Source organism: Musca autumnalis, unplaced genomic scaffold, assembly GCF_047663935.1.
Source record: "Musca autumnalis isolate F117 unplaced genomic scaffold, ASM4766393v1 scaffold_3, whole genome shotgun sequence".
NCBI lineage: Eukaryota > Metazoa > Arthropoda > Insecta > Diptera > Muscidae > Musca > Musca autumnalis.
This window is the reverse complement of record NW_027411866.1, coordinates 115926769-116215126: the sequence shown is the minus strand read 5'-3', so window position 1 is coordinate 116215126 and position 288358 is coordinate 115926769. Positions and strand designations below refer to the sequence as shown.

The 288358-nt window shown below is 34.9% G+C and overlaps 5 protein-coding genes across 6 annotated transcripts; 3 read left to right on the top strand and 2 right to left on the bottom strand.

Moving 5' to 3' along the window:
* Positions 1-9228: 9228 nt before the first annotated feature.
* LOC141399941 (uncharacterized) lies at positions 9229-10282 on the top strand. The gene is made up of 2 exons (XM_073979310.1): positions 9229-9651; positions 9724-10282. The coding sequence occupies exons 1-2, from the start codon at positions 9271-9273 to the stop codon at positions 10024-10026; spliced, it is 684 nt and encodes a 227-aa protein (XP_073835411.1). The 5' UTR covers positions 9229-9270; the 3' UTR covers positions 10027-10282.
* A 47670-nt stretch (positions 10283-57952) lies between these two features.
* On the top strand, positions 57953-58824 carry LOC141399940 (uncharacterized). The gene is made up of 2 exons (XM_073979309.1): positions 57953-58421; positions 58489-58824. The coding sequence occupies exons 1-2, from the start codon at positions 58026-58028 to the stop codon at positions 58726-58728; spliced, it is 636 nt and encodes a 211-aa protein (XP_073835410.1). The 5' UTR covers positions 57953-58025; the 3' UTR covers positions 58729-58824.
* A 9135-nt stretch (positions 58825-67959) lies between these two features.
* LOC141399939 (uncharacterized) lies at positions 67960-68900 on the top strand. The gene is made up of 2 exons (XM_073979308.1): positions 67960-68435; positions 68501-68900. Exons 1-2 carry the CDS (start codon positions 68046-68048, stop codon positions 68855-68857), a joined length of 747 nt encoding a protein of 248 aa, XP_073835409.1. The 5' UTR covers positions 67960-68045; the 3' UTR covers positions 68858-68900.
* A 24375-nt stretch (positions 68901-93275) lies between these two features.
* LOC141397573 (uncharacterized) lies at positions 93276-266755 on the bottom strand. The gene is made up of 5 exons (XM_073974010.1): positions 265382-266755; positions 234314-237343; positions 122068-122301; positions 94484-94549; positions 93276-94406 (listed from the first exon to the last, which is right to left on the bottom strand). Exons 2-5 carry the CDS (start codon positions 236945-236947, stop codon positions 94233-94235), a joined length of 3108 nt encoding a protein of 1035 aa, XP_073830111.1. The 5' UTR covers positions 236948-237343; positions 265382-266755; the 3' UTR covers positions 93276-94232.
* LOC141397574 (uncharacterized) lies at positions 201186-202090 on the bottom strand. 2 transcript variants are annotated; one of them, XM_073974012.1, is made up of 2 exons: positions 201421-202090; positions 201186-201369 (listed from the first exon to the last, which is right to left on the bottom strand). In XM_073974012.1, the coding sequence occupies exon 1, from the start codon at positions 202049-202051 to the stop codon at positions 201431-201433; it is 621 nt and encodes a 206-aa protein (XP_073830113.1). In that variant the 5' UTR covers positions 202052-202090; the 3' UTR covers positions 201186-201369; positions 201421-201430. The 2 variants fall into 2 exon arrangements, with proteins under 2 accessions (XP_073830113.1, XP_073830112.1); XM_073974011.1 differs by having other exon boundaries at positions 201186-201366.
* Positions 266756-288358: the final 21603 nt, after the last annotated feature.

The window sequence follows — 288358 nt, the reverse complement described above, 5'->3', positions numbered from 1 at the left end:
TATTTTAAATTGAACTCTTTTTAATCATTACAGGGAGTCACTTTCGAGTCCCTTTCTGATCACACAAGCGACTTAATCAATTTTTGATCACCAAAAGGACTCTAAAACGACTCCTCAATGTGATTTTTGAAAAAACAGTCTTCTAAATGCTATCTGGGAAGGTATTTTTTCATTTCCATAATATGTTTATTTTTTTATTAAATATTATTATAATATATTATTTTTTTTTTAAATATTCTTAATTATAAGTAAATAAAAATGTTATTACATATTTAATCATTATTAATTGATTAATTTCCTATCTGGATTTAGTTGACGTGACCAAATCCAGATATCTATCTGCGTCTAAAATAAGAACGTTTACAGGTTAAATTTACCATAAATGTAACCATCATATCACACTTCTATCCCAACAGTGACATCTACTATCGGCAAAATTATTTCAAATTCGACCTTTTTGACGTGTTTTCGACAACGTAAAAGCGTTTTAACAAAAATAAAACGAAACAGTCAAATAAAGTGAATTTATCCACTGAGGCAAAACAAGGATTCTTGCTCCTTTCGTACAAATTGTTTATGATGATATGGTTGTGGATCCGAGAATCGGATTTTATAGGATGTAAACTTTGCATTTTTTAATACGAAAGGGATGTCTGTTTCATGTACCAAATGGTCGAAACTGCAATTTGCTGCAATTTTTAGATACACTCCGTGAAAGAAGCGAAATTCGTGAGTTTTGTATAACACGTTACTGTTTCAATCAACATAACGGTACTTTATGTATACACATTATATGTAAACTTTTTTTCACAAATTGCAAGACTATCGACCACTCTTTAATTCCCTATTCAAAAGTTGTGGATTATGTCAATAACTTCTTTAAAAAATTTCCATGAACATGGGTTTCTTTTTTAAATACATTTTAGTAAATGTCACATACGAAAAATGTTCTATGTTTAACGAGCTATAACTTTATAGTAACACCAAATATCGACAACATCTTTGAGGTTTGTCCTATTTGAAGTGTTCTCAATAAAATAAAACCATAAAATTATAAAAAAGTCAAGAACACAATTTTCGATTTTTGTCCACTGAGGCAACACTGTGCGGCGTGTCCTAAGGACACCACTTGTAGAGAAGTTTTACATGGCTGAAATACTCAGGAAATGTCGCCAACATCACTGAGGGGTATTTTTCCTGGCCTGGGAATCGAACCCACGACCTTTAGCGTGCAAGACGGGTGTGCATACCAGAGATCCGCAAAATGCCACTCGCTTTTAATGCATATTCGCGATTTCGTGCTTTTTTCATTGCTTGCTATTGCCATCTCTGTTTAATGCTATTGCTTGCTTTGCCTTTACTTTCATGAGTGTGTGCCAATTGCACACACACAACACACTACAAGAGCTCGTTGCCTTTTTTTTTGCACGCTGCCTTCGAAAAAGCACGTTGCATTACAAAAAGCAGTAGATATTTCTGGTCAAATTTACATGTTAATAAACATAAAAAATTAATGTTGAGACAATAAAAACAATTACTAGTTTAGTTTAGTTTATTCTATTATTAAAGAAACTCAAAGAAAAAAACGAAATTTGGCAAATGTATTCATTTATTCAAACAGAAGATGTTACGATACTGTGTGGTGGTATGCAGTATTGTGCATACTGCATTTGCGAATCGTGTGAATACAAATGTAAAAGCAAGCAAGCATGCACTAAAGCAGTGAATCATTTTTTGGGGTGAATCTGCTTTTTGCACATTCATATTTTTTATATGCAAGGCACTGCACTATTCGCTTTTGGGAAAAGGCAAGAGAGTGTGCCTTTTATATGCATTTTGCGGACCTCTGGTGCATACCATTGCACCACGGTGGCACAGTGCACACACGATTAAAATAAGAAGTAAAAATTTGAAAAAGTTCTTATATAAATAAAACATATTTTTCTCTATATTCAAAATGTAGTTTAATGGTCTGCTTCTCTAAGACGATTCGAATTCAAATACGTTCGAATTACTACCAGACCCCTACTGTTGAAGAAAAATATTTATTTGTTTGAAAACACAAATGAATCATATATTTTTCAAAAAACAGAAGTTTGGTAATATTTCGAACGAATTTGTAGTCGAATCGTCTTCGTAAAACAGTTCATAATTTTATTAAACACATTCAGAAATTAGGGTACCTTTGCATACATTTGTGTACAATGTGTATAAAATCGAAACTCAAAATGTGTAAAATTTAAACACATATTGCGTAAAATCTTACAAAAACAAAGCTGTTGAAAATTATACATTTTCATTGTGAAATTCAACAGAAAAAGTTTAGAGTGTATATTTTTGTGGACGCTGTAGTGATTACAACATACGTACAAAGGAACATAGCTGGATCGACTAAGAATTTTATCCTGATCAAGAATATAAACGAGTATACTTTACAGGGTCGCAAATGATTATTTCAATGAGTTACAAATGGAAAAACAGTCTTAATATACTCTCCACACTATGGTGGAGGGTATAAAAACGAGGTATGAAAGGGTCGGAATGAAGTTCGAAAATTTTACCAAAAAGTGGAACAACAACGTTAATGTAATCCAAGTCTATGCACCTACAACAGCAGACAAAAGTAACGACGAGATTGAAGCGTTTTACAATGAAGTCGAGGAACTCATTTAAATAACGAAACCGCATGAAATAATCATAATCTAAGGCGATTTCAATGCAAAGGTAGGAAGCGATATAGTTGCAGGAGTTAAAGGAAGATATGGTCTAGGAGATAGAAATGAAAGAGGCGACAGACTCATCGAATTTTGTCAGGAATTTAGATTGAAAATTACCAATACCCTGTTCAGCTTAACGCCAAGAATGTTATATACTTGAAAATCCCCCCAAGATTGAGTCGACAATGTGGTAAGGAACCAAATAGTTTTCATACTTATAAACAGGCGACGCTGCTCGTCAGATGTGCCATCTGATCACAATCTTCTGATGGCAAAAATCCGCATAAAACTAGCACGTCGGTCAAATAAAGTACAACTTCCAAAAATTGACATCGGAAAACTCGGAAATCCTATAATAAGGTCTGACCTTTCCTCTCAAATTAACACAGAATTAATCAATATCGACTGAAATGACGTGGAAAATATATGAAACAGTGTGAAGACCACAATCAATTCAATTGCACGTAACAAGCTTGGAAACTACTCAAAACCAAAAAGTGAAAAGATACTTCAACTGATGGATGAGCGTAGAAAATACAAAAATAGTTACTACGAGAGGTATTGGGAAATCAACAGGGAAATTCAAAGGGAAGTGCGTATAGCCAAAAATAACCCCCTTAACAGTCAATGTCAAGAAATTGAACAACTTATGACACTACACGACGACTTCCAGTTACACAAGAAAATGAAGGAAGCAGTCAGCATATACAGAAATAACAATTCATCAGTCCTTTACAATAATAATAATGAACCCGTTTTTGAAACCGTTGAGAAGAAAAACATCTGGAAAGAATTTAAAATTTATTAAAAAATCCTACCAGATCTGATTATGACACAGCAAATGACAGGCAAGGCAATCATAAACAATGAAGTTGATGATGCAATAAAATCCCTCCGAGAACGAAAAGCCACGGGTCCTGAATAAATACCTGCCAAAATACTAAAAATGATAAATGATAACAATATTGATCTGTTGACAAAACAATTCAACTACATTTATGACACCGGAAAATACCCCCAGGATTGTCTGAAATCCAAATTTATAACCATTCCAAAGAAGTCGCACCCCAAAAGATGCAACGACTATCGACTTATTAGCTTGATGAGCCACGCACCAATTTTTTTCTGAAAATCATACATAAACGGATATACGCAAAATGTGAAAAAGAAATTGGCGAAACAGAATTTGGCTTTAAAGAAGCGAAAGGAACCCGAGAAGCACTATTCTGCATACAAGTGTTGGTCCAAAAATGTACAAGTGTCCATAAAGATGTTTTTATGTGCATTATCGGCTACGAGAAGGCATTTGACACCGTAAAACATGACAAGCTCATTGATATTTTCGCGTCAATTGGAATAGGGGAAAAAAGAAATTAGATGCATTAGATGTATTGGCACCAAACCGCACATGTTAATATCAACGGAGAATTGACTTAAGAAATATAAATATCCAAAGTAGTAAGACAGGGCTGTACACTATCCTCGCTACTGTTTAATATTTATTCTGAAAAAATATTCAAAGAAGCAATAAATAACGATAAAGAAGGAATCCTCATAAATAATGCTTATATAAACAATATCAGATACGCTGACGATACTACATGAATAGCAGACAGCTTATCAGGTTTACAAAATCTTGTCACCAGACTAACTTCGTGTAGTGAAAAATATGGATTAAGATTAAACATCATGAAAACTAAATATATGATAATAAGCAGAAAACACAATTATGAAACCATGAACATAATAATTCACAACACTCCACTCGAGAGAGTGTCGAGCTTTAAATATCTCGGGTTCTCAATAAATGATCAGTGGGATAACTCCAAATAAATGAAAAGAAATGGCAAGAGACGCCTTTCACAAATATAAACAAAGTTTTGACAAGTCATGATATTAACATCACAACAAAGACAAGGTTCATAAAAGCCTACATATGGCCAGTACTGTTATACGCAGTGGAAGTATGGACTCTAAAAACAGCGGATGTCAAGCGATTAGAAGCATACGAAATGTGGATATATCGTAGAATTCTTAAACTCCCATGGACAGCTCACGTGTCAAATGGTGAAGAAGAACAAGAGAATAAAAAATTCCCGCATAGACTGGTTTGTGCAGGTCCACGTTATGGGTTACCCCCGTAGAACAGTACCTTCCTATTTTCGGTTATCCAACCGAAGTAACTGAAGTTTGGTAAACATTTAGTTTTCGTTGGGGGTAAGCAAATATTTCTACAGAGAATTGTCGGTATAAGTCCAAGTTTTGATATGGCCCCCAAAGAACGGTACCTCTCGATTCGATTTGGGGAAATTTTGGCGTTTTAGCCATATTAACCAACCGAAACAGCTGACATTTGGCATTAAGTCTTCGTTGGATGATAAAAGATTCCAGCAGAGATACAAGTCCACGTTTTTATATACCCCCATAGAACGGTATTTCGCGATTTTCGTTATTTTGAAGTTTCCAGCCACATTGTTCAACCGAAATGGCTAGTGTATGGTAATTAAATTAGTCTCTGTTGCATTTATAAAATATTTCTGCACCGCATTGTCGATATAGGTTTACGCGTATACTCTATAGAATAGCATCACACGATTTTTGGAATTTTTATATTCTACACCATAGTATGGAGGGTATATTAACTTTGCTTTTCCATTTGTAACGCATTGAAATAATAATTATCGACCCTATAAAGTATACATAACTGAGCTAAAACGCTATATTTTTGCACCGATTTTCAGTATTTTGAGGGTTTTAGCTAAAGTTTTTGGCAGAACTACCTGTAATTTAACATTTGTGGTTCCCAGTGGTCACAAAACATTTCCAACAAAAATTGTAAACTTAGGTGCATGTCTCGGTGTAGGACGATTAGAGGATTTTAGCTTTAGTTTTGCACCGAACTACCTGCAATTTAAAATTTGGGGTTCCCAGCGGTCACAAAACATCTCCACAAAAAATTGTCAACATAAATCCCTGTTTCGGTATAGCCCCCATATACCGGTACCTTCCTGTTTCCGGTGCTTCAAGGGTTTTAGCAAAACGTTTTCGAACTACATGTAATTTGGCGTTTGAGATTCCCAGAGGTCACAAAACTTCTCCACTAAAAATTGTCAACACAAATCCCTGTTATGGTATAGTCCCCATATAACGGTACCTCCCGATTTTCGGTATTTTGACGATTTTACCTACCTCTTTTGACAGAAGTACCAAAAATTTGACGTTTGAGACTTTCAACATAGGTCCATGTTTCGGTATAGCCCCATATAACGGTACCTCCCGATTTCGGTATTTTGTCACCGAACTACCTGTAATTTAACATTTGAGGTTTCAAGAACCCATAAAACATCTCCACCAAAAATTGTTAATATAGTTCATGTTTTTGTATAGCCCCCGAACTAACCGAATTAGCTGTAATTTGCCATTTGAGGATCTCAGTGGTCACAAAACGTATCCACATATCGACGCCTCCAAACAATTTGGTAATGATCGGACAATCCGAACAGAAGTTATAAACAAATATTTACTTAGCATAGTTCTGAAGGTCAAAAAAATTTTCAAACTTTTAGAGCTTGTCCTGCAAAACTCGCTTTTCAGAATTAGCAAACTATTATTTGGAGGTGTCGAACGTCCTTTAACTTAAATTCTGTCTAATTTTGGTAATGATCGGTCAATCCGAACAGAAGTTATAAATAAATATTGACTTAGCATAGTACTGAAGTTCAAAAAAATTTTCAAACTTTGAGAGCTTCTCCTGAAAAACTCGCTTTTTAGACTTAGCATACTATTATTTGGAGGTGTCGATATTGTATTGCCTTATTGTCCCCATATAACGATACTTTCCTATTATAGGTATTTCGAACATTTTAACTACTTCTTTACCGAACTACCTGTTATTTGACATTTGAGGTTCCCAGTGGTCACAAAACTTCTCCACCAAAACTTGTCAACACAGCCCATGTTTTGGTATTGCCCCCATATAAAGATTTTTTTGATACATTTGGGTTTCTGTGGTCACAAAATATCTCTATTTAAATTTGTGGACCGGAAGGAAAACTAAATAATTTGTGTTTCATGTTGGATGGTATACAAAGTTCGGACCGGCGGGACTTAACGCTTTTTTACTTGTTAAATTTAAACCCCATTATCCAAGAGAAATTTGGTTTCAATATATAATGGTAGCCCATACCAACGCATATTTCGTTGTTTGCATGCTTAATAGTCATTTCGCTAAGGGGACGCATACACAAAAAACAAAACAAGCGACGTACAACCTTCTTCAATGACTGCTCAGCTGAGACTAAATTATTTTGTTCTCTCCACATCTTGTATACGTGAATAAATTTACGCTCCCAAAGAGCGTGCGTGCACCCTTTGTCTAACGCTGGTGTAGGGCATAAAAAATTCAGGCCTGCCGAACTTACCGCCGTTTTCACTTGTTGTTTATTTTTGTTAAGGTAGCACCTCTGTTTTTGTCAAAAGCCCATTCTCTTGTAATCAGGTCGTTTTAAGTGATATGATCTCTATTTTCGCCCGATACTATTTGTCACTTAATTTGTTGTAACATAACCTTCTAATAATAACATAGCAATTTGTATTGCATTGTCACACACAACAAACACATTAGAATGTGATTAGCACTACCCCATTATCACTTGTCTGACAATCTAAATGACATATGTAACTACAGTGGGTGTCACTGAAAGTGATGCAACATGAAATAAAAAATGTAAGTCCCGGTCCACACTAGAGTGATTTCAATGAAATAATTTAATGAAATTATGCGTTCTCAGATCGAGTTGCCCATTACAGCAATCTCGTAACATTAACTTAGTGTAGAACTCGAACTCGAACTAAGAACGCGTAAATTTTTTCAATGAAATCACTCTAGTGTGGACCGGGACTAATCTTTGATAGCTTCGAAACGAGTAGAGATTTTTTAACAATTCAAAATACAATTTTGTAGGCTAAAAAGTACACGGTGCTCTTGAACCAACTTTAAATGGAAGGTGCTTACACCTGGGAAGTTTTCAACGAAACTATGAATGTTACACCAGGCAATGCCCTCAAAAATACTACATACCTTGAAATAACGCGCACCAAAAAAAAAAAAAAAGGAATTGGAGTTATCCCATAAAACTCGTCGAAGGGAGTAGATTAATTGGGCTTAAATGCACAATGGGTGTTGACATTTTTGTTTTTAAAAGCAAACATGATCACGACATTTTTAACAATATTTCTAAAAACGAATTTCAAAGAAAAGAGCAAAAACTTTCGTTCTATGCGTGATTTTTATCTCTGAAGGTTAGTCTAATATGGGTCAAGCCTTGCTGATACGGGACTTTCCATATATAATTAAATTATTTATACGTACACGGAGAAAAAATGTGCAGCAAACAAATAATATGTTTGGATCCAAATATTTTTTGTTTGCAACAGTCCCTATCATATGTCTGGATCCAAACATATGTTAGGTTAGTGACTCTTGCAAACATATAATATGTTTGGATCCAACATATTATTTGTTTGCACCCAAACATTTTATTTGTTTGCTGCATTTATTTTTCTGTGTGTACTCTATACATAACACCGCTAATGATTTTTTGTTGGAAAATAACTTCAAAAACTAGAAATTTCTAGCCAAATTGCCTATAAAAGGACAATAATTACGATCATGCCAAAATTACGTCTTTCTGTCGGAATCAATCACAAAACTACGGAAACGATAGGGAACCAATTATTCTACCATTCTGATTACTAAAATGGCATAAAAAGCCAACAATTTGGAAATAATTAATCGATTATTGTAGTGCATGATTTTCAATGCTCAATTTAAAAATGTCCACTTTTTGTTTTCCGGTAAAATTTTAGTAGAAGTATACTGTAAATGAACTATTTTTCTATGCCATCTTAAAGACAACTTTTCGGCCTACAAAATTATTGCTATGTTCCAAAACCTACCAGAATCTACAATATTTTACTACGATAAGAATATTTCCTTTATGTTATCGAAAAAATAGTTCTGGAACAGACCATATATTTTGTATTGTTAAAAAATATCTACTCGTTTCGAAGTTATCAACGATTACACTTTTAATTTCAGGTTGCATCATTTTCAGTGGCACCCACTGTATAAGCCACTTAAGCGTAGGTACCTACCAAAGGGATAAAATGCACGTAGCAGTTAAAGCACACATATTGTCTAGCAATAGCAAATTATCGATAATGAAACTGTTCCATTAATATAAGGGTCTATGTCAAAAAATTGTGATAATACTGAAGAAATTTTGTTTCTAATCGTCGATCCCGTTAGCATGTACATTCCCCTTTTGTGAACTGCTTTTAAAAATAAATAAAAAAATATCTAACTGCATGCGATTTTATTTACAACGCCAATAAATTTTATTTTGCTTTCAAAGTATTTCCGAATTTGTATTATATTGTGCCATCGAACTGGGGGGCTCCATTGAAATATAGAATTTGTTGTATTTTATTTCGAATGCTCCGAGCCAACACAACAGTGAAGACGACAAAGAAAATACAGTTTTTCAGAAATATGTCGTTGCAATATTTATTTAAAATTTGCACAGTAATCGCCTGGCTGCCTTTCGCATTTGGTCATTCCGAAAATCCCTTGGATAATTTAAGGCTAGAAAGTTTTCAGGCAAAATCAACAAGTTTTGTACAAATTAATCCAGAAAGATGGAAAGCCTGTTCGGATTATTATGTGGCAACTAGTGAAAATATAACACGTGAATTTGAAGTGAATAATGCCGTGTGTGCTCATACAGCAGCTAAGGCACGTGCTACTATTGAAACAGAATTTTTCGAGACTCAAGCCGAGTTAGCGCAACAGGTTGATGAGACATGTGGTGCAATTGATCATTGTAAAAATGCAGAAGGAGCTTTATTACAGTTGCAGTGCTATGTAGATAAGGTGGGTTCAATAGTGTTCATTCATTGTTTCGTGAATTTAATTTGACAACAAAAATGTGATATTCAATTACAGAGTTACGATGGTTCTAAAGCCATACGATCACTCTCTTATGATGCCATCATGAACTCCGCAAAATTGAAGGAACAACTACAAGAAATTGATAGCCAAGAAGGGACTTGTATTGCAGAAAATCGCTTGAAATACGAAAGTGATTCAGCTGATGTTTATGACGAATTTATTAGCTGTATTTATGGCCAATCAACTGCACCACCACCCGGACATAATGGTGCCCACAAATGGAATATAAACTTCGTGCTTGTTGATCTAATTTTGTTGTTTTATTGCTATGTGTTAAAAGTTCTTTATATTGTCTAAAGCTGATAAAATGTCTATTTTCTGAGAAGCGCTAATCGGAAATACATAACTGCATTATCAACCAAAAATTGCGACTTCAACACACAATATTAAACTACAGCAATCTCGGATCGACAATTTGACAAAAAAAAAAAAAAAAAAAACCTCGAAATACATAATACTGGGCAATACCAGCTAGACTTAAACCTGACAGTTTGTTTGCGAGTAAGTTTTTCATGTTCAGGGAACACAAAAATCTAATTAGCGACCAAATCGGTAGAAAAATTTGACTAAAATCTTCAAAAAACCTTAAATGTTGGTTACTATTATATGGGTCCTATACCAAAACGTGAACTTATACTGTTTGATTTTTTTTCCAGGAGTGTTTTGAACCTTGTAACGACGCCCACGTTGGGCGCCATTTAATTTATGTAACGAACCACCACGCGGACCCTACTTCCTCCAGGAGTGGCTACCTCCTTGCCCCGGCCGTGCTCAGTCTTGGGGCAGTTCTTTCCCTTTGGAAGTAGACACGGTTTCGTATACACAAAAGTTAAAATAAGGTAGCTCTTTGTATAGGTAGAATAGAAATGGAAAGAATAGATGAAATAGGACAACAGAAGGGGAAACAATGAAAGGAAAAGGGAAAAAGAGTAGGGGTGATAGAAAGAAGATGATGATGTTACTAATTTGTAGCAGTGATAGATGTTAATTCACTGCTCAGCGTACCCTCCCTGCCATGCTGAGTTATTTTCAGCCCTATTGACCTCTTACTTACAGTCCTTCACCTTTCGCAAATAATAGCTGGCTAAATTTAATAATTCATTATAATTTTATTTACAAATTATGAAAATTATAATAAGAATTAATATAAAGATTCATGAAACACGATCTAATTAAATATGGTTTTATCAATGTGTGAATATTGTTTAATGGTAAAAAAATGAGGAAAATTAGGACTATATCCTTTTTATAAAATATTTATCTCAACCAAAAAAAAAAAAATGTTTGGTCTAAGTTAAAATTAGTTGAGCTAATGCAGACATAATGATTGAAAAGGAAAACTCACCATTTTACTCCCGCGATGTCATCAGGCCTGTTGACTTGGGGTTACTTAATAGGCAAATCTGGCTGCTGTTATAGAAATGTGATTATGAATGCTTAGCTCAATCCTTATGTATCCTACAAATTAAAACATAAAAATCTGGAACTCCATGGCCCAAAAAAGATTATTTCGTTAAATTGCGGTGGCTGGCAAATTGTTGTATAATGGCCAATTGAGTTTAATTCATGATTATATGAAGATTGTTCCAAGGAGCATACTCCTTAAGGAGTTGCCGACGTAGATGTTACTTCCTCTTCCTTAAGATAGCCTATTTTCTATTGTTGCGGCTGATTGATTAAAAATTGTTCTAATCCGGTTCAAAAAATTTTAATTTTAATCCAAATTTTTAAACTTTTTAAATTCTTATTGGACGTATTTCAAAATTGACGGTTTCCTTTTAAATTAGTTGATGATAACGTTTTCAGAAACCAAATGTCTGTATCAAGGATGCTTTGCGGCAATGTAAATAAAATATTTTCCAGCGATTGTCGGTGTTAGTTGATCTTCGGATTCGCCGATTCGGTACGGAATCAGCAGCCGAGACAAAATTCTTATAATATAAAATTCCTTCGGGTCCTTTAATATTTTCCTTTTTAAAAGGATAGATAAGAAATTTCCAAAATTTTCCTTTTTATATTTTTTTATTTTTATTTATTTGATGGTCTTTCCAGTTCAACTTTTCGAAATGAAATGGAGTTTCAAATTTGGAATATAGTATTTTTACTGAAAGTTTTGGAATTTTCCAACTCGAAACTCATAGCCTAAATAGTTCTAAGCCAAAGTTATTTGAATACAGTTTTTATGTTAAATAGTGGTTAAAACATTCTGCAGTCACAACCTGTACAAATGTCTTGCAACTTTAGCGAAGACTAAATACCAAATTTTGGTTATTTCAATTGATAATGTGGCTAAAAGTTTTAAGAAACCGAAAATCGGAGGGTACCGTTCTAAGGGGACTATTTGACGACGCGACAAATTTCTGGTTGAAAGTTTAATACCCCCTACGAAGACTGTCGGTGGGATATTGAAGCCACAACTTTAAAAATACCGAAAATCGGGAGGTACCGTTCTATGGGGGCTATATGAAAACGTGGTGGAAAGTTGTATATCCGCTTCGAAGACTAAATACCAAATGTCAGCCATTTCGGTGGGATATTAAGGCCACAACCTTCAAAATACCGAAAATCGGGAGGTACCGTTCTATGGGGGCTATATGAAGACGTGGACCTATACCGACAAATTTCCCTACGAAGACTAAATACCAAATTGTATTCATTTCGGTGGGATATTGAGGCCACAAACTTCAAAATACCGAAAATCGGAAGGTGCCGTTCTATGGGGGCTATATGAAGACTTGGACATATACCGACAAATTGTAATTGTAAATACTATTTTTTAGCAATTTCGGTGTGATAGTGATGCCCCAACCTGCAAAATATCGAAAATCGGGAGATATCGGTATATTGAGGCCAAAACCTTGAAAATATATGCCGAAAATCGGGGGTACCGTGTTATGGGGGCTATATGAAGACGTTGACCTATACCGACAAATATCAGGTGGAAAGTTTTATATCTGCTGCGCAGACTAAATACCAAATCTCAGTCATTTCGGTGTGATATTGGAGCTAAAACTTTAAAAATACCGAAAATCGGGAGGTACCGCCCTATGGGAGCTATATGAAGGCGTGGATCTATACCGACAAATTCCAGGTAGAAAGTTTTGTACCCCCAACGAAAACTAAATACTAAATTTCAGATACTTCGGTGGGATATTGAGGCTAAAACCTTGAAAATAACGAAAATCGGGAAGTACCGTTCTATGGGGCTATATAAAGACGGGAACCTATACCGAAATATTTCATGTGGAAAGTTTTATACCCCTAACGAATGCTAAATACTATATTTCAGTCATTTCGGTGTGATAATAAGGCTAAAACCTTTAAAATACCGAAAATATGGAGGTAACGTTCCGTGGGGGCTATATCAAAACGTGGACCGATGTAACCCATTTTTAATACCAAACATCCTAGTTGTAATATAAACTTCTATACCAAATTTTAAACCTCTCTTAAATTATCGAGCTCTATGTCGGTTTTAACAGACGAACGGACATAGTGACGGACAGACGGACATTGCTGTTTCGACTTAGAATTTTATGCTGATCAAATATATATATACATATATACTTTATAGGGTCTCCGAAGAATATTTCGATGTGTTACAAACGCAATGATAAATTTAATTATACCCCCCATATTATTATGGTGGAGGGTATAATTAAAGAGAATTTAACCCCCTGTTTTTGTAAAAAAATTTATGTTCTCACACGAATTGTCAAATTTTGCCTTAGCGCAAATGTGGAACGCTGATTTTTGAATGAGGAATTCTTAACTATATATAGAACGAGTCTACGAAGAATTAGATCTGTATATCATCTAGGGGCTGAGCTATGGATGCCCAAATTATTACGAATATAGACGAACGAACAAAAAATAGTTACAAAAACAGGGGGTAAAGGTGGAAAAAAAATTTAATATACCTGAAATCAGGTATTGGTGGTATATATGTAGGGGCTATACCAAAGCGTGGACCTATATTCACAATTTTTTATGCACAATTTTTTGTAGATAAGGTTTTTGACCACTAGGAAGCCTAGATTTCAAAGCTAACTCGGTCTGGAAATGTAGCTAAAATCGTCTTTTTTTTAATGTTCGTCATAACCCAAATTTGACCACGCTCACTTTTACGCCAACTTTTTTCAATTTTCAATTTTAATCTTTTCAACAAAAACTACTAGACTGATTTTCCTGAAATTGTCAGGGAATGTACAGCGTGGGCCCCCGGTGAAAAGAGGCTACATGTTTTGTTGAATTTCGGAAGGGGCGGGGAACTTCCCCTTTACCCTATTTTTTCATTGAGCGGATCGATCTTTTGCATTCCGTTCACCAAAAAGATCCGGGTCGTTCACTTCGTTCGTTGGCTCTTTTTCGTTCAAACGAAACGGTCCTCTCTTTCATTTCATTCATTGGCTCGAATAAAATGACAGAGAGGAACTAACTGAATCGTTGATTGTTTTGTGTGTGGGCAAATTTGTGATGGTAGCGCTGACGCAGCTTTTGTGAGTTTGTCTGTGTGCAAAAAATGGTGGTGATGATTGTTTTGAATATGAACGAAAGAAGCAAAAAGAACCAGAGAAGCTAAAAGAACGAGATGAACCATATGAGCCATTGATTTACTGAACGATTGTAGCTAACTGAATCATTGATTGTTTTGTGTGTGCAAATTTGTGATGTACCTTCCCCACACCCTTCGTTTAAACGCAATATGTATAAGCCAAACTTATGATTATATCGACTTTAGCATAAATTTTGGGTGGCAATGGGTTGTGTGTACCCTAGGTATATATTTGGAGCCAAAATATCGGATCACTCCCACTTTTCTAAATATGTTATACCTTGAAAACTGATGACCACGCCCACTCTTTTCAATACATTATTTTTCCAATGTTCAAAATGCTATATATTTGTAGACGAATTTCGGGAGCCTATTGTTTTATAATCGCCATATTTGCTAAACTTATGAGTGCATCGGCTTGCAAATTAATTTTCGAGACAACGGTGGTTGCGCCCCCGATCAAGAAAAACGATACATTTATAAATTCCCTTAAATGGTGAGGTTCAACGGTCTATCAGCCATGATAAACTAAAACATTACGAGTATGTATGTCTCAATAAGCGGTAGAATTAGAACATTACGAGTATGTATGTCTCAATAAGCGGTAGAATTCGATTTAACCATTTTTTAACTTTTAAGGTAAAGACATGTGATATGGACGATAATAAATCCTAAACAGCATTAATGGACGAAACAATCCGACAAATCCGTAAGAGAAAAGAAAGCTTACAGACAAAATCGGTTGATAAATTTAAAATCCTCCTCGGCTTGACAATGGACCGAAGAAATGAGAAAAATACCTATTTTTGAATTGTCAAGCATAAAGTCCATAAAAAGTTGTCATTAAAACTCATTACGACGGGCCAGCAACGCGGACCGGGGTCTGCTAGTGTTCAATAAAGCTGAAATCTGTCGGTACCGCTATATGGGGGCTATATCAAAACGTGGTCATATACAACAATTTTTGGTAGAAATGATCTTTATCATCTGGAAATACAAAATACCAAATTTCAGGAAAGTTGGTGGTCAATTGGGACTAATACCTTCCGAGTCACTTTGTATGGGAGCTATTCCAAAACGTGGACTTATATAGCACATTTCGGCATTTTGAAAATGTTACCTACATTTTTGACCGCACTAGCTGTAATTTGCCATTGGACGCTCCCAGTGGTGCCAAAATTTCTCCACCAAAACTTGTCAACGCTGGTCCATGTTTTTGTCCGAACTCCAGAAAAAATATATTCCACTGTACCTCCGTATTTTAGGTATTTTTTACCGAACTATCCGTAACTTGACATTTTTGTGGTCAGAAAACATCTCCCTTGACATATGCCTATACCTTGGTATAGCCCCCATAGAACGGTACCTCCCAATTTCCGGTATTTTGAAGGTTGTGGCCACAATATTTCACCGAAATGGCTGAAATTTCGTTGGGAGTATTCAACTTCCCCCCTAAACTTGTCGGTACAGGTCTGCACCTTCATATATCCCCCACAGAACGGTACTTCCCAGTTTTCGGTATTTGGATTGTTGTGGCCTCAATATTCCACCGAAATGGCTAAATTTGGTATTTAGTCTTCGGTGGGGGTAAAAAACTTTCCACCTGAAATTTTTGGGTATAGGTACACGCCTTTATATAGCCCCCATAGAAAGGCACCTCCCAATTTTCTGTATTTTGAAAGTTGTGGCTTCCATTTTCCACCCCCCATAAACGGTACCTTCCGTTTTCCGGTATATGAACTTTGTTGGTATAGGTCAACATCTTCATATAGCCCCTATAAAACGGTATCTCCCCAATTCCGGTATATGAACTTTGTCGGTATAGGTCCACGCCTTCGCCCCACGCCCCATAGAACGTACCTCCAGATTTTCAGTATTTTGAAGGTTGTGGCCACAATAAGAGACCGAAAAGGCTGAAATTTTGTATTTAGTCTTCTTCATAAAAGAAAGGAAACTAATTGTAAACATTGTGTCGTTTTTTATTGGGATAGCGTTTGCAATTTTGTTTTTTCAAAAGAGTCTGGCTTAATCGCATTGTTGTTGTTTTAATATTTTAAAACAACTAGTTTATTAGTGGAAAAGATGTGGCATTGTTCGCCAAGGGGTTAGACAGGGAATACTATAGTTTCGATCCACGCCACTGGATCTCATCAGTTCCCTTATTTCTTGTTTGTGGATATTCTCCACCGAAGTTATTTTTCAATAACTTCTTCAACAAGAAACTTTTTATACTCAAACATCAATCGTCAGCTCGAAGTATAAAGGTAAGCAAAGAAAAAAGTTCAATGAGAAGTTTTTCCTTGGCAACCTCACACAACTCCGACGAAAGTGTCTGCGAAAACAATTCAAACCTCTTCCACTAGTATGTGTCGTCGAATTTCAACGAATGCACACACCAAAACTAATTGTTCCATTTTACTTCAACACAACTCGTGGTGGAGGGTATAACAAGCTCGGCCCGGCCGAACATAACGCCGTTCTTATTTGTGTTATCTATTTTTTTTGGGACAAAATTGGATGTCGTTTGGAATTTATGGTTCCCAGTGTTTAAAAACTTCTCCATAAAAAATGGTGAATATAGGCCCATGTTTTGGCATAGCTTCCGTATAACTGTACCACCCGATTTGAGGTAACATATTTTGCAGCATTTTGTCTGATTTATTTTTTTTTGTATATTGTATTATTATCATAATTTAGGTAATTACTTCAAATGACTGCAGTTATTGTTGGAACACCTGTGGTTCCCAGAAAACAATTACTTAAATCCAAAAATGCCGCTGCAACATCTTCCTCATATTTATCTTTAGCTTGCGTGTTGCAATCGATTTTTTCACCAATTAGTTGTCGAAGAATTTCCTCAAATTGCATCAACTGTTGATTGGCAGTGGTTAGAACATCGTATAGAACATTTGATCCATTTAAGCCCTTAAAATTAAAAACATATTAAATATTATTTTGAATATTTTATATTTGTATATGAATTTGAGAAATACGTACCTCATTAATATAACATTGTAGACTTTCTTCCAATGACAATGTTGGTGAATCGCATTGACTAAGTACGGTGCAAAAAATGTTCACCTTATTGGTTAGGACATTTTGTGGTTCAGTTGCATCTTCTTCAGCTGTCACTTGGATTTGTTGTGCTGTTTCTGTACATTGACTTAAAGCAGAGTTATATGATTCCGAAATGGTGTTAACCGTTTGCACATATTGATTGAAACATGTCGTATATTGTTCCAGATTTGCCAGATATTTGGTGTTGTTGGTTAATGGCGACGTGTAAACCGGTAATGTGTGAACATCGGAATATTGAGCATAACATAAACTTATAAGAAGCAATAAAATAATGTTGAATTGTATTACTTGAAACATTTTTTACAATTAAATACCAGCATATTGTATTATCAACAAATTTCCAAGAAACTATTGATAATGGCGCCCAATTAGTGGTGTTTATATACCTTAGGGGGGAGGTGAACGCATTTATGTCAACATGGAAATGTGATTTATTAACTTTCACTATCATTTATTAAACGTTGTGCAAATGCTATTTGTTTTTCTTTTGTTTTTGGATAAAGATATGGACATGAAATATAATGAAAATATAGTAAGTCCCAAGAGAATATATATTAAGATAAGGCTGAACGAATCTAATTTACCCTACGGGCAATATATTATAGTTGTTATGAAAATAACATTAGTTTTTCTGTGGACTTGTAGTTAGCCGGACATTAAAACATTGGGACTCAAGTTTAACCCTGGTGGATAAAAGACTGGCTACAATTCGACAAAATTTTTAAACATTAGGGTTCTCTGTGTCGATGCTCAAGCAAGCAGCAAAGGCGAACATCTATACTGAAATGTTGCTGAATTCAGCCTCCACTAGGGAATGAGGCTGATAGACTTGTGTGTGACAAATAAATGTTATACGAGTTACCCAATTCCAAGTGGTTGTCGCCAGATAAAAAAACCTGCACCACGAGTTGTATTGAAGTAAAATGGAACAAATAGTTTCCTTTCGTTTATGAAGAAGACTAAATACCAAATTTCAGCAAGTTCGGTAAAACAATGTGGCTAACCTTCAAAATACCGATGTTCGGGAGGTACCGTTCCAGGGGGGGCTATATCAAAACCTCGATCTTTACCTACAAATTTTTGGCGAAAAGTTTTTAACTCAAAGAAGACTAAAACCAAATTTCCGATATTTCGGTAAAACCTACAAAATACCGAAACTTAAGAGGTACGCTTCTATGGGGGATATAGGAACGCGCGGACCTATACTGATAATTCTCTTCTGGAATATTTTATAACCCCATGGAAGACTAAATAACAAATTTCAGTTTTGATATATTGATGACAAAACATTCAGAATTAGGAAAATCGGGTGGTGTCGATCAATGGGGGCTATATCGAAACCTGGACCCATACCAACGAATTTAAGTCTGAAAGGCTTTTACCTCCAACAAAGACTAAATACCAAATTCCTGTAGGGACCACAACCTTCAAATTACCGAAAATCGGGAGGTACCGTTCTATGGGGGTTATATGAATGCGTGGACCTATATCGACACATTTCTAAGAGAAAGTTCTATACCACCAACCTAGACAAAGTGCCAAATTTCAGCCATTTCGATGTGATAGTGAGTCTAAAACCTTCAAAATATCGGAAATCAGGTGGTACCGTTCTATGAGGACTGTATGAAGGAGTGGACCTATACCGACAAATGTCATATAGAACGTTTAGTACCCCTAATGGAGACCGAATACCAAATTTCAGCTATTTCGGTGGGATATTGAGGCCACAACCTTCAAAATACCGGAAATCGGGTGGCACCGTTCTATGGGGGTTATACTAAGACTTGGAACTGTATCGACAAGTTTCTGGGGGAAAGTTTTTACCCTCAACGAAGACTGAGTACCAAATTTAAACCATTTCTGAGGAATATTAAGGCCACTACCTTCAAAACACGGAAAATCGGAAGGTACGTTCTATGGGAGCTATATGAAGGCGTGAACCTATACCGACAAATTTCATATGGAACGTTTAATAATAATTTAATTAATAACAAATACCAGATTTCAGCCATTTTGGTGGATTATTGTGGCCAAAACCTTCAAAATATCGAATATTGATAGGTACCGTTCTGTGGCGCCTATATGAAGGCGTGGACCTATGTATACCGACAAATTTTTTGGCAAAGTTTTATACCTCCAACGGGGACTAAGTACCAAACTTCAGCCATTTCGGTGTGATAATGAAGCTTAAACTTTCAAAATACCGAAAATCGGGTGGTACCGTTCAATGGGTGCTATATCAAAACGTGGATCGATATAGCCCATTTGCAATACCAATCGTCCTAGCAGTAATAGAAACTTCTATACCAAATTACAAAGCTCTATCTTAAAAATTGCGAGCTGCATCTTGATTTCAACAGACGGACGGACAGACGGACAGACGGACATGGTTATATCGACTTAGAAGTTTACCCTGATCAAGAATATATGTATATACTTTTAGTGTCTGCGATGAATATTTCGATGTGTTACAAACGGAATGACAAATTTAATTATACCCTCCATATTATGGTGGAGGGTATAAAAAAAGTAAAAAATAAAATATGGACCTATATCCACAACTTTAATAGATACGTGTTACCGTTATGTGGAGGCTATACCCATACGAGGACCTACATATAAGGACAGTTTTTTATAAAATATTTTTTTTAATTCTGTAACGCAAAATCTCAAATTACACAACAAATTCAATGGTCAAATGTGACTAATACTTTCAAAATTCCTTAAAGTGACGGGTCGGGTTATATGGGGCTACACCATAACGTGGACCTACATATGTCTACAACTTTCAGTGGAGAACAACAAATGCCAAATAATAGTTAATTAAGATTGCAAATATAGATGAAAACTTCAAAATACCTAAAATCGGGTGGTGCCGTTATATGGGGGCTATACCAAAACATGGGCTATACATAAACATTTTCGAACATAACCTGTCTATGCAAAAAAAAAAACACCCGGGTGCAGAAGTATTGCGTTCTAGCTCAATTTTTTGGACGCTACCGTGACTACAATAGACGGGCAAGGTTAGATCGACTCAGAATTTACCCTGATTAAGAACATACATACATATATACATACTTTATAGGGTCGCAACTGATTATTTCAATGCGTCACAAGCGGAAAAACAAACTTAATATAATATAATCAAAGTATATATAAGCTCTGTAGCCTAAACGCTGAGTGGTCAAATTTTTAAGATTATTTTATAACAAATCTCTTCCTTCTGATGGTGATATTCATTTAATTCTGCGGCTGTATTTAAATCGTAAGAGTCATATTGTTGTAATTACCGGGTCATCTTGTCTATTTCAGTATTTTTTTTTTTGCTTTTTTTATATAAAAAATTAACAATAAAATCTAATCAATTCGATAACAGAAGTTTTCTCAATATTTCAGAAAACATGGCAATAAAAGCAATCGCCGAAAGGTCTGCAACTCACAATGTTCTGACGTGATTTATGCTGCCGTTTTATTGGAATAGTTCTTATCTAATATTTACGGTTAAAACATACATATGAATGTATGTATATAAATGTCAGTCAATGTCTCTCATATCTGAATGTACCTAATTGAAGTACTTTAGTAACAATATTTGTAAGAGAGATTGCCTATATGTATTAGAATTAGATTTATGTACAATGTACATACGAGGGGAACTAGAAAAGTTTGCAACACGCAGTTTGCAGGCGTCATTTGAAATTTTTTGGAAAGTTTGACAGTTTTTGGCCTAAGCGTAGTCAGGACAGTTTGACATACGACCATGTATTGTGTTATTTATAGTGATTTGAAAAAAAAAAACAAGTTAGAACTGCGTTAACTTCGGTCCGGCCGAACTTGTTATACCTTCTAACAATGTGGCTAACTTTCAAATTCCTTCTATGACCGGTATACGAAGGCGTGGACCTGTACGGACAAATTTGGTAGAAAATTTTATGCAACCAACTGACAAGACTAAATACCAAATTTCAGCCACTTCGTTGGAATATTGAAGCCGCAATCTGTAAAATACCAAAAAATCGGGAGCTACAGTTCTATGAAGGCAATATGAAGGCGTAAACCTATACCTACAAATTTCAGTTCTGCACCCCCAACGAAGACTAAATACCAAATTTCAGCCATTTCAGTGGAATATTGAGGCCACAACCGAAAATTGGGATGTACCGTTCTATGGGGATGTAGCCCCATATAGCGTGGACAATACCAAAAAATTTAGAGGGGAAAGTTGAATACCCCTTATGAAGACTTAATACTAAATTTCAGTCATTTAGGTGGAATATTGAAGCCACAACCTTCAAAATACCGAAAATCGGGAGGTACCGTTCTATGGGAGCTATATGAAGGCGTGGACCAATACCGACAAAATTCCGGTGATAATTTTTATAACCCCTACGAAGACTAAGTACCACATTTCAGCCTCTTCGGAGGAATATGGAGGCCACAACCTTAAAAAATAAAAAAACGGGTGGTACCGTTCTATGGGGGCTATATGACCCATACCGTCAAATTTCATGTGGAAAGTTTTATACTCCAAATGAAAACAAAATACCAAATTTCAGCCATTCCGGTGGAATATTGAGGCCACAACCTTCAAAATACCGCAAATCGGAAGGTACCGTTCTATGGGGGCTATATGGAGGCCTGGGCCTATACCGACAAAATTCCGGGGAAAAGTTTTATAACCCCAACGAAGACTAAGTAGCAAATTTCAGACATTTAGGTGTGATAATGAGGTTAAAACCTTCAAAATACCGAAAATCGGGATGTACCGTTCTATGGGGGCTATATCAAAACGTGGACCGATATAGCCCATTTGCAATACCAAACATCCTAGGAGTAATAGAAACGTCTATTACAAATTACAAAGCTCTATCGTAAAAATTGTGAGTTGTATCTTGATTTCAACAGACGGACGGACATGTTTATATCGACTAAGAATTTTAAGAATATACTTTAAAGGGTCTCCAATGAATATTTCGATGTGTTACAAACGGAATGACAAATTTAATTATACCCTCCATATTATGGGTATAATTAAATTTATGCAAAAAAAAATTAAATATTCTTGTGAACATTTTCGTCCGATAATTTTTCACAACTTTCGACGTGGATACTCACGGCAAGAGTGCATCGACCAAATTAAATCTTTATATGTCGATAAAGCACCATCCTATAGGACTATGATAAACTGGTTAAATGAATTCAATCGTGACCGACACTCACCAAAAAACCAAGTTCGTGAGGGTCGTACGAAAACGGTCGTTGTGTATCCTTGGGCATTTATTCCATCAACTAACATTTGATATTGCACGAACACTTGGCGACAAAAATTGATTTTTTCTCGTCGGATCCCGTGTTGTTCGGTGCAAGAAATTTCGAAAAATACTATCGCGGTGCTTCGAAAGACGTTTATAAGATAGATCCAGGTGACGAATCATGGAACTATACGTATGAGCCCGAAAAATCGCAGCAATCGCCAGAAGATGCTGTAAAAGCGTTCAAAAACCATGTTTTGGAGGTGTCTCAATCGCCTGGCGACAATGCCACAATTTTTATAACGGTATTTATACCCTATACCACAATGTGGAAAAGGGTATTATAAGTTTGTTTTGGTAAAAATTCATGTAACACCGCGAAATATTCGTCGGAGACCCCCAATGTGGTATACCAATCTTCATATCTCGACGAGATAAAGCGATTTTGAGATGTGTGTCCGTCCGTCAGTCCGTCCGTCCGTCCGTCTGTCCATTATAAATTGTAAACACGCTCCAGGCCGCAATTATGGACCGATCGTCACGAAATTTTGTATGGAGGTCGGGTTCAGATCAGAATAGATCCCTATTCTTATTGGTGATGATCGCGAAATATTTAGCGGGTGAAATGGACCAAAAACATAATATTTGTCCAATTTTCTAGCGGCTCTGTAGGTCTCAATAATAGTCCGATCAACGCGTAATTTGAAATAAGGTAAGAGTATATCACAAAGGAGAAGCTTGCAATTTGAGATGGCGATCGGATAATATTTAGAGGGTTAAATGGACCAAAACTTTTGTGTGAAAATTGTAAAAATTTTTAATATACAGCTTATATCTTAATTCCTGGAAGTGACATTGCGGACAAGTGAGATATACTTGAAAGTGGAACGCTTGACCTTTCAATTGATGCCAATTATATTGGTGTGCATGATCAGATAACAGAGTTACAGCCTTATATACATATTCCGTTATTTGTTTGTAGTGTAATAATAAACTCGCTAGAAGTCGCAATTATACATCAATAGTCACGAAATTTTGCACCGGGTAAGAGTATAGGTCGAAAAAGATGCCTACAATTTTGAATGATGATCTGATATTCTTTAGCGGGTGAAATGGACCATTACTTTTGTATGAAAAATATAAAATTTTATTTATGGTCGATATTTTAATTCCTTGAGGACATATATATTTCGCAAAGTAGCCTACATATGGGAAAAAACTACTGACCTTTCCTCTGATGTAAATTGCAATAAAGTGGTTGCTAGATAACGGGCCTACTGCCTATATATATATATATATATATATATATATATATATATATATATATATATAATGGGTTCCGTGTAGAGAACCACATTTTTATCCCATGCTACATATTGTCTCTCCAAAAGTTTGTGTAACACCACGAAATATTTGTCCTAGACCTCTTATTTGGTATGCCAAAATTCATATCTTGACGAGATAAAGCGATGTGTGTCCGTTCATTAAAAATTGTTCAGGGAATGAAATGGACCAAAAACAAAATTATAACCAATTTTGTAGCCGCTCTATAGGTCAAAATAATAACCCGCAAAATTTTAAACAAAGTTTGAGTTTATGATGAAGAAGAAGCGTACAAACCAACGTGAAGATCAGATAGTACTTAGCGGGTTAAATGGACTGAAACTTTTTTGTGAAATTGGTAAAAACTTCAATAACGTAGCGGTTAAACAACGGACGTAGTAGTACTACATAAGTGGGTTTCATTACATTTTAGTTTGTGTGAACTAAATTTTCCTTTCCTGCTACAAAAATGTCTTTGTCATGCTAGATAACTTTTTGGTTTTGGTCATAAGTATTATACAATTCATCTCTGATATTTGATAATTAAATTTTCACAATCATTGAAAAGAAGTTCCGTGGAGAGCGATTGTCCAGGGATAGTGGTATAGGGTATCCCATGGTCGGCTTCGTCCGACTATAGACTTTTCTTACTTGTTTTTACTCGCTTTATGAAAAACATTATAATACAAATATAATAAAATATGCTAGTTTAATGGTTCACCAGGATAGAACAACCCTAAGAATTTACACAAATCATTTGTCAAGTGTGGTACTTTTACAAAAACTACTTGTCATTGAAAACAAAGGCCGGGAGCTTCCATTGGCTACAAATATGAAGCAAAAATTTAGGGTCTTGGAATATGAGGAAATCGACGATAAAGCTCCAAAAAATATTCTTTTGGAATAAACGGTAGACGCAATTTATGAAGTCAAAATTTTACACATTTTCAAGACCACAACAAAATTACAAAAACAAAAAATTATAGGTTTATTAGTATATCAAAACGTGGACCGATACGAACAAATTTCTGTGGGAAAGTTTTGTAGCCCAAAGGAGTACTTAAAACCAAATTTCAGCCACTTCGGTGTGATTATATAGCTTGAACTCTCAAAATATCGAAAATCGGAAGACATCGTCCTATGGGGGCTATATCAAAACGTAGACCTATATAAACATTTTTTGGTAGAAATATTTCTTAGCCTCGGGAACACACAAAATACCAAATTACAAATTGTCAAATGGGACTAATACATTCTAAATATCCTTAAGTGACGCGTACTATATATGGGGCGTAATATGGGGGCTATACCAAAACATAGACCTATATAAATAATTTTTGTTAGAATTGTTTTTTAGCCTCTGGAGACACAGAATACCAAATTACAACCAATTTGGTGGTCAAATGGACAAATACCTTTTTCAGTACCAAAAGTTCTGCGTACGTACAATAGATTTGTAGAACATTTTGTCCTTTTCGTTCTTTCATTATTGAACCATAGAAACACTACCACAAGATGGGATTTTTCAGCATCCAAATATTCTACAATAAATATTGCTCAGAAAACTTTATGTACGGTTCTCATTTACAGCTAATCGATGTTGTCCCGTTTTTATGGTCCTTTTTGACATTTACCCTGTTTTTGTTGTGAAAATACTATGTTTTGTGTTTTTAAAGTGTTTTTTGTATATTTGTTGGTTGTTGGAATATACAGACTATGCAAAAACACAAAACATATTTTTTTCTGAACAAAAACAGGGTAAATGTCAAAAGGACCATGAAAACGAAAAAATAAAATAAAAATTAATTGATGGATGGTTCGAAATAAACACTATTACCCTGAAGAGAGGAGATTGGCGTCAAAATTAAGAAATGAAGGAAAAAATCATCGATAATATCCAAATCCATGGAAAGAACGGTGGGTTTTGTCTAAAACAGATTGAAACCAAAACAAAACTGAAGAAACCTTCTGTAGGCCTTAAAAGACAACAAAAAACAATCGATTGTCCCCTTGTTACTCTCGCTAAAGGGACCTATTCAATTCTTCTTGGGTAATTACTGTTGACATAAGTAATGTTATATTCACCCGAATAGCTCGATGAATACTAGGGGCTACCAAATTAAGAGAATCATTAGCAAAATACGTTCAACTGTTTCAGAAAAAAAATTGTTTTGAGGTCCTCCTTCGCTAACAACCAAATGGGTTGGTCCCAAAAAACGTACATGAAAAAAATTAGCGAAATTTCTAAAATGAAAATAATTAAAAGAAATTTATTCGGTAAAAATTACGACAAGATGAATTTCAATCACAAGGGAAAGGAATTTTATTTAATGGTTACAAAAATGTAATTAAACACGGAGCACACTTGTCCACGGAGCACCCTGATCTAGCGGGACAAAAGTCAAAAAATCAAATTATAAAATTGCGAAATATTTTCCATTGTAACGATTACGGACACTTTGATGACACAAATTTTGTTTTTTTTTTTCATTTTTGTTGATTTAAATATTCACTCAGTTATTCAATATCAAATACCAGAAATTTTGCTGCATCAGATTTTAAAAAAGTTGTTGCTAAAAATTAAATTCATATTTGTTGAAATTTTAAATAAACTCGTAATAACACTGAAAACATTTGTTTTTAATTGAGATTTATGTTATAAAAAATAGTTTGGGGTCTGGAGGTACATAGCAATGAATTTTCAAAAATAATTTCCTATAGTGAGAATGAATGAACTTTTGCCTACTAATGTCTAAAATAACATTCATTCCATCTTCTCTATTATATAAAACTCAAATGACGTTCGTACGTGAATCAAAAACTCGACAAATTTACAACCGATTTGTTTCGCGTTTGTCTTAAAATGTTCGTATTTATCCAAGGAGGATTTGACGTATTTTATTTTTGAGATATCGCGAAGAATCCGCGAAAATTTGCAAAGATATATTTTGAAGAAAGTTAATTGTTTCCTCACATTTCGTTGGAGGCTTTTGTGGTCGACTTGCTTATTTCCACCTTTTTTAAATTTTTTTAGGGCGAAAAATCCGCTTAAATTTGCAAAAATATATTTTGAAGAAAGTTAATTGTTTCCTCACATTTCGTTGGAGGCTTTTGGGGCGACTAGCTTATTTCCACCTTTTTTAATTTTTTTAGCGCGAAAAATCCGCTAAAATTTGCAAAAATATATTTTGAAGAACGTTAATTGATTCCTCACATTTCGTGGCAGGTTTTTGTGTTCGATTTGCTTATTTCCACTTTTTTAAGTTTTTTAGCGCGAAGAATCCGCTAAAATTTGCAAAAATATATTTGGAAGAAAGTTAATTGTTTCCTCACATTTTGTTGGAGGCTCTTGTCGTCGACTTGCTTATTTCCACCTTTTTCAATTTTTAGCTTGAAAAATCCGCTAAAATTTGCAAAAATATATTTTGAAGAAAGCTAATTGTTTCCTCACATTTTATTGTCTACTTACTTATTTTCACGTTTTTCAAATTTTTAGCGAAAAGTGTATATGACGAAAAGTCAAAAAAAATTTAACATTGATGAAGCCAAGGTTTGCACTGTTATAATTCGCGAAATATTGCAGTGTACCACGAAATATGAATATAGTTGCATCAAACGAAGTGTTTTTAATCAACGCTCAAAAATGTGGCTAAAAAGTTAATTTTCGCGGAAGCTATGACCGCGTAATAGAATAAAAACACGTAAATGGTAAAAACACGTTGAAACAAACGAGTTTTTTACGTTGTTATTCGATTGACGGTTAAACCGTTTAAATAACGGATATCTGTCCAAAGTGAAAGTAGAAGAATAAAAATGAAGATTCCACTTCTAATGTATCACATTTCAAAATTTCCACTGCATCCCCCTTACGCATAATTTGATATGTATATTGACCATGTAGTCCAGAGAGCATCGGAGTAATCCGCTGCCAAAGGCCAACATAAATTCCGATATTTTTTTTAAAAAAAAAAAATCCTATTTGTACAATATCCGTTTAATTGTGCTGGGACCCCAAGATATTTTTGTTTTTTGACGATCAGGATCATATAAATCATAAATCGTGAAAATCCATCCAAAAAAACCGAAAAATGTGCGTAAAATGTTTTAGTCGCATTTTCTGTGGATCCATTAATTTTCAATGAAGAAACTGACACATCACTCGCGTTTTTGCGAAAACAGCGGTTTAAGAAATTTAGTGACATGGGAGATGTATCCGATTTATCCCAAAAATAGTGTGTGATGCTACATCCGCGGTTCTAGATGGATTTTATGATAGTGACATCGGATGCGCATAAATTTTTTTTTTTTTTTTTTTATATTTATTCTTTTTATTTGCAATCTATTTACAAGAAACATTCAGCAAATTTAATAATTACTACAATATAACAGAATTGTTAAACCCCAGTGGATTTAACAATAAATACATATTACAATTTTAATTTCAGATTACATATTTTATGAAACTCATTAAATAAATGGGAGGTCTAAAACATGTCTTCGTTTTAGTCTTCTAATTTCATCTGTGTCATCTAATAGATTAATTGCTAACACATTCGAATGGTTACTTAATCTGTTAAGATACGTAGTACTAATTTTTTTAATTTCATCTGTAATTTTATTTATGTTTAAATCTCTATGAATCGCGTTATTATTAAGAAACCAAGGAGCACCCGTAATCAATCTAAGCGTCTTTGATTGATATCGTTGAAGTATCTCAATATTAGAATTGCTGGCTGTTCCCCATAGTTGTACTCCATATGTCCAAATAGGCTTTAGAATGGTCTTATACAGTAGTAATTTGTTATTCAGGCTCAGTTTTGATTTTGGACCAAGAAGCCAGAACATTCTTTTAGTCTTCAGATCTAGTTGCTGTCTCTTATATGTTATATGATTTTTCCAGTTAAGTTTTCTATCAAGTTGCAGACCGAGATATTTAACACAATCCACAGAAGGAATTGTAAGTCCATTCAATTTTGGAGAAGGACAGTTTCCTTTCCTTAAGGAAAATGTAACATGCACAGATTTTTCAGTATTGACTCCAATATTCCAGTTATTAAACCATTTCTCGATATCATTCAGATGTGTTTGGAGTAAGTCAGTAGCTGAAGAAGGATCATCTTTAATAGCAAGAACGGCAGTATCATCTGCATAAGTAGCAATCATAGTCTCATTTCTTACGGGCATATCTGCTGTATAAAGCGTATATAAAACAGGACCTAAAACACTACCTTGTGGTACACCAGCTTTAATGACGCCAAAATTAGATTCTTTATCATTGATGTGTACATAAAATGTTCTTCCATTCAGATATGAATTTAAAAATAAATAAAAAGGAGCAGGTAATAACATTTTTAGTTTATATAACAAGCCTTGATGCCAAACCCTATCAAACGCCTGTTTGATATCCAGAAAGGCTGCAGAACAGAACTGCTTACATTCCAAACAATCTCTTATAACCTTCACCAGTCTATGACACTGCTCAGGTGTTCCGTGATTTTCTCTGAATCCAAACTGATGATCTGGCATAATATTTATATTATTTAAAATCGGAAAAAGTCGCTTTCGAAACAATTTTTCGAACAGTTTAGAAAATATGGACAATAAACTTATAGGCCTATACGATGATAACAGGTTTTCAGGTTTGCCAGGTTTTGGTATCATAATTATTTTAGCACATTTCCATTGCACTGGAAAATGGGACAGCCTCATAATAGAATTATAAATTGTCGTTAGGAACACCAAACCCTTCTTTGGAAGCAATCTTATGACTTTGTGATCAACTAAGTCTGACCCTGGTGTTTTTTTCTTTAGATTTTTAATTTCCTTACAAACTTCACTAAACGTAAAATGTTTAATAGGGCGACTCATTTGGCATGGAACATCCAAAAAATCGGAAATTAATTTATTTTGTTGGGGACTACATAAATCAAAAGGTGTAAAGGAATTCTCCAAGTGGTCTTTAAACGCCTCAGCTTTGTCCTTGTTTGATCTACACCAATTTCCATTTGAATGTTTTATAGGCACATTTCTCTTTTGAGGTCTCTTAAGATATTTTGTTGCTCTCCATAAACTGTGCTCGTTACTTTCATCTGGGCTTAAATTACTTAAGAAGCTTCCAATTGATTGGTTTTTGTAGTCACTTAGAAGGGTTTTAAGCCGATTTGAAGCTCTGTTTAAATTTGTTTTGTCCATTGGGTGTCTCGAATTTTGCCAAATTCTGCGCAATCGTCTCTTTTCTCTTATCATTGATCGTATTTCAGCCGTAACATAAAAGTTTGTGGAATTTAGATCAATTTTATCGGGAGTGTATAGATTTGTAGCATTGTGTATGACTTGTGTTAAATGTTCTATAGCATTTTCCAATTCCTTTCCGGATTTAATCGGGATATTTAAATTTAGGTGTTGTTCAATGTGATGTTGTACCATAGGTATGTTGGTTTTTGATGTAATTAATGTTTTATGTTTATGTTTATGAACATTTCTTGTACTAAAGTTAAGAATAATTGGACTGTGATCTGAGTCTAAGTCATAACATGCGTTTATACTTAGCATTGACTGGCATATTCCTGAGTAGATGAAAAAATCTATTAGATCGGGAATTTTATTTGGGTCTGCAGGCCAATATGTAGGACTACCAGTTGACAAAACTTCGTAATGGTTTAAAGCGATGCATTTATACAGTTCTCTTCCTTTGGGGTTTGATAGCCGAGATCACCACCAAGTATGTTTGGCATTGAAATCGCCACCGACGATGAATTTGTTTCCAAGATTTTTGAAGAAATTTTCATATTGTATACATTTTAAATTAAATCGAGGAGGAAGATAAACGGAGTAAATAGATACTTTTGAATTTTCGCATATTATATTAACACCAGCTGCCTGCATAAAAGATTCTAAGATTGGCTCCGCTTCTTCGTATATAATTTTAGATTTAATAATTATAGCTGCACCTCCATGGGCTCGGTTATCTGGATGATTCGCTGTTATAATGTCATAATCTTTAATTCTGAAGTATGATTTGCTTGTAAAATGAGTTTCAGAAATAAGTAGAATATCTATAAAATTTGTATGAAGAAATAATTCTATTTCATTTCTATGATTTGAAATGCCATTGGCATTCCACTCAGCAATGATCAAATCTACTTGCATAATTTTGACATTAGCAATGTCATCATATTCATTAAAGAATTTGTCATTTCTATTTGTTTCGTTAGCAAAGATTCTATCTTGCTTAACAAATTTATTTCTCCCGTGCTTTGACATTTTACGGCTTGGGCATATGACACAAAGTTATCTGAAGTCTGGTTGGGCATGGTGTTATCTTCATAAGCAGTTTCGTTACGTTTAGAATACACGGGAGCAGACTTCTTTTGAACCAGTTTTTGGTAAATCGGGCATCCTTTGTAACTAGCTGTATGGGTGTTCAAGCAGTGCAAACATTTAGGTGCGGTATTTTCTGGTTTATTACATTCTAATGTGGGATGACCTAAACCACATTTAACGCACCTAAAAGGTTTACGGCAGTATGATTTTGTGTGTCCAAATTCTTGACATCTAAAGCATTGCACTAAGTCGTCAAATTTTCTTGGGGGTTCAATAGTAACAATGTTATTGAATATGCCAGTAATATTATAAATCTCTTTATTGTTACTTTTGGGGTCCAAATCAACGAAGAACATGGGTAAAGGCTCCTTGGTTTTTCTGCTAATTATGTTACGTACGCTCCTTACATCGTGACCTTTACTCATTAAAAAGGCTTTTATATCCGATACATCGGTGGTGTAATGTAAATTTTTAATTACTACCCTGTAAGCTCTTTCCGTTTTCAGTTGATAAGTATGATAGCATATATTGTTACTATCAAAGTGCTTAATTACTTTTCGGTACGAATCGACGTTTTTTATCATTAGACGAACTTCACCTTTTATGCTATCCAACATTTTAGTAACATTCTTGACGTCCGGAATAAAAATTGGTGGCGGTTTTGGTACAGCATGATTTGGTTCTGGTTGATTCGGTTCAGCTTGATCTGCTTCATCGATGTTGTTTTCATTTTCCATAGTTGATAAAACACTAAATCTGTTGGATGTGGACGGCTGGTTGTCATCAATCACTTGCTTCCTTTTTGGCGAATTACCTACAGGTATTTTTCTTTTAGTTGACACTTCCTGCCATTTTTCTTCTTGATCATCAATGCAATCAGTTGCATTACTTTTTGTTGTAACACTCATTGCGGCTATTTTTTTAATTATTGTTATTTTTTGTTTTGTGGTTAATTCAGGTTTTGCAAGCAATGCAATTAATGCACGCATGCAAAAAATTGGAACACTGCAAGACAGTGCACTGTATTTTTGTTTGTTAAAATTATAGAACAAAAAAATAAATAAACCGTTGCAATTTTGTATGAAATTGTTGTTAACGAAATATTGCCGTTTTAAGCAGTAACACGTCTGGCTAGTAGCAAAGTTAAACAACGACTGCGCATAAAAATTGAATGCACTTTGTGCAAATTATAGGCGTTATACCGTTTTTTTGCACACTATGCTGCAGGCGATGATACATCTTAGCGGCCAAAGTAAATCCTGGCAAATATGTACAAATTAAAAGAGAAGAATTCGGTGTATTGGTAAACCACATGCGCATCAAGCTATTTTGAGAATTTCGCGATTCACACGCATTTCAAAATGAACATTACCCGATAGAGTTTTATTTCAAGATTATTCCGTTAGATGTTAGCGTGTATTCGAGAAGTGAATAAAAAAAATGTGTTTTTTGCGTGAAATTTTACTAAAATAGAAGAATAACTCCGACCTATTTTTACTACATTTTCTTCAACTAATTCACAAAATAAATTTTAATAAATATTTTCTCTTACAACAATTTTATAAATTTCCTCAATATTTTTTGTTTGTTTTTGCTATAATATGCAAGTCACTAAACGGATTTGTATAGTCTTCATTTTCATTTGAATCTTCGCGATGTTTAGATTACGTACATATTTTTATATATTTTTCGGATGCATAAACAGCTTGAATTTTATTAAAACAAATTGCAAACTACCAATTGTTTTGAATTATTTCCTAATTTCCGCGAAAATTTACAACTTTTTCACTAAAGTTATGGTAAACATATAGTATGTAGGAAGCCATAAATTAACAATGTTTGCGCGCAATATCCAAAATTAGTATCTCGAACAGATTTGAGAATGGGAATTTTTTCTCAATCCATGTACCAAAAATCGTTCATGTAGCGTCCAACAATTTTTTTAATTTTTTTCCAAATGGAATATTAAAAAATTCTGACTTTTCCTAATATGCACAAATTGTGAAATTTTATGTTTTAGTTTTATCAATTTTTGAAAGTTCTAAAATGTTTTATTTACTACAATAAATTTAATTTGCATTGAAATTATTTAAAGGAAATTAAAAATATACAAATTGTCATCGATTATTAGTGGTTTCGAGAGAGGCAGTTATTATTATTGGTTTAGTAAGCAAAAATATCTACGTTTCCGAAAGTAAATATATTTCGGTGTTAATTTTGTTACCGTAAGTAACGACAAAAGCTTATTATGTATGTGGTTGCTACATTTTCTATCATATTTCAATGCCGCGACTTCTATTATATAAAACTCAAATGTCGTTCGTACGTGGATCAAAAATTCGACCAATTTACAACTGTTTTGTTTCGCGATTGTCTTAAAATGTTTATATTCAAGTTTAAATTTTGTTGTTTTTTTTTATTATTTGGGAAAGCAAATACATTCCGATGTTAAGTTTGTAACCGTAAGTAACAACAAAACATCTTTTATGCGGTTGTGTTCATATTCCAGTACCACGAGTCTGAAAATTCGAAATTACCGCAATCAATGGTATATAGATGATCAAGAATACCCACAGTGCAGTGATTGATGCTCAACTCCAAAAATACCGATTTCGGGCGGTGTCGTTCTATGGGTGCTATGCCGAAACATGGATATTTTCGGCAAGAATATTTGTACCTCGACCGAAGACCTAGATAAAAATTGCATACGCTTTTATTGTACAATGTGCCTAACACCAACAAAATATCAAAAATATGTAGGTATTGTTTTACGGACACTATGGATCTATACCATTAATTTTTTACAACATAGTGGTATACTTCTAATTTCCGAACCTTCAAAATACCGAAAATATGGTATTGTTCTACGGAGTCTATTTTAAAACAACGACCGATAAAATCATCTTCAATAACAAAATCACATCTTCTTCTTCATCCGCCAATTTGTATTCGGATGTTCCCGATTATACAATTACAATTATTCAATTATAATTAACTTAACTAATTGTTAAAATTATTTAAATACATTTTCATTTAATTATCGAAAGCCTTCGGTTTCTGGCAGTTTTCAAAAGACTTTGTTCCTCTTGCAGACCCGTCCAAAGTCTTAGGAGCTGTATAATTTTCATTAAAAACTCCATCAAAAATGTTGAGAGCTTTGCTACTTTTCTGCAGACGGGCAGACTGAGGGACATCGAATTGGCATTTTATGCAGATTAAAAATATGTGAACTAGGGTCATACACATGGTACAATTATTCCAAGGTAAAAGCAAGTGCCAGCTGATTTGATTTTGCCGTAATACTAGTGTCAAAGTCAATCTGAAGTGTTGATATTTTTGCTTTTGTTTCTTTGTCAAATTGCTTATTTTGTTTTTTTTTCTGAATAGGATGAAAATATTTTTGTTACAAACATAAATGTTTGCGTTTTAAACTTATTGGTAATTGATTAAAATAACAGTTTAACATTTGTGGCTGTGTTTGCCTCAGCCTCATAAAATCCAAATTGTTTGAAATTGCAAAAAATGGATGGAAAATCTACCGATATTACATGAAATAACGCTGTAATGACTTTATGACCCTCCGCTGTAGAATATGATTAATCAGATTCGTCAATGGTATGGTAGACGTTATAGTAAATGTTTCGAAGAACTTTCAATAAGGGGAACAGAGATAAAAATTTCTAAATAAGTCTATCTTCCATGTGAGATGGAATGTGTCATTGCCCACCGTTGCATAGCATGATAATGATTATAATGGTTATACTTTCATCCATAGATGCTACCACATTCCTTTACTCAAGCCTAAAGGAAAACAATGAATCAAGAGTTATGTGCTAACACAGGTTTCATCTAAAACTTTATTTTAATTATATTCTACTTCCATAAATAACCATCTCCGTCTACACAGGATGAACACAATAATCCCAAATGGCAACAACGAGGTCATGGCAACAATCGGGTTCGGAAATTATACAGTATTTAATGAAGACTACTTTATACAAGCACTACTAACAAAAGTGACCAATGTGCAGAAGTTAGCATGGATGAAGATAGTGGGTTCCAATCGCCCACAAGACGACACAACTTGGTTCCAGATCCAGAGCATTTCTCATGTTAACCTTCTGAAAAGCCTTCGCATAGGTCACTCCGACTGGACATATTCCTTTGTTAACTTTATCCTTTTCAACTTTTATTTATTATTTTTTTAAATAAATAATACATATTTACATACATAAAGGTCAGAATTTTCGTCTATTTCATTTGTTTATGTTTCAAAAAGTAGCTGGGAGTGCCCACGTATCGAATGACATTTTGTCTGAGCAATGGTGCCGTAATTTGCAATTATTTTTGCTATCCATGATTGGTATTCCTCTATGTCAATGATGGCCATCCTCACACTGTTGAAAATAGTATAACGTTTGTACAAAAACAGGTGGTAAATAACTTTTGAGAATTACAGCAAACACCTAAGCAATATGCCAAAAAGAATACAAAACAAGTAAAAAAGTATCAGTCGGCTTTGCCGACAGAGATATACCCTCAGCATATGTGAATTGGAACTTTAATCTACGGACAGATCGAATATATTTAGGGTCTTTTCAGAATTTTGTGGCACTTTTTGGACATTTGAACTTGCCGACAAAAATGTGGATTAGGATTAAAGTTCAAAAGTTTTGCGGAGGAGCGAAGTGGATCTTATTTTCAGAATCATATCTTTTCGATAGATATTGCGCCCACTAGTCATTTCAGTGTTTTATCGTTCACCTGATCGACCAGTATGCCAGGAAGCATGGACTTGTCCACGGAAAACATAATATGGCTAAATTTCCAACGGATCTCCGAACAGACCCTAAACTGCACTTAGGCACAAATGTTGAACTTTTACGGGGGAGGTATCCTAAGGAGAGGACCGATATGGGCCATTTTTGAAGATAAACTAAGTTTTAACAAAATATGAAGAAGGCCAAATTTTGGACCAAATTGGTTTATCAGTTCGAGAATTTTTCTGCTCTCCAGCTAGTACATATGGTGCATTAGGGGTTTTTTTACAACTTTGGGGCTTTTTTCGCAAGAAGTATGGTCTTGCCACTGAAAAAATGTTTACTGTTGTAATTGAGACAGCGATTTCAAGTTGCTTCAACAGAAATCAAAGTTAGTCAAGAGCAGGTTTTAAAGTGAACTTATCCGAAATTGTGTATGGGAGGTACCCGAAGGAATGGGCAAATATAGTCCATATTAAACCTGATCTATATCTGGTAGAAATATTAGGATGCGTAAAGTATGGACGAAATCGGTTCTTCCCTTCAAGAGTTATCGTGCGCACAATTTTTCCGAACATTTTTGAACTTTTGTGGGGGAGGTACCTGAAGGAGTAAACCGATATGGCTTATCTTCGAACATAAACTAAGTTTGGACAAAATATTAAGAACAGGCAGATCCGTTCGAGAGTGATCTTGCGCTCCAACCACTACACACGGTGTCATAGGGGTTTTTTGCACCTTTCAGGCTATTTTCTCAAGAAGTATGGACTTGCCCCTGATGAAACTTGTACTGACGTATGGAGGGCAATGAATACAAGTTGTTACAACAAAAATCGGTTACTCCCTTCAAGAGTAATCGTGCGCTCAAATTTTCCGAACATTTTCGAACTTTTTTGGGGGAGGTACCTGAAGGAGTGGTCCGATATGGTCCATCTTTGAACTTAAACTAAGTTTGGACAAAATATTACGAAAGCCAAATTTTGGACCAAATCGGCTCATCCGTTCGAGAGTTATCGTGCGCACCAGCCAGCCAGACAGACAGACGGACGAACACTGCTAAATCGACTCCAAATTGTCTGAAACACATTTCGTCCAAACATACTTGGGGTCTAAAACGATTATTTCGATGAGGCACATTTTGCCCGTATGCAAGTGTATATACCCTCGTTAGCATAAATGCTGAGGGTATAAAAATAGTTCAAAGTAAAGGTGGAATCACCAAATATTAATAATATAAACATCCTAAATTATTATCTTTCCTAAAACAGTTGAATATACTAATATTAATTGATGATTTCCAAAACGTACTTATTATTTTGTCCATCAATTTTTATGACTGTTTTTTTTTCTTAATATCGCATTTAGAAGTTTGTTTCTCTTGAAGATCTACACTAAAGTTATTTTTTAAGTGTCATTATGTTGCAAAATTTAAACTGAAATTTGTTTTACAGTGAATACATTTTGTGAATTGAATAAAAAAATATGTCTACTAACGTTTGTACTTATTATTTTGGCCATATGTGTATGTCCCTAACTTTGTCATTTTTATGTCATCTGTATCGTTCTTTGTGGTCTGACTTATTTTGACTAGGCTTATATTGCCAATTTCCCTTAGTGATATAATTTTTCCTAGAATATTTCTCAATATTTCACGGGTTTACTATTTGTAATTATTTGATTCATAAGCTCTTCAAATCTACTTAATCATTATTTCAAATTTTTAATAACGAATGAATTACTTCTATAGATAATCGTATCTTAATTAATGACCAATGAAATTTTGGCCACTCATAGATAGGCCATTCAAATATCTATTGACACAACGTTACTCTTATGTTGATAAATCCAAATTTTTTGATTGACTATAAATACCTTTAATAGTGGGACAATCCAGTACAGTTATTAACTGAAATCTGTATAGGTCGGAGTAGTTTTACTAGAATAAAAACAAATTGAAAAAAATCTTTAAAGGAATCATGGCCGCTACAAGGACTGCAATTATTTTCCTAAGCATGTGTTTAGCTCTGACATGGGCCAGTAGCCAACCTTTACACAAACTACCTGCTGAATTGGGATTTTTAAATTATATGGCAAATTCTCGTGATTCCCTGCGAGCAAATCCAGATCAGTCCATAGAATGTTTTAATTACTACATTCCCAAAATTAATCAAATTGCTCAGAACTATTCGTTGGATTTGAGCAATTGTACTGAAACCTCTGCAATGGCACAAACGTCAGCTGAAAATGCAACTCTTGGCCAGAGACTCTATTTGGCTCAAACTGTAAATGGCTCATGTGAATTATTGAACAAATGCCAGGAATCGGCTACAGCTCAGGATACTTTCCAGTGTTACATTACAGAGGTAAAAAAAAAACTGAGAAAATAATTATTTTAATAAAAGAAACATTGATTAATTTTATTTTCCATTAGGGTTCGGCACAAGCTAAGGTATTATATGGTGTCTCCACCAATGCCACAATGCAATTGACCGATTTGGTGGAATTACTACGTCGCATTAAAAGTGAAGAGGCCGTATGCAGTACACAGGCTAAGGTGAAGTATGAACAAGATTCAGCAGCTGCATATGCTGATTTGAATAACTGCATTTTGGGCAATTCAAGTGTTCCCGATACAACAACAACCACAGAGTCTACTCCAACAAGTACAACTGAGAGTTCAACTACTAGCGAAACTAGCACATTAACCACAGATCTCAGCCCCGAAGAAGATCTTTATGAATTTCAACGCCAATTGAGTAAATTAATACTTGCCAAACAAATGAAAATTCAGCAAAATTAAAATTATTTTGTAGATTTTACGTATTATTTTGTTTTTAATAATTTATTCATTTATTTAGGAAATAAAGTAAAAATTAGAATAGATATATACATGGAGTTACGTTTATGGATAGATTTGGCATTTTGGAAGTGTGAAAATGCGTTATTTGTGATGGTATTTCATTTGGGCCGTTTTCAGTATATAGTGGGCGTTGCATCCGCTGTTTACATGCTAACTATACTTCCAAGACTGTGCAGGCAGAAAAATATGTATATGTTAGAAATATGTTTGAATCCAAACAGATATATGTTTGGAACTGGTTCCAAACATATTAAGTTTGGTTCCAAACAAATATATGTCTGCAACTTTTTTTAACATATCTAAATTTTATTTGTTTGGGTACCAACATATGAGGCGCTCAGTGCCAAAACGGCCTAACTCACATGCCCAAAAAATCAAACTGACTATAAAGATTTAAGTGGAACCTTTAGAAATAAATTCTAACAAAATGCATTTTGCATTAGGTTTAGTAGTATAACCTAGTGTTATTTAATGCAATATGGAGTTTGTTTAGTAGTTATTTCAAAAGGTTATGGTTAGATCTATATAGCCTATTTGATTTTTTTTTGGCAATTGGGTTAGGCCGTTTTGGTGCAGTAACTCATTTTCCACACAGTTCCAGTTGACCAGTCGAACTAAAACTTTGCACACTTTTAGATTTGGATGACAATACATGAATAGGAAACCAAAACCAATATGGGTCCATTTTTACAGTGTTTTTACGGTGTTTTGTTTAACTTGCTTAAATTTTGTTTGTTGATGGGGGTCCCGGCCTATTGATTTTGGTGATGGTCGGATAATACTTAGGGGTCGGAATGGCCCCAAAAAAACTTATTTGGAGAAAAAGTCAAAGTTTTTTTAAAAGCGAATATCTCAGCTTTTATAAAGGGTGTAACAAAAGAAAAGCTAATGAAAGTAGAAAATATCACCTTTCTAACGATGTAAAGTAGGTTGTCGTAGCTGGTCAAACAACGAATATATCGCAATAGTCGCTAATGAAACCCAACTATTTATTTTTTCGACCTCAATTATAATAACGAATATCACAGCTCTGGTTAGGTACCTTCTATGAAAGTAGAAAATCCCATCTTTGCAATGATGCAAAATAGGTTGGCGTATGTGGCCCACTTTTCATTTTTTTAATCACGCTACAGGTCGCAATTTTATTCGAATCGTCGCGAGGGTTTGAGGGTCAATGGGAGTCCCATACACTCCCTTGTTTTGTTATATATAAACAAACTTGTGGGCCTTGGCTCAATATCCCAGCAAAAAATCCATACTAAATAATGGGTTTCTATAGTATTTTTTGGTAGTTGTAACTACTTACAAAACCCCCTACTAACCCATTATTTTAACAACGACATTTCGCATTGAATTACTAGTTATTCTATGGCCACTGGAAGTTGACAAATAAGCTATAAGCTAAACAAATGTTTTCTATTTTTAGAAACGTTTGAGGTGGAATTTGTTTTCAATTTCAACACACTTCATATCTTTATTTTATTTCGCTCCTTGCTGGATTTAAACACACGAACTTCTGCGTTATAGCCGAACACTACACACTATGTCACTCGTACGAACATTAAGTGTTGTTTAAGCACTTACATGTGCTTACATGTACATCACCAACTGTTCTTTGCGTTGTTAATAAAAAGTACCCGTCCGACGGTGAGCGTTGAACACACAAACCCTAGGATTTGTAGTCGGAAACACACACCCTCATAGCTTAGTAAGGAGTAATATAAGTAGATATTTTTGTTTACATTACTTTGTAATGGGTTACATAGTGTCTAACGGATCCGAATTTTTGCTGGGATAATACCCTCCCCACATAAAGGTGTAAAAATAACAGCAAGTTTCGAGTCATTCGATTTACATACATACATATTTCATACGTATGTATGTACATATATATACGTAAACATACGTAAATGAATTCACATCTTTCTGGCATGCTAAAGATTACAATATGTATCTAGAATTTTGAATCTGGCTTAAATACAAATTTAAACGGTTTCTTTTTTTGAAAAAAAAAAAAAATAACATTGGAAGTAAACTTCGTACAAAAAGATAATATATTTATTTTACTTTAAAAGTAAGATAAAGCGTAAAGGCCAATGTGCATTTTACTCGTAAAGTAATAATCAAAATGAAGAGTATCGATAACAAGCCCTGATATTTCATTGCACGGTGAAATACCTTCTTATCGACGCTGAAATTTTTATGATCACATTTTCTTTAACCATTGAATGATTGCTTGTCCTGTACGTTCATTGTACCTACTACAGTTATCTGTTCTATCTAGTTATAGGCTATTTTTATTGTCATTACAATTAGTGAAAATATCTATATATATTTGTTGGATTAGAAGACACAACAACAAAAAAAAAAGAATGTAGCAAAAAATATATTTTCTATTATACCCTAGACAGACTGCAGCGTTAATTTACATTAAGATCTGCATTTAATTTTATACCCTAGACAGACGGCAGTGTTAATTTGAATTAAAGTGGGGTACACACGATTAGTTTTGACTGTCAGTTTTGCTCAAATAATCGGTTGCTTGCCAGTGTGGCCGTTCATTTTTGTCAGTCATCAGGCAACCACAAAATATTTTGTGGTTGCTGGACAGTTTGACATTTATCGATATTTCCGAAAAATCGACAGTCAAAACTGATCGTGTGTACACCGCTTAAGATCTGCATTTAATTTTAGCCTGACAGACGACAGTTGCTGCATTTACGAAACAGCTGATCGCTGTTTTGTTGTTGTTTGCACTGTAATTTTTATTTTCCTTGTGTCTCAGGGCATGAATATGCTCTCTCCCTCTCTCTTTTGCGGTATCGCCATATTGAAATACCTAAATGCGCTTTAAATTCAGTTTGATTTTGTGCATTAAGAATGTGAATAATACACGAATTAATTTGAATTAAGGCAGTTAATGCAAATTAACGCTGCCGTCTGTCTAGGGTATTAAAAGCTATGAATGTGAGGTCAATAAAAAATCTTTGGATCTGTTGCACAAACCGATTCATAAGGTGTTGTGAATGTAATCACATACTCGTATGAATGTCATATGCCAATATGATTGTCATTACTATTTTAAATTAATCCCTAAACAACCAATATAAGACAATGTTAGAAGTGTTATCAGTGCCTCGTATTGTATTATTATAAAATCTGATAACGACAGGTTGTGCAAATACGCATTTTTGGAAATAACAAATGTATACAACATTTTACTTAATGTTGTCGTTTTACTCAAATTTTGAAGGTTGTATAACACCGTTCGACAGTCAATAATACACATGAACCGGGCTATATACGTCTGAATTTGGATTTTTTTCATTTTCTCATCCAGTTCACCTTTGAAAGGACAACATTTTTCACAAACCAAGTAAGAACGGCGTTAAGTTCGGCCAGGTCGAACTTTTTATACCCTCCGCCACGAACTGCATTGAAGTAAAAAGGAACACTTAGGTCCCTTTCTGCAGGAGCAGATTATCATAACTCATAATACTTCCATTAAAAAGCTTGTACGGGGTGCCATCGCTGTTCTTTCCAAAATATGGACCAATATTTACAATTTTCAGAATTTAGCTTTTGTATCGTCTGGCAACACACAATATTACAATATTAATTACAGCAATCTCGGTTCGAAAATTTGTAAAAAAATCCTCGAAATATGTACATACATAAAATTGGGCAATTCCGGATAGGGCTAAACGTTTATTTATATGAATATTTTTTGCGAGTACGTTTTCTATCTTCTGGGAACACAAAACTCCAATTTGATTAAATCTAAAAAAATCTTAAATAGGGTTACCCATATTTGGGGGCTACATGAAAAAGTGAACTTATACTGTTTGATTTGTTGCAAAGGGATGTTTTGTACTTTTAATTATGTTTTGTATCTTAAGCGAAGACTAAATACCAAATTTCAGTTATTCCTCTTGAATAATGTGACGTTCTATGGAGGACATATAATACGTTAACATGTATCGATAAATGTCTGGCGGAAAGTTTTGTAACTCCATGAAGGCTAAGAACTAAATTTCAGTCATTTCGGTTTAACAATGTGGCCAAAAAGTGCGAGGTACCGTTCAAAGGGGGCAATACGAAGGCGTGGAGCAATACAGACAAATTTCAGGTGGAAAGTTTTATACTCCTATGGAAAAGTAACTACAAAATTTGAGCCATTTCAGTGGTATATTGAGGCCACAACCTCCAAAATACCGAAAATCGGGAGGTATCGTTTTATGGGGGCTATATGAAGGCGTGGATCTCTACCGACAAATTTCTGATGGAAAGTTTTATACCCCAACGAAGTCTAAGTACAAAATTTTAGCCATTTGGTTGGATAATGAGACTAAAATCTTCAAATTACGGAAAATCCGGATGTACCGTTCTATGGGGACTATATCAAAACGTGGACCAATACCAAACTTCCTAGGAGTAATATAAACTTCTGTACTAGATTATAAAGCTCTATCTTCAAAATTGTAAGCTGGCATGGTAATTTCGGCTTAGAATTTTATGCTGATCAAGAATAGGGTAGGTGCACCAATAGTCGGCACTTTAAGAGTTTGCCTAACTTCAATCCTTTGCCATTCCGAGCAAATTTGGCCATTTGCAATGAAATAAAGCTTATTTGCGTCGAAATTTAGTTTTTTTTTCCGATGACATAAAGAAATAAAGAAATTTTTTCTTTTAAAATTTGTGAAATTTGCAAATTTGTTAGAATAGTGCTTTTTTGCTAGTAGTCGGCACCATTTTCCAATAGTCAGCATCACATGTTCCACCTTGTATTTTAGTATATAAATGTTCGTTTTTATTATTTTAAATAACAAAAGCCATACTTTTACACAAATAATACATATTTCAACAGATATTGCTTTTAAAAAGTAAATAAAATACAGTTTTTGTTAACATTTGGAATTTATTCAAAATTGTTCGTTTAAGATTTGTTTTTCACATAAACTAAATTATTTGAAAGGTCAATAGTAGCTACAGTATTTGTTCAAACTCCAAATAATTATGCATCATGAAAGTATTACATTGTGAATATATTGCTTAAATAAATTAGTTGGTGCTATAGTCGGCAACTATTACCCAATTGCCGGCATGCCACAAATGTACGCACTTCAAACCATGCCTATTATTCCCTAAAATCACTAAAAAGTCATTATTTTAATCAAGCTATTTTTATTAATTAGAATTTAAAGTATTTATTTAACATTTTGTAAAATGTCGAGTTAAAAATAGGAAAGTGATTTTGTATCTCATGAAAATCTTACATATATTTGAAAAGATAGTGGCTTTCGGATGGGAATAAGAAACTGCACATGTATCTTATGTGAGGTACCTGTACAGCAGCATCAGGCAACCCATACCAACGCACATTGCGTTGTTGGCATTAGTATTGGAGACATTACATGCTTAATAGTCATTTCGCTAAGGGTGCTGATGAAAAGATCGGATCTTTCACGACTTCCTTTGCATTGGTTCAAATGCTAATGAAAAGATCATATCTTTCACGACTTCGTTTGAACCAATGCAAAACATCTCATGAAATCACGTCATCGCATGAAACTCCTTCCTTCAAATTTTGCTGGGTAGTGCAACACATCCCGAATATTCAATATCCTGGCTTTGTAAGTTATTTTTTAATAGATATTTATATGAAATTCTTCTAAGAAAACAAAACATTCTATTGTATATCCCAGTGCGACACGATAGAAAAATAAAAATTAAAAGACACGCATCCCGGTGTTTTCCCCATCACTTCCACTTTCGCGGTTATGGCATTAGATAAAGTCAATATTCTCCTCTTTAACATGACAAATATGTATTTAAAATATTTTTGTTTTTGTTTTTTTTTTTTTGAAAAATTTAGTTCTTACAAATTTGAAAATCCTTTCGATGGTTAACAGTATGAGAAAACGAAAAATCAAAATGCCTGTAATTAACAATTAAAAAAAAATACCCTCCATCACAAAATATTCTGAACTAATATAATTAGTTTTCTTTCTTTATCAATGTCCACAATTTTTGGTGGGGAAGTTTTCTGACAACTGGGAATCCTAATTACCACTTACAGCAAATATGTGTCGAAAACGTTGATAAAAACTTCAAAATAGCGGAAATCGATCGGTATCGTTATATCATATGTATTATAGATATTTTGGTCACAAAATGTAGCTAAAAATTTAAAAAATGCTAAAGTAACTGAGAACCCTCCTAATAAATAACTTTGGTCCGAAAATTTTGCTTAAATATTTCACACCTAAAATCAGCGGTGCCGTTATATGGGGACTATACCAAAACGTGGGTTGATTTAGCCCATTTAGGAGATTGAGCTGTTTACAACAGACGGACGGACATGTATATATTGACTCAGAATTACACTGGTCAAGAATATGTATAATTCATAGAATGATTATTTAAATATGTATGTTACAAACGGTAAAACAAACTTATTACTAGACATCGGATTTTTGCATGTTTTTATTTCTCATCCGATTGGACTCAAATTTTGGATCTAGGCGTTTTGAGGGTCAATTTTTCGATATTTGGGGTCATATCAAAAATATGCAAAAAATATGCAAAATATATGCAAAAAATATGCAAAAAATATGCCAAAAAATATGCAAAATATGCAAAAAATATGCAAAATATGCAAAAAATATGCAAAATATGCAAAAAATATGCAAAATATGCAAAAAATATGCAGAATATGCAAAAAATATGCAAAATATGCAAACAGTTTTTGGTCGAAAATCGTCAAAAAAGTCGTAAAATGTACAATTAAAGTTGGAAAAAATCATCAAAAAAGCTTTAAAGTGTCCTAAATTAAGAATATTGGCCATTTAACGTCGATTTTTTGTGTTATTGATACCTCTAACGACGATGTTAAAGCTATTTGCCCGTATTATGCATTAAATTAAAGGTAATTCTGTTTATTTTATATTCAAAAACAAAATGCGTAAGTATTTCTGAATTCGAGATAGAAAGCTACTTGGAGAACGCATTGTTTTAGATGTTCGTCCTTTGTGCTGAGCTCGACTCGGAGTTAATGTGACTTTTTTATGAATTTCGAACAGTTGTTCTTTTGGGTCGAATATTTCCGGAGAAGTTTCCATCTTCGCTTTTTTAAGATTTTTGTCGCCATTTGACTGTTTACGGTGTTTTGTTTGCCAAGCCAACAAGTTCAGGACTAAGAAACCACAGGTGATTTATCATTTTTTATTTCTTTTTCTGTCTATGTTTTCGTATTTCAATAGATTTTCAATGAGGTCTAGGTCTTCTTTTGATGCTAAACGCTTCGTAGAATCTGAAGAACCATTTGTCCCGAAAATAATCAAGCGCAGCTTCAACAAAAACTCCTAACCATGAAATTGTCATTGCTGCTGGATCGCTGTAAAGTGTCCTATAGGAACGTTAGTCGTATCATTTTTTCTACAGTGGAAGCTCTCGGAGAGGACCCCATCAAATATATGATCTTTAGAAGCTTTATCCGTTTATTCCGAAGAATAAACAGTGAAAAATACTAGCAACAACTTCAAGGAAGATACCCCAAAACAAGGCTATTTGCGTGCACTGGCATGGAAAACTATTAACATGTATTCCCAAACCAGTGCAGAAAGAACGGGTTGCTGTTCTGGTATCATCTGGTATGGGGGTAAAGAACAACTCCTGGGCGTTCCTGAAACTGACAGTAGCTCAGGGGAGAAACAAGACTTAGCAGTGTATGAATTGAGCAGATGTTAAGTCGAGAGCTTCTGTACCTGCGTACAGATTTATAAGAAGTATTGTTGAGAGGGATTTTTGACTGCAAGTTTGGCAGCACATCCGGATATCAAACAATCATATTCACGCGATTTCTATAAGAATAGTCTGCGATTGACAAATCCAAGTTCGATGTAGGCGAGAATGTGACTTCCCAAGAACAAGAGGTCGTAGAAGCACTTTGTGTTTTCATCTTTCGAGCCCGGTTTAACGCGCCCAGAACGTTTCTTATTTTGTATCAAAGGACAAAGACTGAGTGTTATAAATGAGAGTGTGGGTTATTGATTTTACAAAACCTATAATGAACAAGATAATGGTTATGTAGATATAATATTGGATGGATTGGATAAACATAATCAGGTTGAAATGGATTAGAGACAGTAGATTGAGAAAGCGAAATTCAGAAATATTTTTTAGGTCCAAAAAAAAGACCTAAACCGCATTGAAGATTTATTGAAATACGAAACAAATATCAGATAAAGGAAATAACAAATTGATATATCATCTGTGGTATCTTTGTCCTGAACTTGTTGGCCTGATCTGATGTTTCAAACCACCGTAAAGAGCCAAATGCGACAAAAATCTTAACAAAGCAAGCAGAAGAAGATGGAAAAAACCAAACTAATAGTACGGTTACACTAGAGTTTTTATGCCGGGTTAACCCACTTCGAGAGGATTTATTTGACGTTTGCGCTATGGAATTGACATTTGAAATCCAAACCCACTGGGTTAATCCGGCTAAAGTCTACCAGGCGTAATTACAGGGTATACTTACTTGTTGTTCAAGAGATTAAGCATTAACTCCGAATTTCTTGAAAAAGATCCTGTAACTTGACCGCAGAACATCAATTACCAGGAAGGGTAAAGTATGTTAAACAACTTGAAAGTTGTGAACGACATAGCAGAGCAAGGAGTCGAGTTCATCACCAAGTAGTCATCTTTACCCAAATGTCTCCAAAGTCACATTATGTCAGCCCCTTAAATAAATGTAAATATGAACAACATGTAAAAGACATTTGTTTTCATTCCCAAAAATTGATAGTATGGGAAGAAATAAAAAATAATTTAAAAAATTAAGTTACAATGTTTTATTTATAAAAGCACTTAAAACTAGAACATAATTTTTTTTAATGATGGATTCTCTCAAATAAAACGCTGGTGGCCGTTTAATATTGCCACAATTTTTAATTCAAATGCAAGCGTTTTATTTGAGAGATTTAATCATTAAAAATATTTTCTAGTTTTAAGTGCATTTGTAAATAAAACCCTGTAACTTATTTTTTTAACTACTTTTTATTTTTAACTTGTCAGCATTTAATTTTTTGACCACTGGGAACCTCATAACAAAATTATTGCCAATTTAGGCCGAAAATGTAGATAAAAACTTTAAAATACCTGAAATCGCGTTGTACCGTTATATAGGGGCAATACCAAAACCTTGACCTGAGGCCAACATTTTTAGTGAGGAAGTTTCTCTACCATTGGGAACCCCAAATGCCAAGTTATAGCCAATTCGACCTAACAATTTAACCAGAATCCTTAAAATACTTTAAATCGGGTGGTACCGCTATATGGGGGCTCTAAGAAAAAATGGACCCATATTGGTTTTGGTTTCATATTCATGTATTGTCATCCAAGTCTGAAAAGTGCGCAAAGTGTGTGGAAAATAAGTTACTAGATTTGAACTAAACATACTCCAAAGCAAGTTAAGTTAAACACAGTAAAATGGGGTTTTTCACAATAGACTCCATTTTCAACCTAAGGCGTTTTCGGGACATTGGCTTTATTATCTTGAATTCAGTATTACTTACGTATATTGTTGTTCGGCAAGAAATATTAAGAATAGTATGGCATTTAATTTAATGCATAACACGGGCTAATAGATTTAACCGTTTCATAGATATGGGTAGCTGAAGTCGTCAAATAGCCAAAAAGTCGAGATTTTCATAACTACGAGGACCCAGTGGCATGGGTTAACATATTCCAATTGTGCTCAAACTTTAACAATCTTAAAATCTAAGCAAACTAAACACTTTAGGGGAGTGCCGCATAAAAAAATCTGACATCGATGTTTTCCCTTTGAGTTAAAACCAGACTAATGCAACAAATTAAGACAAAGAAAATATTGAATTTTAAATAAAATATTTTACAATTTAACAAATTTTATATTTTTTAATAGGTTAATAATAAAAAATGGTATTACAATATACATACAACCATATTTTTATATCCATACTGTGGTAAGGGGTCTCAATAGCATAAACATCTGCTAAAAAAGCGACGTTAAACGGCCAACAATTTTAATTTAGGACACTTTGATGATTTTTTCTAACTTTAATTGTCAATTTTACGACTTTTATGACGATTTTCGGCCAAAAACTGTTTGCATATTTTTTGCATATTCTGCATATTTTTTGCATATTTTGCATATTTTTTGCATATTTTGCATATTTTTTTTTGCATATTTTGCATATTTTTTGCATATTTTGTGCATATGCAAAATATGCAAATATGCAAAATAAATACAAAATATGACCCTGCCATTGAATTTAGATTTCTTTGAAACGAATTTTGGTCCAATCAGAATCTTCGTATCTCTATTATTAAAAAATATGCAAATATGCAAAATCCGATGTCTACTTATTACGTCCCCCATTCAATGCTGGAGCAGCGTATAAAAAGTGTATAATCTTCCATAAAAAAGATATTCCGATATTCCATGAGGAGAGGTTACTTACTTACTTAGTTCACCTTCTACAGAACATTTGTCCTATAACATTCCTCTCTATTTGTTGATTCTTTTCCAATTTAGAATACCGTGTTTTTCGATCTCGTCTTCCACTTGTTTGCTCCATCAAAGCCGTGGCCTTCCAGTTCTTTGTGTGTCACCATTAGCCCCGTGTTTATACGCCTTTTTAGCGGGTTCAGCATCACTCATTGTTATGACATGTCCTAGCCAGCGCAATCGTTGTATTTCGAAGTGTTTAACAATACTGATGTCGATATTCACCGTCGACGCATATTGGGCCGTAAATCTTTCGAAGAACTTATCTCTCAAACACACCAAGCACTGTCTTATCTGCCTGCACAAGTACCAAGTACCAAGGCTATGGAATCATACTTTAGCACGGTGTTTTGTAAAGTGGCATTTTTGTTTGAAGTTTTAAAACTGCTTACCTAAGCCAAAGTAACATCTGTTGGCCAAAACTATTATTCTTCTTATTTCACAAGTGATCTTGTTTGTTGTGTTTAAGGCGGTGCCGAGGCAGACGAAGTCTTGAACTACCTCCAAATATTATGAACCAACTTCACAGTCTATACCATCAACTTGGCCTTGTCGCCGTTTACTTGTGGGCCCACTTTAGCACATTTACCTTCGACCTGTTGTGGAATTCTGTAACTCATCCTTTGAGTTACCGACAAAATTCGGTAAAATTAAAATGCTTATAATTTCGGTAAGTCGTAAAGTTCTGCCGATAGCAAAAGTGATGTCAACTTTTATTTTAACTTTTCATTCATAATTTTGCGTTTTAATTTTACCGATTTTTGTCGGTAAATCAAAAAATGCGTTAGAGAATCCCACTGCTGTTTAAAAGCATCAGCTACTTCTGCTACTGATCGACCCATGATGACAATTAGAGTTGTGCCAAAGGAACTATATGGTAGAGTTGGGCAATCTCGTTCAATTGAACGATGCGGATCACTATCTCGTTCAATGGACACCGGTAATTTCTTTGACAAAACTGCGTATACTTAATTTCACACGTTGGTTTTTATAATGTTACTCATTCGTCTTTGAACGAGGGCAGTGATCCGGATCGTTCAATTGAACAAGATTGCCCAACTCTACTATATGGAACTATCTAGTTCACTTCGCAGTTCCAATGGCCCACCGTTTTTCTTTGAACAAACTGCGTATACTTAATATCACATGTTACATTTCATGATGTTACTCATACGTTTTGGGACTAGTATAAGGAACTGGAAACTACGTTACCCAACTCTAATGACAATATCGTCAGCATAGGCAAGCTATTGGAGTAAATTGTGTGATTTTTTTCCTTTGCATATCGTATAATTTTTTCCAGCAGGATGTTGAGGAGATCACACGAATGGATGAAACTTCTTTTTGTATTGAACTATTCAGATAGGTTATTTCCTAGTTTAACTAAGGGCCGGGTATCAGTTAAAGTCATCTTACAAAGCCGAATGAGATTTGTAGCCATGACCTGGAATACCTTTGAACGTAAGAGCCTGTTGAATGCTTCTCTATAATCGACAAAAGTTTTGTAAGTGCCGGTCTGCATCTCTTGGGTTTTTTTTCCAGAATTTTCCGCAAGGGTAAGCATCTGGTCAATGGTGGGTATAACAGGTCTAAAGCCTCATTGGTATGACCCAATTTTTTCGTAGACCATAGGCTTTATTCGTTCGCACAACATCCCTGAGACTACCTTATAAGCAAACGGGAGCAGGCTTATGTCCCTATGATAAGAGCACACAGTCTTATCTCCATTCTTGTGGACGGGACACGGCATGCCAAGTTCCAATCGTCGGGTATGCGTTCTTCCTGCAAGAGCGTGCCGCGTAGCACACTCCTCTTCGCCATATCACTTTATAGAGGTGCTCTATAAATTGCCTGTTAAAATTTGCATTGATTCAGGTAGTCTAGCCCCTTTTCCGCTTATACTCGCCTACTAGCCTGTTGAACTCAAGAGTAGGTTCCCTAACTCTTGGGTCTTCAGGGTTCATACACTAAATTAATTAAATTAAATTTGGTCTAATTTCGGGTATTCAACTAGCTGGTATGTAGCGGACGGGGACGATGTTTCGGACAATTTTCTCAGCTACCTTAGTATCTTAGGGAATGGACGGCTCTCTGAACCCGTGTAATTTGTCATTTGCCAAAACTTCTCCACCAAAAACTGTCAACATAAGTCAACGTTTTGGTATAGCCCCCATATAACAATAGCTTCCGATTTTTGGTATATTGAGAGCTTAAGCAACAATTTTTACCCAAACCAGCTGTTATATGACTTCTCCTTCAAAAATTTCCTACATAGCTCTATGTTTTGGTATATCCCTTATACAACGGTACCTCCCGATTTTAGATTTTTGAGAAGTTTAGCTAAATTTGTTTACCGAACTATCTATAATTTGACATTTGAGGTTCCAAGTGGTCACAAAACTTCTCCGCCAAAAACTGACAACATTGGCCCATGTTTTGGTATAGCCCCCATATTTTAGGTATTTTGTGGAATTTAGCTACATTTTGTGTCCGAATTAGCTGTAAGTTGACATATCGTCGGTGTCATGCTTAAGTGTTCCATACGCCATTTTTGACTTTTTGAGATAAAAGTGGCTACCAGGGTTTTAGCGTATACTCTTTCTGAATTTTTGGTCGGCTTTTTTCTTCTGCTCTAGATTCCGAGATATCCAAATTTCGACCCGAAAGCATAAGTTAATTTCAAGTATGAAATTAATATTTTAATAAATTACGAATTTAAAAATATATTCCAAAAATCAGAACTCTAATTTTCGAGTTAGAAGGTTTGAATTTATTGAAGCAAAAATGGGAAAATTGATATTTGTATTTTGCATTTATGCCATAAGTGTAGATATGGAACAATTCGCCAAATTTCTAATTTTAAAAAATTATCTATAACTAATTTATTCCAACAGATATTTCTCTAACTTTTGGCAAATATGTTCTATATACTATTACTAATAAATCTTGTCAAAAATATAAATATTTTTGTTTTTTTTTTCAAAATAGTCTGGCTTAATCCCATAGCTGTTGTTTTATTATTTTAAAACAACTAATTTATTAGTGGAAAAAGTTTGGCATTGTTCGCCAAGGGGTAAGACAGGGAAGACTAGTTTCGATCCACGCCACTGGATCTCATCAGTTCCCTTGTTTCTTGTTTGTGGATATTCTCCACCGAAGTTATTATTCAATAACTTCTTCTTGTTTTGAGGAGTTTAGCTACATTTTTGACTGAAATATCTGTAATTTGACATTTGGTGTTCCCAGTGGTCACAAAAATTTTCCGCCAACCATTTGCAACATTGGTCAATGCTTTGGTGTAGCCTCCATATAACAATACCTCCCGATATTCCGTTATTTGAGAGTTTTTGCTACAATTTTTAACCGAACCTGTTGTAATTTGACATTTAAAGTTCCCAGTGCACAGTGGTCCCACTTGTATGGGAAGGTGCGACATAAATATTTATAATTGTCGGATCAATGTGATTTCTCCTGTATATTCTAAAAATAAGTAAAGAATACTTTAGCCAAAAAATCATCAATATGGGTCCAGTTTTTCCTATAGCCCCCGTGTAGCGATACCACCCGATTTCAGGTATTTTTAAGCTTGGCTGTACTTTGGTATTTGGGGTTCCCAAAGGTCAAAAACCTTCCGCGCCAAAAATGGTGGTCTTAGGTCCAGGTTTCGGAATAGCTCTCATATTACGATACCTCCCGATTTCAGGTATTTTGAAGATTTTATCAACATTTTCGGCCCGAATTGGTTGTAATATGCCATTTGGAGTTCTCAATGGTCAAAAATCTTCTGCGCCAAAAGTTGTGGTCTTAGGTCCAGGTTTCGTTATAGCCCTCATATTACGGTTCCTCCCTATTTCAGATATTTTGAGGTTTTTATCTACATTTTCGGTTCGAATTGGTTGTAATTTGCCATTTGGAGTTCTTAGTGGTCAAAAAACGTCTACGACTGGTATCGTGGACAGGAAATGAAACAAATTATTCCATTTGAGGTCAGAATATTTCATGGTAGGGGATATAATACAGTTCGGTACGACCTAACTTTAAATGTTTACTTGTTTTTCATATTATATGTAGCATCATACATATATCAAAAATATACAAATGTAAAAAATACATTCATACGTAGATCCCAAAACAAAAATGTCTAAATCTTTAAAAAACCCAAAACAAACAATCAAATCACAAAACAAAGAAGAAACTGAGAATACAGTAATACGGCATATTCACTGAAACGACCAGAGGCATCGTCAGTATTTTTAATGTCACACACGGAAATGCAAATATATGCAGCTGGAACCAAATTTTTTGTAAACCTTACACTATTTCGAACATTCTTCGAAAAATTTGGAGAGTGGCGAAGGATGGCGAAGTTAGTAAAACTCAACCTCAATTTTTAAGATTTGGAAAAAAATCCACAAAAAAGTATTATAAAAAATTTGATTTCCAGTACATTTTATGCGAATAATGTGTACAAATTTTTATGTAAAAGTGTTTAGAAAACCTTGTGCTAAAACTTCCATTTCCAAAAAAATAATTTTATTCTTTCAATTTTGAGTTACTTGCTTTGTAAGAAGTCACAACCTTACTGATGTTTTTAAAGTTTTTAAGAGATCATACGTAAATGTCAACTTCTTCTGTTTTGTTTTGTTAAATACCTTCATAAATTACATTTGATTGATTCATTTGAGGTTCCAAGCAGCTATAAAACTTCTCAACCACTAATTGTCAACATAGGTCCACAAGTTGATATAGGCCTCATATAAAGGTACCGCTCGATTGAAGACATTTGTAGATACTAATTATTAAATTTTTTGCACAAAAAAAATGGCCCGAATAAAAACTAATAATATAATAAATTTGTTGGCTCATGTGGCTTCCAAATGGTTGCTTCGTTCTGATATTCATTTAAAAAAATACCTGAGACAATAACAAAAAATTTTATCTTTTACCAAAATTGTTTGCTGGGCATTGCAATTGATTACTTTTACCCCAATTACTTTTACCCCAATTTTTTCGTAGACCATAGGCTTTATTCGTTCGCACAACATCCCTGAGACTACCTTATAAGCAAACGGGAGCAGGCTTATGTCCCTATGATAAGAGCACACAGTCTTATCTCCATTCTTGTGGACGGGACACGGCATGCCAAGTTCCAATCGTCGGGTATGCGTTCTTCCTGCAAGAGCGTGCCGCGTAGCACACTCCTCTTCGCCATATCACTTTATAGAGGTGCTCTATAAATTGCCTGTTAAAATTTGCATTGATTCAGGTAGTCTAGCCCCTTTTCCGCTTATACTCGCCTACTAGCCTGTTGAACTCAAGAGTAGGTTCCCTAACTCTTGGGTCTTCAGGGTTCATACACTAAATTAATTAAATTAAATTTGGTCTAATTTCGGGTATTCAACTAGCTGGTATGTAGCGGACGGGGACGATGTTTCGGACAATTTTCTCAGCTACCTTAGTATCTTAGGGAATGGACGGCTCTCTGAACCCGTGTAATTTGTCATTTGCCAAAACTTCTCCACCAAAAACTGTCAACATAAGTCAACGTTTTGGTATAGCCCCCATATAACAATAGCTTCCGATTTTTGGTATATTGAGAGCTTAAGCAACAATTTTTACCCAAACCAGCTGTTATATGACTTCTCCTTCAAAAATTTCCTACATAGCTCTATGTTTTGGTATATCCCTTATACAACGGTACCTCCCGATTTTAGATTTTTGAGAAGTTTAGCTAAATTTGTTTACCGAACTATCTATAATTTGACATTTGAGGTTCCAAGTGGTCACAAAACTTCTCCGCCAAAAACTGACAACATTGGCCCATGTTTTGGTATAGCCCCCATATTTTAGGTATTTTGTGGAATTTAGCTACATTTTGTGTCCGAATTAGCTGTAAGTTGACATATCGTCGGTGTCATGCTTAAGTGTTCCATACGCCATTTTTGACTTTTTGAGATAAAAGTGGCTACCAGGGTTTTAGCGTATACTCTTTCTGAATTTTTGGTCGGCTTTTTTCTTCTGCTCTAGATTCCGAGATATCCAAATTTCGACCCGAAAGCATAAGTTAATTTCAAGTATGAAATTAATATTTTAATAAATTACGAATTTAAAAATATATTCCAAAAATCAGAACTCTAATTTTCGAGTTAGAAGGTTTGAATTTATTGAAGCAAAAATGGGAAAATTGATATTTGTATTTTGCATTTATGCCATAAGTGTAGATATGGAACAATTCGCCAAATTTCTAATTTTAAAAAATTATCTATAACTAATTTATTCCAACAGATATTTCTCTAACTTTTGGCAAATATGTTCTATATACTATTACTAATAAATCTTGTCAAAAATATAAATATTTTTGTTTTTTTTTTCAAAATAGTCTGGCTTAATCCCATAGCTGTTGTTTTATTATTTTAAAACAACTAATTTATTAGTGGAAAAAGTTTGGCATTGTTCGCCAAGGGGTAAGACAGGGAAGAGTAGTTTCGATCCACGCCACTGGATCTCATCAGTTCCCTTGTTTCTTGTTTGTGGATATTCTCCACCGAAGTTATTATTCAATAACTTCTTCTTGTTTTGAGGAGTTTAGCTACATTTTTGACTGAAATATCTGTAATTTGACATTTGGTGTTCCCAGTGGTCACAAAAATTTTCCGCCAACCATTTGCAACATTGGTCAATGCTTTGGTGTAGCCTCCATATAACAATACCTCCCGATATTCCGTTATTTGAGAGTTTTTGCTACAATTTTTAACCGAACCTGTTGTAATTTGACATTTAAAGTTCCCAGTGCACAGTGGTCCCACTTGTATGGGAAGGTGCGACATAAATATTTATAATTGTCGGATCAATGTGATTTCTCCAGTATATTCTAAAAATAAGTAAAGAATACTTTAGCCAAAAAATCATCAATATGGGTCCAGTTTTTCCTATAGCCCCCGTGTAGCGATACCACCCGATTTCAGGTATTTTTAAGCTTGGCTGTACTTTGGTATTTGGGGTTCCCAAAGGTCAAAAACCTTCCGCGCCAAAAATGGTGGTCTTAGGTCCAGGTTTCGGAATAGCTCTCATATTACGATACCTCCCGATTTCAGGTATTTTGAAGATTTTATCAACATTTTCGGCCCGAATTGGTTGTAATATGCCATTTGGAGTTCTCAATGGTCAAAAATCTTCTGCGCCAAAAGTTGTGGTCTTAGGTCCAGGTTTCGTTATAGCCCTCATATTACGGTTCCTCCCTATTTCAGATATTTTGAGGTTTTTATCTACATTTTCGGTTCGAATTGGTTGTAATTTGCCATTTGGAGTTCTTAGTGGTCAAAAAACGTCTACGACTGGTATCGTGGACAGGAAATGAAACAAATTATTCCATTTGAGGTCAGAATATTTCATGGTAGGGGATATAATACAGTTCGGTACGACCTAACTTTAAATTTTTACTTGTTTTTCATATTATATGTAGCATCATACATATATCAAAAATATACAAATGTAAAAAATACATTCATACGTAGATCCCAAAACAAAAATGTCTAAATCTTTAAAAAACCCAAAACAAACAATCAAATCACAAAACAAAGAAGAAACTGAGAATACAGTAATACGGCATATTCACTGAAACGACCAGAGGCATCGTCAGTATTTTTAATGTCACACACGGAAATGCAAATATATGCAGCTGGAACCAAATTTTTTGTAAACCTTACACTATTTCGAACATTCTTCGAAAAATTTGGAGAGTGGCGAAGGATGGCGAAGTTAGTAAAACTCAACCTCAATTTTTAAGATTTGGAAAAAAATCCACAAAAAAGTATTATAAAAAATTTGATTTCCAGTACATTTTATGCGAATAATGTGTACAAATTTTTATGTAAAAGTGTTTAGAAAACCTTGTGCTAAAACTTCCATTTCCAAAAAAATAATTTTATTCTTTCAATTTTGAGTTACTTGCTTTGTAAGAAGTCACAACCTTACTGATGTTTTTAAAGTTTTTAAGAGATCATACGTAAATGTCAACTTCTTCTGTTTTGTTTTGTTAAATACCTTCATAAATTACATTTGATTGATTCATTTGAGGTTCCAAGCAGCTATAAAACTTCTCAACCACTAATTGTCAACATAGGTCCACAAGTTGATATAGGCCTCATATAAAGGTACCGCTCGATTGAAGACATTTGTAGATACTAATTATTAAATTTTTTGCACAAAAAAAATGGCCCGAATAAAAACTAATAATATAATAAATTTGTTGGCTCATGTGGCTTCCAAATGGTTGCTTCGTTCTGATATTCATTTAAAAAAAATACCTGAGACAATAACAAAAAATTTTATCTTTTACCAAAATTGTTTGCTGGGCATTGCAATTGATTACTTTTACCCCAATATAGATACGATGGATGGTGTTACTCATAACAACTGTTAACAATTATTTTTACAAACGCAATAAATATAATTTATGATTTCCCGTTAAATGAATATCCGTATTGAAATTCCGTTGTTCTATTTAAACCATTGGACCGTAAAATATTTTCAGCAGTAATTTACGGACATTTCAAGACTTCGGAACAAAGAAGTGACATTAAAGGGAATCATGTCAGTGAAATCTACATTAAAATTGTTCATCGCCATCGCCTGCATAACTTTAGTGTTGGGTGCATCTCAAAATATTCCCCTTCCAAATGCATTGGATAAGACTAGCATTGCCAGATTTTTGGCTACATCGGCTAATGCCATGCAAAGGAATCCAACAAGATCAGTAACCTGTTCGGATTATTTTCTACCAGCTATTGAATGTATAACAAAAGAGTTTGAAAAGAGCAATGTCAAATGTACTACAACGGCTGAGGAGGCTCGGGCTGCTGCTGAGGCAGAAACGGCTGATGATCAAGCTGAATTTGCTCAACAAGCTGATAATTCATGTGGTGCTGTTGTGGAATGTAAAAATGCTGCTGACGCGGAAGCAAAGTTCCAGTGTTATGCCAATAATGTAAGATAAAAAGTGTTTGTTGTTTGTTTTCTAGTTGTTGTATTTTATAAAAATTGTGTGTTTCCAGGGTTCCAGTGGTTCTAAAGACTTGCGCACACTCTCCAACAATGCCAACTCGAAGTCTTCCAAACTAAATGACAAGTTACGCCGCATTGATAGAGAAGAAGAGTCGTGTATCACCACCAACCGCTTCAAATACGAAACTGATTCAGATCAGGCCTATCAGGAATTTACCGATTGTATTTATGGACACTCTGCAGTACCAACGGAACCATCACATTGGTGCCCAGAACCAGAGACAAAATGAGAATTGTTTCGATGATAGTTTTTTTCTTTTGTTATGTATTTAAAGTGATATAAAATATAAAAGTAAATAAATCTCCGGTGATACCTCTCCCGCATATATGGATAGCATTATACATCATATTATAGTACGGTTACACTAGAGTTTTTGTCGGGTTAACCCACATCATGAGTATTTATTTGACGTTTAAGCTATGTATTTCACATTTGAAACCGAAACCCTCTGGGTTAATCCGGTTAAGTTTAACCGGGGTATTAAGTAGTTATAGCCTACAGTACTGTCTGAGAGGGTTATTATAAGTTCATTTTGGCTCAAACGTTTAAAAGATTCCAATATCAATGTCTCGGTGAACCGAGTCTATCTAGCAAAGTGTATCCATCCGTCTATCCTAAACCTTGTAATCACGCTACGGATCGCAATTTTGATCTGACGTCCACGACAATTTTGGGTGGAGATAGGTGTCCCAAAGAGGAAGTGGCATTCTGGTGATGATGGGATAGGTTAGGTTTAAGGAGACGCTCCGATTTAATTATATATTGACCGCTCCAAATCTATCGTGGATAGATTTGGAAACGTTGCTAATATTTCATGGTTGTTTTTTATTGAAGTGGCGATAAAATTAAAAAAAACCGTGGTTTGTACTCTGGCATATGTGTTACTGCTTCTCCAGTGGAAGTGCTGAGTAGTCGCCTCGTCCAACATCACCACGTGAGCTTGCAACACAGTATCGGTCTTGGCACTAATTCCACTTATATTATTTTTATAAAAACAAGTTAAAAATCTTTTGGTTCGGCCGGCCCGAACTTTTTATGCCCTCCACCATAAAATATTCTGAACTAAATTAGATCAGAAAGTGTACCTAAAATCATCTTCAATCGGGCGTGACCTTTATATGGGGGCTATATCAAAGTGTGGACCTGTGTTGACAATTTTTGGTGGTGAAGTTTAGTGACCACTGTGAACCTCAAATCTCAAATTACAGCTAATCGATCAACAAATGTAGCCAAAATCCTTAAAATACCGAAAATCGGGAGGTCGCGTTATGTGGGGGCTATACAAAAACAAGGACCTATGCTGATAATTTTTAATGGAGAGGTTTGTGGCAACGGAGAACCTTAAATTTCAAATTGAAGGTAGTTCGGTCAAAAATGAAACTTAAATCTTTATAATACCGTAAATCGGTAGGTACAGTTATACATTTGTGGGCTATTGCAAAACATGGACCTATTTTCAGAACTTTTTGTACATACGTTGTGTGACCACTGGGAACCTCAAATGTAAAATTACAGGTAGGTCGGTCAACTAATGTTGCTAAAATCCTCAAAATTCCGAAAATCAGGAAACACCGTTATATGTGGGCTATACCAAAACATGGATCTATGTTGACAATTTTTAATGGATAAATTGCAGGTAGTTCGGTCAAAAATGAAACTAAAATCTTTAAAATACCGAAAATCCGGAGGTACAGTTATATGTGCGCTATACCAAAAAATATAGGTCCAAGTTCAGTGGAGAAGTTTTGTGACCACTGGGAACCTCAAGTGTCCAATAACAGGCAGTTCGGTCAAAAATGTAACTAAAATCCTCAAACTACCGAAAATCGGGAGGTGCCGTTATATGGAGGCTATGCCAAAACATGGACCTATGTTGAAAATTTTTAGTACAGAAATTTTGTGACGAATTGGAACCCAAAATGTCAAAGTACAGGTCAAAAACTATAGCTAAAATCCTCAACATACCGAAAATCGGATGGTACGGTTATATGAGTCGTATACCAATTTGTTTTCCATAAGTCTCAACACTTTCTCATCCTTCTCCTGTTGGGACTGTTGGGTTGCGAATTTGCCAAAGTCGTACTGACGCTTGAACAAGAGGTTCCTAGGATACGAGGGTCACTCGAAAACTTTCTGGCCTAGGCAACTCGCAGTGTCGCCAGGTGTCGTTTGAATTTTTTTTGGAAAGTTTGACAGTTTTTTTGCCTACGCGTATTCAGGTCAGTTTGACATATGACCATGTGTTGGGTTGTTTATAGTAATCTTAGATCTATGCTTAGGAGCCCCAAACAAAACAGGAATCGACCGTTTGGGTCTTCGAAAGCCAGCCAAATCAACGAAAGTTGTTCATGGAAGAAGACCTTCAAAGCAATTTGTCGCTTCTTTCTTCGGCAAAACTGACCGTGTGTCGACTAAATGGCATGAGAATTGTAGGATGGTTAATTCTGAGTGTTACACTACAATTTGTTTGCCTGAAGTCACCTGAGGAGTTCGAAAAACTAACAAGAGAAGACGAATCGTTCTTCATCATGACAATGCGACTCTCACACATCGATTCAAACCAGCGACTGTTTGACCGGACAAAGCGTGGAATTGATGGGTCATGCACTGTACAGCCCTGACTGGGGATCCAATGACTTCACTTGATTGCAGCACATCAAGAAAAAAATGTCAACGATTTTCGTCGCCAGTACATGCTGTAAAAGCTTCAAAACCCATGTTTTTGAGGTGTCTCAATCAAGCTTATGTAAACAACCCAACACATGGTCGTATGCCAAACTGTCCTGAGTGCGCTTAGGCTAAAAACTGTCAAACTTTCAAGAAGATTTTCGAGTGACCCTCGTACAACCTGTTTATTGGCCTCTGCAGACATTCCTCCTCTTCTTGAAGAGGCATTTTTATTGATAGGAAGTTCGCTCTTACCTATGTGAGAATAGTTCCTCTCGAACTACCTCACAAACTTGAGGTTCCTTCTTATCAGCTTAAATTCCATTTTGCTGATATTATTCGGATCCTTTGTTTTTGCGTAATGACTGCAGTACGACATTTTGTATATTGATTCTTTAGCTGTGGCATTCTTGTATCTTTTTCATGAATGATTCTTCCTTAGAAATTTTCTCCTTCAATTCTTAATGCCAAAGAAGTAATGGGTTTTGTGATTTGTCCTACATTAATAAGTTTAGTTGAATCAAGGTAAATTTATAGAAGGTATGTGCATGAATTACAACAACTTACAAATTTACAAAAACAACATTGTTGGTATTGAAAATCAATTGTCAAAGAAAATATTGAATAATAGGGTCGTTCCAAAAATTTTCTCAGGAAAAACATAAATACATTTTGAAAATCCTCGAAAATAGAAGAAATTTGAATGACAATGTAAATATAAAGCATTCAGAACTGTCGTAGATCATTTTTACTACAAGTTTAGGAAGAACAAGTAAAAAGTCGTTAAGTTCGGCCGTGCCGAACTTTTTATACCCTCCACCATAAAATAGTCTGAATTAAAATGGAATAATTAGGGTCTTTTTACAATTTTAGGTGGAACAACTTTTCGACAATGGATAGACTCCTACTGTCTCCCACTATTGCTTAAATTACACTGTGAACACAAATGTTGTGGCAGAGATAATTCCTTTTGGAGATGAAAGCCCTGTATATTAAAACCCGAAGGACAGATGCGCCGTGAGTCGAACTTCCGCGTTATGGCGTGATGAAGTTTTTTCAAGAGACCCTGTAAGCCATCATGAATTAGCATTATATCTTTGTTTGTTGTTTTTGTAGAGCACTTAAGCAACAGTGAACAAAGATATAACGCTAATTCCTGATGGCCCACAGGGTCTCTAACAAAAATTTGTCCTTCGGGGTTCATAATATATTCACCAAGGCCTTTCTTCCCCAAAAGTAATTTTCCGTTTTCAGCTAGGTGAAAGGTACTACCTACGGGGCTATATCAAAGAGTCAACCTATCTTTAAATTTTTTGGCGGAAAAGTTTTATAGCTGCAGGGAACTTCAAGAGTCAAATTGAGGGTTTCATCAAAACAATGTAGACCCTCAAAAATGGAGCCTTGTTGACGAATTTTAGAGAAGAAATTTGTGACCACTGAAAATTCCCGAAAATCGGAAGGTACAGTTATATAGGGGGATAAATCAAAACATGGACCTATATTGACGATTATTTTTGAATAGACAAAATTGTAGCTAAAATTCTCAAAATACCGATCATTATAGCTAGTTCGGTTAAAAATTGCAGCTAAAATTCTCAAAATACCGAAAATCGGGAGATACCGTTATATGGGGGCTATACCAAAACATGGACCTATGTTGACGATGTTTCGTTGGAGATGTTTTATGACCACTGAGAACTTCAAATGTCAAATTGCAGATAGTTCGGTTAAAAATTGTGGCTAAAATTCTCAAAATACCGAAAATCGGGAGATACCGTTATATGGGGGCTATACCAAAACATGGACCTATGTTGTCTATGTTTGGTGGGGATGTTTTATGACCACTGAGAACCTCAAATGGCAAATTACAGCTAGTTCGGTTAAAAATTGTAGCTAAAATTCTCAAAATACCGAAAATCGGGAGGTACCGTTATATGGGGGCTATACCAAAACATGGACCTATGTTGACGATGTTTCGTTGGAGATGTTTTATGACCACTGAGAACTTCAAATGTCAAATTGCAGATAGTTCGGTTAAAAATTGTGGCTAAAATTCTCAAAATACCGAAAATCGGGAGATACCGTTATATGGGGGCTATACCAAAACATGGACCTATGTTGTCTATGTTTGGTGGGGATGTTTTATGACCACTGAGAACCTCAAATGGCAAATTACAGCTAGTTCGGTTAAAAATTGTAGCTAAAATTCTCAAAATACCGAAAATCGGGAGGTACCGTTATATGGGGGCTATACCAAAACATGGACCTATGTTGACGATGTTTCGTGGAGATGTTTCATGACCACTGAGAACCTCAAATGTCAAATTGCAGATAGTTCGGTTAAAAATTGTGGCTAAAATTCTCAAAATACCGAAAATCGGGAGGTACCGTTATATGGGGACTATACCAAAACATGGACCTATGCCCATATCCTTTGGGATATAAGTTTGTTGATCAATAGGAACCCTAATTGCCAAATTATAGCTAATTCGGTCTGCAAATGTGATGAAGAACGTCAAAATACCTCAAATCCGGAGGTACCGTTATATGGGGGCTATACCAAAAAGTGGACCGATATAGCCCATCTTCGAACTTGACCTGCCTATGGAAAAAAGACCCTCGGGTGCAAAATTTCAGCACTATATCTCAATTATTGCGAACGCTAGGGTGATTACAACAGACGGACAGACGGACATGGCTAGATCGTCTTAGAATTTTATCCTGATCAAGAATATGTATACTTTATAGGGTCGCAAATGATTAGTTCGATGTGTTACAAACAGAATGACAAACTTAATATACCCTCCATACTATGGTGGAGGGTATAAAAACGGTATTTTATGGAAGCAAATTTCGAAGTTTCAAATTTCATGAGTAGACCCTATTACATTTTGAAAACTAAATTTACAAAAAAAGTAAGAATACAGCTGATTGTCACTTCTACCTTCTATAAATGTACCTTGGGTTGAATGAAACAAGTCGGTTCACAATTCTTTATACCCAAATGTCGCCCGGGATTTTTATTTACTGTTGTCTTATTAGGACGAAGGTCATTATTTATGAAAGTTTTTAATTAATTGAATTAATCGAGCTAAAATGACCTAAGGAGTTTTGTATTGAAAAAGTGAATTCTAGCGAAGTCCCACACACCCAACCAATATGCTACGATCGTTTCGCTGTTGGTTTAATTCAGCTCATCAGGCATATCGGATGTGAATGTCTAGAAGACAAAAACTGAGTTTGATAACTTCAATTTATACAATCATTATTGCAAATTTGCAGATATGAAGTATTTTTGTAAGTAAACAAAGCCTTGCGACAGCTATAAAAACTATTGAATGTGAATCTTGGCGTATTTAGTAATCGGTTAACAAAGTGCCCGTAGATTTAGTGGCGGATAATTAAATATTCCCCGCTTTCACAAATCGTCGGTGTCATGCTTAAGTGTTCCATACGCCATTTTTGACATTTTTAAATAAAGGTACCTTACAAGGTTTTGAACCATGCTCTTTCAGATTTTTTAGTCGGTTTTTCTCTATCTCTTATAGTTTCTGAGATATTCAGATGCCAGTATGTTCCATATCCGCTTTGTGACCCAAAAAATCTTGTCGTTTTGTTCCATATCCATAAAGCCTGGCGTATGGAACAAAACATCTTTGAAATTTTTAGTTCCATATACATGTCGTTTGGCGTATGGAACAAAAAGAGACAAAAACGAATTGTTCCGCACCAAAAATGATGGGGTTTGGAACAAAAAATTGCCCATTTTTGCCAAGTTACGGAAAAGTGTGGCGTATGGAACAAATTTTTTAAAGGACTTGGTTTAAAAACTGAAGAATAATAGTTTCTAAATCCAAATATTTTTAAATATTGTATTGTTATATGAAAATAAGCTACTGATATATTCTATGAGTTTAGTTAAGTAGAACTGAGCTCTTAAAGTATTGGATTATTGCACCATTTTTATCCTGTATTGGCTTAAACATTATGGTATGGAACACTTAAGCATGACACCGACGAAATGACATCAGGGAAGTACAATCATCCGCATACGCTGCGAGGTAAATGCCGTTTAGAGGAGGTGTTATACAGGAGATGTAGATGTTAAACTGTTCCGGAAATATCAACCCACCTTGGGGAACTATCTGTTTCACTCTTCGTCTTGGACTTCTTGTTCCTGAATTCCACGTACGGCGTCCATATAGTCTGTTCAATCGTCCTCAAACAGCGTGGAGTGCTTAACAATATCAAAGCCTTTGAGTGTGTCCTCTTTTGTGAGTTGTCACTTGGAATGAAGGAGGAACCAAAATATGTTCTGAAGTTTGCCTTGGTAAAGGACCGTAGCCCAAACCCCAATACCTTAAACTAATGGAACAGTTCAAATGATTAGTCATACAAATAAGTTTATTTCTTCAGACCCCATCTATGTTGAAAGTTAGAGCAGGATATCAATGTTGGGGGATTTTTTTATTTCAAAATATTGTAAATTTTGGTTCAAAATATCGCAAAAATATCTAATAAAGATTTGATTCATTATCAATTTAATTGATATCTTTTTTCCAAAGAAAAAACATCACAAGATTGCGAATTTCAATGACATTTAGAATAAAGAACAAAATCACTTAACCTCCTTCTTCGCAATTGAAAAACGTGAGTCAAGTATTATTTCCATCCCATAAAGGCTTATCAGGCACAGGTTTATCTTTGTTGTTGCCACCATCAGGGGCAAAAGGGGCGGAACAAAATGTGAATATCTAGGTGAAAATGTTTACTGGTACACAGAGAAAAGTTAAGAACCAAAGTAGCCTAAGTCGGTAACGTAATGTAATTATCCGATCATAACGGTTAATAATAACTCTTTCACACTTGCGAATATTTTAATTATTTGAAGATGACTTTGAAAGAAAGAAAGGGTGCATCTGTGGACCCTTTCTCAAAGAAATGGCACTTCTATGACCCTTTCTGAAAGAAAGATTGATTCTATAGACCTCTTCTGAAAGAAAGGGTGCTTTTATCGACCCTTTCTTTCTGGAAGAAAGGGTGCTCCTATAGGCTTTTTCTGAAAGAAAGTTGGCTGCTATAAACTCTTTCTGAAAGAAAGGGTGCTTCTATAGACTGTTCCTGAAATATAAGGTGCTTCTGTAGAACCTTTATAAAAGAAAGGGTGCTTCTACAGGCTCTTTCTGAAGGAAAGTTGGCTTCTATAGACTCTTTCTGAAAGAAAAGGTGCTTCTATAGACTCTTCCTGAAAGAAAGGTGGCTTCTATAGACTCTTTCTGAAAGAAAGTTGGCTTCTATAGACATTTTCTGAAAGAAAGGTGGCTTCTGTAGACTCTTTCTGAATGAAAGTTGGCTTCTATAGACACTTTCTGAAAAATTGGGTGTTTCTATAGACTCTTTCTTAAAGAATGGTGGCTCCTATAGACTCTTTCTGAAAGAAAGGCGTCTTCTATAGACTCTTTCTGAAAGAATGGGTGTTTCTATAGACTCCTTCTGAAAGAAAGGGTGATTCTATAGGCTTTTTTTGAAAGGATGTTGGCTTCTATAGGCTCATCTGAAAGAAAGGGTGTTTCTGTAGACTCTTTCTGAAGGAAAGGGTGCTTCTGTAGAATCTTTCTGAAGGAAAGGGTGCTTCTGTAGAATCTTTCTGAAAGAAAGGGTTATTCTGTAGACTCTTTCTGAAAGAAAGGTGGCTTCTATAGACTCTTTCTGAATGAAAGTTGTCCTCTATAGACTCTTTCTGAAAGAAAGGGTGCTTCTATAGACTCTTTCTGAAAGAAAGGGTGCTTCTATAGACTCTTTCTGAAAGAAAGGGTGCTTCTATAGACTCTTTCTGAAAGAAAGGGTGCTTCTATAGACTCTTTCTGAAAGAAAGGGTGCTTCTATATACTCTTTCTGAAAGAAAGGGTGCTTCTATAGACTCTTTCTGAAAGAAAGGGTGCTTCTATAGACTCTTTCTGAAAGAAAGGGTGCTTCTATAGACTCTTTCTGAAAGAAAAGGTGCTTCTATAGACTCTTTCTGAAAGAAAGGGTGCTTCTATAGACTCTTTCTGAAAGAAAGGGTGCTTCTATAGACTCTTTCTGAAAGAAAGGGTGCTTCTATAGACTCTTTCTGAAAGAAAGGGTGCTTCTATAGACTCTTTCTGAAAGAAAGGGTGCTTCTATAGACTCTTTCTGAAAGAAAGGGTGCTTCTATAGACTCTTTCTGAAAGAAAGGGTGCTTCTATAGACTCTTTCTGAAAGAAAGGGTGCTTCTATAGACTCTATCTGAATGAAAGTTGTCCTCTATAGACTCTATCTGAAAGAAAGGGTGCTTCTATAGACTCTTTCTGAAAGAAATGATGCTTCTATAGATTCTTTCTGAAAGAAAGGGTGCTTCTATAGACTCTTTCTGAAAGAAAGGGTGCTTCAATAGACTCTTTCTGAAAGAAAGGGTGCTTCTATAGACTCTTTCTGAATGAAAGGGTGCTTCTATAGACTCTTTCTGAAAGAAAGGGTGCTTCTATAGACCCAACATTTTTTAGAGAAGCCGAGAAGATCTATTCTATGCTCCCTCCCTGAAGTCGGGTACAAAAATCTCTGTCTGCATTAAATATATACGAGTTATTTCACACTGTCTATCAGCGTTTCTTTTTTGTTATTTTGTTGTTGTCATATCAGACGAGGAAATTATTTAGCCAGAACTTCTTTAATAATGGCAATAAACAATTATTTATTACCCACCAATACCAATCCGAGCTAGGTAATTCTTTTTTGTATAGGGTATAAAAACCTTTTGTAAATGACAATTCAAAGGCAGTATCGATATCGATCTTCAATTAAATACATTAAATCGAATAAAACGAATCAAAAAAAATAAAAAAAATAATAATAAGGAAAATGAGTTTTTCAAAATCCGTAATTTACTTTACCATTGTCTGGGTATCTTTGGCAATGGCCGCCAAGGATCATCTTTCAGTGAAACAGACGGCCGATTTGGGTCTATTAAAATTTATATCGCGTTCGAATGATCTGCTAAAACAAAATCCTGTACGATCGGTGTCCTGTTTTGGGTGTTATATCCCATTGCTTACTGAAATTACCGAAGAATTTGAGAAGAAAAATGATCATTGTTCTGCAACGGCAACGGATGCTCGCAATGATTTAGAAGAAAATGCTGCCGAGGATTTAAAAGATTTATCGGAAAGATCCACTAATGTTTGCCAACCTATCAGTGGTTGTAAAGACGGTGACAGTGCCAAGTCAGTTTTTCAATGTTATGTTGATGAGGTGAGTCGAAGTTTATAATTTCACAAATATTTGCGGAAAATAATGCTGAAACTGTTTTATTTTAGAGCTCTCATGGCAGCAGATCTTTACAAGGCATTGGCAATGATGCCACCCTAAAATTGGGCGATTTACAGGAACAATTGCGCCGTGTTGAGAGCGAAGAAAAGTCATGCTTCTTTAAAAATCAAATGGAATACGAAGACCATTATGAGAATGCTTATGCCGAGTTTTTGGATTGTTTGAATGGCGTCAACACCAATATCTGTTCGCCAGAAGGGGAGGGTTCGGGTGACGATTCAGGTGAAGGGGAAAACCCATCAGGGGAAAACCCATCCGGTAATAATAGCGAATCGAAGGAAGACATAATGCCCGAAGAAGATCTCCACATGTTCATACCACAATTCCGAAAATTCCTCGTTTAAACTGTTGTGATATCTTTTAACAAATCATATACCATACCCGATATATTATGTCGTAAATTTTTTTACGGTCGAAATATAGAGAACTGGATTCTTGTTCTATGAAAATTTGAAATGAAAAATATTTTCTTCATTGTTGTCTTATTAGGACGAAGGTCATTTATTTGTGAACGTTTTATTTAATTGAATTAATTGAGCTATCATGACCTAAGGAGTTTGTATTGAAAAAGTGATATCTAGCGAAGTCGACACACATATAAAAATACAAGTTTTCAAATTCAGCCTTTGTCTAGCACCACATCTGATATCCCTGATGAGCTGAATTAACCATCAGCGAAACGATCGTAGCATATTGGTTGGATGTGTGTGGATTTCGCTAGATATCAATTTTTCAATACAAACTCCTTAGGTAATAGCTCAATTAATTCAATTTAATAAAAAATATTTTCTTACTGCAAGAATCTACTAATTGTTACTATTTTTCCGATAACATAAAAGAAAAATGTTATCGTAGTAACAAATAGTAGCTTCTTGCAGGTTCTGGAACAGAGCAAACTATTGCCACCCAAGTACAAGAGAAAATAGAAAAAAATTCGGAGAGAGAGAAAATCCTCAGACAAGTCGGATAGAATTCGGACCGAAGTCAGTCAGACGCGGCAGAAAAAACTTCCGACTTTGTGCAGACGCGTCGGACGTTCCACATTTGGTTTACAGGGTTATTTGTCGTACCCATATAATTGCAATAAATTTAAAAAAAAGTGCTAAACGGACGGAACGGGCGTGTACAAAAGTATATATGGGCCGAAAGGGGACACTTTCGGGCATCTTTCTGCAAATACGCAACTTTGTTCCATGTTGTTCCCTAAATGTTGTACTCTACTAAATTTAGAATTTCAATACAATTTAGTACCCGAGAAAAAAAAAAATAAAATAGCTTAATTGGTGTAAACGTTGCTGTATGTTATTAAAAAAGTTTCTTAAAAGCAACAAACAGAATGAACACAATGTAGTAGAATTCTGTTACTTTTTTATTTACCGAACATCCCAACATACCAGAAAAGCTTGAGAATTATATTATAATAAGCTTACCAACATAAGCCTTAAACTTATAAAAGACTTGAGAAATCTGTTGTTAAAAGCTTATGTCATAATTGTAGAAAAATCGAAACGGAACCCTTGTTAATAAGCTTAAGCTTGTAATTGTAGAACAAGCTTATGCAATTAATATTATCTTAAGCTTACCCTTGTAATAGTAAAACAAGCTTACATATATTTTTTTAAATTTTTATAAAAATTTTATAAATTCATTTCATATTTTGAGATTTATTTATAAATTAACAAAATGTGTAGTGTGTAGTTTTTTGGTTTTATAACTGTTTCGCGTCTTTATAAGATTTTTCGCGAACCGTCTTGAATGAATGTGTCGTTGGAGTTGCGGCATCTTATGAAAAGTAGAAGTTTAGTGATAATTTTTGTAGTTAATTTTGTAAATTGAACTTACTTTATATAGCGTTTCTCGTGCAATTGTTGTGCGCCTTGCACTCTGTATGCATGGTTAATATTCTCAGGTCGGGCAAAATATCCAACGGTGGACAAATGGTGTCGTAAAACACGCGGTTCGGATTTGGCGAAAACAAGTATGTCATTAAGCCAATATGAAGCGGCATGCACTCTTTAATATGAAATAAATCTACCGTGTCCCTTAGAAAATGGGTTTGGGAACATATGTATGAATGTCAAGTATATAATTACAAAGACATAAATACAACAAGATAAGACATTTTATTTGCTATCATTCTTCAGTGAATCAGTGATGCCAGATTTGCCGATTTATCGGCATTTTGCCGATTTTTAGTCCAAAAAAATAGAAATGCCGATTTGCCGATTTTTACCCCTAAAATGCCGATTTTTAGTTAAGGCAACTTGTTCACATAAAATTTCCGTTTTGTATGAAAATTGTGGCTGCTAGCACTAATTTGGTACAATAACAAAGACAACTATATCACCAAGAGTAGTTTGATTAATAATAATAAAATTTTTTAACATATTCTAAAAACGGTTTGAATTTTCTTGATTACCAAAACGTGTACTTCAGTATATTCATCAAGGAAATTGTTAAAAAAAAAAACGAAATTGTCGAGAAGTGGGTTAGTGGAAATAATTAAAAACTGCACAAACTTTTACATTGAACTTCGTGAACAGATTTTGAAGCGGTTTAATTTTGAAAATAAATTTAAGTGCCTAGCTTCAATAAATCAAAGTTTTATAATAAATGGCACAGAAGATTCATTTTTCGACATTATAAAGGAATACGAATGCGAACGAAAAGCAAGAATCACGCGAACTTTCACGTTTAAATTTCAGAAATTTGTTTAAAGATAAGAACGTAGAGTTGCTAGAATTTTGGAAAACAGTGTGTGAATTAATATGTGCAAATTCTGAACCATTATTTCCTATTTTGTCCAAATTTATTAAACATATTTTAGTCTTGCCCATTCTTCAGCAAATGTGGAAAGAATTTTTAGCCAAGTGAATTTAAATAAAAACAAGTGTCGAAATCGATTAGCTAGGGAATCGATGGAAGGAATTCTCTTTACTAAATACTACTTAAAATTAAATAAGTCCAACTGTTATGATGTTGTCATTAAAAATGATTTGTTACGAAACTTTAATTCAAATATTTAAGAATGAAATTGAATTTAATTGTAAACCAAAATGTCAAAATTGCAATACACAAACGATCACCTTATTAGTTAACCTTTTAAGATAATATTTGTATAAGTTTTGTTTAGCTAAATATATACTTCATATGTATATGGTAAAACCATTTATATTCATACATATTTTAAATTGTTGCCTTGTTTTATGAATTGTTAATTGTTTTGTTGTACTTAAAATTTTATTTTTTAAACTTATGCTTATTAAATAAAGCGATAATTTGAACTGAAATAAATGTTTTTTAATTTGCCGATTTTTTGCCGATTTTGAAAATTTTTTGCCGATTTTGCCGATTTTGGCACCCGAAAAGTGCCGATTTTCGACCAAACTTATCTGGCATCCCTGCAGTGAATGACTTTTGAATTTAACATAATGTTATATCACGATATGGTGATATAACATTTTTTCTTTTATACATTTTTACGTATTTAACCGAATTTACCTATCCAATTGACATAGAATTATTCTTGAATAGATCCTTGAATTCATAAATTTCGTTTCTGATACCATTACATGAAATGTTCCTCCTTGGTTGCGATTTTGAATTAACTGCAAACTGTTAAGGGTAATGTTTCTATACAAAGTTTCGTAAACATTTTTTTGTTGCATGCATTTTGTCATGTCTTAGTTGTATTTATGTCTTTGATAATTATTCGTAGTTTCGTCACTTTCACTATGTTCGCATTCACTTCTAGTTTCATCACAACTGCTATTTACATCACCAATCCTGAAAACTTCTTCTTTTTTATGATTCAAATGTTCAATGTCTTTTTGCCTCTTAACACTGATTTATATTTTGTAGGCATCGGTAATTATATTTTAGCACAACACGGATATAATTATTTAGTTCACACAACGCGGATATACATTTAATCACATAAAAACTAAGAAATCGATGTAAAATACAAAAATTTCTACGAAAACTAATTTAGCAACAAAAGTCAGGCAGACTTTAGAAAAGTTTGTTCCAGTAATAGTTTTACAAGCATTGTTACAAATTGATTGTGAATTTTCTATTTTTATAATATTATTCTCAAGTCATATTACTTTTTATTTTTATTTGGTATGTTGGGATACATTGTAAACTACCGAAAAAATTCGGATGCAATAACGATTATGTTTTACCTTACCGATTGTTAAAATCGGTAAGTCTTATGCCATGTTCATACCAGCATTTGAATCACATTATTCGCTCTCACAATTACGTACACGAATTAACCCGTTCATACGACATGGTTCACAATTCATAGCAACATGATTCATATTTTCATACTTTTTGTTCACTGATTTAAAAAAAATTTTCAGTCAAAGGACGAAAAAAATTAATTGGTATGAACTGAAAAAAATATTTGCCCTTCTTTCAGAAATCTTTTTATACCCTCAGCATTTATGCTAACGAGGGTAAATACACTTTCATACGCGCAAAATGTGCCTCATTAAAATAATGGTTTTAGACCCCAAGTATTGTTGGACGAAATCCGTTTCAGACAATTTGGAGTTGATTTAGCCATGTCCGTCCGTCTGTCTGTCTGGCTGGTGCGCACGATAACTCTCGAACGGATCAGCCCATACCGTCCAAAATTTGGCTTTCGTAATATTATCTTCAAATTTAGTTTACGTTCGAAGATGGGTTATATAGGTCTACTCCTTCCGGTACCTCCCCCACAAAAGTTCGAAAATATTCGGAAAATTTGTGCGCACGATAACTCTTGAAGGGTCTAACCGATTCGGTCCATACTTTGCACATCGTGAAATTTCTACCAGACTTAGATGAGGATCCAATATAGACTCAATCGGTTCACTCCTTCGAATCTCTCGAATCGTTTTGATTTTTGTTGTAACAACTTGTATTCACTGTCCCCTATACGACGGTAAAAGTTTCATCAGGGGTACGTCCATACTCCCTGAGAAAATAGTCTGAAAGGTTAAAAAAATCCCCCTATGACACCGTGTGTAGTGGTTGGATCAACCGATTTGCTCCAAAAATTGGCCTTCGTAATATCTTGTTCAAACATAGTTTATGTTCGAAGATAAGCCATATCGGTCCACTCCTTCAGGTACCTCCCCCACAAGAGTTCAAAGATGTTCGGAAAAATTGTACGCACGATAACTCTTTAGGGGAGTGACCGATTTGGTCCATACTTTACACATCCTTATATATCTACCAAATATATATCAAGTTCGAATATGGATTATATTTATCCACTCCTTCGCGTACCTCCCACACACCTGCTCTGGAATCACATTGAATTTTGTTGGAGCAACTTTCAGGTAGGTACCATTTCATGGTGGCCATATGAAGACGTGGACCTATACCGAGAAATTTCAGGTGGAAAGTTGTATACCCCCAAGGAAAATTTAATATTGTAGCAGGCCTTCGTGGAAGATGGATAACTTTTACCAATGAAACACCGAAGACTTGCGTTTTTAAGTGAACTTTATTAACTTTTACTTTGCTTGCTCGATCAAATGGTAACCAATGTAGCTGCCAAGGATGTATTTTACATAAATGGACGATACTACTTCCCACTAAACAATTGTTGCCGAGCGCTCTGATGTTAGATTTTTTTAAGAGTTTTTCCAATGTATGATCAGAAAATATTCCGATTTCTCAAAATTTCCTTCAGAAGTTGAACCTATTATCAGCCATTTTTTTTTTTAAGGAATCTCTGCACATTTTCTTGTGCTTGTTTTCGAAAATCTGCCAATATTCTGCACATTCTCTGATGGGAAATTTTGATTCGTTTCTCTTTCTCGCTAGTAAATTCCAAGAGAGATTATTTTAAGAACTACAAAGACATGGTAGATTTTTGTTTTGCTTGCATGCTGTGGTTTGTTTTTTTTTAGTAATTTTGCAACTGTTAATTGACAAAGACGTAGCGGAACAAGTTATTTTGTGATTTAAATCGCAAATTGTTTGCAAACACATAATGGAATAATCAATATTTTTTAATTATATTTTAGGAAAATAAAATAAAAGCATTCGAAAACTTTATCAGGAAGGACTGCGACTATAATTTTGCAATTTTTGCGGGCAGCGGTGAATAATATAATAAATCCACATTGTAATTATTTAAATTGCAAGAAATTCGAATCAAATCCGAGTAAAGATTAAGAATTTTGGGCGAATATATTTGGAACATCTAATGAAATATCAGAATAGTTTCCGACTTTCGGATAGAATATAGCAATTTTTTTAGAATAAGTTTCGAAACTTTCCAGAATCTCGAAACACATCTCCGAAATGTATTCCATTTTCTGCACATTTTCGAATACTTCTTCAGAGTTTTGTCCGAGATTGTTCCGAAAAGCAAAATTTACTTCAGATTTTTTTACGAAATTTCTTCAGAATTCGAAACTAATTTTTGTGGAAACTCGAATGCCCTTTTCGAATTTCCCTTGACAAATTGTTCCGAATTCTGCGAACCGCTTCACACAAAAACGGACATGTTTTGCATACGAAGACGGCATCAGAAATGGAAACTTGTGCAGAGATTTCGTCCGAATTCGGTACGATTTCGGCAAAAATTGTTTAGTGGGTTGTTGGTGGCTCAAAAGTCGATTGCAAAGTGATTTTATTGAATTTTGTTCTGTTTAAGTACTCCTCGTGAGAAGAAATAGTAGGGCGTAATGTAAATTAATAGTTGTTTACAGTTGCATAAAATGGTATATGAAAAGTATTAAATGCTTAGCTGTAATAATTAGGTATATACAGGGTTGCATATAAATACCCTGTAGGAAGTGTGGGGTCATGTGTTGACATGTCGCCACTTTGTCTACTAATATGGGGACAAAGTCAACACTTTGTCACCAGGTTGTCAACTATTGATACCTTTACCTTAATAAGAACAAGCATTGTGTATATTGACAGATGATAGCCCAACGAAGCATCCTTTTTTTAATTTTCTTAATTGTTTGGCGTAAAATAATTTTTGCGGTTGGTAAAAAAAGTGTTTTTGTAAAAATCAATAAAATATCGTGAAAACTTAAAGCATATAATTTCAATAACAAGTATGAGCAAAAGAAAATATAAAAGACATGTGAAAAATAAACAATTCTATAGCAAAGTACAAATTCTGAGGCGACTAACAACATTTTTGGTGAAATTTCGACAATTAGACATTATGTGGAACCTTTAGAGAAGATTGTGGAGCCTGATGTATATATTGTCCCGTCTCTCTGGAAATGCTGAATGCAACTAAACATAATAATGAATTACAATGATGAAGAATTATTTGGCAAAAATCGATTGTGAGATTTTTCCAAACTTATACAGCTGTAATAGGCAAGCAAATTTAAGGACATATTTTTTATTTATGTTTATTTATACATGTTTATTCTTTTCAATCCCTAGATGTTATATCAACATTCAGCGAATCGCCTGATAAAACGTTAAGTGCAACAGAAGAAGAACTATTTTAAGCAGACAAGTCATTGGTGCGACTTGGCCAAGAAAATAAAACGAAAACTTTTTATTATTTATATGTAGCCTTGAAAACATTTCCTTTATTTACTAATTTTTACTTATGTGGAATCTTTGGCTTAGCCATTTAAAAAGATAAAAATACTGTAATACGCAATTTGTACATTTTTAGCGTTTTCAATATTATTTGTTTTATTTTTTAAGGAAATATAGTATTTAAACAAATGTGTAGCTTCATCTTCTTATTAAACGTACTATATAGCTGTTTTATCTATGAAAAGTTCCAAATAAGCTAAAAAATATTATTGAAAATCTGGTACTATTGACTCACTACCTCCATTGTCTATACTGACTCACTACCTCCAATGTCTATACTGACTTACTACCTCCAATGTCTATACTAACTCACTACCTCCAATGTCAACACATGGTTCCTTAGGAACTACTGACTTACTATTGTCATACTAGTTCCATTGTCAGTACTGACTTTCGAATGACACGTTCATACAAAATGTCTATAGGAAATTACATTAGTTGTCTACAGTTTGTCAGTAGTACTGTTGACAATGTCAGTAGTAAGTCAGTACAGATTCACTATTGACATTTCCTACAGGGTATTTACAAGGCATTTAGCCGTTAAATTCAAATCAAAGGTAACTCAATGTTGTATGGGAACTTATAACTAACGTGAAATTCAAATGAAATAGTGATAAAAGAAAAGATTTAGAAATATATACATAATGGGTTGTTTCAATACCAAATTGTAGCCATTTCGGAGGGATATTGAGGCCCCAACCCTTAAAATACCAGAAATCCGGACGTACCATTCTCTAGGCTATATGAAGACGTCGACCTATACCGATAAATTTCAGGTGGAAAGTTTTATACCCCCAACGTGGACCAAATGCCAAATTTCAGTCATTTCGGTGGGATATTAAGGTCACAACCTTCAAAATACCGAAAATCGGGAGGTACCCTTCTATGGGGGCTATATGAAGACGTGGACCTATACTGACAAATTTCAGGTGGAATGTTATATACTTAATACAAAATGTCAGCCATTTCAGTGTGATGTTGAGGCAACAACCGTCAAAATATCGGAAATAGGGAGGTACCGTTCTATGGGGGCTATATGAAGACGTGGACCTATGAAGACAATTTTCAGGTGTAAAGTTTGATACCCCTAACGAAGACTTAATACCAAATTTCAGCCATTTCGGTGGTATATTTAGACCACAAATCCTTGTATATATTCTTGCATATGGTTTTGCATATGCTCATTTTATGGAAATATGTAAAAATATGCACGATATGCAAAAATATTTGCGCCTAATTCGTTTTATTTTGTGATAAAACGAGTTTCTGTCTAATCAGATTTTTTTCTACGACCATCCTAACCATATATGCATTTGCATAGGATTCCGCTCTCACTGATAATTCTCTTCTGGAATTTTTTATAACCCCATGGAGGACGAAGTACCAAATTTCAGCCACTTAGGTGTGATAATGAGGCTAACACCTTCAAAATATCGAAAATGGGGTGGTATAGTTTTAGGGGGCTATATGAAAACGAGGACCGATATAGCCAATTTATAAAACCAAACATCCTAGGAGTATTAGAAAATTGTATGCAAAATTACGAAGCTATATCTTAAAAATTACGAGCTGAATCTTGATTTCTACAGACGGAAGGACTGACGGACATGGTTATATCGACTTAGAATTTTACCCTGATCAAAATATATATCGGCCTTTTTGTAGAAAATTTACTTATGTTGAAACTGAGGTATGGGGTATTGTAACTCGCGAATTGTTGTAATACACCATAAATTTTGAACGCATTTAGGTAAAACAAACTGTTTTAGCACGATTCACCGATGGATTTCTTAAAATTATAATTTGAGCGGTAGCTGTTTATGTAAAAACAGAATACACTTCAGAGATGAAGTTTCTAATGTATGATTTTTTAATATAACCACTGCATCAATCTCAAACGGATGCTGACGTTTTGAAGACAGAAAAATTGGGTTTTTTTGAATTTAGTTTTTTTACGTTCTGAATCTAATAAGCCATGACGCGTCCAAATCCGAAAAAGTGCAAACAATGTTTTTGAAAAGTGCGCGAATTGAAACGCGTTTTGGAAGTGTAATTTTTACTGAAACAAATAGAGCTATATGCCTGTTTAAAATGTGCGAAAACAAATATTTCAAAACTATCACTAATCCGGAGATACAATTGATTTTTTCTAAAAATTAAGTGCGATGCTACATCCACGGTTCTTGATGAATCGCAATGAAACAACACCAAATGACGTATTTTTTAAAGGCTATCATCGAAATCGGATGCGCATAAAATGTAAATGAAATTATGACCATCTAACTGTATTTTGCGCCCTTATATCCAACAGACGCTACATCGTGGCCGCCAAATAGAACTTCACAAACTGTACACCAAATAAAAGGGATTGATTAGCTGTGTCAGAAAATCGGATGCGCATCATGTCATTTTCACTATTACTTGGGTTATATGCGTTGCAAATGTTGTAATATTCAATAAACATTATTTTAATGTTATGCCACAATTGGAATTCCTTGTGATTTAATATAATGTTCTAAAAATATTCGCCAATAGGAAAGCGAAAAATTTCTTGCAACGGGATGTCTTCATTATTGCGTGCAATTTTGACGAAAATGACGAAGAACTCAAATTTTTTTTTCTTTAACCTTTCCTATAAAACCATAAAAAATAAAATTAGAGTAACATGATATTTATTTTTTTTTTCGTCATATTTTCGTTGTATTTTTGCAAATAACATGAATACTATAGCTCCAAACTTCACGACTTTCATTTTATTTCTCATTCCTCACAATGTCTGGATGCTGCTATAATTTTTTTATATATATTTTTGTAAGTATAAGCGCTATTGTTTCAAAAATATGTTTGTAAATACGTGAAATTATTTAATAAATTTATTTTTTCGCGAATCCATTGGAACTTTTCGAATTTTTTTTGCATCATCGCAAAGGGTGCAAATTCAGTTAACGATAATAGAATATAACAGCTAACTATATTAAGCCGCGATTTTTTTAGATTTTTTTCTAATTGGCATAATTAAAACGGTCATATCTTTTGCGCTCAACGATCAAAGTTGGTAACGAAAACAGATTTGGATTTTTTCTTAATCTCTGTACCAAAAATCATAGATGTATTTTTTTGTAATTGTGTAATTTTTTTTTTAATTTTTTTGAAATGGAAAAGACGATTTTAGAAATTTTTGCTGATATACTTTATAGGGTCTCCGATGAATATTTGGATGTGTTACAAACAGAATGACAAATTTGATTATATCCTCATATTATGGTGAAGGATATAAAAATGCTAAATACGTCCGAGAAATCGCTGAAATCACCTCTCTGAAGCTGAGAATGGTGTACAACATCATATACCGTGCCGAGAGAGAAGGAAGGCTGAAACTAAAGGCGTCACCTGGCAGGCCACAAACAGTTACCCCACGAATTGAAAAGAGATTAATTAAAGAAATCTTCGATAGATCCCAAACCAGCTTCAGAAAATTGGCTCTTCTAATTGAAACCGATTTTGAGTGTGTCACATGAAAAAGTCAGAAAAGTGCATAACAACAAGTATTCATCACGAGTGGCTATTGCTCTTCCGGCATAATATTGAGAAGCGATTAATATTTGCTACATCCCAGCAAAAATCCTCATTACAAACCACCTTTCCGACCCATTATTATAACAAGGGCATGTCGCACGAAATGTCTGGTTATTTTGTAACCACTAAACAAAGTAGATGGTAACCACTGAAATAAGTAGATACTGAGTAGATTCTGACTACTTACTTCAGTGGTTACAAAATAACCAGATACTTCGCGCGACATGCCCTTGTTAAAATAATGGGTGGGAAAATAGGTTTGCAATGAGGATTTTTGATGGGATAGAACATTTCACGTCCACTAGAGTACTGGGATGACTTTCAGGGCAATCATCAATAAAAATTCCGTGCGGAATTTGTTTGTTTGAATTTTAATACATACCGTTAAGTTCGGAAAACTGTCAGTTAGGGAATGGGATTGCATATCAAGCAGTGCCGTAGGTAACACCCGGATTTTGGAGGAAACAATGAAAAAAGAGGTTTTAAAAAATGATTTAACCAACAGCGTCAAGAAAATTACGTTTTTACCCTTACAATACAAACAAATTGCAATATAAATGCTACCAAGACAACGACCTTAAACATAAATCTCATTTATGTAGGCCAAGTGCAACAAAGTCATAGACGCTCCAGTCCTAAAGTGCACATATTAATCCCATTGAAAATTTATGGACACACCAGAAGAAAAATGTCGGGAATTGGTCGCCCAATAATAGAAACGACTTAAATAAATACATTACACTGTGCAACACTGGAAATGCAAACAACTTCTAATGGGCATTTTGTGAAAGTACATATTGAGACTACAAAAACCTTAATTGGGTTTTGTGTTCTTAGATCGGGTTTAGATTTTATGGCCTCATCTAAACCGACCTAAAATGAGTCTTTTTTCCAGTGTTCGGACCTTTATCTCCGAAACTAATAAGAATTTTGCTTTGCAGTCTTCAGTAATATTGTAGCCCTAAAGTAGTAGAAATTATGTGTCAACCAGATGAACTAGGAAAAGCTGCATCTAGTGCATCAAAATCGTTAAAATATAGAAAAGTTTACATAATTTCTGAAATTATGGTCAGTAACAACTAAACTGTTGGGAGTTGAAACAAGTAACCATTCTAAAAATTTTCCATATAATGTGACCATCAATTCATCAGAACATTCTGAAACTCTAAAATGGTTATTTCACGTTGTTTAAGGGGTATTTCATAACATACCTTTTACAAAACTTATTTCAAACAATGTTCACACAGGCTGTTTATTCTCATGTTGGGGATTTCAATGAATTATTGAAATATTTACCAAATTGTTGTTGAAAAATTTGCTATAAACAAGGCGATAGAGGCATTTTACAACAATATAATGTTCTGAAGAGTTGTGTATTACATTCCAGAGAATATTTTCCCGAAAGGTAACATTAAGAAGAATTTATTATTTTGGGAGATACGCTGCGAAATATACACAAATTATAGAATTTTTAGATATATTATAAAATTTGAGGCAATAAATGCAGTTTTTCCAGTTCACTATTCCTCCAAATATTTTCTTCTTGCTTTTATCTACAAGTTTGCTGCAGATGTCAAAACAAGATTCGTATTGGATTCAGAGATACAGCCCCGATTTGTTTTAAAAATTCGATCTTTAACCATGTTTAGATGAGGCCATAAAAACCGAACCCGATCTAAGAAAACAAAACCCAAATATGGTTTTTGCCTATTGGTCCTCTACTTTCATAAAATTCTGGACAGAAGTTGTTTGCACGCGATTGGCTCAAAAATGTTGCATAGTGTTATAGGAGAATGGCAAAAATACCATTGAAATATGACATTCCGAAACTTATTTATTCAATTCTAAGATGTTTACAAGATGTTGTTATTGTTGCTCGAGGTTGGCATACGAAATATTAGAACCAAATTTTCAAGAAATACCGTGTAAGACTGAAAAGTTGTAAATTTGCAATTCAATTTGCAATGCAATTCTTTAGTTGACAGTACGAACAATAAATTGTTCTCCTTTTAAGAAAATTAACGTGGATTTTTAAAGTTTTTTTGGAGGATACATAACAGATAGGAAACATGATTCTTTTACAAATGTTTTAAAGATATATTAAAGGACCCTTAGCAGATAAAAAACTTGGATTTCGTTAGAGATATTTGGGGACCCTAAACAGATATTGGGACACCCATAGCAGATAGGAAACGTGGATTTTTTAAAGAGTTTTTTGGAGGACCCTTAGCACACAAGAAACCTGGCTTTTTTTTAAGATTTTTTGAAGGACCCGCAACAAAAAATAAACGTGGATTTTTAAAGATTTTTCCGGAGGGCTCGTAACACAAAAGAAACGTGGATTTATTAAAGATTTTTCCGGAGGGCTCGTAACACAAAAGAAACGTGGATTTATTAAAGATTTTTCCGGAGGGCTCGTAACACAAAAGAAACGTGGATTTATTAAAGATTTTTCCGGAGGGCTCGTAACACAAAAGAAACGTGGATTTATTAAAGATTTTTCCGGAGGGCTCGTAACACAAAAGAAACGTGGATTTATTAAAGATTTTTGGAAGACCCACAACAGATAAGAAATGTGGATTTTTTAAGATTTTTTGGAGGACCATAACACAAGAGAAACGTTGATTTTTCAAAGATTTTTTGGAGGACCCATAACAGATAAGAAATGTGGATTCTTTAAAGATTTTTTGGAGGACCCATAACAGATAAGAAGGACCCATAACACCAAAGAAACGTAGAGTTTTTGAATATTTTTTTTTTGGCCCACAACATAAAATACTTGGATTTTTAAAGATTTTTTGGGGACCCATAATACAAAAGAAACGTGGATTTTTTAACGATTTTTTGGAGACCTATAATACAAAATTGTTTAAAAATTGTTTTGGAGGACCCATAACACAAAATTGTTTAAAGATTGGTTTGGAGGACCCATAATACAATATTGTTTGTGAGGACCCTTAACACAAAAGAAATATCGATTTTTCAAAGTTTTTTGGAGGACCCATAACACATAAGAAACGTGGATTTTTTTAAAGATATTTTGGAGGACCAATAGCACAAAAGAAATATGGATTTCTCAAAGTTTTTTGGAGGACCCATAACACATAAGAAACGTCGATTCTTTAAAGATTTTCCAAAGAACCGATAACAGAAATGAAACGTGGATTTTTAGGAAGACCCAAAACAGATAATGTACATGGTTGTTTTAAAGATTTTTGGGAGAACCCATCTCAATGTTTTGCGAATACCCATAACAGACAATAAATGTTGATTTTGTAGCTTCTTGTCTTTATTTCCAAATTGTACGTCATATACCTTCCACAACAACAACACATGTTTAACACAAATCATTGACGTTGTACAGTGTCATAAAATTGATATGGATTACTTGATATGGACACAATTAGAACAATTGAGACTTATTTGCTGTCGTCGTCAAATGCGTTTTATTTTATTGATGGTAAAAGGTAATGAACCAAATGGTTGCTTACGAAATTTCTTCTACTTGACTTGATTCTGTTCCCAAATGTGCATTATAAATCAAGTGTAGATATTGAAAGTGTGAATCATCATAAATGAAGGTGATTCGGATATAACAAAAATATATGTATAGGATTTTTATGAATGTAAAAGATTATGGCCAATAAATATGATAGAGGTATAAACCTTCATGTTCATGATATTACAGAAACATGTCGTCGGTGTCATGCTTAAGTGTTCCATACAAAGTAAACTCGACTAATGTAAATTAGAACTTCATTTCATAACTGAAACTAAAGAGTATATCGGAAAACCCTAGAAACCACTTGTATCTCAAAAAGTCAAAAATGGCGTATGGAATACTTAGGCATGGCACCGACAATTTGTCTTCAATAAAGAGTTTACGTCATTTACATTGTATGATTTGATTAGTGAACATTTTGCCAGCGGCCAATTTAGCTTGTTAAATAATTTGACGATTGGCATACATACACAGTTCCCACGCCTAAATTATTTTCATGTCTATCATCATAGGTCATGGTTTGCTACATGTGTTTTGTTTTGAGTTCGTACAATATACATATTTTCTAATGTAAAGCAACATGACATAAACACGTAAGTATTGTTTAAACTATGAACGCTTGGCAAAAGTATTTTGCTAGTCAGTAAACTATCAACTATAAAAGTAGTGGAGAGAAATGATATGTAGATCAAGTTTGTCTATGATATCCTTAGGGACGTCACACCAGTGATATGTTACGTGAAAACTTAACAACGACTGCTATAAACTTTAGTGCGAGAGGTGTATGAAGGAGTCGATTTAAATATTGGGACATTTCGAGGCTCATTTTTGAAATCACTAATTGAACACGAACTATAGAACCAAATACACATTAGAGTGACCAAAAAAAAAAAAAAAAAAAAAAAACAAAAACAAATTCGGAACCTTATATATGAAATTTTATGTCGATCGGTTAAGGTTAACCCATGCCAACCTAGCGATATTTGTTTCCATAGTAATTTGTATGGGGCCAAAGTTAAATTTTCACGAAAAAATTTTCCCAGTAGCCACGAAACTTTTCCAACCAAAATTGTCAACATAGGTCTATGTTTTGGTATAACGGTACCTCCCTATTTTTCATATTTTGGCAACATTTTATGACCGAACTTCTCGAAATTTGACATTTGAGGTTCTCTGCAGCCACGAAACATCCCAACCAAAAATTGTAAACCTAAGCAAATGTTTCGGTATAGCCCCCATATAACGGCACCTCCCGATTTTCGGTATTTTGAACTACCCGTAATTTAACAATTGAGGTTCTCTGCATTCACAAATCTTTTTCTCCAAACATTTTCAAATATATCCACTTTATGATGTGACCCCCATATGAAGGTGTCACCTGATTGAACACATCTGTTAGATTAGATGAGATAATTTAGACATTTGGGTTATCCGCGGTCGAAAAATTTATGAACCTAAAATTTTGGACAGGAAAGGAAACTAATTATTCCATTTCAGTTAAGAATGTTTGAATAGTGGAGGTGAATAGTGGAGGGTATATAAAGTTCGGCCCAGCCGAAATTGATGAATTTTTACTTGTTAATTTTCTTGTTGCAGTTGATCTGAAGGATTGACGATTTTTTACAAGTGCGAAAGGAAAAGCTACGCTAAAAAGCGTTTGTCATGGAAGCCATGCAGATTGAAAGCCTAAATATCAAATTACATCCACTTTGGTATAAAAATGTAGTTAAACCTTAAAATACTGAAAATCGGGAGGTACCGTTAATTGGGGGGTATACCAAAACATAGACCTATATAGACAACTTTTGGTGGAGAAGTGTTGTGACCACTAAGAACTCTAAATATCAAATTACCGCTATAATAATATAATAATGATTGTTCCACAAACATCCCTGAAGGGACGAGGGAGACTTCTCTCATATCAATGAGTGCACCCCGATTCATATTGGCTCAATGATATGGCACCTACTTTTTATTGCCGAGTCCGAAAGGCGTGTCTTACTACACCATTTGTAGAGAAATACTCTGGAAATGTCGCCAACATTACTGAGGGGTATTTTGCCACCGTTGAAAATTTGATGTTGCCTGGTCTGAGAATCGAACCACAGACCTTTAGCGTGCAAGGTGGGTGTGCATACCATTGCATCACGGTGGCACACATCAAATTACCGCTAGTTTGGATTGTTTTTTTTTCAAGTTTTGTTAAAAAATTGTAGCTGAAATTCTCAAAACACCGAAAATCGGGAGGGACCTTTATATGGGGGCTATACCAAAACATGGATCTATTTGGACGATTTTAAGTGAAGAAGTTTCGTGATCACTGAGAACCTAAAGTGTCAAATTACAGCTAGCTCGTTTAAAATTGTTAGCTAAAATCCTCGAAGTACCAAAAATCGTGACGTACCGTTATATGGGGACTATATCAAAAGATAGACCTATTTATATAGACAATATTTGTTGGAGAAGTTTTGTGACCAATATGAACCCTAAATATTAAATTTGGTTAAAAATTGTAGCTAAAATCCTCAAAATACCGAAAATCGGGAGGTACCGTTATATGGGTGATATACTAAAACTTGCCCGATATAGTAGAGTTATGCCAAAGGAACTATATGGAACTATCTCGTTCACTTCGCAGTTCCAATGGTCCACATTTTTTCTTTGAACAAACTGCGTATACTTACTATCACACGTTATATTTCATGATGTTACTCATACGTTTTGGAACTAGTACAAGGAACTAGGAACTAGATTACCCAACTCTACGATATAGCCCATCTTCGAAATTGACCTGTCTATAGCAAAAGACACTCTGGTGCAAAAATGCAGCTTTCTATACCAATTATTGTGGACGCTAAAGTGATTACTAGACATCGGATTTTGCATATTTGCATATTTTTATACCCTACACCACTATGTGGTAAGGGGTATTATGTCTTTGTGCATTTGTATGTAACGTGCAAAAGGAAGCGGGATAGACATATAGTTCCTTTGAGGGATATACATAGAATCACTTTCTGAGTCGATTTATGCATGTCCGTCCGTCCGTCTGTCCATGTATTTTTGTTCGCATCCTAGAGGTCGCATTTTTTGTCCGATTCAGCTGAAAATTGGGGACTACATTTTTTTAGCAGTATTGCTTTTGGTGAAAATCAGTTCAGATTTGGATATAGCTCTCATATATATTTTCGCCCGATTTGGCGTATTTGATGCACCAAACACGCTATATAATTCCAATTTTGATAAAATTTTGCTTGTGTGACTGAATTCGGTCTACAAATAAGTGTGCCAAATTATATCGAAATCGGTTCAGATTTGGGTATAGCTTCCATATATTTTTCGGCCGATTTCACGTATCTTTTGTACCACATACGCTATATAGTTCCGATTTCGATGAAATTAGGAATGTATGACTGAATTCGGTCTGGAAATAAATGTGCCAAATTATATCGAAATCTGTTAAGATCTGGATATAGCTCTGATTTATATTTTACATATTCACAGTGGTGTAGGGTATCATATAGTCGGCCCGCCCGACTTTGATCCTTTCCTTACTGGTTAATTAATAAAGATACGAAAATTCTGATTGGACCAAAATTCGTTTTGAAGAAAACTGAATGCAATGACAGGGTCATATTTTTTATTTTGTTGCATATTTGCATATTTGCATATGCACAAAATATGCAAAAAATATGCAAAATATGTAAGTAATTTTTTTTCACGAAAATCATCAAATTAAATTTGGAAAGTCATCAAAAAGTGTTCTAAATAAAGTTTATTGCCGTAAATCGTCGATTTCTTAGCAGACTATCATGTTATTAATTATTATTCCGCCACAGCAATAAATCTGGAGTAAAAGACTTAGAAAATTTCCTATAACCTAGCCTTCTTATTACAACATAAGTTGCTTTCTAATACAAATTTGTTCAAAAACTCTATCAGAAATGTCAAAATGAACGTATCCAAATATGTTGATAGTTTCTGCTCGGCCAAAATTGTCTGACAGAATAACAAATGAGCTAGAAATTAAGACTAAGAAAATATTGAATATTACATAAAATCTTTTATGTTTTACTAAAAACATGTAACATATAAACGCAGGGCAATCATGAGTATTTCACTCTGAATTTTCCGCACAGAAAATGATTTTAAAAAGTGAAATTCTTTTAAAATCAATATTTGTTAAAAGTTGAAAACTACTACATTCGCTTCATTATGGTATTCTAGTAGAATCGACAAAAATATTCCCTTTTTGGGCATAAATATGGAAATAAAAAATTGTGAAATTGGGGAAAGTGAACAAATTCCGCACTCAAATTTTATTCATGATTGCACTGATAACCATGTTTTAATACCCTAAGGGCACTACGTCTTAGTAAATGAGTTTGCAACATGCAAAAGGCAACGGAATAGACCCACAGTTCCTTTTGATGATCTGCGTAGATTCGCACTGATCCGTCTGGCCATCTATTTTTGAAAACAAAGTACAAGTCACATTTATAGACCAATTCGCATAAAAATTTGAGATTTTTTTGCCCTAGGCGATCCCTATTTATTTTGGTAAGAATCGATTCAGATTTGGATATTGCTCCCATATATACAGTATAATCTCGATAATCCCTACATCATAGGTTTAGGCGGTGTCCGAATTATCAAATTGTCCGGATCAACGAATAGTAAAGAAAATAAATTATTTTCTATGATTAAATCACTCGTAGTAGTTAAATAATAATACTTTTTTAAATTGTAATTGCTAATACCGAACTTTTAAATAAAATAAAGAAATAAGAAGTGCTCTACCTGTAAAAAATAGTGAGATTTTTCTACACGACAACCCGGACATTTTTATTGGCATTTGCCGTAATTGTTCCTTTCCTTACTTTTTACCAATTTACAATGCAACAAGACTCAATTTTCACAAATTACAGAAAAAGCCATTAAGATTGGGAAAGTAGAGCTAGAAATATGACGTTTTTTTTTAAGTTTACATGAGTATGTAAGCAAAACACAAGACAGATGTGAAATTTCATTTTTTTGGAAATTAAGATTCTTTGAAATCTTTGCCTTTTAGGTGTATAGTGCCTTTGGCAGCTTTAATTACAATAATGCGCCGAATATTTCTCTTATATCCTATACAATAAGACTAATGTGTTATAAAAGGTGTTATATCCTTGTACTCGATAATTTTTACTAAATGTTGCTGAAACAATTTTTACAACAACTTCTCCATTAAACAACTTGCAAAATTCGAAGCATTTGTAATAATTAGTACAAATTATGGAGTACACGGTCAGGTATAAGTTAATTAGTTGTACATATATACAAAAGCGTTATGACTTTTCGACTGTGTTATCAAATTTCTTTTCCTGTACCATAAATGAATGAACTATATTTTTTAGCATTCCAAATGCTTTTCTGGCAGAAATATGTGAATGGTTTTGCCATGTTAAAGATAATTCCAAAGTTTTTGACTTATTTTACCACTACCACGCTATTGTGTGGTTTTTCTGAGTGATGTCATTTTGCACTAATCATTGGGTGTTCTTCATTTTGCTTATTGTTCATTGTGAATGGGTATAAAAATAATGCATTACTTTTCGCCGAGGATTGAACATTTCCCAATTCTGCATCAAGCGGTTGTATGCGTACAATATACATATAAAATTATGTATTTTTAGTGCATTAAACTAAAACCATGTCATCAATATTAAAGCGGCAATTAGAACATTTTTCCCAAGAAGCTTTTTGAGCACAAAGAACAAAAATTGCCAATTTAGGTGTGCATATACTGAATAAAGGACTAAACACTATAAAATATATTCAAATCTAATGTAATTATATTTATATTTCAAAACCTGGAATCGTAAATGGCACTCTAGTACTTTTTCCCATTTTGTGCTAAAAAACTAACGCTTTTTCCAAAAACTAGAAAAAATTGCGCTTTTATCTAAACAGAAATTGCGATGACTAATTCTAGATCCCTTGTTTTTCTGCTAGACAATTTTGGCCGAGTAGAAACTATCACCATATTTGGCCACGTTGATTTTGACATTTCTGATTGGGTTTTTGAAAATGTTTGCATTTGTATAGGGAGCAACATATGTTGTAATAGGAATGCTGGGTTATTTGACATTTTCTCACCTTGTGAAAACTGATTTAAGTCTTATTAGTCCAGATTTATTGCTGCGGCGGAATATCTGGAGAGTCTCAATAACATAATAATATGCAAAAAACTATGTTAATCGGCAAAAAACTTAATTTAGAAGGCTTTTTTGATGGTTTTTCGTCGAAAAAACATTTGCATATTCAGCATATTTTTTGCATATATTTTGCATATTTTTTGTAAATATTTTGCATATGGGTAAATCCTGCGTGGCGAACGCTACATTTGTACGCGTTTTCGGGCAAAAATATTAACATTTTTTGAACTTTCCAGATAGATGCATTGAATCTATACATGGTATTTAATAGAATTTGAGAGCACTTTCAAATGCCATAAAACAATTTTTTTAACAAGTATAATTAGCGGAAAAAATTGATTATAAGTTATTGTGACGCACGCCACAAAAAGTGGAAGTAGCTTCCGACCTTGTGCTATGTTTTCATAATTTTTAGCAAATTTTGCATAATAAAGCACACAAAATGAAAATTTTAAAAGAAAGATGAATATAAGAGAATTCTAAAACAATTAATTTTTAGGCAAACAATTTTGTATTTTTTTTCCAAAATCAGCGAACCTAATGTGATGCACGCTACGTGATGCACGCTACATTTTTTCCAGTATATAGTAAATAAAAACCAGTGTATTTATTTTAACGAAACAATGTATATTTCTTGTAAATAACGTTATTTAAGTCACATTTTATGTTCATAAATAAGTTTATCCATGCGTATATGTCTATAAATAAATTTTATGTTTTAATGAATCTGACGTTAGTGCGATTTTGAGCACATTTTTGTTATATGACGAAAAATAATGTTTGCTTTTAATTCCGGGAATGCTCTTAACGTTAGCCCATCTCTCCGAAAGAATTCCAGCTGATTTTTGTATATAACTTCTGCTTATATATAAAATGAAAATACCATTTGTATTCATTTTTGCCAATTAAAAAAAAAATCATGGGCGTTATTAAGAACAATATTCGGAGCTTTTACCATTTTCCAATTTTTTTTCTTTACGACAGTTCTGATTCCGTCTACTGCACCCTTTCCGTGAGCAGTTGCAAAAAATTCCACTCAAATTTTTCTTTGAAAAAGTGTATACTACTTAAAATGAATTTGTTTTTAAATCGACTTGCACATCCATCAGAAAATAAATATAACTTTGAAATATCATTTCATTTTTTTTAATTTCTTAACAATTAACTGAACTCAAATCGCTACGAAAACAGAATAAAACAAAAATAGAATACAAGAGAAAGTGAAAACAGAATTAAAAGGCAATTTTTTTTTTTTTTTGGGAGAACTAAAATCGTGACGTACGCTACAGAAATTAATGCACTCTATTTTTTTTATTTTTTATTATTGTAGATTTTTTTCTATTTCCTTAAAATCAGGATATTAATATATTTATAGATGAATTTAAAAAAAAGAAATTTCTGCCCACAGTATAAAAAAAACATAATTTTTCGTGACGAACGCTACACCACTTGGATCTGTCTTTTCATACCTAATTTCACTTTATCCAAATATTTTCTGTCAAAATCTAAGAGAATTGAGTGAATAACAGTATAGCTTTTGAGTTTACCACTTATGTTAACACTAAAGTAATAATATGAACATGTGAAAAATGTAAAATTTTTGTATAAAATTAAAAAACCTGAGGTAGGGTAGAATTTTGTAATAATTTTTGTGTTAATAATGATAGAAAAAAAAGTTTTTAACATATTTCTAAAATTAGATATCCAGCCTAATCTTCTGTGAAAAAAATAAATTAATTTGGATAAAATAAAAAAAATTTTGGCTGGTAGACTGTTTCTGGGATTTGCCCATATTTCTGATATGACCCCAAATATCGAAAAATTGACCCTCAAAACGCCTAGATCCAAAATTTGAGTCAAATCGGATAAGAAATAAAAAACATGCTAAAATCCGATGTCTAGTGATTACCTCAGACGGAAAGTTGTAGCTAATATCCTCAAAATACTGAAAATCAGTATATGTATAGCCCAACTTCGAACTTGAGCTGACTATGGCAAAAAGACATTCTGTTTCAAAAATGTTGCATTATGGCTCAATTATTGTGGGCGCTAGAGTGAGATTTTTAAATGAGGTTTTTGATTTTCTTTATTTTTAGCTGTGGTAATGTTGCTCATCATCAAAACATTTCAGTATATTTTCAGATTTGTTTAAACAACGGTTCCAGAGAAATCGCGATTTGAAAAAATCGAATTCTGTAAAAACTATATGCAAAGAAATATTCATAACTTCTTTCTTTCTTTCTGTCCAATTTGAAAAAATCTTTTTTGTATGTTTTTTTTTTTGTTTTAAGATATTTTAGAAAAATATAGAAAAAAATTAGCACAGGGGGCTTGGATGCAATTTTTACGATTTAATATTTCAAATCAATTTTTTAACAAAGAGTGCACTCTTCGATTTTCTTTAATTATTTGAAGAAGTGTTTAAGATCTTTAAGATAAATTCCTAAATAAAACAACAAAACAAATATTAAAAAATATAATTTTGTTTTTTTTTTTTTTTTTTTTGTTAAAATAACAAATGTTTAACACTGGTATAAAGGAAACATTGTATTGACAAATATTAAAAAATTAAAAAAATATATAAATCATTCGAATTCTACTACCTAATAGGACTTAAAATTTTTGTAATTAATACAAAAAAATAAAAAAATTCCAGAAAATCGAATAGTACAATCATTGTAAAAATTGATTTTAAATATTTAATAGCGAAAATTACATCTAAGCAAAATTGTTTCAATATTTTATTGAATACCTGACAGAATTCGACTTTTTCAAAGCGTGATATTTCTGAAACCGTTAGTAAAAGAATCTGAAAATATACTGAAATATTTTCGTGATGAACAGCATCACCACAGCAAAAAAATAAAATCTCTCTGTAATAGAGAGTAATGATGAAGTTAAGCCAATGGGTGAACACTCCAGAATAAAAGCAATCATAGCCTAACACGTGTCACTGGGGCCTCAAAGTTTCCATAGTAATTTGTATGGGGCCAAAGGTGAATTTTCACGAATTCGCTCTGCAGATCACATTTATTGTCCAATCGATGAAAGAATTTACGAGTACTTGGCTGTGACTAAAAGAACATAATATGTTGAATATCGGTTCGGATTTTAATATTTGCTATATATAGGGCCCATGGAAATTTTCAGGCCCCAGAGGCACATGTTAACGTATTCCGTGGTGCTCAAACTTTGGAAATCTTAAAATCTTACAATACTTAAAACACCATCCTAGCCCTCCATACTATGGTGGAGGGTATAGTAAAAATTAAAATTAACCTACATAAAACCACTGGTCGTTTAAACGCCACCAAAATTCTTTGCAAAAATGGAAGTAAAACTCGGATATTTTCGCAATTTTTTGTAGAGTTTTCGCATTTTGTTATAGTTGTGCTGTTATCTGTCAGTCCATGCTTATAAAGCTTCATTTGGCATAAGCATTTCACACAATTGGCAATTTAAAAAATCGACTTTTTATAATTTTCGACTTTTAATGACAATTTTAAATAGGCGATACAAATTTAATCATAAATGTTACATTCATATAAAGTCAGGGATTTGGTAGGAATGTAGTAAGAGTATTTTCTCAATCAAAAACCAAGGGATCGACATGTAAGAATACACCTATATTACCCTTCAAAGTTGTCGGTACTTTTTAAAGAATGCCCGATTGCTGGAAAACTATAGGTTTTACAGAAAAAAGTTATTTATTTTTAATGCTTAGAAAGTCTCAAAAATATAATTTTCATATAAAAATTTAAATTTTCTCGAAAAAAAATTCTTCACCCTAACTGGCAAGAAAAGAAATTCTATCGACTAACAATAAAACATCTCTTTTTTGTTAGCTATACAATATTATTTTTATTTATTTATATAATTAAAATAAAATTTTATATAAATATTTCGTTTGTGTGTGTTTGGGGGTATTACTTATTACTAAAAAAGAAACAAAAATGTTTTATAAGTAAAAAAAATGTTATAACTGATAATTAATATAAGGTTTTGTGATTTGTATTTTTAAGTTTTTTTATTCGTTGTATGTTTGTCTGTTTGTTTATTGGTGTGTGTTTTTCACAACTTAAATTTCTAATTTGTTTAGTGGTTTTTAATTGACATTTTTCGTTCTCTTATATAAAAATTGCACATAATTTCCGCAATTATTACAAGCAGTGAATGTAACAACAAAAAATTCAAAAATTAAAAAAAAAATATTTCGAAAAAATATACATAAAAATATTAAAATATAATAATAAGTAGAAAAAATTATAGATAAATTACATACATTAACAATAGGTATTTTTTGTTATTAATGGAATTTGTAATTATATAAAATATGCTAAGCAACAAGCCCATCCATTCATTTACCTAGCCATCCATTCAACTATTGGGAGTTGATAACGGGAAATAAGTTGGGATGGTTGTTGTACAATGACATACTAAATGCACAAATTCAAAAAATAACTGCAAAACGAATATGGAAATTGGAGTTTTCTTCTTCTTCTTCTTAGTTTCTTCTTCTTGTATGCTTCATTGGAAACCCAGTAATTTTTGTATTCCTAACTTTTAACTACCAACTACAACACATATCGTACAAAAACTTATTTATTAGACTCTGCAAATGCAAACATTTGACTTTATTCGGCTTAAGCTATGCTAAATATTCAACTTGCTAATAGAAAGAAGAATAGTTAGACAAGCAGCAGCTGGGCCACAAAACAAAGACGCATTCATGCTGGCACGCTCACGCATTCGATGTCACCCAAATATTTTGTCAGTTTCAGGTCTATTTGTCTAACTATTTTCATTGTATATATATTTGTTCACATAATTGTGTCCCCTCCTTGGTATCTTCTCCTCACCCGTCTAACAGTTGTGACACTTTACCAAGCCCACTTCGTCACAGTTCATACATTTCAATGCCACAAATTCAGCTGTGAAATGATTTCGATGTACAGATTTCTTGGAACCTTTGCAGGAGGGACATGGCAATAAACGATAACCACCGCATGTCTGACAGGTGTAGGTAGTTGCAATTGACTGAAATAAAAAATGTGTAAAAAAAGTGGTTTAGGAAATATTTGAAATTGGGTGTGCATTAAAATAAATTGCCATACCTTGTAGGGTTTTAATAGTTGGCGAAGTTCTCCAGATTCGTTAAGGCGTTCCACTGTTTCAGCGTCCTAAAAATAGAAAAACATATAATATACTTAGTATTTCTTTAAAAACAACTATAGAAGATATATTATGTGAAAAGGTCTATATATAAAAGGGTTTCTATTAATCTACAAGAAACCTTCTGCGTAAAGAAGGCTGGAATGCAAAAACTGCGTGCCTCTTATTGGCTAATTTTTGTTTCGTGAAGGGTGAGGGTAAGTCCCGGGCCACACTTTAGTAATTTCATTGAAATTTTGACATGAAATTATGCGTCTATAGATCGAGTTCCATAGAAGAGTAAAATCATGAAATTGCAGTAGTGGGGAATTCAACCTAAGAACACCTAATTTCATGAAATTTTTTAATGAAATTCACTCTAGTGTGGACCGGGACTTAGAAAGGTAACTACAGTTTTTATGAATGTGTGCAGTTCATTGACTACATGTTAGGGATGATTTTGTCCAGAAACCACATTTATGAGAGGTCATTATTTGATGGTTAAATCCCTATGGAGCACAACATTGAACTTGCTGGAAGAGTACGGAATAAAAAACAAAATGTTGATTCATTGAAGGAACGTTTGACTATCACCAAGGTAAAAAACTAATAGAGCAAAATAACTTCTGCAGACTTTAAAATGGGAGTAAAGGCTGTATTGGTTACTCCAGCGGTAAACCTGCTGGTACGGATCCAAACAAAAGAGGAGAGTGGAAGTGACTGTTTAAACGCAGCGATATCATCCGACAGCAGTACTGATAGTTCTTCGGGGGACGACAATGTATCATCAACGAGGAAATCGAAGCATAACACAACTGGGATTTCAAGACACTTTGTTATACGTTCTATGCTGTCTTTCCATACAGCAGAAATGGTGTGTCGCTAGCTTTGAGCTAAGTGCATTGAAATTCCAACTTCATGTCAGTCAGGAATTCACAATGCTATCTACAAGAAGCCGCTCGGGTGAAGCAGTACTTGGTAAGCACGCTTTCTCCGAAGAAGTGGAGAATGTATTCTGACAGCAAACACATCAAGAATCAATCTGGATTTATCAGCATTGTCCGAAGCAACCAAGGCTGTAAGAGCTCGATTAAATTTATCCCAGACTTACAAAACTGCTGCCGAAATAACGGCAATAACTCACTTAGATTCATCTTCTCCAATGACAGGGTGAATATTTATTTCAAAAAATTGCCCAAAAATAGAAATAACAAGTAAGAAATCATCAGTCAGCAATGGTGACGGCGACAACAAAACCAAACCAAACATTTTCATAAAAGACTCGAAATATTAAATTATGCTTGGAAGAAATTTTTGAAAAAGTTTTAGAGTTATCTTGCACAATAGCCATTTTTGTATGGAGCTTTCGGGTCATTATCTCAGGAAGAACTGACTTACTCCGAAAAAAAATGTACCGTTGTAAATGAGGCCGCTAGAACAACTTACTGTAAAAAGAATCAAAACGACGAGAGAGTAGCTGTTAAACTTCACTTTTTCCGAATTTTGTGTCGGAGGTATCCGAAGGAGGGGACCGCTATAGTCCACGTTCCAACCTAATACATGAGTGGATGAAATAATATGAAAGTCTGCACCAATCAGAAAGTTCCTGCGAGAGGGTTTTTTTGGAAGTTTTAGGCCAATGACTCAGGATGTGTGGACTTCCACAAGCCAAAAATTGTACAGTCGTAAAGAGAGCCTCAAGGACAACCTACTGAAAAAAATTTCAAATCGATCCGAGAGGAGCTCTTAAACTCCACTTTATCCGAATTTTGTGGTACCCGAAGGAGTTGACCGATATGGGCCATATTCGAACGCGGAAGGAATAATACGATGTGCTAAGTTTGGACCAAATCGATTGCTCCCTTCTAGAGGTATTGTTTACAAAATTTTATAGAAAACTTTTGTGGGGGAGGTATCCGAAGGAGCGGACCGATATGGCCAACCTTCGAACTTAAACTAAGTTTCGACAAAATATTACGATAACCAAATTTTGGTTCGAAATGGGCGATCCGTTCGAGAGTTATGGCGTACACCAGCTAGGCGGACAGACAGACGGACGAACGGACATGGCCAAATCGACTTCAAATTGTGTGAAACGAGTTTCGTTTAACATACCATAATTTCGATGAGGCACATTTTTAGTCGTATCAAAGTTTATATGGTAAAAACTAAAATTCCATTGCAATTCCATTTAAAAAAAATTGAAAAAAAATTTTGCGAGCACATCTACGATTTTTGTTATAGAGGTTAGGGAAAAAATTCTAGTTTCAAATGTGTTCGCGTTCACAATATTGGCCGATGCGCGCAAATGTTATATACATATAAAAAAGAAATAATATTTAACAAGTAAAAAAGCATTAAGTTCGGCCGGGCCGAACTTTTCATACCCTCCACCATAAAATATTCATTCCTGTCCCCAACTTTAAGTGAGTACGTTAAAATGTCAGATATTGTACATAAAATGCTTCATTCGGGAGGCCCTTTTTTATGGTGCCTATATCTAACTGTTGACAATTTTTTGTGGGCTAGAAATTGGGAGGTAATGTTATATAGGGGTTATAATAAAACATAGGCCTATGTTGACAGTTTTTGATGGGAGCCTTTAATGTCAAATAACTCCTAATTCGGTTAAAAAATTTAGCTAGAATCCTCAAAATATCGAAAATCGGTACATAACGTTGGAACTTCAAATGTCATTAACAGCTAGTTCGGAGGTATCTGGGCTATACGAAAATATGAACTTAAATTAACAATTTTTGTTGCAGAATTATTGTTGACTTTTAAATTTTAAATTACAGAAAGTTCGTCCAAAAAATAAAGCTAAGGTACGGAAAATCGGGAGGTTTGTTTTGGGGCTATACAAAAACATGGACCTACGTTCGGTTAAACATTTTAAGTAAAATCCTCAAAGTACCGAAAATCGGGAAGTATCGTTATATTGGGGCTATGTTGAAAATTGTTGATGCAGATGTGTGGTGACCACTACAACCTTCAAATGTCAAATTACAGTTAGTTCTGTTAAAAATTGTAGCTAAAATTGCCAAATTACTGAAAATTGGGAGGTACCGTTACATGGGAGCTATATCCGAACATGGACCTATGTTGACAATTTTTGATGGAGAGGTGTTGTGACCACTAAGAACTTCAAATGTCAAATTACTGCTAGTTCGGTTTAATATTGTAGCTAAAATCATCAAATTACTGAAAATCGGGAGGTACCGTTATATGGGTGCTTTCTTGACAATTTTTGGTGGAGAGGTGTGGTGACCACTAAGAATTTCAAATGTCAAATTACAGATAATTCGGTTAAAACTTGTTGGTAAAATTCACAAAATACCTGAAATCGGGCGGTAACGTTATATGGGGGCTATTCCAAAACATGGACCTATGTCCACTAGTTATATAAGTTTATTGACATTTAAGAACCCTAAATGTCAATTGATAGCTAAATCGGTCTGAAAATGTAAATAAAAACGTCAAAATGCCGTAAATCGTTATATGGGGGCTATACCAAAACGTGGACCTAGGTCCACAACTTTTGTTATACAAGTTTAGTTACACTTAAGAACCCTAAATGTCAAATTATAGCTATATCGGTCTGAAAATGTAGCTAAAAACGTCAAAATACCGTAAATCGGGGGGTACCGTTATATGGGGGCTATACCAAAACGTGGACCTATGTCCACAAGTTTTGTCACATAAGTTTATTGACATTTAAGAACTTCAAATGTCACATTATAGCTTCATCGGTCTGAAAATGTAGCTAAAAACGTCAAAATACCGTATATCGGGGGGTACCGTTATATGGGGGCTATACCGAAACGTGGACCTATGTCCACAACTTTTGTTACATAAGTTTATTGATACTTAAGAACCCTAAATGTCAAATTATAGCTAAATCGGTCTAAAAATGTAGCTAAAAACGTCAAAATACCGCAAATCAGGGGGTACCGTTATATGAGGGCTATACCAAAACGTGGACCTATGTCCACAAGTTTTGTTATATATGTTTATTGACACTTAGGAACCCTTAATGTCAAATTATAGCCAAATCTGTCTGAAAATGTAGCTAAAAACGTCAAAATACCGTAAATCGGGGGGTACCGTTATATGGGGGCTATACCAAAACGTGGACCGATATAGCCCATCATCGAACTTGATCTGCCTGCAAACGAAAGACGCATTTTCCCAAAATTTCAGCGTCCTATCTCCATTTTTGTGGATGCTAGAGTGATTACCACAGACGGACGGACGGACGGACGTGCTCAGATCGACTTAGAATTTTACCCTGATCAAGAATATATATACTTTATAGGGTCGCAAATGAGTATTTCAATGCGTTACAAACGGATAAACAAACTTAATATATTTGTTCTATGAGAAAATTTATGCATAAATCGTTAACAGCATTCCTTATCTATCCGTAGATGTTTAAATATGTACGAAATTTATTTTTATTTTCGCGAAAAATCAACAATTAATAAAAAAATCTTGAATCAAATTCAAATTATCCTGTCCCAGAGTCCGTACAAACCTCTCAAAAATAAATTAAAAATATCTACAGAATCTTGACAATGCGTAAAAAATATGAAACCAAATTGATAGAGATTGGGTACCTAAATTGCTTATTATAGCTACAACAAAAGAGAAAACTTATTGTTGGAAAATATTGTTGCAAATATATTTTTTGGTTCGAAAAACTAGAAAAAAATATTTGGGAGTTTTCCAACTATTTCGTTAAAATCCCATACAATAATAAATTTGAACTGCTAAATCTTCTTAAAGAAATATGATTTACCATCGCGAAAGCTTAGTTGCTAACTGTCATAACTTATAAGAATAGAACAAGTAAAAAAGCATTAAGTTCGGCCGGGCCGAACTTTTCATACCCTCCACCATAAAATATTCATTCCTGTCCCCAACTTTAAGTGAGTACGTTAAAATGTCAGATAATGTACATCAAATGCTTCATTCGGGAGGCCCTTTTTTATGGTGCCTATATCTAACTGTTGACAATTTGGTGGGCTAGAAATTGGGAGGTACTGTTATATAGGGGTTATAATAAAACATGGGCCTATGTTGACAGTTTTTGATGGGAGCCTTTAATGACAAATAACTCCTAATTCGGTTAAAAAATTAAGCTAGAATCCTCAAAATATCGAAAATCGGTACATAACGTGGGAACTTCAAATGTGATTAACAGCTAGTTCGGAGGTATCTGGGCTATACGAAAATATGAACTTAAATGAACAATTTTTATTGCAGAATTTTTGTTGACTTTTAAATTTCAAATTACAGAAAGTTCGTCCAAAAAATAAAGCTAAGGTACGGAAAATCGGGAGGTTTGTTTTGGGGCTATACAAAAACATGGACCTACGTTCGGTTAAACATTTTAAGTAAAATCCTCAAAGTACCGAAAATCGGGAAGTATCGTTATATTTTGGCTATGTTGAAAATTGTTGATGCAGATGTGTGGTGACCACTACAATCTTCAAATGTCAAATTACAGTTAGTTCTGTTAAAAATTGTAGCTAAAATTGCCAAATTACTGAAAATTGGGAGGTACCGTTACATGGGAGCTATATCCGAACATGGACCTATGTTGACAATTTTTGATGGAGAGGTGTTGTGACCACTAAGAACTTCAAATGTCAAATTACTGCTAGTTCGGTTTCATATTGTAGCTAAAATCATCAAATTACTCAAAATCGGGAGGTACCGTTATATGACAATTTTTGGTGGAGAAGTGTGGTGACCACTAAGAATTTCAAATGTCAAATGTTCAAATTACAGATAATTCGGTTAAAACATGTTGGTAAAATTCTCAAAATACCTGAAATCGGGCGGTAACCTTATATGGGGGCAATTCCAAAACATGGACCTATGCCCACTAGTTATATAAGTTTATTGACATTTAAGAACCCTAAATGTCAACTGATAGCTAAATCGGTCTGAAAATGTAGATAAAAACGTCAAAATGCCGTAAATCGGGGGTACCGTTATATGGGGGCTATACCAAAACGTGGACCTAGGTCCACAACTTTTGTTATATAAGTTTAGTTACACTTAAGAACTTCAAATGTCAAATTATAGCTTCATCGGTCTGAAAATGTAGCTAAAAAAAATACCGTAAATCGGGGTGTACATTTATATGGGGGCTATACCAAAACGTGGACCTATGTCCACAACTTTTGTTATATAAGTTTATTGATACTTAAATGTAAAATCATAGCTAAATCGGTCTGAAAATGTAGCTAAAACGGTCAAAATACCGTAAATCGGGGGGTACCGTTATATGGGGGCTATACCAAAACGTGGACCTATGTCCACAACTTTTGTTATATAAGTTTATTGACATTTAAGAACCCTAAATGTCAAATTATAGCTAAATCGGTCTAAAAATGTAGCTAAAAACGTCAAAATACCGCAAATCGGGGGTTACCGTTATATGGGGGCTATACCAAAACGTGGACCTATGTCCACAAGTTTTGTTATATATGTTTATTGACACTTAAGAACCCTAAATGTCAAATTATAGCCAAATCGGTCTGAAAATGAAGCTAAAACCGTCAAAATACCGTAAATCGGGGGGTACCGTTATATGGGGGCTATACCAAAACGTGGGCCTATGTCCACAAGTTTTGTTATATATGTTTATTGACACTTAAGAACCCTAAATGTCAAATTATAGCCAAATCGGTCTGAAAATGAAGCTAAAACCGTCAAAATACCGTAAATCGGGGGGTACCGTTATATGGGGGCTATACCGAAACGTGGACCTATGTCCACAACTTTTGTTATATAAGTTTATTGACATTTAGGAACCCTAAATGTCAAATTATAGCTACATCGGTCTGAAAATGTAGCTAAAAACGTCAAAATACCGCAAATCGGAAGGTACCGTTATATGGGGGCTATACCAAAACGTGGACCTATGTTCACAACTTCTAATATATAAGTTTATTAACACTTAAGAACCCTAAATGTCAAATTATAGCTACCTCGGTCTGATAATGTAGCTAAAAACGTCAAAATACCGTATATCGGAGGTACCGTTATATGGGGGCTATACCAAAACGTGGACCTATGTCCACAAGTTTTGTTATATAGGTTTATTGACACTTAAGAACCCTAAATGTCAAATTATAGCCAAATCGGTCTAAAACTGTAGCTAAAAACGTCAAAATACCGTAAATCGGGGGGTACCGTTATATGGGGGCTATACCAAAACGTGGACCGATATAGCCCATCATCGAACTTGACCTGCCTGCAAACAAAAGACGCATTTTCCCAAAATTTCAGCGTCCTATCTCCATTTTTGTGGACGGACGGACGTGCTCAGATCGACTCAGAATTTTACCCTGATCAAGAATATATATACTTTATAGGGTCGCAAATGAGTATTTCAATGCGTTACAAACGGAAAAACAAACTTAATATACCCTCCATACTATGGTGGAGGGTATAAAAATAAGAGTAATATTGAAATTATAATCATTGAAAAAATGTGAAAATTAAAAAGCATATTATTCGCGAATTATGCAAATGTCGATGTTTCACTCAGCGGCCAAAGTGTGCCGTCAGTTGCATCACACAATGCAAAAAACCTTAAAGTGGGCACAAGTCGCGCAATGTGCATACGATTTTGATGCGCATCAATATATACCCAGCAAAATTTGAAGGAATGGGTTCTTTGCGATGACGTGATTTCATGTCATCTTTTGCATTGGTTCAAAGGAAGTCGTGAAAGATCCGATCTTTTCATTAGGATTTGAACCAATGCACAATGGTCCCAAATCCAAATTTTCTGGCCAAAACTATTTCAACGTCCATTTAGTATTGAAATTAATTATTATTTATAATAAATGTGTACAAACAGCAATTCTTACGTTTTATAGACCAAAATTACCAAAAACTGCCAACATTTGTTGAACAGGGTGGTCTAAACCAAAACATTGACTTATGTTAATAATTTTTGGTACGAAGGATTCATATCTTCTAAGAGGTCAAAATACCAAATTTCAGCCGAATCGGTCATAAAGTGTCGCTAAAATCCAAAAAATATCTAAAATCGGACGGTACTTTTATGTGGGGGCTATGACAAAAAATTATACATACTTGTTTTCTACACTCTGAAACCCTTAAATATGAATTTTAAGTAAAATCGGTTGATAGATGCGGGTATTACCGTTTTATTTCACAACAGGTATTTACAAAAAATTCTCCCATCTTAAAATAGAAAAATCCAGTTTATTTTAACTGTGGCAAATTTGAGCAAGAATTTATTTCTCAATTAATTAGTTCAGTCCCCCAGCTATCTTCCGAAATCAATTTGGAGGTGGACAAACTTGGACATTTTTTTAAAAGTTTAAGTATATTTAAAAAATATTTGTAAAAAATAATTTTTAATATATACAAAAACATTGATTTTATTACGCTAATTTTACAAATTTCATCGTTCTTTTTGTAAATGTTATGAAAGTACTCATTAACAGCTTCCCGATTCATAATAACTTTGGTCTCACTTCTGTATATTTATGCAGCGACGCAATACAACAAAAATTGTATATTTTTTAAAGTCTGTTTTATTTTTACATAAAAAAGTGTCAACTTTGGTACTGCGCCAATCAACGAATACTAACGTTATTTATAAAAACTAATTATTTTCAGATGACTTGACGTGTTTTCTATTATTCTGTGCAAAAAAAATTAAAATTTCGAAACTTCAAAAATAAGGTTTTGGCCAAAAATTTCCTGATTGAAACCTATGTGCAATGCAAAGGAAGTCGTGAAAGATCCGATCTTTTCATCAGCATTTGTACCCATTCCATCGATCCAATAGAGATGATGTTTGTGTTTTTATTTACAGACCTGCTTATTTTCATTTTGGTATGTTCCCGTACTGCAAAAATCTACTAATTTTTACTATTTTTCCGATAACATAAAGGAAAAATTGTTATCGTAGTAAAAATTAGTAGATTCTTGGAGGTTCTGGAACAGACCAAAGTTGTTAGAACTGTCGTCGTGATGTTGTCTTACATTTTCTGCTTATCAGACTACTAAAACTTCTAAACAATTGGTATTGTATGAAGCTCGAAATGTCTGCAATAAAAATGAAGTCCCAATCATCGAGCTAAAAATAGAATCGGACTGCACACATTGCTATTTTAAAAGTTCCCTTGTCAGTTCCAAATCTGACATAGAACGAAATCAATCAAATCTCGCTTCATGGAATTTGAAAAAAAGTCCGAAACGAAAAGGAACAAGAATCTGAAAATAAAGAAGGAACGACTTTTGGAAAGAAACAATTAAAAATAAATTAATTAAGCATAAATGGTATTTTCCAGGAAAAGTCTCTCCTCCCCGTTCGTTACATTTTGTTCTTAGAGCAATTTTGTTCTAAAGCAAGCCGGGTTGTAGATCCCTACATTTTTTCGTCATTAAACAAAAGAGTATAAATTTCCAAAATGTTGTTATAAAATAACAAAATTATAAAATAAAAGTAATTTACGAAATAAAAATACTTAAAGGAGTGCATTTGGAGTCCATGTTGAAATCTGAACTGGTGATGGGAAGATAATAGAAAAACCTTTTGTAAGATGAAAGAATATCAGTTGCGGAGAACGGAGGAAGTAATCTTTTGCGTCGCAGCGGTGGTGATTACATTGCAATTTTGGATGTAAACTTTTTGCTGATCAATTAATTGGAGTTATTTCGTGAATTCGTTTGAATTAATAAAGAGTTTTGTTTGTCCATATTTCAATAGAGCATTTCCATTTTCCAAACAAGACATGAAAATGTCATGCCAAGGGACATGAAAATGACATGTCACAAAGCATTGGTTAAAATGACATGTCAAAGAATGGGTGAAAATGACGTGTCAATACATTGGTTAAAATGACATGCCAAAGCATTGGTGAAAATGACATGTCAATGCATTGGTTAAAATGACATGCTTAGGATCCAAAAAAGAACGTCATCTTTTGGGGGTCACGCTCATATAAAATTCATGAGTGAAAATGACAAAAAGATGGCATGCCAGATCACTTGCACCCATGATTCAACTCATGATTTTTCATCGAAGATTTTACTGGGTACCTATTTCAAGTAGATTATTCAAGAACCGCGGATGTGCCTCAATATTCTATTTTGCATAATATACCTATATTACTCGCGTATCTCTGTAATTTATGACACGTGTTTTCGCAAGTATTATAATCGCGTAGAAAATTTTTCATTTATATAAAAATTGTTAAAGAAAATCGCGGTTTAGTACGCGGATTTGTCAAAATATATTTTTACTGATTTTCTTATTTTCAAGGTATATATATCCGCGGTTTTAGTGGATGGATTCGATCGCGGAAAGGCTCATTAGATCCGTCGCGTAAAAAACTATGTTCAAAGGAAATTGAATAACACTTGTAAATTTTACGAGCAAAAATTAGGTTTTTTAAGAAAATTTAGGCATCAAAGTTTGACCTTTATACTCCAATTACTGGGATACTGTAAGGAGCACACTCATGAGATATACCTTAAGCGACGTATAATCACGAGTTTTATAATCCTATTATGAGTTTGGAATATTATATTGTTGCGCATCCGGATTATTAAAAAAATTCAAAAAACCCCGAAATTCCGGCTTCAAATGTCAGCATCAATTTTAGGTGGATGCAGTGGATACATCGAAAAATCATACACTAGGATCTTGTTGCCCATGGAGTATTCTCTGATTCTCTTTTTGGGGATAGTTCTATAAAATGTAAGTTTAAGCCAGAAACCGGAAGAGAACAAAGAAAAACTTGTTGGCTTCAACCCATTTTTTACCCATTTTTCAACATTGATGCCAACACAGCTTCCACGAAAATTAATTTTAATGGTCGACATTAAGGGATCCCTCCTAAAACACTTCATTTTTAAGAATTTCAGACATATTAAATAAAATATATTAACAGTTCGCGAATTCTGAATGGGTAAAACTCGGATTTATCGATTGCAAAACATTTTTGGTTTTTACCATTTACCCTCCCTAGCCAAAAAAATTTAAAACCATTTTGTGCCATTTGTGTTTTTATTGAATCACCTTATAAGTAAAATTTTATTTACTCTTTAATAAAAACTCATCAAAGTATGGTATGGAATATGGTGGCTATATGAAAGTGTGGAGCTATGTTGAAAATTTTTGGTGGATATGTTTTGTTACCACTGGGAACCTGAAACGTCAAATTACCGCTAGTTCGATAAAAAAATTTAGTTAAAATGTTCAAAATTATATGGAGGAGAAGTTTCGTGACTGCAGAGAACCTTACATGTCAAATAACCACTACTAGTTCGGCCAAAAAATATAGTTTAAATACTTAATAACTAAAATCTGAATTTTTAAGATTTTAGCTAACATTTTTAACCGAACTACCTGTAGTTTGATGTTTGAGGTGCTCAGTCACGAAACTTCTTCGCTAAAAATCGTCAACATAGGTCCATGTTTTGGTATAAATCCCATATAACGGTACCTCCAGATTTTCAATATTTTGAGGGCTTTAGCTAACATTTTTAATCGAACTCTTTTTAATTTAATATTTAAGTTTCTCTTTGGTCACGAAACTTCTCCACCAAATATCCTCAAAAAGGTCCATGTTTTCATATAGCCCACATATAAGGGTACCTTTTGATTTTCGGTATTTTGAGAGTCTAAGCTACATTGTTTGACAGAACTACCTATAATTTGACATTTGAGGTTCCCTGCAGTTATAAAACTGTTCTACCTAACATTGTCAAATTAGGCCCACACGTTGATATAGCCTCCATATAACGGTACCTCCCAATTTTCGTTCTTTTGAGGTTTTTAGCTACAATTTTTAGCCGAACTCTCTGTAATTTGACATTTGAGTTTCTCAGTGGTCACAAAACTTCTTCACTAAAATCGTCTACTTATGTCCCTACAGAAGGTCAGCCATTCAGAATCCTGTTAACAACTTTTGACAATAAACATAATAGATCTTACATTATTGTGATTTGAGTTTCTTTGTATTTTAAGTCACAATAATGTTTTTGACAACAAACATAATAATCAGGTGGGCTTATTGGCCGACCTTGCATAGGTCTTGGAATTACCTGTAATTTGACGTTTGAGGCTCCCTGTTGTCACATAATTTCTCTACCAAAAATGTTCAACATACATCTACGTTTCGGTATAGCCCCCATATAACGATACCTCCCGATTTGTTGTATTTTGAGGATTTTATCAACATTTTTTTTATCGAACTACCTGCAATTTGACGTTTGAGGTTCCCATGTTTTGGGATAGCCCGCATATAACGGTACCTCCCAATATTCGGTGTTTTTAACGGAATTAGCAGTAAATTGACATTTGAGGTTCTCAATGGTCACGAAACTTCTTCACTAAAAATTGTCTACATAGGTCCATGTTTTGGGTACCTTTTTTACGAAGTACCTGTAATTTGACGTTGAAGGCTCCCAGTTGTCACAAAACTACACTACCACAAATGTTCAACCTAGGTCCACATCTCGGTATTCCCCACATACAACGGTACCTCCCGATTTTTGGTATTTTGAGGTTCGCAGCGGTCACGAACTGACTAAAAATCGTCAACATAAGTCCATGTTTTGGTATAGCCCCCATTTCAGGTACCTCCCGATTTTCGGTATTTTGAGGGCTTTAGCTACAATTTTTAACCGAACTGGCTGTAATTTGACTGGCTGTAATATGACATATGAGGAAATCGTAAACATAGGCCCATGTTTTGGTATAGCCCCTATTTTTGGTATTTTGAGGATTTTGAACTAAAATTTTCAACCGAACTAGCTGTAACTTAACATTTGAGGTTCTCAGTGGCAAGAAAACGTCTTCAATAAAAATTGTCAACATAGGTTCATGTATAGCCCCCATATAACGGCACCTTCCGATTTCCGGTATTTTGAGGGCCTTAGCTACATTGTTTTTCACGATTACCCGACATCATGTTTATTGTCGCTAATGCCGTTTACAAATGTTTGACAAAATTCGATATTTACTGACAACATTTATACCTTTCTTTTATTGTCGTTATTAAACAATAAAATATGTAGGTAACAACAAAAAATAGTCCCAGTTATTTTCACAAAGAAGTACAATTCTTCGAAAAATTTTACAGATAAGAACCGCCAGCTATTACCTATCAGAAGATCTAATGACGTTCCTAGAAATCCGTAAAACCATTACAAGAATATTATTACTAAAAGTGTTGATGATAATGGTTATGACAACCTTGACATTAAAATAATACATATATTTTCAAGCTATTAGCAAATTAACAGTAACAGAAAAAACAACAAAGGCGATGGCGATGACGATGACGACGTCGACAATAAAACAACAGCGACAATAACCCCCTTTTGTGTAGCTAAGATAACGAAAAAAAACAACACAAAACACTTGTTGTTGTATGTTTTCCAACATTTTATGACAAAAAAAGAAAAAAACCAAGACCGATAAATCGTTTCCATTGGAGTATCTTAAGTGGTGGCAAGCAACATTTTGATGTACCCCCGAACAAAACAAAAACCTCAAATACCAGATAAAATATCGAAAGACAAAAAAATTAACCGCACAGCTGCATACAGATGGCGGCCAACTGTGTGTGAACCCCTAGTCATGTTTTGGGGCCGAAGTTGCTGAACTTCTTTAAATGGCGGGCCGCTTCCCAGCTCTTTTAGCCTTCCCATCAGCAAAAAAGTGTCATCAATTGCAAGCTAAGCCAAGCTTCATCATCATTTCACAAGTCGAATTGTTGTCGCAAATCTGTGTGTAAAAGTGAAACCTGTGTTTTTGTTTTATATTGGATCTATTTTGTTGTTGTTGCTGTTTTTCAGATGTAGCATGTTTTACTTTCATTTGAATTCAAATGTTAAAATATTGTATACATTGAAGAGAGATAGATGAATTATTTCCAGTGGCTAGCTTGGAGATTGTAGGCTTTTGAAAGGATGCGCTTGTTTCAGATTTGCAAGAAAATTCATGTGTGAGTGTTTTTGCAAACACTTTGGCATAACCTTTACCTCCATTAGGTATAGGTCATTGCACTCTAAATAAGTTGCAAGGATAGTATTGAAAAATGTTAGCTTACTACAAACTCGGCTTTGCCCACAGAAATATACCCGCAACTTGTAGGTATTAAGACTTTTATCTATGGACAGATAGAATACCGGCAAAGAAACTAATCTGGTGACATATACCGATAGAGTTTTAAAAGTATCCGGTATTCCAAGCTGTTGGTATCCAGTAGTGGAGTTTAGAAGATAGCATGTATACCTAGCGCTCACCCAGAATGAGGGTAACATGACTTTAAGTCGTCTTGATGTGCACTTAAGCGAACATTATTAGCTTTGGCGAATAAGGTAGCCGCACCAGATGCAAGGGTTTTCTCGAAATAAGAATAACAGACTTAACGATACCGCGGACGCCAGTCTAACAAGGGGTTACCAGTCCCTCTGGTTCATGGAACTGAAACTTGAATTAAATCGATTACGGGATCCAACCAAAGGTAACGTTTCTGGTAGCGCAGGTGAGAATTGGGGAATCTCAACACCATCACAGATCTTTGCGATCCTGTCGAAGGCGCTTTCACACATAGTTTGCCATTCGCCAGCATATCCCGGTATGCCTGGTCCAGATTCCTTTGCTCCATGCCACCCCCAGGACAAATACGGAGAAGTTCGGTTTGCCAAACACACGCAAACTTCGGTGTTATGCAATAGATGTGGGGAATGAGTGCATCTCAGGTGTTGCTCTGGATTCGTCCATGTCATAAACTATGTCGCTGCATGCTGCGTGAACGCAGTCCCAGACTCTCCCTGTCCTTGCTGTTCCAATCCCTAAAAATGAATCCTTTTTGCAATTTAATTGTAATGTACTCATAGGTAAGATGGAGCAAATAGTGTTTTTTTTTAAGTCGGAGTCTTTCAATGAAACCCCCCCTACCAAAATTAGCGATGAGTGTTAGAGTTCGCCAGATATAACTATCTTGTTACCGGGTCTGACAAATGATGCCGAGTGGCAACCTGTAGTTTCTCTTCGGACAGACCATCTCCCCATAATTGTCTCCATCAGCAGACTACCCGATCTCATCACTTCTGAACGCCGTTCTTTGATCAATCAAGTGGAAGCTAATTGGCATAGTTTCATGGAGTTCACTATCTGTGTCACCGATCTGCCTAACCCTTCTGATATTGGGGAAGCAGAGATGACGTTCCGAGACATCATCATCAAATTTACCAGCAGATCAGCAAATGAGCGACGGGATTAGCAAATGAGCGTTGTGAGCTTCGTAGAGCCAATCCAGTGACCCCAGAGTCAGGGGAGCTGACACTGGAAGTTAACAGGTTGGTCGGTGACACAAGCTGAGCATGTGGCTAAATCATCTGAAGAGTTGGAACATTAGAGCCAGAATAGGTGAATTGTGGGCAACGGTTTAAAAAGGTGAAAAGAAGGAAGATAGGATATCAGTTACGTTTTACGACGTTACGCTGACTGTTCCGAAGAGGCGCGCAACTTATTTTAATCATTCCATTGGATCTCTTCCTTTCAAGGTGGAACCACCACAATTCACAATGGATGAAGTTGCGAAAACCAAATCAATCATCCAAAGGAAGCCCTGATGGAATTGCCATGTTAATGCTGAAGCAGCTGGATGAGCCGGGAGTCGAGTATCTCATCAAAGTTCTCAACCTGTCGCTAATCACCCTCATCGTGGCACTATTGAAGCTATTGAAGCCAGGCAAGAATGCCAGCAAAGGTGAAATGTACAGGCGCTTTACTCCTCATGGGTACCCTAGCAGCACAGCACGAAAACAGTGCTGCACGCCAGCTCCATACATATTAGTCTAGAACTCAACCAGAGCAAGCAGTCGGCAGTGGCGCTCGACTTATCAAAAGCCTTTGATACTGTCAACCACTTCGAGCCTTTTGAGGACATTGAGCAGACTACCTTCCTGTCAAGTTTAAAACAATGGGTAATCAATTAAAAATATGTCTGTCTGGTTACCCTAAAATTTGTAACAATTTGTACCAATTGTTGCCGGAAGTCGTCTGTTAACACAAAAAACCAGCAAATGAGAGCAATTCGAGAGAGACATTTTGACAGTTCTTTCACTGAGAGTTTGCAAATTCTTGCTGGACAAATTTCTTCTAGCAAACATTTGCAACTCTTCTTCTTCCTGAAAACAATCAATCATCTGTTTTTAATTTTTCGTTGATTTATGTTTGTGAAAATAAAAAACAATTTTATTGCGGAAATAGCAAGTCCAATTGTATTCTTTTTGTGTAGAACAAAGTTGCGAGGTGGAAAAATCAATTTTTGGGTCATTTTCTTTTTTTATTTTTAAAAAAATACACATTTTTGCTTCCATTGGTTCCTTCAATGGCCGACAAATTGTTCTGTTTTTGCAAGTCAGCTGATTGCTCGCTGGTTTTTGCTGGGAAGGTGTCTGTTTACTTTTTATAATTTTCTAGCAAAAGAGAATAAAAACTTCTTACTCTCTGAGAAAGTTCCTGCTGGACAATTCTTGCTGGAAAAGTAACCAGACAGACTTAATGCCGTCGTCAGCTGTGTGTGGAATTCAGGTACAAAAAGTCGAAGCCCCGTAGAATGAAATAGAGTTCCACAAGGTGGGATGATATCTCCGTCACTAAATCTACGGTCACTTTGTTCACCACATGGACTGCAGAGGTGAGCTCTGACTTAAATCGTTAATATGTCCCGTTTTCAAGTTTTTGTGTAATTGCGCTACAGGTCGCAATTTGATCGGATCGTCACGAAAATTTATGTGTTCATGGACCCGCATCAGAGTGGAAGAAACCTATTAATTTTGGTGAAGGTCGGATAATACTCAGGAGTCAAAATAGGCAAAAAACTTACGCAGAGAAATATATATGAGAATATCTCCGCTTCAAGTAGCGGTATTACAAAGCAGAGCCTTTCAATGGAAGAAGAAAAGATCACCTAAAGAATGATGTAATGTACGTTGGCTTAGGTGGTCAAATAATAATAATAATTGTTCCACAAACATGCCAGGCAGGACAAGGGAGACTTCTCTCATATCAATGAGTGCACCCCGATTCATATTAGCTGAATAATATGGGACCTACAGTTTATCGCCGAGTCCGATCGGCGTGTCATAAGACAACACTTGTAGAGAAGATTTACATGGCTGAAATACATAGGAAATACCAGGTTTTCATGCAATATCAAATGCTAGTTGGAGGAAAAAGTGCTCAAGGATGCCTCAATCGCACGGTATATAACATGGCGATCTTACATTATTCGTTCCCATACGGGAACGATTTTTCATCTTTTAATTTGAAATGTAATGACGAATATTTTAACGAAAATGACCTAAGTTAATGAAAACATGCTGATCTTTAAATTAATCCCAATGGCGTTACCACAAGTGCTCAAATACTAGAGATATAGAAAATTTTATTTACATGGGGGGTATATCTGCTGTTTTTGGACATATCCCAAAGGCGGAGCCTGATAATGAAAGTAGACTGCCTAAGCTTTAAATTAATAATCGTACCAAATGTGTTGGCATTGATGGTAACATATCAAATTTATTGTAAAAGGCGCTAAGCTTTCCCAATTTTAATACTATGAAGTTTTTATTTTAATGAGAAATTGAAATACCTCTGCTTCTATTTGGTGTCTTCAAAACATACAACTTGCTAATCAAGAAGACCAGCAGAGGTTTAAATCAGTGCAAGTAGAATGTCGACAGTAGTCAAATATAAAAATAATTGTTAATAATTTTGGTTCAGTTAGCCCTAAGCCAGTCGGTGGGTGATAACTTTTTTATCTCCCTAAATGAAATGTTTACGAGTGAAATGGTTATGCTCGGCCCTGTCCCGACTATAGCCTTTGTTCACTTGTTTCTTCTATAAGAATTTCTAACTATTTGTCATCCCTCTATGGAAATCTTGATACAATTTGTTGAACAGACAAAAAAACACACAATATTTATTTAATTAGCTTTCCACGAGTTCAAGTCCCTTTTGATTGTGGCAAATGCACATCACCTTTTCAACGTAAGGATTATGAATAAACATTGGTTGTTGTTACAACGCTCATAACTAATTAATATAATGACAAGATGTGAGCAAAATCTACACACAAATTTACAACGTTAAAACGAAAAAAACAACCAAGAGTTGATGGTAGCGCCGAGAGGTCATAGTTTTTTGTGGTTTTGCGATTTTAAAATTTGTAATTGTGTTGTGCTGTGTTTTTTTCTCCTTCGTTTGACTTGCAAACAATAAAGCCATCAAGTGTGTTACTAATTTAATGATGTGAACTTCAACAATTCACCTCAAATTCATTAATTCCAACACTACATCTCTAAAGTCGTAATTTGAACACTCATTCATCCATCATTGTTGGCAGGTTTGGAAATTCGCATGTGCGATAAATAATCGAAGAGGAAAAAACATATGTATACTCGTATTAGGGGGAAAGAAAATCACTTGCTGATAGACTGATTGTCTATCAATTCATTAGACTTATTCAATCCTTTGTTAAATACATTTATAAAACTATGCTCACTTTTTAAGCCATGTTGTAAAATCAACTAATTGGATGTAATTAAATAATTAATATAATTTTTTGGTTAAAATTTTTAACACAAAAGAGAAGAGATAAATTGAAAATTAAAAATAGTCAAAGTGTGAATAAAGGTCTATAATTAACTCAAGTCGAGCATTTCTTGTACATGAAAACGTCGTACGGTAGTTAACACAATTTTAAGCCTATTCAAATGCTTACTTACTTAGCTGGCCATAAGCCGAACTAAGAAAACATCTATTTGTTGTTTATTTTCTCAATCTGGGATATGGCGTTTTCTGATGTTGTATTTCAGTTGTTCGCTCCACCGGAGCCTTGGCCTTCTGGCCGCAATGCCGCCCGTATTAATACGCTTTTTTAGCGGTTTCATCATCACTAGCAGAATTTTATACAACCCCTATTTTGGTCCGATTCATGTCAAATTTTGGGACTGGGCATATTTTTGGCTTCTGATTAAATTGCAATCGAAACATATGACACATGCGAAATTCATAAATTTTGCATATGCAAAAAATAGAACATTGGTGGCGTCGTTTTTTATTGGGATATACCCAAATATCAATCGTCAGCTCGAAGTATAAAGGTAAACAAAGAAAAAACTTCAATTAGAAGTTTTTCCTTTGGTAACCCAACACAACCCCGACGAAAGTGTTTACGAAACAAACCAAACCTTTTCCACTGTTATGTGTCTTTGAATTTCGACGAATGCACATAACAAAATGTCGTTGGTAGCTTGTCGCGTCCAAGCATACAAACCGTGCCTTTCACTTCCGTCGGGGTTGTGTGTGCAAAAGGAAAAACTTATCATTGAAGTTTTTTCTTTGTTCACATTTATACTTCGAGCTGACGATTGATGTTTGGGTATAAAAAGTTTTTTGATGAAGAAGTTTTGGAAAAATAACTTCGGTGGAGAATATCCACAAACAAGAAACAAGGGAACTGATGAGATCCAGTGGAGTGGATCGAAACTAGTCTTCCCTGCCTTACCCCTTGGCGAACAATGGCAAACTTTTTCCACTAATAAATTAGTTGTTTTAAAACAATAAAACAACAGCAATGGGATTAAGCCAGACTATTTTGAAAATGCAAAAATTAATATGTGCATATGCAAAATTTATGCATTTTTACATATTTTCTTATGCAACAAATATTTCAATAATAGGTACAAAAGTGTTTGTATGTATAATTGAGGCCACAACCTTCAAAATGCCGAAAATCGGGAGGTAAAGTTCTATGGGGACTATATGAAGACGTTGACCTATACCGACAAATTTTAGGTGAAAATGTTCATACCCCCAACGAAGACTTAATGCCAAATTTCAGTCATTTCGGTGAGATATTCAGGCCACAAATCCTTGCATATGCTATTTTATGCAAATTGCAAAATAGGCACGATATGCAAAATGTGCAAAATTTTCCGGGCCTAAATCGCTTTATATATTGTGATAAAACGAGTTTCTGTCTAATCAGATTTTTTCTACGTCTAATCGTCACTTATTCTTATGACATGGCTTAGCCAACGCAAACGTTGCTCGCTGTGCATACGACGTCGATATTCAGCCACAAAGCAGATTGGCCCGTAGATCAGAGTAAGGCAATCGGTCTCCCGTGAGCGTAAATTTACTCAGAAGTTAGACTCTACACAGGTTTCGTGCGAATGGTTATTTACTCTCACAGGAGACCCATTGCCTTACTCTGCCGTATATCTTTCGAAGATTTTTTCTCTCGAAGACACTAAGCACTATCTTATCTGCTTGCGCAAGTACCCATGCTTTGGAACCATACATTAGCACGGACAGCGTCAGTGCTTTGTAAAGTGTTACTTTTGTTTGCCCGGATGTGGCTTTGTTCTTAAACTGCTTACTGAAGCCAAAGTAGCATCTATTGGCCAATATAAATCTTATTCGTATTTCACCACTGACGTTGTTTGTTGTGTTCGTGGCGGTGCCGATGTAGACGAAGTATTTAACTACCTCAAAATTATAGGAACCATCAACTTGGTCTTGTCGCCGTTTACCGCCAGACCCACTTTAATATTCTTCAGCCGGTTTATTGCTGTCTTTACCTCATCTTGGCCGGGCGGTATACATTCAATAATACCTTCTGGGATTGGATCTGTGGTATCTTCATCGTCTTCGCTTGTATTGGATACCAACGGTTTGGAAAAATGCTCTTTCCATATCCCGAGCACACTATCTGTATCAATTACCAAATTACCTTGCTGGTTTCTGCAGGAGGATGTGCCTGTACCAAAGCCACCAGTATGATGTTTCACTTTTTGGTAGAATTTTCGGACTTCATTCTGGCTCCTGTACATTTCGATTTTTCCCGTTTTTCCATTTCTCTCTTTTTCCTGCAGAAAAGACGTTTCTCCTCTCTCCTTTCCACCAGATACCTCTCTTGTACACTACGCGTTGCTACTGACTGTAAAGTAACCATATATGCCCCATTTTTTCTCTTCGAAAGCAGCACAACACTTCTGGTCATACCATGGGTTCCTTGGTGGAGGTCTCTTGTATACAAGTATGGATTTTGCAGCTGTTTGTAAGCAGTGGACAATATTTTGCCATTGTGCTGATATGTTATCGGGGCGAGGAGTGCTTTCATTAAGCAATTGGGCTAGTTGAGTGGAATATTCTGTGGCTATCCGTTGTGATTGCAGCTTACCGATGTCTAACTTCCGCGTTGTGTCTGTTCGTGCTTTATTTCCTGCAACAAAGCACTGTGGGGCCAATGGCAGGGTTGTGAGGCAACAAATCACAGGGGCAAGCTAGACCTTCGAAATTTCGTACATATGTTTATAATGGGCTTAGAACCTAATGGGCAAAAACTGGACCATGCCGGTTCAGATATAGATATAGCTCCTCTATATATATTTTCCAGATTTCAGATTTTTGTCTCATTAAAGCCATAATATGCATCAGATCATAACACAATGTGTGGTGTATTACTTCTTTGTACGAGGGCAGTTCGGAAACTTCTTAGCCTAGCACAAAAAGCGCGGTATAAACAGAAAAAAGTTAAGTGTTTTGGAAACTTCCACCTCTGTTATGAACACATGTTAAATTTTGTTTCGATCTGGCAACTCCTACATATAGAAACAGGTGTTAAAAAAGACGCATCCGCAATTTTTTTACAATGGAAAATTAGAAATGCGTGCTGTCATTAAATATTTACTTAAAAAAGGTTTATCGGGACAAGAAAGTCATAATCATATGGTGAATGTGTTAGGTGAAAGTGCTCCTTCATATGCAACAGTAAAAAATTGGGTTGCTGAATTTAAACGTGGTCGTGGTCGAAATAAAATTGATTTTAAGCGTCATTTCAAAATTGTTGATGAGACATGGATCCACCACTATACTCCAGAGACAAAAGAACAATCCAAACAATGGACTGAAGCTGGAGGAAGAGCCCCAAAGAAGGCAAAAACAATTCAATCGGCTGGTAAGGTTATGGCAACGGTTTTTTGGGACTTCAGAGGTATTTTATTGATTGACTATCTGCAAAAGGGTAAAACAATAAATTCAGAGTACTATTGCAACCTTTTGGATCAATGAAATTTACAAGTTCGAGAAAAACGTCCTGGCTTACAACACAAAAAACAATTTTTCATCAAGACAACGCACCAGCGCACAAGAGTGTTTTAACAATGGCTAAAATCAACGAATTAAAGTACGAGTTGCTTGACCACCCACCTTATTCTCCTGATTTAGCTCCCAGTGACTTTTACTTGCTCCCAAATCTAAAAAAATTCCTTGCTTGCAAGCGTTTTACCGCAAATGAAGATGCAATTACAGTTGTAAACCACTATTTTGAAGACCTTGAGGAAAACTATTTTAATCAAGGGATAGAATTGCTAGAAAAGCGTTGGATTAAGTGTATTGAAGTTTCAGGAGATTATATTGAAAAATAGAAATATTTTTGAAAAACTAACTATTCTCTTTCATAGATAGGCTAAGAAGTTTCCGAACCGCCCTCCTATGTATATGTGGTGAAAGGTATTCATGTGTACTATCATTTTATGATGCTTGTACGACCACGTTCAAATTCAGCAACTCAATTTTTTACTGTTGCATATGAAGGAGCCTTTCACCTAACACATTCACCATATCATTATGAATTTCTTGTCCTGATAAACCTTCTTTATGTAAATATTTAATGACAGCACGCATTTCAAATTTTTCCATTGTAAAAAATTGCGGATGCGTCTTTTTTGAACACCTGTTTCTATATGAAGGAGTTGCCAGATCGAAACAAAATTTAACATGTGTTTATAACAAAGATGGAAGTTTCCAAAACACTCAACTCTTTTCTGTTTATACCGCGCTTTTTGTGCTAGACTAAGAAGTTTCCGAACTGCCCTCGTATATAATATCACGGGTACACCCCGACACCAGAAGTTATATTCCAAAGAACACATGGACGACAAAGCAAAATACTCCAAAAAAACATCACATATTAACTCAAAAATACATTTAACACACGTAACATTTTTATTATTTCTTATTTTACATAACCATAGAAGAGTTTTCCATTTTTAAAAAATATAAGAATGTTGAAATGTTCTGTTTGACACCTAAAATGCTTTCGATATTTATTTATGATGACTGTCAGAAAATGATGCATAAGAAAATATGTCACCATTATATATACCGATATGATATCGTTATGTGATGTTACCAGATTGATTTATTTTTTATTTTTAGTGATTCAGAGTGTTGGCAATAGAAATCCGATATTACTTTATCAAATTTTACACTTCAAAATTGAAGGTCATATGTATATACGTTTCTTCTAAACGCTCGTAAAATACATCTTTGGTCTGTTCGTCCTTGTCTTTGTGACAGCATGGTACTTCAAATGTTAAATTACCGGTAGTTCGGTCACACTGAACTGTTTTCTGCAAAAATATTTTTTGTGCCTTGGATCCTTAGTTTTTTTTTTGCTTTTCATAATTATCCCAAAAATCTGTCCCCTTTTTTTCTCATTAACTTTCGCACACACTAGTTAAACTTTACAATTGTTTTGTTACTTTGTTTGACAGTTTGTTTGTTCGTTCGTTTGTTTAACCGTTAAATAATAATAATTGTAATCGGCAAAGACAAAATTATACATTTTGCCCCTGTCGGTATGTCGTCTGTCTCTCGCTACTCCATGTCCCATGGAATAATGATGAGAAAAATCAGCAACTTGAAAATGTAAATCCTCCGAAAAAAACAAAAACTGAAATGCAACCTTATGATGAAGTTGCAACAATTGTTGCCAGCCTTAGTGGTCGCATCAACAATCACCACGTCATACATACATGTATGTACAAGTATGTATGTGAGACTGTGAGAGAGTTTGCAACTGCAAACTGATGCATAAAAACAGACATCAGCAAAGATGAGGGGAAACCAGGGAATCGAGAAAGAAGATGAAAAACCGCGCAAACCGAATGTGTGGTAAAATTGTTTATAGCTTACTAAATTGCCAACAACAAAAGTGTCTTATCGCAAAAACCGCTTTTTCAGTTACAACAACAAAAAGCAAAGAGGAACGGCAATTGCAACCTATAAATCACATTGCAGCAGCCTCCCAAGTCATACAATGTTGTAAGAAAATAACATATGCAAGAAAACAGCATTTAGTTCGACCGGGCCGAACTTTTTATACCCTCCACCATAAAATATTCTGAACTAAAATGGAAGAAGTAGTTTACTGTTAGGTACCAAAATTGTTCGACCAAATACTTCAATCTGTTGGTACCTTTATATGGGGGATATAGCAAAACATGTACCTATGTGGACGATTTTTGGTGGAGAAGTTTCGGGACCAATGAGGACCTCAAAAGTCAAATTTCAGCTAGTTCGGTTAAAAATTGTATCTAAAATCCTCAAAATACCTAAAATTACGAGACATCGTTCTACAGGGGACCAATGTGAACAATTTTTGGTGGAGAAGTTTCAGGACCTCTGAGAACTTTAAATATCAAATTACAGCTAGTTCGGTTAATTAATGTTGATAAAAACCTCAAAATACCGAAAATCGGGGGTACCGTTATATGGGATCTATACAAAAATGGACCTATGTGACAGATTTTTGATGGAGATGTTTCGTGACCGCTGAATACCTCAAATGCCAAATTTCAGCTAGTTCGGTCAAAAACGTAGCTAAAATCCTCAAAATACCGAAAATCTGGGGATACCGTTATATGGGGGATATACCAAAATATGGATCTATATTACAGATTTTTGGTGGAGATGGTTCGGGCCCGCTGAGATCCTCAATGTCAAATTTCAGCTAGTTCGGTTAAGAATTGATGCCAAAATCCTCAAAATAACGAAAATAGGGGGGGGGGGGGTAACGTTATATAGGGGGCTATTCCAAAACATGGACCTATGTTGTGATTTTTAGTGGAGATGTTTCGTGACCGCTGAATACCTCAAATGCCAAATTTCAGCTAGTTCGGTCAAAAACGTAGCTAAAATCCTCAAAATACCGAAAATCTGGGGATACCGTTATATGGGGGATATACCAGAACATGGATCTATCTTACCGATTTTTGGTGTAGAAGTTTCGTGACCAATGAAAACCTCAAGTGTCAAATTAGCTAAAATCCTCAAAATACCGAAAATCGGGGGTACCGTTATATGCGACGCTATTCCAAACCATCGAACTATGTGAACGATTTTTTGTGGAGGAGTTTCGGGACCTCTGAGGACTTCAAATGGCAAATTACAGCTAGTTCGTTTAAAAATTGTAACTAAAATCCTCAAAATACCGAAAATCCGGGGGTACCGTTACATGGGGGCTATTCCAAAACATGGATCTATGTGGACGATTTTTGGTTGAGAAGTTTCATGACCAATGAAAATCTCAAGTGTCAAATTAAAGCTAGTTCGGTCAAATTAAAGCTAGTTCGGTTAACAATTGCTGCTAAAATCCTCAAAATACCGAAAATCGGGGGGTACCGTTATACGAGGGTCTATTCCAAAACATGGACCTATATTGACAACTTTTAGTGGAGAAGTTTCGGCATCACTGAGAATCTCAAATGTCAAATTACAACTCATTCGATGAAAAAAATTAGCTAAAATTCCCAAAATACCTAATATCGGGGGTATCGTTATATGGGGGCTATACCAGAACGGGGACCTATATTGGTAATTTTTAGTGGAAAAGTTTTGTGGCCATTGAGAACCTCAATTATCTAATTTCATCTTATTCGGTCTGAAAATGTAGCTATAATAATTGTTTCACAAACATCCCACATGGGACAAGGGAAACTTCTCTCATATCAATGAGTGTACCCCGATTCATATTAGCTCAACGATATGGGACCTACTGTTTATTGCCGAGTCCGAACGGCGTGTCCTAAGACACCACTTGTAGAGAAGTTTTACATGGCTGAAATACTCAGGAAATGTCGCCAACATCACTGAGGGGTATTTTGCCACAGTTGAATATTTGATGTTGTTTGGCTTGGGAATCGAACCCATGACCTTTAGCGTGCAAGGCGGGTGTGCATACCATTGCACCACGGTGGCACCCCTGATAGTGTAGCTAAAAACCTCAAAATACTTTAAATCGGGAGGTACCGTTATATGGGGGCTATACCCAAAGGTGAACCTATTTTGGAAATTTTTAGTGGAGAAGTTTTTTTGGTCATTGGGAACCTCAATTGTCAAATTTTAAGCTAATTCGGTCTGAAAATGTAGCTAAAAACTGCAAAATATTTTAAAACGGGAGGTACCGTTATATGGGGTCTGTACCAAAACATGGGCCTATCTCCACCATGTTTTGCGCTGAAGTATTTTGAACTCTTGAAACTCTAAGTGCAAAATAGGAGCCAAATGTTGCTAAAATCCTCAAAATACTTTAAATCGGTAGGTACCGTTATTGGGGGCTATACCGAAACGTGGACCTTTTTAGGCCGTATTCGAGCTTGACCTGCCTATGGAAAAATAGAGTCGGCTGCAAAATTTTAGCTTGCTTTCTCAATTATTGCGGACGCTATGGTGATTACAACAGACGGATATGGCTAAATCTACTGTATATGGTCGATGTGTTACAAACAGAAAAATAAACTTAATATACCCTCCATGCTATGGTGAAGGGGATAAAAAAACAGAAAAACAGGCAACTAGAAACCAAGTTTAAGAGTCAGTTAAGAAACTTGTATGCTGGGGATGAGTATATGGGGGAATTTGAAGAAGAAATTGAGGATAATTGGTAAAGAGTATGATGTCGTTTCACATTTCGAAAAGATCTAAAGTTGTCAAATAAATCCAGATAGAACCACTGTCATAATGTGGAATGCTAATGTACACAAAGTCTAAGATTTTACTATGCAATGTTTACACAAACTGATTTTTTTCAATTTTTATATAAAGTGATTAACGAGCATGACATAATTTATTTAAAATTTAGGACATATCCATAAAAAGTTAGTTAAGTTAAAGACAAGAAACATATTTAAGGAATTATAATTCCAGCAGCCAGCAGTTCAAATTTTAAGAACAAAAAACTAAAATCCGCTCTTTTTACTTTAAATAAAGTCATCTGATTTGAGACCTTTTCATGTTCACAGATAACCTAAAAATTATTCTAGTAGTCATACAATCATCTCTTCCACCAAAACCAGCAACAACAAGAACATCAGCAAAAAATCCAGGTCTTTACCGTAACACATAACTCTGAGAATAGTTACAACGAACTATCAACAAGCTTCTGGCAACATATCAATTTTCCATCATTACATCGCACATTATAGTCGCTTAGTTTTTTCTTATTTTTGGGTTGTTTCGTTGAGGGATTAAAAACGCCAACTATCAACCAACCAATAAAAAACAGTCTCCCCAAAATGTCATATTTGTCTCACAGATTCAATGGGAAAAATATTTAATTAAATTGCAATAAAAATAACAACAAACACAAAATATTTGGTTTATACTTACACCAATATGTTGGCCTTCTACAAATAGTTGAGGTACTTTTATAATTTCCGAATGCATTCTTTCTTTGATTTCCTGCTGATATTCCACACTCATAAAGACATCACGTTCTTCGAATTTTATCAGTAACGTTCTGAGGATTTTCTTAACATTTGAACATTTTGCATAGGTGTCGCGTATAATGCCCATACTCGTTGTGTACAGTACAACTTTGCCTGAGTCTTTTTCTTTGAAATTCTGAAAAGAAACAATGAGAAAAAAATATTAATTAAATGGTGTCTGATGGCGAATTAAAATATAAAACAAGTACATATACTCTCTATACAGCACTCAAATATGCCTGTATCTGTACGAATTAGGGCTATGACTTTTTGACATTTTTTCTCAAAATGATTTCCTGTAGTGAGAATGAATGAACTTTCGCCTATTAATGTCTAAAGTAACATTTATTCCATTTTATTATAAAAAGGTTCCGCACAAAACACTTTGACAAATTTTTTTTGAAAAAATTCTATGAAAAGAAAAAAAATTAAAAAAATGATTTCCTGTTGCCAGAATGGCCTTTTGCCTATAACACTGTGCAGCAGCATTTTTGGGGGGTGGAAAATTTCTCTTGGAGATGAAAGCCCTTGATGAATATACTAAGAACCCAAAAGGAAATTTTCGCCATAGGTCAAGTTTCTGAGATATCGCGCGATGAAGTTTTTGATTTTTTCCCTATAATACTTGGGAAAATAGCTCCATATCTCTGTTTGGCGTTATTGTAGCTTCGTTTTGAGGTGACATTTCTTCAGTCAAATCGATTGGCGAATCTTTTTGTAGAACATTTCATTATCGATGAAGATAATGTGATGAACCCGGAAGGACAGTTCTGCCGTAGGTCAAATCTTCTGAGCAAAATTTTTGTAGAATATTTGGATGCTGATAAATCTCATCTTGTGGTACTTTCCCTAGGGTTCAAGAAATAAAGGACGAAAAGGACATGAAAGCCATTGAGTTAGAAGAATGAAATGTTCTACAAAAAGATTCGCCAATCGATTTGACAGCTACAATAACGCCAAACAGAGATATAGATCTATTTTCCCAAGTATTATAGGGAAAAAATCAAAAACTTCATCGCGCGATATCTCAGAAACTTGACCTATTGCGAAAATTTCCTTTTGGGTTCTTAGTATATTCATCAAGGGCTTTCATCTCCAAGAGAAATTTTCCACCCCCCAGACTTAGAGTTCCATTTTGTGTCACAGTGTAATTGACTAAAATAACTTATATTCCATTTAAATATTGAAAAACAACTTTTAATTTTGATTATATATGGAATAAAGTTATATATAATATTTGTTTTTTTTTTTCAAAATAGTCTGGCTTAATCCCATTGTTGTTGTTTTATTATTTTAAAACAACAAATTTATTAGTGGAAATAGTTTGGCATTGTTTGTTATATATAATATAAAATGATATACATATATATGTATTAATACAATGTTAAAATTTCATTTTGGTTATGTCCTGTTGCCCTATACCTTGTTTTGCCAAAGGTTCTGAAAAATAAAAACCTTTAAAAGCTTTTTTGTGCGGAAGCATTTTTTATCGAATATCTCTATAATTAAAATTTTATGTAATCTTAGGTGAAACTCATTAAAATATCATACAGGACCAAAAATATTTGTCAGAAGCATTGGATGTCATCCATAAACGATTTGAAAATAAAAACAAGTAAGAACGGCGTTAGGTTCGAACGGGGCGATCTTGTTATACCCTCCATTACGAATTATATTGAGGTAAAATGGAACAATTAGTTTCCTTTCTCACGGTGCTCTTGAACCAACTTTAAATAAAAGAAGCTTGCACCTGGGAAGTTTTTGCGGATTCTGAAACTATAATGTTCATAGATAAGAAAAATCGAAAAACGAAAAAAAATCGCCGGCGAACTTTTATATTTTATATCTCGTAGAGATTTTTCTCTGGTACAACATTTTCTTTAATCTCATTTCGACAGGACTTGCGGCTTCTAAGCAAAATCGTGAAAACCTAAAAAACAACTTAAAATGTGAACTTTGACCGCGATTTATTTAAATAACGTTCCGACGAGTTTTTGTTTTTTCTTTCTCGTCTATGAACATTGTAGTTTCAAGAAGACCAAATACCAAATTTCAGCACTTTTGGTAAAACAATGTGAAAAACCTTCAAAATACCTAAATTCGGGAGGTACCGTTCTATGGGGGCTATACCAAAACGTCGATCTATTCCGACACATTTCTGACGGAAAGTTTTTAGACTCAAAGAAGAAATTTCCGATATATCGGTAAGATAATGCGTCTAAAAACTTCAAAATACCGAAAGCCAAGAGGTGCACTTCTATGGCGGATATAGGAAGACGTGGACCTATACTGATAATTCACTTCTGGAATATTTTATAAGCCCATGAAAGATTAAATAACAAATTTCAGTCATTTCGGTGGGATATTGAGGTCATAACCTTCAAAATAACGAGAATCCGGAGGTACCGTTCTATGAGGGCTATATGAAGGCGTGGATCTGTACCGACAAGTTTCATATGAAACGTTTAATACCCCAAATGAATACCATTGCCATTTTGGTGGATTCTTGTGGCCACAACCTTCAAAATACCTAATATCGGGAGGTACCGTTATAGGGTGGCTATATGAAGGCGTGGAACTATACCGACACATTTTTTTTTGGAAAAGTTTTTCACATCCAACGAAGAAAAAATGCCAAATTTTGGCCATTTCGGTGTATAATACGAGGGCGGTTCAGAAACTTCTTAGCCTATCGTTGAAAGAGAATAGTTAGTTTTTCAAAAATATTTTTATTTTTTAATATAATCTCCTGAAACTTCAATGCACTTAGTCCAACGCTTTTCTAGCAATTCTATCAATTGATTAAAATAGTTTTCCTCAAGGTCTTCAAAATAGTGGTTTACAACTGTAATTGCATCTTCATTTGAGGTAAAACGCTTGCCAGCAAGGAATTTTTTTAGATTTGGGAACAAGTAAAAGTCACTGGGAGCTAAATCAGGAGAATAAGGTGGGTGGTCAAGCAACTCGTACTTTAATTCGTTAATTTTAGCCATTTTTAAAACACTCTTGTGCGCTGGTTTTTCTTGATGAAAAATTTGTACATTTAATTGATCTAAAAAGTTGCAATAGTACTCTGAATTTATTGTTTTACCCTTTTGCAGATAGTCAATCAAAAAAAAATACCTTAGAAGTCCCAAAAAACCGTTGCCATAACCTTACCAGCCGATTGAATTGTTTTTGCCTTCTTTGGGGCACTTCCTCCAGCTTCAGTCCATTGTTTGGATTGTTTTTTTGTCTCTGGAGTATAGTGGTGGATCCATGTCTCACCAAAAGTTATGAAACGACGCTTAAAATCCATTTTATTTCGCTTAAAACGATCCAAACAAGCATAAGAAATGTTCATTCTTATGCGTTTTTGATCGACTGTTAGCAAATGCGGCACCCATCTTGAAGAAAGCTTTTTCATCTGTAGTTCTTCATGCAAAATTAAATGGACTCGATCATTTGAGATGCCCATGATATTAGCAATTTCACGCACTTTTATTCGTCGATCATTTAATATCATATCATGCACTTTGGCTACAATTTCTGTTGTTGTTGCTGTTTTTGGACGTCCACAACGTGGTTCATCTTCAATGCTTGTACGACCACGTTTAAATTCAGCAACCCAATTTTTTACTGTTGCATATGAAGGAGCACTTTCACCTAACATATTCACCATATCATTATGAATTTCTTGTCCTGATAAACCTTCTTTATGTAAATATTTAATGACAGCACGCATTTCTAATTTTTCCATTGTAAAAAAATTGCGGATGCGTCTTTTTTAAACACCTGTTTCTATATGAAGGAGTTGCCAGATCGAAACAAAATTTAACATGTGTTCATAACAGAGATGGAAGTTTCCAAAACACTTAACTTTTTTCTGTTTATACCGCGCTTTTTGTGCTAGACAAAGAAGTTTCCGAACTGCCCTCGTAAGGGTACAACTTTCAAAATGGCGAAAATCGGCCACAACCTTCAAAACACCGAAAATCGGGAGGTACGTTCTATGGGGGCTATATAAAGGCGTGGACATATACCGACAAATTTCATATGGAACGTTAAATACCCCAAATGAATACCAAATACAGATTTCGGTGGATTATTGTGGCCACAACCTTCAAAATACCGAATATCTGGAGGTACCGTTCTAGGGGGGCTATATGAAGGCGTGGACCTATACCAACAAATTTCTTTGGAAAAGTTTCGGTGTTATTATGAGGCTGAAACCCTCAAAATAGCGAAAACCGGGTGGTACCGTTCTATCGGGGGCTATATCAAAACGTGGACCGATATAGCCAATTTGTAATACTGAACATCCTAGGAGTAATAGAAACTTCTATACCAAAGTACAAAGCTTTATCTTAAAAATTGCGAGCTGTATCTTGACTTCCACAGACGGACATTGTTATATCGACATAGAATTTTACCCTGTTTCCAGAATATATGGCGAAAACCAAAAATGTTTTACAATCGATGAATCCGAGTTTCACCCATTCAGAATTCGCGAACTGTTAACATATTCTATATAGTATGATATACATTCTTTAAAATGAAGTATTTTAGGAGGAATCCCATAAGGTCGACCATTAAAATTAATTTACGTGGAAGCTGTGTTGGCATCAATGTAGAAAAATATGTAAAAATGGGTTGAAGCCAACAATTTTTTTTGCTCCCTTCCGATTTCTGGCTTAACCTTACATTTTATTAACATATGCCCAAAGAAAGACTCAAAGAATACTTCATGGGCAATATGATACTAGTGTATCATTTTTCGATATATTCAGTGCATCCACCTAAAATTGATGCTGACATTTTGAAGCCGGAATTTCTGGGTTTTTGATTTTTTTAATAATTCGGACGCGCAACAAGATAATATTCAAAACTCATAATAGGATTATAGAACTCGTGATTTTACATCGTATAATGCATATCTCATGAGTGTGCTCCTTACAGCATCCTAGTAATTGGAGTCTAAAGGCCAATATTTAATGCGTGAATTTTTTTAAAAAACTTTTTTTTTGCGTTTAAAATTTACAATTGTCATTCAATTTCCTTTGTACCGCGCGTGAATTTATTTTTTTTTTGCGACGGATCTAATGAGCCCATTCGCGATCGATCCATCCACTAAAACCGCGGATATAGATACCCTGAATTTTACCCACTTTAAGGTTTTTTGCATTGTGTGATGCAACTGGCGGCACACTTTGACCGCTGAGTGAAACATCGAAATATGCATAGATATTAAAAGCGATTGATTCGCTTGATCCAAAAACGGATGCGCATCAACTGATTTCTTGATGAAGTTTTAGCAGTACACATTAATTATTGTATGGGATTTTAGCGAAATAGTTGGAGAACTCTCAAATATTTTTTCTAATTTTTCGAATCAAACCAAAAAATATACACTGTCCGTCACTTGAATAGGACACCCTACCAATTTTTTCCAATCTTAATTTTTTCCGAAATTATGCAAAATATGAAGTGTTGAAGATTTTTTATATTTAGTTTTAAGTGTTTGGAGTAAACTTAGTCATTCATTTGTATTCATATCTGATTTATATAAGAATTATATGACGAAAGCAAAATAAAGTCAAAAATTCATGTAAAAAAAATTGCGTCATTTAAATAGGACCCCCTTAAAAACTTGCGTATACATAAAGATTGTAGTAGAATATCGATGTACATTCACTCTATATTAAAACGGAATAATTTCAGTAATATTCAGTAAAAGTATATCCCTCCAGATTAAGGATACACCCCTATATCCTGCTTTGGCAAGGAATCGCACAATTTCCTTTCATAATCACGTGTAATGCTTAACAATGGTTGCACTATTCCTTCAATAAGTTTATTTTTGGAAGCGTACTGTCTGTCAGAGTCGTAGATTTTACACAGAAGTCTTTCCTATACATTTTAGAAAATATTTACCACTACAAAATATGGCGGTCCCTTCAGGATATCCGGATAATTTTTTCCGAAATTATGCAAAATATGAAGTGTTGAAGATTTTTTATATTTAGTTTTAAGTGTTTGGAGTAAACTTAGTCATTCATTTGTATTCATATCTGATTTATATAAGAATTATATGACGAAAGCAAAATAAAGTCAAAAATTCATGTAAAAAAAATTGCGTCATTTAAATAGGACCCCCTTAAAAACTTGCGTATACATAAAGATTGTAGTAGAATATCGATGTACATTCACTCTATATTAAAACGGAATAATTTCAGTAATATTCAGTAAAAGTATATCCCTCCAGATTAAGGATACACCCCTATATCCTGCTTTGGCAAGGAATCGCACAATTTCCTTTCATAATCACGTGTAATGCTTAACAATGGTTGCACTATTCCTTCAATAAGTTTATTTTTGGAAGCGTACTGTCTGTCAGAGTCGTAGATTTTACACAGAAGTCTTTCCTATACATTTTAGAAAATATTTACCACTACAAAATATGGCGGTCCCTTCAGGATATCCGGATTTCTTCTGAGAAATGCTAGTATTCGCTGCTCGAAGTGTTTAAAATGGACCAATATCGTGATGAAATTACCACTCCTGACATCCGAAAATGCTTTCCACTACTGGAAAAGACTTTTTTAGAATTCCTTTGTAAGATATCGTACGCATTTAAGGTGAAAGGAATTGACGCCAAAGTCCTTCATAATTATTAAGGACTCTCCTCATCAAGTAAACAATTGCCTAACTATATATCTATTTTTTTGAGTTCATTGAATGGAAGATAACTTTCTTTATTGTTTCTGTAGCGATGAAGGTGCTTTTATGGTGTTGGAACTCTTTACTAATTATGAAGGACATTGACATTAATTCCTTTCACCTTAAATGCGTGCGATATCTTACAAAGGAATTCTAAAAAAGTCTTTTCCAGTAGTGGAAAGCATTTTCGGATGTCCGGAGTGGTAATTTCATCACGATATTGGTCCATTTTAAACACTTCGAGCAGCGAATACTAGCATTTCTCAGAAGAAATCCGGATATCCTGAAGGGACCGCCATATTTTGTAGTGGTAAATATTTTCTTAAATGTATAGGAAAGACTTCTGTGTAAAATCTACGACTCTGACATACAGTACGCTTCCAAAAAAAAACTTATTGAAGGAATAGTGCAAGCATTGTTAAGCATTACACGTGATTATGAAAGGAAATTGTGCGATTCCTTGCCAAAGCAGGATATAGGGGTGTATCCTTAATCTGGAGGGATATACTTTTACTGAATATTACTGAAATTATTCCGTTTTTAATATAGAGTGAATGTACATCGATATTCTACTACATTCTTTATATATACGCAAGTTTTTAAGGGGGTCCTATTTAAATGACGCAATTTTTTTACATGAATTTTTGACTTTATTTTGCTTTCGTCGTATAATTCTTATATAAATCAGATATGAATACAAATGAATGACTAAGCTTACTCCAAACACTTAAAACTAAATATAAAAAATCTTCAACACTTCATATTTTGCATAATTCTGGAAAAAAATAAGCTAAGAAAAAAATCAAGTGACGGGCAGTGTATTTGCAACAATATTTTCCAACAATAAGTTTTTCTCTTTTGTTGTTGCTATAATATGCAATTTATGTACCCAATCTCTATAAATTTGGTATCATATTTTTCTACGCATTGTCTAGATTCCGCATATATTTTTTAATTTATTTTTTGAGGGTTTGTACGGACTCTGGGACAGCATAATTTGGATTTTCTTCAAATTTGTTGTATTATTTGTTGATTTTCCGCGAAAATAATAATAAATTTAATAACTATTTAAACATCTACGAATATATATGGAATGCTGTTAGCGATTTATGCATAAATTTTCTCATAACAACAAATAAGATATTTTTAAATATTTTTTCTTTATATGAGAATAAAAACCGCTATAACTTTTGCGCGCATCGTCCAATTTTGTGAACGCGAACAGATTTGAAACCATAATTTTTTCTTAATCTCTATGCCAAAAATTGTAGATGTGCTCGCAAAAATTTTTTTTTTATTTTTTTCAAATGGAATTGCAAAGGATTTTTGGTTTTCGCCATATATACTTTATAGGATCTCCAATGAATATTTTGATGTTTAACAAACGGGATGACAAATTTAATTATTCCCTATTATGGTATTGGGTATAATGAACGAAAAGACAAATGAACTTTCCTAATATTGACTAGCGCCGCAAATGTTTTAAGGGCCATGGTTCCCTGAACTTCACTTGAATTATGTATCGTATCGTTCCATAAATTCAGGCCCAATATTCATCGTTCTAATCTTAACTGAACTAAAACCACTCGTTTTTGCCCTGGCAGCTGGCGTTCTTATGCTGCGATGGATGGAAGATGGTCTCCGAGTACGTCATTCATTTTGTACCTTTGTACTGCCTCGTTGGTCCAGAGGTTCTCGCTTATACCTTCGGACCTCCCTTTTCAGATCTCGAGGATCCCTCCTGACATGTGGCAGGGAAGCTCCCGCGGTAACTGCATGTTGTGTTGCTTCGGGCGGTATTATGGCAAGTTTGAATGTTCTTCCATTGCGTCCTATTGCGCACTGGTCCCGTAGCATACCAAGGACCGGCATATTGCTTTATAAGAGGGCAACAAGGTTTCTTTGTGAGCAACCCTCGTGCTGCCGGCAAGCGACTCGAGAATCTCATTCCTGCTTCTGATCTTGTCGCAAATTACATTCGGTATCTTGGGTAGTTAGTGGTCGGAATCAAGCGTTTCTCTTTATGGTATAAAAACATATTACTAAACTCTCCATATCTATGATATTAACTTATACAAATTCGCAATTATCCTCACAATATCATTGAACCTTAACAATTCGCAGCATGTGACACAACATAAAGATGCGAACAAAAGACTTTCGCCTAACGAATGTTTGACATGCAACCAAAAATTACTTTTAAAGACATAGCTTTCTTCAATAAGGCACGATTACCTTGAACAGGTGACATGTGGAAAATATTTGCAATTGTCACCAATTCAAGGTGGAGGACAAAAATGAAGTAGAAGAAGGTATGTTAACTGCATAACTGGTGTGCGCAAAAAAATACTCATGAACATAAACACTAATTAACGGTGTTGTAAAACAATTACGTGAAAGAATGTAATGAACTTTTGTTGTAGTTGTTGTTGGATGGCTTTGTAGGAAAAACAATGTGTTTGGAGTTGTTGTTATTACAACTAAAATTTGCAAAATTTTATTTATAATCCATCTAAAACAAAACCCGGTCCTGACCGGCTTATATATTGCAAAGCCCAGGATTTATCTTGGTCTCTCTCATCTCTAGTGGACCCAGACTACCCCTTGGTGTTACCTGGTGAGCTGTCTTTAACACCCGTTTAAGGTAGTGAGCTAACATGTGCCGTACGTTTACCCATTATAATGATAAAAACTTGGGTTTGGGCGTCCCTCCCCTAGAAAAAGCATCCTACTATGAAACAAAGGAAAACAAAAACAAACCCCTCTAAAGTTGACGACCCCCGCAAACGTTTTAAGGGCCATGATCTGCGAATCTGCACCTATAATGTTCGCACTCTTTATGAGAAGGTTAGGTTGAAAAGAAGGGTGATGCAAGATCACCACATGTCCGTGTGGACATACACTTAAGCCATGCGGAGGCCTGTTGTGCGCTCTAATTTGGGGTCAGGGTGAGGTTGTACATTAGATTATAAGAATTTACTAGCTAAATTCCTGATTATTTTTTGACGATAGTTTAGGATTTCTGTCCTATTGACATAGTCTCTTAAATTTTTGATCTCGATTGTATTATGTCGCTCCCTAGTAACTGGGTTCTCAGGTTTGTGAAGGCCTGGCAACAGTGTTCCAACGTTTCGTCGTCCTCTCCGCATGCTCTGCATTCACTTTTTTTTGCACAATCTATTTTGTGCAGGTGCGCTTGTAGCCCCAGGTGTCCTGTAAGGATGCCCGTCAGCCGACTGATGTCTTTCTTGCTTAGTAAAAGTAGTTCCTTTGGTTTGTCCTCGTTTGGGTTCCCCAATAGGATTTCTGTGATTTTTCCCTTTTCTTCACTACTCCAGAGGGATATACATATGTGCATTTCTTGCCCATGCCTTTTCCGCCTGAAGTATCGTATTATGATCAGGCAGTCGGAGGGAGATTTTCGTTTTCGGTTCCATGATATAAAGACCCAGTCCGGTTCTCCCCCCTAGCACAGCCCCATCCGTAAACCCTCAGCTTCCAGCGGGAATCAGTGCTAGAGCTCTATCGATCCAAATGTCTCTGTCTGGTATTAAAACTTCACACAATGCTAGTTCACTAGTTTCAGGTATACGGTCTGATACTATTTGGTTTGTAGATTCACCCGTTGTGACCTTTAGTATGTTTTGGTGGTATGTTTGGTGGTCTTTACCGATCCACTCACTCGTCGACTTTAGCCTTGTAGCTGCGATGGCTGCCTTACAATTTACCTGAATTTATATTGTGTGTACAAACAACATTGTTTCTAAAGCCCTAGTCGTTGTGGTCTTCATTGTCCCGGTAATGTTCAGGCAACATGTTCTTTGGACTTTTTGCAATATCTTCACATTGCATTTTTTGTCCATAGCTGTCCACCATACCACAGACGCGTATGTTAAGATTGGTCTAATTACGCTTCTGTATAGCCAGTGTGTCATCCTATGATTAAAACCCCATTTTGAGCCTATCGCCCTTCTACAAGTTAACCAACAATTTGGGCCCTGTTGGCCCTTTCTTGAATATGGTCTTCCGATTTAAGTTTCCTATCCAGAATTACACCTTAACTGTATATTTATTGTCTTATTTAGGAAAACTGGTTCCTCGTAGTTTCCCACTTTCGTTTTCCTAGTGAATAGACATAGTTCCGTTTTTGCCGGGTGAAACATCAAACTGTAGTGGGAGGCTCTAACGCATTTTTTGGTTAATTTGCTTTAATTGCGGTAATTAACGAAATTTGTCACTACAAACATAATGTTGGCGCTAGGTTCTACCGATAGCAACCATGTTGCCAATTCATAATTTTGAGTTTTAAATTTACCGATTTTTGTCGGTAAATAAAAATTTCGTTAGAGAATCCCACTATTGATGGCTTTGGTACAGGCAAATCCTCCTGTAGAGACCAGCAGAGTAATTCGGCAAACTAATACAAATAGTGGGCTCGGGATATGGATAGAGCATTTTTCCAAACTATTGGTATCCAATACTAACGAAGACGACGGAGTTACCACAAATCCAATTCCAGAAGATGGTATTGAATGTATACCGCCCGACCGAGATGGGATAAAGACAGCAATAAACCGGCAGCAGGAGCCGATGGCCTACCAGCCGAGTTGTTCAAATCAGGATACGCTGATACTCCATACATCTGCATCTGCTAGTTAGCACCATCTGGCATGAAGAACGCGTACCCGACGATTGGAACGTGAGCATCCTATGTCCAGTCCACAAGTAAGGAGATAAAACAGTGTGCTTCAATTACAGGGGCACATGTCTGCTCCCTATTGCATATAAGATAGTATCTGACATATTGTGTGAGCGACTAAAGCCTATGATCAATGAAATAATTGGACCCTGTCAGTGCTTTAGACCAGGCAAATCCACCATTGACCAGATATTTACCTTGATACTAATTCTGGAAAAATGCAGATCGACCTCTACCATATTTTTGTCTATTATAACGCAGCCTTCGACAACCCTATACGTTCAAAGGTATCCCAAGCCATGTCTGATTTTGGTATCCTCGTTTGTGAGATGACATTAACTGTTACTTAGTCCTCAGTTAAACTAGGAAAGAACCTCTCTGAACAGTTTAGTACATGTGATCTCTGCAACATCCTGCTGGAAAAGATTATACGTCAATTTACACCAATAGCCATATGTTACTTATGCTGACGATATAGATATCATGGGACGATCAGTAAAAGAAGTAACTGATACCTTTAAGAAAGTTGAAGGAGAATCTGCTAAAGTGCGTCTGGCGGTAAACGGAGAATGAGTGATGATGAACCCGCTAAAAAGGCGTATAAATACAGGCTGCTTATGTAGAACTCAAGGCTTCGGTGGAGCGAACAAGTGAAATACGACATCAGAAAACGCCATATCTCGGATTGGGGAAATACAACAACAAACAGAGAGGAAAGGAGATTTTTTCTTAGTTCGGCTTATGGAACAAATGTTTTGTAAATGGCCAGCTAAGTAAGTATATAAGAACTAAACCAAAACCCAAGAGTTTAATGTGGGAAAGAGGTTAATGTGGGAATAATTCAAAACATATTTCCAAGGTCTACATTATTATTATTTTTTTCACATGGGAAAATTAGAATATGAAATTAAAGCCCTTCGAGGAAGCTGACTAAATATTAAAATTATAAATACCTTCTTGGAGGAAGCTGACCAAATTTTTAAATTATAAACAACTTTTCTATAGTAAATTTTGTATTTACAAATTGACTTTGGTAGTTTTTGATTTCATGGGCCAAGAGCACACAAATCTCACTCGATGGTCATTGGTATGCCAAGATTTTAATTATTATGTTTTTGCACAAATGTTCAAAATAATTTGTGGTGGTTATACAAACGGATTTAATGGTTAATTAAAAAAATAAATGTTTTATTTCATAGCTAAAGGCGAAGATATTGTTTCCAAGCCATGTGTTCAAAACCATTTTTGTAGAAGCGCAACTCTTCAACTCGAAACAAGTGCAAATTGTTCAATACTACATTTGTTATTATTAATTAATTTATTTTATTTGCTGTCTGAGTTAAACTAACAACACATTCCACAAGTGGCAGGCAAACATCATCATCATCCTCATTTTCGGCCCGTAATTTGTTGCAAAGGGGTGGAGTGGAGGATTTGTGCATACCACGCATGCAACAAACATCAGGTTTGAATATTTTTTCATTAGTTCAATTAATGTTTTTCTTGCTGTTGGCGTTGTTGCTATCTTTGCATAAAAATGTATATTTTTTGAATTAACAAGGTGTTTGATTGCCAGTGTTGAGGTTGTTTGTCTATCTGCCAGTCTGTCCATTTTAGATTCAATGTCTGCCTGCCTGTCCAATTTACCTTGAATATTTCTGTTAGCTTTGAATGAAAAAAAACAACTTGTGGAAAAACTCCCTCCACACATGATCATTAAGAAGGAGGTGCATGTGTACATAGGGTTGCCATTAGCTTCTTTGTTTTGTATGACGTCACCGGGTTTGAACATTTCGTCATCAGCTTATACTGCCGATCAGCCGATTTATTGCTGTCATGACCTCACTTCGGCTAGGTGGTAAACACTCAATGCCGTCATTGGGATGACGATATCAGAAGCTTGATGAAATTCTCCTTCCAGATCCTCAGTACGATATCTGTATCACTTTCCAGATTCCCTTCATCATTTTTGCAGGAGAATGTTCCGTGTTTTACACTCTTATAAGATTTTCGGACTTTATTCTGACTCCTGAACATCTCGAGTTTTTCACGCTCAGGTTTTTTCCAGCTCTTTATCCCTTCTTCCTTTTCAAAATGTATACATACATTGGAAAACGGCAACCCTCAGCACCTGTGTCTATCTATGATAAATACTTATTGCCATAACCATAATAGTGATATGATGGCTGACTTTATTCATAAAATCAGGCTTTGAGCCTCAAAGACAAGAAAAAGGCTGTCAGTTTTGCAAGCGAGAGCTATGGCACACACACTAACTCGTTTATGCCCAAGCACATTGAACCGGCATTTTTAATCACGAATCAAGATCATGGCTAAAATTTTATTTATGTGCAGACACACTCCAAAGTCGTAAAAACAAAAACTAATCTCCTTACAGGTTTTGTATTTATTTTTGGTAGTCCTAAGAAATTGGATAAACTTGTTGCGGCCAAAAACTTTGTTGACGTATAGTGAATTCAAATAAAATTTGATTAATTAATTGGAAAATGCTTCCGAAATGTGAGAAAACGCAATGAAAAAATTTGTTAAAATTAACCAATCGGAGGTGGAAGCATTTTGCACTAAATGGAGTTGTTGTTAATAAATGTCAAAAGTAGATTTTATGTATTATAAATTAGTATTCGGATTCATAATAAAAAAATTTCAGTGTTACACGCAGTGAAAAAATATTTTTCGCTTATGTTGGAACAACAATATCTATTTATGTTCCAACAATCCATTTGTTTTGTTCAAGCTTTGCAATTGCAAATCAAAAAATATCATCGTTTGCTCCAAACATGCAAAACAAAAACAACTTGCAAAATTGTTCAATATTGTAAAAATCATTGACAATACCTATAGTAGGAACTATCATAATCTAGAATTTTTACAAAAACTATTGTCAGCCCAGAAAACCTGTTACTGAAATTTTTGATTTGATCGTATATAATTCTCGTATACACTTTCCACATAACTTTCATATAAATGTCAGGTATGTATAATATTATGAGCATTGACAAACACTACACATGGCCAGGTTTTGCCAGGTCTAACTCAAAAGACAACAAATTGACTGAAGAAACATAACTACTCCATTGCGCTCATCCTTCAAACACCTACACGCAACATAAGGAATACCATAAAACCACAACAAATATGAAAAGGAAACACAAATTAACGACCAAAAAACACTTCTCAGATTGTGGTGTAACTTAACTTTCAAAACACAAAGAAAAATAAGAAAGAGGAAACAAATAAAAACTAGAATCTCATGGTGTACATACACAAAAAAGAACAAAGATAAAATAAAAAAGCAAAGATAAGGGGAAGTCATAGAAACAAAACTCACCAATAGGCTATATCATTTATTTGAATTCCGCGTTGATCTGGAGATATAGCATCAAAACCGGAGGTACCTCCAAAAAATTTAGATTTTGTATGCAAATATCTTTAGAACTGTTACATATACAATCTCTAAATTTGGTATATGTGACGGACTTTGATGTAAAAATAAATTTACCAAATGATTTTCAAATCGGTTCAGATTTTGATATAGCTCCCATTGACATATATTTTCAGCCGACTTCCTTATTTCTTGCACCAAACACGCTATAAATGTCCAATTTCAATGAAATTTAGAATGAGTGATGAAATGTGTTCTAGAAATAAATGTGCCAAATTATATCGAAATCGGTTCAGATATGAATATAGCTCCCATATATATTTTCGGCCGATATCCTGTATTTGATGCACCAAACACGCTATATATGTGCAATTTCGCTGAATTTTGGAATTTGTGACGAAATTTGGTCTAGACATAAATGTGACAAATTGTATCGAAATCGGTTCAGATTTGAATATAGCTCCCATATATATTTTCGGCCGATTTCCTGTATTTGATGCACCAAACACGCTATATATGTTCAATTTCGCTGAATTTTGATATGTGTGACGGAATTTGGCCTAGACATAAATGTGCCAAATTATATCGAAATCGGTTCAGATTTCAATATAGCTCCCATACATATTTTCGGCCGATTTCCTGTATTTGATGCACCAACCACGCTATATATGTTCAATTTCGCTGAATTTTTAAATGTGTGACGAAATTTAGTCTAGACATAAATGTGCCAAATTATATCGAAATCGGTTCAGATTTGCATATAGCTCCCATATATATTTTCGGCCGATTTCCTGTATTTGATGCACCAAACACGCTATAGATGTCCAATCACGCTGAATTTTGGGATGTGTGACGGAATTTGGTGTAGACATAAATGTGTCAAATTATATCGAAATCGGTTCAGATTTGAATGTAGCTCCCATATATATTTTCGACCGATTTGAGATATTTGATGCAGTAAACACGCTATATATGACTAATTTCGCTGAAATTTAAATTTTGTTCCAGAAATTAATGTGCCAACTTATATCGAAATCGGTTAAAGTCCAATTTACATATGCACATTAAATGATTTCGTTTTACGAAATCCTAGAAACAAATGAAGTGTATTTACATCTGTTTTTTTTGCGTCATTTGCTTACGCACACAATCGCACATAGCGAAGCGCACCGGGTTTAGCTAGTAAAATATAAAATTTATAATATCTATATTAATAAAAGAGTAAAGTGATTGACTGACTGACTGACTTAATGATTCATCAACGCCCAGACGAAACGACTTAAGCTAGAATCCTGAAATTTTGGGTGTGGATCACTCTTGGTCCGAAGGGGTCAGATAAGGCTGGGTTTTTGGAAATTCTAACTGGAAGGGTACGAAAAGTACTAAAAGGTACTAAATATGGTACCGTTTGTATTTGGCGAGCCGGTAGAGCTAGAACTTTGAAATTTGGAATGAAGGTCACTGATGGAGTGTAGGAAAGATGTGCTAAAAGGTTTTTAGAAATTCGAACTATAAGTGTACGAAAAGTACTAAAGTGTACTAAATTTGGTGCCAATTCGTATTTTGTGAACGGATAAAGGTTAAAGGTTGAAATTTGGTGTGAGAATCAAGGTTAAAAGGCACAGTTGACATAAGGAGGTGGCTTAGGAAAAGTGTACACATGTGTACGAAAAGTACTAAATGGTACTAAATTTGGTACAATTATGATTTTTGCGAACGGATAGAGCTGGAATCCTGAAATTTTGAATTAAGGCTACTGTTGGATAGTAGAATGTACGTATTTTTGAAAATTAGTACTTATGGGTACGAAAAGTACTAAATTGTACTAAATTTGGTACACTTATGATTTGGACGAACGGATAGAGTTGGAATCCTGAAATTTTGAACTAAGGCTACTGTTGGAGAGTAAGATGGAAGTAGTTTTGAAAATTCGTACTTATGGGTACGAAAAGTACTAAATGGTACTAAATTTGGTACAATCATAATTTGGGCAAACGGATAGAGCTGGAATCCTGAAATTTGGAACTAAGGCTACTGTTGGAGAGTAAAATGGATGTAGTTTTTAAAATTCGTACTTATGGGTACGAAAAGTACTAAATGGTACTAAATTTGGTACAATTTGGATTTAGGTTGAACGGATAGAGCTAGAATACTGAAATTTTGAATTAATGCTACAGTTGGAGGGTAGAATGGAAGTAGTTTTAAAATTTCGTACTTATGGGTACGAAAAGTACTAAATGGTACTAAATATGGTACAATTACGATGTTGGGCGAACGGATAGAGCTGGAATCCTGAAATTTGAATTAAGGCTGCTGTTAGATTAGAATGGAAGTAGTTTTGAAAATTCGTACTCATGGGTACGACAAGTACTAAATGGTATTAAATTGGGAATAATTACGATTTGGGCGAACGGATGAAGCTGGAATCCTGAACTAAGGCTACTGTTGGAGAGTAGAACGGAAGTAGTTTTGAAAATTCGTACTTATGGGGACGAAAAGTACCAAATGGTACTAAATTTTGTACAATTTTGATTTAGGTTGAGCGGATAGAGCTGGAATCCTGAAATTTTGAATTAAGGCTGCAGGTGGAGAGTAGAACGGAAGTAGTTCTGAAACTTCGTACTTATGGGTACGAAAAGTACCAAATGATACTAAATTTGGTACAATTACGATTTGGGCGAACCGATAGAGCTGGGATCCTGAAATTTGAATTAGAAAGTAGAATGGAATCAGTTTTGAAAATTCGTACTTATGGGTACGACAAGTACAAAATGGTACTAAATTTTGTACAATTTTGATTTAGGTTGAGCGGATAGAGCTGGAATCCTGAAATTTTGAATTAAGGCTGCAGGTGGAGAGTAGAATGGAAGTAGTTCTGAAACTTCGTACTTATGGGTACGAAAAGTACTAAATGGTACTAAATTTGGTACAATTACGATTTGGGCGAACGGATAGAGCTGGGATCCTGAAATTTGAATTAGAGAGTAGAAAGGAATCAGTTTTGAAAATTCGTACTTATGGGTACGACAAGTACAAAATGGTACAATTTGGATTTAGGTTGAACGGATAGAGCTGAAATCCTGAAATTTTGAATTAAGGCTACAGTTGGAGGGTAGAATGGAAGTAGTTTTGAAAATTCGTACTTAGGGGTACGAAAAGTACTAAATGATACTAAATTTGGTACAGTGGGTATTTGGGGGAACGGATAGAGCTAGAGTCCTGGAATTTGGTAAGACTACGATTGGAGTGTAGGATTGAGACATTGAGGTAGTTTTTGAAGTTCATACTTATGGCCACGAAATATACCAAATGGTACAATTTGAGTGCACCGATAGCGCTGGAATCACGTTTTTTGGAATTAAGGTTACTGGTGAAGTGAAGGATTGAGATAGTTTTGGAAAATCGTACTATTGGGTGTAGGAACAGTGCTGGAATCTGCATTTTTTGGATTTAGTGTGAGTACTGGTGTACAATGTTGGTCTAGCTGTTAACATGTAAGGGTGAGATACGGCTAATCTGTTTGAAAATCAAACTAAAGCGGTACGAACGGTACTAAAATAACAATAAATATTGATTAAAATTGGTATAAGTACAATAAAATTTTCAGTGTTCCCATTTTCATATTATATATTGTTTATTTGTTTTTTATATCCTTTCCGCATACGAAGTAGCGGGCAAATTGCTAGTAATATATAAAATATAAAATATAATATATAAAATGTAAAATATAAAATATAAAATATAAGATATAAAATAAAACAAGTGAGCAAAGGCTATAGTCGGGACGGGGACGACCATGTGATACCCTACACCACTACCCCTGTGCATAAGCTTTTCACTGGTAAACATTTATTTTAGGGAACATAATAATAATCAACAAAAATATGCTTCTTTCTCTCTGGGACCCCCATAAGCAACCAAAATTTTGTGACCATCCGATCAAAATTTCGACCTGTATAATGGAAGAATTGGATGCATTACCGACTATTGTGGTATATGCCTTGTTTGACCACCTTCGCCAATCTACTTTACACCAATGTACAGGTAATATTTTCTTCTTCCATTGACAGGCTTTGTCGTTGAAATAACCCTACTAGAAAGCGATATATTCACAAAGAATAAAATTTTGAATTTGTCTCCACATGAGTTTTTACCCACTCCGATCCCTAAATATTATCCGACTATCACCAAAATCAATAGGCATCTTCCTCTGTGGGGCCCCCATCAACCCCCAAAAATTCGTGACTATCCGATCAAAATTCCAACCTGTAGCGTGATTACAAAAAATGGATATATTATATTTTATAATATATTTTGCGATATCTCGGTTGTTTGCTCACTTACGCCAACATACTTTGCGTCAATATAAAGGACATCTTTTCTTCTTCTTTCCTTTTGGAATACTCATACTAGAAGCGGAAATATTCGCATAAGAAAAAAAACGTTGACTTTTCTCCACATAAGCTTTTCGTTTATTCCGACTCCTGAATACTATCCGACCATCACCAAAATAAATAGGCTTCTTCCTCTGTGGGACCCGCATAAAATTCCAAAAACTTCGTGGCGATCCGATCAAAATTGCGACCTGTAGCGTGATTACAAAAAATCGGAAAATGAGATGCATTACCGACTGTTGCGATATCTCTGTTGTTTGACCACCTACGACAACCTACTTTACATCGTTGTAAAGGTGATATTTTCTACTTTCCTTGCCAGGTTTTGCTTTTGATACACCTCTTAAATAAACAGAGATATTGGCTTTGAAATAAAACGTTGACCATTCTCCAAATAAATTTTTGCCCATTCCGACCCCTGAATATTATCCGACCCTCATTAAAATCAGTAGGCTTCTTCCTCTGTGGGACCCCCATTAACCCCCAAAATTTCGTGACGATACGATCAAAATTGCGACCTGTAGGGTGATTACAAAAAAAATCGGCATTATCGACTATTGCCATATCTCTGCTATTTGACCACCTACGACAACCTACTTTACATCGTTGCCAGGTTTTTCTTTTGATATACCTCTTAAAGAAACAGAGATATTCGCTTTGGAAAAAAACGTTGTCTTTTTCTCCACCTAAGTTCTTTACCCTTTCCGACCCCTAAATATTATCCGACCATCACCAAAATCAATAGGCTTCTTCCCCTCCGGGAGCCCCATCAATATCCAAAATTTCGTGACGATCCGATCAAAATTGCGACCTGTAGCGTGATTACAAGGTTTAGATGGGCAGACGGACAGACGGACACACATAGCCAGATCGACTCAGCTCGTCGAGACATTCATTTTGGTATACATAAGTATGGGTCTATGACCATTATTTCGATGCGTTACAAACTTTTTGGCCAAAACCAACTTATAATACCCTCCCCACATAGTGGTGTAGGGTATAAATATATACAATTTATCACTCCTACTAACAATTCCAATATTTTATATTCAAGCCAAGTACACATGTAAATTAAAAATAAACCGGATAGGTGCTGTATAACTACATTAGAAATTAATTAAATTGGATCTGTTTATTTACCCCCCACATTAGAGTTCTGCATAAATCATAACCCATTTATTACAAAGTGCAGAAAGATCTTTGCGAGTGGTTGGAAATCTTGTCTGACCATAGCTATCAACTGGCAACAAGTTTGCCATTAAATTTCACAGCATTTTGAAAAAAATTCTATGTTGCTGCGTGGTAGACTGGAAATTGAACATGTTCACACATGTGCCAAATTCTTTTTGGCAGACAGACACTGAAAACAAACAAAAACTGGACCTGTTTAATGGCTCATAAAATATTAGACATGACCTGTAAACCTAGAAACAAAGTAAAACCAAGGAAAGTCGCAAAAATTCAATTATTTTTTCTTTTGTGCGAATTTGGCGGAATAAAAAATCAATTGCTACTGCCTTCTAAGCAATAAATATGGGTTGTAAAAACTTTTTTATGTTTTTTTCTTTCATTTGGAGTGTTACAAAACGAAATCAATATCCTACCACACACACAGTTTCTGCAAACCTACAAATGGACCACAACAATGCTAATAATAGTGCCTGTCAAAAACAAAATAATTTTTGTTGTATTTCGTTTCTGTCTTAAAATTCAGACAATTTAATAAAGTGCATTTAAGCCATGGCCTCAAATTAAGTAATACAACAACCAATGATCACCAATTGGCTGCCAGTGGTGTTGGTGTTGAAACAAAAAACCACCAACATCACCACTGCTGCTGCGGACAACCGCTAATAATCAAATCACTGAACAACTCCATTTGAATGTAGGTAGGTATTATGCCACCATCACTAAGGCCATTGGTAGCAGACATGGTCCGACCACCACCATTGATTGCCTTAAAAATCTGAATGGTTGTTGACGTTTCCCCAGACTGACGCGTCGGTTGCTTGGCCAACTAGACGTTGTGGCCTCTAAGCACTGCCACCAAAGCTCTGAATATTGAATGGTGCCATAATTGTTGGGTGTAAAATGTTGATCAATTCCACAGACTCGGCAACAACACCACCAACATTATCTTTGCCAGTAGAAATTTGCACAAAAGCCCACCATCAACAACAATAATTATTTTTTTCTTTCGATTTTGTTTGTTTCAGGCAACAACACTGTGGCAGTACCATGGTCTGGTTTTGTTGGGCGGAAATACAAATGTTTTATTGAAATTATTTTAGGGGGTCATTCGGTAAAAAGTCTGTGAGTGGGTCATAGCAGTTAGTAACAAAAGAAAAAAATTGACAATACAACTATGGTAATTGTTGTATTAAATTAATAACGGTAATTTTGTAGCTTTGTGATTTAAGCGTAAAATTTGAAAAAGTCTATGAGATTGGAGGAAATAAAAAATTCAATTTACAGATTAAATTTGGAAATTAAGGTCGCTTTGAAGAGCATGTCCTGTTGTTCCTGACTGCGGCATATAAATACTGGCATCTCAATGTGGAAAATGTATAAGAACTTACTTGGAAAATAAATAATATTAACAGATGGTTGGGTGACGTAGGGGTGAAAGATGCCAAGCAACGGTCCAGACCGGCTTAAAATGGCAAAGTGCAGGATTTATCTTGGCCCCTCTTTCATTTCAAGTGGACACTGACCTCACCGTGGTGTCACCTGGGGAGCTGCCTTTAACACCCGTTAATGGTATTGAATTAACATATCGTCGGTGTCATGGTTAAGTGTTCAATATGCCATTTGCCCGTTTGAAAATCCTATTCGAGCAAATAGCGTATTGAGATAATCGCATTTTAATGTTTTGCGTCATAACTGCGTGGAGCTAACTAAAGAAAATATTTATATTTTTTGCTTGAATTATTAATAGTAGAGGAATATGTATTGGAATGCAAAAGTTATAAAGTTTTTTTTTTTTTTTTTAAATAGAATTTTTTAAATCGAAAATTAAAGTTCTGATTTTTGAAATGCGTTTTTAAACTTGTAAGCATTTAAAATATAAATTCCCTAACTAAAAAAGTAAGGCTTTCGAAACGTCGAAGCGTGGAAAGTAGAGCAGATAGGAGAAAGCTCAGAAAGAGCATAACGGAAAACCATAGAAACCAACCAACCAACAACCACCACCAAAAAAGTCAAAAATGGCGTATGGAACACTTAAGCATGACACCGACGATACGCCGAGCGTCGCCTACTATGAAAAAAACGAAAGAAAAACAAACCCCTGTAAAGTTGACGGCCTCCGCAAACGTTTGAAGGGCCATGATCTGCGAATATGCACCTGGAATGTTCGCACTGTTTATAGAGAAGGTACAGTTTAGGCATTGGAAGATGTACATGAAAAGTACAGGGCCAACATTACTGCCATACAGGAAAAATGATGGCTTGGGAAAGGCGTCACAACAACACCTAAAGGTGACGCACTGTACTATAGCTGCCATGACATAAAGCTTGAGTTTGCTTTATTTGCGCTCATGCTCCCATTGAAGAAGCAGCACCAGACTTAAGCATCTTGACATTCATAAGGGCACCTGACTGTCTCCAGATTAGAAAACAAGAAACCAAATTGATCACGTTGTGATAATTGAAAGAAATGAAAGAGGAGAAACGTCTTTTCCGCGTGAAAAAGAGACAAATAGAAAAGCGGAAGTGTGAAAAAATCGAGATGTACAGGAACCAGAATGAAGTCGGAAAGGTCTACCAAAGTGTGAAACATAAATCTGATGGCTTTGGCACAGGCATATCCTTCTGTAGAGACCACCAAGGTAATTTGGTAACTGATACAGATAGTGTGTTCAGGATATACCAATACTGACGAAGACGACGAAGAGCCGATGGCATACCAGCCGAGATGTTCAAATTCGCAGGCGACACGCAGGAAGAACGCGTACCCGATGATTGGAACCTGAGCATCCTGTATCCCGTCCACAAGAAGGGAGATAAGACTGTGTGCTCTAACTACAGGGGCATTAGTGGCCTCCTTATCAGGGATATTGTGCGAACGACTAAAGCCTATAGTCAACAAAATAACTGGGCCATAGCTACGGGGCTTTAGACCTGGCAAATCCACCATTGACCCGATATTTACACTGCGGCAAATCCTGGAGAAGTACCAAGGGATGCAGATCGATACCCACCACCTTTTTGTCGTTTATAAAGCAGCTTTCGACAGTCCCCTATGTTCATAGGTATTCCAAGCCAAGTCTGATTTTGGTATCCCGGCAAAGTTCATTCAGCTTTGTAAAATGATTTTAACTGATACCCGGTCGTCAGTTAAAATTGGAATGAACCTCTCCGAAGAGTTCAGTAACAAGAGGGGTTTCAAGAGGTGGGTCTGGCGGTAAACTGCGAGAAGATCAAGTTTATGGTATCGATGAGCAATGAGTCCATGAGCTCGGACCAACAGTGGAAGTTGGTTCCTATAATTTTGAGGTAGTAAAAGACTTCGTCTTCCTCGCCACCACCATAAACCCAACAAACAACATCAGTTGTGAAATTCGAAGAAGAATTGTATTGGCCAACAGATGCTTCTTTGGCTTAAGTAAGCAGTTTAAAAACAAAGCCACATCTCGTCAAACAAAAACCACATTTTACAAAACACTCATACTAACCGTGCTAATTTATGATTCCGAAGACTGATAAGGTGTGTTTTAGAGAAAAAATCTTCGAAAGGCCTACGGGCCAATTTGCGTCGACGGTGAATATCGACGTCGTATGAACCACGAGCTGTAACTGCTATACAATTACATTAGTATGGTTAAACGTATCGAGATACAACGATCGCATTGGCTAGTCCATGCCATAAGAATGAACGATGACGAACCCGCTAAAAAGGTGTATAAATACGGGCCTCAGAACTGGCAGGCCAAGGCTTCGATGGAGCAAACAAGCGGAAGGCGAGATCAAAAAACGCGGTATTCCAAAAAGCAAAGCGAAAAACAGAGAGGAATGGAAAGCTTTTTTTAGTTCGGTAATAGGACAAATGTTTAGTAACAGGCCAACTAGTAAGTTAGCTTCCAAAAAAGCTCCAATGCGACTCCATCGACTAGATGTGTTTGCGTTTCCTGGCTATTACACAAATTCCGTCATTACGGGGTTTATATCAATGCATTTGTCTTAGCCACAGCCTGGTTAAAATTGACCACTCTTCAACTTTATGAATTAATTTCAATTTCATGATTATTCGCAAGTCAAAAATGCACAAGAATAGAAGCAACAATAACGTCCTGTATCCCCATTTTTTAACGAATCCATAATAAAAATAATTCCAGAAAAAAAAGGAACGACGTTGTATTGAAGTAAAATGGAACAATTAGTTTTCTTTCGTTTATGAAGAAGACTAAATACCAAATTTCAGCATGTTCGGTAAAACAATGTGGCTAACCTTCAAAATACCGAAATTCGCGAGGTACCGTTCCATGGGGGTTATATCAAAAAGTCGATCTATACCTATAAATTTCTGGCGGAAAGTTTTAGACTCAAAGAAGACTAAATACCAATTTCCGTTATTCCAGTAAAACCTTCAAAATACGGAAAATCAAGAGGTACGCTTCTATGGAGGATATAGAAACCTGCGGACCTATACTGATAATTCTCTTTAGGAATATTTTATAACCCCATGGAAGACTAAATAACAAATTTCAGTCTTTCGGTGGGCTATTGACGTCACAACCTATGGAGGCTATGTCGAAATATGGAAGTATACCGAATTTCAGTCAGAAAGCCTTTTACCTTTTACCAACAAAGACTAAATACCAAATTTAAGCCATTTCGGTGGGTTGTTGTAGCCACAACCTTCAAAATACCGAAAACCGGGAAGTACCGTTCTATAGGGGCTGTATGAAGGCGTGGACCAATATCGACAAATTTCTGGCAGAAAGTTGTAAATCCCCAACGAACACTAAGTATTAAATTTCAGCCATTTCTGTGTGATAATGAGACTAAAACCCTCAAAATACCGAAAATCGGTTACCTATGGGGGCTATATGAAGGGGCGGATCTATACCGACAATTTTCATACTGAACATTATATACCCTAAATGAAGACCAAATACCAAATTTCAGCCATTTCGGTGGAATATTGAAGCCACAACTTTCAAAATATACCCCAAATGAATGTCAAATACCAAATTTTAGCCATTTCGGTGGAATGTTGAGGTCACAATCTTCAAAATACCGGAAGTAGGGAGGTACAGTTCTATGGGAGCTATACTAAGGTGTGCACCTATACAAGTTTCGTATGGAACGTTTAATACCCCAAATGAGGACCAAATACCACAACCTTCAAAATACCGAAAATCGGGTGGTACCATTCTATGGGGCTGTACATAGCATGGACCTTTACCGACAAGTTTCTGGGGGAAAGTTTTATACCACCAACGAAGACTAAATACCAAATTTCAGCCACTTGTGTGTATTATTGTGGCCACAACCTTCCGAAAATCGGGAGGTACCGTTCTATGAGGGCAATATGAAGGCATGGACCTAAAGCGACAAATTTCTGGGGGAAAGTTTTATATTCCCAACGAAGGCTAAGTATCAAATTTTAGCCATTTCGGTGTGGTAATGAGGCTAAAACATTCAAAATACCGAAAATCAGGTGGTACCTTTCTTTGGGCGCTATATCAAAACGTGGTCCGATATAGCCTTTGTGCGATACCAAACATCCTAGGAGTAATAGAAACTTATTACAAAGCTCTATCTTAAAAATTGCGAGCTGTATCTTGTTTCAAGAGACGGACGGACATGGTTATATCGACAAGAATTTTAACCTGATCAAAAATATATATACTTTATAGGGTCTCCGATGAATATTTCGATGTGTTACAAACTTAATGACAAATTTAATTATACCCTCCATATTATGGTGGAGGGTATAATAAAAACCAACTCTCGACAAGACTAAAAGTAACGTTTCCTTTCCTGGTGCATTCCACCTTATCAACACTTCGTCTGTACACAAGAAATGATTTAGAAAATGAAATCAATGATATTTCTTTTTTCTTCTTCTTTTTCCGTTATCTTCACTTCTCTCAACATTTCATTCTTGGCTTAAAAAATACAATTAACAACGGCAAGATTTTCTTTTATTCTATTATAGACGACATGCCTTGTTATAATCCATTTTTGGTTTTCCATTGACCTCTTTGGGTTTCTCTGACTTCTGAAGTCTGAACAACTTTCGAATTCACTAGAATTGCAATTGCAAAGCGAAGATGCATTAACACGTTTTTCTTATGCTCCTGGCTGATATTCGTGTTTTCCAACACCTCTTGCAGATCTAGCTAGAAGCACTAGCAAGAAGAAAACTCTTGATAAGCAGCTTTGTTTGAATTTAAATCATAACTGGATGAGTTGGCATTAAGCAAAAGTAAACAAAACATTTTGAAATGTATCAGCGTGAAATTAAATCAGAACATGAAAATGGATGGTGTTACTACATGTGTTACTATGTATTTGCATGTATGTATGTCATAAAGTTTGTGTGTACAATGTACACTGTGCATGCATGTAGAATAGTTCGGGGATACATGTTGATCTCATTTGTGATTTAAACAAATCCAAGACGTGGTTTATTTGTAATACTCTTAAAAAAGAGAAGCAATGGCAGAAAAAAATAAAATAGAAAGTATTTTCTGTTTTTTTTTAGAGTAGAACTATGTTATGAGATTTTATTTGGTATCACTAAAAAGGATTTTGGAATCAGTTTTATATTGAAGAACTCATATTATTATAATGAGCACATAAGACTGTTAAAGCCGAACCTTTGCATGTAGTTCAGATATTTTAGATTAAATTACATGGGACATACATATGTATGTACAAAACCCTGTATTATTTGGGAGTGACGCCTTGAAAACTGATGGAACATTTGAATTGCTGAAAACGATTCATCGAATTTAAATATGTACATTAGGATAGGGCGATTTCAGCATCTTAATGGGTGATTTAAATATCTTAACGGCCGCTTCCCGTTACTGAGTTTTGGCCTCGTGAAATGAAAATTTTCGTGAAAATATTGATAAATTACCAAAATTTGCACTTCCACAAGTCCAAAACCGCCTTAAGGAGCGTTCAAGGTTTTTGCGAGCCTGTACCGCATGCTGGTCAGATGTTTTGCACGGTGTCATCGATCCTTGCCCTATAGGAATTTAGACTGTTGCACCATCTCAAACTTAGTTGAGTCAAAACTACTCTGCTTTTTTCGTGACAGCTGACGCTCCTCAGCTGCGAAAGATGGGAGATGTTCTCCGAGGACCGCATTCACACGATAGTTGTCTATGGTATCAGCTACTGTATCTGTGTGCATGTTTTTCAAACCTGCTTAGATAGGGGTTCTATCTTGTAACGTTGGAACTCTCTTTCTAGGTCATGAAGATTCCTCCTGACATGCCTGGGTGGGGATCCTATGCAACATATGGTGATTAGGATGGCTCTCACGGTAACACCAGAGCAAGTACTGCAACGTAAGTGTGCCATTGTGTTGCTGTACCGGAAGAATTTTTGTCTCTTCATTTAGACGGTCCTATAAAGGCATGAGGAGGCACTCCGTTGAAGTTCTCAGTACCGTATTCTGACAGGTTTGATCATTTTTCTATCGCGTTGCACTAATGTTCGCGGACCAAACTGGTGCCACATACCTTACCGCAGACCGGCCTATCGCGTTATATGTGGTCAACACAGGTTTCTTCATCTGTACCATAAGTACTGCCGGCTAGGGACTTGAGGACCTTGTTCCAACGAGCATGCTGTCGAATGTAACCCCAAGAACTTTGGGGTACTTTATGGTCGTAATTATACTACCATCGACCATGACATTAAACTCTGTTCTCACCTCTACTGTTCATGTATTAAACATAGTGGCCGTAGATTTAGTGGCGGATATTTACATATTCTTCTCGTGGAGAAATGTGGCAAGATCAGTTAAATAGGAGCTCAGCCTTTCACAAACCGCATCTGCGAAGGTACTTGACGCCATGATCGTACATCCATCCGCATACCTTACGATCGCAATGCCGTCTGAAAGGGGTGGAATACAGTAGAGGTAGAGGTTAAAAGGTTCCGGAAACAGCACCCCACCTTGGGGAACTCCCTGTTCACACTACGGGGCTTGGACTTCTTCTTCTTGAATTCCACGTACGGCTGGAACACATATAATTGATTATCCAACGTTTCAAATATGGCCGGACGGTTGTCTGCTCGATGTCACCAAACAGCGTGGAATGCATGACAGTATCAATCCATCAATCCATCCTTCCAGGGTTCGAGAGTGACCTCTATTGTGAAGTTTGGGCTTACTTCGGTATTTCACCGGCAGGTATATGGCGAGCGGCTGCAGTAGTGATGATGTCTCGTAACGTCCTTTCTACTACCCGAACATTAGAGGGGTTAGGCAGATCTCTAAAGCGGTGATTAGTGAACTCTCTCAAACTTGGCCAATTTGCTTTCCCAAGAAAGTGCGGTGAAAGGTGATGAAATCGGGCGGTTTACTGATGGAGACAATTATGGGAAGATGATCTGATCCAGGAGAAACACGGCGGGTTGGCAGTTGACGTCATTTGTCAGATCAGGTGACACGATGGTTATGTCTGGCGAACTGTGTCACTTTTCACTAATTCTGGTAGGAGAGTTCTCATTGACCATGCAAAACGTAGAGCTATCAACCTGCTCAGCCAGCACTACACCCTCCGGTCGTTTCCGAGGACCGAATGCCATAACTCATGATGCGCATTAAAGTCCCCTAATGTATGGCCTATAACCTGGTGTACAGCTATTTATCGACGGGTGGTATAGCAACCCTATCTCGGCAGCTTCACACCTATCAGCATAGCTATTTATCGGCGGGTGGTATACGTTCAGCAACCCTATCTCGGCAGTTCCACACCTATCTGTTACCCCCATACATTCCATGTACGGGTCATTAGAGCCAGACTCAAACGAGATAGGTCTGGTGCAATAGTAAAGCTAATGGACTGTGGTGAATGCGGATGTGACAAACTGAGCACATATAAATTGGTCCTGGGTTTTCCTCCATCCGGCAACGGACCAAAAGAATCCGGAGCAGCCATTCCGGGATATGATGCTACCAATACCGAAAAAATATATAAATAAAAAACATGTGTGCACTGAGGTGGCAGCCGCTGGCCGGACACGGTTATTGTGTGGTTGCGGGTCAATCTGATACGAAAGAACCCGCTGCCGTGGAATTAGGTGCTAGTGGTGGTAGTGATTTTTTTGCTCAGTACAATACGAAGAGTCAGAAACGCGAAGGGTCCCTAAATAATTTTTTTTCCTTACAAACAAATCGCCCCACCCTAATGTACATATTAAGGTGATTTTAACTCAAAGGGAAAAACTCGATGTCGGATTTTTCTTGAAGTGTTCAATTTTAGAAGATTACACGATAGCCACAATTTGAGCACAATCGGAATATGTTAACACCTGCCACTGGGGCCTCGATGTTTCCATAGTAATTTGTATGGGGCCAAAGATGAATTTTCACGAGATCGCTCTACAGACCACATTTATTGTCCAATCGATGAAAAAACAAACTAATCCTACAAAAATTTGTGAAAATCGAAAATATTAGCTTTATATTGGCCCATGGAAACATTGTAGCCCCAGTGAAAGGTGTTACATATGTATGTATGTATATGACTCATGTGCCCATCAAAGTCAATGGTTAAATGAATATTTTGAATATATCAATGGAAATCTCGTATGACCAAAATTAATATTTTTGCTTTTCTTTTTTATTTTTCTTCTTGTGTGAAATTTCTTTTTGATTCTATTTTCGGACATTAGACGTAAGTCATTGCTGACTAGATAGCCAACAAGTTGAACATGACACTCTGGCCACTTTGTTGGTCATACAACAATGAATGAATGACCATACATGACGACGACGACTGTATCACGTACGAGGCCATGTCAGTCAATTCTATGCCTTTGGCTGGGGTGCCATTTCGGTTTCATTTAAAGCGATTAGCGGTAAGTTTTTCCTTATTTCCGTTTTCTTGGCAGTACTATTATTTCTTCTTCTTTGTTGTCTTCACACTCGTCGTGTACACATATCAAATTTGTATTAACCTATTAAAATAATGTGTTTTTTTCTTTTTTTTTGTCTTTTTGTAATACCTCGAGCAATGGCGTAGATCCATCTTCCAAGGGAAACAAAAAAGACCGCAGAATTGTTTAGGGCCTCAACTGCAGAAATCTGTAAAAGTTTTGATGGTTTTGTCTGCCTTCAATGCGAAAAATCTAGCTATTGCCTTCACGAAATTTGTTGTTATGCCCTAACTACGCCACTGCTATTCCATATAATGGCTACTTTTCGGGTATTATTTTCAAATTGCAGCCAATTTTATGGTTGGAACATTATAAGATGTATTTTTTATTGTTATTTTTCATTTATTTAAGTGATAAGTAAAAAAATATAATTTACCCATTTACCACAACCTCTTCATATGTGTGTGTCTATTTTTTGTTCTTTAATCTGTTTTTTCCGCACAATTAACGTATTTTTTCTCGGTTATGCAGAAGGTCGTCTGTGCTTGGTTTTGCTAGAGTTTTTAATGAACCAACATTAATGTGTAACAAAAAACCCTAATGTGAATGATTGGTGCGGGGTTAAGTAGCGCTATTATACCAAGCAGTTAATGAAATTAAAACATAAGCTTTTATTAAAGTTTATAAAAAGGTCATATATGGGCAATAACTTGGTACAAAAAATGTTAAGATGTTTGTGTTTTACATTAATGTTATTACTCAATAATAATTTAAGCGTACATAACTTCAGTCATATCCTAAAACTTTAAATTGAAATAATTCAATTCAAAGAGTTTTACGGTAAAAATACGCCAATTTTTAGTTCAAGGATTTCTTTGGCACGTGGCCTACATTTTAGACATGCTCTACATCAACTCTAATGGCGATAGAAGGGGATAACGCATATCTTTTGCATGGCGAATTGAACCTATTTTGAACCTATGAATGTGGTGTAAACAAAAAATTGACTTCCATTATAATAGTAAAATATAGGTAAGATATGAAGTAGCCATCGTAACCATAAAACTGTATGGGGATTAAAAGGGACCACGTAACATACCACCAAAAACATTACGGGAGACTCAATAGATGGTATTGGCTCAGACGGGATAACGCAATAAATAAATTAATACCACACAGTGATATGTGGATCAATGGAACCCTAGCACAACTGCCTATTGAATGGGAGATGTTTATTATCATTTGGAAGAACATTCGATGACATTTATTTTTTGCAGATTATGTCTAACAAATATTGGCCGAGGCTACTTCTCAGGCGGACATCCGTTGAGTCCAATTTTCAATGACTCGTCCAAGCTTTTCGTCTGATGTTTTCCGCCAAGACCGGAATCGAAGCGCCTTTATCCGCATACAATTATGACTACATATTCCCACAGAAAAAAGTCTAACGGAGTAATATGAGACGATCTTGTTGGCCAACCGACTGGTCCAAAACGTGCTCACCGAAGTGTTCTTTTAATAAATCCATTGATCGACGAAATTGCTCTTCTTCCCAAATGTGCCAATTTTGCTTCTTTACATACCTATAAAGCCAGAAATGTGCCTCATCACTGAACAAGATTAGGCTCGAAACACACTCCCCACATAACGCGAATTTTCGTAATAAAGTTGAACGATCTACAAAAATTGTTCAGCTAGGTGAAAGGTACCACCTACGGGGCTATATCAAAGTGTCTACCTACCTTTACAATTTTTGGTGGAAAAGTTTTATTACTCCAGGGAACCTCAAAAATCAAATTAAAAGTAGTTCCGTCAAACAATGTAACTAAGACCCTCAAAATACCGAAAATCGGGAGGTATCACTCTATGGGAGCTATACCAAAACATGGACTTATGTTGACGTTTTTTAGTGAAGAAGTTTCGTGGAAACTGAAAATTCAAATGTCAAATTATAGCTAGTTCGATTTTTGATGGAGAAGTTTCGTGACCACTGAGAACTTCAAATGTCAAAAATTAAATTAATAAAAATTGTAGCTAATGTTCGCAAAATACCGCTATATGGGGGCTATACCAAAACATGGACCTATGTTGGCGATATTTGGTGGAAAAGTTTCGTGAACACTGAGAACCTCAAATGTCAAATTACAGCTAGTTCGGTGTAAAATTGTAGCTAAAATTCTTTAAATACCGAAAATCGGGAGGTACCGTTATATGGAGCCTATACCAAAACATGACGATTTTTGGTGGAGAAGTTTCGTGGCTACTGAGAACTCCAAATGTTAAATTGCAACTAGATCAGTTAAAAATTGTAGCAAAAATGCTCAAAATACCAAAAATAGGAAGGTACCGTTATCATACCAAAACATGGACCCACGTTGAAGACTTTTGGTGGAGAAGTTTCGAGGCTACTGAGAACCTCAAATGTCAAATTACAGCAAGTTCGGTTAAAAATGTCATCCTTAAAATACCGAAAATCGGGAGTTACCGTTATATGGGGGCTATACCAAAACATGGAAATATGTAGACGATTTTTGGTGGAGAAGTTTCGTGACCACTAAGAACCTCAAATGTCAGATTATAGCTAGTTCGGTTAAAAATTGTAGCTAAAATTCCCAAAATACCGAAAATCGGGAGGTACCGTTATGTGGGGGCTATACCGAAACATGAACCTATGCCCATAATTTTTGGAATATAAGTTTGTTGATCACTAGGAACCTTAAATGTCAAATTAAAGCTAATTCGTTTTGAAAATGTGACTAAAAATCCCTGAAATTGGGTGGTACCGTTAAATGGGGGCTATAACAAAACGTGGACGGATATAGCCCATCATCGAACTTGACCTGCATGAAAACAAAAGACGCATATTCCTAAAATTTCAACGTCCTACCTCAATTTTTGTGGATGCAAGAGTAATTACCACAGACGGACCGATGGACATGCACAGATCAACTCAGAATTTTACCCTGAACAAGAACATATGTACTTTAGAGGGTCGCAAATGATTATTTCAATGCGTTACAAACGGAAAGCAAACTTAATATACCCTCCATACTGTGGTGGAGATTATAAAAAATATTTGTATTTATTACGAGGTACTTTGAAAAATTTTGAGTCTACCCTAGTAGATATGGGGTTTATGGGACCAACAGAGATTAACAGGTACCCATACATAGTGTAGGTTAAGAACGGCGAATATATTCAAGTATAAACACGCGACTGATTAATTTTTTTCTAAAAACTAATCATAAGAAAAATAACTGGTCAACAACTAAACCGTTGAATGTCTACCTTGGCAGCATAGATTTTGAGACTATAAGTCTGTTCAAGATTCCTATTTTTAGATAAACAATTACGTCTTGTCATTGCTTTTGGTAAATTGTTGACTTTTTAATATATTTCTTTAAATCAATTGCTTTTTTTTTGTAAAAAACGTATATGTCTAACTTCCGTTCCGATATCAACGGACAATACTATACGTTTATTATTTCTCTTTCATTTGTAAATCGTAGCAACTGGCAGAACATGTTTCACTTTATGCCTTATTTAGTCTTCAGATATGTCACAAAGAAAAAGAAGAAAAAAAAACAACAACAAAAATAACGATTTCTTTGTCATAAAATATGGCCATCACATATTGGGGCAATAAATATTACAAAGTCACTTTTTCTTGTGATGAATTAAACGCGTTACAACAAAAAAGACAAATCATCAAACGACAAAACGTTGGCCAAGTGACAAAACCTCGCGTAGCCGTATGTATAGGAAAAGAGAGTTTAGCTTCCGTTTTACAATTTCCTTGGCAACAATGAATGTTGAAGGAAGTATTCTATTCAGGCAATATTTTTTGGGGTAATGATTTTAATTAAAAGTGGGCAATGTAAGAGTGATTGTTATTAAAAATAATTTTCATGTTAAACATAGAATAAACTTTATTACAATATAGACGAATATGTCCGAAATAAAATTTCAAATTCATTTCTAGAATTGTTTTTTGTTTAAAATTCCAACCATTATAAGACAATGAATAATTTCTTACAATGGTATTTACTAAAAGGCAATCAATTGGGCATAATAACATTTAAACATTTAATTGTTCTTTGTTTTGAAATTCATTAACCAGAAATTCCTTTCAAAATTTTACCAAGCACTTTATGTTTGTTCTATTATACACAAATATTTGAAAGAACAATTTCAAATAAAAGATATGAGACAAAAACCAGAATTCTCATCTATCACACAAAACAATTCAAACAATACCCTATAAAAATGGTAATTATATTAAATTGTTATTAACTGAAATTACTTGGATTTTAGAAATGATACCAAATATAGTTCGAGTCTATCTATGTGTCATAGAAAATAAGAATTTAAATCCAATCCAACTACTGATATCTATTGCCAGAAAATGTGCATTCACAAAACAAAAGACTTAGAACACAAACTTCACACAATTTATACGCCATTTGTACAACAAAGTGACAATTGTTGTTAATTGACCATTTTCCTTTTAATTATGAAAACATTATTCGGCATTTACAAAAACTATTCCATTTTCGTTTAGAATTCTATTGAAGTAAATGAAATACTTAAGACACAAATGATTATTACCCCACCAAAAAAAATAAAAAAAAAACAATTAGTTTGTAGCAACGATGGCAATTACATTTTGTAAATGAAATCATTTCCTGTCACAAACCAACGATAGCCAGCTGTGGCTAGTTGGTTCATTTGTCCCACCTCCCCCCACGTTAAGCACGGAATACTGTTTTTTTATAGTAAATGTCAACGACAAATGAGCTGAATGAACGGCCATTAGTCCCACAATGAACATTCGATTTGGTTACAATTAAAATTGTCAAAGTGAAATCAATTAACAACAACAACAACCAAAACACAGTTGATTTGTAAGTGACAAAGCAAGTTTGCTCCGACACGAGAGTTGTACAATGAAATGCGTAGAAAGAAATAAAAAAATGTGAGATAGAGGGTAACAATTGGAGTAGTCAATACACTTTTGATATATTGGGAGAGTGATATATATTAGGGTCATGTATTTTCCACTTTTTTCTCAAAATGTCAAATCATATAACTTCAAGGAAAGCTACAAAAACAATGAACAAAATGAGACAGTGATCATAGACATCATCAATGAATATCTTTATTATACCCCACACCACACTGTGGTAAGGTGGTATTATGTCTTTGTGCATTTGTATGCAACATACAAAAGGCAACAAGTAAAAAAGCGTTCAATTCGGCGGGGACTAACTTTTTATACACCCCACCATAAAATATTCTGAACTAAAACGGAATAATTACTTTCTTTCCTGTCCACAAATTTGGGCGGAGATATTTTGTGATCACTGATACCTAAATAAGATAAAAAAACATAAGAAATATATTCAATCAGTCGGGAACCTTCTATGGGGCTATATCATAGTGTGGACCTATGTTTTTGGTGGAGACGTTTTGTGACCACTGGGAATCTCAAATGTCAAATTGCAGATACTTGGGTCAAAAATTGTAGCTATAATCCAAAAAACCGAAAATCGAGAGGTACCGTTATATGGAGGCTATACCAAATGCATGGGCCCATGTTGACAATTTATATAGGGGGCTACACAAAAACATGGACCTATGTTGACAGTTTTTGGTGGACATGATGTATGACCACTGGGAACCTCAAATGTCGAAAATGTCAGCTAAATTCTTCAAAATATCAAAAATCGGGAGGTACCGTTATATGGGGGCTATACCAACACATGGACCTAAGTTGACAGTTTTTAGTGGAAATGTTTTGTGATCACTAGGAGCCTCAACTGTCAAATTACAGGTAGTTCGGTGAAAAATTTTAGCAAAAATCCAGAAAATACCAAAAATCGGGAGGTACCGTTATACGGGGGCTATACCAAAACATGGACGTATGTTGACAGTTTTTAGTGGAGATGTTTTGTGATCAGTAGGAACCTCAATTGTCATATTACAGGTAGTTCGGTCAAAAATTTTAGCTAAAATCCTCAAAATACCGAAAATCGGAAGGTACCGTAATATGGGGGCTATATCAAAACATGGACCTATGTTAACGGTTTTTGGTGGAAATATTTTATGACCACTGGGAACCCCAAATATGAAACTACAGTTAGTTCGGTCGACAAATGTAGCTAAAATCCCCAAAATACCGAAATCGGGAAGTACCTTTATATAGGGGCTATAGCAAAAAGTAGTCCGATGTAGCCCATCTTCGAACTTGACCTGCCTATGGAAAAAAGACACTCGGGTGGGAAAATATAGCGTTCTAGCTCAATTATTGCGAACGCTAGAGTGATTACAACAGACGGACAGCCAGACATGGCTAGATCGTCTTAGAATTTTATCCTGATCAAGAATATATATACTTTATATGGCCGCAAGTGATTAGTTCGATGTGTTACAAACAGAAAAACGAAGTTAATATACCCTCCATATTATGGTGGCGGGTATAACAAGACAGATCCATAGTTCATTCTTGGCATATACATAGAATCACTTCCTGTGTCGATTTATGCATATCCGGGCCTAAAGACCCGACCACGCCCACTTTTTTAAATAGCTTATATATCAAAAACTGCTTAACAAATTTTCTTGAAAATTTCAGAGAATCTACTGAGAGGACCCGTGGTGAAAATATGTATATATTTTGTTGAATTACGGTAGGGCGGGGAACCTCCCCCATGCCCTATTTTTTAAAAGCGCTAATTTAATTTAAAAGCGAAAATTAATTTGCGAGACAATGGTTGTTGTGTCTCCGACCCTAGGTACTGATGTGGAGCATAAAGACCCGACAACGACCACTTTTTTTAAATTGCTTATATATCAAAAACTGCTTAACTGATTTTCTTGAAAATGTCAGAGAATCTACTGGGAGGATCCGTGGCGAAATAAGATTATATATTTTGTTGAATTACGGTAGGGCGGGGAACCTCTCCCATGCCCTATTTCTTTGAAAACGATAATTTTACAAAACTGAAGAGCGTATCGGAGAGGAAATTAATTTGGGAGACAATGGTTGTTGTGTCTCCGACCCTAGGTACTGATTTAGGGCATAATGCCCGACCACGCCCACTTTTTTGAAAATTTCAGAGAATCTACTGGAGGACCCGTTATATATTTTGTTGAATTTCGGAGGGGGCTGGGAACCTCCCCCATGCCCCATTTTTTTGAAAACGATATTTTAACACAACTGAAGAACGTGTCGGAGAGAAAATAATTTGGGGACAATGGTGGTTGTGTCTCCGACCCTATGTACTCATTTGGGACCAGACTACGCCCACTTTTTAAATATCTTATATGTATATCCAAAACTACTAAACCGATTTTCTTGCAAATTTCAGGGAATGGATAGGGATGACCTCTGCTGAAAATAGGCTATATATTTTGTTTAGTTTTTGAGGGGGCGGGGTTTCTCCCCTTTGCCCTATTTTATTAAAACTCAGTCCTAGCTTTACTGAGACGATTTTCTTTAAAATTTCAGAGAATAGCGATGGCCCACCATGAACAACCATTGTGAAAATAGGCCATATATTTTTTTGAATTTCGGAGGGGACGGCGTATTTTAAAACCCTTTTAGCACGCCCATTTTTTAAATACGTTATATCTCCAAAACTTCTGAACCGATTTCCATGTCATTTTCAGATGATGTACAGGGAAGGCCCCTGGTGGAAATAGGCTATATAAACTTACGAACGTGCCGTTTCCCCAACCCTGGGTACATATTTTAGCCGTAAGACCCGACCACTCCCAATTTCTGAAATATGTTACAAATCAATCGAAATACCAGATGTTATGCATAACGAAGCTTTGGTCTTATTAGAAAGCAAGACTTTAGATTTGAAGGCACCATAGCGATAGCTATAGCTTCATCAGGTATACATTATAAGAAGGTGCAAGGACGACACAGTCGACCCTTAAGTTGCCTCTGGACATTCTTTTGATTGAATTGCACACATGCAATATTAAGTAGAAGTCATCATCTGGGACGTATGTACGATGGCACATAAAAAATGTCTAAGAAGCTTTAAAACGATTCTCAAAGGATTTAAGAGCAATTCACGTTTAGATTTCAGAAAAACACTGCCAGTTATACCATTCCAGCAGATGAAATAAATGCATGCCTCAAGTCATCAGTTAACATACCGCCAAAATTTCATATAGACACCAACATTTCTGAAGATGTTTTATTTATAGTCATGTGCAGTTCCCGACTATTTTGCGACGCAAGGAAAATATAATTTACTTAAGAAAAGGTAACATAAAACTGTTTCAAGGGCCAACAACGTGGACCGGACCGGCTAGTATTATATATTTACAGTGGTGTAGGTTATCATGTAGTCGGCCCCGCCCGACTTGGATCTTTTCCTTACTTGTTTTATTATATTTTTCTCTCTGCTGGATTTGATCCCTCGAACTTCTGATTTGTAGCCTAGCACACTACACCTTGTGCCACGCATGCGAACATTAAGGGTTGTTTAAACGCTTACATGTGCACCACCAACTGTTCTTTATTTTGTTAACAAACAACTCGCATGTCGACGGTGGCCCTCGGATTTGTAGTCGGACACACACGCTCTGTGCCATCGTACTCATTACTTAGTAAGAAATAAGTTGTTTGTTTGTTTACATTACTTTGTAACGGATCCGATTTTTTGCTGGTATTCGACTCCTTTGCGAATTGAAATGATCAAATGATCAAATGTTTGATGTAACTATGAAATCATTTAAAAAATCTTTAACAAACTACTTTTTCCCCAAAGCTCTGTTTCAATAAAGAGACAAACAATCAATAATAGCATGTGTGTAGCGACGTAAACTAATAACGGCAAAGAGATAAGAAAAAAATGTCAACTAGAAAATAAATGATCGAACCGAACTAAATACAATCACCGCTGGTCATTATCGGATGAAATTCATGGCAGACAAAACAAGATCCACATCAACTATCACGTATACCAGCTCTACGACAAATGGACAATATGATGGACTATCGTTAAAAACAAAGTAAATACAAAGACTCAAAAAGGATGATCCAGATGATAAATCTTGTTTGTTGTTGTTGTCTATGAAACACACAAAAGCACTTTTAAAGTTCAAAGCCAATCTCGGCTTTCGTTTGGAGTAATACAAAAAACAAATCAACTGTCATTAAATTCAACCAAAAATAGCGAAAAATAAGCGACAAACTTTTAACCAGTTTTACTGTTACTGTTTCTGTTTTTTGTTTGTTTTTTTTTTTTCTCTTGCTACGAAGTGATGCTGTCTCCTCTGCAGGTGAAGTAATGCAAAAAAAACATAAACATAAAGGAAACCAGCTTTTCTTCTTCAATACAACAATCCAATTGCACCAGCCAATCACCAATTCGATTTTTGTTTTTCTTTTTTTAGTTCGGCTGTTTTTGAAACATGCAACCTAAGTAAAAAATCTGTTGATATTTACAGTTCATTATAAATCTGTTATCTGCTTATAATTTGTCTTATTTTTGGTCATTCCACCCGGATTGCCATTACCGCGATAATCAACTCCCTCTCGTGACTACAGCGTTTAATTTGGCTTGTTTGTGAAAAATTAGTTGTTAATAACAAATAAAATTAACACCAATTTTTTTATTATGAGTATCTTCAGTTCAATAGATAGATAGCTTTTTTGGCGTGGGTTAAATTTTTTTCATAATTTTTATTATCAGATTTTTTGGTAAACGTAAGCAAAATATATGCGATATTTTAGTTTTTAAAAATAGAAGGGTGTTATATGCACCAGGGGAAGTAGGTATGTATCAATAACCTGTAGGAATTCAAAATATCTATCGAAGACTTAGTACAGAGGGTACTTAAAGTGGGACCATAATACAGGACCTTAATATATCATCTCAAGATATTACCTCACTACACTTTTCAAACATTACCTGAAACGAAAAAAAGAAGAAATTTAATTTAAATATTAGAATAAAAATAGAAGGTGGGTATTAAACTATTTTTTAAGATAAAAGCAGTCAATAGCAGTCTACAGATAAAAGTGTCTGGGGTCTGATCTTTTTCTACAGAAAGACCCCTGATCCTATTGAAAAAATAGCCATACCAGGGGTCTGCTTTTTTTTTTTTTTGAAAAAACTAGTCATAACAGCGGTCTGATGTTTTTCTATAGAAAAAAAGTAGTCAGACCAGGGGTCTGAATTTTTTTCTATAGAAAAAAAGTAGTCAGACCAGGGGTATGAATTTTTTTTTATAGAAAAAAAGTAGTCAGACCAGTGGTCTGAATTTTTTTATATAGACCCCTTTTTTCTTTAGAAAAAAGTAGTCAGACCAGGGGTGTGAATTTTTTTCTATAGAAAAAAGTAGTCAGACCAGGGGTGTGATTTTTTTTCTATAGAAAAAAGTAGTCAGACCAGGGGTGTGATTTTTTTTCTATAGAAAAAAGTAGTCAGACCAGGGGTCTGCATTTTTTTCTATAGAAAAAAGTAGTCAGACCAGGGGTCTGCATTTTTTTCAATAGAAAAAAGTAGTCAGACCAGGGGTATGAATTTTTTTCTATAGAAAAAAGTTGTCAGACCAGGGGTCTGAATTTTTTTTCTATAGAAAAAAGTTGTCAGACCAGGGGTCTGAATTTTTTTCTATAGAAAAAAGTAGTCAGACCAGGGGTCTGAATTTTTTTCTATAGAAAAAAGTAGTCAGACCAGGGGTCTGAATTTTTTTCTATAGAAAAAAGTAGTCAGACCAGGGGTCTGAATTTTTTTCTATAGAAAAAAGTAGTCAGACCAGGGGTCTGAATTTTTTTCTATAGCAAAAAGTAGTCGGACCAGGGGTCTGAATTTTTTCTATAGAAAAAAGTAGTCAGACCAGGGGTCTGAATTTTTTTCTATAGAAAAAAGTAGTCAGACCAGGGGTCTGAATTTTTTTCTATAGAAAAAAGTAATCAGACCAGGGGTCTGAATTTTTTTCTATAGAAAAAAGTAGTCAGACCAGGGGTCTGAATTTTTTTCTATAGAAAAAAGTAGTCAGACCAGGGGTCTGAATTTTTTTCTATAGAAAAAAGTAGTCAGACCAGGGGTCTGAATTTTTTTCTATAGAAAAAAGTAGTCAGACCAGGGGTCTGAATTTTTTTCTATAGAAAAAAGTAGTCAGACCAGGGGTCTGAATTTTTTTCTATAGAAAAAAGTAGTCAGACCAGGGGTCTGAATTTTTTTCTATAGAAAAAAGTAGTCAGACCAGGGGTCTGAATTTTTTTCTATAGAAAAAAGTAGTCAGACCAGGGGTCTGAATTTTTTTCTATAGAAAAAAGTAGTCAGACCAGGGGTCTGAATTTTTTTCTATAGAAAAAAGTAGTCAGACCAGGGGTCTGAATTTTTTTCTATAGAAAGAAGTAGTCAGACCAGGGGTCTGAATTTTTTTCTATAGAAAAAAGTTGTCAGACCAGGGGTCTGAATTTTTTTCTATAGAAAAAAGTAGTCAGACCAGGGGTCTGAATTTTTTTCTATAGAAAAAAGTAGTCAGACCAGGGGTCTGAATTTTTTTCTATAGAAAAAAGTAGTCAGACCAGGCGTCTGAATTTTTTTCTATAGAAAAAAGTAGTCAGACCAGGGGTCTGAATTTTTTTCTATAGAAAAAAGTAGTCAGACCAGGGGTCTGAATTTTTTTCTATAGAAAAAAGTAGTCAGACCAGGGGTCTGAATTTTTTTCTATAGAAAAAAGTAGTCAGACCAGGGGTCTGAATTTTTTTCTATAGAAAAAAGTAGTCAGACCAGGGGTCTGAATTTTTTTCTATAAAAAAAGGTAGTCAGACCAGGGGTCTGAATTTTTTTCTATAGAAAAAAGTAGTCAGACCAGGGGTCTGAATTTTTTTCTATAGAAAAAAGTAGTCAGACCAGGGGTCTGAATTTTTTTCTATAGAAAAAAGTAGTCAGACCAGGGGTCTGAATTTTTTTCTATAGAAAAAAGTAGTCAGACCAGGGGTCTGAATTTTTTTCTATAGAAAAAAGTAGTCAGACCAGGGGTCTGAATTTTTTTCTATAGAAAAAAGTAGTCAGACCAGGGGTCTGAATTTTTTTCTATAGAAAAAAGTAGTCAGACCAGGGGTCTGAATTTTTTTCTATAGAAAAAAGTAGTCATACCAGGGGTCTGAATTTTTTTCTATAGAAAAAAGTAGTCAGACCCGGGGTCTGAATTTTTTTCTATAGAAAAAAGTAGTCAGACCAGGGGTCTGAATTTTTTCTATAGAAAAAAAGTAGTCAGACCAGGGGTCTGATTTTTTTTTCTATAGAAAAAAGTAGTCAGACCAGGGGTCTGAATTTTTTTCTATAGAAAAAAGTAGTCAGACCAGGGGTCTGAATTTTTTTCTATAGAAAAAAGTAGTCAGACCCGGGGTCTGAATTTTTTTCTATAGAAAAAAGTAGTCAGACCAGGGATCTGAATTTTTTCTATAGAAAAAAGTAGTCAGACCAGGGGTCTGAATTTTTTTCTATAGAAAAAAGTAGTCAGACCAGGGGTCTGAATTTTTTTCTATAGAAAAAAGTAGTCGGACCAGGGGTCTGAATTTTTTTCTATAGAAAAAAGTGGTGATGCCTTTTGTCTGAATTTTTCCTATAGAAAAAAATGGTGAAACCTGTGGTCTGAAACTTTTTCTCTAGTCTGAAATGGTGTCTTTAATGATTTCTATAGAAAAAATTAGTCAGAAATGTGGTCTGAAATGATTTCTATAGAAATAAACAAGTCAGAAATGAAAAACAAAAACTATTCAAACCTATGGTCTACATTTGTTTATATAGAAAAAAATAGTCAAACCTCTGGTCTCCATTTTTGTACGTGGTCTGATTTTATGTTTCTGTAAAAGGTCGCATACCGGTGGTCTGATTTTTGTAGAAAAAATATTCTTTTGTATAGAAAAAGGCACTGCCGGTACACATGCGGTCTGATTTTTTTCTATAGTGAAGTTGGTGTTGTGATTGATATCAAATATATTGTTCTGTCAATTATCATGACTTGTGGGGGCTTTTAGCAACGTGTATTTATTTCTACATGTCTACATTTATTTCTTCCTTAGTGTCAGATTATGTGTAACAGTTATCTAACACACAGACTTTCTTTTCCTTCTTTATTTTCTTTAAATGTAATCTAAAAAGAGGTGCATAATTAAATTATAATAGACTGAAAAATAAAATAAATTTTAATACACTATACCAGTTATGTTTTCCAGTTAAATGCATTTAATGATCAAATCTTCAACACTCCAAGAGAAAAAATACTGAAATAAAATATAAAAATAACACATACCCACCACATTTACATACAATGTTGTTGAGGGGGGTTTTGTTTTTTTTTTATAACAAAATTTACGCATAAAATTTATGAGGATATAGATCCCAATGACTGTACGGCTGCTGCAGGGTGTTATTCGCATTGCGTGTACAGAGCTAATGTTAAAGACTGCTTCTTTTGTCTTTCGCTGTTGGTTTTTTCACACATGCTGGTAGTTGCATAGTTTGATGTGGTTGCGTATGTGTGAAATATAGCCATACACTTTGACTATGTAACCCGTTATTTTTGCCATAACTATTATGATGTTTACATGCGGCCAAAGATAGGCAAAAACCAAAGACTTAACACACAAGCTCAATACATGTAGCAATCCTCTCACTTACATCACCCCATGTAATACATACATATATTTCTAAAACAATTTTAACAACAAACTCGATTTTCATGAATGGCGGTAAATGTAACTTGAAAAGTTTTGGACTTATATTTGCTAATGAATCCCATTACCAGTCACCAGGAATCATAGCTTCGCCTGGGGAATCATACTTGGCATTGGGAAACCTTGGTAAATATTTAAACTATTTAATGTAATTAAACCTTTCCAAAGCTGACTAAACCAATGTGAGAAATCATGCAATTGTATGTAGTGAGAAACGGGCATTTTTGTTTTTTTTTTTTTAATGAATGAAAAATTCCAATACACATATATGTAAGTATGTACGTGAGACGATTGACCTTGACCATTAATTAACTTCAACCGGCATCTGCTTGAAAATGATGTCTCTATAATAGGAATTCCATTACAAAGGAGCCAACAGAGAACCTTTGCAGATGAATTGAAGAGATGCATTATACAGGTATGCCACAAATTCCTATCGGAATCATTTCTATTCCGTAATTGCATTTTATTGTTTTTGTGTTAGCTTTAGATTTCGATCGATTTAGTGAAGTCCGAATTTCAAAAAATACATTTCCACTTGAAATATAAAAAAAGTGTTTCCTTCCGAAAAATTTGTTGTTTTTCGTTTTATGAAGAAGGAAAATACGGAATTAATTCCACTTTCGATCGGAATTCGTTCCTGTGACATGGCTGATGGAGATCTGTGAGGAGTGCTTAATTAAAATGATTTTTTATAGAAGACCATTCTATATGGGGGAGCGAAAGGGTGGCAAAAGTGAAAAGCAATAAATGAACAAGTAAGAACGTCGTTAAGTTCGGCCAGGCCGAACTTTTTATACCCTCAACCACGAGTTGTATCGAAGTAAAACGGAGAAATTAACCTTCAAAATACCGAAATTCGAAAGGTACCGTTCTATAGGAATAAAAAGATATTCAGCCCATAGAATACTCTCAGAATAGGGGATCTGTATATGGAAGAATATGTCTGTAGAAGACCTTCAAACGTCTTCTGCCTATAGAAATCTTTAAAGGGGCTTTAGAAGGTACATATTTTGTCTATTGAAAAATTATAGAAGATCTGCTGTCTGTAGAAAATCTAAAGAAGATTTTCTACATGAAGAATATACATATTTCCAGCTACAAAATAGAAGGTCTTCTCTGTGAACAAGAAAACCTTTAGAAGTTACTCTACATATAGAAGACTTTTGGAAGAACTTCTTCTAAAGAAGATCTTTATATGGTATTCTGAATAGACAAAGTCTTCAAAAGGTCTACCCTTAGCAGAAGGCACTTAAAAGGTATCATGTTTACAGAAGACCTTAAGAATATTTTCTGCCTATGGAAGACCTTTTAAAGACCTTTAGAACGTGTTCTGACTATCTATCTGTCAAATATTTTTAGAAAATATTGCATAAAGAGAAGACTTTTCGTGTGTTGAGAAACCCCTTTAGAATGTCTGCAGAAGTTCTTTCAGAAGTCTATACAATACCAAATATGTTGTCTGCAGAAGACCTTTAGAAGGTCGTCCGTCCAAAGAAGACCTCCAGAAATTGTTCTATCTGTGGAATATATTTAGAGCGTCATCCATCAATTGAAGCCCGTTATGAGGTTGATTGTGTTATGTGCGATTCTTAGAAGGTCCTCTTCCTATAGACATTTAGTCCATATTCTGCCTATTCACGATTTTTGTCATTGGAGTGGAGAGGTTGCGCTTACACGCAGAAAAAAAATATTTTTCGGTTTTGTTGGAACAAAAATATCTATTTTGGTTCCAAAAATGTGTTTGTTTTGTACAAACATTGTAATCCAAATCCAAAAATACCATCTTTTGTTCCGAACATAGAAAACAAAAACAACTTTCGAATTTCCGCAATATTGTAAAAATCGTTAACAATACCGATTGTACGAACAATCATAATCTAAATTTTTTACAAAACATATTGTCAGCCCTGAAAACCAGATACTACATTTTTCACATAACTTGGATATAAATGTCGCGTATAATATTGCAATCATTGATGAACACAATACATGGTTTGTTACTTTAGCTGACAACAAAGACAAACAAAAAGCCACTATCAGCCACCACCACAACATAAGGTATAATTAAACACCATAACAAAAATGAAAAGGAAAGAAGAATGAAACAAAACAGAAACAAATAAAAACAGGAGTCTCATTGTTGGTATACATACACACAAAAACAAAGATAAAGGCAGTATGTCATACAAACACCACAACTCACCAAAATTGTTTTTTCAACACGGCATCGAATAGCGAGAGAAAAAAAATTCGAAGAAAAGAGAGAAATATTGTTCAGTTGACACAAACTATTTTTGGATTCATTTTGGATTAACAATACATATTTTGCTCTTGGAATACTGTTGGATCAAACATATTTTTTTCTCTGCGTGTAGGTGGAGGTTGGCCTTCTTCCGGCAAAAGTTGTATAAGTCTGGCATAACTTTGATCGGACGGTCACATCAGTGGTTGATTCGGGCAATGCTGATTGGATATTTATCTTTGTATATCCTACACCACATTGTAGTAAGGGGTATTATGTCTTTGGGAATTTGCATGGAAAAGAAACATGATAGACCCATATTTCCTTTTAGGGATATACATAGAATCACTTTCTGAGTCGATTTATACATGTCCATCCGTCCGTCTGTCCATGTATTTTTGTTCGTACAGGCCGTATTTATTATCCGATTCAGCTGAAAATTGTGAAAGATAATTATTTTAAGCCATTTACTAAATAATGGGTTGTATAGTACATATTGGTAATCGTAACTAGTTACAAAATTACGACCATTAGAATATGGCCACTGGAAGTAGAAAAATAAGCTAAAAACATATCGCTCAATTACTCAAAGAGTGACACATCTCAAAAATCAAGTTTCGAGAAAAACGCGTTTTAAGCTGGAGACGAAAATTAGACTTCCCAACTTAAAAAGGATATTACAGAAAAAATATAATAACTACTTGGAACATGTTTTACTAAGAGCTAGCCAGCTATTAGTGCTAAATGTATGTGCAAGATCAAGCATGATTGGAAGTGTTTTAGTGCTCCACAAACTCAAAAAACTTTTCTGTTGATTTGTGGAACACTCGTAGTAAATGAGATGCAATTCGTTGAGTTTTAGAGATATCAGCATGAAAATTTGACACAAGATAAAGTAAATGTCGTAGACAAAATAGAAACTACTAACTCAGAAAACACATTTTTTGATTTAATAAATGAGCGATATGTATGTTTTTCTATTTTTAGAACTGTTTAGGTGGGAATTTGTTTTAATTTCAACACACTACATTTTTTTTTATTTTATTTGGCTCCCTATGGGATTTTATCATGCGAACATTTGATTTGTAGTCGAACACACTAGACCACGCGTACAAATATTAAGGGTTGTTTAAAAGCTTACGTGTGCACCACCAACTTTTCTTTGTAACGCATCGCAATAATGGTCGTAGACCCATACTTATATATACCAAAATGAATTTCTCGACGAGCTGAGTCGATCTGGCTACGGGTGTCCGTCCGTCTGTCCATCTAAACCTTGTAATCACGCTACAGGTCGTAATTTTGATCGAATCGTCACCAAATTTTGGGTGTTGATCGGGTCCCGGAAGGAAAGAAGCCTATTGATTTTGGTGATGGTCGGATAATATTCAGGGGTCGGAATGGACAAAAAACTTATTTGGTCAGCGTTTTATTTCAAAGCAAATATCTTCGCATCTATAAGGGGGATCTCAAAAGCACAACCTGCTAATGAAAGTAGAAAATATCACCTTTACAACGATGTATAGTAAGTTGTAGTAGGTGGTCAAACAACGAAGATATCGCAATAGTCGCTAATACAATCCAACTTTTCATTTTTTGCGATTTTAGTTATAAATGACGAATATCACAGCTTTGGTTGGGGAGCTTCCATAAGCAAAGCCTATGAAAGTAGAACATCCCACCTTTATACTGATGTAAAGTATGTTGACGTAAGTGGGCAAACAACCGAGATATCGCAAAAGTCAGTAATATATCCAATTTTTCCATTTTTTGTAATCACGCTACTGGTTGGAATTTTGATCGGATAGTCACGAAATTTTGGGGTTGATGGGGGCCCCACAGTTGAAGAAGCCTATTGATTATGGTGATAGTCGGATAATATTTAGGGGTAGGAATGGTGAAAAAGGCATGTGGAGACAAATTCAAAGTTTAATTCTTTGTGAATATATCGGCTTCTAGTAGGGGTATTCCAACGGCAAGGCCTGTCAATGGAAGAAGAAAATATTACCTTTATATTGATGTAAAGTAGATTGGCGAAGGTGGTCAAACAAGGGAGATACTACAATAGTCGATAATGCATCCAATTCTTCAATTTTTTGCAATAACTTTTGATCGGATGGTCACGAAATTTTGGTTGCTTATGAGGGTCCCAGAGAGAAACAGACATATTATTTTTGGTGCTAGTTGGATTATATTCCCCAAATGAAATGTTTTCCAGTGGAAAGCATATGCACAGGGGTAGTGGTGTAGGGTATCTCATGGTCGGCCCCGTCCCGACTATGGTTTTGCTTACTTATTTTTTTAATAAAAAGTACCCAGCCGACGATGAGCGTTGAACACACAGCCCTCGGACACACACGCTCTGTGCTAGTAAGTAGTAATATAATTAGTTTTTCTGTTTATATTACTTTGTAATGGGTTACATAATGACTAACGGATCCGAATTTTTATGGGTTTGCTTTTGGTGAATATTGGTTCAAATTTGGATATAGCTCCAAATCACGCTATATGCGTCCAATTTTGATGAAATTTGGAATGTGTGAGGTAATTTGCACTATAAAAAAGTTTGCCAACATATATTGAAATCGGTTCAGATGTGAATGTAGCTCTAATATATACATTTTTCGCCAGATTTAAAATATTTGGTGCACCAAACACGCAAATTCTGTCCAATTTTGAATTCGAACTAGAAATAAATAAATTATATTGAAATCGGTTAAGATTTGGATATAGCTCCCATATATGTATATTTTCGCACTATTTCATATATTTAACGCAACAAACACCAAACTGGAAAGTTTTAATGTATGACGCAATCTTGTCTAGACAAAATTTCTCCGAATTATATTTAAATCATGGCGATTATGGCATCATATAGTCGGACCCACCCGACTTTTATTCTTTCTTTATTGTCCATGAGTAAAAGATGAATGAACAGATTTCACGCAACCTGTGCCGGATTTCAGGCATCAAAATAAAGGCAAAAAGCTAGAATGGTACAAGAGTTCCAGCGGTATTACAGATGTTAGGGATCTGCTAAAAGGTAAAAAAATCGTATTACTTTCAATGATGTGACGGAAGAGAAACTTCATGTCGTCTGTTTTTAATTAAACATAATTGCTCATGAAATTCCACACAAAGAAGTATTCGATATTTAGTGATTTAGTAGAACCACGGAGCCCATTTTCCATGACAACGCTTAGAACACGATCCAGCATATGATGCGGAACTTGCATGTGGGGTGATCTTTTTCTTCGAACATTTGCTGCAGGCGAACTACAAAGTCTGTCATTTACATGACATTCACACGTGTAGCATCGACAACAATCATAATAATTTATCCCCACAGGTCGAGCACATCTAACACATTCTGGAGTAAATCTGCGATTGTTTGAACTTGACCAGTCATTACAGTTAGGCACTAAATCGAACTACCTACATACATATGTACTTCACTACGCCGCACACTGGTCGAAACCACTGATATAGCGGAGCGAAAGTCAAAAAATCGAACTATAAAATAGAGAAATATTTTCCATTGTATCTATTACAGACACTTTGCAGACAAAGATTTTGTTTTTTCATTTTTGTTGTTGTAAATATTCACTCAGTTATTCACTATCAAAAACAAGAGTTTTTGTTGCATCAGATTTTAAAAAATTGTAGCAAAAAATTAACTTCATATTTGTTTAAATGTTAAATAAATTCGTAATGAGCTGGACAGGATTTATTTTTAATTAATAGCAGAGGATGTGACTTAAATTATAAAAATTAGTTTGGGGTCTGGAGGGAGTTAGTTACATATATAGCAATAAATTTTCAAAACATTCAATTTTTTAGTGTTTTTATGGGTTGTACGCGCTTGTTGCATAGAGCGCATCATGTAAACTTGGCCGAACTTGGGTTCGATTATTTTTTGAGGAATGAAATTGGACTCTCTGGATACGGAATAACCACATTAGGGCTGCAAATATTTGCAAATCTTTTGATGACTGCACTTTAAAAAAAAGGGATTTTGCGTGAAATTCTTACTAATTTAGCTGTGCATTTGTATGGGAGCTAAAGCAAAATATGGACCTATCTTGAGAAATGTTTGCAAGGAGGAGTTCTACCCCCGGAGACACTATAATGCCATATTATAGTTAAATATGTTATTAAATATGGGATAACAAGTGAAACTTCGACGAATCGGGGGTACCATAAAAGAGGCTACATCGATAAATAAATCCGTATAGAAAATGTTTTGTAAGAAGATTTTATTCGCAGTGAGAACACGGAATGCAAAATACAGCCAAGTTGGTTTAAAAATGTGGTCATGATATTCAAAATACCTTACCTCAAAACGTGCACCTATGTCCATAATTTTTGGTGGAAATATTTTGTGACCACTAGGAGCCCTAAGTACCAAATTACAGCTATTTTGCTACGAAATTGTGGCTTAAATCCTCAAAATACCGAAAATCGGGAGGTACCGTTATATGGGGGCTATACCAAAACATTAACCGATATTGTTCATATTTGGCCCATTATTACGCACAGGTACAAGGTGAGTTTGTGCAAAATTTTACTGACGTATCTCAATTCGTTTGCAAGTTATTAATTTCGCGCCGCTAGATCAGTGCTTTCGACCACCGTGCGCCGTTCCAATCGTCCACATCGTTTGTATAAAAAACACTGCGTATAGGTTATTTCACACGTTAGTGTGTAAGCCGTTACACATACGTTTTGGAACTAAGAAAGTGACTCTATTTGTCACGGTATAATTTAGAACAACACGGTCTTGCCAACGAAAAACATATATATATATATATATATATATATATATAACATAATATCGCTGTAAGTAGAACCACACGGAAACCCTTCTGTAAAATTAAACAAAAATGTTGAACTTTTGTGAGGGAGGTACGCACCCCAAGGCCGATATGGCTCAGTTTCGAACTTAAACTAAGTTTTGAAAAAGGATTACGAGATGCAAAGTTTGGAGCAAATTCGCATACCATTTTAACGAATTTTCTATAAGATTCTATAAGATTCGCAGAAATATTATAATATGCCAAATTTTCGCGAGCAGGTCTTAAACTGCACTTTTCCCAAATTTTGTGTGGGAGATACCAAAAAGGAGTGGATCAATATATTTCTTGTTCGAACCTGATCTATGTCCGGTAGAAATATTACGATGTACAAAGAATAGGCCAAAACGTTTACTATCTTAACGGAAAGTATGAGTTAGTCATTATGTAACCCATTACAAAGTGAGGAAATAAAAATAACTCTTAACTTCACTACTTACTAAGTAATGAGTACGGTGGCACAGTGAGTACGGTGACACAGTGATTACGTGGCACAAATCCTAGGGTTGTGTGCTAAAAACTAACGCGAGTTTTTTGTTAGCAAAAAACAGTTGATGGTGCACATGTTAGCGTCTAAGCCACCCTCAATATTCGTATACGTAGTAAAGATGGAAAAAAATCGATGGCCCTATCAATAGTATCGATTATTTACTACCAACAAATACCATAAAAACCCATTTTTTTGGTATTTTTCCTTGTCTGGAGAGGTAACCGGATGTCCTTGACCTTGGAACTTGTGTAAAATATTAAGAGAACCAAATTTGGACCAAATCGATTGATTCCTTAGAGAGTTATCGTGAGATCCAACCAGCCTGAAAAATCGTCGGATATGTCTAAATCATGATGGAATCTCTCAAATAAAACGCTTGTCGTTTAATTTTGCCACCATTTATAATTTAAATGCAAGCGTTTTATTTGAGAGATTCCATAATGAGAAAGAATATATTTATTGAGGCTAAGCAACAAAATATTTTCTAGTTTTAAGTGCATTTCTAAATAAAACACTGAAAATTATTTTTTTCAAATGTGAAGCATTGTGGCGTTTTTTTATTGGGATAGCGTTTGCAATTTTGTTTTTTCAAAATAGTCTGGCTTAATCCCATTGTTGTTGCTTTAATATATTAAAACAACTATTTTATTAGTGGAAAAGATTTGGCATTGTTCTTTTCCACTAATAAAATAGTTGTTTTAAAATATTAAAGCAACAACAATGGGATTAAGCCAGACTATTTTGAAAAAAACAAAATTGCAAACGCTATCCCAATAAATAAAACGCCACTATGCTTCAAATTGAAGACACTGGCACGACGTGTGTTGTTTTTGCTGTAAAGCAGACCAACCAAATTTTGGTGTGTGCATTTGTCGAAATTCGACGACACATACAAGTGGAAGAGGTTTGAATTGTTTTCGCAGACACTTTCGTCGGAGTTGTAGGAGGTTGCCAAGGAAAAACTTCTCATTGAACTTTTTTCTTTGCTTACCTTTATACTTCGAGCTGACGATTGATGTTTGGGTATAAAAAGTTTCTTGTTGAAGAAGTTATTGAAAAAGAACTTCGGTGGAGAATATCCACAAATAAGAAACAAGGGAACTGATGAGATCCAGTGGCGTGGATCGAAACTATAGTATTCCCTGCCTTACCCCTTGGCGAACAATGCCAAATCTTTTCCACTAATAAAATAGTTGTTTTAAAATATTAAAGCAACAACAATGGGATTAAGCCAGACTATTTTGAAAAAACAAAATTTTTTTCAAATTATTTTTTATTTTTAACTTTTTAGTAAATAGGTTTTTTTGACCACTGAGAACAAAATTATAGTTAATTTAGGCTGAAAATTTAGACAAAAACTTTGAAATGCATGAAATCGTGTAGTACCGTTATATAAAGGCTATACCAAAACCTGGACTTATGTCCATAATTTTTGGTGGGGAAATCGGGTCGTACCGCTATATGGGGGCTATACCAAAACCTGGACCTATGCCCACAATTTTTGGTGGGGAAGTTTCTGTACCATTGGGAACCCCAAATGCCAATTTACTGCCTATTCGTGTTAAAATGAAGATAAAATCCTTAAAACACTTGAAATCAGGTGGTACCGCTATATGGGGGCAATACCAAAACCTGTATCTATGTCCATCATTTGTGGTGAGGAAGTTTCTGTACCAATGGGGGTCCCATTAACAAGTTACAGCCAATTCGGCCTAAAAATTAAGATAAAATCTTCATAATACTTGAAATCGGGTGGTACCGCTATAAAGGGGCTATACCAAAACCTGGACCTATGTTCACAATTTTTGGTGGGGAAATGCCTGTGTTATTGGAAATCCCAAATGCCAAATGACAGCTAATTCGGGCAAAAATTAAGATAAAATCCTCAAAATAACTGAAATCGGGTGGTACCGCTATATGTGGGCTGTAGAAAGAAATGGACCCATATTCATGTATTGTCATCCAAATCTAAAAAGTGTGCAAAGTTTCAGTTCGATTGGTCAACTGCAACTGCGTTAAAAATGAGTTACTAGATTTGAACTAAATCGGGTGGTCCCGCTATATGCAAAGTTTCAGTTCGATTGGTCAACTGCAACTGTGTGGAAAATAAGTTAACAGATTTGAAAAGCAAGTTAAATAAAATACCGTAAAAACACTGTAAAAATGGACCAATATTGGTTTTGATTCCATATTCAAGTATTGTCATCTAAATCTGAAAAGTGTGCAAAGTTTCAGCTCGATTGGTCAACTGCAACTGTGTTAAAAATGAGTTACCAGATTTAAACTAAACGGACACCACAGCAAGTTAAAAAAAATACTGTAAAAAGGCTTTTATTGAGCTTTACAACTGCGAGATACAACTAAAAAGTTCAGAGGGTTACCAAAAAGTTTCGTAGTTTTCTTGGAAAAAAGGCTTTTATTGAGCTTTAAATACCCCTTAAAGGTCAGAGGATTTTCTATAGATTCTATTCTATCTATAGTAGACCTTATGTTAATAAAGCGCACATAGGAAGAGTTACATATATCTATAAAAAGCCCAACGAAAGCGTACCACCTATCGACTACAACCCATCCACCAACTTACGATTATATATTTTAATTTTAGTTATGACTAATCCACGGCTTTGAACATCAAGTGCAGCACATAATTCGTTACGTGATTACATTATTTCGTATGAAAAAATAAACAACTTCATAACAAAGGGCTGCAGGTGGAGCATTGTTGTTTTTTCTTCGTGTTATTTGTTATGTTTTACTTGCTGTTGGAGGCAATTTGATGCAATCATTCATTACACAAAACCAATGAAGCTTGAACTCTGCCTTCGAATGAAAACATGTAACCAACAACATGGACCAACAATATCTCATTTACATTACAAGGCACCATTATCTGCATCGCATCAACAACAACATCGTCATCATCGCCAGATTTAAATTTCCACCACAGCATTCACCAACAGAATATTGACATTCCAAACATAGATATTGCACGACTCTTTACAAAACATTTGTAGAGTGTGATATCCAATGGTCTAGTCTAGCTTGGTTTCGTCTGGCCATCATCATAACAGGTTGCTAAATTATATTAGCAGCAGCAGCATCAGAAGTTGTAGTGGGTAATATGATCATTGAACGTCACTATACATTGCTGCAATACCAATTGATCAATTCAATGAACAGCTGCTAGGAGAGGGGTGGTGAGGTGGTAGAAATGGGTGGTTGTAGAAGTTACTGGAAACAAAAATACACCACATATTGGCTAACTCTTTGTATGCTTGGTTAGTTAGATTGCCTGGGATGGTTCATTGGTACTGGTGATGGTAATGGTGCTGGTGGCATTAACAGTTAACAACGGCGGCTGATGATGCCGCGGCAAAACAAAAAAACACGTTGAAATGCTGTTTGTTGAATACATAAAAGAGAAAGCAGGTCACTTGTATGACAACTTCAGGCCGTACTAACCGGCCAAATAAATATCTCAGCTGGATTCTCCAATATCAAATTAAAAACGAATCGAACGAATTGTGAGAGAGAGGAAAAACAAAAACCTGCCACAGTTTTTGGAGGAATTTTAGCAAGGCAACATATTCTTTCTGTTTTATTGGGGTTTGTAGCCTCTCTGGGCATAACAGTTTGTGTGTGGGTGGTATGCAAACGGCTTGTTTACAAACAAATAATTATTGATTGTTTTCATTTCTTCTTTTATCTTCTGTCAGAGAAACAAATTTGGCTTTAGGCCATTTAAATAAAATCTTTTAATTGTCCATTTGTTGGTGCCCATTTCCATTGTTATGCTATATAAACTTACATACATATGTGAAATTTGTTTTTTTTTCAGAAGTTCTGCTTACAATGCTATTGCTGCTATTGGAGTTATTGGAGCTTGTATGCCCACCTTTTGAAAAAAGAAAGATTACGATTCTCTTCTGTTTTCATTATGACCACAAAGATGCCAATTAATTCTCTTAACACAATCGTTAAATATTTACAATTACTCATTAAATAAAAAAGAGGTCATCAGAGACGTTACACATATATTTTAATTAAGCAGAACCGCTTTTATCGACCTACGCACATTTGTTTTGTAGCATTTTCGTTAATTTCGGAGCAGATACAGGTCATTAATTAGTAGTGATGATACAGCCAGAAGCTGCAATTATTTTTACAATAAGTATGGAAGAAGCCGAATTGATAAAAAATTGCATAACATTTAGATGATAATTACACTGTGATACAAAAGTTGACAAAACAATTTTGCAGGGGTTCTTATGCATAATTTCGGTTTTGTGGGAGTTCATAGAAGGCGAAAATACCTTTGGTTTCTTTGGGTCACTTCGTTTTTTGATTTTATATCGCAAAATGTAGTGCAAAACGGGGTTTCTTGGATTTTCAACTTTAAACTTATTTTTTTCCACAAGGGATTTCTAAAGAATATTTTTTTCTTGAAAGGGGAGAATATTGTCTTTCGAACACGCTATAGATTTTTAAAATGGCTAAGTTGTAGTGGTTAGAGTGTGACAAAAACTCATTAAAAAACAAGAAAACGTTTTTCCTCGTGCTCTAAAATATGAATAACAAATGAAATCAGTTGAAAATAAGATGAGTTATGTCACTTTTTGTGTTTAAACTTTTTGGGTTTTTGTATACTTTCCCTTATAAAAGATTGGTACCTTGTGCGTAACTATTAAATAGAAAAATTCAAGTTGCAATCATACGCACTACGGGACCAATCTTTTATAAGGGAAAGTATACAAAAACCCAAAAAGTTTAAACACAAAACATGGCATAATTCATCTATTTTTCAACCGATTTCATTGGTTTTTCGCATTTGGAAAGCTAACTAAATTTCCTTCTTTCTAAGAGTAAATAATTAGACTGTTTTATCCTTCTACGCAGCCTAGAGCACGAGGAAAAACGTTTTCCTGTTTTTTAATGCGTTTTTGTCACACTCTAACCACTACAACTTACCCATTTGTTAAACGATTTTAAAATCTATGGCTTGAAAAAATAAGATATGCACGTTTAAAGTTGAAAATCCAAGAAACCCCATTTTTCACTACATTTTCCGTTATAAAATCAAAAAACGAAGTGATCCAATGAAACCAAAACTATTTTCGTCTTCCATGGACTCCCACAAAACCGAATTTATGCATCAGAACCCCTGCATATTTTTCGTGTAGCACAATGGTATTAAGACCTGACGTCTCCAACTTCGTCGTAGTCGGAATACAAGATACACCCATGCCTTCATAACCACAACAAACGCAACATCTCACCCCACATTTTGATGTTCAGCGCCCGGAAATGCAGTGCCGTTTGGAACTTTATAAGTCGGAAAACAATCATGGTCGGCGCAATCCTGAAAGCAACATAACCGTCATCTGTAACGTGCACAATTGCGAAAGAGTCGTACAAGCAGCGAAGGAGGGAACTTGCCTTCCTTATACACCAGGTCTACCCAATACAGACACCTCGCTTGAGCTTGACTCTAAAGACCCATACAATGAATGCGTGAGAGTATAAGTACTTTCTTGGGACATCATTAAAGCTGTAGCAACTCGCAACATACCTGATGATGGAATACCCAAAATTAGAAAAAAAAAATCCCAGCAGAGACGATGGGACTAAGAAATGGGTGTGATGAGTGTGAAGGTGTGCCTCTGTAGACCTTTTCGGAAACAGAGGGTGCATCTTTAGACCCTTTCTGAATGCATAGGTGCTCCTATAGACCCTTTCTGAAAGAAAGGGTACTTCTATTGACCTAGTCTGAACGAAAGGGTGCTTCTATAGACCTATTCTGAATGAAAGGCTGCTTCTATAGACCTATTCTGAAAGAAAGGATGCATCTATAGACCCATTTTGAACGATAGGGTTCTTCTATAGACTTATTCGGAACGGAAGGGTGCTTCTATAGACTTATTCGGAACGAAAGGTTGTTCTATAGACTTATTTTGAATGAAAGGGTGCTTCTATAGACCTATTTTGAACGAAAGGGTGCTTCTATAGACCTATTTTGAACGAAAGGGTGCTTTAATAGACCTATTTTGAACGAAAGGGTGCCATTATAGACGTATTTTGAACGAAAGGGTGCTTCTATAGACCTATTTTGAACGAAAGGTTGCCTTTATAGACCTATTTTGAACGAAAGGGTGCTTCTATAGACCTATTTTGAACGAAAGGGTGCTTCTATAGACCTATTTTGAACGAAAGGGTGCTTCTATAGACCTATTTTGAACCAAAGGTTGCTTCTATAGACCTTTTAGGAAAGAAAGGGTGCATCTGTAGACCCTTTTTAAATGAAAGGGTGCTCCTACAGACACTTTATGAAAGAAAGGGTGCTTCTATAGATCTATTTTGAACGAAAGGGTGCTTCTATAGACCTATTCTGAACGAAAGGGTGCTCCTACAGGCACTTTCTGAACGAAAGGGTGATCCTACAGACATTTTCTGAAAGAAAGGTTGCTTTTATCGACCTTTTCTGAACGAAAGGGTGCTCCTACAGGCACTTTCTGAACGAAAGGGTGAGCCTACAGACACTTTCTGAACGAAAGGCTGCTTCTATCGACCTTTTCTGAACGAAAGGGTGCTTCTATAGCCTTAATGAACGAAAGGGTGCTTCTATAGAGCTAACGAACGAAAGGGTGCTTCTACACTGACAGTAACGGATACGAAGAGATGTGCGTGTCCTTTAATGAGAGAGGTGTCTATATAGCACTCCGAGAGTGTTAGAGCGAAAAGGAATGTCCGACGCCGTATTAGAACCTTCTCAGCCAAGGAGGTACTACCTCAATTTACGGTGAGCGATGTTGAAGACGTCATTCAAAGCGTTAAGACCACACGGAATCTTAATGGTAATACTTAAACAACTGCAGGAATCGGAGTTGAGTATTTGATAAGGTGGGCAACAGTTTAATCACTCTCGAAGCCGGAAAAGAATGGATAATAGTGAAGCTGTTACTTGCAAGGTACGTGTTGTTTAAATTGGAAATTTATAGAGCACCTCGAAAGTTTTTTTTTTTTTTTTATTAATTCACTTTTATTCATAAATATTAGTTTACAATTCAAAAATATTGCCCCAGCGTCTTGTAGACTTTGTAGGGGCTAATTGGTTTACAATTTCGGGTACGAACGTATCATTTATAAATGTACATAAATATTTATTATTATAAAATTACATCAGAAGTATATCAATATTACAAAGCAAAAATGATTTCAATTCTCTTTTAAAATTTGAAATTCTTGAAATAACCTTTATATTATTGGGAACATGGTTAAATTCCAAGCAACCATTATATTCGATACGCTGTTTTGATAGTTCTAATCGGCATCTTTTGACTCGTAAATTAGAAGCGTTCCTGGTATTAACTGCAGTTTGATTAATATCAAACTGGATTGATCGGGTGCCAATATTATTTATGGCTTTGTAAATATATGTAATAGTTTGTAATTTGTAAATTCCGTAGAGGGGTAAAATGTTTCTGGCAATATTGCTATATAGATCAATTGTAGAGTATAGACGTGGCAAATTATATACAATTCTCAGAGCCTTGTTTTGGCATCTTTGAAGTGATTTCAGATGAGTCGTTTTCTTATAAGCATATATTAGTGCCAAGTAATTGAAATGACTCTGGATTAGAGAGTTATACAGTAGCAGTTTAGTCTCGACAGTAAATTTGTTTTTAAACTTGTGTAGTATTCCTATAGCAGGGGAAATTTTCCTTTTCAAGTCATCTATATGTGTATCCCATGCCAAATTGCTTTGTAAATGAATGCCCAAGTATTGCAGTGACTGACTTTCAAATATTTGTTTATCACCAATTTCAATATAAAACCTTGAATTTTGTTGATTGCAGCGAGGACGGAATCGTATAATTTTCGTCTTATTAGAGTTAATTACTAGTCTATTTAATCGGGTGAACTCCATAATAACTTTAGCATCATGCTCCATTTGACATTTCAATACGAGTTCATGACTATATGGGTAGAGTAAGGCTATGTCATCGGCGTACATAATAAGTTTGCCATAAAGATTTAAGTTGGATAAGTCATTCAGGTAAATTGTGAACAATAAGGGCCCCAAAACACTTCCCTGTGGTACCCCGTGCTTCACAAATCCTACATCTCCTTTGCTGCCATTAATTTCTACAAATTGCTTTCTGTTTATTATATAATTTTGTAACAATTGTAGTTCTTTTCCTCGTATTCCATAATATGATAGTTTTGATAACAGTATATCATGATCAACCAGATCAAATGCCCTTGAGAGTTCATAAAACGCTGCTCCCACTCCACCGTAGTTTGAATCGAGAGCTTCACAAATTGTATTAACAACGTACACAATGGCCTCTTGCGTCCCGCTACGCTTTTTGAATCCGAATTGCAACGGATACATTTGACTAGTTTCTTCCAAAAATGTTTCCAATTGTTTGCATATTAATTTTTCGTACAATTTGTCAATTAATGGCAACACTGCTACTGGCCTAAAATTGCTAACCGTACATGCATTTTCGGACTTGGGTATTGGAACAATTTTAGCAGTTTTTAGTACTTCCGGGTATGTTGAGGTTTCTATAATCTTGTTGAATATAAATGCAAAATGTGGGCTAATACAATTCTTCGTTAATTTTAAAACTTTGCCTGTTATTCCGTCATAACCAGGACTTTTACTAATATCAAAATTGTCTATTACTTCCTCCACATCAGCTCTGTTAACAGCAACCAAGGAAAATCTTGACGATGTTTGGTTAAGGCTATTAAAATAATCAAAATCATCACCAACATTGTATTGTAGAGTACTTTTTAAGGTTTGTGGAATATTTAAAAAGTATTCATTGAATGTATTGCACTTTATAACATCATCATCGATAATCTCGTTCCTCTCGTTTCTCAACAGTATTTGTTTTACCTTTTTTCTTCCCAAACATTCATTTATAAATTGCCAGCATTTACGAGGATTTTCACCATATCTTTCCATATTTTCGCTTACGTATGAATTCATGCTTGCATTACTAGCAATCTTTATTATGCGACTGATTTGCTTTAAGGTATATTCATTTGTTGGGTTTCTGCCATTTTTCCTCCTTTTTGCCAGTAAATTATTTTTGAATTTCCTTAATGCTTGCAGATTTTCATTTTCCCAAGGTGTTATAAATGTTTTGGAAAGTACATCTCTCACATGAACCGTTGTGTTTACATTAACAATGTCACTTATTTTAGATGTTATATTCTTTATATCTGATGAAGGGTTACCACAACAAGAGAAATTTTGTGCATATGTATTAATATCTGTAGTTATGTTGTTATAATTATATCGTTTGAAGGATCTTCTGGTTGTTTGATTGCTTTGGAGTTTACTAATCATTTGACACCATATTATATTATGGTCTGACAACTCACATTCAATGGCATTTATATGTAATCTATTAGCTTCATTACTATAGACGTGATCTAATGATTTCTTGCTACTTGGTCGCGTCACTAATGTATGACATATCTCATAGCCTACAGAGGACAAAACCGAGAGAATATCTGAAGAACCGCTTAAATTGATCGTATCGATATTAGCATCTCCAACTACAATAGACATTGTACTGCAACGACCACATAGCTCATTCTCTAGATACATTAAGAAAGTCGTTATATTACATTTTGGAGAGCGATAAAAAGTGGTGATTTTCAGGGGTGTCCCATTTGTAGAAAATCCATCTATCGATATACGTATTGCTTCCAAATAGTTTTCACTCTCACAGTGTTCTACCGTGTATGTTAAATTCCTTCGTACATATAAAGACACTCCACCGTAACCATCCTTTCGACAGCAGTGTATTGCATTATACTCTGGTATATTATATAATTGTATTAGGTTGCTTTGAAACCACGTTTCCTGAACAGCTATTACATTAGGTAAAACAGGGAACTCTGTTATCACCATTTTAAATTTATTGAATTTATTAATAGATGAAATACTTCTGATGTTTACAGATAATATATTAAAGTTGTATAAGCAATTAATATTGAAATTTTCTGAGAATGAATCAATATTTTTAAAATAGTTTTCATTTACCATTATTTATTTTTATGATTATAAGAAATTTCAAACTTTAAAAATCTTTATATTATTTTACCATTTGGGGATACAAATGCAGATTGTTCTTCATTTTCGTTGTCATCCATATCATCATCTGAAGGATACACAGTTCTCTTGGACCTTCTTCCATGTAAATTAGTTGTTGTTGCTTGAAGCAAAATTTCATCAACATCCTCTTTTCTGTATATTATTTTTGGCTTATTAATAGCATTCTTCTTAATCAAGATTCGGTTTCCTCTCGTATAAATGTAATTGTATCCAACAGTTTTCAATGATTTCGCATAATGAAAAAGTTCCATTGTTTCTTTGGTTAATAAATCATTAATGTACACCTCTTTAGTGGACTCATTATCTTTGAGTTTGTTTTTAGCATCCATAAGTTTTTCTTTTATTAATTTTGTATTAAATTTCACAATTATGGATTGCTTTTTATTGTTTATATTATTATTTCTCAAAAAATAGGCTTCTTCAATGTTATTTTCACTTATTTTTACCCCAACTGTCTCTGAGAGATCAATCACTGTCTCCATTGCACTTTTGTTGTCTTTTACTATTATTCCATTTATTAAACAGTCCTTCTTGACACGCTGGTCATTTAACATTTTTATAGATTCCTTCAAAGACTTTATCTCAGATTTTAGTTTATTATTTTCTCTTTCCACATGCTCTATTTTGTTGGTATTTGCATTTATAGCGTTCATTAAATCATCAAATTTAGACGACATAAATTCCACAGATTCCGCCAGCCGATCTATATTATCGAGCTTAGCTTCCATTCGATGTAATTGGTTTTGTATATTTGTTTCAGTGTTAGTATTGCAAAAATGGCACAAAAACTCTTCGTCTCGATTTTTTAATAAATGCTCATATTGTTTTCTATCAATTTCAGCACATTTGAAATGATAAATTTTTCTACATTTATCGCACTCTATAAAATCATCCTCCTTTTCATTTACTTCCGTTTTACACTGTCCACATAAAATCTTTTTTGATTTTACACTTCTTCGACCCTTAGTAGACGGCATTGTGATGTTATCGAAACAAGTTTACAATAATAATACGAATTTCCGGTTTAATGTATGTATGTGTATGTTACAGGAGAGAACTTCGCTTGCAGCTTTTGGGTAAATTTTAGTGCATACTTTAAGGATGATATTATTAATCACAGGCAAATTATTACACAGTTTTCCACCTAGTGTATTTTAAGGGATAAAATGTATATAAAAGCTTTAGTTTAACATTTTTTTAACATTATTTAAATGTTTTTTTTTTTTCCTTTTTCACTTTTTAGAACAATGTTCTCTATATTTTGATGTTTAATTCTCAAATGAACTCTCACTCTCTCAATTTTTTCGTTTTTATTTTTGTTTTCTTTTTATTTGCAAATGTATAAACAAGTCATCGATCACAATATCAAACTTTTTTATTAAAAATATAATCTTTATAAACGCCGCAAAAAACTTCCAATGTTAGAATTCACAAAAGTATTATTTAAATAATATAAGTTCCACTTCTGAAGAGCTTTACGGCTTATAATGCCTTCACAATATAAGTTTAATTCGGAGCTTAATAAAAACACGTCCGCTCTGTGCAACACTACTCTTTCTTTATAGGGCAAAGAGTTATGTGCTACGCCGTATAAGAGCACTCTCAAGCGTATAAGAGCCCTCTCAACCACAATTTACGATGAGAGATGTTACAAATGTCATCCGAAACGCAAAATCCTCCAAAGCGTTGGGCCCACACGGAATCTCAACGGTAACGCTTAAGAAAGTTAGCGAATACGGCGAAGTTGAGTATTTCTGTCCTCTATCTATCTTTAGCCACCCATGTTGTACCAAAAGCCTAGGCCCACACGGAATCTCAACGGTAACGCTTAAGAAAGTTAGCGAATACGGCGGAGTTGAGTATTTCTGTCCTCTATCTATCTTTAGCCACCCATGTTGTACCAAAAGCCTAGAATGTTGGCAGGCTGGTCCCGCTACTAAAGGCAGATAAAAATGCCAGCAAAGGCGAATCGTACGGACCGAGAGTAAGGAAGGTTCTAGAAGTACTGATCCTTCCCTTGATGAGAAGCAGTTTCCCAGCTGCCCAAAATAAGCAGGATTCTGGAAAATGCACAGTACCACAACAGCTTTACAAGTATTATCTACACAAATCAGTCGAGAACTGAAACAGAACATATATATATATATATATATATATATATATATATATATATATATATAATTGTTCCACAAACATCCCATACGGGACAAGGGAGACTTCTCTCATATCAATGAGTGCACCCCGATTCATATTAGCTCAATGATATGGGACCTACTGTTTATTGCCCAGTCCGAACGGCGTGTCCTAAGACACCACTTGTAGAGAAGTTTTACATGGCTGAAATACTCAGGACATGTCGCCATCATTACTGAGGGGTATTTTGCCACCGTTGAAATTTTTGATGTTGCCTGGCCGGGGAATCGACCCCACGACCTTTAGCGTGCAAGGTACTAGGTGGCACGGTTAGGATCTACCTTTCTAAAATGTCACACCCTCCAGACAGCATAGAGATCGTTATGTAAGCGAATGATTGTACGATCTTGAAGTCGGGTTAAGTATCTTCATAGCTGACTTAGTTCACTTCTTTTACCTGAGGTATATAAAAATATCCGATGCTAAATCCACCGCAGTTCACCACATGGTGTCCTGATCCCGACCATATATTGGGTGTATCGTTTGATCGCATGTTTAAGTCGTACCTGCAAGCCACAGCGATAAGATCAGAAGTACGAACAAGGTCCTCAAATGGCTGTCAGACAGCACTTGGGATGCAGACAGAAAGACCTTGTTGATCTCTTATAAAACAATAGACCGGTCTGTAGCCTAGGGAGTTTTTTTATTCTAGGGAGTTCTTTTATTCTAGGTAGCTCTTATATTCTATATAAGATTCCTAGGGAGTTTTTTTACTCGATATTCAACTATAAAACCCCCCCTTTAGAAAGACTTCATTCTCTAAAGCAGGGACGAGCTTCTTTGCTTAGATCGTATAGTGAGGGCGCCCACTGAGTTGTTTTTGCATTTGCTTCTCTCTCTCACGTACAGTGTAAATGAATGAAAACAAACAAAAACATAATGTGGTTGTTGCTTTTTTCACTCATACGTTCATACATGTCTTCGCTTTGGTTGTATTTCTGTGGTCGTCGCTGCTCTAAAGACTACATGCTCTTATGATGGTATTAAAAAACTAATTTAACAATTTAAATTATCACATATTGCCTTCATTGTTTTAAACCTGTGTATTTATTCCATATAGTACATTCTTTAATCAATCACCAAAACTTAACTACGTAAGCGTGTTCAATTCGGGACTTTGTTAAAAAAAAAAAAAACAAAAAGTTCTTGTTGGCCTTTCTTGTTATGAACCTTTTGTTTGTTCTTCTTGTTTGCCTTTCTTGTTATGACTATAGACATTTTTGGTGGGCGTTTTTTAACAATAGCAAATTTTTGTTTAAGAACAAATAACTTTTATTGTTTTTCGAATATAACAAATTTATTTATTAAAAAAAATCTTGGACCAAACTTGATTTTTGAAGAATTTATTGTGAAGAATTAAGTGGTGGCTAGAGGCATTCAATGATTATTGGAATGTTTTTGTTTCGCAAAAGAAATTTTTTTTAATGTTTCTAACAATTACACGTGTGTTTTTGTTATTTTTCATTGAATTTAAAATACATATTTTTGTATGTATATGAGTACAATGAATGATTATAGAGTTTAGTTATTTCAAAATTATATTCATAATAAATATAATCGAATAAGAGCGAAGTAGTCAGCATAATATGAGATTGTACAGCTTAACACAGATATATGTATACATAGTTTCACGTAATGAGTTACAACGAAATTTATGATATATGTTTTTTCGTATTGTTACAGTAAAAAATAATAATAATTAAAGATGATATTCAAAACATTGTATTCAACATTGGACAAAACATCGGGTCACTTGGAAATTGTTAGTTAAATGTAACTAGTTTCAATAAAAAAAAAAAAAAAATTGGAAATTTATTCCACCTTCAGTCATCTAAGCTCATGAATTACCTTGAAGGCATTTTTCAGCCCTTATAAAAAATGCGATAAATATTTACCTGAAATAAAAAGAGAAAAAAAAAAATATATTAGTAACTTCACAACAAAAAACTATTAATAAGTATGTCTGCGTACTCGATAATTTGTAATAATTATTACAAATTATTACTGAATGTTGTTTTTTTACTGCTAAACCTAAATAACGACGGGACGTACACAAATATTTCACCATTCTACCACAACAACGCTTTCTGAGCGTCCGTATTACCCATATACGTTGAGTACAAAATCACATTTAAAACACCAAATCCGCGACCGAAACTTATTTAAATGTTTTCATTCGTAAAATTATTAATTTTCCTTTGCAATTGATTGGATTTCAGGTTTTGTTGGGCTTTTGTTTTCAAAATACAAAACGCACACACATACAAACAATAATGTTCTGTCATAGTTGAATTTGTTCAATATTTGTTTAATATTCCAGTTGAAAAAAATTAAAACTTTATTTTGACGCTACAGGAACGATTTTTGGTACATGGATTGAGAAAAAACTCCCATTCTCAAATCTGTTCGAGATACTAATTTTGGATATTGCGCACAAAAGTTATGGCGGTTTCAATTCTGAATATTAGAAAAAATCTTTAAAAAACGATATTCATTATATCGAGAAATATTGTTAATTTATGGCTTCCTACATACTATATGTTTACTGAGGTCCCATAACTTTAGTGAAAAGTTGTACATTTTCGCGGATATTAGCAAAGAATTCAAAACAATTGGTAGTTTGCAATTTGTTTTAAATAAAATTCAATCTGTTTATCCATCCGACAAATATATGTACGTAATCTAAACATCGCGAAGATTCAAATGAGACCAAAACTATACAATTCCGTTTAGTGGTTTTCATATTATAGCAAAAACAAAAGAATATAGTGAGGACATTAAAAAAAAAATTGTAAGAGAAAATATTTATTAAAATTTATTTTGTGAGTTAGTTGAACAAAATTTAGGAAAAAGAGGTCGCAGTTATCTTCTATTTTAGTTAAATTTCACGCAAAAAATCACATTTTTTATTCTAATCACTTCTCGAATACACGCTAACATCTAGCGGAAGATATTGGTATCTTTCAAATAAATGTTGGGTTCCTTTAAATTGGATATAATCTTGAAATAAAACTTTATCGGGTAATGTTCATTTTGAACTGCGTGTAAATAGCGAAATCCTCAAAATCACTTGATGCGCATGCGGTTTACCAACACAGCAATTTCTTCTCTTTTAATTTGTACACATTTGCTAGGATTTACTTTGGCCGCTAAGATTTAGCGTGCAACAAACTCTATAACGCTTATAATTTGCACAAAGTGCATACACTTTTAGATTTTCACGATCTAGGATTTATATGATCCGGACCGTCAAAAAACTAAAATATCTTGGGGTCCCAGCACAATCAAAAGGATATTGTAAATACTGTACCCAACAAATAGGGGTTTTCAAAAAAATATCGCACTAAATTTTGGCCTTTGGCAGTGGGCTACTGTGATGCTGTCTCGGCTATATAGTCAATATACACATCAAATTATGCGTAATCGCGAGTACTCTGATACTGTTATATGTTTTCCGAAATATCCGAATGCGCGTTGCAGTTAGATCAAAAATACAAAAAACACCTAAAATCTGGCTTCAAAATGTCAGCATCCATAAAAGGTGGATGCAGTGGAAATTTTGAAAAGTGATACATTAGAAGTGTAATATTCATTTTGTATTCTTCTACTTTTACTTTGGACAGATATCCGTAATTCAAACGGGTTAACCGCCAATCGAATAACAACGTAAAAAACTCGTTTGCTTCAACGTGTTTTTACCTATTTTTATTCATTTACGCGGTCATAGCTTCCGCGCAAATTAATTTTTTTAGCCACATTTTTGAGCTCTGATTAAAAACACTTCGTTTGATCCAACTTAGGTCATATTTCATGGTACAATGCAATTATTCACGAATTATAACAGTGCAAACCTTGGCTTCACCAATGTTAATTTTTTTGACTTTTCGTCATATATATATGGATGTGAGGCCCTTTTTTATAATCATTTATATATATAAATGTTTCGATTCAAATTCAAAGATTTATGTCTTCGATATTATAAACAAAACATGTTTGTTTCTTAAGTCTTTTGTTTTATGGTACAAATTTCAATTGATTTGTAGCCATTCGTGCGAACATTGCTTCATATTTTTTTTATTCTGCATCGTATATCAATACAATTTCAATTACACAATTAATAGAATGTTGTTCTGTAAATTCCATAGCTGACAGCTAACAACATCTACAACAAGTATCATCTCAAGGTCAAATAAACAATAATATTTTTTCTAGGTAAATAAATGTTATGTGATGAACAAAATGTATAGAATTAGCATTAAAATTAATAAATGGCATATCTTGAATATTTTTAAATATATTAATGAGAATTAAAGCAAAATATTAACCACTTCATCTGAAAGACAGACAACCTAAGTCGGTTGTTTAATTTATTCTAAATAAATCTTTGATTTAAAAAAAAACAATAACCCAGAAATCGTGTATTTTTAAAGAGAATTTTTTAAAGAAATTTCTAAAACACCAAAAGGCCCCAAATCGTGGATTTTTTAAAGAAAAATTCTAAAGCACCAAAAGGTTTTTTAAAGCACAAATCGTAGGTTTTTTAAAGAAACTTTCTAAAACACCAAAAGACCACAAATCGTGGATATTTTAAAGAAAAATTCTAAAACACCAAAACGCCACAAATCGTGGATTTTTTAAAGAAACTTTTTAAAACACCAAAAGTCCACAAATCGTGGATTTTTAAGGGAAATTTCTAAAACAACAAAAGGCCACAAATCGTGTATTTTTTAAGAAAAAATTCTAAATATCTAAAACACCACAAATCGTGGATTTTTTAAAGAAAATTTCTAAAACAAAATAAGGCCACAAATCCTGGAGTTTTTAAAGAAAATTTCTAAAACACCATAAGGCCACAAATCGTGGATTTTTTAAAGAAACTTTTTAAAACAACAAAAGGCCACAATTCGTGGATTTGTTAAAAAAAATTCTAAATATCTAAAACATCACAAATCGTGGATTTTTAAAGAAAATTTCTAAAACAAAATAAGGCAACAAAACGTGGATTTTTCAAAGAAAATTTCTAAAACACCAAAAGGCCAAAAATCGTGGATTTAAAAAAAAAAATGTTGAAACATCGAGAGGCCACAAATCGTGGATTTTTAAAGAAAATTTCTAAAACAAAATAAGGCAACAAAACGTGGATTTTTCAAAGAAAATTTCTAAAACACCAAAAGGCCAAAAATCGTGGATTTTTAAAAAAATGTTGAAACATCGAAAGGCCACAAATTGTGGATTTTATAAAGAAAATTTTTGTAACATCAAAAGGCCAGAAATCGGAGTTTTTAAAGAAAATTACTGAGGTACAAAATTATGAATAAAAATTGTTGTTGTTTTTTTTTTGTAAATTTTTTGTGGATTATACACATATACATCCATCACAAAAATGTATTGGCGTTAGGCGGTATTTTGAAAATGACTATGAATGAAGAAAATACTTTTGTCCATTTAGTTTTTTTTATTTCTTGTCAAATTTGTTAAGCCTATCGATATTGTTAAAAAAACCTGAGAATAATTTACAAATTAATACCATTTTTGCACTCATAAAGCAACAGACAAAAGCTTAAGTAGTTCAGGGTCATCTCTATACAAATCACAGCTATTTGGATATGCTCTAACAATAGCTAAATGATGCTGATACAAATTGAATTATAAGCTATTGAAAGCTTTGAAGTGAAAGGGTTACAGTGTGGGAAATAAAATTTCACATGGAAAGAAACGTTGAAATATTTAAATAATGAAACATGGATAGAATAGCTAGTTGAGGTCTTTCAGAAAGTGTGGATTTTGGACGTATATATTCATACAGATTTTATTTTGTTGACAAACAGTGGTATTTTAGTGATACCTATAAGATATTCAAGGAATACTTTTTGGACTTAGAATCTATTACCAAAGGATAGTACTAATGTTTTATTTCATAACTCAACGCAGCCTTTTTATTTTATTATTATTTTTAGTTTTGAACAAAGAAACATTTAAATTGAATGCTGTCATAATTTACAATCATTAGCTTCAAAACAAAGTGACGAGTTTGTAACAACAACAGCATTATGCCATATTATTATGCAGCGTCATATCTTTGTCGTATTACACAACTATTAAAACAAATCAGACGTAAACTGCAACAAGAACAACAAAATCCAGCAACTTCTGTACCTACCTAGATATGATATTACAAAACATTGACCATAACATGCCATGTAAGCCAAAAATAACAGATCATATGGTCGATATGACGACAAGTTCAGTCTCAGGTGTCTAACTGGTAAGGTACTTGAAATAAACACAAATGTTCGTATGTAGATATGTGTGGAGGTAGAGTATTCACTTCCCTTGAAAAGTATTAACTTGCATTTAGAAGTTACTTCGCAAACAATATGTCGAAAACAATGTAATGTGTGTGTTCGAGATATCTACAAAATATAGAAATGTCCGACTGCATACATATTTCAAGAAGATACGAGGGTGATATGCGTTTACGTTCTTTTTCTTTTTTTATCATCAAATAGCCAATTGACAGTAGCAAAGTGTTTAAAGAAAAAGAAAAATTTTGGAACAACAAAATTCCACAAATCGTGGATTTTTTAAAGAAAATTTTTGAAGCAACAAAATTCCACAAATCTGGGATTTTTAGAGAATATTTTTGAAACAGCAAAATTCCACAAGTCTTGGATTTTTATAGCATCCACCATATGGAGGGTATAACTAAATTTCTCACTCCGTTTGTAACACATCGAAATATTCGTCGGAGACCCTATAAAGTATATATATTATTGATCAGCATAAAATTCTATGTCGATTTGACCATGTCCGTCCGTCTGTCTGTCTGTTGAAATCAAGATACAGCTCGCAATTTTGAAGATAGAGAGTCAAAATTTGGTACATAAGTTTTTATTACTTGCAGGATGGTTGGTATTGAAAATGTGATATATCGGTCTACGTTTTGATATAGCCCCCATAGAACGGTACCTCCCGATTTTCGGTATTTTTAAGGTTTTAGCTTCATTATCCTACCAAAAGTGGCTGAAATTTGGTACTTAGTCTTCTTTAGGGGTATAACACTTTCCCCCAGAATTTTGTCGGTATCGGTCCACACCTTCATATAGCCCCCATAGAACGGTAATTATCCTAACAAAATGCCTGAAATTTGGAAAGTAGTCTTCTTTAGGGGTATAAAACTTTCCCCCAGAATTTTTTCGGTATCGGTCCATCTCTTCATATAGCCCCCATAGAACGGTATCTCCCGATTTTCGGTATTTTTAAGGATTTAGCTTCATTATCCAACCAAAATGGCTGAAATTTGGTACGTAGTCTTCTTTAGGGGTATAAAACTTTCCCCCAGAATTTTGTCGGTATCGGTCTACACCTTCATATAGCCCCCTTAGAACGGTACCTCCCGATTTTCGGTATTTTTAAGGTTTTCGCTTCATTATCACACCGAAATGGCTGAAATTTGGTATTTTGACTTCGTTGGGGGTACTCAAACTTCCCCTTTAAATTTGTCGGTATAGGTCCACGCCTTCATATAGCCCCCATGGAAAAGTACCTCCCGATTTTTCGTATTTTGAAGGTTGTGTCTTCAATATTCCACCAAAATGGCTGAAATTTGGTATTTAGTCTTCAATGTGATATAAAACTGTTCGCCAGAAATATGTCTGTACAGGTCCACGCTTTCATATTGCCCCATTTCTGACTAAAATTCGTCGGTATAGGTCCACGTTTCGATATAGCCCCCATAGAACGGTACCTCCGGATTTTCGTAATACTGAAGATTGTGACGTCAATATCCAACCGAAATGGCTGAAATTCGTTATTTCGCCTTCCAAGAATTATACAGTATTCCAGAAGAGTATTATCAGTATAGGTCCACGTCCTCCTATATCCCCATAGAAGCTTACTTATTGATTTTCGGTATTTTTTTTAGTTTTAGCCACATTCTGTTACCGAAATATAGGAAATTTGGTATTTTGTCTTCTTTGAGCCTAAAAAGTTTCCGTCAGAAATTTGTCGGTATAGATCGACGTTTTGAAATAGCCCCCATAGAATGGTGCCTCACATTGTTTTACCGAAATTGCTGAAATTTAGTGTTAAGTCTTGTTCATACACGAAACACCAAAAGGCCACAAATCGTGGATTTTTTAAAAAAAAAAATTTGGAACGCCAAAAGGCCACAAATCGTGGATTTTTTTAAAAAAAATTGAAACACCAAACGGCCACAAATCGTGGATTTTTAAAAAAAAAAAATTTGAAACACCAAAAGGACACAAATCACAGATTTTTTAGAGAATAATTTTGAAAAAACAAAAGGCCACTAATCATGAAATTTTTAAGAAAATTTTTGAAACACATTTTATATAAAAGCTTAAACTAAATTTTAAAAACACAAACCCTGGATTTTTAAAGAAAACTTTAGAAACACCAACCAAAAATCGTGGATTTTTAAAGCAGAAGACTTTTTAAAAGTATACCTTACTCAGAAGCAATAATTGTTCGTTGGGTAGCCCAACGGTCTTCTATATTATATAATTTCTTGACGATCTTCTATAGAGAAGAGATTTCTTAGAGACCTTAGAGAGACAGAAGTCGTCTCCAGTTAAAAGCCAATTAAATCTTGAACCCACCTCGTAAATTAGCTTATAATACAATGTATTTATGTACATTCATTGCAAGTGTATTCAAACTTCCATCATTATGTCCAATATGATCTCGATAAGAGAAGGCCTATCAGCATACTCAACAAGCTGACAATGGCTGACAGTCATATGTACTTATGGTTCGTCATAGTCCCAGCCACGTAAATATTTAGTCTTTACCAGCTGAGGTCTAACACTTCAATCGTTTGTCGCTGGTGCTGGTGCGTCAATGCGATTTTGGCCTGAGTGGTTATAATTTGACAGGTGTTTGTTTGTGATTTTCATTCCAAGTGGTGTTTATTGTAGTTGCTGTTATTATTAGTAATGCATTTGCAGTTTTAGTGGTGGATGGTTGCAGTAGTCACCAGTGGTCAGAGTTATTAGTGTTGCTTAATTTTTTTTTCTTCGCTATTTTTTCGTGGTATTTCTTTTGTGGACTCAATTTTTTGTTATTATGTTTTTGTATGTTTTGACAACAACAAAAACAAAAGTTCCACAATTTTAATGTGTATTGTTGTAATACTTCGATAGTATCTAATAACAGTAGCGGTCAGTCAGTTGGTACAACAAATTATTGGAAATTGTAGGCCAACCAACCACACAGCAGCACTTTACGATGGTGATGCAGTAACTGCATCATCGTAACTTTTGTTGTTGTTTCTTTTTTGTTACATAATAAAATATTAAAAAAAACAGCAACAAAAATTAATTGTTTTTGTAAAAGTTATTGGTTTTTAACATGGACCAACCCAATCTCCATTGGAATTAATCAATTATTTAAGTTTCATTATTTCGACAATTTATAACGAATGCTGAGTAATGCTGTTTCAAGGTTATAGTGATTGAATTGGCTTACAAATAATAATAGGTGGTAGTTCTGTATGCTACTTATTATATGTAACTAAATGTATAAACATCTAACCCCATAAGCCTCGACTGAGTGTCACAAATACTTATTTATGAGCCAATTTGAATCGATTTCTGCCATAAATGACCTCTTTAACAATATTGCTATACATGGGATTTCTTACGGGATTCTTCGAAATCACTTTTATCGACAATATACCATTTTCATATGTAATTCGAATTATTTTAATTGTAATTCGAGAATTCTATTTGTAATTCGAATGATTCTATTTGTAATTCGAATTATTCTATGTGTAATTCGAATTATTCCATTTGTAATTCAAGTTATTTATTATTATATTATTATTTTTATTTATTGAGACTTCTTTCATTTCATTAAAGATTTAATTATTACAATAACTATCAGAAACACTTAAAACTATTACGTATTATTTTAATAACATTACAAAATTTGAGGATGCTACATGCATATACAGTTTTTGGTTATTTAATTGTTTTTAATAAATTATCGATAAGTATATGAAAATAGTGTTTGCTCCCGACACTTACAATAGCGAATAGAGTTTTATCTATATTTTTGTGAACTTATAGCTAGGACTTACAACTAAAAAAACAAAACAAAAAACAAAGCTTAATCTAAAAATAAAAAATTCCCCCTATGTGTGCCAGGTGTAGAGCAAGAATAAAAAGTTTCCCTAGAAGTGTTTGGCCACTCCTGAAGTTTTCCAAAGGCGAAAAGATAATTCGTGTTCCTCCAATTAAATTCATTTTCAATATTAATAATATCATAGAAAATAGACCCATCGAAATCAGCTAGTCTATCTATGAAGCGCTTCATCAAATCGAATACATATGATGAAAGCCGAGTAATTTTGCTCTCATTATAAATGAATTCATTTGAAAATCTCTTATTACGTGACTGATAATTTTGAATAATGTTCCTCTCAAAAACTTCTAATTTTTTCATCGTTGTTGGAGAGATGTTTAACCATACAGTAAAGGCATATAATAGAACAGGTCGAATGCTAACTTTGTAAAGGAATTAGGCCATGTTTATATTATAATCTTTTGCAGGATTAACCTTCTTTATGAGGATTTATTTGACTTATACGTAATGGAAATGACATTTGAAACCCAGTGGGTTTGTTAAATCCGGTTATATATGTATAAACGTAGTATAATTTAGATTTAACTGATAAAAATTTGTTGTTAAATAAATTTGAAAAAGCACCTTTAATCCGATTTGCTCTTTCCAAATTATAATCAGCATGTCTATTGAATTTTAAAAGTTTATAAAAATTAACACCTAAGTACTTTAAACTATCTACGAAATCAATTTTGTCATCGCCTAGCTGCAGATCTAGTTGCTTACTTTCCGGCACTACAGTATATTTGTATTTCCCGGAAGCATTTCGAATGCAAATTGCTTTACTTTTAGAGGTATTAATATGAATTCCCCATTGCAAATAGAAATATTTTACCCGGTTCAGATGCGACGAGACATGTTGAAGAGCAACTAACGGAGATTCATCGTGGGCGTAGAGCAGAGAGTCGTCGGCATACAGTATACCCTTGGATCCATCCAGTACATGGGGAAAGTCGTATATAGAGATGTTATATAAATGAGGCGCCAATATAGATCCTTGCGGCACACCGCAAGTGACATCACATAAAGATGACATAGTATTTTCGATTTGAATACAGAATTTTCTTTCATCGAAAAAGCTTTTAAAAAGCTTTACTGTCGCCGGTTGGAAACCAATCTCAATCATTTTGAACAAAATGCCATTGTGATAGGCCTTGTCAAAGGCTTTTTCAACGTCTAATGACACAGCCACAGACAACGACGCTCCCTCAGACTCTGGATAATATCATTGTGGAATTTCAAAAGTGCATGAACCGTTGAGTTTCCCTTCTCGAAACCAAACTGTTATTGAGGTATATAAGAACCAGCAAAACCTTCATCCATTATTTTTTTAATTATTTTTTCGAAAAATTTCCCAAGATTGGACACAAGTGAAATCGGCCTTAAGTTATTAATATCACTGTCACCAGGTTTTTTCGTATTGATTGATATGATTGATAAGCCCTCGGAAAATAACCTTAATTTATACAGTTATTAAATAAAATTGTCATATACTCTAAAGCTTTCCTTGGAAATTTTTTGATCAAGTAATTAGATATATTATCCACGCCGCACAATGGTTCAGGAATCGATTTTCCTGGCCAAAAATCAAAATTTTGTTTTGTAACAGATATTTAATTTCTATATGGTATTCGATAGTAAACATATTAAAACTAAGGAAATACAAAAATTAGGTCAAAATATTGGAGGGTGCGGGCGTGGGGTGCCCCTAAAGACGAACATTTTTCCAATATTTGAGAAATACGTAATTTTTGAAAACTTCTGGAGAAAGAAATAGTTATTTCTCGGAAACTATAACATAAATTGCGTTCGCTGCTTTTTTGTTAGGTAGGTAGGATAGTGGCATTTAAAAATAAATTAAACAAATTACCGTGGCGTTTACACAGCATGAGCTATTTTATTTTTCCTCAGGTACTAAATTTTATGAAATTCCAAATTTAGTGGACTAGAACTTTTGTGGAACAACATGGAACAACATCTTTCCACAGAAATATGCCCGAAAGTCTCCTCTTTTAGCCCATATATACTTTTGTTCCCGTCCCGCTCCGTCCGTTTAACACTTTTTTAAATTTATTGAAATTACATGGGTAAAAATTTGTGTTTTTCCATACCAATTCCCATATGAATTACAGTTTTTTACACAAATTAAAATTTTTTGGAGTATATGAGATTTCATATGAGTTATATAAGTTTTATGAACACCCAAGGAGCATTTTATTTTAATTTTTGAAAAAATTTATTTTTTTTGCATTTTTTAATGTGAAAAATTTGTGAAAAAATTTTTTTAATTTTTTTTTCGAAATTTTTTTTAATTTTTTTTTTTTTGCCATTTTTATAGTGTATTTATTGGCGTTTGACCATCTTTAATATATAAGACGATATAAAAACACAAAAGCACTGATATTTTGATGAAAAATAGTAAAAAAATTCAAAAGTTTAACTTTGACTTTGAATTCCTCTGCAACTACCTGACCGAATTTGACCGCTTATAATTCACCGGAAAGCTGATTGTGTTATCTGTCTAACAAAAAAATGAAAATATCTCTATCCGTTCAAAAGTTACAGAATTTTGACCAGGAAAAAGCGATTCTGAACCACTGTGCGCCGCACGACTTTTTTTTATTGATTGATTTTAAGTTTGCCTAAACTTAATTTAATGATGTAAAGACAGTGTCATTTTGGTTATTTAAGGCTGTTTTGGAATCATCAAATGTATTGATATAGTCGGGTACACTAGATATAACATTGTGTATGGTTTCATCTATATACGATGTGTCTCTGTCGGGGGGAGAACCTTGGTAAATGGTACTAAAATGGGCTTTAAGTGTTTCTAACTTTTGATTCACGTTAGATTTTCTAACACAATTTACGGAAATATCCGTTGCTTTTGACCTATTTTTCTTTCCTGTAATATTAAAGATCTTCTTATATGTCCAAGAGCCAGGCTTAATTTCTTTTAATTTTGAGTTAAAAATTTTGGCCTGCTCTAATTATACTTGTATGGTATGATGTCTTCGTTGGGGGTATAAAACCTTCTACCTGAAATTTGTCGGTATAGATCCGCACCATCAAATACCGACCATAGAAAGGTACCCCCCGATCTTCGGTATTTTGAAGCTTGTGGCGTCAATATCCCACCGAAATGCCTGATATTTGGTATGTAGTCTTCGTTTTGGGTATAAAACTTTCCACCTTAAATTTCTCTGTATTGCTCCACGTCTTCATAAAGCCCCCCATAGAACGGTACCTCCCGATTTTCGGTATTTTGAAGCTTGTGGAATCATTATCACACCGAAATGGCTGAAATTTGGTATTTAGTCTTCGTTAGGGGAATACAACTTTTCACCTCAAATTTGTAACTATAGATCCACGCCTTCATATAGCTCCCATAGAACGGTACCTCCCGATTTTCGGTATTTTTAAGGTTTTGGCCTCAATATAACACCGAAATGGCTGATTTTTGGTATGAAGTCTTCGTTGGGGGTATAAAACCTTCCAGCCGCAATTTGTCAGTATAGGTCCGCACCATAGCACGGTAACTTTCGATTTTCGGTATTTTAAATGTTATTGCCTCATTATCACAACGAAATGGCTGAAATTTGGTATTTAGTCTTCGTGGGGGAATACATCTTTCCACCCGAAATATGTAGGTATAGGTCCACGCCTTCATATAGCTCCCATAGAACGGTACCTTCCGATTTTCGGTATTTTGAAGGTTGTGGCCTCAATATCCCACCGAAATGGCTGAAATTTGATATTTAGTCTTCGTTGAGGTGTAAAACTTTCTACCTGCAATTTGTCGGTATTGGTCCAGGTCTTTAAAAAGCCTCCATAGAAATGTACCTCCAGATTTTCGGTATTTTGAAGGTTGTGGCCTCAATATCACCCCAAAATGTTTGAAATTTGCTACTTAGTTTTCGTTGCGCTTATAAAACTGCCCACTTTAAATTTGTTTGTATAGGTCCACGCTTTCATAAAGCCCCCACAGAACGGTACCTCCCGACTTTCGGTATTTTAAAAGTTGTGGCCCCAATATTCCCACGAAATGGCTGAAATATAGTATTTAGTCTTCATTGGACGCATTAAACTTTCCACCTGAAATATGTCGCTATAGGTCCACGTCTTCATATAGCCCCCATTAAAAGGTACCTCCCGATTTTCGGTATTTTGAAGGTTGTGGCCAAAATATCCCACTGAAATGGCAAAAATTTAGTATGTAGTCTTCGTTGGGAGTCTTAAATTTTTCGGTAACTGTCTACGTCTTCATATAACCCCACAGAGCGGTACCTCCCAATTTTCGGCATTTTAAAGGTTGCGGCCCCAATCTTCCACCGAAATGGCTGAAATGTGGTATTTAGTCTTCATTTGGGGAATAAAACTTTCCACCCGAAATTTGTCGGCATAGGTCCACGTCTTCATATAGCGCCCACAGAACGCTACTTCCCGATTTTCGGTATTTTGAAGGTTGTGGCGTCAATATCCCACCGAAATGGCTGAAATTTGATATTTAGTCTTCGTATGGGGTATACAACTTTCCACGTTGGGGGTATTAGTATTTAGTATGGTATTTAGTCTTCGTGGGGGTATAAAATAGTCCAGAAGGGAATTATCGCAGCAAAAAAAGTCATTACCAAATAATGACTTTATTCAGTAAATTTTGGCAGTAGTAACTACTTGTAGTAGTCGGACCCACTAGCTCTATGCCACCGTACTCATTACTTGGTAACTACTTAGTAATGAGTATAGTAAGTAGTTTTGTGTCTCATTGGTATTTAACCTTGTTTAACAGAAAGTGATATTCTTCCGTTAGCGTGGCGGAAGAGCTTAGTACTTTCATTAACGAAAGGAAACTAATTGTTCCATATTATTTCAATTTATCTCATGGTGGATGGTATAAAAAGTTCTGTCCGACCGAACTTAAGACCGTTTTTACTAGTTACAAATAAAATTTGTTTTACAAACCTTTCCACATTTAAGGATTTATTAATTTCTTAATCATCATCCGTGGCATAAATATTCATGTGATAAAATTTGGATTTTTTCAATGACTCCTTTTCCTCTGCCATTAGCCCATAAACATCTTCGATAGATTGAGTAATTTCCGATTCATTTGGCCACAGCAATTTACGAGCATCTTTACGAAATTCGGCCCTACTGAACTTAACGCCGTTTTTACTTGTTACAAATAAAATTTGTATTACAAACCTTTCCATATTTAAGGATTTATTAATTTCCTAATTAAAGCATCTGTGGCATGAATATTCATGTAATAAAATTTGGATTTTTTCAATGACTCCTCTTCCTCTGCCATTAGCCCATAAACATCTTCAATAGATTGAGTAATTTCCGATTCATTTGGCCACAGCAATTTACGAGCATCTTTACGAAATTTCAATACACTTTGATTCATTTCATTATGAGCCTCTATAAGGGACTTCATATCCAATAAATCCTTATTACTTTTAGATCGTAAGTAATCCATTTCAATACCTTCGATTTCCGCCAGCAATCGTAAAAGTAAAAAGTCAGCATAACGTTTCTTCACCTCCAGCTGCGACAGACGTTTATAGAATTTCATTGTTTGAGAATTTTGCACAATTACAAATGAAATTGTGAGAACTTTGAAGATGAGTATCAAGGCAATTAAAATAAAGCCAAATTGATCCAAACGACCAATGCTCGTTTCAATCAAAATTTTCCAATAAATCAAATCTCGTTTATTTTTTGTCAATTCCAAATGAAGAAATCGAAAAAGCAGCAGGCTGAATATGCAACCAAATCCAATCTTTAGATAATTCTTTACAAAAAAGCGATGTAAGTTGCCACAGATAAGCATTGTTTTGGAGGAGGAAGATAGTTTTTTTTTTATTTTTGTTTTTTTTTTTAACACAAAATTTGACAATTTTTAATTTTCACAATATTGAAAAGAAAATGACAATGCCACCTTGAGAAGGTAGTAACCCAAGTACTGCTTTTTAAAGAAAAATTTCGAAGCACAAACATGCCAACAACAGACGACAATCCACGGCGGCGGGTTCTTCGATACCGGATTGATCCGAAACCACACAACACCCGGATTATGACCAGTGGCAACCACCTCAGTGTACTAGTATCGTTTTTTCTGCGTTGGGGGCAGCATACATCGGAATGCCTGCTCCCAATTCTTTTGGTCCGTGTCGGGACGGAGGAAAACCCAGGACCAATATTTACATATATGTCGTCACCATAAATGCCCGAAGACGTAACCACATGAAAATCGAAATTCTCTTTTTGATGGAATCTGATACATAAAGCCAAAATACATGCTCTGGCAAAATTTGAAGCTTCTTCGCTCAAAAATAACGATCTTATTCAAGAAATGACATTTCGGAAAATGGGATAATATTGCAGATGTTGTTGTTGTAATAACGGATCCGGAAACCGAGCGTTTTCGCGGTTTCAGTTTCATTACTTACTCCCAGTCGTATATGATTAATATACGCCAAATACTCACCCGCATAAGCTAATTATTCTATAAAACAGTTTTTCATTTTATACAGTTTTTTGCTTCTCCTGTAAAGTTTTTGTTTTGTGGGTTACGTCTTCCGGCATTTATGGTGACGATGTGTGGTGTTTGTCGCATCCACATGCACCAAACTCAAACTTCGGTGAAGTCTGGTGAATCGACAGACCGAATGTGAATCGTACAGACCGATTTCGCTTTTGTCGCCCGTAGCAAAGACCCTTGTTGTCGATCCTCAGCAAATGACTGAAATTTGGTATTTAGTCTACAATCTTCCACCTGAAATTTGTCGATTGTCAACGTCTTCATATAGCCCCCATAGAACGGTACTAACGATTTTTGGTATTTTCAAGTTCTTAGCCTCAATATACTACTGAAATAGCGGGAATTTGGTATTAAGTCTTCGTCGGGGGTATAAAACTATCCACCTTAAATTTGTCGGTATAGGTCCACGTCTTCATATAGCACCCGTAGAACGGTACCTCCCGATTTTCGGTATTTTCAAGGTTGTGACCTCAACATACCACTGAAATGGCTGGAATTTAGTACATAGACTTAGTTGGAAGTACAAAACTTTCCCCTGAAATTTGTCGGTATAGGTCTACGTCTTCATATTGCCCCCATAGAACGGTACGTCCCGATTTTCGATATTTTAAAGGTTGTGGCCCCAATATTTCACCGAAATGGCTGAAATTTGGTAGTAAGTCTTCGTTGAGGGTATAAAATTTTCCACCTTAAATTTGTCGGTATAGGTCCGCGTCTTCATATAACCCCCATAGAACAGTTCCTCCCGACTTAAGGTATTTTGAAGGTTGTGGCCGATTTTCCGTATTTTCAAGGTTGTGACCTTAACATACCACTGAAATGGCCGGAATTTTGTAGTTAGACTTCGTTGGAAGTATAAAACTTTCCCCCTGAAATTTGTCGGTAGAACGGCATATAAAACTTTCCACCTGAAATTTGTCGAAATAGATCCACGTCTTTATATAGAGCGGTACCTTCCGATTTTCGGTATTTGGAAGGTTGTGGCCTCGATATACCACTGAAATGGCTGAAATTTAATACTAGGTCTTCGTTGCGGGTATAAAACTTTCCACCTGAAATTTGTCGGTAAAGGTCCAGATCTTCACATAGTCCCCATAGAACGGCACCTTGCGATTTTCGGCATTTTGAAGTTTATAGCCTCAATATACGATTGAAATGGCAGAAATTTGGTATTTAGTCTTTGTTGGGGCATAAGACCTTCCACCTGAAATTTGTCTTCAAATAGCACCCATCGTTACCTCCCGATTTTTAGTATTTTCAAGGTTTTAGCCTCAAAATACCACTGAAATGGCTGAAATTTGGTATTTAGTCTTCGTTTGGGGTTTAAAACTTTCCACCTGAAATTCTTCATATAGTCCACATAGAACGTTACCTTCCGATTTTCGGTATTTGGAAGGTTGTGGCCTCGATATACCACTGAAATGGCTGAAATTTAATACTAAGTCTTCGTTGTGGGTAAAAAACTTTCCACCTGAAATTTGTCGGTAAAGGTCCAGATCTTCATATAGTCCCCATAGAACGGCACCTTCCGATTTTCGGTATTTTGCAGTTCAATATGCGATTGAAATGGCAGAAATTTGGTATTTAGTCTTCGTTGGGGCATAAGACTTTCCACCTGAAATTTGTCTTCAAATAGCACCCATCGTTACCTCCCGATTTTTAGTATTTTCAAGGTTTTAGCCTCAAAATACCACTGAAATGGCTGAAATTTGGTATTTAGTCTTCGTTTGGGGTTTAAAACTTTCCACCTGAAATTCTTCATATAGTCCACATAGAACGTTACCTTCCGATTTTCGGTATTTGGAAGGTTGTGGCCTCAAAGGTTGTGAAATGGCTTAAATTTGATTTGATAGTCTTCGTTGTGGGTATAAACTTTCCATATTTACTTCAATACATTGGTGGTGGAGAGTATAAAAAGTTCCCCCCGGCCGAACTTAACGCCGTTCTTACTTGTTTTAAATAAAATTTTAGTAGCAACGACAGGTCACAAATCACATGACTGATTTTATATCTCGTCTTCTAATAATAATTGTACAATGAAAGTTTCCGAATTCCCAATCGCGTAGCCACTTGTTTTTGCCTTTTTCGTACGATTCACCATACAAATGCTCTCTTTGTATTCATCATTGGGTTAGTGGTTCTTCTTCAAGGAATTCCCATCTCTTAGATTTTGACAACTACTACCTTGTACTAGAAGAAGAGAGTAATATTTCCAAATGCATAGTAAAATAGCAACACAAATTTGCTTCTACCAAAATCTACAAAAATATCTCAAAAAAATTTATTTTAATTCCCTAGAAATAACTGAACAAAAGCAAAAATTGTGAAATCAATTAACACCATATTTCATTTGACTGTTTTGGACATTAAACGATTTCCAATCAGATCGGAAACAAAAGAACTGTTATTATTTATCCAACAAAAAAATGGTGTATGCTAATAAATATGTGGTTATTGTTGTTTTTTGTGTACGCATTTATTGTTATTTCAATAAATTGTTGCCATCACACAGTGCAGTCGAAACCGGTTGACCACCTATGGGCAAATAAATGAAAGTTTCTCCCGGATTACCTTATTTAGATTACAGAGAGAAATTAATTCAACAAAATTGGTAGAACACAAATGACGCAAATTATTTTTTAAACAATTATGGCAAAAAGAACTGTCATTAAATTTGTGGAGAAATGGGAACTTCCTTTTCCAAAAAAAAATATGCATCTACATTACTAATTTATTATTTAGGGTTATTTCAAGTATTCCCACACCACGCATCATGTTTTTTGTTTGTTTTGTTAAAATCCTCTAATAATTCCCTAATTGCCAACATTCAATAATATCACACTTTCTCCATGTGCTGTGAGTGTGTGTTATTTCTTTTTTCTTCAATGGTTGCCAATTTTATTCCATACTCCACATTTAGCGTAAATATACTCGTATACGTATAACAGCAGCTGGTTATTGGGTCATTGACTTCACTGAAAAGTGTTAATAATAAATATTATTTCATTTCACTTGTGACAGAAATATATTTTTTTCATTTCTTCATTTTCATGTGAACGGGGACACACATACATATGAGTTCATTCATATAGAACGAAGTTAATAACAATATTTCCTGTAACAGCAAATAATAAAAGAGACACCAAATTAGCACACAAAATTTTAGTCTTTTTTTTATTTTTTTTTGTTACTTGCTGGTAACCTAAAATTGCAGAATGAAAAAAACTGAAACAATTTCATTAATTACAACACGATGTTGCGACACTGAAAATTTAATACCCTACACTATTAATTGGCGATATCGGTGGCTTTAGAAGAATTTCAAACGCCGCAGACTTCAGCTAAAAGTGACACTAAATAGGAAGGTATTCAATACAAAGAAGGTCTTCAATCTACAGAAAATCTTTAGAAGATATTCTATCTACGAAAATCTTAAGAAGGCCTTTAATCTACAAAATACCTCTGAAAGAGCTTCTATTTGCAGAATACCTGCAGAGTACTTTTAGATGGTTTTCCGGCTGCAGAAAATCTATAGAAGTTCTTCTATCTACAGAAGAACTTTGAAATGACTTTTGGAAGATCTTCTGTCCGCAGTAGGTCTTTGCAAGACCATTGGAAGGTATTTTATCTACAGAAGATGATTGGAAGGTCAACTTTTTACTGGAGTTCTTTGGATGTTCTTCTATTTACAGAAGATCTTTAATCTATGTAAAGAAACCTTTGGAAGGTCTCCTATCTACAGTAGGGCTTTGGAAGGTCTTCTATGTATAGAAAACCTTTGGAAGGTCATTTATCTACAGAAGACCTTTAGACAGTCTTCTATCTACCGAAGACCTTTACAAGGTCAACTATCTACAAAAACCTTTGAAAGGTATTTTATCTACAGAAAACCTTTAGAATTATTTATATCTATAAAAGACCTCTTTGTCCCGACGAACTTAAGAGACCTGAAGAAGGTCTTCTAGTTACAGAAAAACTTCGAAGATCTTCTATCAGCATAAGATATTTAGAATGTTTTCTATGTACGAAAGACCTTTGGAAAGTATTCTATCTACAGAAGTCTTTTGAAAGGTCTTCTGTCTACAAAAGACTTTTGAAAGGTGTTCTATCTACAGAAGACCTATGGAAGGTCTTCTATCTACGGAAGACCTGTGGAAGCTCTTCTATCTGCAAAAGGCCTACGCAAGGTCATTTATCTACAGAAGACCTTTGGAAGGTATTCTATTTACAGAAGGCCTTTGAAAGGTATTATATCTAGAGAAGATCTACAGAAGCAGAAGACCTTTGGGAGGTTTTCTATGTACAGCAGACGTTTGGAAGGTCTTCCATTTACAGAAGACTTTTGGAGGGTCTTATATCTACAGAAGACTTTTAAAAGGTCTTCTATCTACTGAAGACCTTTGGAAGGTATTCTATCTAAAGAATACCTTTGGAATGTCTTCTATGTAAAGAAGACGGTTAGAAGGTATTCTATGTACAGATGACCTTTGGCTTTGGGAGGTCTTCTATGTATAGAAAACCTTTGGAAGGTCATTTATCTACAGAAGGACTTTGGAAGGTCGATAGACTTTGGAAAGTATTCTATCTACAGAAGTCCTTTAAAAGGTCTTCTGTCTACAAAAGACTTTTGAAAGGTGTTCTATCTACAGAAGACCTATGGAAGGTCTTCCATCTACGGAAGACCTGTGGAAGCTCTTCCATCTTCAAAAGTCCTTCGCAAGATCATTTATCTACAGAAGACCTTTGGAAGGTTTTCTATCTACAGAAAGCCTTTGGAAGGTATTATATCTAGAGAAGATCTACAGAAGCAGAAGACCTTTGGAAGGTTTTCTATGTACAGAAGACGTTTGGAAGGTCTTCCATCTACAGAAGACTTTTGGAAGGTCTTCTATCTACAGAAGACTATTAAAAGGTCTTCTATCTACTGAAAAAAATATATGTTAGGAATATGTTGGATCCAAACAAATATATTTTTGGACTGGTTGCAAAAAAATATATGTTTGGGTCCAAACATATTATGTTTGGATCCAAACCTCTGGAAGGCCTTCTATATAAAGAAAACATTTAGAAGGTATTCTATCTACAGAAGGACTTTGGAAGGTCTTCTATGTACAGAAGACCTTTGGAGCGTCTTTGCTATGAAGCTGTTCTCTCTACGAAGCACCGTCAAAGGTCTACTATTTACAGAAAACCTTGGTTGGTACACGCAGAAATATATATGTAATATTTTGGATCCAAACAAATATATTTTTTGGACTGGTTGCAAACAAAAATATATTTTTGGATCCAAACATATTATGTTTGGGTCCACACAAATATATGTTTGCAACATTTTGTAATAATTTGAGATAGATCAATTTTTTTTTTTTGTTTGGGTACCAACATAATTTAATAGGCTATACCATAACACATCGAAATATTCGTCGAAGGCCCTATACTCTTGATCAGCATAAAATTCTAAGTCGATATAACCATGTCCGTATGTTTGTCCGTCTGTTGGAATCAGGCTACAATTTTGAAAGTAGAGCTTTATAATTTGATATGGAAGTTCTTATTACTCCCAGGATGTTTGGTATTGAAAATGGGATATACCTGTCGATGTTTTGATATAACCCCAATAGAACGGTACCTGGCTATTTTCGGTATTTTGGAGGTTATTGCCTCATTAACAAACCGACATGGCTAAAATTTGGTATTTGGTCTTCCTTGGGGGTATACAACTTTCCACATGAAGTTTGTCGTTATAGGTTCACGCCTTCATATAGCCCCCATAGAACGCTACCTCCCGACTTTCGGTATTTAGAAGGTTGTGGCCTCAATATGCCACAGAATGGGCTGAAATTTGGTACATATTTAGTCTTCGTTTCGGGTAAAAACTTTCCGCCTGTAATTCGTCGGTATGGGTCCACATTTTGAAATTGCCCCCATAAAACGGTACCTCCCGATTTTCGGTACTTTGAAAGATTTAGCTTGAATATCCCACCGAATTGGCTGAAATTTGGTATGTAGTCTACGTTGGGGATATAAAACTATCCACCTGAAATTTGTCGGGATAGGTCAGGGCCGCCATATAGCGATTTTCGTTATTTTGAAGGTTGTGGCCCCAATATCCCACCGAAATGGCTGAAATTTGGTATGTAGTCTTTGTTGGGTATATAAAACAATCCACCTGAAATTTGTAGGTATATGCCACAAGGCCGCCATATAGCCCTAATAGAACGATACCTCCTGATTTTTGGATTTTGAAGGTTGTGGCCTCAATATCCCACCGAAATGGTTGAAATTTGGTATGTAGTCTTCATTGGGGATATAAAATAGCCGCAATAGAACTGTACCTCCAGATATTCGATATTTTGAAGGTTGTAGCCTCAATATCCCAAGGAAATCTCTCAAATTTGGTATTTAGTCTACATTGGGGGTATATGTTTTCCCACCGAAATTGTTGACATTTAGTATTTAGTCTTCCATGTCAATATAAAATAGTCCAGAAGGGAAGTATCCCAGCAAACAAATCATTACGAAGTTACGACTTTATTCAGTAAGTTTTGGCAGTAGTAACTAGTTACAAATTGACCGTAAAAGTGATTATTTTTACATGGGAACACTAGGGCACTCGTACAAGAATTTAAACAAACATATATTTCTTTGCACCCAAACATACATTTTTTGCACCCAAACATATATTCGTTTGCAGGACCCAAGCATATGTTACTGCTTCAAACATACATACATATATGCATATGTTTGCTGCAAAATATGTTTGGGACATACATATGTATGTGAGAGACGCCTTTTTTCCTCAGTGTATATGATAGATGTTTGATTTGACAAAAATCACCATTTTTATTTATACTATGTCATTATTAAACGTCTAAACATTTCATCTCCGGGTTTTGCCAAACTGACGCCTCTGTGTCTAGTTTTCTTTTTTCTTTTTCTCGAGAGAGATGTTCAAAATATAAACATCAATACTTCCCACATTTATTATAACTCTTAGAACTGTATCTGGAACACTAACTCCTATGATCTAGTTTGTAGAAAGTCTTTTTATGAAACTTAAGTGTTGGCAAGAAACAAAGCGAAACGAAAAATAATACACAATAATATTTTATCATGACATGATGTTACTGCCACCTCCTACCTACCACACTAACATACAAATCTTTATTCAACATTTCGAACATAAATCACAAAAAAAAACTGGTGAACAAAAGAATTTTGCCGCATTTAGGTTAAAATGTTCATCATATGATTTACCACTTTGTTGTTGTTTTGAATTTAAAGATACCAATGCCGCGCCACCTCCACTTGGTTGGCTGTCATGCAAAATATTTGTTTTCTTATGTGTGTGATATTTTATGTTAGAGTTTTTAAAATCAATCATATTTTCGCTTAAATGTCTATCTCAGTTGTTTGAACATTTATGGTGGTGTAAATGTCTACATAACTTAAATAGTTGTGCGAATCAATCTCGGAGTTTTGCTTTTTTTTTTGGTACCCCATCCAAACCTACTGTTTGTGTGTCAAACTGTCGAAAAATTTGTCAAATTATTTGAAGTGATGTGACATTTGACATTTTGTGTGTGCGTGGCGGCACACAGATTAAAACGCATTTGCCATTTTTGGTTTCCTTTTAAAGGTAGATATTTGGTAAATGATATGCCTTTTGGCAGTGTCATAGTTACACACATTTTTGACACACTTTTCTATCTTCCACTCAATCCTTCATTATAAATCAGTTAACAACGTTTTGTTGATTAATGATGATTAATGTGTTGCCTACTTTCATGAAGAAGCTGGGAAAGATGGTCATTAATGACTCAAAAGTTCGACTGCTGATGAGATAGCCAGGTATTCAGTTGCCCAAAAAAGAATGATAATGTAAAAAAAGTATTGTTCTCTTTACACCATTGTTGGCAAGGTCCTATTACATTCCATGTTCGTATAATTGATTTGTACACACAGGAAACATTTATTTTAGAAATATGTTGGGATCCAAACAAATATATGTTCGGGACTGGTTTCAAACAAATATATGTTTGAAGCCAAAAATATTATGTTTGGCTCCAAACAAATATATGTTTGCAACATTTTGCAACATATCTCAATTTTATTTGTTTGGGCACCAAGATATTTTTGTGGGAGGAGAGAGCATTTTTGTCACAGATCGTAACAACAGGCCTCTCGCTAATTTCATAATAAAGAGCTGTGTGTATGGTGTAATAGTAGACGTAGAAGCGACGACGGGAGGGTGAAGAAGTTTATTTTTGTTTTGGTGGTGTGTATGCGATAAACGGCCAAACACGTGTGTTCCGTTCTTTGTTGTTGTTGTTGCGATGTATTCATCAACAAGCAGTCATTTTTTTCTGTAACAGTTAGTTAAACCTAGCAAGCGAAGAGAAAAAGAAATAAATGGTATGAATTATTTTTGTTCTTTTTGCGAGAAAGACATTTTTCTTCAGCTTCCTCAATGCAGTCGTTGAATAAAGATGGTAAAGTGAGTGAATAAATCAGTGTTAGGGTTTTCTTAAAGAAATGGTGTTTTTTAGTAAATTAAATGCCCAATATATATAATAATTGAATCAAAAAGGTGAATAGAAATATTTTATTGGGCAAGGAAGAAATCGCATGTAATATTGGTACCCAGCAAAAAAAAGTCCTTCCAAAATCATGGGTTTTGTAAGGGATTTTGGCAGCCGTAACTACTCGCAAACCCCCTTTCTTCCCCATTATTTTTACAAGGGCATATCGCACTCAGTTTGTAGTTATTTTATGACCACTAGAATAACTAGTTATTCTGTGGCCACTAGAAGTTGAAAAGTAAGTTGAAAAAAATTCTATTTTTAGAACAGTTGATGTAGAGATTTTTTTATTTCATCACACTTCTTACTTTTATTTTACTTTATTTTATTTCGCTCGCTGTGCGAGTTGAACACACGAACCTTCTAATTTCTAGCCAAAGAAACTACATACTATGCCACGCACACGAACATTAAGGGTTGCTTAAGAACTTAAATGTGCAGTGCACATGTGCACCACGAACTGTTATTTTTTAATTAAAAAAAAAAAACTCGCGTGCCGACAGTGAGCGTTGAACACACAACCCTAGGATTTATAGTCGGACACACATTCACTGTGCCACCGTCCACATTACTTAGTGAGGAGCAAAGTAAGTAGGTTTGCCTTGTAATTTTTTTAAGAAGTATCCCATTACTTTTCAGATTACTTGTAATGAGAAAAGAAGCTTGTTTACATTACTTTGTAATGGGTTACGTAATGACTAATGGATCCGAATTTGCTGGGTAATAACCTATTTATTATATTATATAATCATTTGATTTCAAATTTTGAAGAGAATGTGTCTTAATTTACAACTAACGAGAAGCATTCAACAATGTTTCTATATTTTATAATAAATATTTTTTTTTGTTTTCCTTTCGAAGAGTGTGACACTATTTCTTTTATTTGGAATTTGTATGCATCTACGCGCCTGGAGTAAAGCAATGGGTCTCCCGTGAGCGTAAATTTACTCTCGGTAACCACCAGTTAGAGTCTACACAGGATGTGAGCGAGAGTAAATTTACGCTCTCGGGAGACCCATTGCCTTACCTTGGTGTATGTGTTTTTGTGGATTTTGGATTTGTATTTATATATCATCTAAACAGATATTTGTTTGCACCCAAACAGATATTTGTTTGCACCAAAACATATACATATTTGTTTGCGGGACCCCAACATATGTTATGTTTGGGACTGTTGCGAACATATATATGTTTGCTGCAAAATATGTTTGGGACATATGTTAGAGAGGCCTTTTTTCCTCCGTGTAGAAGGAGTGCAGAATGTGGTAGGTGTGTTCAACCTGTGGTGATGCTTTTCGCTACTACAACAAGCGTAAATACCGGAAAAAAGACAGACAGCGAATGTTCAAAGAGGAAGGTCACCACCCCACACCCAAGTTCAGAATCATGTGCTGGATGGCTTTCTTCGCATTGTCATGGATAATGAGCATCATGGGTAGACTCAACCATCAAAGTACACGGTCTGAACCAACTTTAAATGAAAGGAGCTTACACACGGGAAGTTTTTACAGATTCTGAAACTACATTTTTATAGATGAGAAAAATAAAAAAGAAACAAAAAGATCACAGGGGCGCTTTTTAAATAAATCGCGGTCAAAATTCACACTTTTTTTATTATTATCTTTTTTTTTTTTTTTTGCTTTTCACAATTTTGCTTGGAAACGTTGTAGCAGTGAAAATTTTCTACAAGATTAAACTTCTGATATTTTCGTAGGTTTTACCATTTTTGAGATATTAAAGTTCAAATTGGGACAATGCACTCGCCTCCTTATAAAACAATGTCATGCACGGTGCACCTTAACTAACAATAACTAAAACCGCTTACCCTGGCAAGATTTTGCGGATTCTAAAACAGCAATGTTCATAGATGAGAAAAATCCCAAAAAAAAGAAAAAATCGCTGTAGGCATTTTAAACAAATCGGGGTCAAAGTTCACATTTTTATGATTATTTTAGGTTTTCACGATTTCGCTTGGAAATCGCAAGTCCTATCGAAATAGGGCTAAAGAAAATGTTGTAGCTATAAAAGTTCTGTAGAGGATTGACTTTTATGATTGTTCTTAGGTTGTACCATTTTTGAGGTACAGAAGTTCAGGTCACATTTTGAGCTTTTATTGTTAGGTTTTCACGATTTTGCTTGGAAACCGTAAGTCCTCTCGGAATGGGCCTAGAGAAAATCTTATAGCTGTAAAAATTCTCTATAAGATTGAATTTTATAATTTTTTTCCTAGGATTTTTGAGATATATAAGTTTATGTGAAATTGCAGTCATGACACTTTAGTCCCATTTCGATAGGATTTCTGGTTTCCAAGCAAAATCGTGAAAACCTAAAAAACCAAAAAATGTGAACTTTGACCCCGAGTTTTTTTAAATGCCTCCATTCACTATCCAGTGCATGACTAGTGTGTAGGAAAGCGCCTACAGTCATCGCACAATTACCAAGGTAGTGATGTCAATACTTTCTTTATGTTGTTGGGGAAATTACACTTCACACTCATATTCGAACAGCTGATGTGATACCAATACCTTAGTAATTCTGCCATGCCTACAGTCAACACTCGAAATCTTGAAATTTTCCTCCAAAAATGAATTGATTTTATATTTTTCTTTGTTCCTTCACAAGCATTATGCCGGGCATACACTATGGGCATGCAGGACAGCATTTGTAATAGTATTAGTAAATTTTGAAGTTTTTGTCAATGTATTTGGGAGTAGTATTGGCAGGATTGAAATCAAAATAGTTTTGATTTTGTAAATGAACCCCTTTCAATCCGATGAATTTTGTTTATTTTCCAATTAACCAACAAATAATTTTTGAAAACAACAAATATTATTTTTGAGGAAATTAAAAATTTGGAAAACTTCAACCCAAAATCGAGTTCTGGAGGAAAATTCATCATTTTTGCAATATGGATTGAAGGAATGCCACACACTATTCAATCACACACTTACACAAGGGTTCATCGGTTGCTGTCCTGCATGCACATAGTGTATGCCCGGCATTATTATTTGTTTTTTAAAAATTGTATATTGACAATTTGAAAATAAACACAATTCACCAGATTGATGGGGGTTCATTTTTAAATCAAAACAGTTTCGATTTTTTATCAGCCATTAAAAACTCACATATACATATGTACATTCTCAAATTTTCAAAAAATTACACTTACTATCAAAAATGCTGTCGGGCATACTGGAATGGAATGGAGTCATTAAAAAGCGCTCCGATTTTTATACCCTACACCACTATGTGGTAAGGGGTATTATGTGTTAGTGCATTTGTATGTAACATACAAAAGGAAGCGAGATAGACCCATAGTTCCTTCTAGGGATATACATAGAATCACTTTCTGAGTCGATTTATGCATGTCCGTCCGTCCGTTCGCAACATACAGGTCGCATTTGTTGACCGATTTCGCTGAAAATACCATGGCGAATACCATTTTTTTAGAAGATCAAGTTCGAAGATGGGCTATATCGGTCCAAGTTTTGGTATAGCCCCCATATAACGGTACCTCCCGATTTACGGTATTTTAAGGATCTTAGCCGCATTTGTTGCCCAAACCAGCTGAAATTTTACATTTGAGGTTCCCAATGGCCGCGAAATTGCTCCACTAAAAATTGTCAAGATAGGTCCACGGTTCGGTATAGTCCCCATATAACGATACCTCCCGATTTAAGGTATTTTATGGATCTTAGCAACATTTTTTGCCCAAACTAGCTGAAATTTTACATTTGAGGTTCTCAATGGCCGCGAAATTGCTCCCCATATAACGATACCTCCAGATTTAAGGTATTTTAGGGATCTTAGCCACATTTTTTGCTTGAACTGTGGCCACGAAATTTCGCCACTTAAAATTGTTAAAATAGGTCCATGTTTTTTTGTAGCCCCCATATAACGGTACCTCCCGATTTTAGGTATTTTAACGATTTTCCCCAAATATGGCTCCAATTTGCCATTTGGAGATTAATGAGTTCACAAAAATTTACTTTAATGTTTGTTTTGGGTTATTAAAAAACTTCTCCACCAAGAATTATGGACATACATATGTCCACGTTTTGATATAGCCCCGAATTTTGGTATAGCTTTCATATTAATTAAAAACTAATTATTCCATTTTTATACCCTCCACCATAGGATGGGGGTATATTAAGTTTGTCACTACGTTTGTAACTACTCGAAATAATTATTGTAGACCCCACAAAGTATATATATTCTTGATCAGCGTGCAATTCTACATCGATATAGCCATGTCCGTCCGTCTGTCCGTCTGTCTGTCTGTCCGTCTGTGGAAATCACTCTAGCGTCCGAACGGATTGACGTAGGTTGATGAAATTTTGGGAAAATATGTTATATTTACGTAGGACTTTTGGTATTGAAAGCGGGCTATGTAGGTCCACGCTTTCGTATAGCCCCCATACAAAATGACGCGTGACGCGTCGTCGTTTTAAGGAATTTTTAAGATATTTGGCCCATTTTACCACCGAATTGGTTGTAATTTGGTACTTTGTGTCTCCAGAGGCCAAAAAATATTCCTACCAAAGTTGGGTTATATAGGTCCACGTTTTGGTATAGCCCCCATATAAGGCCCCATATAAAGTACGCGTCATTTTAATATATTTTGAATGTATTAGACTCATTTGACAACAGAATTGGTTGTAATTTGGTATTTTGTGTCTCCAGAGGCCAGAAAACATTCCTACCAAAGTTGCGTTATATAGGTCCACGTTTTGGTATAGCCCCCATATAAGACCCCTTATAAAGTACGCGTCATTTTAATAGATTTTGAATGTATTAGACCCATTTGACCAAAGAATCGGTTGTAACTTTGTATTTTGTGTTTCCAGAGGCTAAGAAACATTTCTACCATAAAATGTTTATATAGGTCCACGTGTTGATATAGCCCCCATAATACAATATCTCCCGATTTTCGATATTTTGAACGTTTTAGCCTCATTATCACACCGATATGGCTGAAATTTGGTATTTAGTCTTCTTTAGGCGTATAAAACTTTCCCCCAGAAATTTGTAGGTATAGGTCCACGCCATCATATAGCCCCCATAGAACGGTACCTTCCGAATTTTGGTATTTTGAAGGTTGTGGCCACATTAATCCACCGAAATGGCTGAAATTTGTGGTGGAAGGTATAAAAAGTTCGGCCCGACCGAACTTAACGCTTTTCTTACTTGTTACATATTTCGACTGGTGTAGAGTATTACATAGTCGGCCCCGCCCGACTTTGGTCTTTTCCTACTGGTTTTTTTATTGTTCTCTTCTATGAACATTGTAGTTTCAGAATCAGCAAAAACTTCTCAGGAGCAATCTTCTGTCATTTAATGTTGGTTCAGGCGCACCGTGAGTACTTCTTTGTGCAGGATTTGATAAAAAATTATGCTCAGTTGAAAGCAGCCTTCTCCTACGGTAAAACTGAAATTAAAGAAATAGGCGGCAGTAGAGATGACATGAAGTTTCGCCTCGTCACTTTGCTGAGAAGAGTGAGATCCATTTTGTAAAGTTTAAGCATTGAAGCTGTACCGATACCAGGAACCCAAAACAGGTTGCGTAAAATCTATTAATTCATCTTTTACCCATTGTTGATTTATCATTGGTTCAATAGTCAATTGTTCCGCGCCTCTGCTCGTCTATAACCACTACCTTCAACTCGTCTATAAATACGGCCGACTATAAAAACTTCCTTAAGTTCGTCTCTAAAGACTGCATTCAACTCGTCTATAAAAACTCCTATCAACTCCTATAAAGATTCCCTTCAGCTAATCTGCAAAAACTCACTTTAGTTCGTCTATAAAGACTTCATTCAGCCTGCCTATGAGGACTCCCTTCAACGCGTCTATAAAGACTACCTTCAACTCGTCTATAAATAATCCCTTCAACTTATCTATAAACCCCATTGATCTCGTATATAAAGACTCCATTCTGATAGCTATAAGACTACCTTAAGCTGGCCTACAAAGACTCTCTTTAGCTCGTCAAAAAGATTCCCTTATTTTCAGCTCGTCTATAAAGACTCGCTTCAGCTCGTCATAAAGTCTCACTTCATATCGTCTATAAAGACTCGCTTCAGCTTGTCTATAAACACTCCCTTCATTTCGTCTATAAAGACAATCAGCGCGTCTATAAAGAACTTCCTTCAGCTCTTTTACAAATACTCTCTCTAGCTCGCCTATAATGACTCCCTTCAGCTCGTCTATAAATAATCCCTTCAGCTCGCCTCTAAAGACTCGCTTCAGCGCGTATTTAAGGAATCCATTTAGCTCGTCTATAAAAACCATCATCTGGTCATCAATAAAGATGTATAAAATTTGGCTTGCGGTAACATATAATGGTTCTGTTAAGCATGCCTAGAAGTCCTTCTTCTACTCGTCTATATTCAATCCTGAGAAATAAGAGCGTATGTAATAGGAAAGTCTGTTCGTAAATTGAGTAAAATTTATTAGAAAAAACTTACATTGAAACATTTCTAATTACAAACACTATAACTGTCACTTACTGGCCATTCACTTCACACACATGACAATTCCCTGTAGGAATATAAATCATCATTACTATTACACCAGCAAATCGGGTCTAGCGTTACAACAATTTGCACTAGATTTTTATGGCATTTGGAAAATTGTGAAGTGACTTCTCCACTTCGCCAAAAAAGTAAAAAAACTAAACGTTTAGGCTTTCATATTTTGTACAAAAAAAAATATTTTTAAGACATTTTGCAAATTGTTGCAGAAAATTATTTTTGTATTATTAACCGCTTGAAAACAAACACAAAATTGTTTTCAACCAAACACTGTTGTTGTTTTTATTTTAACATTTGAAGAAATGTGGAAAAGTTGATCTGGATTTTTTTTGTCATAGTTGGATGTTTATGGCCAGACTTGTCAACAAAATGACTACAAAACACAGATGAATTGTTGATTGTCTACCTGTCTAAAGACTCTTGTGGATTTTGGAATTGGGGGGGGGGGGGGGGGTTAACTATAAAGTCGATCATGCCATAAATGTTGGCAAATTGAGGGGGGACTGGTAGGCTGGCATTATTATAAACGTTATTTTATTTGTTTTACAGTGGACTCGTGGACAATGTGTAAACAATATATAGCAATGCAGATAATTGTGATGAATAAATTTGAAAAAATATATATTTCCTGGATATATGGCATTGCAACGGATTGCCGTATACTCTTGTAACGCATTGCCTAGCTTGCTCGCAGGAGGTCAAGTATACAAAACTCCTGCAAAATAACATAGCATTTCTTTAGTCTAATGCCATCAATAATGCCATATAATGTTATAGTTGTAAAACTCTTCTATATATGGCAACGTATTTTGTATGTTCCATACATATATCGCGGACGGCGATAAGAATCATACGATCGGGGAAGTGTTCCTTGCTATGAGATAAGTCCCCGTTTTCCATTATGGGATGTTGGTGGTTTTTTCTCTTCACCTTACACAGGTCCATATCTAGAGGTTCCTGAATAAGTTATTCAATATTTTAGAGAAATTCTTTTTTGCTATCTCTCCACTGTGTATACCCTAAAGATAAACTTCAGAGCCAAACATAAGTTTGTGATAATAAAAAATGAAAAAAAAGATTATGACACTCAAAGTTGTGGCGTGTCGCAAGTGCAAAATTACCATGTTGAATAGCCAGTTAAGCGGCTGCTACTTTGTAATTTTCGGCATAATTATAAAACTATTAATGGAGACAGTTAATTTATTTTTTTGTTGTTGCTTCAGTTAAATAAGCCATTAAAATTGTGTTTAGATATTAAATGTTTTAAAGCAGAAACTATACAAACACACATGTACTTAATCCCCATCTGCCCCCTGCCCTCCCCACAACAACACAAGCTATGACAAAATGACAAACAAATAGCTATACCCAGCAAAAATACAACTCGCCCCGCCAACTATATTGCGCAGGCGCGCATTGCTCTGTTTATTATTTATTTTTTTCTACAATTTGAACATTTCTTGCTACTCAAAGTGAAAGTGCTTAAGACTGCTCACATGTGTGTGTGTTTTTTTATTTCTAATGTTTTATTACTTTGCAGTCGAAGTTGTTGTTATTGCTAATTTAAGTATTCAATTTGTTAGTTTGTTGCCTTCGTCGGTTGTTTACAAAATAATTTTCTATTTAATTTGTTTTTTGTTTTCAATTTATTGTTACAATTTCTTAGGCAAATCGGCCAAATCATAAAGTAAAAGAAGTAGAAAAAGACAATCATCTACCCCCGCAAAAACACCGATGCTAATCTTTGCTAAGCTTTATAGCAATATTTTACATTTCAATACACTTATTTCAGGCATTATTAAATTGTTGGCATGTGTAATCGTAAAATGCTCATAAACAATCACAAAGCACAGATAAATTTTTAACATGAAGACTGAAAAAAAAAAAACAATTGTTAGATCTATCAATCATAAGACAATTACCTAGATGGAGTTATTACACTGTGCAACAAGGTTTCTGTGCGGTGGAGATGAAAGCCCTTAGTGAGTATATTAAGAACCCAAAAGAAAATTTTCCCCATAGGTCAAGTTTCTGAGATATCGCGCGATGAATTTTTTGAAATTTCGCCTATGATGCTTGAGTAAATAGCTTTATATCTCTGTTTGCCGTTATTGTAGCTTCGTTTTGAGATTATATGTCTTCAGTCAAATCGAATGGCGAATCTTTTTGTGGAACATTTCATTCTTCTAACTCAATTCCTTTCATGTCCTTTTTGTCCTTTCTTTCTTGAACCGTAGTAAAAGTATCACAAGATGAGATTTTACACCATCCAAATATTCCACAAAAATCAAAGATGTCAATATTATAAGATAGGAAAAGTCAATTGTGAAAAATTAACTGTAGAGGGAGTTAACCTCTGTTGCTACGATATCATAGCAACATTCTGTTAAACGAAAACTGTTATTCATTGGAATATTGACAAGAAAAACATTAAAACTCAAATTTTACGGCGTTGACTTTTGTTTTTTTATTAAATAAAAAATAAAAAATAGTGAAGAAATAAATTTCAGCCACAAAACACGACGTTAATGTTTTCTGCCGCGAGAAATAAGAATCAAAAACGATTGGCATTGCTGTTATCAATTCCAGTGAGTTGTGTAGCCATCTGTAACCAAAATGTGGAACTATTAGCATATGTTTTTGGAAAATGCATTTGTTCGGGTCTTTATTACTATACGTCTTTGCAAAAATGTTGCTCAGAGAATTTTAGGTACGGTTCTCATTGACAACTAATCGATATTGAATGAATCCTTCCGGGTTCATAATATTAACTTCTTCGACTTTCATCGGCAAAAGAATATTTCACCCACCAAGCTTTTATCTTCATATTTACGCGAAGTGATATTTTTCCTTAAAAACGGTTCAAGAATACGGGTTTTTTTTGTTTTAGCACCGAACTCAGGTAAGATGCTGTCAAAAAATTTATTTTCCCTGATTGGCAATTTTATAAGCTTTCTAATGGTATACATATAAGCTTAATCGGTTACTTGAAATTGGTACAAAATCCGGGATTTATATCGCTATATCCGGTTCAAAATATTAGATAACCGGATCTATTTTCCAAGAAAATTTGTCATTAACGTGTTCAACATATCGGGAGCTATATATGATAAATATTTCAAATACATCCCAGATGTCAATATAAGCGATAACCAATGGGTATGTCTACCTACCAATACATAACAAATAACGAATATACAGAAAAACAAAACATAGGTTTTTTTCTGAACAAAAACCGGGTAAATGTCAAAAAAGACAATGAAAACGTGACAATATCGATTAGTTGTCAATGAGAACCGTACCTAAAATTTTCTGAGCAACATTTTTGTGGAATATTTGGATGGTGGAAAATCTCATCTTGTGGTACTTTTACTACGGTTCAAGAAAGAAAGGACGAAAAGGACATGAAAGGAATTGAGTTAGAAGAATGAAATGTTCCACAAAAAGATTCGCCATTCGATTTGACTGAAGACATATAATCTCAAAACGAAGCTAGAATAACGGCAAACAGAGATATAAAGCTATTTTCTCAAGCATCATAGGCGAAATTTCAAAAAATTCATCGCGCGATATCTCAGAAACTTGACCTATGGGGAAAATTTCCTTTTGGGTTCTTAATATACTCACTAAGGGCTTTCATCTCCAAAAGGAATTTTCCACCGCACAGACCTTGAGTTCCAATTTGTGGCACAGTGTTATAGACGAGTTGAAGGAATTCTTTATAAACGAGGTGAAGGACGTTTTGGTTGACGAGCTAACGCCAGTCTTTATAAACGAGTCGGAGGCAAGCGACTAGACGGGAGTCTTAATAGACAGTTAAAGGGAGTCCATATAGAAAGCAATCCTTTATAGATGAGCTTAAAGCTGTATATGTACAGCGAATAAAACTGCCTATATAAACGAGGCTAAGTCTGTCTACCTAGACGTTGTCTAAATAGAAAAGCTAAAAGTTACCTATGTAGACGATCTTAAAGCTGTATATATAGATGAGCTAAAAGCTGTATATATAGACAAGATAAAAGCTGTATCTATATGCTATATTGACGATGCAAAGCTGTCTAGACGACCTATAATGTGTCTACATAAACGATCTAAAAGCTGTCTATATAGACGATCTAAAAACTGTATATATATTATATTGATGATGCAAAAGCTGTCTAGACGAGCTATATATGTGGACGAGCTAAACAGTATATATATATATATATATATATATATATATATATATATATATATATATTATATTGCAAAAGATGTCTATATAGGCGACCTAAATTTGGGCCAGACAGTTTTGCATATCTTGCATATTTGCATACAATTTGCATATACAAAGCCATATCCAAGGAGTTGTTAAATATCCCACTGAAATTGCTGAAATTTTGTATTAAGTCTTCGTTGTGGCTATAAAACTTTCCAAATTAAATTTGTCGGTATATGTAGGTCCAGGTCTTCATATTGCCCCCATAGAACGGTGCCTCCCAGTTTTCCTATATTGAAGGTTGTGGCCTCAATATCCCTCGGAAATGGCTGAAATATGATATTAAGTCCTCCTTGGTGATATAAAACTTTCCACCTGAAACTCGTCGGTATAGGTACAGCCCTTCATATAGCCCCCATAGAACGATACCTCCCGACATTCGGTATCTTGAAGGTTATGCCTGTGGATATACGTTTCCCTATCTTATTGACTTGTCTGAAAAGAATTTTGAACAGAAAAATTGTACACACAAACATTTTTGTGCCTATTATTGAAATAGTCGTTGCATAAGAAAATATGTAAAACGCATAAATTTTGCATATACAAATATTATTTTTTGCATATGCAAAATTTAAGCATTTAGCATATGCCATATGTTTCGATTGATATTTAATCAGAAGTTAAAAATATGCACAGCTAAAAGCTGCCTATATAGGCGATCTAATAGCTATATATAGATGAGCTAAAAGCTTTCTATATATATATATATATATATATATATATATATATGAGCTAAAATCTGTCTATATAGACAAGCTAAAAGCTGTCTGTATATACGTACTAAAAGCTGTCTATATATGCGAGCTAAAAGCTGTTTATATATATATATATATATATATATATATATATATTATATAAAAAATGGTAAAAACTTTCCATATCGTCTGGATGTGATCTTCATGGGAACCTTCATAGATGATCAGATCCCAGCAAAATAAATTGGAAGCAGTGCAATGTGGACTAGTTCTGTCACGGCATGTTTTGATGCAGTTCAACCGGAGTCGTGAAAAAGGCACTCCAGTCCTCACATTTTAACCGCATTTGGATGCAATCCAAAAAATCACATCCACTTGTCACATTTTAACAACATCCGGATGCAGTTCAGCGGAGTCGTGAAAAAGGCACTCCAATTCCTCACAATTTAACAGCATCCGGATGCAGTCCCAACGGAGTCGTGAAAAAGGCACTCCGTTCGCTACATATTATTAGCAGTTGTTAGAGATCCCTACATTAACATAAATTAGTTTGTACATCTCTACAGACATCGGCATACATTTTCCAATAAGAGATAAGCGTGTTAACATGTTCAAACATTTGTTAATACAAACTAAGTAATATTTCATTTGTGAACATTTTTCCGGTAACTCAAGAGAAGAAAATTTCCGAATGGCGTACTGTTGGAGTACATGTCGAAATCTTATCTGGTGATGGAAAGACGACCCATTTAGCAAATGAAGCAAAAACAGTTCAGCTTGGAACAAAGGGAGAGCGGAGGAAACACGCATATTTGTGATTGAATTCAATGGAGAATATTCATAATTTGTGTTAATGTAATAAAGTTCTTAATATTTTTGTTTTACACAAATAATGCATTTTATTTGTTCTGTCATATTTTGTAATGGCTTGCTCAATTTCCGCAGAATGCCTGTATCAAAACACGTGCTTTGGACTGCCTCCTATTTAACCCCAAAGGGTTACTTAAAATGCAATGCCAAAGGGTCAGTTAAAATGCAGTGCCAAAGGGTCAGTTAAAATGCAATGCCAAAGGGTCAGTTAAAATGCAGTGCCAAAGGGTCAGTTAAAATGCAATGCCAAAGGGTCAGTTAAAATGCAGTGCAATGGAGTGCCTCTTTCAGTAGTCACGCTCTTGTAAAAATCATGAGTGAAAATGCATAATTTGATGCACTTCCAGATCACTTGTACATATCATTTAACTGCCTCTTTGGAGGCAAACTTTTTGCTGGGACGCTAGTCTTTATAGTCGACCAGTAGTCAGTTCTTAGTCGACCTAAAGGATGTCTAAACAGGTGAGCTAATGGATGTATGCATTAGGGTGATGGCTTTTTTACAACCCCATATTTCTGTATCATATTTTAATGAGTTTTGGAAGTTGTGTCCTCAATATACCACTGCAATGGCTGAAATTTGGTTTTTGGTCTTCGTTGCGGGCATACAACTTATCACCAGAAATCTGTAGGTATAAGTCCAGGACTTCATAGTATACCCTCATAGAAAGGTACCCCCATATTTTCGGTATTTTGAAGATTGTGGCCTCAATTTGTCAATAAAATGGCTGAAATTTGGTATTAAGTCTTCGTTGCGGGTATACAAATATCCACCTGTAATTTGCTGGTATAGGCCCACGCCTTCATATAGCCCCCATAGAACGGGGGGAGAAGTCTCCCTTGTCTCTTCTGGGATGTTTGTGGAACAATTATATAATCTTGGTTGGGGTAATAAAACTTTCTATCTGAAACATGTCGTTATAGGTCCAAGTCTTTATAGAACGGTACCTCCCGATTTCCGGTATTCTCAAGATTTTAGCCTAAATATCCACCGAAATGGCTGATATTTGGTATTAAGTCTTCGTTGCGTGTATAAAACTTTCAATCTGAAACTTGTGGATATAGGTCCACGTCTTCATATAACCCCCATTGAACGGTACCTCCCGATTTTCGGTATTGTGAGGGTTGTGGGCTCAATACTCTACCGAAAAGGCTGAATTTTGGTATTTAGTCTTCGTTGTGGTTACAAAATTTCCACCTGAAACTTGTCGGTATAGGTCAACATCTTCATATAGCCCCCATAGGACGATACCTCACAATTATCGGTATTTGGAAGGTTGTGGCCTCAATATCCGACCGAAATGGCTGAAATTTTGTTTTTTAATCGTGGTTGGCGAAATTAAACTTTCCACATGAAATTTCTCGGTACAGGTCTACGTCTTCATATGGCCCCCATAGAACGGTACCTCCCAATTTCCGGTATATTGAAGGTTGCGGCCTCAATGTCCCACCGATATGCCTAAAATTTGGTATTTAGAATCCGATGGGGATATAAAATATTCCAGATGAGAATTATCAATACAGGTCCTCGTCTTCATATAGCCCCAAGGAAGCGTAGCTCCCGATTTTCGGTATTTTGGGGGTATACAATTTTCCACCTAAAATTTTCGATATTGCTCCATATATTCCCCATACGACGGTCCCTCCCAATTTTCGGCATTTTGAAGGGTTTCGCTTCAATATACCACCAGAATTTTGTCGTTATAAGCCCACATCTTCACATAGCCCCCATAGAACACATGCCATATAGCTGCTATGTATAACATTTTAAGAACTCCACAAATATTCAACAATTTTTAATACACGTTTATTACTCTAATAGTATTTTTATTTCTATTTCTAAACATAAAACATTCTTTTCAATCGTTTGCGGCACATGTCAAGAAATTAATTGGAATCACAAACAAACTAAAGCAAGGTTTTCCGGTTGTGCAACATTCACCAAAAAGAATAATGAAATATTTGGAATAACTTCAAATAAAGGCAATAAATATTTCAACTCAATAAGAAGCTATGGAAGATTCATACTAAACTTTCATTTCGAAAACCCACACAATCTAGAAACGCAAAGTTGTTTTACCAAAATTTAATGAAAACATATTTCATTAAACTTGTCTTCACAAAAATTATCACACTTTTTTTAATTTTATGGCCTAGGTTGTGTCGTGATGTTGTTATTGAAATGGTGGTCTTGAATGAAAGTGAAATTTTGTTAAAAAAAAAACAGCTGATATTTGTGTAGATGTGAATCGAAGAAATGCTTAATTAAATGCCAATCACATATGCCAGAGAGCAGAAACAAAAAAACTTAAAACACGCTTAAGTTTTCGGCCAAACCAGCCAAAAACTGAATAATACGTCATAATTTGTTGAACCCCTCCAAAAAAGAAACATTGTAACTAACAACAACAACAAAGTATGAAACATAAACAAAGAGAAAAACAACGTCCACTAACACGCCCAGTAAACTGAAATCAAGACAAGCCACTTGCACGACAAACACGCCATGACATAAAAGCAACTCCTCGTTGAAATATTTTTGGGTTCATCTGAAACCTCCTCAACAAGTGTTGGGTGATGGCCACAAACATACATAAATACCAAAACTATTATCAATGGTAAGTGTTTTGGAATAAATTTTTGTTAAAGGTAGGTAGGGCAGGGGTTCCCATCATTTCAAGTTGATATTTTAAGTAGCTGAAACCCCGACTAATATTTGGTTGATGAGAATTGAAAATGAAAGTCTAGCCAAATCCCCCATGGAATTTTTAAGTATCAATATTTGTTCGTAATGCATACCACAACTCAACAGCTGATCCATAATACATTTTTCCACATTTTTGTTTTCCTTGTTGTTGTATTGTACTCTACCCATCTACATTACTCACAAAAAGTTTCACGCAATTTTCATTTAGAAAAAAATTAATTTTAGTTTTTATTACTTCACAAGTAAAAAATTTAATTCAAAACTGATGTTCAACTATTTTGCATTTCTTAGTTCCTCATTATTTATTTAATGCTTTGGGAATTTTCGCTCAATATTCATTTTTTTTTCAAAATTTGAATTCATTATTTCGCCAAGTTGCGTTTATTTGTTGTTATTATTTTTTGGTGAATGTCTTTCAATTTTAATAGCCAACTAATGCGGAACACTTTTTGTTTGCCAAAAACCTCTCGCTTCATTGAGTGCCAGTAGAGTTGGTGGTGGTGTTGCTTTATTGACTATTTGGCATTGTTTAATAAATTTGACCATTATTTTGTTTAAGGGCCATTGCCAATGTCACCTTAGGATTAATTTAATTAAATTGGGGACTTTATGGCTCCATTTAAAGTTTACAATTAAAATTAAGAAAATGAGCATGAAGAAAAAGCCAATGAGTAAATAGCTGATAGGTTGAATTCAAAATTCAGACCAGTGATCTGACTGCTTTTTTCTATAGGAAAAAATTCAGACCAAAGGTCTGACTACTTTTTCCTCTAGAAAAAATTCAGACCAAAGGTCTGACTACTTTTTCCTCTAGAAAAAATTCAGACCAAAGGTCTGACTACTTTTTCCTCTAGAAAAAATTCAGACCAAAGGTCTGACTACTTTTTCCTCTAGAAAAAATTCAGACCAAAGGTCTGACTACTTTTTTCTATAGAAAAAAATTCAGACCAAAGGTCTGACTACTTTTTTCTATAGAAAAAAATTCAGACCAAACGTCTGACTACTTTTTTCTATAGAAAAAAATTCAGACCAAACGTCTGACTACTTTTTCCTCTAGAAAAAATTCAGACCAAAGGTCTGACTACTTTTTTCTATAGAAAAAAATTCAGACCAAAGGTCTGACTACTTTTTTCTATAGAAAAAAATTCAGACCAAAGGTCTGACTACTTTTTTCTATAGAAAAAAATTCAGACCAAAGGTCTGACTACTTTTTTCTATAGAAAAAAATTCAGACCAAAGGTCTGACTACTTTTTCCTCTAGAAAAAATTCAGACCAAAGGTCTGACTACTTTTTCCTCTAGAAAAAATTCAGACCAAAGGTCTGACTACTTTTTCCTCTAGAAAAAATTCAGACCAAAGGTCTGACTACTTTTTCCTCTAGAAAAAATTCAGACCAAAGGTCTGACTACTTTTTTCTATAGAAAAAAATTCAGACCAAAGGTCTGACCACTTTTGTTCTATAGAAAAAATTCAGACCAAAGGTCTGACTACTTTTTTTCTATAGAAAAAAATTCAGACCAAAGGTCTGACTACTTTTTCCTCTAGAAAAAATTCAGACCAAAGGTCTGACTACTTTTTCCTCTAGAAAAAATTCAGACCAAAGGTCTGACTACTTTTTCCTCTAGAAAAAATTCAGACCAAAGGTCTGACTACTTTTTCCTCTAGAAAAAATTCAGACCAAAGGTCTGACTACTTTTTCCTCTAGAAAAAATTCAGACCAAAGGTCTGACTACTTTTTTCTATAGAAAAAAATTCAGACCAAAGGTCTGACCACTTTTGTTCTATAGAAAAAATTCAGACCAAAGGTCTGACTACTTTTTTCTATAGAAAAAAATTCAGACCAAAGGTCTGACTACTTTTTTCTATAGAAAAAAATTCAGACCAAAGGTCTGACTACTTTTTTTCTATAGAAAAAAATTCAGACCAAAGGTCTGACTACTTTTTTTCTATAGAAAAAAATTCAGACCAAAGGTCTGACTACTTTTTTTCGATAGAAAAAAATTCAGACCAAAGGTCTGACTACTTTTTTTCTATAGAAAAAAATTCAGACCAAAGGTCTGACTACTTTTTTTCTATAGAAAAAAATTCAGACCAAAGGTCTGACTACTTTTTTTCTATAGAAAAAAATTCAGACCAAAGGTCTGACCACTTTTGTTCTATAGAAAAAATTCAGACCAAAGGTCTGACCACTTTTGTTCTATAGAAAAAATTCAGACCAAAGGTCTGACCACTTTTGTTCTATAGAAAAAATTCAGACCAAAGGTCTGACTACTTTTTTTCTATAGAAAAAAATTCAGACCAAAGGTCTGACTACTTTTTCCTCTAGAAAAAATTCAGACCAAAGGTCTGACTACTTTTTCCTCTAGAAAAAATTCAGACCAAAGGTCTGACTACTTTTTCCTCTAGAAAAAATTCAGACCAAAGGTCTGACTACTTTTTTCTATAGAAAAAAATTCAGACCAAAGGTCTGACTACTTTTTTCTATAGAAAAAAATTCAGACCAAAGGTCTGACTACTTTTTTTCTATAGAAAAAAATTCAGACCAAAGGTCTGACTACTTTTTTTCTATAGAAAAAAATTCAGACCAAAGGTCTGACTACTTTTTTTCTATAGAAAAAAATTCAGACCAAAGGTCTGACTACTTTTTTTCGATAGAAAAAAATTCAGACCAAAGGTCTGACTACTTTTTTTCTATAGAAAAAAATTCAGACCAAAGGTCTGACTACTTTTTTTCTATAGAAAAAAATTCAGACCGAAGGTCTGACTACTTTTTTTCTATAGAAAAAAATTCAGACCAAAGGTCTGACCACTTTTGTTCTATAGAAAAAATTCAGACCAAAGGTCTGACCACTTTTGTTCTATAGAAAAAATTCAGACCAAAGGTCTGACTACTTTTTTTCTATAGAAAAAAATTCAGACCAAAGGGCTGACTACTTTTTTCTATAGAAAAAAAATCAGACCAAACGTCTGCCTACTTTTGTCTATAGAAGGATTGGATTGAAGTTTTTTCATTATTTTCGTAACTGTAAACACCAAGTGAATTAGCTAATGCTTTGACCTTTGTGACCTGCTTTGTTTTGTTTGAGAGGTAACATTATTAGTTCACAAGAAACTATTAAATCTTATTTTTTCAAAGCCAAAACTACAATTAAGCTAACATGGATCATCAAGTATGGATCTATGAAAACGTATGAGTTCGTGGTTAATTGCTTAAAAAATAAAAATAAATGTTGTTCAGTTTATATTCGTATATTTTACGATTCATCAGTTCATGACCCAACAAGAAATGATAAAATTTTAAAGGCTACCCCCCTTTAATCATCAAACACTTAAGAATAAATCTAACCTTGTATTGTGCTAAGGTTTCGATACAAATGAAACCTTAGCACGTCCTTGTTCCCAAGAAAATGCAATTGAAGAGTGTTGGGTAATCCGATACGACCACCCAATTTGACCATTGAAACTTATACTTGAAAAATGTTTAAATGGAGGAATGAAACAAAACCTGTTTGCGGAAATAAATTTACTGAACCTCAATATTTACCAATTTACTGTGTTTTTATTGTTGTTCATGTTTGGTGAGAGTTTTATTTGTTTGACTTTCCAATGACTTAACAAAACAGTAATACAGTCTTATATTACCTCTGATGGGTTACAACCCATTTTTTGTTTGTGTTCAATGTTTAGTGGAATATAGAGCGATTGCAATCTGCGTTGAACACATGTCGGTAACTTGGTTAATCTTTTGAGAAAAAAATAGGAAAAAACTTATGTTCAAATATAGGTGATTGCAGCATTGCTGAAAATAATTTTGAGCTAAAAGAAAGATTCCCATGCTGTATAGCCGATGGCAATACATTGGCTGACTGTTCAAAATATCACAATTGGCATTTGAATTGTTTGCTGTTGAAAAATTAATCAGTTTAAAGATTATGCAATATGGTCAGACCTTTGGTCTGATTTTTTTTCTATAGCAAAAAAAGTAGTCAGACCTTTGGTATGATTTTTTCTATAAAAAAGTAGTCAGACCTTTGGTCTGAATTTTTTTCTATAGAAAAAAGTAGTCAGACCTTTGGTCTGAATTTTTTTCTATAGAAAAAAGTAGTCAGACCTTTGGTCTGAATTTTTTTCTATAGAAAAAAGTAGTCAGACCTTTGGTCTGAATTTTTTTCTATAGAAAAAAGTAGTCAGACCTTTGGTCTGAATTTTTTTCTATAGAAAAAAGTAGTCAGACCTTTGGTCTGAATTTTTTTCTATAGAAAAAAGTAGTCAGACCTTTGGTCTGAATTTTTTTCTATAGAAAAAAGTAGTCAGACCTTTGGTCTGAATTTTTTTCTATAGAAAAAAGTAGTCAGACCTTTGGTCTGAATTTTTTTCTATAGAAAAAAGTAGTCAGACCTTTGGTCTGAATTTTTTTCTATAGAAAAAAGTAGTCAGACCTTTGGTCTGAATTTTTTTCTATAGAAAAAAGTAGTCAGACCTTTGGTCTGAATTTTTTTCTATAGAAAAAAGTAGTCAGACCTTTTGTCTGAATTTTTTTCTATAGAAAAAAGTAGTCAGACCTTTGGTCTGAATTTTTTTCTATAGAAAAAAGTAGTCAGACCTTTTGGTCTGAATTTTTTTCTATAGAAAAAAGTAGTCAGACCTTTTGGTCTGAATTTTTTTCTATAGAAAAAAGTAGTCAGACCTTTGGTCTGAATTTTTTTCTATAGAAAAAAGTAGTCAGACCTTTGGTCTGAATTTTTTTCTATAGAAAAAAGTAGTCAGACTTTTGGTCTGAATTTTTTTCTATAGAAAAAAGTAGTCAGACCTTTGGTCTGAATTTTTTTCTATAGAAAAAAGTATTCAGACTTTTGGTCTGAATTTTTTTCTATAGAAAAGATTAGTCAGACCTTTGGTCTGAATTTTTTTCTATAGAAAAGATTAGTCAGACCTTTGGTCTGAATTTTTTCTATAGAAAAAAGTAGTCAGACCTTTGGTCTCAATTTTTTTCTATAGAAAAAAGTAGTCAGACCTTTGGTCTCAATTTTTTTCTATAGAAAAAAGTAGTCAGACCTTTGGTCTCAATTTTTTTCTATAGAAAAAAGTTGTCAGACCTTTGGTCTCAATTTTTTTCTATAGAAAAAAGTAGTCAGACCTTTGGTCTGAATTTTTTTCTATAGAAAAAAGTAGTCAGACCTTTGGTCTGAATTTTTTTCTATAGAAAAAAGTAGTCAGACCTTTGGTCTGAATTTTTTCTATAGAAAAAAGTAGTCAGACCTTTGGTCTGAATTTTTTTCTATAGAAAAAAGTAGTCAGACCTTTGGTCTGAATTTTTTTCTATAGAAAAAAGTAGTCAGACCTTTGGTCTGAATTTTTTTCTATAGAAAAAAGTAGTCAGACCTTTGGTCTGAATTTTTTTCTATAGAAAAAAGTAGTCAGACCTTTGGTCTGAATTTTTTTCTATAGAAAAAAGTAGTCAGACCTTTGGTCTGAATTTTTTTCTATAGAAAAAAGTAGTCAGACCTTTGGTCTGAATTTTTTTCTATAGAAAAAAGTAGTCAGACCTTTGGTCTGAATTTTTTTCTATAGAAAAAAGTAGTCAGACCTTTTGGTCTGAATTTTTTTCTATAGAAAAAAGTAGTCAGACCTTTTGGTCTGAATTTTTTTCTATAGAAAAAAGTAGTCAGACCTTTTGGTCTGAATTTTTTTCTATAGAAAAAAGTAGTCAGACCTTTTGGTCTGAATTTTTTTCTATAGAAAAAAGTAGTCAGACCACTTGGTCTGAATTTTTTTCTATAGAAAAAAGTAGTCAGACCTTTGGTCTGAATTTTTTTCTATAGAAAAAAGTAGTCAGACCTTTGGTCTGAATTTTTTTCTTTAGAAAAAAGTAGTCTGACCTTTTGTCTGAATTTTTTTCTATAGAAAAAATAATTAGTCAGACCTTTGGTCTGAATTTTTTTCTATAGAAAAAAGTAGTCAGACCTTTGGTCTGAATTTTTTTCCAATTGGTGGATCCATTGTGCTTTGGTCTGATTTTTTTTTTATTGAAAAAAAGTAGTCAGACCTTTGGTCTGATTTTTTTTTCTATAGAAAAAAAAGTAGTCAGACCTTTGGTCTGATTTTTTTTCTATAAAAAAAAGTAGTCAGACCTTTGGTCTGAATTTTTTTCTATAGAAAAAAAGTAGTCAGACCTTTGGTCTAAATTTTCTTCTATAGAAAAATAGTAATCAGACCGTTGGTCTGAATTTTTTTTCTATAGAAGAAAAGTAGTCAGACCTTAGGTTTGAATTTTTTTATAGAATAAAAGTAGCCAGACCTTTGGTCTGAATTGTTTTTTCTATTGAAAAAAAGTAGTCAGACCTTTGGTGTGAATTGTTTTCTATAGAAAAAAAGTAGTCAGACCGTTGCACACTGGACGAAACCATTTATCTAGCGGCGCGAAAGTCCAAAAGTAAAACTATAAAATTGCGAAATATTTTCCATTGTATCGATTACAGACATTTTGCTGACAAAAATTTTATTTTTTCATTTTCGTTGTTGTAAATATTCACTCAGTTATTTACTATCAAATACAGGAAATTTTGCTGCATTAGATTTTAAAAAAATTGTTGCTAAAAAATTGTCTTCATATTTGTTTAAATGTTGAATAAATTCGCAATAAAACTGAACATAATTTATTTTTAATTGATAGCGGAGGGTGTGACTTAAATTATAAAAAATAGTTTTGTGTGTATATAACTATAGCAATAAATTAAAAAAAAAAATAATTTTTTGTACGGTTTTTATTGGTTTTACGCGCTTTTTCCCTAGAGTGCATCTTGTAAACTTGGCCGAACTTGGGTTCGATTATTTTTTGGGGAATTAAATTGGACTCTTTGGATACGGAATAACCGCATTAGGGCTGCAAATACTTGCAAATCTTCTGATAACTGCACTTTTAAAATATGGGATTTTGCTTGAAATTAATACTAATTTAGCTGAGCATTTGTATGTGAGCTATATCAAAATATGGACCTATCATGAGAAATTTTTTCAAGGAAGAGTTATACCCCCGGAAACCCTAAAATACCATATTATAGCTTAATCCGGTACTAAATATGGGATAACAAGTAAAAATTCAGTGAATCGGGGGTACCATAAAAGGGGGCTACATCAAAACATAAATCCACATTGAAAATGTTTTACACGCAGTGATAATACGGAATGCAAAATAACAGCCAAGTCGGCTGAAAAATGTGCCCATGATATTCAAAGTACGATAAATCGGGAGGTACGGTTACATGGGCATAATATCAAAACGTGCACCTATGTCCATAATTTCTGGTGGAAATGTTTTGTGACTACTAGGAACCCTAAGTACAAGATTACAACTAATTTGCGACGAAAATGTGTCTTAAATCCTCCAAATACGGAAAATCGGAAAGTACCGTTATATGGGGGCTATACCAAAACATTAGCCAATATTGTTCATATATGGCACATTATTACCCACAGACACAGGCTGTGTTTGTGCTAAATTTCAGTAACATATCTCAATTGGTTTTTAAGTTATTAATTTCGCACCGCTAAATCAGTGGTTTCGACCACCGTGCGTTGGTCTAGATCAGTTGTCAGACATTTGGACTGAATTTGTTTCTATAGAAAAAACATGGTCCGCCGGAATTTTTCTATAGGAAAAAGTAGTCAGACTTTTGGTAAGAATTTTTTTCTATGAAAAAATGTAGTCAGACCTTTGGTCATAATGTTTTTCTGTAGAAAACCGTAGTCAGACATTTGGTCTGACTTTTTTCCTATAGAAAAATGTAGTCAGACATTTGGTCTGAATTTTTTCCCCCAGAAAACCTAAACTAAAACTGTGGTTTGATTTGTTATAGGTTCCGGAAAATTTTGTTTAAGGCTCTAATATTTCGTTTTATGGACTTACCTTCATATTTGGTTGCTGCAATTGCAAGAATGTGGCTATTCCATTGCGCACACGATTCTTGACACCACGTACTGTGCCCTTATTCGAGCGTATTGTTGATGTTGCCGAACCACAACGTAAATCCTTATAACCAGCAAAAACATCGTCATGCAAGCTGCTGCGGCTTTCATATTCCGACAGAGATTCACTACCTGATTCCGGAAAACCACTATTGTTGTTGTTTCCAAAACTGCGGAAATTTTCATGTTCATTGACATGGAAATTGTAATATTTGTCAGCTTCGTATTTCCTGGGCATGGAATTCATTTTCATGTCAATAAAAGTGCCATCCTCTTGATTTAGGACAAATGTTTTGGACGGCATTGATGCACGTTTTGCAGAATTCGTAGATGCATTTTCCTGATTCACAGTGTTACGAGTCTGCACATAGTCATTTTGAGCCATCATGTAGTCTTGCGAACTAATGGGCTCATATGTAGATTCGCTGCGTTGCTTGTGGGCCTTGACCCTCTGTTCAATGTGATCTTCATCCTCTTCATTTTCGTTTTCTGCCTCATATTCGGTATTGTTGAGTTTGAGGTTTTTGATGTCCCTCAGCAAAGAATCGGGTAGGAAGGAGCCAAGTACCTTCCTTGAGGGTGAGGAAAGTTTGTTTTGTATTGTTGGTGATTGTGAAGATTGGCGCATAAATTCATTGGAATGCAAAGAGTCGCAGCTGAGGGAGGAGGCCTCGCTTTCCTCCGAGTCGGTGTATGAGGAGGAGTTACAGTTATGTTTATCCTTGCTGTTGCCATTGGCATGTTGGGATACTCTAACTTTGGTGGTTTTTAAATGCATTTCAAGGCCATTGGTAGAGGATTTTTTGTTGGGCAGCAGCAAATGGGCAGTGGGTGTGTGGGGTGTATGGTTTTGTGACTCCAAGTCACTGCCCGTGCCACTGTCCAAGGTGTCACAAGGTGAAAATTGGCCACTGGACATGGTGGAATAGTAAAGATAGCTGGGATTTGTAACATTTAATTCATTGACCGAGTTTTGTGCGGGGGCACTTGTGGCCATGGACGAAGTGGTGGTAATGTTGTTGGAACTGCTGGATCCACCGCTGGATACTGTTACGGAATTATTATTTTGTGATTTTTGCACCATTTTTTCTAAATTTAAATGTAATTCACTTTTCAATGATTTTCCGTTTCGCTGATTTTCCAATTCTTTTTCTTTGGATTTTTCTTGGTCTTCTTTTTCTTCTTCTGGTTTTTTCAACAAAATTTCACTTGAATTCACTTCACTTTCTTTTATATTTTCTTTTTTGTTGTTGTTTTCAAAATTTTCTTCGTTTTCAATTTTTACAATGGAAATTTTCTTTTCCGTGGATAAATTAGGAGGATTAGGGGTTGTGTTTTGGGGATTTATTTGGATTTTTACAACATGAGCTGAGCTTGTTGTGGTTGTTGGTGTGGAACTCTTCGTGGAGTTTTTGTTGGTATATTCACTGAAATCTTGACTATTATCTTCTTCTTCTTGCACTTTTTTCCAATATAGATTTTCACCAATAATCACTGAAGTTGTTTTCTTAGAGAGCTGTGGAGTTGTAGCCGTATCCGCTTTCGTTAAAAGACTGTTAGAGTTTTCTTTGGCCGGCCAACGTTTACCATCGTGACTAACAATATCTAAGCAACTATCTCTCTTGCCAAGCTTCAAACCACAATCATCATCATCATTATCGCCATTGTTATTTTCTTTATGATCATCATTATGATGAAGATCTGCTTCATTATCATGTTTGAAGTTGGTCTCATCATCATTACCTTGTTTTTCTTGGCCATTTGATGTTGTTGAATGCGAGTGGTAGTAGATGGTCTGGTTTAAGCCGTGATGGCCATTATTATTTTCTTTGTTACCATTAACCTGTTGACTAGTTTGCTGTTGTTGTATGGTCGTTGTTGAAGTTTCTGTTGTTGTAGTGGTGGTGCTAGTGGCCGTAATGGACGTTTGGTTACTTTCATTAAAGTTATTGCTCTGCTGATTTGGTGGTTTCTCTTGGGTACTCTCTCTCAAATCATGATCCCCTTCTTCATGATTATCATCTTCATGATTATGATCATTGCTGCCAATACTCTTCTCTCGGAAATTTCCAATACCGTTAACCATTATCGGAGCTTCCAGTGGTTTTTCTTGCAGCAGCATTTCCCTGGAAGTTAAACATTTGACTTGGACAACAGCGGGAGCCACAAGCTGGCTTGATTCGCAATCGCCATTGCCATAAGAAGAATCATTGATTGTTGTTTGTTTACGGTTAATATCAATTAGTAATTTATTATTACTGTTTTTGGTGTTGTTGTTGTACAAGTCGGTGCCATTCAATGTTGTTAAAGATGTTGACGCAGAAGAACCCGGAGTTGTAGAAGACGAAGCGGTTTGACAAGAATGTTGTATTTTAATGACATTTGATACCAAGGCTGCAGAGGATGGTCCCAAATAATTGGTGGGTATATTAAGAATTCCCGTTGTTGAACCACTACCACCACAACCACTTTGATCAATTTTTATTGAAATGCCTTGGTGTGGCGTTGATGCAGAAGTTGAGGAGGTAGGTTGTTGTTGTTGGTCCATACAATTGATAATGGTTTTGGTTGCCATAATTTTTGCTTGCTTATATTTTTTCTTAGAAGTAGTAATTCTTAGTTGTTTTTGGTTTTAAATTTCAATCCCTTCTTCCCTTTTTGTTTATTGCCTTGCAGCCAAGTGTAACCATAGGTGTTAGGCGGGCTATGTTACAGCTCTAGTCTGGTGGTTTTGTTTTTTTTTCAGTCTCTCTTCAAAGTAATTCAAACCAATGCGGAAGTTTTTTCAATTCGTTTGCTATTGTTTATGTTTTTGTTGCTGTTGCTTCTTCTTGGCAACACTTCTTTCTTTATGCATACATTTCTCTTATCTTCATTTCATTTGTTTGCAATTTAACTTTTGCATTTTCCACTTTGGTTTTTTCTTCGTTTGACTTATTAAATAGTTTTCCGCCTTTTCTGTGGGGGTTTTCTGCAAAGAAAAGACAAAAAAATTAATATTTCAATATTGTGCAAAGGGACTTTGAAAGCTATAGACACAGAACACACAGATGTCTGACAAGTGAACAAAATTATGCGCTTTAATTTCTAGCCACTTCTTTCTATAGAAAAATTCAGACCAAAGGTATGGCCACATTTTTTATATAAAAAATTCATATCAAAGGTCTGGCCACTTTCTTATACAAAAAAATCAGACCCCTGTAGTGCGATTCTCTAACTCATTTTTTGAGTTACCGACAAATGTCGGTAAAATTAAAATGGTTATAATTTCGGTTATTAACGATTTTTTTTGGTAAGTTAGCGACGAATAAAAAGTAGTCGTAAAGTTCTACTGATAGCAAGAGTGGTGTCAACTTTTTTTTGATCTTTTCATTCATAATTTTGCGTTTTCATCTTACCGATTTTTTTCGGCATCTTAAAAAATGAGTTAGAGAATCACACCGCTTGTTTGTCTACTTTTTCTATAGAAAAAAAATGCAGGCCCCTGGTCTGACTTCTTTTTGCCTATAGAACAAAATTCAGACCCCTGTATTGCGATTCCCTAACATATTTTTTGAGTTACCGACAAAAATCGGTAAAATTAAAATGCAAAGTTATGAATGAAATGTTCAAATAAAAGTTGAAAGCGCTGTTGCTATCGATAGAACTTTGCGACTAGTTTCCATTGGTCGCTAACTAGCCGAATAATATCGGTTATTACCGAAATTTTAACAATCTAAAATTTTACCGATTTTTGTCGGTAACTCCAAAAATGTGTTCGAAAATGGCACTACTGTTCTGACTACTTTTTTCTATAGAACGAAATTCAGACCTCTGGTCTTACTACTTTCTTCCTATGGAAAAAAACTCAGACCCCTGGGCTGACTACTTTTTTCTATAGAAAAAATTCAGACTCCTGTTCTGACTACTTTTTTTATAGAACTACTTTTTTCTACAGAAAAAATTTCAGACCCCTGGTCTGACTACTTCCTTCTATAGAAAAAATTTCAGACCTCTGGTCTGACTACTTTTTTGTATAGACAAATTTTAGACCCCAGGACTGACTACTTTTTTCTATAGAAAAAATTTCAGACCCCTGCACACTGGTCGAAACCACTGATCTAGCGGCGCGAAAGTTAAAAAATCGAACTATAAAATTGCGAAATATTTTCCATTGTATCGATTACAGACACTTTGCAGACAAAGAGTTTTTTTCATTTTTGTTGTTGTAAATATTCACTCAGTTATTCACTATCAAATACAAGAGTTTTTGTTGCATCAGATTTTAAAAAATTATAGCAAAAAAACTAACTTCATATTTGTTTAAATGTCAAATAAATTCGTAATGAAACTGGACAAGATTTATTTTTAATTAATAGCAGAGGGTGTGATTTATAAAAATTAGTTTGGGGTCTGGAGGGACTTAGTTATATAGCAATAAATTTTCAAAAAAAATCCAATTTCTTGTAAACTTGGCCGAACTTGGGTTCGATTAATTTTTGGGTAATGAAATTGGACTCTCTGGATACGGAATAACCACATTAGGGCTGCAAATATTTGCAAATCTGTTGATGAGGGATTTTGCATGAAATTCATACAAATTTAGCTGTGCATTTGTATGGGAGCTAAATCAAAATATGGGCCTATCTTGAGAAATATTTGCAAGGAGGAGTTCTACCCCCGGAGACTCTATAATACCATATTATAGCTAAATATGTTATTAAATATGGGATAACAAGTAAAAATTCAACAAAGCGGGTGTACCATAAAAGGGGCTACATCGAAACATAAATCCGCATTGAAAATGTTTTGTAAGAAGATTTTATACGCAGTGAGAACACGGAATGCAAAATTACAGCCAAGTTGGTTTAAAAATTTGGTCATGGTATTCAAAATACCTGAAATTGGGAGGTACGCTTGCATGGTGGCTATATAAAAACGTGCACCTATGTCCATCATTTTTGGTGGAAATATTTTGTGACTACTAGGAACACTAAGTACCAAATTACAGCTAATTTGCTACGAAATTGTGGCTTAAATCCTCAAAATACCGAAAATCGGAAGGTACCGTTATATGGGGGCTATACCAAAACATTAGCCGATATTGTTCATATTTGGCCCATTATTACTCACAGGTACAAACTGAGTTTGTGCAAAATTTCAGTGACGTATCTCTATTCGTTTGCAAGTTATAAATTTCGCGCCGCTAGATCAGTGTTATCGACCACCGTGCAACGGTCTGACTACTTTTTTCTATAGAAAAAAATTCGGACCCACGGTCTGACTACTTTTTTTCTATGGAAAAAAATTCAGATCCCTGGTCTGACTACTTTTTTCTATGGAAAAAATTTCAGACCCCTGGTATGACTACTAAAAATTTCAGATCTCTGGTCTGACTACTTTTTTCTATAGAAAAAATTTCAGATCCCTGGTCTGACTACTTAGAAAAAATTTCAGACCCCTAGTCTGACCACTTAGATAAAATTTCAGACCCCTGGTCTGACTACTTTTTCCTGTAGAAAAAATTTCAGACCCCTGGTCTGACTAATTTTTTCTGTAGAAAAAATTTCAGACCCCTGGCCTGACAACTTTTTTTCTATAGAAAAAAAATTCAGATCCCTGGTCTGATTACTATTTTTCTATAGAAAAAAAATTCAGATCCCTGGTCTGATTACTCTTTTTCTATAGAAAAAAAAAATTCAGACCCCTGGTCTGACTACTTTTTTTCTATAGAAAAAAAATCAGACCCCTGATCTGACTACTTTTTTTCTATAGAAACAAAATCAGACCCCTGGTCTGACTCCTTTTTTTCTATAGAAAAAAAATTCAGACCCCTGGTCTGACTACTTTTTTCTATAGAAAAAAAATTCAGACCTCTGGTTACTTTTTTCCTATAGAAAAAAATTCAGACCTCTGGTTTGACTACTTTCTTTCTATAGAAAAAAAATTCAGACCCCTGGTCTGACTACTTTTTATTCTATAGAAAAAAATCAGACCACTGGTCTGACTCCTTTTTTTCTATAGAAAAAAAAATTCAGACCCCTGGTCTGACTACTTTTTTTCTATAGAAAAAAATTCAGACCCCTGGTCTGACTACTTTTTTTCTATAGAAAAAAATTCAGACCCCTGATCTGACTACTTTTTTTCTATAGAAAAAAAAAATCAGACCCCTGGTCCGACTCCTTTTTTTTCTATAGAAAAAAAATTCAGACCCCTGGTCTGACCACTTTTTTTCTATAGAAATAAAATTAGACTACTTTTTTTCTATGGAAAAAATTTCAGACCCCTGGTATGGCTACTAAAAATTTCAAATGCCTGGTCTGACTTCTTTTTTCTATAGAAAAAATTTCAGACCCCTGGCCTGTCTACCCCTGGTCTGACTACTTTTTTTCTATAGAAATAAAATCAGACCCCTGGTATGACTACTTTTTTTCTATGGAAAAAATTTCAGACCCCTGGTATGACTACTAAAAATTTCAGATCCCTGGTCTGACTTGTTTTTTCTATAGAAAAAATTTCAGACCCCTGGTCTGACCTCTTAAAAAAAAATTTCAGACCCCTATTCTGACTACTTTTTTCTATAGAAAAAATTTCAGACACCTGATCTGACTACTTTCTTCTATAAAAAAAATCGGACCCCTGTATATGAATTCTGTAACTTTTATCGATTCAAAAGTTGTTAAAATTTCTTTTGTTTTTGTAACAACTACAAAACAAACAAATGAAATTGTTGTAAAATAAACTATGAGTAAAGTTGTTAAAAAGTTACGGAATAGGGGGGCTGGTCTGACCACTTTTATTCTATAGAAAAAAACTCAGACCCCTGGTCTGACTACTTTTTTTCTATAGAAAAAAAATCAGACCCCTGGTCTGACTACTTTTTTTCTATAGAATAAAAATTCAGACCCCTTGTCTGACTACTTTTTTTCTATAGAAAAAAAAATCAGACCCCAGGTTTGACTACTTTCTTTCTATGGAAAAAAATTCAGACCCCTGACCTGACTACTTTTTTTTATAGAAAAAAATTTAGACCCCTGGTATGACTACTTTTTTTCTATAGAAAAAAAATTCAGAGCCCTGGTCTGACCTCTTAAAAAAAATTCAGATCCGTGGTATGACTACTTTTTTTCTATAGAAAAAAATTCAGACCACTTGTCTGACTACTTTTTTTCTGGCCTGACTACTTTTTTTATATAGAAAAAAATTCAGATCCCTGGTCTGACTACTTTTTTTCTATAGAATAAAAATTCAGACCCCTTGTCTGACTTCTGAATTTTTTTCTATAGAAAAATGGACACTTTTTTCGATAGCAAAAATTAAGACCAAAGGTCTGGTCAGTTTTTTTCTATAGAAAAAATTCAGACCAAAGTTCTGGTCACTTTTTTATAGAAAAAATTCAGACCACAAGTCTGTTCACTTTTTTCTATAGAAAAAATTCAGACCAAAGGTCTGTTCACTTGTTTCTATAAAAAAAATTCAGACCAAAAGGCCTGTTCACTTTTTTCTGTAGAAAAAATTCAGACCAAAAGTCTGGTCAAGTTTTTCTATAGACAAAAATCAGGCCAAATGCCTGTAATGCGATTCTCTAACTCATTTTTTGAGTTACCGACAAAAATCGTTAACATTAAAACGCAAAATTATGAATGAAAAGTTCAAATTAAAGTTGACAACACTCTTGCTATCGGTAGAACTTTACGACTACTTTTTATTCGACGCTAACTTACCGAAAAATATCGTTAATTACCGAATTTATAAGCGTTCTAAATTTAAGCATTTAATTTTAAAACAAGTAAAAAGTCGTTAAGTTCGGCCGGGCCGAACTTTTTATACCCTCCACCATAAAATAGTCGTAATTAAAATGCAATAGTTAGGGTCCTTTCACAATTTTAGGTGGAACAACTTTTCGACAATGGTTAGACTCCTACTGACTCCCACTATTGCTTAAATTACACTGTGAACACAAATGTTGGGGCAGAGATAATTCCTTTTGGAGATAAAAGCACTTGGTGTGTGTATATTAAAAACCCCGAAGAAAGGCCTTGGTGAGTACATTATGAACCCCGAAGGACAGATCCGCCGTGAGTCGAACTTCCGCGTTATGGCGGGGCTATATCAAAGAGTCAACCTATCTTAAAATTTTTTGGCGGAAAAGTTTTATAGCTGGAACTTCAAGAGTCAAATTGAGAGTAGTTTCATCAAAACAATGTAGACCCTCAAAAATGGACCCATGTTGACGAATTTTAGTGAAGAAATTTCGTGACCACTGAAAATTCCCGAAAATCGGGAGGTACAGTTATATGGGGGGATATACCAAAACATGGACCTATATTGACGATTATTTTTGAATAGACAAAATTGTAGCTAAAATTCTTAAAATACCGATCATTATAGCTAGTTCGGTTCAAAATTGCAGCTAAAATTCTCAAAATACCAAAAATCGGGAGATACCGTTATATGGGGGCTATACCAAAACATGGACCTATGTTGACCATGTTTCGTTGGAGATGTTTTATGACCACTGAGAACTTCAAATGTCAAATTACAGCTATTTCGGTTAAAAACTGTAGCTAAAATGCTCAAAATACCGAAAATTGGGAGGTACCGTTATATGGGGGCTATACCAAAACATGGACCTATGTTGACGATGTTTGGTGGAGATGTTTCATGACCACTGAGAACCTCAAATGTCAAATTGCAGATATTTCGGTTACAAATTGTGGCTAAAATTCTCAAAATACCGAAAATCGGGAGGTACCGTTATATGGGGGCTATACCAAAACATGGACCTATGTTGACGATGCTTGGTGGAGATATTTCATGACCACTGAGAACCTCAAATGGCAAATTACAGCTAGTTCGGTTAAAAATTGTAGCTAAAATTCTCAAAATACCGAAAATCGGGAGGTACCGTTATATGGGGGCTATACCAAAACATGGACCTATGTTGACGATGTTTCGTGGAGATGTTTTATGACCACTGAGAACCTCAAATATCAAATTGCAGATAGTTCGCTTAAAAATTGTGCCTAAAATTCTCAAAATACCGAAAATAGGGAGGTACCATTATATGGGGACTATACCAAAACATGGACCTATGCCCATATCCTTTGGGATATAAGTTTGTTGATCACAAGGAACCCTAAGTGCCAAATTATAGCTAATTCGGTCTGCAAATGTGGCAAAGAACGTCAAAATACCTCAAATCCGGAGGTACCGTTATATGGGGGCTATACCAAAAAGTGGACCGATATAGCCCATCTTCGAACTTGACCTGCCTACGGAAAAAAGACCCTCGGGTGCAAAATTTCAGCACTCTATCTCAATTATTGCGGACGCTAGAGTGATTACAACAGACGGACAGACGGACAGACAGACGGACAGACGGACATGGCTAGATCGTCTTAGAATTTTATCCTGATCAAGAATATATATACTTTATAGGGTCGCAAATGATTAGTTCGATGTGTTACAAACAGAATGACAAACTTAATATACCCTCCATACTATGGTGGAGGGTATAAAAAATTCAGACGAAAAGTCTTGTCATGTTTTCTAATTCAGACCGAATGTCTGGTCATGTTTTTCTGTAGAAAAAGTTCATACCCCCGACTGACTACATTTTGTATAGAAAAAAATCAGACCTGTGGTCTGATTACTATTTTCTATAGAAAAAATTCTGGCCTGTAGTCTGACCCCATTTTTCTATAGAAAAAATTTAAACCCCTGTTCGGTCCGTCCCGACTATAACCTTCGCTTACTTGTTTTAAAATCAAGAACTCGTTTCTCATTGAAAATAATAAATATTCCAAATGAATATTCAAAAGACAAAATAAGTATTTTTATTTTGTTTAATTTGTGTGTAATAATCAAATATTACCGGTTATATTCTGTTAAACCTCATATTGAAAAATATATGTAAATATGTGTGTATATTTCAAAATTATAGATGCTGCAAATTGATTCAATCAATAAAAATCAACAGAATCGTTCAAGTTGTTAGAATATAATAAGAATGTATTCGAAAAATGTATACTTAACCCTCGAATGGGAATGGCAAAAACTCATTTTGAGTCCAAAGTGAGCATTAAAAAAAAAAACGTAACTTCTGGGTAAATGATATTGGATCTTGTAAAGGCGGGTACATGGCTAAGTAAATGGTCGGTAATGTATGGCTTAGTAAATGGGAGTAATATCCCCTCTCGTTCATGGAATTGAAATAGAATCATGGCACAATTAGCCTGGTGTGATACCACTACCTGGTAGTTCTGCCATGAATAGAATGTTATCTTACCATATAAAAAACAACAATCAAAGTTTAAAAAGCTCTCAAGTTGCCCCCATAACTCATTGTGGGGTTAATCAATAATTAATTTGAATATTTTTTATGTCATATCTTCTTCAAATCATAATAATGATTTCAATAAATTGATATGAAATATTGATGAAATAACCTTTGTCATTTTTTTGTTTCTTTCTTCGCTGATAGTCATATTGAAGAGCGTTAAACAAAAAATCTATAGGAAAGTCATTTATCATCATTGTACTGACATGAAGAAAAGAAGAAAACAAGACAAACAGACAAGTTGTCAAAATTGGTATTCAAGTCTTAATTGTCGGGTGGCACACGGATTATAGAATGCTCACTCTAGTATTATGAGATAATAAATATGAATTCGTTAAGTTTTAAATCTGGAGGGGTTAGCGACAAAATTGGTACAATTAAAACCCAAAAAAAGACAATTTTTTTTAATTACAGGTCTTAAAAAAATTCTTTAAAATCCAGATCTTGAATAAATTCTTTTAAATCCAGATCTTTAATAAATTCTTTAAAAATTCACGTCTAAACAAAATAATTTTAAAAAATCCACATCTAAATAAAAATAATTTAAAAAAATCCAATATGCCTATTCTGTAACTTTTATCGATTGAAAAGTTGTTAAAATTTCTTTTGTTTTTGTAACAACTACAAAACAAACAAATGAAATTTTCGTAAAATAAACAATGAGTAAAGTTGTTAAAGAGTTACAGAATAGGCCCCCAAGTCTTAAAAAGTAGTTTTAAAAATTCCACGTCTTAAAAAATAATTATAAAAAATCCAAATCTGGAAAAAATTATTTAAAAATTTCCTATCCTAAAAAAATTACAAAATCCACGTCTTAAAAAACATAATTTTCCAAAACCCGCGTCATAAAAAAAACATAATTTAAAAAAAATCTCGCATTGAAAAAAAAAATTAAAAATCCAAGTGCTGAAAAAATGGCTTAAAAAATTACTTTGAAGAAAAAATAATTTTAAAAAATACCAGAAAAAAATAATTTTAAAAAATCCAAGTCTTGAAAAAATTTAAAAAATCCATGCCTTGAAAAAAAGTAATTTTAAAAAAACAAACAAAAACATTGTTCCACAACATCCCATACGGGACAAGGGAGACTTCTCTCATATCAATGAGTGCACCCCGATTCATATTTAGCTCAATGATATGGGACCTACTGTTTATCGCCGAGTCCGAACAGCGTGTCTTAAGACACCACTTATGGAGAAGTTTTTCAAGGCTGAAATACTCAGGAAATGTCGCCAACATTACTGAGGGGTATTTTGCCACCGTTGAAAAATGTTTGATGTTGCCTGGCCGGGGAATCGAACCCCCGACCTTCTGCGTGCAAGGCGGGCGTGCATACCATTGCACCACGGTGGCACCCAATTTTAAAAAAAACCCCGTCTTTAAAATTAATAATTTTAAAATATACACGTTTAAAAGGAATAATTTTAAAATATCCACGTCTTAATAGATAATTTTAAAAATCCACCCAAAAAAAAAAAACAAATATAAAAATCCATGTCTTGAAAAAATCGTAATTTTAAAAAATCAATCAAAAGATAGTTTTAAAAATCCAAAGTCTTGAATAAAAATAATCTTAAAAATGCACGTCTTAATTTATGAAAATAATATTAAAATTATTGTTTTTCAGCACATAGATATTTTTAAAATTATTTATTTCAAGGCATGGATATTTTTTAAATTATTTTTTTCAAGACGTGTGTTTTTCTTTTTTAAAAAACTACTGTTTTTCAGGACATGGATATTTTTAAAATTATTTTTTTCAAGACATGGATCTTTTTTTACATTATTTTTTTAAGACGTGTGTTTTCCTTTTTTGTTTTAAATTATTGCTTCCTTCTTATTAACTTTGCATTTACTACGGGTTAATGTAATAAGTAAATATTAATTTTTAAAGCGATAATTGCTTGAAATATATTCTTTATGACGTGGATTTTTTTAAAATTATTATTTTTTCAAGAGGTGCTTTTTAAAATTAGGACTTTTTAAAATATTTTTTTTCAGCAATTGGTCTTTTTCTTGAAAAAAATATTTTAAAAAAATCCACTTCTTGAAAACAAAAAATTTAAAAAAAATCCACTTCTTGAAAAAAATAATTTAAAAAAATCCAAGTCTTGAAAAAATTATTTCTCAAAAATCCACGTCTTAAAAAAGTATTTTTAAAAAATACAAGTCTTGTAAAAAAGAATAATTTTAAAAAATCCAGGTTTTGAAAAAAAAATAATTTTAAAAATATCCACGTCTTCGACAAAGAATTTGAAAAAAATCCTAGCTTTAAAAAAATAATTAAGAAATACACGTTTTCAAAAAAAATAATTATTATTGGCATTGTTCAACTGGGTGCCACCGCGATGCAATGATATGCACACCCGCCTTGCACGCTGAAGTTCGTGGGTACGATTCCCCGGCCAGGCAACATCAAAAAATTTCAACGGTGGCAAAATCAACCCTCAGTAATGTTGGGGACATTTCCTGAGTATTACAGCCATGTAAAACTTCTCTACAAGTGGTGTCTTAGGACACGCCGTTCGGACTCGGCGATAAACTGTAGGTCCCATATCATTCAGCTAATAAGAATCGGGGTGCACTCATTGATATGAGAGAAGTCTCCCTTGTCCCGTATAGGATATTTGTGGAACAATTATTATTGTTCAACTGTTGAAGAAAGCTCTTGGAACAGATAAACCAAAACTCTCTTTCAATTCCCTGAAGATGATTGGAGACTCCAATCAAAATATTGGAAAATAAAGAAACTATATAAAAATCAACACCCGATTTTTATATTCAAAGAGCCTGTAGCCGAACAATACCAATATTAATAACTTTTCAAGTAAGCCGAACGATTTTCACTTCAAAAAATAATTACAAAAAAAAAAATTCTTGAAAAAAAAAATTATTTATTTATTTTTTTATTTATTTTATTACTTTTTTATTTTTTTATTACTTTTTTATTAATTTTTTCCAATACAAAGATTTTTAAAACTATTTTTTGAAATTATTTTTTTCAAGACGTGGATTTTTTAAAATTATTTTTTTAAGACGTGATTTTTTTATAAATTTTTTTTACGGCGAATATTTTTAATTTATTTCAAGACATGAATTTTTTTAAATTATCTTTTTTTCAAGAAAGGGATTTTTAAAAGGCGAAGATTTTTAATTTTTTTCAATACGTGCATTTTTTTTAAATTATTTTTTTTTCAAGACGTGAATTTTTTTTAATTTTCTTTTTTCAGGACGTAGATTTTTAATTTTTTTTAAATCTTGAAACAAAATATCTTTAAGTAAATCTTGTCTTGAAAAAGAAAATAATTTTAAAAAATATATATATAATAATTCTTTTTTGTTAATTTTTCCAAGACAAAGTTTTTTTTAAAACTATTTTTTGAAGACAAAGATGTTTTTAAAATTATTTTTTTCAAGACGTGGATTTTTTTAAATTATTTTGTCAAGACGAAGATTTTTAAAATAATTAATTCTAAGACTTGGATTTTCTAAAATTATTTTTGTACAAGACGAAGATTTTTTAAAATTATTTTTTTAAGACGTGGATTTTTTAAAATTATTTTTTTAAGACGTGAATTTTTTTATAATATTTTTTTAAGGCGAATATTTTTATTTTTTTTTTTCAAGACGTGAATTTTTTAAAATTATTTTTTTAAGACGTGAATTTTTTTTTATAATATTTTTTTAAGGCGAATATTTTTATTTTTTTTCAAGACGTGAATTTTTTTAAATTATCTTTTTTCAAGAAGGGGATTTTCAAAAGGCGAAGATTTTTAATTTTTTTCAATACGTGCATTTTTTTAAATTATTATTTTCAAGACGTGAATTTTTTTTTAATGCTATGGTTTTCATTTATTAAGAATTAACCACACGTTTTTTTAAGAATGTTTTATGAAGCCTCCAAAGTATACAAGGCTTGGATTTTTAAAGAAATTTTTGGAGATCCAAAAGTCCATAAGATGTGTTTTAAAGACAATTTTTTTTCAAAAGCCGGCCGTCTAAATGACCTTAATTTTTAAAGAATAATTTTCAAGCACTAGCTTTTCACGAAACATAGATTTATTCAAAGAAAGTCTAAAAGATATGGATTTTAAAGAATTTTTCAAGATGTGGATTTTTGAAGCTTTTTGTAAGATGTATTTTAAAAGATTTTTGTTAGGCGTGGATTTTTAAAATTTTTTCAGGACGTGGATTTTTAAAATTTTTTAAATCTTGAAACAAAATTTCTTTAAAAAAAAATCCGCGTCTTGAAAAAATTTTAAAAATCCACGTCTAACAAAAATCTTTTAAAATACATCTTACAAAAAGCTTCAAAAATCCACATCTTGAAAAAAATTCTTTAAAATCCATATCTTTTAGACTTTCTTTGAATAAATCTATGTTTCGTGAAAAGCTAGTGCTTGAAAATTATTCTTTAAAAATTAAGGTCATTTAGACGGCCGGTTTTTGAAAAAAAATTGTCTTTAAAACACATCTTATGGACTTTTGGATCTCCAAAAATTTCTTTAAAAATCCAAGCCTTGTATACTTTGGAGGCTTCATAAAACATTCTTAAAAAAAACGTGTGGTTAATTCTTAATAAATGAAAACCATAGCACACCTCAGAACTACCTCCACAATAGTATAATTTTTTATAAACAAAACAAACTACGAACAAATTGCAAACATAGATATTCAGAAATGTTGCATACAATGCATACATAAATGCATTAAAATGTTAATATGTTTAACATAAGTGCGGAACTCCGCCAAGCTTCATACAAAAGAATCTCAACGAATTTAACAATCGTTTATCAAGAAAATTGATGTCAAAAACAATTGATATTCGTTACTTATAAAAGAATAAATAAATATTAAGGTGTTAGATTCATACTTCAATAGATGTGTATTCAATACCATTTAACATCAATATACATACATATGTATGTATTCATCGATTGATTTTATGATGCTTGAATGTGGTGGCATCGCAAAAGAAGTATGCAAATAAGTGTGCTTTTGAGCTGAAGCCCGTCGTGTAGGTATGTAGCTGCTCGTGGCATATTGTTATACCTCGTCTGTTGCCTCTAATGACATGTGGAATTTAACATTTCCGTCTTCTAGGGTGTGAAGATGTTATCAAACTTATACGAATAAGAACCGGTAGTATCGTTTATGTTATAATTTGTATAATAGATGAGATATTCAGAACCTTCAGCATAAATATGATGAAAGTAAAAACAACATATTTTTTCAAAACTTAATGGCTTATAAATATTGATATTCATAATCAAGCCATTATTTGAAGAGTAGAGACCAGATTTCTAGAACTTAAAGCTGGACCATGTTGTATATAACTTTTAAATTCTTCAATTGCATTCAACATTTAGTTCTCTGAAACCCTTAAAAAATGCTTCTAAAACATCCACCCTTACTTTATGCAATTGTTCTAATATTTTCCTTACTAAATTATTAAAAAATTCATTCCATAAGAATAGTATCTCTCAAGAAATTTCCCTTAACATTTTATAGCAATATTGCCATTTCTTGTCAATCACAGGGGTGGGCAACATAGATATGGGCACCATTGCTAACATTGGAAACGCTTTTATCACAACATAGCCAAGCTATGTAGGTATGTATGTAGAAATAACATAATTACCCACTTAACAGCATAAAATAGTTTTCAAAACTTGTTCATTCGTGAATTGAAATCAAAATAATTATTGAAAAACAACAATAAATAACTACGTCGAAACTAACATCAAAACAAGAAATTACACCAAGAACAACAACTTCCAGAATCATAGAAACATGCTACAAACCACATTCTTTATTATTATTTTGCGTCTCCAATATGAATTGGCACATGTTTACTCTTACATCGTAATCGTCAAACTTCTTCATCATCATTATTATCATCGTCGTCACAACAACCAAACGTGATATTCTCAATGGAATTGTTTTGTATAGAAGTAATTTTTGTTAAATACTTGTTACAAAATTACATACCTATATACAATTTACATACTTGTGTCAATATGCGCCATGGAGACCAAAAAGTTTTAAAGGAACATTTTTTTTCAATAACCAACAATCAACTGTCAGCAAAACGTGGATTTTTAAAGAATATTTTTTCAACTGGCCTCAAAACGTGGACTTTTAATAAATATTTTCCAGGTACCAAATGACCACAAAACGTAGATTTTTAAGAATATTTTTCAAGTACCAAATGACCACTAAACGTGGATTTTTAAAGAATATTTTTTTCAAGTACCAAATGACCACTAAACGTGGATTTTTAAAGAATATTTTTTTCAAGGACCAAATGAACACAACACGTGGATTTTTAAAGAATATTTGTTCAAGGGCCAAATGACAACAAAACGTGGATTTTTAAAGAATATTTTTTTCAAGAACAAAATGACCACAAAACGTGGATTTTTAAAGAACATTTTTTTCAAGAACCAAATGACCACACAACGAGGATTTTTAAAGAACATTTTTTTAAGAACCAAATGACCACAAAACGTGGATTTTTAAAGAATATTTTTTCAAGGACCAAATGATAACAAAACGTGGCTTTTTAAAGAATATTTTTCAAGGACCAAATGAACACAAAACGTGGATTTTGAAAGATTTTTTTTTCAAGGACCAAATGACCACAAAACATTGATTTTTAAAGAATATTTTTTCAAGGGCCAAATGACCACAAAACTTGGACTTTTAAAGAATATTTGTTCAAGGCCACAAAACGTGGATTTTTAAAGAATATTTGTTCAAGGCCACAAAACGTGGATTTTTAAAGAATATTTGTTCAAGGCCACAAAACGTGGATTTTTAAAGAATAATTGTTCAAGGCCACAAAACGTGGATTTTTAAAGAATATTTGTTCAAGGCCACAAAACGTGGATTTTTAAAGAATATTTGTTCAAGGCCACAAAACGTGGATTTTTAAAGAATATTTGTTCAAGGCCACAAAACGTGGATTTTTAAAGAATATTTGTTCAAGGCCACAAAACGTGGATTTTTAAAGAATAATTGTTCAAGGCCACAAAACGTGGATTTTTAAAGAATAATTGTTCAAGGCCACAAAACGTGGATTTTTAAAGAATAATTGTTCAAGGCCACAAAACGTGGATTTTTAAAGAATAATTGTTCAAGGCCACAAAACGTGGATTTTTAAAGAATAATTGTTCAAGGCCACAAAACGTGGATTTTTAAAGAATAATTGTTCAAGGCCACAAAACGTGGATTTTTAAAGAATATTTTTTCAAAGACCACACCACCACAAAACTTGGAGTTTTAAAGAATATTTTTTCAAGGACCAAATGACCACAAAACTTGGATTTTTAAAAAATATTTTCCCATGACCCACTGACCACAAAACTTGGATTTTTAAAGAATATTTTTCCCATGACCCACTGACCACAAAACTTGGATTCTTAAAGAATATTTTCCCATGACCCACTGACCACGAAACGTGGATTTTTAAAGAATATTTTTTCAAAGACCACACGACCACAAAACGTGGAGTTTTAAAGAATATTTTTTTAAGGACCAAATGACCACAAAACTTGGATTTTTAAAGAATATTTTTCCCATGACCCACTGACCACGAAACGTGGATTTTTAAAGAATATTTTTTCAAGGACTCATAGACCACTAAACGTGGATTTTTAAAGAACATTTTTTGAAGGACCAAATGACCACAGAAAGTGGATTTTTAAAGAATATTTTTTCAAGGACTAAATGACCACAAAACGTGGATTTTTAAAGAATATTTTTTCAAGGACCAAATGACCACAAAGCGTGGATTTTTAACGAATATTTTTCAAATAACGAATGACCAAAAACGTGGACTTTTAATAAATATTTTCCAGGTACCAAATGACCACAAAACGTGGATTTTTAAAGAATATTTGTTCAAGGACCAAATGACTACAAAACGTGCTTTTTTAAAGAATATTTTTTTCAAGGACCAAATGACCACATAACGTGGATTTTTAAAGAATATTTTTACGAGCCCTAAAGATCCAAAATTTGAGGCAGACTAGACCAATAAAGCATCGCAACATTGGTACAAGATTAAGTAAATTGTGGGCATCGATTAAATCACTCTCGAATCTGGGGATGAATGAAAATAGAACGGCTGTAACTTTCCACGGCGAGACAGTTGCAGATCCGAAGAAGCGCGCGAGTTATTTTTACTGGCATTTTTTATTATGTGCTACGCGGCATTTACGATGAGCGATGTTCCAGATGTCGTTCGAAACGCGAAATGATCCAAAGCGTTAGAAATCTCAATGGAAATGCATAAGAAAGCGAATGAACACGGAGTTTGGCAAATGTCCTCAATTTGTCGTTTGCCGTTAAAGCAGCACCCTTTCTTTCTGGGAGGGTCTATGGAAGCACGATTTCTTTCAGAGAGGGTCTATAGAAGCACCCTTTCTTTCAGAGAGATCTATAGAAGCACGTTTTCTTTCAAAGAGGGTCTATGGAAGCACCCTTTCTTTCAAAGAGGGTCTATAGAAGCACCATTTCTTTCAGAGAGGGTCTATAGAAGCACAATTTCTTTCAGAGAGGGTCTATGGAAGCACCCTTTCTTTCAGAGAGGGTCTATAGAAGCACAATTTCTTTCAGAGAGGGTCTATGGAAGCACCCTTTCTTTCAGAGAGGGTCTATAGAAGCACCATTTCTTTAAGAGAGGGTCTATAGAAGCACCCTTTCTTTCAGAGAGGATCTATAGAAGCACCCTTTCTTTCAAAGAGGGTCTATAGGATTTTTAAAGAATATTTTTTCAAGGACCAAATGATAACAAAACGTGGCTTTTTAAAGAATATTTTTCAAGGACCAAATGAACACAAAACGTGGATTTTGAAAGATTTTTTTTTTCAAGGACCAAATGACCACAAAACATTGATTTTTAAAGAATATTTTTTCAAGGGCCAAATGACCACAAAACTTGGACTTTTAAAGAATATTTGTTCAAGGCCACAAAACGTGGATTTTTAAAGAATATTTGTTCAAGGCCACAAAACGTGGATTTTTAAAGAATATTTGTTCAAGGCCACAAAACGTGGATTTTTAAAGAATATTTGTTCAAGGCCACAAAACGTGGATTTTTAAAGAATATTTGTTCAAGGCCACAAAACGTGGATTTTTTAAGAATATTTGTTCAAGGCCACAAAACGTGGATTTTTAAAGAACAATTGTTCAAGGCCACAAAACGTGGATTTTTTAAGAATATTTGTTTAAGGGCCAAATGACCACAAAACGTGGATTTTTAAAGAATATTTTTTCAAAGACCACACCACCACAAAACTTGGAGTTTTAAAGAATATTTTTTCAAGGACCAAATGACCACAAAACTTGGTTTTTTAAAAAATATTTTCCCATGACCCACTGACCACAAAACTTGGATATTTAAAGAATATTTTTCCCATGACCCACTGACCACAAAACTTGGATTTTTAAAGAATATTTTTCCCATGACCCACTGACCACGAAACGTGGATTTTTAAAGAATATTTTTTTAAAGACCACACGACCACAAAACGTGGAGTTTTAAAGAATATTTTTTCAATGACCAAATGACCACAAAACTTGCATTTTTAAAGAATATTTTTCCCAAGACCCACTGACCACGAAACGTGGATTTTTAAAGAATATTTTTTCAAGGTCTCATAGACCACTAAACGTGGATTTTTAAAGAACATTTTTTGAAGGACCAAATGACCACAGAAAGTGGATTTTTAAAGAATATTTTTTCAAGGACCAAATGACCACATAACGTGGATTTTTAAAGAACATTTTTTGAAGGACCAAATGACCACAGAAAGTGGATTTTTAAAGAATATTTTTTCAAGGACCAAATGACCACATAACGTGGATTTTTAAAGAATATTTTTACGAGCCCTAAAGATCCAAAATTTGAGGCAGACTAGACCAATAAAGCATCGCCACATTGGTACAAGATTAAGTAAATTGTGGGCATCGATTAAATCACTCTCGAATCTGGGGATGAAGGAAAATAGAACGGCTGTAACTTTCCATGGCGAGACAGTTGCAGATCCGAAGAAGCGCGCGAGTTATTTTTACTGGCATTTTTTATTATGTGCTACGCGGCATTTACGATGAGCGATGTTCCAGATGTCGTTCGAAACGCGAAATGATCCAAAGCGTTAGAAATCTCAATGGAAATGCATAAGAAAGCGAATGAACCCGGAGTTTGGCAAATGTCCTCAATTTGTCGTTTGCCGTTAAAGCAGCACCCTTTCTTTCTGAGAGGGTCTGTGGAAGCACGATTTCTTTCAGAGAGGGTCTATAGAAGCACCCTTTCTTTCAGAGAGATCTAAAGAAGCACGTTTTCTTTCAAAGAGGGTCTATGGAAGCACCCTTTCTTTCAAAGAGGGTCTATAGAAGCACCATTTCTTTCAGAGAGGGTCTATAGAAGCACAATTTCTTTCAGAGAGGGTCTATGGAAGCACCCTTTCTTTCAGAGAGGGTCTATAGAAGCACCATTTCTTTCAGAGAGGGTCTATAGAAGCACCCTTTCTTTCAGAGAGGATCTATAGAAGCACCCTTTCTTTCAGAGAGGGTCTATAAAACCCCCTTTCTTTCAAAGAGGGTCTATAGAAGCACCCTTTCTTTCAGAGAAGGTCTATAGAAGCACTCTTTCTTTCAGAGAAAGTCTATAGAAGCACCCTTTCTTTCAGAGAGAGTCTATAGAAGCATCCTTTCTTTCAGAGAGGGTCTATAGAAGCACCCTTTCTTTCAGAGAGGGTGTATAGAAGCACCCTTTCTTTCAGAGAGGGTCTATAGAAGCACCCTTTCTTTCAGAGAGAGTCTATAGAAGCCCCCTTTCTTTCAGAGGGGGTCTATAGAAGCACCCTTTCTTTCAGAGAGGGTCTATAGAAGCACCCTTTCTTTCAGAGAGGGTCTACAGAAGCACCCTTTCTGTCTGAAAGAGTCTATAGAAGCACCCTTTCTTTCAGAGAGGGTCTATAGAAGCACCCTTTCTTTAGAAAGGGTTTTAAAAGCACTCCTTCTGTAGAAGGGATGTGTAAAAGCACCCTTTCTTTCACACTGGGTATATAAAAGCACCCTTTCTTTCACACAGGGTATATAAAAGCACCCTTTCTTTCACACAGGGTATATAAAAGCACCCTTTCTTTCACACAGGGTATATAAAAGCACCCTTTCTTTCACACATGGTATATAAAAGCACCCTTTCTTTCACACAGGGTATATAAAAGCACCCTTTCTTTCAAACAGGGTATATAAAAGCACCCTTTCTTTCAAACAGGGTATATAAAAGCACCCTTTCTTTCACACAGGATATATAAAAGCACCCTTTCTTTCACACAGGGTATATAAAAGCACCCTTTCTTTCACACAGGGTATAAGCACCCTTTCTTTCACACAGGGTATATAAAATCACCCTTTCTTTCACACAGGGTATATAAAAGCACCCTTTCTTTCACACAGGGTATAAAAAAGCACATTTTCATTCAAAAAGGGTCTATAGAAACACTCTTTCATTCAAAAAGGGTCTATAGAAGCACCCTTTCATTCAGAAATGGTCTACGGAAGCACCCTTTCATTCAGAAAGGATCCATAGAAGCACCTTTTCATTCAGAAAAGGTCAACAGAAGCACCCTTTCTTTTAGACAAGGTCTATAGCAGCACTCTTTCTTTCAGAAAGTGTCCATAGAATCCCCCCTTTCTTTCAGAAGGGGTCTTTGGGAACTTTCTTTCTGAAATTACCTAGAGAAGTAACCTTTCTTTCGAAAAGCGCCTATAAAAGGACCCTTTCTATCAGAAAGTGTCTATAGAAGCAGCCTTTCTTTTACACAAGTTGAATAGAAGCACACTTTATTTCAGACAGGGTCTATTGAAGCACTCTTTCTTCAGAAAGGGTCTATAGAAACACCCTTTCTGCAGAAAGGATGTGTAAAGCACCTTTTCTTTCACACAGGGTATATAAAAGCACCTTTTCATTCATAAAGGGTCTCTGAAAGCAACCTTTCATTCAGAAAGGTTCTTTGGAAGCACCCTTTTTTAAGAAAGGGTCTTTAGAAAAACCCTATCTTTTAGAAAGGTCCTATGGCTAAGTTTCCTGACTAAAAATTATCGAAAAGAGAAACGAAAAAATTGGAAGTCAATACTTTTTGATCTTCTTATACATCACATCATTTTTATCAGTCCTTCTTTAATAAAATCCTTTTTATTCCCCAATTATTAAAATCATATATTCCCAACCCAAACCCCAATACTACATATAAAATAGATAACCTTTACGATTTTGCAGTCGTATTTCTTGAAAACAAACAAAATAAGTTAAGCGACGACAATTGGTAGGACGTGTGTGCAATTACTGGTGTATTTTTTTTTTTTTTTTTTTTTTTTTTTGCTATATTATTAAATCTGTGGCCTCCTATTCGGAGTAACAGACTAACTGGCTGGCTGGCTGCCTTGTTGGATTTTTCTTTAGATGCCAAATAAACCTGTTTCGCGATTAAATTTTTGTAGTTAAAATTATTGCTGTTTGTTCTGTTGTTGCTCACCATTAAATAAAACTCTACTAAACTTCATCTTCCCATCTGCCAAAAACAACAACAAAATAAAAACTAAACACGAAAGAGTTGTTCTTCTTCTCCACAGTCCATACAACAACAATGTGTTTTTATGTTTATAGCCATTAAATGGATTTATGTTGCCTTCAAAACCGTCTGTAATGTTATGTTCGCTGTTGCAGAAGCGAAGACGAAGCAACAGCTTAAAAACATGTTTTTTGTTTCGTCTTCATTTCATTATTTCTTATTTAAATTTAAATAAAAAATATAATAAGAATTTAACAACTACATAGCTTGGCGGAAGGCCTTTTGAACTAAGCGCCAATCTCCTCTGAACTGAATGTGACAGGTGTTAAGGTCCCTCCGCCCAGACAAGGTTATCAAGAAAGTTGTTTTAGTTATACATACATGTACATACAGTATCGGCCAAAACTAAAGCACCCCCTCAGTAAATTTTTTTGAAATGATAATTTTTTTATGAAAACTAAATTATAAATTTATTTTTTATTTTTCTTTTTATATATTTATATCTTTATAATTGAAAAATACAAAAATAAGGAGATCAGAATTTAATAAACAAAAGTTAAAATTCAAAAAACATTTTAGGTCGCAAATATAAGCGGACAAAACTAAAGCACCCCCCCATTTGAGGTACAGCAAAAACTATTGAAATCAATATTTCGTTGCTTATCCTCTATTCTGGATGACACAATCAAATCTTTTAGGCATAAAGGATACTAAATTATTAATTATTGCAGGCGAAATAATCGGTTTTTCGAAAATTTAGCTTAAATCCTCAAAATACTGAAAATCGGAAGTTACCGTTATATGGGGGCTATACCCAAACGTGGACCCAGGTCCACGATTTTTGGTGGATATGTTTTGTGACCACTAAGAACCCTAAGTACCAAATTACAGCTAATTTAGTAGGAAAATGTGGCTTAAATATTTGAAATACCGAAGATCGGAAGGTACCGCTATAAGGGGGCTATACCAAAACATTAGCCGATATTGTTCATATTCATCCAAAAACGATGCTACAGCATCCACTAGTCAAATACAATACGCTAACGTTTAAAAATTAGCAAACGAACGAATTGCAGAAGAACGACAGATGCCGGCTTATTCAGTCGACGACCAGCAAAAAAAAAACCTTTCATATCGTCTAAAAATGAAGGAGCCAGACTGGCATTCGCCAAGACCCATTTGAACTGTTTTCCGAGAAATCTATGTTTAATTTATAGTATTCAGATGGTAAAAGGCTTGGACCAAATGGGCAACCGTTAAATCCTAAATATTGCAAAGGCGCTGTAAAACATGGAGGCGGAAGGTTTTTTGCTGGTCGTCGACTGAATATGCCGGCGTCTACCGTTCTTTTGCAATTCGTTCTTTTGCTAATTTTTAAACCTAAGGGATTTAGTATTTGACCAGAGAATGCTGTAGCATCATTTTTGGATGAATATGAACAATATCGGCTAATGTTTTGGTATAGCCCCCTTATAGCGGTACCTTCCGATCTTCGGTATTTCGTATATTTAAGCTACATTTTCCTACTAAATTAGCTGTAATTTGGTACTTAGTGTTCTTAGTGGTCACAAAACATATCCAACAAAAATCGTGGACCTGGGTCCACGTTTGGGTATAGCCCCCATATAACGGTAACTTCCGATTTTCAGTATTTTGAGGATTTAAGCTAAATTTTCCGAAAACCGATTATTTCGACTGCAATAATTAATAATTTAGTATCCTTTATGCCTAAAAGATTTGATTGTGTCATCCAGAATAGAGGATAAGCAACGAAATATTGATTTCAATAGTTTTTGCTGTACCTCAAATGGGGGGGTGCTTTAGTTTTGTCCGCTTATATTTGCGACCTAAAATGTTTTTTGAATTTTAACTTTTGTTTATTAAATTCTGATCTCCTTATTTTTGTATTTTTCAATTATAAAGATATAAATATATAAAAAGAAAAATAAAAAATAAATTTATAATTTAGTTTTCATAAAAAAATTATCATTTCAAAAAAATTTACTGAGGGGGTGCTTTAGTTTTGGCCGATACTGTATGTATGCGACAACGTTTAACGGAAGGGTAAAACATATTCCCATACTCAAAAACTTGCAAAAATGTGAAATTTTTAAAGGGAAAATATTGAAAATATCGAAAATAGTAGATTATTGCAGATTCTGGGACAAAACAAATACATATTTCATTATTCAAAAAGTTACCATCGGCTATGGTATTCAATTCAACAAAAGCAATTAAATTGTAGCAGCTCTGGTGATTTTCTTTGGTTAGCAGGTTATATTTTGTGAAGAAGTGATGAAAATGAACATCTCAAAGTAATACAATTGGAATGACTTAGCACGTATTTTTGAACATCATCACCAATATATGTAAATGCTATTGATTTATTGTTTAGGCCGTCTATTTTCAATTTCAGATTCTTCAATGTGAAAACGTTTTCCCGAAGAAGATCTAGTCCGTCTTGGAAATAACAAGACCCTTTTCTATAGACCCTTTCTGAAAGACGGGGTGCTTCTATAGACCATTTCTGAAGGAAGTGATGCATATACAGACCCTTTCTACAAGAAAGAGTGCTTCTGTAGAACCTTTCTGAAAGAAAGGGTGCTTCTTTAGACCCTTTCTGAAAGAAAGGTTGCTTTTAGGGACCCTTTCTAAAAGAAAGGTGCTTCTTTGGACCCTTTCTGAAATAAAGGGTGCTTCTATAGACCCTTTGTGAAAGAAAGTGTGCTTCTACAGACCCTTTCACAAAGAAAGGATGCTTGTATAGACCCTTTCTGAAGGGAAAGCTGCTTATGTGGACCCTCTCTGAAAGAAATGGTACTTCTATAGACTCTCTCTGAAAGAAATGGTACTTCTATAGATCCTCTCTGCAAGAAATGGTGCTTCTATCGACACTTTCTAAAAGAAAGGGTGCTTCTGTAGACCCTCTCTGCAGAAAATTGTGCTTCTATAGACACTTTCTAAAAGAAAGGATGCTTCTATAGACCCATTCTGAAAGAAAGGGTGCAGCTATAGACACATTCTGAAAGAAAGGGTGCAGCTATAGGGCCATTCTAAAAGAAAGAAGGGGTGCAGCTATAGACCCTTTCAGATAGAAAGACTGTTTCTATAGACCGTTTCTGAAAAAAGAGTGTTTCTATAGACCGTTGCTGCAACAAGAGTACTAGTATAGACCCTTTCTGGAAGAAAGGGTGCTTCTATAGACTCTTTCAGATAGAAAGGGTGAAGCTAAAGACCCTTTTAAACAGCAACGGTGCAGCTATAGACCCTTTCAAACAAAAAGGGTGCAGCTATAGACCCTTTCAGATAGAACGGCCGTTTTTGCAATTCAGAAAGAAAGGCTGCAGCTATAGACCCTTTCATACAGATACAGAAATGGTGCAGCTATAGACCCTTTCAAACAGAAATGGTGTAGCTATAGACCCTTTCAGATAGAACGGCTGTTTCCGTTTCTGAAAAAAGGGTTATTCTATAGAAGCTTCGTCAAAGAGAGGGTGCTTCTATAGATGCTTCCTCAACGAAAGGGTTCTTCTATAGACAATTTCTGAAAGAAAAGGGTTCTTCTATAGACCCTATCTATAGAGAATTTCTGAAAGAAAGGGGTGTTTCTATAGACCCTTTCTAAAAGAAGAGGGTGCTTCTGCGGACCCTTTCTAAAAGAAGAGGGTGCTTCTTCGGTCCCTTTGTAAAAGAAAGGTGCATCCTTACTCTTCTTCACGCTTTCAGAAAGAGTCTATAGAAGCACGCTTTCTTTCTGAATTAGTCTGTCCTGCTTTCTTATACCCTCTCTGAAAAAAGGGTGCTTCTAAGACCCTTTCGGAAAGAAAGGGTGCTTCTATAGACCATTTCGGAAAGAAAGGGTGCTTCTATTGACTCTTTCGGAAAGAAAGGTTGCTTAGTTAGATCCTTTCGTGCTTCATTACCGTTCTGTAAGAAAGAGTGCTTTATTAGACACTTTCTGAAAGAAAGGGTGCTTCATTATACACTTTCTGAAAGAAAGGGTGCTTCATTATACTCTTTCTAAAAGAAAATGTGCTTCCTTAGACCCTTTCTGAAAGAAATCGTGCATCTATAGACCTTTTCTGAAAGAAATCGTGCTTCTATAGACCATTTCTGAAAGAAAAGGTGCTTCATTGGACCCTTTCTGAAAGAAATCTTGCTTCATTGGACCCTTTCTGAAAGAAAAGGTGCTTCTATAGACCCTTTCTGAAAGAAAAGGTGCTTCTATAGACCCTTTCTGAAAGAAAAGGTGCTTCATTAGACCCTTTCTGAAAGAAATCGAGCTTCTATATACCCTTTCTTAAAGAAATCGTGCTTCTGTAGCCCGTTTCTGAAAGAAAAGGTGCTTCATTAGACCCTATCTGAAAGAAATCGTGCCTCTATATACCCTTTCTGAAAGAAATCGTGCTTCTATAGCCCGTTTCTGACAAAAGGTGCTTCATTAGACCCTTTCTGAAAGAAATTGTGCGTCTATAGACCCTTTCTGAAAGAAAGGGTGCTTCATTAGACCCTTTCTGAAAGTAATCGTGCTTCTATAGACCCTTTCGGAAAGAAAGGTTGCTTCGTTAGATCCTTTCGTGCTTCATTACCGTTCTGTAAGAAAGAGTGCTTTATTAGACACTTTCTGAAAGAATGCGTGTTTCATTGTACACTTTCTGAAAGAAAGGGTGCTTCATTATACCCTTTCTAAAAGAAAATGTGCTTCATTAGACCTGAAAGAAAAAGGTGCTACTGTAGCCCGTTTCTGAAAGAAAAGGTGCTTCATTAGACCCTATCTGAAAGAAATCGTGCTTCTATAGCCCGTTTCTGAAAAAAGGTGCTTCATTAGACCCTTTCTGAAAGAAATTGTGCTTCTGTAGACCCTTTCTGAAAGAAAAGGCGCTTCATTAGACCCTATCTGAAAGAAATCGTGCCTCTATATACCCTTTCTGAAAGAAATCGTGCTTCTATAGCCCATTTCTGATAGAAAATTTTCTTCATTAGACCCTTTCTAAAAGAAATCATGCTTCTTTAGACCCTTTGTGAATGAAATCGTGCTTCTATAGACCCTTTCTGAAAGAAATCGTGTTTCTATAGACCCTATCTGAAAGAAATCGTGCTTCTGTAGAATAGAGTTGTTAAATCTAGTGAACTAGATCAGTACCATAGTTCGTTTGCGTATGAGTTATTTCATAAAAACAAAGAAATAATATAACTAATTCGCAGTGCGTCCACTGAAGTATATAGTAAACTAGGTCGTTCGGACGAACTAGATTTTAACAAGTCTACTGTTGGCCCTTTCTGAAAGGAAGGGACCATCTTCCTATATGTTCAGAGAGTTCACTATTCACCGCTTCAGAGATCTGCGCAACCCTTCTCATGTTCCTGTAGCAGAAAGGACGTGTCGAAACATCATCACTGTTGCAGCAGCCCTGCAGGTCGAATACCCAAATTGAGACCAAACTTCACAGCAGAGGCGACGCAAATGAGTAAGATGAGCTTCGTCGTGCCAACCCCAGTGACCCAGAGTCAAGGAGCTAACACTGGAAGTTAACAGGTCGGTGACTCTCCATGGTAATTCTGAATTAGCTGGATGAGCTGGAAGTCAATTATCTCACTAGTATCATCTGAAGTCTTGAAAACGGGCAGCCTGGTCCCTCTACTGATGCCAGGCAATGATGCCAGCCAAGGTGAATCGTACAGACCGATTTTGCTCTTCTCTTAGCACAGCACGACAACAGCGCTGCACACCATCTCCACACACAATCGTCGATGACTCAATCAGAGCAAGCCGTCGGACAGAACAGTGATGGAGGTGCTTGACTAACACTATGCAACACTGAAAATGCAAACAACTTCTAATATGGATTTTTTGAAAGTACATATTTAGACTACAAAAACCCTAGTTGGGTTTTGTTCTGTCAGATCCAGTTCGGATTTTATGGCCTCATCTAAACCGGGCTAAATCTACACTTTTTTGCATTAATCAGGCCTTTATCTCAGAAACAAATAGGAATTTGACCTTGCTGTCTTTAGCAATATTGTAGCCCTAAACTAGTAGAACTTATCTCCTAAAGAAACCACATATGAAAAACTCCATCTAGGGCATCAAAATCTATAAAATATAGAAAAATTTAGATAATTGCTGAAATTCTGGTCAGTATCGGCCAAACTATTGGGATTGGTTCAACTCCCAACCTTTTGCAAAAATCTTCCAAATAAAGTTCTCAACAATTCGTTAGAACATTCTGAAACTCTAAAATGCTTACTTCATGTTGTTTCAGCGGTATTTTGCATCATAACTTTTACAACACGTATTTCAAACACAGTTCACACCAACAGTTTATTCTCGCATTTCAGATTTCACTACATTATTGACATTTTTATTAAATCGTCGTTGAAAAATGTACTGAAAACAACGGGATAGAGGCATTTTACAACAATGACATGTTCTGAAGAGTTGTGTATTACATTCCAGGGAATATTTTTCCAAAAGAAAATATTCAGAAAAAATTAAAGGTTTTGGAGATACGGTGCGAAATGTATAAAAATTGTGGTATTTTTGCATATATTTTGAAATTTGAGGCAATAAATGTAGTTTTTCGAGTTCATTATTTCTCCAAATATTGTATTCTTGTCCTTATCTACAAATTTGCTTCAGAGGTCAGAAGAAGATTCGCATTGGTTTCAGAGATATACCCCCGAATTTCTTTAAAAACTCAATATTTCACCATGTTTAGATGGGGCCATAAAATCCGAGCTGGATCTGACACAACAAAACCCAACTAGGGTTTCTTGTCGTTTGGGTCTGTACTTTCAAAAAATCCTCAGTTCGAATTGTTTGCTCAAGATCACCTTAAAAATGTTGCACAGTGTAATCAATACCCTTTGATAATGTCAAGCACTGCACGCTGTTTGAGGACATCGAAGAGACTACCCTCCGGCTAAGTATAATAATCAATTATATGCGTGGACGCTACATGGGACGTGGAGTTCAAAGACTAGAAATCCAGACCCCGTAGAGTGAAACATGGAGTTCCCCAAGGTGGGGTGATAACTTCGGAACTTGTTAAACTCTACCTCTCCAGCATTCCACCCAATCCAGAATGCATTGAGATCGTAACGTGCGCGGATGATTTAACGACCTTGGCGTCAGGTACCTTCCATGATGTCATCTGTAAAAGGCTGAACTAACTCATATTTGACTGATCTTACCACTTTTTCCACGCGAGGTATATGCAAATATCCGCCACTAAATCTACGGCCACTCTTTTCACCACATGGACGGCAGAGGTGAGCAATGAGTTGAATGTCATGGTCGATTGTAGCAGAACTCCGACCACCAACTACCCCAAGATACTAGGGGTCACATTTGCGACAAGCTGAGATGCAGGAAAAAGGTCGGTCTGTGATAAGCTATGCGTCTTCTCCTAATGTCTTCAGTGAACCATCTACATGAGGAGACCAATATTCATCCAGTACAGCAACACAATGGCATGTTTTCGTTGTAGTACTTGCTCGGGTGTTACCGTGAGAGTCATCCTAATTACCATATGGTGGACCGCAAACCAAACCAAACTGCCCTGCCAAACCTACTCAACTAACTTACTAAAATGTTTCTCCTCTACACGATAAACTCCAATCTTATAAAAACATAGTCACTTATCTCTTAACACTCTGAAAAGTGTCGTATAAATTGCAGTACTAGTCTTCCAACACCTATTGTATAAAGATAAGAACACTTTTAAAGAATACCTCATAAAGGTTTGATTGAATAGAATTGCGTCTAAGCTCTTCAGAGTATCCGAGGAAGACCGAAAAGAAATCCATTTATATTCTGTTGAAAAATATTGATTTGAAAAGATGATTGATTTATACAATTTAAATCGATTCTGTATCCACCCTAATATATAAATATGTATCAGATTCCTAATAATGGAAATATGTATTGACAAATATTTAATATTTCTTTCCCTTTCAAATTTTACACTTAAATAATATTTAATTGTAGCGGGAATTGCTTCAACCAGTCAATCCGCCACAGAAATTCATTATCGGTAACATAAGTTGTGACAACAACAACATAGCGGTGAATACATATCTTGAGCCATTGGTGCTTAATTACCTGTTTGATATTTTTAGTAGATGGTTTTGTTGTTGGTGATCGGTCGGTCAATTAGATAATCCCAAGAAAGCGATAATGCTAAATAGCAGCAGCCGCAGCAGGTGCAACTATAACAACAACAGCAGCAGCAAGAAGTTGAATATTTTAATGATCAATAACCAAAAAAAAATATTAGACGGTAAATTTCTTCGTAGGGTTTTTGGTAAAAATTTACACACTTTTTTACGTAACACTTTCACACAACCGAACACTCACTCACACGTATCCAGACAGACAGACGGAGAGAGCTATGCATTAATTTATTTTTCTAGGTGAATAATTTCACTTGAATGCGTTTTATAGGCCTTTTGATGATTTCTTAATCGTGATTAATCAATTTCGACATTTCTTTTTGTTTTGGTTTTGGATATCTTTTCGGGCCTTCTTTGCAAGTCTCTGTAACAACAACAAGTGTTAGGAGATTTTTCTTCTTTTCAATAATTTCTATCTTTCTTGGATTTTTCTTGTATTTTCTTCACTTCTCAAGAAGACTGGCGCTTAAGTATCACAGTGGAAAAAATATACATAAATCACACAAACACACGGGCGAGCACACTCAAAGAAGATGACTGGAGGCATAAAAGTGCGGAATATTTCTTTTGGATTTGAAAGTTATGGACTTCTTGATTGATCCGAAAGAGGCGCATGTGCAACTGGCACACTCACGTTTGAGGATTTACGATGGTAAACAACAAAAGACGGCGATGATGTTCACAATGACGTTCGAGGCAGACAGACACAGGTTGGGTGCCACAAAACACGAAATTTGCACTTTTGATTGAAAGACAACACAAAAATATGTGACAAGAATTTCCAATAGAGAGCAGAAGAATTCAAGGTTTCAAAACACTGTGCAACACTTTTTTTTTTTTTTTTTTGATTTTACAACAATTTTCTCAGTTAATTGTTGCAATAATTCAGAATAAATATTGTTGTTGTTGTTTTTATTTTCAGTTTGAATATTTTTTGCCTTCGATAAGGTCGGAATTCTTTTGTTTTGCTTTTTTACGATATTTTCAGGCGAAGGTGCGCGTTCACTCATTCAGTTCAGTATCACGTCGTTAACTGAAACAGACAACAGTTGTTGTCTTACCAAATGTTCCGCCGTACGCTTAAGCTCAGCTCAGCACAAAAGCCGAAAAAAATTATTAAAAAACGCGACAAAAACACCAACAACAACAGCAACTAAAAACATTTAAAATACACATACTTCATGCAAGTGTACCTCTGCCGCCAACCATTCATCCAAGCAGACAGACAGCACCAGGCAAAGTTAGCAGCTAACTTAGCATGGACGAACTCAGACTTTGGCTCTAACTCTGCCTTTTGTTAACTGACTGACTGACTAACCTGAGCCTCAGTGGTATGTTTGTTTGTTGATCTGCTGTGTTTAGCTTGACTGAATTACGGTGATTCAAGCTTTTTAGCACTCCACCACTAAGTACGGAATATAAAGTACACAAAACAGCAACAACAATAACACCAACAAACATCAACAGAGACATTCAATGGGTTTTGTAGTAAACGCTCTTGGGCCTTACTTGAATGCCAACAACAACGAAAAACAAAAACCCAAGAGTTTACATATGAATGTACCCTATGGGAGAATTCAATAGGTACACAGAAACTTTTTCAATACAACAGAGGTGTATTCTGAGAATATTTTTTCAACAATCGTGGATTTTTTAAACAATATTTTTTCAACAATTATGGGTTTTTTTAAACGATGTGTTTTCAACAATCTTGGTTTCTTAAAACAATATTTTTTCAACAATCGTGGATTTTTAAACAAAAAAATCTCTTAACAATCGTGGATTTTTTAAACTATATTTTTTGCAACAATCGTGGAATTTTTGATACTACATTTTTTCAACAACCGTGGATTTTTGCACAATATTTTTTCAACAATCGTGGCTTTTTTAAACAATAGTTTTTCAACGATCGTGGATTTTTTAAACAATATTTTTTTAACAACCGTGAATTTCCCAACAAATATTTGTTCAACAATCCTGGATTTTTAAACAATAGTTTTTCAACGATCGTGGATTTTTTAAGCAATATTTTTTCAACAACCGTGAATTTCCCAACAAATATTTGTTCAACAATCCTGGATTTTTTTAATAATATTTTTCCAGCAAATTGTTGTTGTAGAAGTATTTTATGCAGGGCTGTCAGATATGGAGATTTCTCGCCAAACGTGGCGATTTTTCAACACGTTTGGCGACTTAATTTTTGACTTGGCGACATGGCGATTTTTTGGCGGATTATAGAATAGTTGGAGATTTCGTTGGCTAATTTTGGGATATGTCCTCTTTTTTATTAATTAAACAATTTGTTGTATTCTTATGTTTTTTATGTAATCTTAAATACTTAATTCAATTTGTAATATATGCCTAAAAAAGTAATGCTCACTAATTTTAACATGTTTGTAAATATTTACACAACAATGATAACACAGTACATTTTTGCCTTTAAGAGTAAATCAAATATTCTTAGCGGTTTGAAAGATATGACAAAATACGTATATTCTCTTTTTAAGCCTTTTATCGCGATGCAGTGTCAGAATATGGCTAATTTTTTCGTGTTGCACAGTGTTATTATTGACAAAATACGTTTAGGCACACCACTAAATATTCTTGATCCGGGTAAATTCTGAATCTATATAGGCATGTCCGTCCGTCTGTGGTTATCACTCTAGCTTCTAAACAAATTGAGATAATACGATACAATCTTTTGTTTGCAGGCAGGAGGAATTCAAATTTTGGCTATGGCCCCATATACAAGTACCGCCCGATTTAACTTTTTTGTAGTTCTAGATACGTTTTCTTACTGAATTAGTTCTAATTTGGCATTTAGTGGTCCCAGTGGTACCTGAAATCGGTGGGGACCTTTATATGGCGGCTATTCCAAAATATAAACCTATGTCCATAATTTTTGATTGAGAAATTTCTTGATCACTTGGATTGTAAATTCCAACTTATAGCTAATTCGGTCACAAAATGTAGCGAAAAATACTTCAAAAAAAACAGAAATCGGGCGGTATTGTTATATAGATGTTATACCAACACGTGGACCGATATAGCTCATCATGGAACTTGACCTTCCAGCAAACCAAGAAAGCATCTGTGCAAAATTTTAGTGTCCTATCTCAATTTATCTGGATGCTAAAATTATTAGCACAGACGGACGAATTGACATGCATAGATCGACTCAGAATTTTACCCTTATATCTTTATATATAAAACTCAATTGTCGTTTGTTGGTAATTGAATCAGTTGAAAACGGCTGGAGCGATTTGGATAATTTTTTGTGGAAATGTTAGTCATAGTCCAGTTTAGGTTTTTATGCAAAGAAAAATTGGCCACGCCCACTTTTCCGCCCACTTTTATAAATATGTTATATCTACGAAACTACTCAACAGATTTTCCTGAAATTTTCAGGGAACGTAGAGTGATGGCTCCCTGTTGAAATAAGCTACACATTTGGTTGAATTTCGGATCGGGCGGGGTACCTCCCCTATGCCCTATTTTTGTAAAAATGCAATATTTGCAACAATTACAAATGTATCGCTTTGAAAATTAATTTCCGAGTCAATGGCGATTGTGTCTCCGACCTTACGTGCTTATTTGGGGCATTAAGACTGGACAACGCCCACTTTTTTAAATATGTTATATCTACGAAACTACTGAATCGATTTTTCTGAAACTTTCAGCGAATATACAGGGTTGGTCCCCGATAAAAAATAGGCTACATATTTTTTTGACTTTCGGATCGGGCGGGTACTTCCCCTATGCCCTATTTTTGTAAAAATGGAATATTTGCAACAAATACGAATGTATCGGTTTCGGAATTTACTTGCGAGTCAATGGCGATTGTGTCTCCAACCTTACGTACTTATTTTGGGACTCAAGATCCGACCACGCTCATTTTCTAATTAGGTTATATCTACAAAACTACTGAAGGGATTTTCAAGGAAATCGCGATTTGTCTAAACTTTTAAGTCTTTAAAAATAAAAATCAAATGTCGTTCGTTGGTCATGGCATCAGTTGAGAACGGCTGGACCGATTTCGATATTTTTTTATGCACGCCCACTTTTTTCAATTTTCAATTTGTATCATTTCTACAAAAACTACTGAACCGATTTTCCTGAAATTGCCAGGCAATGTACAAGGATGGCCCCCGCTTAAAATAGGCTACGAATTCAGTTGAATTTCGGAAGGGGCGGGGTACTTCCCCTATACCCTACTTTTTAAAAATTTTATATTTACAATAGTCACGAATGTATCTATTGCGGAAGACCTTATCCACTTTTTTAGGATCCAATGACTTGACCACACCCAGGGAAAGTACGGGCATATTTTCTTGAATTTTGAAGGGGGCATATTTGAAAAAAAACGCCTTACCTTTATGAATAAATATCAAATGCTGTCATAACCCAACTTAGGTTTTTTGGAAAGAAAAGTTTACCACGCCCCCCGAAAACAGGTTACATATTTTATTGAATTCCAGAGGGAGCGGGGTGATATTTTTAAAAAACGTTATATTTGCAAAAATTATCCATGTATCGGATTAAAAATTTACGGATTAATCTACAATCTACGTACTTCTTTAGGGCCTATAGGCCCGACCACGCCTGTTATTTTAATATGTATGTCATAACTCCAATACTACTGAAGGGATTTCCATAAAATTTGCGACAAAAGCTCAATGTTTGCCGTTGTTATGTATATATTATGAATTTCGGAAGAGGTGGGATACCTTCCCCATGCCTTTCTGTTAAACGCTATATATATAAGCCAAATGTGTGATTATATCGGTTTCAGCATACATTTTGGGCAATGGAGTTGTGTGCACCCTAGGTACATATTTGGAGCCAAGATACCAGACCAGGCCTACTTTTTTTTAATATGTTATATCTTGAAAACTGATGACCACGCCCACTCTTTTCAAAACATTATTTTTCCAAGACTACTGAACCTAATATTCAGAAAATGTTCAGGAAAGAAAAACTATATATTTACAAATTTACTTGAATGGTGAGGTTCAACGGTCCATCAGCCATGAAAAACTAAAACATATAAGTCTCAATAAGCGGGAGAATTCGATTTAACCACTTTTTAACCTTAAAAATTAGATCGCTTTAGGATAAAGACAGGGACATGGACGATAATAAATCCTAAAAAGCATAAATTGGCGAAAAAATTCGACAAAGTCCGTAAGAGAAAAGAAAGGTTACAGACAGAAAATCCTTCTCGGTTTGACAATAGACCAAAGAAATGAGGTTACACACAGAAAATCCTTCTCGGTTTGACAATAGACCAAAGAAATGAGGTAGAAAATACCTATTTTTGAATTTTCAAGCATAAAGTCGATAAAAAGTTGTCATTAAAACTCATTACGACGGGCCAGCAACGCGGACCGGGGTCTGCTAGTACTTTATAAGGTCGGTACAAACGAAAAAAAAAAAAACAAATTAATATAATATGTATTAAAGGCTAAATGAAGTATAACTTTTAATAAAATTGAAGAATTTTCGGTTTGGCGATTTCCGATACTAGATTTGGCGATTTGGGTCAAAAAAAATCTGACAGCCCTGATTTTATGTGGTTGTATGCTCCTTCTTCTGCTTAATCTGACCCTGAGTCTATCTCCAGTCATAGGAATGTGGCTGTTTCGATGGGATGTAACCACAGATCTACTGGAGTTGATTGAGTAGGTTTGGCACGGCAGTTGAAAAAGTGCAGGGTGTCGTGTGGGCCTGTGCCGCATGCTGAGCAGATGTTTTGCACGGTTTCATTGGTCCTGGGCCTATAGGAATTCGGACGGCTGTGATCATAAACTACTCTGGTTTGTCGTGGCAACAGACACTTCTCAGCGGGAGATGTTCTCAGAGGACCACATGCACACGATATTTTTTATGGCATCTGCGACTGCATCCGTGTGAATGCTATTTAAACCCTCCTATCAAGTGTTGATCACAAATCATATTAGCGAAGGCACCTGACGCAGATATCGTACAATCACACACATACTTTATGACCGCCTGTTTCCCTCTACGGGGCTTGGACTTCTTGTTCCTTAGTTCCACGTATGCCTGGCGTCCACACATATAATTGGTTATCCAACATTTCAAACTTGCCCGAAGGGTTGTCTGTTCGACGTCCTCAAACAGCAGAGTGCTTGACAGAATCAAAGGTTTTTGACAAGGCTTTGGATGACTTAGCGTTCTAATGACATTCGTAACGTCGCCAAACATGACTGAAGTCTTAGCTTCCCTTGCCCACAATTCACTTATTTCGGCTCCAATATTGCAGCTCTTCAGATGATTTAACCACATGTTCCGCTTATGCTCACAAACCAACATGTTTACTTCAATTATCAGCTCCCTGACTCTAGGGTCACAGTGGTCGGTACGACGAAGTTTCGTCTCACTTCGGGTATTCGACCAGCAGGTATATGAGCGGCTGCAGCAGCGATGTCTCGGAACGTCCTTTCTGCTAACCTGGTGTTCGGTTGGGCAGATCTTGTCTTCCTATGGTCTTGGAATTAAAGAAGAAAACCTTAAAAGGCCATTAATCTTCGTAGCCATTCATATATTAAGAGATGTGTTTATTGTATGGAGTGCGGAGGACTTCTTTTTGAATACTCGTTTAGAGATGGGTGCGTGTCTTACCATAAGTAGTGCGTGTTCTGCCTTTTTTCCATAGACAGGTCATGTTCGAAGATGGGCTTTATAGGTCCACGTTTTGGTATAGCCCCCATATAACGGTACCTTCCGATTTAAGGTATTTGGTAGATTTCACATACAATTTTTACCGAACTACACCATTTTCACATGTAATTCGAATAATTTCAGTTGTAATTCGAAACATTTCACTTGTAATTTGAGAATTCCAGTTGAATTTCGAATTATTTCATTTGTAATTTGAGAATTTCATTTGAAATTCGAATTATTTCATTTGTAATTTGAGAATTCCATTTGATATTCGAATTATTTCATTTGTAATTTGAATTGTTTCGTTTGTAATTCGAATTACTTCATTTGTAATTCGAATTTTTCCATTTGTAATTTGAATTTTTTTCATTTGAAACTCCAAATGAAAAACCTCGATTTACAAATAGAAAAATTCAAATTACAAATGGAAATATTCGAATTTCAAATGAAATAATTCGAATTACAAATGAAAAAATTCAAATTACAAATGAATTAATTCGAATTTCAAATGAAATTCTCAAATTACAAATGAAATAATTCGAAATTCAATTGGAATTCTCAAATTACAAGTGAAATGTTTCGAATTTCAAATGAAATAATCAAATTACAACTGAAATTCTTCGAATTACATGTGAAAATGGTGTAGCTCAAATTTGACATTTGAGGTTCTTAATGGTCAAGAAATTTCTCCCCCATAAATCTTTACCTCCCGATTTAAGGTACTTTGGGGATTTTAGCTACATTTTCCGCTTAAAATTTACTCCAATTTGGCACTTGAAGTTTAAAGAGGTCAAAAAACTTTTGCACCAAAAATGCTGGAGATAGGTCCACGTTTTGGTATAGGCCCCATATAACAGTACCTGCCGATATTAGGTATTTAGAGGATTTTAACTACCTTTTCTGACCAATGAACGGAAACAAACAAAACTTTTCAGCTTCTCTGAATCGTTTCATTCTCACAACCAAAACAAAAACACAAACTTTTCAATGTAAAACAAGTAAGAGCAGGCTATAGTCGGACAGGCCGACCATGTGATACCCTATACCACTATAGATTTGCAATATCTTTCCTCCATGGATAAAGATATAACCTGTACATTACAAATTTTACCAATTTTCACACAAAAGTTTTGGTCCATTTAACCCGCTAAATATTATCTGATATTCATGTTGGTTTGCACACGCCTTCTCCATCATAAACTTAACCTTTGTTTAAAATTTCGCGCCGATCGAACTATTATTGCGACCTACAGAGCGGCTACAAAATCGACCAAAAATTTTGTTTTTGGTCCATTTCATCCCTTTAACATTTCACGATCATCGCCAAAAACTAATCAGTTCTATTCTGGTACAACCCCGACCTTCATACTAAATTTCGTGACAATCGGTCCATAATTGCGGCCTGTAGCTTGATTACAATTTTTAATGGACGGACAGACGGACGGACGGACGGACGGACACACATAGCTAAATCGCTTTATCTCGTCGAGATATGAAGTTTGGTATACCACATGAGGGGTCTACGACGAATATTTCGCGGCGTTACATGAATTTTTGGGAAAACAAACTTATTATACCCTTTTCCACATTGTGGTATAGGGTATAAATATGGAAACCATACGATTGCAGAAATGTAACTTCTGCTATGCTTTGCCGAGTTGTTTCATTCACCACCGAAACAAGAAGTATTTTTGGGAAACGTTTGACGTGCGTATTGTCAATGACACACTCAGACACACACACATGTGATTGCTTAACAACCCTATAAGTTATCATCAGCATACCACAGTGAATTTTATCAACCACCAATCAGCATACCACAGTGAATTATATCAACCAGCAAACGTTTTTGATTTATTCACATGTGTTTAGTACTATTCCGAGTTGAGTACTTTTCGTTTTGTTCGCACTCACGAATGTAAACAAAACTAAACAGCGAGCTAGCCAAAGTGGGTTATGTTTCGTTTTGTATTGTTTCTATGAAAATACGAAACGATTGGAAATGTTATTTAAAGTATTTTTAAGAACGCTGTTTCTGACCGAATTAGCTGAAATTTTAAATTTAACACAATGACCCAAAATGTCCCCTCTAAAAATGCCAAGGTATGTCCACGTTTGGGTATAGCCAACATATAACGGTACCTCCCTATTTTAGATATTTTGGGAATTTTAGCTACATTTTTTGACTTACTTCGCTTAGATTTGACATTTGATGTTCCCAATGACCAAAAAACTTCTCCACTAAAAATTATCAAGATAAGTCCACATTTTTGTATAGCCCCCATATAACGGTACCTCCCGATTTAAGGTTTTGGGAGGTTTTAGTTACATTTGTTGACCTACGTAGCTGTATTTTGACATTTGAGGTTATCCGTGGTCCCGAAACTTCTCCATCAAAAATTGTCCACATAGGTTCATTTTTCGATATAGCCCCTATAGAACGGTGCCTCGAAATTTTCGGTATTTTGAGAATTTTAGCTACACTTTTTAACCGAACTAGCTGTAATTTGACATTTTAAGTTCTCAGAGGTCCCGAAACTCCTCTAACAAAAGTGTCCACATAGGTCCATGTGATGTGAGTGATATTTGAATTAATTCTCTTTCGAGTTGAGTTATTTTGATCTAAGAGGTACATTGAAAAATTAGGAATCCACCGAAGCCCCACACATTCAACCACCATGCTACGTTTCACGGGTGGTTAGACCGATCATCAGGCATACTGAATGGTGTTTATAGTGGGTGGACGAAGGCTAAGCTTGGAAACTAGCATTTATATCACAAATCATTCGAAATTTGTATATTCGAATTATTTATTTTTATTTTAATGTTAGTCATTAAATTCCAAACCTTTCCTATAGTCCGACTTGGCTGGTAATCCTATTTTTCAATGCTTTATTACAAATACTAAGCCGGTTTTTTCCGCCTTTATTTTTATTTGTCCTTCTGTATCAGATGATTTTGAACATCAATATTTGTCATCGGAATCTTTAGACACATTTTTTGGCCTAATTTAGTCATCCTTGGTCGAACAATATTTGCACCTAACAGGGATCTAATTATTCCATTTTAGTTCAGAATATTTTATGGTGGAAGGTATAAAAAGTTCGGCCCGGCCGAACTTAATATTTTTTACTTGTTATTAAATAAATTTTAAATTAATTTATAATTTAAACACGCAATTAAATGTTTTTCGTAACTACTCGGTAATCCGAACAATTCGATAATTCGGACACTGTTATGCAATGCACTCATTCATAAACATTCACTTTCTTTATTATACAATTTACCTGTTCCCACGAGAACATCTTGGGGCCCAAAAATGTATATAAATTTATAAACTGAATTGTTTCAAAATATAAAAATTGGAAAAACAAAAAGTCAAATCAAATTCTAAATAATAAAAAACCAATAATGTTCTAACAGCAATCTAAGTGATAACGCCCAGGAAGCCTCCATCTTTCCAGCCAGTCTCTTTTGCACGTATCACCTTTATTTTGTTGTTTTTTCCCTCTGCTAGTGCTCCAGTCGTCCTTCTGTGGCGCCTTCTTCTTGCTGGCATTGGACAGCTTACTCTTCCAGCGTCGAAAGTCATCCTTCTGTGGCGGCTTTACCTTTCTGGCCTTAGGCATCTTCTCCTTTCCACGTCGAAGAAAGTCATCCTTTGCAGGTTCTCTGGGGTGGTAGTCCTGATTTACCTTATTCTCAACGTACAAGAACAATTTCTTCTCTTCCTTCTTTGTACAATTAGCTTTGTTTGTTATAACATGCTTAATGTCATTAGTGGCAACCGTGTGTTCTGATTGCTTTGGATAAGATTTTCAGGCTCCATAACACTTTCGACCACCAGTTGACAATCAGCCGATAGTTGCACCGCCAACTCATCACGTTCGGATTCCGCTGCAAGACGTGCTCTCTCTAACGTAGTCAAATCTTTATTTAATTTTCTCACTTCTGCCTTCATAGCCGTCACCTCGCGATTTTCCTCTTGGATGGCTGCTATTAATTCTTCCTTGGCTACCCTAGATTCCTCAGCCCCGCCCTTGACATGCTCCTTTAGTGTCTTGGCAAGCTTGACTGCATCTACCTTCTCAGCTTGGCATGTAGTCATAGCAAAGTCATAGCATGATCTCCCCTTTCGCAATCATCAAAGCCTCTACCGCGGCGTTGCGTTGCATCCGCTAGTTGTCCAATGCTTTCTTCAGGCCACGGACTTTAATTTTGGCCTCTTCAAATCTAGTGTGTAGGTGTGTTATCACCTCGCACTGAGCGCTCACTCTGGCTTTAAGGCTTACATTAGTCTCTTCAGCTTTTTATACCCTACACCACTATGTGGGGAGGGTATTATAGGTTGGTTTTGGCCAAAAAGTTTGTAACGCATCGAAATAATGGTCGTAGACCCATACTTATATATACCAAAATGAATGTCTCGACGAGCTGAGTCGATCTGGCTATGTGTGTCCGTCCGTCCGTCCGTCCGTCTGTCCGTCTGTCCATCTAAACCTTGTAATCACGCTACAGGTCGCAATTTTGATCGGATCGTCACGAAATTTTGGATGTTGATGGGGGTCCCGGAGGGGAAGAAGCCTATTGATTTTGGTGATGGTCGGATAATGTTTAGGGGTCGGAATGGGCAAAAAACTTATGTGGATTAAAAGACAACGTTTTTTTCCAAAGCGAATATCTCAGTTTCTATACGGGGTATACCAAAAGCAAGACCTGACAATAAAAGTAGAAAATATCGCCTTTCTAATGATGTAAAGTAGGTTCTCGTAGGTGATCAAACAACGAATATATCGCAATAGCCGCTAATAGAACCCAACTTTTTATTTTTTGATTTTAATAATAATGACGAATATCACAGCTTCGGTTGGGGATCTTCTAAAAACAAAGTCTGACTATGAAAGTAGAAAATCCCATCTTTACAGTGATGCAAAGTAGGTTGGTGTAGGTGGCCACATAACGGAGATATCACAATAGTCGGTAATACATCCCATTTTTCCACTTTTAAAGAAATCACGCTACAGGTCGTAATTTTGATCGGATCGTCACCATATATTGGGTGTTGATGGGGGTCCCGCAGGGGAAGAAGCCTATTGATTTTGGTGATGGTCGGATAATATTTAGGGGTCGGAATGGGCAAAAAACTTTTTTGGAGAAAAAGACAATGTTTTTCCAAACCGAATATCTCAGCTTCTATAGGGGGTATGCCAAAAGCAAAACCAACTAATGAAAGTAGAAAATATCGCCTTTGCAACGATGTAAAGTAGGTTGTTGTAGGTGGTCAAACAACGAAGATATCGCAATAGCCGCTAATAGAACCCAACTTTTCATTTTTGCGATTTTAATAATAATGACGAATATGACAGCTTTGGTTGGGGACCTTCCAAAAACAAAGTCTGACGATGAAAGTAGAAAATCCTATCTTTACAATGATGCAAAGTACGTTGGCATAGGTTGCCAAATAACGGAGATATCGCAATAGTCTCCCATCCCATTTTTCCATTTTTTGTAATCACGCTACAGGTCGCAATTTTGATCGGATCATCACGAAATTTTGGGTGTTAATGGGGGTCCCACAGAGGAATAAACCTATTGATTTTGGTAGTGGTCGGATATTATTCAGGGGTCGGAATGTGATGGTTGATGGTTGGCATACATCCCACTTTTCCACTTTTTATTAGAGTTATTCTGACGATGCACTTAAACGCGTTTCAATAAAATTGACCTGTATTAATGAAGACATTCAGAGCAAAGGCGCTAAGCTATCCCAATTTTAATATTTTGAATTTTACCAGTCAAAAGCGTATGCACAGGGGAAGTGGTGTAGGGTATCACATAGTCGGCCCGACCCGACTATAGCCTTGGCTCACTTGTTTTTAGTCAATTTCAAGAATCTTGTTCCTGACTTTCAATTTCCCCATTGTATACTTCGATATTTCGCTATCAATGCACAGGATTCCTATTTTTTCCTCCAATGACAGGGGTGTGATAGACATTTTCATTACTGGTACCACTTCCTCTTTCTTGGTAAACAATTGGAGGATTGTCTCGTTTAACAGTCTGGAATTCATTGACCTCTTCAATAGCCCCAAGAAGAAGCCTGTCCACTTCAACTTTTGCCGCCATCTCCTTTTGAAGCAGCATGGTGAATGTCCATTCTCTTCAGGACAATATCCCCACTTGGATATTATGACCAGTTTCCTCGTACTGCAGAATATCCTCCCCATTGAGGCAAATTCTCAGCTTCTGCATCTCTAGGGTTTAAGTGTCTTATCACCTCATACTGAGCGCTCACTCTGGCGGCAAGGCTGGCTTTAGCCTCTTCAGCTTCTTTTCAAGTCAATTTTAAGAATCTTGTTCCTGACTTTCAATTTCCCCGTTATATACTCCGATATTTTTTCCTCCAATGGCATGGGTCTAATGGGCATTATCATTACTGGTGGTACCAGTCCTCCTTCTTGGTAAACAATTGGAGTATTTTCTCCTTTGCATTCGATGCTTCCATAGTTTGGATAAGGTGTTGTAATGAACAATTTTATTAACTGGGGTTCCCAGTTTAAGCACTGCCTGAGAGTTAAGGAATGATGGTAAAAAAAAATGAGAAAAAAAGTCAAAAAGTATCTGGACCTCAAGAAGACTGGGAGCCATAAGGAGCTAGCTTCAGACGGTTGGGGGGTTCGGGTCCCCTTGACGTCACAGACCCTACTCTTTACATAAACAAAATTATTTATATAGACTCCCATTACACTGTGAACCGAAATTTTGGGGGGTGGAAAATTCCTTTTGGGTATGAAAGCCCTTGATGAGTATATACAGAAACCCAAATGGCAGATCCGCCGTGAGTCGAACTTTTGAGTTATGGCGTGATGAATTTATCACTGGAAACCCTATAAGTCATCATAAATTAGCGTTATATCTTTGTTCGCTGTTGATTTGGCTTATTCTTGATATGACATGTCTTCAGTCAAATCTTATGAGAAACTTTTTTGTAGAACATTTCGACCTTCTAACTCGCTTCCTTCCATGTCCTTTTCGTATTTCAGGAAACGCAATAAAAGTACCACAAGATGACGTTTTTCAGCATCGAAATGTTCTGCAAAAATGTCGCTCAGAAAATTTTAGGTATGACTCTCATTGACAACTAATCGATTTTGTGGCGTTTTCATAGTCATTTTTGACATTTACCCCTGTTTGCTCAGAAAAAACTGTGTTTTGTGTTTTTGTATGTTCTGTAACGAATATATAATAGTTCGACTCACGGCGGATCTGCCATTTGGGTTTCTGTATATACTCATCAAGGGCTTTCATACCCAAAAGGAATTTTCCACCCCCCAGACCTCGAGCTCCATTTTGTTGCACAGTGTTATTAATAAAAAAAGAAAAGTAATCTGGAAAAAATAGCACCGAGCTATTTATTACATTTAACAAATGTGCTGCCCTAAAGGCATGACCCCCAAAAAGAAAAAAAAACTAACTATCGTGCATCTCCATTCGAAAACAAATGATTCCTGATGGTCTGGAATCAAAGCCTCAATACCCTGCCCAACCTTGGACTTAATGGCCGAATGATATTGATAAGTCCCCTAATGCAAACTAATGTCTCTTACATCCCGGCCGTAAAATTAAAAAAAAAATGTTCTTACAGATTCATATTCAAATCCAAATTAAAAATTGGAATTCATTTCTTTATAAACATTGCAGATATGTTTGTATGTTTGTAATAATGATCATAAAAAACGGGTTGCTTCAATCGTATGGAAGTAATACTCAGAATACGATAATGAAGTTAAACAACCAAAAGTGACAAGAGGACATAAGAAATCGAACCTTTTACGGTTATCTTCCCGGACTTTGATCTTCTACCGAAAATCAATGCTAGAAACATGATTAGGCATTGCCAAAGTGCAAACAAGAATAAAATAACTTGATCCCAAAAATATGTTAAAGATAATACATATTTCAATCCGAGCTAGGGCTCGAACCCAGGCTCACTGGATTACAAAGTCACAACGCTAATCCCTAAGCCATTGCTTGGTCTTGTTACAGTAGAACAGGTAGAGAGCATAGCATACTCAACCGACTACTGCCTCTACCAATGCATATGGGTGGTGTAACCATTCGATCTGTTACGATCATGGAACAGCCAAGCAAAGAGTATTGTAAACAAGAGGGTAGAGCAAAGCAACAATCCAAAAAGAGTAGGTGTAAGCGGGGGTTGTATGTGTGTTTGATCAATATTGTAAAGCAACGGTCGCGAAGATAAAAATAAGGCAAAACAACAAAAGAGGGAAGAATAAAGCATAAGGTACAATTAGGAGGAGATTATAGTGGGCTGATCTTTGCCTTACCCAGCGAACTATTTTGGTAATGAACTGGGAAAAAATATTGAGGGGTTTACCGTCATTACAGTGTTCAGCCTCCATAACACGTTCGAACACCTGTTGACAATCAGCTTCATCTTCTGCCTTTAGTTGCGCCGCCAACTCATCACGTTCGGATTCCTCTGCACAAGGTGATCTCTCTAACGTAGCGAAATCTTTAATTTTCTCACTTCTGCCTTCATATCCGTCACCTCACGATTTGTCTATTGCAATAGGCTATCCATGGATAGCCGCTATTAATTCTTCCTTAAGACATGGTCCGTTAGTGTCTTGGCAAGCTTGACTGCATCTTCCTTCTCAGTTTGGCATGTGATCATAGCAACTCCCGTTGCCACGATCTCCCCTTTCACAATCTTCAAAACCCCTACCGCTGGGTTCCGTTGAATTCGCTATTTGTCCAATTCTTTATTCAGGCACCGGACTTCAATTTTGGCCTCTTCACCTCTAGTGTGTAGGTCTCTTATCACCTCACACTGATCGCTCACTCTGGCTTCAAGGCTTGCCTTAGTCTCTTCATCTTTTTTCAAGTCAATTTCAAGAATCTTGTTCCTGACTTTCAATTTCCCATTTATATACTCCGATAAAATTAGAGGATTTTCTTGTTTACCATTTAATTTTTTGCTGCCAGCTTTCATGCTGCAGCATCATCGTACTCCTCATCCTGGGTTTCATTGACCTCTTCAATAGCCCACTTCATCTTTGACTTTTGACGCAACATGGTGAATGTCCTCTCCCTTCCCTTCAGCACAATATCCCCACTTGAATATTAAGACTTCAACAGCTTTCTCTGCTGCAGGATATCCTACCTATTTAAGCAAATTCTCAGCCATCTCAGTTTTGTGGTGTCGGCCGCCGATCCGGCTCGAAGGACCAATGTTAAACTATCTTTATTATAAAATTTACCTGCTCCTACGTGAATAGACCCGCCAAACCCTGTGGTGTCCGGATTATCGAGATTATATTGTATTTAATAAAAAAATAATTTTCTCGTTTAGAGTTAAGCTTGATGAAAAAAAATATATTGTTTAAATGTCTTCTCGAAAATGTCGTGTTTGTGCGTGAAAGTGCATAAAATTTTTGGTTCGAGTTTGTGCATGTTCGTGTATTTTTTAGGCACGTGCTTATCTCTAACTCGCTGGTATGAAAACTTCTATCTTATCCAACGAAACATCGAAACTATATGAATACATGATAGTGTAAATTATTGTTCATAACTTCATAAAAATCACTCACGCTGCTATATAAAACCAACAAAAGCAACAACAAACAAATGCCAATCCAACTAACAACAGCTCGCATAGAAATTCATACAAATTTTATATGTGTGGCATATGTCGTTGTTTCTTTTCATTTTCGTTTCGTATCTTTTACTTGATTCGAAAATATTTTTGTCGAAAATATATTCAAGCAATCCTCCCTCCGAGCAAAAAAAGCTTATTGCAGATCAAAAACAAATTAACAACAACAAAATATTACAGAGAATTTCTTTCAACAAAATCTAAAAACCAACAATATTACGCTACGACGTTAACGCATGCGCCACTGTCAACGCCAACGACCAACGTTAGCGTAGCTGCCATTAAAGGTAGACAAGTTGCTGCCTTTAAGGTAGTCTGGTTATTATTGTTGTATTTTTTTGTGGGTCTGTCCGGGAGTAGTGTTGCTTTTGCACTTCTTGTGTTTAGGTCTGGTGTGTTTGTTTTTGTATTGGTGGGGAGGTACTGGTCACACACACATGCCCACCTAATAACACATGCAGGCCCATGTTTTTTTTTTTTGTGGACTGGAAATACATTCACAGAAAAATGTCTGCAAGTCATATTTTTTATTCAATTGGCTTTTGCCTCAGCATCCCGTTGCTATTAAAAATGTGCAAATTGACCCCCATTCCATTACCATTGATTTGATGATGGTGAGATAGACTGGCTGCCCGGCTAACTAACTGAATGTTGTCACTAACGTAATATGATTATCTTGTAGAGAGGTCATAATTGTCACTATTCGAAATGAGTGGCTGATTGGACACATGATCGTTTGATAATTGCTTTCTTTTACGGGCGTCACCAAATATTTGTAATCACAATTAATGGGATAGGTAGTTGTGATGTGTCGAATGACATAACAGCCTAAATTGTTGAGACTCTGGAATTCGAATTATTTACACTCACAACCTTACAAAATGCATGTGAAGTAATTGGTTTTAATTATAAAGCCTATTTGATGTGACCCATCTTCAAATAATAATTTAATGTATTTTTTATAGGTGTAGTTCGATAGATCCGTCGTACAGGTACCATTTGAATATCCATCTAAATACTAAAGTATAAATATATTTTTCTCAGCAAAAAGCCTACATCTTGTTTCAGTTTTTTGCTATAAGCTCCGAAATCTTTATTGTATTTTCCGAAGAATTCGCATTTCCAATCTTCCAAATCATTAAAAAATGCCAGAGGTCTTCTTGACCTATTCATAAGTCCTCTAAGGTTTTTTGACCTATTCAAAAGTCCTCTAAGACGTTCTTCACCTATTTAGAAGCCTACAATGCCTCTAATGCTTTCTTCATCTATTCAGAAACCGTCTGAGGCACTTCTTCATCTAATCAGAACCTCTATAAAGTCTTCTTGACCTATTCAGAAACATTCTTAGATCTTCCTCATATATACAAAAGCTTCCTAAATTCTCTATTCATAAACCCTCTAAGGTTGTCTTGACCTATTCAAAAATCCTTTAAGGTCTTTCTCATCTATTCAGAAGCCCTCTAAAGTCTTCTTCATATATTCAGAAGCCTTCTAAGGTCTTCTTGACGTACTTAAAAAGCAATGTAAGCTCTTCACCGATTTAGAATCCTTCTAAGGCCTTCTTCGTCTATTCAGAACCCCTCTTAGGTATTTCTTCATCCAATAAGAAGCTCTCTAAGGTCTTCTTCATCTATTCAAAATAGGGCTTCTTTATCAATTCAGAAGGCCTCTTAAGCTTTCTTCATCTATTCAAAAGCCTCTAAGGCCTTCTTCAGATATTCAGAAGCCCTCTAAAGCCTTCTTCGTCTATTCAGGAGCCCTCTAAGGCTATCTTCATCTATTCGGAAGCCCTCTAAGGTTATCTTCATATATTCAGAAGCTCTTTAAGGTATTCTTGACCCACTGAAATAGCCATGTAATATCTTCACCTATTTAAAATCCCTCTAAGGCCTTCTTCGCCCACTGAGAAGCCCTCTAAGGCCTTCTTCGCCTACTCAGAAGCCCTCTAAGGACTTCTTTATCTATTCAGAAGAGCTTTACAGTCTTCTAGATATATGAAAAAACCTTGCAAGTTATTCTTCATCTATTCAAAGATCATCTAAGGTCTTCTCACCTTGCTCAAAAGTCCTGCAAGGTCTTCATCATGTATTCAGAAGGCTTCTAAAACTTATTGTGCTATTCCAAAGCACTGTAAGGTCTTCGTCATATATTTAGAAGCCCTCTAAGATTTTCATGACCTATTCCAAAGTCCTCTTAGGTCTTCTTCATATATTTAGAAGCCTTCTATGGTCATCTTCATCTATTCAGAAGCCCTTGACTCACTGAAGTAGCCATGAAAGATCTTCACCTGTTTAGAATCTCGTTAAGGCATTCTTCGCCTTTTCAGAAGCCCTCTAAGGCCTTCTTTGTCGATTCAGAAGAGCTTTACAGTCTTCTTGATATATTAAAAAGCCTTGCAAGTTCTTCTTCATCTATTCAGAGGACATCTAAGGTCTTCTCATCTTGTTCAAAAGTCCTGCGAGGTCTTCATCATGTATTCAGAACCCATCTAAAGACTTCTTGCGCTATTCAAAAGCACTGTAAGGTATTCGCTATATATATTTAAGGAGCACTCTAAGAATTTCATGACATATTCCAAAGTCTACTCCATCTACTCAGAAGCCATCGAAGGTCTTCTTATCCTATTCAAAAGCCTTCAAGGTCTTATTTATCTATTCAGAAGCCTTCTTAGGTCTTCTTCATATATTTAGAAGCCCTCTAAAGCCTTCTTACGCTATTCAAAAGCACTGTAAAGGCCTGCGTACATAAGCCGCTCGGCTTTCTTACTTAATTCATTTCTGGTAAAGCAATAAAGAAATGTCAGAACCACATTTCAATTTGGTCGAACTTGGTCTTTGGTCTTTTACCAGAAATGAATTAAGCAAGAAAGCCGAGCTGCTTATGTACGCAGGCCTTAAGGTCTTCGTGATATATTCAGAAGCCATCTAAGGCCTTCTAGGCCTATTCAAAAGCACTGTAAAGTCTTTTTGAGCTATTCAAAAGCCATGTAAGAAGGTCTTCCTCATCTATTCAAAGCTTTCTGGTCTTTTTCATCTATTCAAAAGCCCTATAAGGTATTTTTCGTCCATTCATTCAAGAACCCACTTAGGTATTTCTTCATCTATTCAGAAGTCTTCTAATTTCTTCTTGGTCCATTCTGAAGCTCCCTAAGGTCTTATTGACCTAATCAAAAGTCTGTAAGGTATTTTTCATATTTTCAGGAGGCCCCTAAAGCCTTCTTGCACTATTCAAAAGCCCTTTAAAGTCTTCTTTAGCAGCTCTCTAAGGTATTCTTGGCTTAAAACCCATAAATCAATCGAAAGTCTATACCTATTTTCTAACTCCAGATACATTTTGAGGTCTTCCACGTCTATTCAAATCTAAGATCCGCCATCTTCGTAAAGTCGTAGGCCTTATTTAGGCATTTAACATGTGGCGTATTATTTTTGCAACCAAAACATCTCTAGAAATTTCGTTGAGTGTCATTCCGCAGGTAGAAGTTTATATCAACTTTTTTTCAGTATATTCTCCGAGTGAAACCATTAAATTAATGCTGAAGTTGTCGAATAATATTTCTATCAAATATTGTTATTGTTCTCTTGTTTGTTGTTGTTATTTTCTGTTTCAATTATCTTAAGCTATAATGTTGCAATATTGCATGTTCAGAGCATACGAATATGCATCCATCTATCTGTCTGATTGTCTTTGGTTGGGTAGTAGGCTGGTCATATGCAGCAACTGCTGTTGGAATTCATTCATTCGCGTTTCTTTAGGTAATCATGGAATCGTAACAACAACAAGATCAATTGTAAAACTAGCACCTATACCAGCATCAGTTTCTTGGGTATCGGCAAGCCGAACAGCGACAGCGTCAGCTCACGCGTCTAATATGACTTGTGAATTCAATGAATCATTTGTCTGGGAATTGAAGAGATTATTGCGTGTTTCAATGGAGTGAGGAACCAACAGCAATAATAAAGCTCACATTAAATCATATTGAATTCGAAGGGCCAATTACCAATTGTGTTCTTTTGAGGCGTTGCTGTTCTTCTGGAATGCTCTTGCCTATAAAACATACGGGGGGTCATCTACGAACATTTTTGCCTATCCTCTACAATCCTCCCTATTTCCATTGATGTCATTGTAGAAAAATCTTAAATATCCTAACCTTTTTCTTCACAGGTATATATCTGAAATTCCGCTTTGCGGCAGTACTGTCGTATAAACAGCAAACATTTTATACAATTGCGAAATAATACCGCTCATTAAATTATTTTCACCTCTCATTCGGATTTGGTCTAAAACTATTTTCAAATTTATGTCATTGACTGGTGCAATGTTCGGAAAAATGCTTCTAAACTTGTTTTTTTTCTTTTTTTGCAGAAGAAAAATTGCTAACATATTTCTGAGTTACAATACTTAACAACAACAGCAGCAATAACAACAACTGCAAAACGTTAAATTGGGGTTCACAACGGAAAACGGAGTTGGAGCATAAGTGTTATGTGTTGAGCTTGGTGTTCTTTTTTTTTGCTGTTTTGGCAATCAGCCAATTTTTATCGAAGTTGAGGTAACCACAAGATAAGACAATAAAGCGGGGCCACGCTTATAAGCATTTACTTGGGAACCGAACGCTGCTGTAGCAGATAAGTATTAATTGCCAAAAGTAGCATTTTAGTATTGGAATTACATACATACATATGTAGGTTCGCTATTGTAAAACAACGGAACACTTCAAATGCAACTGAATTGAAAAGACCTGAAATGTAAAGAATTTTCGCATATACGCATGTATGGTCAGCATAGACATATGAGAGACTAATAGCAACAAAAACATTCTTTAAAAGCCTTCGGATCTATTTCTCATCTATGCTCAAGTCATCCAAGGACTTTTTTATACTCTCCATGGAGGTATAATTAAATTTATCATTCCGTTTGTAACACATCGAAATATTCATGGGAGACCTTATAAAGTATATGGTAACATGGGGCGCCTTCGCCACTGGGGCGGCTACGCCAGCGACGATTTTCTCGCAAAATACAAGTACAAGAAAAAATCCGTTAAAGGCAAAATAGTGAGCTTAATGAAGATCTATCATATCCAAAAAGTTGGCAGTTGTGTCATATGTATGATAGCGGACGCATGCGGTTTTGTGTTTTCAGGGTATTGGGAAAAATATTTATGGTAGGTATTTTTTGTGATATCTTCTTTACCTTTTGTAATATCAAAAACACGTTTTATAACGTTAGGAAACAACTACTGAAGAATATAAATCCCAATATTTCGCATGAAAAAAGCAATTGCAAATCTCAATATCATAATATTATGAAATAGGTAAGGGGTGGGGCGCCTACGCCTTGATAGGGGCGTGGTGTGTTAATGTTAGAAATTTGTCATGTTAAACTTAAATTCTTTATACCATAGATAAACCACACTATAATGTGAAGTTAAAATCAAATATTATCCTAAACGTATCTTGTTTTAGTTATATTATGATTTTTATATCTAAATGTAAGGTAACTACTTCAATTAACCGCTGGAATCGGTTACTTTTGTGATTTTTAAAATCATTTTTGATTATTCAATAGAAAACATGTTCCTTTTTTCCATAATGTTGATATTTAAGGAAGAAGTATGGTAAAATAAAGTTTTAGAGTCCGTTGGAAAATGTTCAATATCGATGGCGAAGCTGCCCCATGGGTGGGGAGGCTTCGCCACTTTTTAGTCATTTTGTAAATTCTCAAAAATAATATTTTAAAAATAAAATTATAATCATTTATATATCAAAACTTAGTCAAGATGTGCTAATATTTGTACCAAAAATAATATTTGAAAAAACTTTAACGGTGTCGGTATGAGAACATTTTGAACAAAAACGTGGCGAAGGCGCCCCATGTTACCATATATATTCTTGATCAGCATAAAATTCTAAGTCGAAATAGCCATGTCCGTATGTCAGATTTTAAGACTGTCAAAGTTTGAGCACAATTGGAATATGTTAACATGTGCCACTGGGGCCCTGACCTTATGAAAATCTCGATTTTTTTGGCTATTTAGCGATTTCGGCGACCCATTTCTCTGGAATGGTTAAAGCTTTTTGTCCATATTAAGCATTAAATTAAAGGCCATTCTGTTCTTAACATTTCTTGCTGAACAACAAACTACGTAAGTATTACAGAATTCGAGATAATAAAGCCAATGTCCCGAAAAACGTGACTAGGTACGCCTTTGTGCGAAAATGGAGACTATTAAAAAAACATTTTCTTCATTTTTATCAATTTTTGGAATGAAAACAAATGTTTTTGACATTTTGTTCTAAAGTAAATTTATTCGAGAGTCAGACATCATGTGGTTTTGGAGCTATGTTGGTACAGCTGACTACTTGAAAAACGCTCTGCTATGTAGTTCGCAACTTTGAAGTTGTTTACCATACTTTGCGCCTCCTGGAAATTCGGAGTTAATGTTTAATCTCTTGAACAACAAGAATTATGCCAGATCTTTTTCTAGGATTTTCGGCAGTTGCTCTTTTCGAAGTTTGGATCGAATATTTCTGAAGAAATTTG

Coding starts and splice junctions, on each gene's coding strand:
- LOC141399941 (XM_073979310.1), top strand. CDS start 9,271: ATGTCGTTGCAATATTTATTTAAAATTTGCACAGTAATCGCCTGGCTG. Junction 9,652..9,723: donor TGCAGTGCTATGTAGATAAG/GTGGGTTCAATA, acceptor ATTCAATTACAG/AGTTACGATGGTTCTAAAGC.
- LOC141399940 (XM_073979309.1), top strand. CDS start 58,026: ATGTCAGTGAAATCTACATTAAAATTGTTCATCGCCATCGCCTGCATA. Junction 58,422..58,488: donor TCCAGTGTTATGCCAATAAT/GTAAGATAAAAA, acceptor GTGTGTTTCCAG/GGTTCCAGTGGTTCTAAAGA.
- LOC141399939 (XM_073979308.1), top strand. CDS start 68,046: ATGAGTTTTTCAAAATCCGTAATTTACTTTACCATTGTCTGGGTATCT. Junction 68,436..68,500: donor TTCAATGTTATGTTGATGAG/GTGAGTCGAAGT, acceptor GTTTTATTTTAG/AGCTCTCATGGCAGCAGATC.
- LOC141397574 (XM_073974012.1), bottom strand. CDS start 202,051: ATGCTTATCTGTGGCAACTTACATCGCTTTTTTGTAAAGAATTATCTA.
- LOC141397573 (XM_073974010.1), bottom strand. CDS start 236,947: ATGGCAACCAAAACCATTATCAATTGTATGGACCAACAACAACAACCT. Junction 122,302..234,313: donor TGCAGCAACCAAATATGAAG/GTAAGTCCATAA, acceptor GTTTCTTTTCAG/AATTTCAAAGAAAAAGACTC. Junction 94,407..94,483: donor AACTATTAAAACCCTACAAG/GTATGGCAATTT, acceptor TTTTTATTTCAG/TCAATTGCAACTACCTACAC.